This window comes from Delphinapterus leucas, chromosome 2 (genome assembly GCF_059928025.1).
Source record: "Delphinapterus leucas isolate spDelLeu-1000000601 "Yukka" chromosome 2, BTC_Dleu_Yukka2, whole genome shotgun sequence".
NCBI classification, from domain to species: domain Eukaryota; kingdom Metazoa; phylum Chordata; class Mammalia; order Artiodactyla; family Monodontidae; genus Delphinapterus; species Delphinapterus leucas.
In genome coordinates this window covers 69,976,067-70,186,788 of record NC_143130.1, presented here as the reverse complement: position 1 = coordinate 70,186,788, position 210,722 = coordinate 69,976,067, and the positions used below count along the sequence as shown (strand labels likewise).

At 41.0% G+C, this 210,722-nt stretch overlaps 4 protein-coding genes and 1 long non-coding RNA gene across 16 annotated transcripts; 2 read left to right on the top strand and 3 right to left on the bottom strand.

The window, feature by feature from the left end:
- The first annotated feature begins 408 nt into the window (after window positions 1-408).
- On the top strand, window positions 409-121,753 carry PIAS1 (protein inhibitor of activated STAT 1). Of its 3 annotated transcripts, none has more exons than XM_022579873.2 (14): window positions 409-513; window positions 26,777-27,221; window positions 72,388-72,472; window positions 72,737-72,784; window positions 76,022-76,112; window positions 76,761-76,895; window positions 84,802-84,907; window positions 95,628-95,701; window positions 108,210-108,370; window positions 110,102-110,232; window positions 110,954-111,134; window positions 114,932-115,074; window positions 117,081-117,118; window positions 117,874-121,753. In XM_022579873.2, exons 1-14 carry the CDS (start codon window positions 490-492, stop codon window positions 118,066-118,068), a joined length of 1,857 nt encoding a protein of 618 aa, XP_022435581.1. In that variant the 5' UTR covers window positions 409-489; the 3' UTR covers window positions 118,069-121,753. The 3 variants fall into 3 exon arrangements, with proteins under 3 accessions (XP_022435581.1, XP_022435578.1, XP_089763195.1); XM_022579870.2 differs by having other exon boundaries at window positions 117,775-121,753; XM_089907069.1 differs by lacking the exon at window positions 409-513 and adding an exon at window positions 1,098-1,289 and having other exon boundaries at window positions 117,775-121,753.
- Window positions 121,316-138,775, bottom strand: CALML4 (calmodulin like 4). Of its 7 annotated transcripts, XR_016392061.1 has the most exons (7): window positions 137,772-138,775; window positions 136,482-137,189; window positions 133,801-136,124; window positions 133,668-133,698; window positions 128,927-129,067; window positions 127,161-127,349; window positions 121,316-124,480 (listed from the first exon to the last, which is right to left on the bottom strand). XR_016392061.1 is itself a non-coding variant. In XM_022579886.3 (5 exons), exons 1-5 carry the CDS (start codon window positions 133,801-133,803, stop codon window positions 124,383-124,385), a joined length of 462 nt encoding a protein of 153 aa, XP_022435594.1. In that variant the 5' UTR covers window positions 133,804-134,405; the 3' UTR covers window positions 121,316-124,382. The 7 variants fall into 7 exon arrangements, 3 of the variants coding, with proteins under 3 accessions (XP_022435594.1, XP_022435595.1, XP_022435593.1); XM_022579886.3 differs by lacking the exons at window positions 136,482-137,189; window positions 137,772-138,775 and having other exon boundaries at window positions 133,801-134,405; XM_022579887.3 differs by lacking the exons at window positions 133,668-133,698; window positions 133,801-136,124; window positions 136,482-137,189; window positions 137,772-138,775 and adding exons at window positions 125,702-125,794; window positions 132,657-132,877.
- A 22-nt stretch (window positions 138,776-138,797) lies between these two features.
- Window positions 138,798-157,356, bottom strand: CLN6 (CLN6 transmembrane ER protein). 3 transcript variants are annotated; one of them, XM_089907070.1, is made up of 7 exons: window positions 157,111-157,301; window positions 150,041-150,155; window positions 146,791-146,889; window positions 145,441-145,629; window positions 145,083-145,138; window positions 143,438-143,521; window positions 138,798-141,811 (listed from the first exon to the last, which is right to left on the bottom strand). In XM_089907070.1, exons 1-7 carry the CDS (start codon window positions 157,194-157,196, stop codon window positions 141,541-141,543), a joined length of 900 nt encoding a protein of 299 aa, XP_089763196.1. In that variant the 5' UTR covers window positions 157,197-157,301; the 3' UTR covers window positions 138,798-141,540. The 3 variants fall into 3 exon arrangements, with proteins under 3 accessions (XP_089763196.1, XP_022435586.1, XP_022435584.1); XM_022579878.3 differs by lacking the exon at window positions 157,111-157,301 and adding an exon at window positions 148,946-149,173 and having other exon boundaries at window positions 143,438-143,560; window positions 150,041-150,130; XM_022579876.3 differs by having other exon boundaries at window positions 138,799-141,811; window positions 143,438-143,560; window positions 157,111-157,356.
- A 21-nt stretch (window positions 157,357-157,377) lies between these two features.
- LOC149750171 (uncharacterized) lies at window positions 157,378-189,941 on the bottom strand. 2 transcript variants are annotated; one of them, XR_016392066.1, is made up of 4 exons: window positions 188,571-189,941; window positions 182,136-182,201; window positions 158,447-179,902; window positions 157,378-158,329 (listed from the first exon to the last, which is right to left on the bottom strand). It is a non-coding gene; the product is annotated as an uncharacterized LOC149750171 (long non-coding RNA). The 2 variants fall into 2 exon arrangements; XR_016392065.1 differs by having other exon boundaries at window positions 182,136-189,941.
- FEM1B (fem-1 homolog B) lies at window positions 188,793-203,844 on the top strand. The gene is made up of 2 exons (XM_022579890.3): window positions 188,793-189,716; window positions 197,499-203,844. Exons 1-2 carry the CDS (start codon window positions 189,469-189,471, stop codon window positions 199,132-199,134), a joined length of 1,884 nt encoding a protein of 627 aa, XP_022435598.1. The 5' UTR covers window positions 188,793-189,468; the 3' UTR covers window positions 199,135-203,844.
- The last annotated feature ends 6,878 nt before the right edge of the window (window positions 203,845-210,722 follow it).

Sequence of the window (210,722 nt, the reverse complement as noted above, 5' to 3'; positions counted from 1 at the left end):
ATCAAGTGATCCTTAAATATAACGTATTGTTGTTTGCGGCCCACGTGTAGCCTCGCAGGTAGCAGGTGCTGAAAAGGACTTGCTGATTGGGAGAGAGAGGTATTATTTTTTCCTGTGACTGTAGGCATCGAAGCTTTGCAGAAGGGTTCCGCAGGCCGCGGAGGGGCGGGGCTCAGGCCAGAAGCCCTCCCTCTCCGGCCTTTTCCCGGAGGCGCCAGCCGGGCAAGGAGGAGGGGCGGGGAGCCTGGGGGGGAGTAACTGTCAAACCTCCTCGGTTGGCGCCATTATTTAAATGGTACGTGCCCGTCTCGCAGCTGTACGTGCCCGGGGCGGGGCTGCGAGCCCCCGGAGCGGGGCGGAGGCCGGGGGCGGGCCGGGGAGGTGGAGGGGCGAGAGGGGACTGGCCGGGGCGGGGCCAGGCTGGCTAGAGGGGCGGGTTTAGCGGCGGTCCCCGGCGATGTTCACTGCGCTTGCGCTGACAGACGCAAGATGGCGGACAGTGCGGAACTAAAGGTAAAGCGCAGCTCGAATTCACTTCTAATATTCGGCCACGGAGACTGTGCCGCTGGTGCCAGGGGGGATGCGTCCGACCCTGGGGGGCTGCTCGGGCCTGACTCCAACCGGGCCTGGAGTTGTAGAGAGGAGCGGCGCGCCGGGCCCCAGCCGAGGGGGCCCGGCAGCGGCGGGCCGCGGGCCCCGGGTGCCTCGGGGGCGCTGACGGGTCGTCCCCAGCGTGTTATTGTTGTGGGCGCCTCTGGCGGGGGTGGCGGGGGAAGAGATAGGGAGTCGGGAGGTGGGGGCCGCGGCTGTCCCCGGGGCTCGGCTTCCTCACCTTCCAGGCAGCCTCCCCGCCCCCCGTGGGGAGCGGGGGCAGGGGCAGGGTGTTCATGTTGGGGGCATTGGGAAAGCTCCCCGCCGCCGCTTCCTCTTCCTCCTTTGCAGTCCCGGGCTCCTGTCAGGCGCTCTCCTCAGACCCCCGGGAACTTGGCTCCTGCCGCCCCGCCCCTCCGGGGCTCCCTGCCGCCCCCGCCCCGGACTCGGTTCTCCCCGGCTGCCCGCCTGTCAGGAGGCGCCCGGGGTGCCCCGTTTGTGGGCAGCGCGATCCTGGGGCGATGGGGTGGGGATGTGGGGGAGAAGCTCCAGTAAAGTTTAGTGAACCCCGGGCTGGCTTTGGGGTTCGACTGGGGGGTGACGGGGGAATCTGCCTGGGCGGGACGGTACTCTTTCTCTCTGATTCCGGGCAACCGGGGGGAGAAACCCCCTCGAAGGGTGTGTATTTGGAAGCAGTGGTAGGTGGTGGGAAGCAGCTACTCTCTCTTCTTTTTCGTCTCTTCCTTTTGGCTGGTGTGGAGGGTGAGAGGAGCCTTCGGGGGGTCTCTGCACACACCATGATGGCGATGCTATAGCTGATGGAGGTGAATGGTTAGTGTTTATATCCCCCCGTTGCCTTTTGTTTGTAGGGACATCTTGCTGGCCATGTTGATTTGAACGAAATTTTTCCCTCATCCTACTTCAACCCCCAATAAATAGAACGTTCCTTCCTTCCTCTCAACTGTACCAATTGCTCTCGCCTCGCGAAATTGGATGAAAGGGTGCCCCCTTTTCCCCGCTTTTTCTCCCACCCTAATCTTTACCTGATGATGGCTTCTTTACCGAAGCAGATATGCCACTACACAAGCAGTTGGGGGAGGGGGGGTGGAACCCTTATGATTGGATTGTGACAAATGGGGCTCCGCTTGATTAATTTTGGTTCAGTAGCAAGCAGTTTTTAACTAACGCGTATTATTTCGAGGCTGTGAACGCGATATTCCCTTCTCTGTGGCTTCCTGTGTGTGAACCGAGTAGTTGGTTAAATCTTGACCCAGAGAGCTGACATCTCTGTCAGAGTGGAGATCGGGATATACAGTTGTAAATCTTTGGGGAGAGTCGTCTTTTTATAATTAATGAAAATTATTTAAAGAATTATCACGGTTATCATGAAACGACAACTCCTAGAACAAGCAAACGCCAGGTATGTTTCTGGAGAGTTTTTCAGTGGAAACCTTCGCTGAGGGATCGTTTTTCCCAATAGTTTTTCAATGTTAACATTCCAAAATTTGTATATTTAGGCTCTGCCTTTGAGTGTCATTCTTTTTTAATTTACTTCTAATTGCAAATTAAGGGAGAGCAGATTTAGAATGGATGGTTTCGTTTTTTCCAGTTTCAAACTATTGACTGAAATGAAAAAGCCCCAGAAATTTGAATATTTGGAGGTAATTAACTCTTGAAATAAAAAAGTGTGCAACTTTAAGATACATGTTTTCTGTAGTTTTAAAATGTAGTCACTATGTTGCTGTGATCTTTGCCTTCTAATATTTATTTTGCTAGGAATCCTTTTGAATGATAGCTAATCAGTTCTGTTTTACGTGGACTACAGAGTAAAGCTGAAAAGCTTGTGCTGGCTATGTTGTCACTCTTGATGCTGTCCAAAGAAACTGGTATGGAAAGCACATGCTGAGAGATTTCCTCCTTTGTTCTTTCTCATTTTAAGAAAGTGCCTTTGGGGATAGATCAGATCCCTGGTGTGAGTCTTGTTAGGTAAAGTTTCTCTTCACAAAAATGAGCCTGCATCAGATGAACGCTAAACACTTGGGGGGAAACATTATTTTTCTAAAATTGGTCTCCTGTTTTGCTCTCTCCAAAATCTACTTGAGTTTTTCCAAAGGAGTTTTTTTCTAATATTATGTTCTGTTGTACAGTTTTTTTCTCCAGATTATAATAACTGCTCTTGACATACTGATCTGTCATTGTGTGTGCCCAGTACTTTGAGGAGCTGTGATAAATTGCTTAGTTAGTAATAGCTGTGTTAAACATGTTTATATTTGATTGTGGTTACATTTGCTCTTTTTTTTTTTTTTTTTTGAAGGGGAGGAGATGATCTTAGGAACGCCTACCATAGTTATTTAAGAATGTGTATATGTAATTTTCTGTGCAGTAAGCTTTGGAAGATACTCCTTTTGAAATTATATTTTCTGAGTGGTATTTTGTTTGTTTTTTTGTGGTGTTTGGAGATAAGTAGCACTTATTCCTAATAAGGAATGAAAGGTCAGAGTAAGAATTAAGAAAAACTCAGATTTTTCAAAGTTTTAGGTGAATACAAAAGTATTCCAATGGATTTCCAACTATGAGGCTTTGAGTAAATAGTGACTTTTGTTATCTTAATTTACAACCCACATTTCATTTTGCTGTGGATTGTATTCATAATTTTTTTCCTCATGACCCATTTTAGTGAGTCCTTTTAAATCTATAACAGATCTGCAAGATCAGATGGGAAAAATGGATAGATCTGTACCCCCGTAGGAATTGTGCAAGCTGCAACACTTAAAGATATTGCCAATAAAAATTAGATTATGAGTCAGACATATCAAAAAGTTCTCTGTACTAATTTGTTTATGAAAGGTTTAATTTTTCATTAGGGGAATACCCATAAATGACATTTGTAAGAATGTAGAGAGTGAGCATTTTATTGTCTTTAGGAACTCAAAAGCAGGAGGGTGTGATGGCCAGATGATTTTGGAAGTTAATCTGACAGCTTCATGTAGCTCCTCTTAAAGTAGTTTAAAAAAAAAATTACAAATTTTTTTGCATTAAAAGTCAAATTGCGTTATATTGCCGTTTTTAACTCGAGGAACAGTGGGAAGGAAGAAGTTCATTATCATTTTAGTGGAGTAAATAATGGAATTCAAGGGGAAGAGAAATCATACTTTAAAAACCATACCTTTAAAAGTAGTCTCTGTATAAGCATGTCAGTAAATTCTGTTGTCATATTCTGCCTGTTTTCAAGAACTAGCCACTTAATTTTGATCTTTGTGGTGTAATTTGTCTGCTTTTATTTCAGATAGAAGCAAGTAAATCTGACAGTTTATTCATGAATTTGAATTGAATTTCCATAACTTGCTTTTCTCAAGTGCCACATTTAGATGGCTTTTGTTTTAAGTCATCATTTTTATGAACAATATTTAAAAATTTGTAAAACACTTTAATATTTAAGTATTTCATATAATTGTTTTGAAATATCTCCTTTTCCTCCTCCGTTTTCTCCTGGATAATTGTATTGTCTTTCTCTTCAAAGAGTCTCTTGTAATCCCTGTTGATTGCAGTAGTGCTTAGTGGTGAGTCCATAGCTGATTAACCTTGGGTTTCTCCTGGTGAACTTCATCAACATGCTACTCCAGGGTTCTTGCTGAGGCTTTTGAGTTCAGTGTAATTTGCACCCTTTCTTGCTTGTAACTAGGGATAAGAAAAGAAAATGTCTTAGAGTTATAGTAGGGATGGGAAGAATTATCTAAATTTCTGGAAAACTGCAGTGTTTATGATGAGACATAGCCTTTAAAAACAAACAAACCTCTGGTTCATTACTTCATAGAATTGATTGCAGTGTGTTCTGAAGTATTCTGCTCTGGCATTAAGGACCTTGTTTTTTTTTTTTTATGTTTGAATAATGTCTTATATGGTACTTTGCAGTTCATAATGTATCACATTATCTCATTTGATTTTTCCATCAGTTCTTTAAGGTAGTAAAGGCAGGTAATAGCTTCCTTTTACCAATAAAGTAAGCCCAGAAAAGGTAAGTGACTAGCCCAAGGTCATACAGATAAAAGTGGCAGGGACTTGAGCCTAGGTCTTGTGATTTCAAAATCCTGTACTGTAGGCTGCATTAAAGGTGCCATGTCAGTCCTGGAGCCCTCTAGGGTGCTTCGCTCACAAAGAATTCTAGTTATGTTGTTGCTAATACTTTCCCTCTTGCTCTATGCCAGGGTATTTTTGGATATTCCTTGGGCTTTTTGCAAGGAAGATTTTTGAGTTTGTTAGTTGGAATCATAGACATTAATTCTTGCAAATATCATTTTACTTGAGAAGGTTTCAGCGAATACTGAAAAGTAAGCACAAAAATAAACAGCACCTGTAATCCCAGCACTTAGAAATACCATGGTTAACATCTGGGTATCCATTTAGACTTTCTCTTTGAGTAAATGCATATGCATATACATCACAAAAGAGAGATTGTACTACTCTTTATATGTAATCTGCTATTTTCATGGCTGTCTTTCCAGGTTAGTAAATATAGGCTTATATGATCATTTGAAAGGTAACATTGTATTTTATTCAGCTGTTCCCCTATCATTGGACAATCAGATTACTTCCACTTTTTTGCTATTTTAAACAATGTCTTGACAAACAGCCTGATAGAAAAGTTTGCAATATTTTTTTTAAAACTTATTTTATTTAGTTATTTTTGGCTGTGTTGGGTCTTCGTTGCTGCAAGTGGGCTTTCTCTAGTTGTGGCGAGCAGGGGCTACTCTTGGTTGCGGTGCGCGGGCTTCTCATTGCGGTGGCTTCTCTTGTTGCAGAGCACGGGCTCTGGGCTCACGGGGTTCAGTAGTTGTGGCTCGCAGCCTCTATAGTGCAGGCTCAGTAGTTGTGGCGCACGGGCTTAGTTGCTCCGCGGCATGGGGGATCTTCCCAGACCAGGGCTCGAACCTGAGTCCCCTGAGTTGACAGGCGGATTCTTAACCACTGTGCCACCAGGGAATCCCCTGAAAATGTTTTATTCTAGCTAAATATATTTATTCTACAGACCTTTTTTGTGTGTGCTTCAGGGAACAGTGCAAATAAGATTTTGATTAGATGAAGTGTTGTGAGTGAAAAGTAATTTTTGATTTGTTCATTGTTTATACCTTTATTATTTCTGTTCCTGTAAATCTGTCAGTAAACATTATATAAATGCTCTGAATCGGAACATTTGATAAAGTATGAAATAGATTATGAGAATTTTTGCTTTACCCATATTTTTAATCTCAAAGCAAAGTGTCGCCATAGTATAAGATTGGTAGGTAACATTGTTTTGGAGAGGCTGTTAGAGAAAGGAGGTTACATAGGCAATGAAACCATTTTTCTATCTTAAGAACCTTTATGGGTTAAATCAATTAATAAATGCATGTGTGAATTGAATTAAGAATATTATTTGTGCAACATCTGAAAGTACTGCACTGTAGAAGGAACAGCTGATGAAATTAAGGGTATGAAATTGATCATACTCTAAATTTGATATGTTAAATTTGATCCTCCCCTAAATCTTTAGCATTTATATAACAAATTGTATCATTAGAATTTTTCAGAAATAGGTGATAGAGATATTTAAAAATACTTAGTTGTCCTTTACTATCAATTTCAGAAATAGTACTAATTGTTATGCATTTTTTTTTTTTTTGCTATTCTTACTGCAGAATGTTTTGAGTGCTACTTCCTCTTCCATGTTAAAAATTGTGGAACTCCCAATTGCTTTTGATTCCCTCTACTCTTGGTTTCGTGGTAGCACGTGAATAAAAACTCCCTAAGCCCCTACTCCCCTCAGAATTTTCTGGTAAACCTTCATTCTTAGCCATGAACTTCTAAAATTCATCAAAATGAAGAAATCACCTTTTTTCCTTTTCTACTTCACATTAGATCAAGCAAACAAAACAAACATAAACCCCTTGAACATTAACTAGTAACTTTGAATTATCAATAACTTTCACAGGACTGTTAATATATGTTCCTGTTTTTAAAAGCTTCATCTCTTCCTTACCTTTCCTGCTATTCTTCTCTGCTTTCAATTTCCCCCCTTTGGTTGCCAGGTCAGTTTTCCCCAAACACTCCTTTCATCCTGTCACTCCACTGGCTTTCCATTGAAAACAGGATAAAGTCTTAGCTCTCAGTTTGGTATTCAAGATTTTCTATAGTCTGACTCCAGTACATTTCGTGTGTCTGTTTTGTCTCCTCCACTGTATAGCAAAAGTTTTTAACTTAAAGCCAGAGCTGTTAGTTTGCTTTTTTATTGTTGACTAGTGTTCTGCATTGTACACCACTCCATTTTCCCTCATCCCTACCCTGTGGACACAGTAGGTGCCTGAGATATATTCGTGAAATGAGTTACATTCAAGATTTGTTTCTGTTAGTGAGGGGGCAGATGCACATGTTTATATGACAAGTCTAAATTGTGAATGTTCGGCGATAGGGTCATATCTTCATACTTTTTTTCGTGGCTGCTGCGTAGATGAACTTGAATAACATTAAATCCAGATAATTTGTGAAAGACTGTTGTAGGTTTACCTTTTACATTTCTCATTGTAATGTTATAGCAGTTAAGTAGAATAAAATTTTAAAGGCCTTCATCTTCACCCCACCCACTCCTTACCCCTTGCAACCTCTTTGGTACCTATTCTATTTTTTGAGAAGGAGAGAGCATAAGTTTTATTGAGGTATAATTCGCATACCATGCATTTCACCCATTTAAGTGCACAATTAAATGGTATTTTAATATATTCACAAAGTTGTGTAACCATCACCGCAACCAGTTTCAGAATATTTGTCTTACCCATCCCCCCCACCAAAGAAATCTTGCACCCTTCAGCTATCACCCTATTACCACAACCCACCCCACCCTCAGGCAACCGCTATCTACTTTTTGTCCCTATAGATTTGCCTGTATTGAACATTTCGTATAAATGGAATCCTATAATATGTAGTCTTTTGTGTCTGACTATTCATTTTTCTTTGGACATTTAATTATGTGTGTCTGTATAACATTCATAATTTATTGTATGTATGTATGTCTAGATTCAGAACAAATTAGGGACATACATGGAACTCAGTAAGTAAATATTTATTAAATGAATGTATATGTATTACTATACATAATCATACTATATACAGTATCCTTTGACTTTTTTCACTTAACTGTATACTATATTGAAGCTCTTTCCATGACATGTGCCAAAACGAGATGGTCTCTTTCTTTTTTACAGTGCAAATATTTCATATGTATGTTTGTAGAGGTTTACCTCTTGAATTTATCAGTGTATATGTCTAAAAGTTCTTAACTTGTTTTGATGGTTTCCTATATATTTTTTAAAAAAAATAGTTGCCACATTTAATGTAACTCCTATAATATTAATATTGGAGTCTCACTTAAAAATAGGAATGAAAACTGTAACAGGTAAGGGTTGTTTGGCTTGAGGAGAAATGAATGTAGGCTCTTTATGGGGTGCTGGCAGTACACAGCCAAAGCAATTCATTTTGTATTTGGGTTTCTGAATTTGAGCAAGCCTGTTTTTAGCTTCATGGCATAGTGCTTAAAATAGAATTTAAACATGCTATCTTGTGCATTATGGTGAATTTTAAGACTTTTTCTTGTAGCCATGTAGGTCTAATCTTAAGATCTGAAAGATTTCAGGGTAAATATTTTTCTCATGTATTAAAATCATCAGTCTGGTCTATGGGCTTCTGTGAGTTACCCAAGAAAGAGAACATAGAGGCACCTAGGTCAGAGTCTAGCTTATAGTAGGTATTTGGTAATTATTTGTTATTTATTCAGGAAGTATCATATTCTGTCGTTCATTATATGTTTGAGTTCCGACTGTATGTGAAACACCAGATTATCAGTTGGTTTGAGCATATCACCATATAAATGGGTGTATTTATTTAAACACTCTTGTTATAGTGGGGTATGTACTAAAAATATTTTTTTCTTAATCATCCAAGTAATGCACCACCTATTACAGTGGTTCTCAAAGTGTGTTTCCCAGAACTCTGGTAGTTCTCCAGACTCTTTCTGGGGATCCTGCAGGTCAAAACTATTTTCTCAATAGAAGTAAGACATTATTTGCTATATTGACATTTGTAAAATCAGTGGTGGGTAAAATTACATGAATTAAGGCAGTAACACTAAACTGTACTAGTTTATGACATCATGCACTTGGAATTAAGATGATGAAGCAATAAAACTTATTAATTTCATTATGTCTCAATTCTTGAATACGTTTTAAAATATATTTTGTGTGATGAAAAGTCCTGTAAACCACTTTTACTGAACACCAAATCTGATGATGGTTATTAATTCAAGAAAAAGAACTTGTGCAGTTGTTTGAGTTGGCATGCTGAACTAGCTACTTTTTTGTTTGTTGGTTTTTGTTTGTTTGTTTTGCGGTACGTGGGCCTCTCACTGTTGTGGCCTCTCCCGTTGCGGAGCTCCGGACGCGCAGGCTCAGCGGCCATGGCTCACAGGCGCAGCCGCTCCGCGGCATGTGGGATCTTCCCGGACCGGGGCATGAACCCGTGTCCCCTGCATCGGCAGGCGGACTCTCAACCACTGCGCCACCAGGGAAGCCCTGAACTAGCTACTTTTTTAATGGGATACCATTTTTATTTGAAAGAATGGCTGACAAAGTATGGTTATAAAGACTTGGGTATTCGGCAGACATTTTCTCGAAACTAAACCAAGTGAGCCTGTCACAGCAAGACAAACTGACAATATTTGTTGCTAATGATAAAATTTCAGCTTTCAAGTGAAAATAAAATTTTGGAAGATTTATGTTTGCCGCTTTGAGCTTGACAGTTTCCCAATACTTGACTTTTTTTTTTTTTTTGGATGAGATCAGTGGTGGTTGTTTTATTTAATTTTATTTATTTTTTGGCTGTGTTGGGTCTTCGTTGCTGCACACAGGCTTTCTCTAGTTGCAGTGAGCAGGGGCTACTCTTCGTTGCGGTGCGCAGGCTTCTCATTGCAGTGGATTCTCTTGTGGAGCACGGGCTCTGTGTGTGGGCTTCAGTAGTCGCAGCACACGGGCTCTAGAGTGCAGGCTCAGTAGTTGTGGCACATGGGCTTAGTTGCTCCACGGCACGTGGGATCTTCCTGGACCAAGGATCGAACCCGTGTCCCCTGCACTGGCGGGTGGATTCGTAACCAGTGCGCCACCAGGGAAGTCTCCCGGGTGGTATTAATGAATGTTATATATTGAAGTTGTAAAGTGAAAGGGTCAACATTTGGAAGAACTGCATAACTCACTGAACCAATACTTTCTAAATAATCAATGCATGGTATTGCAAAATAGTAAAAAGATCCATTGGAAATGTAAGACAAACCAACGGACTTGAGTATATCAGAGTAGGAAATGTTCATTGATATGGTTTCAGATTCCATACTGGAACAGCCTTTAAGAAACTGCCACTTGTTGAGTTTTGGTAGAGGACCAAAGAATATCCACAGGTATCTGAGAAAGCTATTGAAATATGCCATCTTTTTCCACTACATATCTGCATGATGCTGAATTTTCTTCATGTACTTCAATCAAAACAACCTAATGCAGATTGAATGTGAAAGTGGATATGAAAATGAGGCTGTCTTTTTTAAACCAGACATTAAAGAGATGTGCAAAAATGTAAAATAATGACTATTTTTACAATTTTTTTTGTCTTGGAATAGTCTTTTTAATTTAATATTTTGATATATGTTAAGTAATTTATTATTTTTTAAATGACAAATCTTTAAAATTTTTGTTTTCTTTTTTCTTTAAAAGTTTTTAATTATAGTAATATATACATAACTTAAAATTTACCATCTTATCCACTTTTATTTTATTTTAAAAAATTTATTTATTTTTGGCTGCGTTGGGTCCTCGTTGCTGCACGGGCTTTCTCTGGTTGCAGTAAGCAGGGGCTACTCTTTGTTGCGGTGCGCAGGCTTCTCATTACGGTGGCTTCTCTTGTTGCGGAGCATGGGCTCTAGGCGTGCAGGCTTCAGTAGTTGTGGCACGCAGGCTCAGTAGTTGTGGCTTGCGGGCTCTAGAGTGCAGGCTCAGTAGTTGTGGCACACGGGCTTAGTTGCTCCGCGGCACGTGGGATCTTCCCAGACCAGGGCTCAAACCCATTTCCCCTGCATTGGCAGACAGATTCTTAACCACTGTGCCACCAGGGAAGTCCCTGTGTTTAGTTTTAGAGTATTAGAGTGACCATATATAATTTATCAACCAAAGTGGGACACTTTTAAGAGTGGAAGGGGATGCTTTTAATGATGTTGCTAGAACAACAGATGTAAAATGGAAAACTTGAAGATCTTGTAATTTTTTCTAAAATACTTTTTTTGTGAAGTGCTAAGAAATGAGATGACAGTGATTTAAAAATGATAATAATAAAGAAGAGTTTTGTGGCCAAGTAAATTTGTAAAATGTTGGACGCAAAGTTAACATACTTCTTCTGCTGGACTTCTTAGGACCTTTAATGTGTGAATGTTATTTGAGAAGGGAGGGCATGATGGGGAATTATAGACTCTTGAATTTCCTGGACCCTTTTTTTTTTTTGGTCCTTATTTGAATTTGTTACAATATTGCTTTTGGTTGTTTGTTTTGATTTTTTGTCCCCAAGGCATGTGGGATCTTAGCTTCCTGACCAGAGATCAAACCCTCACCCTGTGCATTGGAAGGCAAAGTCTTAACCACAGGACCACCAGGGAAGTCCCTCCTGGACCAGTTTTGCCCCAGCACCCTATTACTCTGAATATCTATTAACCGTATGAACGTAGTTTGGAAAACGGTGACTTGGAGTATCCTGTCATTTAAATTGGAGCTTTTTAATGTGAAGCTCAATCAGATTGCTTCTCAGTTTTAAGTTTTATTTGGGATTTTGTTTTGTCATATCTGGGCAGCTAACTTTATTACAGTGAGTAGAATTTGAAGTTTAAAAAATATAACCTCATAAAATAGGCATTATATGCAGATGACATACTATATGTAGAAAACCCTGAAAACTCCACACAAAAACTACTAGAACTGAAAAATGAATTCAGCAAGGTAGCAGGATACAAGATTAACATACAGAAATCAGTTGCATTTCTTTAACAATGAAATATCAGAAAAGGAATGTAAAAAACAATACCTTTTTAAAAATTGTATTTATTTTTAAAATATTTATTTGATTGGAGTATAGTTGATTAACAACCTTGTGTTTCAGGTGTACAGCAAAGTGATTCAGTTATACATATACATGAATCTATTCTTTTTCAAATTATTTTCCCATTTAGGTTATTACAGAACATTGAGCAGAGTTCCCTGTGCTATACAGTAGGTCCCTGTTCGTATCTGTTTTAAATATAGCAGCGTGTACACATCAATCCCAAACTGCCAGTCTATCCCTCCCCCTCCAACCCTCCCACTGGTAACCATAAGTTTGTTCTCTAAGTCTGTGAGTCTGTTTCTGTTTTGTAAATAAGTTCATTTGTATCTTTTTTAAAGATTCCCTATATAAGTGATATCATACATGTCTTTCTCTGTTTGACTTACTTAGTATGATAATCTCTAGGTCCATCCATGTTGCTGCAAATGGCATTATTTCATCCTTTTTAATGGCCGAGTAGTATTCCACGGTATATATGTACCACATCTTCTTTATCCATTCATCTGTCAGTGGACATTTAGGTTGCTTCCACATCTTGGCTATTGTAAATAGTGCTGCAATGAACATTAGGGTTTATGTATCCTTTTGAACCACGTTTTTCTCTGGCTATATGCCCAGGGAGTGGGATTGCTGGATCATATGGTAGCTCTATTTTTAGTTTCCTAAGCAACCTCCATGCTGTTCTCCATAGTGGCTGTACCAGTTTACATTCCCACCTATAGTATAGGAGGGTTCCCTTTTCTCTACACTCTCGCCAGCATTTGTTGTTCGTAGACTTTCTGATGATGGCCATTCTGACTTGTGTGAGGTGATATCTCATTGTAGTTTTGATTTGCATCTCTAATACTAAGCGATGTTGAGCATCTTTTCCTGTGCCTCTTGGTCATCTGTATGTCTTCTTTGGAGAAATGTCTATTTAAGTTTTCTGCCCATTTTTTGAATGGGTTGTTTAAAAAAACAATACCTTTTAAAAGCACACCAAAAAAAAAAGCAAACCTTAGGAATACACCTGACCAAGGAGGTGAAAGACTTTTATGATGGGAACTATAGAACATTAGTAAAGGAAATTGAAGATGAGTCAAAGAAATGGAAAGATATCCCATGCTTTTGGAGTGGAAGAATTAATATTGTTAAAAAGGCCATACTACCCAAAGCAGTACACCAATTTAATGTGATCCCTATCAAATTACCAATGGTGTTTTTCATAGAGGTAGAACAAATAATCCTAAAATTTATATGGAACCATAAAAGACCCAGAATTGCAAAAGCAATCCTGAGGAAAAAGAATAAAGCAGGAGGCATAATCATCCCAGACTTCAGACAATACTACAAAGCTACAGTAATCCAAACAGTGTGGTATTGGCACAAAAACAGACATATGGATCGATGGAACAGAATAGAGAGCCCAGAAATAAACCCACACACGGTCAATTAATCTTCAGCAAAGGATACAAGAGTATAAAATGGGGAAAAGTCTCTTCAGCAAGTGATTCTGGGAAAGTTGGACAGCTGCATGTAAATCAGTAAAGTTAGAACACACCCTCACACCATGCACAAAAATAAAATGGCTTAAAGACTTGAATATAAGACAAAACGCTATACACATGAAAAGCTGCTCAACATCACTAATTATTAGAGAAATGCAAATCAAAACTGCAATGAGGCATCACCTCACACCAGTCAGAATGGGCATCATCAGAAAATCTACAAACAACAAATGCTGGAGAGGGTGTGGAGAAAAGGGAACCCTCTTGCACTGTTGCTGGGAATGTAGATTGATATGGCCACTATGGAGAACAGTATGGAGGTTCCTTAAAAAACTAAAAATAGAATTACCATATGACCCAGCAATCCCACTACTGGGCATATACCCAGAGAAAACCATAATTCAAAAAGACACATGCACCCCGATGTTCATTGCAGCACTATTTACAATAGCCAGGTCATGGAAGCAACCTAAATGCCCATCGACAGATGAATGGATAAAGAAGATGTGGTACATACATACAATGGAATATTACTCAGCCATAAAAAGGAATGAAAGGAACGAAATTGGGTCATTGGTAGAGATGTGGATGGATCTAGAGGCTGTCATATGGAGTGAAATAAGTCAAAAAGAGAAAAACAAATATTGTATATTAATGCATATATGTGGAACCTAGAAAAATGGTACAGATGAAATAGTTTGCAGGGCAGAAATAGAGACACAGATGTAGAGAACAAACGTATGGACACCAAGGGGGGAAAGTGATGGGGGGTGTGGTGGTGGTGTAATATGTATAAAATAGATAACTAATAAGAAACTGCTGTATAAAAGAATAGATAAAATAGAATTCAAAAATTCAAAAAAAAAAAAGGCAAAACGCTATAAAACTCCTAGAAGAGATCGTAGAGGAGATCATAGGCAAAACATTCTGTGACATAAATTGTACCAGTGTTTCCTTACATCAGTCTCCCAAGGCAATAGAAGTAAAAACAAAAATAAACAAATGGGACCTAATCAAACTTAAAGCTTTTGCACAGCAAAGGAAGCCATAAACAAAACGAAAAAACAGCCTATGGAATGGGAGAAAATATTTGCAAATGATGTGACCAACAGGGTTTAATTTCCAAAATATACAAACAGCTCAAAGAACTCAACAACAACAACCCAATCAAAATGGGCAGAAGACTTAAATAGACACATCAAAAGAAGACATACAGATGGTCAATAGGCACCTGAAAAAGATGCTCAACATTGCTAATTATTAGAGAAATGCAAATCAGAACTACAGTGAGGTACCGCCTCACACTGGTCAGAATGGCCATCATTAAAAAGTCTGCAAATAACAAATGCTGGAGAGGGTGTGGAGAAAAGGGAACCCTCCTACACTGTTGGGGGTAATGTAAGTTGGTGCAGCCACTATGGAAAACAGTATAGAGGTTCTTCAAAAAACTGAAAATAGAATTACCGTATGATCCAGCAGTCTCACTCCTGGGCATATGCCCAGACAAAACTATAATTCAAGAAGATACATGCACCCCTATGTTCATAATAGCCAAGACATGGAAACAACCTGAATGTCCACAAACAGATGAATGGATAAAGAAGATGTGGTACATACATACAATGGAATATTACTCAGCCATAAAAAATGAAATAATGCCATTTGTAGCAACATGGATGGACCTAGAGATTATCATACTAAGTGAAGTAAGTCAGAAAGAGAAAGACATACTATATGATGTCACTTATATGTGGAATCTAAAATGTGACAGAAATGAACCTATCTACAAAGCAGAAACAGACTCACAGACATAGAGAACAGACTTGTAGTTGCCAACGGGGAAGGAGAGGTGGGAGAGGGATGGACTGGGAGTTTGGGGTTGGTAGATGCAAACTATTACATATAGAATGGATGGACAACAAGGTCCTACTGTGTAGCACAGGGAACTATATTCAATATCCTATAATAAACCATAATGGAAAATAATTTTTTTAAATAAAAACATTGTGGGAATTCCCTGGAGGTCCAGTGGTTAGGACTCAGCGCTTTCACTGCAAGGGCCTGGGTTCAATCCCTGGTTGGGGAACTAAGATCCTGCAAGTCTTGTAGTGTGGCCAAAAAAAAAAAGGGCTTCCCTGGTGGCGCAGTGGTTGAGAGTCCGCCTGCCGATGCAGGGGACACGGGTTCGTGCCCTGGTCCGGGAAGATGCCGCGGAGCGGCTGGGCCTGTGAGTCATGGCCGCTGAGCCTGTGCGTCCGGAGCCTGTGCTCCGCAGCAGGAGAGGCCACAACAGTGAGAGGCCTGCGTACCACAAAAAAAAAAAAAAAAAAAATTGTATATATCTTTTTCTAAGCTTGTTTTTCTCTGAAAGCTATAAATCAAGACTAGCATATGATAACCTTAATTGTTTTTTTTTTGTGCACCCTGGATAGTGTTTATTGAATACTTACCTTAAGATTGGAGAATCTTGGGGAAAAATAATCACCTGAATCCTAAGTAGTTGAACAATCTTATTTGTAACCTTAAACCTTGTTATATGGAGGGGAATTTCTTATCATGTGCCACTGGGCTCTATAGTCTTGACCCTGTTATATCCCAAGTTTTAAGGATGACCTGTATGAATATTTAAGTAGCAAAACTCTCAGATTTTGTAGGTGTCAGAAAGCTGGGAAGAATGTTAGATGACAAATCAAGAGGAATTAATTCATCATCATCATCACCTGTGCACTTACTAGATGTCATCTACCATACTTAGCGTAGGCGATGTGGAGAACAGTGTCCTTGAAAGGCTCAAAGTCTAGGGGAGGACATAGACTAGAAAATCAGCTGTTTACAACACTGTGTGATAAATGCTGCAGTGGAGAGTGCAGGGTGCAGTTCTTCCGGGTTTTGAAAGGTTGGAATAATGAACTTGGAAAAAACGAAGTTTACCAGCACTGTATATAAAGTTCTATTATTAAATTTTAAAAATTGTATTAGAGGATGAGGAGGTTTAACCTAGTAGCGTTTCATGTGAAAACAATTGAATAAAGGTTTTAGTTAACCTCAAGCTTAATGTGAGCGACAATATGATGTGGACGTGACTCCCTGTCCCTGCTGAAAGAAAAGCATAACGTACAACATCCTTCCACTTGCCTAAATAAAACAGGCCAGTCAGTCTAAAATGCCTTATTAGGTTGCACTGGTATAAATAGCTCTGTTCATAATAAGAGAGATAGTACTAAGCATAGTCAAACTATTATCTGGATTATTTCATTCACTCTGAGTATGATGGCCAGGGTGGGAAGGGGTCTATACCAACAGGATGAAATTTTAGAACCACTGGGTAGAAGTTTAAGGAAAATTTCAATTCATAGAGCTTTTCAGTAATGTAGGATGTTTTACGATTAGATTGTGAACTCAAGTGTTTCAGCAGAGGCTGAGAGACCATCAGTTAAGGAGGTTACAGTAGAACTTCATATATTAGATGGAGAGTTGGACAAGATGATTGCTAAAGTTCTATTTTAAACTAACAACATTGTAAGTCAGGTATACTTAAAGAAAAATAAATTAAAAAAATAAAGTCCTATTTTATGTTATGATCCTGTGATTCTACAGTTTTTAAAAACATCATTTCAGGGCTTCCCTGGTGGTGCAGTGGTTGGGAATCTCCCTGCCAATGCAGGGGACACGAGTTCGATCCCTGGTCTGGGAGGATCCCACATGCCGTGGAGCGACTAAGCCTGTGCGCCACAACTACTAAGCCCGCGCGCCTAGAGCCCGTGCTGCGCAACGAGAGGCTGCCACGGTGAGAGGCCCGCGCACCGCAATGAAGAGTAGACCCCGCTCTCCGCAACTAGAGGAAGAAAAAACGCGTGTGCAGCAATGAAGACCCAATGCAGCCAAAAATAAAAAATTAAAAAAACAAAAACTAAAAAAAGAAAAACATCATTTCATGGACTTCCTTGGTGGTCCAGTGGTTGAGACTCCGTGCTTCCACTGCAGAGGGTCCGGGTTCGCTCCCTGGTCAGGGGAGTTCTGTATGGCGTGTGGTGCGGCAAAAAAAAAGAAAAAACTCATTTCAAATTCCCTAATAATGTCTGTAATTGTCAGTACTCTGCAGCATTATGTGGACTTCGGCATCTGACTTTTGAGTCTGAGCTCCGCTATTTACTAGCTCTAACTTTGATTGAATAGGTTACACCTGTTACTCTGAAATAGTTCTCTTGATACTTTCCCTCTAAGGTTTTTACTTGGGACCCAGATTGAAGGCTGTGATTTAAAGATTTTTGTATAGTTACAGAATGCATTTTTTATCACTTTTTGTTTGTTAATATTTATCTATTCTTCCTTTTACAGTTCTTAACTTTCTCTCAGATAAAGTGTAATGTATCTTTCATTGCATCTTGTCTGAAACTTAAATTAGATGATATCTCCAGTTGTAAATGCAACATTTTGTTTGGTTTTGGTTGGAGGAGTTTGTGAAAAAATATTCATTCTTTTATAATTTGATGGACTTAAAATTTCTTAAAGCTTTATTTTTTTATAAATTTATTTATATATTTTAAATTTTTTGGCTGTGTTGGGTCTCTGTTGCTGCACGCAGGCTTTCTGTAGTTGGCGGCGAGCGGGGGCTACACTTAGTTGTGCATGGGCTTCTCATTGCAGTGGCTTCTCTTGTTGAGGAGCACGGGCTCTAGGTGTGTGGGCTTCAGTAGTTGTGGCTCACGGGCTCTAGAGCGCAGGCTCAGTAGTTGTGGTACACGGACTTAGTTGCTCTACGGCATGTGGGATCTTCCTGGACCAGGGCTTGAACCCATGTGCCCTGCACTGGCAGGCAGATTCTTAACCGCTGTGCCAGCAGGGAAGTCCATAAAGCTTTACTATTTGAAAAGTGAACGATTGTTCTCATGATCATGTATAGCACTGCTTTTTAAAAGACACCTTATCTAGATTATTGAACGTTCTTGCAGATTTTCTTTGCAGTATTTCTTGGTCCTGTCTCCTCTATTTCCACTGTCACAGTTTCTTCTTACATGTAGATAATTAATTCTTGCTTGTTGCTATGTCTTTTAGCTAGAAGCCTTATTTTCTTGGTCTCGTTTCATCCATCCTATAGGTGGCTACCTAAATAACCTTAAACTATTTTTATCGCATGTTTACTGTCCCCAAATAAGCATTTATTCTGCTGCTTGTTTACTCTGTAGAGTCTAATTTCTCTCACTGTCATTTAGTGCCCCCATCCCAGTGTAACACATACTCTGTCCTGGCTAAGATTTGTGATAAGACACTTGTATTGGTTGGGGGTTATAAATTTGAGCTCTGAAGTCAGGTCAGGTTTGAGCCCTGTCTCCATCACTTATCTACTTATTTACTGTTTAGCATCAGTTCTCTCCATACGATGGGAATAATATTGGTCTGTCTCTTGGGTTCATGTGAGGGATAAGTAAGATACTCATGCTACTATAATTAATATGTAATTGGCATATTATAAGCATTTAATACATATTGGGTTTATCATTTTTACTGTATCAACTCATGTATGACACATATATATATATTAGAAATTTATTTATTTATTTATTTATTTGGCTGTGTTGGGTCTTCATTTCTGTGCGAGGGCTTTCTCTAGTTGCGGCGAGCGGGTGCCACTCTTCATCGCGGTGCGCGGGCCTCTCACTGTTGCGGCCTCTCTTGTTGTGGAGCGCAGGCTCAGTAGCTGTGGCTCATGGGCCTAATTGCTCCACGGCATGTGGGATCTTCCCAGAGCAGGGCTCGAACCCGTGTCCCCTGCATTGGCAGGCAGGTTCTCAACCACTGCGCCACCAGGGAAGCCCGACACTTATATTTTTGACTGAGAACATTGCTCATTGAGAGATTTCACTGACCATACAGATTGTTTGTATTTCTTTATCCTGTGGAAGAGTAGAATGAAAAGAAAGATTGCACTTAATAGTTATAACATTATAGAATTTTGAAATTGAGGAATCTTTGAGTAGCTCTTGTCAATCTGTCATTTTTTAAAGAGAGAAAATAGACCCTGAAAGATAGTGATTCGGTAAATTAGTGGCCGAGTTAGTATTAGAATCCAAATTCTATATATACTAGTACCATATTATGTTGTATTTGTACCTAGCACATTTGAGAATTGAATTAATGTGATTATGAGTCTCTGTCTCTGAAGAATAGCTTATCTCTATGTGTTCATTGTTTGTTCCTATATTCCCTTTCTACAACTCATTTACGGCTCATTCATGGATCCAAAAAGCACTTATTGAACATCTGTGTGCAGAGCGGCTTTTTACTTAAAGTTATATTTGTCCTACCTCTGCATAAGAAGTTTGGCAATGTGTTAGAATTTTAAACTCTTTTTAAATTAAGCTAAACTTCTTTTATTGTAAAAAATATTTAATCCAAATTTTAAACTGTTTTGATTTCGGTTTGTTATTTTTAATATTTGAGTTATCATCTAGAAGGAGCTTTTGAAGGACATATCCATGGGTTTCATGAAATGTGGTAGTACATAAATGGGGATAGTATTTAAATTATCTATCAAAAATCAAAGCCATGGTATGCCATTTCAACAGAGTGTTAGGTTTATACTTTGCTTGAAGGAGAATGGAATATTCATGTTTTGTCATTATGTGGGAGCTAAATGAATCCCATGTGATGGAAGATACCAGAAGGGGAGAAAGATAATCAGCTAGAGGAGTAGGCACTACAGGTCATTTTTCAGTCATCTTATATTGAGAAATAAATAAAAGATGAGAAATCAGGTGGAACAAGATTATGGAGAAGTATGTAACCAGCCTGACTTGCTGCTTTAGTAGAAACTGTCTAACTAGGTTTTCTGGTTGAACTGGACATTGTTGACAAATTGCTAATCTAACAGCTGTTTATTAACTATTTCAAGTGGAGAGGATTAGAAATGATCCTAAAGTCAGTTCCATTGAATGAAGAATCTGACTTTGAAAATAATGGATAAAATATTTTTGTAGTACTGTACAATCTTTATGCAGTTAGAGTATTTTTGATGATTGCTTTTGTGGGTAGAAAGTAAAAGTATAAATGAAATATTATGACATTGTTAAGTGCCTATTTTGACTGTCTTTAGAATTCATTTTGGTTTACAGTTGTTTACAAATTGATACCAGATAAAGATTCATAATATAGAGTCTGCTTTATGATTCATCGTCTAAAATACTGCAGTGGGATGTGTGAATGAGAGTAATTAGGTGGTTCAACGGGAAGTACCTAATTCTTATTCACAATTTAGGTATGACCTTTAATAATGTAGGGTACTAATGAGACAGTAACATTGGCACATTTTTTTTTTTTTTTGCGGTACGTGGGCCTCTCACTGTTGTGGCCTCTCCCGTTGCGGAGCACAGGCTTCGGACGCGCAGGCTCAGCGGCCATGGCTCACGGGCGCAGCCGCTCCGCGGCATGTGGGATCTTCCCGGACCGGGGCACGAACCCGTGTCCCCTGCATCGGCAGGCGGACTCTCAACCACTGCGCCACCAGGGAAGCCCTGGCACTTTTTATTTAATCTCAGAAATCTCTCTGTCTACAGTACTTGTTGATATTGCTTGACTATTGTCTTGTATTTCTCTTTCTCAGAATATGGTCCCTGCCTCTGTAGTTGGAATGGTGTTCTTATACAGGCACGCACACCGAACTGTGTGTGTGCGTGTGTGTGTAAAATGTTACATATCTGAGAAGGAGATTAAGTTGAAATGTGTTCTTATAGAATGGTGAGGACCTTCCCCTCCTCCCTCCCCATTCCCCTACTCTGCCCTGAGAACACTGGAAGCCAACCTTATACTGCCAAAGCAGGAGGTTGGAGGATTCCTCTGTGTCAAAAGTGATCAGATAAAAGGAAAAAATGGAATCCTCATGATAGCCAAGTTCCTGCCTTATCATCCTAGAGTGCAGTACTCGGTCTGCTCACTCACACAGTTCATCTGATCATCTTTTTCGTGTCTTACTCTTAGATATAAATGTACAGCCAAAGGTTCCCTTACTTGAGGGAAACGTCAAGCATGAAAGGCAGAGACCAGAGAAAATAGCAAGAAAGAACTCAGATTACAGAGACAGTGCAGGCAGGTGAAGAAAATAACAACGTCAAACACCCTATTTATTTATATTCTCAAGAGAAAAGATGCTGTAGTAAAAAATAAAATTTTTAAAAAAGAGAGAAGATACTACATTCATGTAAAATAAGAACAAGATATAGAGGGGGAAAAAAAAGAGAAAGAAAAATGCAGCAAACAGAAAAGAGCTCATGGGAATTGAAATTTTAATAGAAGAGTTAGAAGATGAAGTTGAGGAAATGTCCCAGAAAATAGAGCTAAAGACAAGAGATGTAAATGCAAGAGGAAAAAGAAAACAGATCAAAAGAGAATTAGACAGTCTAGCAAGGCCAGTATCTAAATAATAGGTATACAAGAAAGAGAACAGAAAAAAGTCAAAGGAAGATTACTGCAAGAAAACTTCCCAGGGACTTCCCTGGTGGCACAGTGGTTAAGAATCCACCTGCCAATGCAGGGGACACGGGTTCGATCCCTCGTCTGGGAAGATCCCACATGCTGCAGAGCAGCTAAGCCCGTGTGCCACAACTACTGAGCCTGTGCTCTAGAGCCCGCAAACCACAACTACTGAGCCCGTGTGCCACAACTACTGAAGCCCATGTGCCTAGAGCCCGTGCTCTGCAACAAGAGAAGCCACAGCAGTGAGAAGCCCGCACACCACAATGAAGAGTAGCCCCTGCTTGCCGCAACTAGAGAAAGCCTGTGTGCAGCAACGAAGACCCAACACAGCCAAAAATAAATTTATTTAAAAAAAAAAAAAGAAAACTTCCCAGAACTGAAGGACATACATCTATAAATGTAAAAGACTTAGCAATTATCAGTTCATACAACTAAGAAAAAAAAAACCTACTCCAAGATACAATATTGTAAAATTTCAGAACACATAATGAGAAGCATCTGGAAGCTTCCTGAGGAGGATATATAGGTGACTGTGAAAGACTGCAGATCAGAATGGTGCCAGGCTTCTTAAGAGAAGATGATGAGGAAAGGCCTTCAAAATTCTGATGGAACATACTTTCCTGCCTGGAATTCTATACTGAGCCAAACTCAGTTACTAAGTATGAGTAAATGAAGATATTTTTAGACAATGCAAGGGATTTTTTGAAAAGTGTACTTCCCATGCCTCCTTCTCAGGAAGCTACTGGAGGAAATACCCCACTAAAAAGAGAAAATCAAGAAAAGAATTGAGATCAAGGAAACAGGGGGTCCAACACGAAGAGTGATAAGGGAATTCCCAGGATAAGTTAAAGGGAAATTCCATGACCATAGTTTTGTACCAGGCCTAGAGAACAAGCAGTCTAAATTGGAACTTGATGGAGGATTGTATGAAGTATATTTTTAAGAAAGAAATTAAAGGACTTCCCTGGTGGCGCAGTGGTTAGGAATCTGCCTGCTGCTGCAGGGGACATGGGTTCGATCCCTGGTCCGGAAAGATCTGACATGCCGCGGAGCAACTAAGCCCATGTGCCACAACTACTGAGCCTGTGATCTAGAGCCCACGAGCCACAACTACTGAGCCCGTGTGCCACAACTACTGAAGCCCATGCGCCTAGAGCCCATGCTCCGCAGCAAGAGAAGCCACCACAATAAGAAGTCCGTGCACTGCAACCAAGAGTAGCCCCTGCTAGCCGCAACTAGAGAAAGGCCACGCGCAGCAACAAAGACCCAATGCAGCCAAAAATAAAATTAAAAAAAAAAAAAAAAAGAAATTAAAACAGAGATTTACCTGATATATTTGAATATGTTGAGAGGAAAGTTAACACTAGCAATTTAAAGATGAATTAACTGTAGTTACACAGAAAATTAAGCAAATGCAAAAATGGTGCAGTTATTAACTAGAAGGAAAACAAGGTCATACAAAAAAAGAAACAGTAATAATGATGTACTTTTGGCTCGTCTGTGAATATTATTTACAGCCATAGTAATATTATAAACTCTTAACAGTTGATTCAACCAAAAATGATGATGGGAAGTTGTAACAGATCTAAATCATTACCTTTTAATAGGAAGTCAATTTTTTTCCTAAAGGGAAAATATTTTAAATAACTAATAAACCTACTATATAGTAGAAATAGTGAAAAAAACGCCTGAAGAAATAGCTAAAAAGACTTGAAGGTAGTTGCCTTAGGGATGTGAAAAATGGGGACAGGGCAAGTGACATCTGTTTTTCTTGTAAAACTGTTCGACTTTTAAAATGGTGTACAGGTCTTTCTGATTAAAAAGATTCATTTAAAAAAGTTGACCCTCACAGAATGCTTTCTGTACAGAATATACACATTTCTCAGGCATTCTATCATTTGGGGTTGTAGAGTCAGCAGAATGCTATCCAAGGAGGCAATGATTTCTAGTAATAGCAGTGGTTGATGTTATCCTTAGTTATAAATATTCATTTTGTTGTAGTGCTAACAAATGGAGATTTTAAACACACGAAAGATTAAAATACATTGCGTTTCAACATTTCACATTTAAGTGTTTAGTTTTCCTCTGTGTTGTCAACACTTTACATTGTGAATTGATTGCTCCATGCTTCTTTGAAGCTTTTTGGTTGAGAGATACTTCAGACGGTTGCGTTTCCTGCCCTCTTTTATTTGGTTTGTTAAATAGTGCATGCTTATTACAGTCCTTAAGATTATGCAGCAGCTGCTCCAATAGTAGCAATAGATAGCACCTCATCTTTCACTGTACCTGATTACAAGGTGCAATGGTTAATTTGAATCCAGATGTTTTCTTTTATCTTAACCACCAATTTTAAGCTAAAATGTTGAAGCTTGAAGTTGAGATTAAATATTAAATAAATTGATCTTTTAGAAGTTTTTCTCTTTCCTAATTAAAAGGCATGTGGTTTGTTTTTGCTAAAAGACACTAACATAGTGTAAAGGTACAACATTTGGAGTGAACTAGTTTTGTAACATTCAACAAATTTCTTAACCTTCCTAGGCCTCAGTTTTCCCATCTGTAAATTGAGGACAATACCTACCTTATAATTGTGATGATTAATTATGCATCCTGTGAAAATGAAAACAAAAATTATGCCTATGTCATTAACTTTTTTCTTTTGATCATCAAGCAAGAGATTTTATTTTATGCGAGTTGTCAATGTATTCTTCCATAGAAATAGAACAATAATACATCTGTGCTGCATTTAAATCCTTATACACATAGAGTTAGGACAAAAGCTGTCATAAGTTGATGGTAACCGCTGAGTTTCCGTTTTTGTTTTTGACTTAAGAGAATGGAGCTGAATTGAAATGGAAAGACATTCTTCTCTTTCTAAAAATTTATCGTGTTTTCTCTGTAAAACAAAATACATTTGACCAATGCCAACTTAAGTTTAGTTTTAACCTATAATCTTTGAAGCATAATTCATGTTATTTCTCTAAGAGCAGAAACTTACTTATTAATACAGTGCTTTTTCTGTTGCAATCTCTGTTCCTTTTAAAATAAGTAAAAAAAAAATCTTTAAAACTATTTTGTACTCTTAGGACAGTTTGGATAGTAAGGAGAAATTGTTATCCTGGCATTAGATTCTCATAGGAGCGCGAACCCTACTGTGAACTGCGCATGTGAGGGATCTAGGTCACGTGCTCCTTATGAGAATCTAATGCCCGATGATCTGAGGTGGAGCTGAGGCGGTGAGGCTAGTGCTGGGGAGCGGCTGCAAATACAGATTATCATGAGCAGACAGGTTTGACTCCACAGAGACCATAATAAATCAATGCACTTGAATCATCCTGAAACCATCATCCCCCCCTCCCTGGTCCATGGAAAAATTGTCTTCCACGAAACCAGTCCCTGGTGTCAAAAAGGTTGGGGACTGTTGCCATAGAGGACCTCAGTCTGGTCATGGAATCATTTGTAAAAAAAGAAAATTATAATAACAGCAAGATAAGTGCTAAAATAAAGATATGAAAAATGGCCAGTAAGAGTAGTAAAAAGAGAGTCATTTAGTTCTGCCAGGCCTAAAGGGCAAGGCTGACAAAATCTGGGCTTTGAGGAAACAAAGCATTCTCCAGGCCAGGGAAGGTAGGGGAAGGGCTCATATTTCTTTGGTTAACCCGCTATATTGCATATAAAGCTCTTTATACACTTGTTTTTCTCACTATTTTATTTTTCTTAATTGTTTTGTAATCTGCAAATAACTTCTAGATGATTGGCTTGAGATGGATATTATCCCAGGGAGTGGTGGTAAATTAGGGAAGGCAGCTTAGCTTTTGTGGTATTTGGGATGAGGTGAGGGGATAAAATAGTTGTGCAAATAGAGAGTAAATGGTAACCTTACATGTGTCTTTCATCCTGACACCTCCCTGTCAGTGGTGGTAAAGTCAGGATTCTTCTGTTAATAGCTGTATGATCTTGTCTTCCCTTTGGATTTCATTTTCCTCAACTTTAAAATAGGAGAATTGGTGTGGGTATTTCCTGTTGGTAGTCTCTTAGTAGTTGGGGAGAAAGGAGAAATAAGTTTGGGAACGCAGAGTTAAAGTTAAATAGATTTCTTTACTTCAGCCTTATGCATTATGGCATGTGGATTGAATTCCTGGACTTTTTTGCCGCGTGGCTTGTGGGATCTTAGTTCCCCGATGAGGGATCGAGCCCAGGCCCTTGGCAGTGAAAGCACAGAGTCCGAACCATTGGACTGCCAGGAAATTCCCAATTCCTGGACTTTTTAGCCTGGCTTTGCCAATAGAGTGTCAATAATATGTTTCCAGTGTCATCCTTTTCCTAATGGTAGTGGAAAGATCATGCATGGGCTTTAGAATTATACATAACTGGGTTTGAATCCTCATTGATACTTAGTAGCTATGTGGCCTTAGGTAAGTTGTTTAACCTTTCCTAACTAGTTTCTTCACATGTAAAGCAGGAAGGGTAACACCTTGTGGAGTTGTAAAGATTTAATGACAACCCATATGAAAATATCAAATGTATCTGGTATATAATAGGTCAAAAAAGGTATAGTTTAAGCCCTATAAATCCAAATCCCAAAGTCAGTATAGAATGTAACATAATGTTATTTGTATCCTGCCTACATCTGGTGCTTGAGGTGGACTGTTTATATGTTTCACATATACTTATATAATTTTCCCCTAAGAAAACAAATGTTCTTGAGGACTCATTACCTTTTGCTGTCCACACAGCACTCAGTACTCTCCTGGAGACTTAGTAAGTGCTTGATAAATACCTGAAAATTTCACTATAACAATGGAATAGGTGAGATGTGGTTCTACCTGATGTATACTTATTTTACATCTTTCATAACCCTAGGTAGAAGTTAGTGAATTTATGAATATTAATTTTAAATTTCTTTGGTTATATCAAATGATTAGATTTTAAGTTTGAAATAACTGGAATTGACTGTAAATGAACTGACCTTTGTAAACAAAGCATAAGGATAAAGTGTTATAATAAAGTATCGTTTAATGTTGTAACTTATATTATTGGAATACTAATGTTTTACATTTTGTTTTGTCTCTAAGCAAATGGTTATGAGCCTTAGAGTTTCTGAACTCCAAGTACTGTTGGGCTACGCTGGGAGAAACAAGCACGGACGCAAACACGAACTTCTCACAAAAGCCCTGCATTTGCTAAAGGCTGGCTGCAGTCCTGCTGTACAAATGAAAATTAAAGAACTCTATAGGCGGAGGTTCCCCCAGAAAATCATGACGCCTGCGGACTTGTCCATCTCCAGCGTACATTCAAGTCCTATGCCAGCAACTTTGTCTCCATCTACCATTCCACAACTCACTTATGATGGTCACCCTGCATCATCACCGTTACTCCCTGTTTCTCTTCTGGGACCTAAACATGAACTGGAACTCCCACATCTTACATCAGCTCTTCACCCAGTCCATCCGGATATAAAACTTCAAAAATTACCATTTTATGATTTACTGGATGAACTGATAAAACCCACCAGTCTAGGTAAGATTATTCTGTAATGATTATTTGGTTGCTTTTGGAGGATACATTTTCATTTTTGAGTTTGAATTTGACCCAGATTATTATTCATAATAAAATTTATATTTGGTGGTAGGATCCAGATGGTAAAAAGGATCTTTCAATTTTAGACAAATCAAATATATAAAAGCTGTCTTTTAGACAGGAAAAAAGCATATTCAAGTCTTCCGTGATGGTTGCTGACACAGAAAATGTTAAAAACTTTCCAAGAATATAAACGTTTTTAAAGTGTAATATTTTAGATTGTTGATTACTATTTTATAATAACCCTTACAAAATTAAAATTAAAACCCAGTAATTAAAATCAGTCTCTGAATTCAGTTTTTAATTTTCAAGGGTTGATGACATCTAAAACAAATGACTATTTTTGATTATTTAAATGAGTAAATGGTTTAAATTTTTATAAAAGGAGAGTTGAGCTTTGATGTGTAGTATTTTAATTTCAGTTGACTTTTTCAAGTGGATATGTGTACCTTGCAGGTGCACACATGATTATATAATACTAATAAACACTTGAAATTTCATGTACTATGTTTTCCCATCATTTGATAAGTGCCTAGCCTATTAATAGAATTCGATGTATTAATCAACTTGAAATTTTAATTGCTATAATGCTACCTTACTTTATTTAAGGTAGAAGAAAATTGACCCTGTTGGGATCTCTGCTACCTTTGGTGTAATATATTTAAAATATCAGACTTCCAGATGCTGGTTTGTTGTTATAAATCAGTGGTTGGCAAACTATGGCTGGCAAGGGAAATCCAGCCTGCAGCCTGTTTTGGTGGATCTGAGCTAAGATATATTTTTTTTTAATATTCCTAAAGAGTTGTAAAATAAAACAAAAACAGAGAAGAATATGCAACAGAGACCATGTATGTCTGCAAAACCTAAAATATTTACTGTCTGGCTTTTACAGAAAAAGTTTGCCAACCCCTGTTACAAATCAGTAAGCTTTTCAGTTTGGGGGATTGGTGAGTGTTGAATTTTGAGAACATTTACAGAAATTCTTTGAACTGGGAAATGTTTGTTTTAAATTATTTTTAGCAGAATAACTGAATAAATTAAGATTATAGGAGTCATTTTCAAACAACATGAATTTTTTCACGACTTTATTTTTTAAATAGCCATTAATAAGAAAACTTAACACTTGCTGAGAACCTACTGTAAGCTTTTAAAACTTATACATGCTCATTATAAAAAACGAAAGTGCCAAAGTCCCTTCTTGTTAGCAGTTCAGTATATATGCATATATAAGCAAGTTATGTTTCTTGTTTTTAAGAAGGAATTATATTGTATCAATACACAGTGTTCTGTGACTTGCCCCTACCCCCTCTTTTGCCTTACTAATATAGACATTTCTTCTTGTCTGTCTTTCCCATTTTTAATTGAAGGCTATATATACACACACGTATATATAGTGTCTATGTGTACATGTGTGAGCATGTGTGTGTATATATATATGAGCTCATTTCTTATTAAAGACTGTGTATTATTTTATGTTCTAAATAAGTCCCTATTAAAAGACGTATTTTCTAGTTTTTCGCTGCCAAAAACATGCTATAGTGAACATCATCTGAAATTTGAAAGGAAAAAAATGTTGGTGGCTTTTATTTGATTTGATTCCCAGCTCTCAAATTTTCTTTGGGTCTTAGTAATTAACATATCTTCTTGTTTTCAGTTTCACTAATATAAATTTCAAGTACCAGTGTGAATGGGTGATGTTTACATACGTATCTAAATTTTGATATGAAAAGTAGAAATGCAAACTGGACATACATTCTGGTTATATTGGATAATATTTTAAATATTAATAAATAAAAATTGAGCATTTAAAATTATTTTTATTTTACTGAGGTACTTTGCTTAACTATATATGTTATGTGTTCATTTCTAATTGTCTACACTGTCTTTTTATGCCTTTGCAGTTTAACTTAATATATCATAATTTATACCTTATTGTTTTAATACTTCAGGGTACTTTATCCTTATGAACTTTTTAGTGTGTAATAGTAGTGGGCAAACATCTGGGTTTTCCCTAAAAAGATATGAGAGGCAGGTAGTTCATAAGAACTTGTGTTGTTAAAGCTGCAGATAGTTTTTGCTATCTTTCTATAGTATTTTCTCCCTACTGACTGTTTTTAAAGAATAGTCAGTAGATTTTAAATAATTTTTCTGTCTTTACTCTTCATCTGAAAATTTATAGAATGCTTCAATGGGGTATTTTTGTGTAGTAGTTTAAGAGCAATGTCATAAAGTTTTGCCCATTCTTGATAACCATTAAGTAAACCCTTGCATTTACAAAATTGACGGGTTGAAGTACTAAAATATTTCCCGTAAGATTTATTTAATTGGACTTTCTTTGTATTGTCAAGCCTCATTATTTGCACATGCTAGTGGATGAATGCCTGCTATCTCAGTAAATTCAAAATCACTACTCACAACAGTTTCATAGCCATTTATAGACACGCACAGAGCTGCAAAGAATTTGAGTTGGCTCATGTGTGCTTTCCCACCTGTGGTTGAACTAAGTGGTTCTTGCTTTCATGTTTTCTGCTGTCATATTGTAAACAAATGTCTGCTTTGCACTCTACTTAATGCCACATTTTTTGCATTTCTGTGCTTTTTGTTGGTGATTGCATTGTTTAAAATGGCCCCCAAGCATAGTGCTTAAGTTTTATCTAGTGTTCCTGTATGCACAAAGGCTGTGATGTGCATTATGGAGAAAATACATGTATTAGATCAGTTTTGTTCAGGCTTGAGTTACAGTGCTGTTGGCAATGAGCTTAGTGTGAATGAATCATCAATATATATCAAATAAGGTGTCTTTGAACAGAAGCACACATAAAACAAGGTTAGGTATTGATCAGTTGATGAAAATGTTGTGCTCAGAGGCTTGCAGGAACCTAACCCTGTGTTTCTCCTAGGAGCAGTGGTTCAGTATTCACTAACTCATTGTTTGTGGCAACTTTATAGAACACCAGTTTTCATGAATAAATCCATTGTTTGTGATATAAACACAAAATTAATAGGTGGTATGGAATTGCTTGGTGGTATGTAAATAGATTTCTAATTTCTCATTGTTATCATAGAACTAAAATAAAAGCAAATATTTTGGTTATGCATAAAAAGATCACCAGAAAGTAATTTGTGGAAGTTTATTGATTCAGTAACTATTCAGGGGATGGAAATACTCAGAGAATTTTAAAAAAGATTCTGAGTAATCTGCAAGAGTTGAGGATGAACATATTTTAAGGCCCTGTTAAGTGAAAAAAAAAAAAATTGAAAAAAGGAATCTATAAGATTTTTAACATTGTTAAAAGACTATCTCTGTACTTCATTAAATGAAATGACTACTGCATCATGGAATTCAGTTTTCTAAGGGATTACTTTCGCCAGTAGATTGTGTGTTTTAAGTTTAGGAAAACAATATTCTCTGAAAAATTAAATGGTTTTCAGCATTCTCTTTCTTAGTATACATATTGAATACATTTAAAATCATTACAAGCTCTTAAGAGTTTAGTTTGGACCTGTACTTAGCTAGTTCATCACACTTAATCACTTGAGTCCAGAATGTGATGGTTAAATTTAATTTTTCATTTTCTCCCTTCCATTTTATCTGTAAGCAGTAGATTTAAACAGAGTTTAAGGTGTTCTAGTGTAAGCTGAAAGTTTGTATGCGTGGTTCATGTTTCTAACTAAAATCAAAACAATAGTTTTGGTATTCCCCCGTTTTATTAGATAATTCTTATCCATTTTTATAATCATCTTGTTATTATTTCTTTAACAATAAGTAACTTTAAGGTCTTTATTCATTTTGGAACACACATTAAAGGGAATTCTTTTCATTAATTGGGAGATGAAGTAAAGGTGGTTGTAAAGTAAAATGCTTGATTTACTGTGTATTTTTGTCTGTCAGTATTAAAATCCTGTTTGTTCTATGAGTCCCATTTCAAATGCTTTTAAAAACCTTTTCCATTAATCTTTCTAAGATGCCCCCCTTATATCTGTCTGTTCTTCCCCCATCCAAATCAATTTCACTTTCCTGCATGCTCTTAATAACATTTTGTTGTTGTTAGTTCCTCAAAATCAGCTCTGCTGCATTCATCTGTATATTCCCATAATATACAGAGCTATGAACCTCTTATGTGGTAACCACGGTAAACAATTATTAGCTCTCCAATTTATTTACATACAATAAAGTCTGTTTTAATGTTTTTTGCAAAGTATTTGGATGCTACATACTGAAGAATCTGAAACACTGTGACATTTTATTGGTCATATGGATGTCATTCTTCAGTTTGTCATGAAACAAGTCACTTATATTTTTTGTCTTTCTTTTAAGTCTTTTTTAAGATTAACTTTTATTGGAGTATAGTTGATTTAAAATGTTGTGTTAGTTTCTGCTGTACAGCAAAGTGAATCAGTTATACATATATCCGCTCTTTTTTAGATCCTTTGCCCATATAGGTCATTACAGAGTATTGAGTAGAGTTCCCTGTGCTATACAGTAGGTTCTTATCTATTTTATATATAGTAATGTATATATGTCAATCCCAGTCTCGCAATTTATCCCTCCCTCCCTCTTTTTTTACGTCTTGGAAGATGGTTTCTATTTAAGTTTTAATGTTTGTCAAACAATCTTTTCCGTTAAACACCACAAATATCTCTTCTCTGGGTTACATATTTGATTTTCCTGAGTTCTGTTACAAGTAGTTATAATTTAATTTGATGTAGGACGGTGTATTGGTACCTAGGGATGTCCAACATCCTAGGTGTATAGGGTTTATATTTTCAGTATTTTAGAAAGCTAGGTCAGTCTGTTTCCTTTTTAAAGTAGAACATTTGTATATAGAAAATTATAATTATTTTAGGCTTGGGAAGATGTATGAATAATTTATAGAAAAGATTTGAATTAATATATATATGTTTTTTATATATGCACTTGGTTTTTTGCCTTAGGAAACAAGGCAGCAGATGCTTCAGCACTCCTAAATAGTTAAAACGATCCATCTTGTTTTGTGCAGTGTGGGTAAGGTTTCTGCTACATCTTAATAACATTGGTTACCAGTGTTTTCTGCCAAGGGCTCGACTGGCATTGGATTAGATTTCACAGTTTCCTTCTCTTCTCATTTTTTATAATTGAGTTTGCCTTCCTCCACATGCCTAATAGCCAGTGCCTAAAGATCAGGTGATGCAAATTCAAGGACACAGACTCTGATAAGTATTGGGAAGGGCATTCAGAGGTTTTATGATTTACTCTACTCTGCTTTTAGAAGATTTGCCTTCTAACAATTCAACACAAGCTGTGCTCTTCTGTACTTGAATTTTAGGAAATCAAAAGCACTATTTTTTTCTGTAGGCAGGTTTCTTCCCTAGGAACTTTTCTTTCTAATTTGGCAGCACTGGTTTCTTTTCTTTTCTTTTTTAAGAGATGTAGAGAGAATTTATTTATTTATTTTAAACTTTGGCTAATTTGACTAATTTATTGCTTGTGCATTTTAATTACACTTGTTGTTGTATACAACAGTATGGGCATAAACTAGTGTCCATTAAGTATTATAAATTGCTATTTTATTTATCTTTATTTTTAAAATTTTTATTGACATATAGTTGATTTACAGTGTTGTGTTAGTTTCAGGTACATAGTAAAGTGATTTAGTTATACACACATATATATAAATATATATATATTCTTTTTTTACATTCTTTTCAATTATATGTTATTACAAGATACTGAGTATAGTTCCCTGCGCTATACAGTACGTCCTTGTTAGTTATCTATTTTATGTATAGTAGTGTGTATATTTTAATCCCAGACTCCTAATTTATCCCTCTCCCCTCCTCCCCTTGGCAACCATTAGTTTGTTTTCTATGTTTGAGAGTCCATTTCTGTTTTGTAGATAAGTTCATTTGTATCCTTTTTTTTAGATTCCTCATGTAAGTGATATCATATGATATTTGTCTTCCTCTGTCTGGCTTACTTCACTTAGTATGATAATCTCTAGGTCCATCCATGTTGTTGCAAATGGCATTATTTCATTCTCTTTTATGGCTGAGTAATACTCCATTGTATATATTTACCACATCTTCTTTATCCATTCATCTCTTGATGGACAGTTAGGTTGCTAGCCGTTTTTGGCTATTGTAAACAGTGCTGCAATGAACATTGGGGTGCATTTATCTTTTTGAATTATGGTTTTCTCCAGATATATGCCCAGGAGTGGGATTGCTGGATAATATGGTAGCTCTATTATTAGTTTTTTAAGGAACCTCCTTGCTGTTCTCCATAGCGGCTATATCAATTTACATTCCCACCAACAGTGAAGGAAACTTCCTTTTTCTCCACACTCTCTCCAGCATTTATTATTTGTAGATTTTTTGATGATGGCCATTCTGACCAATGTGAGGTGATACCTCATTGTAGTTTTGATTTGCATTTCTCTAATAATTAGCGATACTGAGCATCTTTTCATGTGCCTCCTGGCCATCTGTTTGTCTTTTTTGGAGAAATGTCTTTTTAGGTCTTCTGCCCATTTTTTGATTGGGTTGTTTGTTTTTTTTTTGCTGTTGAGCTGTATGAGCTGTTTTTATATTTCAGAGATTAATCCCTTGTCAGTCGCATCGTTTGCAGATATTTTCTCCCATTCTGTAGATCGCCTTTTTAAAATTCATTTATTTTATTTTTGGCTGCGTTGGGTCTTCATTGCTGCACGTGGGGTCTCTCTAGTTGCGGTGAGCAGGGGCTGCTCTTTGTTGCGGTGCATAGGCTTCTCAGTGGGATGGCTTCTCTTGTTGCGGAGCACAGGCTCCAGGTGCACAGGCTCCAGTAGTTGTGGCTCACGGGTTCTAGAGTGCAGGCTCAGTAGTTGTGGCGCATGGGCTTTGTTGCTCCGTGGCAACAAAGGTGGGATCCCCCCCGGACTAGGGCTCGAACCCGTGTCCCCTGCATTGGCAGGCGGATTCTCAACCACTGCACCACCAGGGAAGCCTGTCTTGTTTTGTTTATGGTTTCCTTTGCTGTGCAAAAGCTGGTAAGTTTGATTAGGTCCCATTTGTTTATTTTTATTTCCATTACTCTAGGAGACGGATCCAAAAAGATATTGCTGTAATTTATGTCAGAGAGTGTTCTGCCTATGTTTTCCTCTAGGAGTTTTATAGTATCAGGTCTTGCATTTAGGTCTTTAATCCATTTTGAGTTTATTTTTGTGTATGGTTTTAGAGAATATTGTAATTTCATTCTTTTACATGTAGCTGTCCAGTGTTTCCAGTACCACTTATCGAAGAGACTGTCTTTTCTGCATTGTATATTCTTGCCTCCTTTGTTGTGGATTAATTGACTGTGTGTGTGGATTTATTTCTGGACTTTCTGTTCTGTTCCATTGATCTGTATTTCTGTTTTTGTGCCAGTACCATACTGTTTTGATTACTGCAGTTTGTAGTATAGTGTGATGTCAGGGAGCCTGATCCAGCTTCGTTTTTATTTCTCAGGATGGCTTTTGCTATTTGGGGTCTTTTGTGTTTCCATACAAATTATAAAATTTTTTGTTCTAGTTATGTGAAAAATGCAATTGGTAATTTGATAGGAATTGCGTTGAATCTGTAGATTGCATTGGGTAGTAATAGTCATTTTGACAGTATTGGTTTTTCCAGTCCAAGAACATGGTATATCTTTCCATTTGTGTCATTTTCAGTGTCTTTCATCAACATCTTACAGTTTTCGGAGTACAGGTCTTTTGCCTCCGTAGGTAGGTTTATTACTAGGTATTTTATTCTTTTGATGCAATGGTAAATGGGATTGTTTCCTTAATTTCTCTTTCTGACCTTTCGTTGTTCGTGTATAGAAATGCAACAGATTTCTGTGTATTGATTTTGTAGCCTGCAGCTTCACCGGATTCATTGATGAGCTCTAGTAGTTTTCTGGTAGCGTCTTTAGGATTTTCTATGTATAGTATCATGTCATCTGCAAACAATGACAGTTTTACTTCTTCTTTTCCACTTTGAATTCTTTTTATTTCTTCTTTTTCTTTGATTGCTGGGCTAGGACTTCCAAAATTATGTTGAATAAAAGTGGTGAGAGTGGACATCCTTGTCTTGTTCCTGATCTTAGAGGAAATGTTTTCAGCTTTTCCCCATTGAGTATGATGTTAGCTGTGGGTTTGTCATATATGGCTTTTAGTATGTTGAGGTATGTTCCCTCTATGCCCAATTTCTGGAGTGTGTTTATCATAAATGGATGTTGAATTTTATCAGAAGCTTTTTCTGCGTCTATTGAGATGATCATATGGCTTTTCTTCTTCAATTTGTTAATGTGGTGTATCACACTGATGGATTTGCAGATATTGAAAAATCCTTGCATCCCTGGGATAAATGCCGCTTGATCATGGTGTATAATCCTTTTAATGTATTGCTGGATTCGGTTTGCTAGTATTTTGTTGAGGCTCTTTCCATCTGTGTCCATCAGTGATACTGGCCTGTAATTTTCTTTTTTTGTGGTATCTTTGTCTGATTTTGGTATCAGGGTGATGGTGGCCTCATGGAATGAATTTGGAAGTGCTCCTTCCTCTGCAATTTTTTTTTGGAGAGCAGCACTGATTTCTGACTTTCAAAACAAAATCTAAAATTTACTTCTAAATCTACATCCCGTTGTAGATAATCTGTCTTTTTATCTGGTGAATTTAATTTAATATTTTTATTATCGTTTGTATAAGTGGCCCAGAAGGCTGAAGCCATCTATTGTGTTTTTAATAAATGCATCTTTGTGTTCTTGATTGTTATCTTGGGAACTAGAATGATGGACTTTGTTGTTGTTGGGAAGGAATCTTAATGATCAGAATCAGTAAAGAATCCTTGTGTATAATTGTAAATATGACATTAAAAATTTTAATTGTGAGATTAATGAGCCAGCCATTTAGGTTCAGAAGCAAGCAAGTAGTTTTACAGAGAAATCCAACATATAAGACTTTATTGGGATGAAATTTAGAGATCAAACATGTAGTATATATAGTGCTTGAAATGTAGCATTTCAGAATTTGCCAATGAATCCTACACCACTTTGGTCCAGTCTTACCAGCACAAGTTGAGTTACCATACAAGCTGCAGACCAGCCAGCTGGAGGACTCGGTTGTGGTAATGGTGGTACAGGTAGGATGGTACAACAAAGGGAGAACCCATTTTTGGCATTCTGTTTCTTTGCTTTTTTTCTTTTTTAATAAATTTATTTATTTATTTTTGGCTGTGTTGGGTCTTCGTTTCTGTGCGGGGGCTTTCTGTAGTTGCGGCGAGCGGGTGCCACTCTTCATCGCGGTGCCCGGGCCTCTCTTGCTGCGGAGCACAGGCTCCAGATGCGCAGGCTCAGTAGTTGTGGCTCACGGGCCTCGTTGCTCCACGGCATGTGGGATCGTCCCAGACCAGGGCTCGAACCCATGTCCCTTGCACTGGCAGGCAGATTCTCAACCACTGCACCACCAGGGAAGCCCCTTCTTTGCTTTTTTTAAAACAGAAGTTTTGTTGTTAGATATCTGGGTGATCGGAGGGTAATTTTAAGCCATTCCCTTTTCTCTCTCTCTTTTTTTTTTTTTTGTGGCCGCCTTGTGGCATATGGGATCTTAGTTTCCTGACCAGGGATCGAACCCATGCTCCCTGCAGCAGAATTGCAGAGTCGTAACCACTGGACCGCCATTCCCTTTCTTGAGCCTTACTATTTCGGTATTGACAGTGCTTGCAGATGACCCCAATGGTTTTGAGTGGCAATTAGTCATTCTAGTTTTTTGGCACTACTCTTGCTAAACTTATTAACACTAAAATGTAAATAAGCCTTAGATATGCCAAAGATGGGGATTTGATTTTGCAGTTTAAAAGAAGCTGGATGTTGAATGTATTATTAGAATTAAATCACTTTAAGGTAGGTAAAAATAAAAAGGCTGAATTATTTTAACAAAACAAATTCAATTTACCACCTCTACATGTTCTCTGCAGTTTTTAGAATTCTGTTTCGTTGTTAATTTGGTGCTGTAGTTTTGAAAATTTTATTTCTGCTCTTAAATTTTATTAATTTAAAAATTATTTTATTACATAAGATATGAATTAGAGGGGAAAATCACTTAGCTATAAGTACTCGTGGCATTTTGTGTTTCTTTTCGCCACCTCTCCATGTAAAGTTTAAATGTAAAATTAGCAGTTCATGTTTACATACAATTTAAGAAACCTCAGAAGGAAATGATGGAGTTGATTACATAAAAATGTCAAACCCCTATGCATCAGTTTTTTTTTTTAAAGCCCAAGTGTCAAAGTAAATACCGAATAAAAATATTTGAATCAAATATAAGACTGAAGGAAAGAACTCACAAATCAATATGGGGTAGGATACTAAGACTCTATTGGACAGTGTATGAAAATGTAAATTATTAAAGGGGAAGTGCAGCTAGGAAACATGAAAAGACACTGAACTTCACTAGTTCTTAACCAAAATTCAAAGTTAAGTCAATAATGAGGTTTTAAATCTTGTCTATAGCTTACATTAAAATATATGTGAATTTCTATACAGTATCCGTGAGATGTGTTCAAATGTTATGTTCATTGCTGGTAGCAATATAAACTATAATACAGCTCTTTGAGAGTACATTTTGGCAATATGCAGCAAGAGTTTAAAAATACTTTTTGATCTATTAGTTCCACCTTTGGAAACTCAAAGCCTAAGAATATTCATTGCACCATTATTTCCAGTATAAAAATTAGAAATAACTTAAATATCCAATTATAGAATAACATTTAATTAAACTGATATATTTACTATAGAGAATATTTTAAGGATCAGTTAAAATTATTATAAAGTCTTTAATACGTGAGGAGAGAAATTAGATACACAACTAAAAGTTATTATCTACTCTGATAAGCATTAAGCTAGGAGTTTTATATCTGTTATCTCACTTAAGCCTCCAGACAGCTTTGGACGGTTAGACCAATAGCCTAAATTTTATGAAAGTGGTAGTAGCTGAGATCTGAAGAAGGTAATTCACAGAGATGCGGGGAAGGTGTCAGGATTTGAAAATAAGTAAGTTTGCTTCCAAAGCCAATGCTCCTGTATAACATAATATATTAAAAATAAAGTATTTTAAAAATTGTTCTTTAAAATAATTTTGCAATTTTATAACATCTTTTGCTCTCATTTTTATTTAGTGAAGTCTTTTTTTTTTTTTCCAGTAGAATTCATTGGATCTACAGGTGGGATCACTGTGTTGAAATTTACTGTATGGGGAACTACTGAAGGTCTTTTGTATTTCATACATACATTGAAAGAGGGTTTGACATTTTAATTTTACATGATAATTTTTACCAGTACATACTGTAAATGGAGATTTATTTCAATAGATCAGTTTGGACCTGTGTGAAATTCACAGTGCATGTGAGGAATTCTGATTTAGCACCTCTAGATCTTGGTCACTAGAATTTTTTTAAAAAATAAATTTATTTATTTATTGTTTGGCTGCGTTGGGTCTTCGTTGCAGTGAGTGGGCTTTCTCTAGTTGCGGCGAGCGGGCTTCTCATTGTGGCGACTTCTCTTGTTGCAGAGCATGGCTCTAGGCACGCGGGCTTCAGTAGTTGTGGCTTGCGGGCTCTAGAGTGCAGGCTCAGTAGTTGTGATGCATGGGCTTAGTTGCTCCACAGCATGTGGGATCTTCCCGGACCAGGGCTTGAACCCGTGTCCCCTGCATTGGCAGGCACCATTGCACCACCAGTGAAGTCCTAGAATTTTTTTTTAAGGTGTTAAAATTATAGACCCTTCATAACTCAATACCTAAGTATCTTTAAGAGGAATTAAGCTTTTTTCAACCCAGTGTAGATTTCAGGTGTTTGCTAAATTCATTCTGTTGAAATGACAAGTATGTGTAGTTAATCTCAAAATCTCCCTGATTTTCTGATATTTGTGGGGAGCAAAACCTTGTTTGCCTTAAAGAAAATAATTTGTTTTTTGGTTTTTTTTTGCGGTACGCGGGCCTCTCACTGCTGTGGCCTCTCCCGTTGCGGAGCACAGGCTCCGGACGCTCAGGCTCAGTGGCCATGGCTCACGGGCCTAGCTGCTCCACGGCATGTGGAATCCTCCCGGATCGGGGCACGAACCCATGTCCCCTGCATCGGCAGGCGGACTCTCAACCACTGCACCACCAGGGAAGCCCAATTTATGGTATTTCATAAGATATAAAGAGACCTTAAAAATAAGATGAAGATTCTAAGACTCCTCAAAAACAATAGGGAAAAAATTATAAGTAAAAAGTTTAAAGTTCTTCTAAAATTACATAAATAAAAGAGAAATATAAAATGAAGTTATAGAGAATTATTTTATTGGTTATTTTTTCTTTAGTTCTTTTTTTTTGCTCATTTTTATCCCTTCCATATGGATCAAGCCACTGTAAAACGTTCCAAAAGAACAAAGATCATAATAAAGCATGTTTTCATTTTTATGTAAATACCCATGGTCATGAAAGTACAGTCTTCTCCATCCATTCCTCCCAATGTTTTAGACAATATAGATACAAAAGTATAATATTTTTGATTTTTAAAAAATTTATTCGTTTAACTAATATTTATTAAGTTCCTTTTTGTGCCAAGCATCATTCTGGTTTCTGAGAAAAAATAAGACATGGTTATTCAAGGAGTTCATGATCTAGTAGAGGAGTCAAACATACATAGTTCATCTTAGAAAACACAAGGGAAAGTAAACTAAAAGGCATAACCTAAGGATAAAAATTAAAGAGATTATATTTACCAGGGAGCGTGAATTTAACATTTTTGTCTTGTGGAGTAGTTGAGTCAGAATTACTGAGGGTGCTTATAAAAAATAGAGATTTTCCACACTCCAGATCTTCTGAATTGTATTTAACATCATAGTACATTATAAAAACTTTCTCACGTAGATCATGTTATTTCTTTGAACTCCTACAGAATGTATCATAGTATAGTCGTAAACTTAAGTTTTCTCCTTTCCATGAACGTATGGGTTGTTTCTATTTTTTGCTCCTCTTCCAGCAAACATCCTTATATATGAGTATATAGTTTTGTAATTATGTGACTATTTTTTAAAAATTTAAAATAATTTTGCTAGGTCAAAGGATATGCATACTTCTAATTTGCTATCAAATTTCATCCCCTGCCCCCCAAAAGAGTTTACACTCCGACCAACAACATTGTTATGAAAGTGCCTATTATCCACAGTTTTATCAATACTTTAAATAATTTTTATAAACTGATAAAATGAAAACCATCTTGTTTTAATTTATATATTTTTGCTTACTGCTGAAGCCAAACATTTTAATGATTATTAACCATTTGTCATCCATGAATTGCTTGTTTATATTCTTTGCTCATTTTTCTAGTCTCTATATTGCTTTTTTTTATTGGTTTGTACTTTGTATGTATTGCATATTAGCCAGCCCTCTATTATGTGTTGTAAATATTTTATCTTGGTCTGTTACAGATCTTATTATGTAATTTCTAATATCTTTCATTACACAGAAGTTGAAAAAAGTTTAGCTGTCAACTCTGTTATTACTTTTATGGTGTTCGGATTTTTCAAGTAACAGCTTCACCCTGTTAAAGCATACAATTCAATGGTTTTTAGTATATTCATGGAGTTGTGTACCCATCACTACTATTTAATGAAAAAAATTTCATCACCCCCAAAAGAAACACCATGCTGATTAGCAGTCACTCCCATTTGCCCCTCCTCCCAGCCCCTGAAAACCATTAATTGTCTTTCTGTCTCTATGGATTTGCCTATTCTGGCTATTTCATATTAATGAAATCATATAATATATGGCCTTGTTGTGACTGGCTTTCACTTGCATAATGTTTTTAAGGTTCACCCATGTTACAGCATGCATCAGTACTTCGTTCTTTTGCAGGTTGGTATATAATTATTTTTAGTGGGATATGTCTGATTTCCTTAAAAGTTTTTTTAAGTTGTGGTAAAAATATTTCTCTTTTAACCATTTTTAAGTGTACATTTCAGTAGTGTTAAGTATATTCATATTGTGCAACAGACCTCTAGAACTTTTTTATCTTAAAGACGCAGACATAGGGCTTCCCTGGTGGCGCAGTGGTTAAGAATCCGCCTGCCAATGCAGGGGACACGGGTTCGAGCCCTGGTCCGGGAAGATTCCACATGCTGTGGAGCAACTAAGCCCGTGTGCCACAACTACTGAGCCTGCGTGCCACAACTACTGAAGCCCCCACGCCTAGAGTCCGTGCTTCACAACAAGAGAAGCCACTTCAATGAGAAGCCCACACGCCGCAACAAAGAGTAGCCCCCACTCGCCGCAACTAGAGAAAGCCTGCGTGCAGGAATGAAGACCCAACACAGCCAAAAATAAATTAATTAAAACGAACAAAGAAAACACCGATCAGATATGATTTCTAAATATTTTCTGCCATTCCATAGATTGCCTTTTCACTCTGTTGTTTCCATTTATGTGAATATGTTTTTAAGTTTGATGTAGCCTCAAGTGTCTGTTTTTGCTTTTGTTGCCTGTGCTTTTGGTGTCATATCTAAGAAATCATTACCAAATGCAGTATCATGAAGTGTCTCCCCTATACTTATTTCGAGAAGTTTTATAGTTCCAGGTCTTTAATTCATTTTGAGTTAATTTTTATGTATGCTGTAAAGGAATGGTCCAACCTTGTTATTTTGTGTGTGGATATCCAGATTCTCTAACACAATTTGTTGAAGAGACTAGTCTTTCCCCATTGTGTAGTGTTAGTACCCTTGTAAAGACCATTTGACCCTATGTGCAGTGGTTTATTTCTGGGCTCTTTTCTGTTCCCTTGATTTATGTATCTTTATGTCAGTACCACATTGTTTTTTGTTTGTTTTTGTACCTTATTGTTTTGATTACTATAGCTTTGTTATGTGTTTTGATATCAGGAAATATGAGACCTCTGACTTTTTTTTTTCCAAGATTGTTTGGCTGCTCGGAGTCCCTTTCAATTCCAGATGAATTTTTTCGATTTCTGCAGAAAATGCTATTGGGATTTTGATATGGCTTATATTGAATCTGCAGATCACTTTGGGTAATATGAACATTTTTTAACAATATTAAGTCTTCCCATCCGTGAGCACTGGATGTGTTTCCATTTATTTGTGTTAGTTTCTTTCAGCAATGCTTTGTAATTTTCAGCATGTTAAGTCTTTTGCTCCTTGGTTAAGTTTATTCCTAAGTATTTTATCCTTTTTGATGCTATAATAGAAAATCGGATTATTTTCTTAATTTCCTTTTCAGATTGGTCATTGTTAGTGTATAGAAATGCAACTGATTTTTGAGTGTTAATTTTGTGTTCTGCAACATTCCTGAATTTGTTTACTAGTTTTTTGTGGAATCTTTACGGTTTTCTACATATATGTTATGTCGTCTGTGAACAGAGATAATTTTACCTCGTTTTATTTCTTTTTCTTACCTAAGTGCTCTGGCTAGGACTTACAGTATGATGTGTTGAATAGAAAGTTACTTTGTTCCTGATCTCAGAGGAAAAGCTTTCAGTCTTTTACCATTCAGTATGACGTTAGCTATGGGTTTTTCGTATATGGTCTTAATTATGTTGAGATAGTTTCCTTCTAGTTTTAGTTTATTGAGTATTTTTATCATGAAAGGGTATTGAATTTTGTCAGGTGCATTTTCTGCATCAAATGAGATGGTCACGTGTTTTGTTTTTTTTTTCTGTTCTTTTAATGTGGTATTTTACATTGATTAATTGTCATATTTTAATCCTAGCATTTCATGATAAACCCCACTAGGTCATGGTGTATAATCCTTTCCATGTGCTATTGAATTTGAAGAGTCGACATTCTTAATCTTGCTCTTTAGAGGGAAGGCATCTAGTCTTTTACCATTGAGTATGACGTTAGCTGTGGAATTTTTTTCATAGATATTCTTTTTTTTGAATTTTTAAAAATCATGAAAGTATGCTGGAATTTGTTTAAATGCTTTTTCTCTGTTGAGATGTCTCTGTGGTTTTTGTTCTTTATTATATTGATCGCTTTTCCTATATTAAACAGTGTGACTTATGGATTTTGTCTTCTGATTTTTGATGACCTATCCAGTGTCTAGATGAGTAAATTGCAAGTGCCTACATTTTCTATTTGACATTTATGGGTTTTTTTGCATCAGTTCTTGATTTTATTTTTATTTATATGAGAGTAAGGCTCTTATTTTCTCCAAAACTTATTTTGAATGAATATTCTTCCAGACCTTATTCTGTTCTCCTGATCTGTTTATATATTCTGCACTAACATGTGATTATTATATTTAATTTATGCATTTTAATACATTTTTACTTAATACAAAAGTCAAAAGTTACAAGAGTTTATAGTGAAAAGGAAGTCCCTCTCCTACTTTTATTTCAACCGGAGGTGTTGTTTTCAGTTCCTTCTATGTCATTCCAGAAAGTTTTCATCCTCATATTTGCCTCATTCTTTTTTTAGCATCTACTTAGTATGTAGTTGATTGGAGTGTGCTTTATTAAATATTCTCCTGTTGATTGACATTTAGATAGTTTCCTGCTATTAAAACTGCATTACAGAGATTGTCCTGTGATATATATTCCTAGGCACATGTCTAAATATATCCAATGTTTTTATAAGATAAATTCCTAGAAGTAGAATGTGTGTTTAAAATTTTGATAGATGTTGCCAAATTTCCCTCCAGAGAAGGTTTGTGCGAATTCATAATCCTAGCAGCTATGTTGAGAGAGTTTTTTTCCTTATGCCTCAGCAATGCTGTGTTATTAAACTTTTTGATCATTTCAAATTATTAGGTGAATATTTGTAACTCATTATAGTGTTTACTTGCATTTCTCTTAAGAGTGATGGTGAAGTTTGTTTGAGATGGTTGTATTTCTTTTTCTTTGAATTGTTTTGTTTGTGAACTTTGCCCATTTAAAAATTGGTTTATAAGACTTTTTTCTCTGATTTGTAGAATTAAGGAATTTAGTACTTTCATGATATAAATTGCAGCTGTTTTTTCTAGTGTGATATCTTTTGACTTTATTTATGATTGGTGTTGGAAATTTGCATTCCATTCCTTTTTATTGCGAAGTAGTATTTCATGGTATGCATGTGTCACAGTTTCTCTACCTTTTCACCTGTTGAAGGGTGCTTTAGTATTTTCCAGTTTTTGTTTATCACAAATAATATTGTTATAAGCACTCATGTGCAGGGGTTTTGTTTCTTTTTTTCTTTTTCATGTACAGGTTTTTGTACGGACATAAGTTTCCTTTTTTTCTGGATACATGCCCAATAGTGAGATTTCTGAGTCGTAAGTGTAAGTGTGTGTTCAGTTTTTTGAGAAAACACCAAACGGTTTTCCAGTGTCTATGCCATTTTACATTTCTACTGGCAGTGTATGAGAGACCCAGTTTTTCTGCATCCTTGCAAGCATATTTGTTATTGTCGCTTTTTATTTTAGATGTTTAAATAGGTATGTAATGATATCTCCTTGTGTTCTAGTTTGCATTTCCCTAATGGCTAATGATGTGTTTGCTGTCTCTGTAGCCTCCCTGCTGAAATATCTGTGGATGTCTTTCACATTTTTAAATTGCAATGTTTGTTTTTATAGTGTTGAATTTTAAGAGTTGCAGCATATATTCTAGATACTAGTCCTTAGATACATGATTTGGAAATATTTTCTTCCAGGGTATAGATTGTGTTTCTTTTTTAAAAAACATCTGATTTTTGAAATAATTATAGATTCATAGGGAGTTGCGAAGAAGTCTTCAGTAAGGATCATCCCGTATACCCTTCACCCAGCCTCCCCATTGTTAGCATTTTTTCTAACTTTAGTGCAATATCATAACCAGAAAATTAACATTGGTACAATTCACAGGGCTTATTCAAATTATATCAGTTACTTATGCACTCTTTGTGTGTGTATACCTCTCTGCAATTTTATCACATGGTAGCTTCATGTGACCACCACCACAATCAATTTACTAACTCCACAAGACCACCTCTTGCTACCCTTTCATAGCCTCACTTACCCTCCTGCCCTGTTCCTAATCCCTGACAACCACTAATCAGTTCTCTGTCTCTAAATTATTTCAGCAATGTTATATTAAAAAAAAAAAGTCATGCCTTGTATCCTCTGAAGTTTGGCTTTTTTCACTAGCATAATTTCTGTGAGGTTTATCCAAGTTTTTGTGTTTATCAGTAGTTCTTTTTTATTGCTGGGATGTATTCCATTGTATGATATACTGTTTATTAGCCATTTTATGCACTGAAGGACATTTAGATAGTTTTCAGTGTTTGGCTGTTATGCATAAAGTTGCTATGACCATTCATATACAAGTTTCTGTGTGGAAATAACTTTTCCTTTCTCTGAGATAATGCCCAAGCGTTCAATTGCTGAGCCATATGGTAAGTTCATTTTTAAAAGGAACTGCACAATTATTTTCTACAATAACTATACCATTTTGCATTTCTGCTGGCCATGTATAAGTGATCCAGTTTCTCTGCATCCTTGCTAGCATTTGGTATTATTATTATTTTTGATTTTAGCCATTCTGATAGATGTGCAGTGATATCTCATGGTTTTAATTTGCATTGCCTTAATGGCTAATAATATTGAGCATCATTTTATTTGCTTATTTGGCATCTGAATATCTTCTTTGGTAAATTTCCTCTTCATAACTTTTGTCCATTTTCTAACTGGAGTATTTGGGTTTTCGTTTTTGTTATTTTGTGTTTTACTGTTGAGCTTTCAGAGTTCTTTATATATGCTAGATACTAGTCCTTTGTTGGGTATGTGGTTTGCAAATATTTTCTCCAATTTTGTAGTTTTTTTTTTTTAATTCTCTTAATGGGGTCTTCTGCAAAGCAAAATTAAATATTTTTTTCTTTTATAGATTGTGCTTTTGATGTCAAGTCTAAGAACTCTTTGCCCAACCCTAGATCTGAAAGATTTTCTCCTATGTTTTTTTCTAAAAGGTTTATATTTTTATGTTTTACATTTAAATCTATGACCCACTTGTTGTTACCTTATTTATATAAGGTGAGGTTTAGGTTCAGGTTTATTTATAGGTGTCTGACTACTGCAGTACCATTTGTTTAAAAAGGCTATCCTTCCTCCATTGAATTGCTTTTTCACCTTTGTCAAAAATTAGTTGTCCTTATTTGTATGGGTCTTTTTCTGGGTCCTTTGTTCTGTTCCACTAATCTGTAGTCTGTCTCCCACTTATATCACAAGATCTTGGTTACTAGCTATATAATGTTGTAAAATTGGGTAGAGTAATTTCTCTAACTTTATTTATTCTTTTGTTTAAAAATTATTTTAGCTATTCTAGTTTCTTTGCCTTTCCATACAAATTTTAACATTATCTTGTCTATCTCTACCAAAAAAAACCTACTGAGATTTTGATAGGAATTGAATTAAACCCCCAAATCAGTTTAGGGATAATTAATAGTTTTTCTAGCTCGGTGCTTTGTGACCACCTAGAGGGGTGGGATAGGGAGGGTGGGAGGGAGATGCAAGAGGAAAGAGATATAGGGATATATGTATTTGTATAGCTGATTCACTTTGTTATAAAGCAGAAACTAACACACCACTGTAAAGCAATTATACTCCAATAAAGATGTTAAAAAAAAAAAGTTTTTCTGTTGAGTCTTCCAATATATGAACATGGTATATCTTTCCATTTAGTTTTTCTTTTATTTTGTTCATCAGCATTTTGTAGTTTTCAGTATGCAAGTCTTGCACATGTTTATTAGAGCTATACGTAAGTATTTCACTCTCGAGTGATTACAGATGTTATTGTATTTTAAATTTTGATTTTCATGTGTTTGTTAGTATATACAGGTACAGTTGATTTTTTTTTGTTATTGATTTTGTATCTTGTGACCTTGATGAACTCATTTCTTAGTTCTAGGAAGACTTTTGTAAATTTTTTGGAATTTTCTACGTAGATTACAATGTCATCTGGAAATAGGGATAGTTTTATTTCTTTTACCATTTTCTATGCCATTATCTTATATTTAACTGGTTGGGATTCCAACAGAGTGTTGAATACTGGTGGTGAGAATTACCATCCTTTGTTTTTAACCTTAGGGTGAAAGTCTCAAGATAAACTGATTTTTTTTTCCCACCTGCTTTCAGACTTTTCCTCATAAAGTTACCTTGTTTTGGGCTTCCCTGGTGGCGCAGTGGTTGAGAGTCCACCTGCCGATGCAGGGGACATGGGTTCATGCCCCGGTCTGGGAAGATCCCACATGCTGCGGAGCGGCTGGGCCCATGAGCCTTGGCCGCTGAGCCTACGCGTCCGGAGCCTGTGCTCCGCAACGGGAGAGGCCACAACAGTGAGAGGCCCGCGTACCACAAAAAAAAAAAAAAAAAGTTACCTTGTTTTGTGTTATAATTCTTTTTTAAGCTTCCTTATTGTTAGCATTTGCCTGATAAAAGCTGTGTTCTTTGTTTTTTTCAACCTCTTGTGGCATTTTATTTTAGGATGTTCTCTGTGTTTTAAATAACAGCTTTATTGATATATAATTTACATACTATAAAATTTACTCTTTTAAAGGGTACAATTCATTGGTTTCAGTATATTCATAGAGTCGTGCAACCATCACCACTGTCAATGTTAGAACATTTTCATCACCCCAAAAAGAGACCCTGTACTCATTATCAGTCACTTTCCAGTCCCAGCTCCCCAGCCCCTGGAACTACTAATGCAGTTTCTGTCTTTATGGATTTGCCTATTTTGGATAATGTTTTCAAGGTTTATTCATGTTATAGCGTGTATCAGTACTTCATTCCTTTTTATGGCAAAATAATACTCCATTGTATGGGTATACCACATTTATAAAGTCCATTCATCAGCTGATGAACATTTGGGTTGTTTCCACTTTTTCGGTATTATGAATAATGCTTATGAATATTCGTATACATGTTTTGGTATGGATATGCATTTTCAGTTCTCTTGGTTATATATCTTGGAGCAGAATTGCTGGGTCTTATGGTGACTGTCTAAACTTCGAAGAACTGCCAGAGTGTTTTCCAAAGCAGTTGTACCATTTTACATTCTCACCAGTGATACACGAGGGTTCCTGTTTCTCCACATCCTTGCTAGCACTTGTTACTCTCTTTTTGATTATAGGGAACCTAGTGGGTATGAAGTGGCATCTCACTGTGGCAGTTTTTGCTCTTATGCATAGCAAGCATTTAGCTGGCTTTTAAAAAAACTCAATCTAAAAATGTAATATATTCTCATTTTTATGTTGTCATTGTTATATTTGGTCTTTGTTCTGCCATCTTTGTTTCCTTAAGTAGTTACTAGTTAAAGTTTACCAAACACATTTAAACCTAAATTTTCTTACCAACATTGTTAATTTTTCAGTGTAATCAATGTGTCTTGCCTCTCCTTTCCCCTCGTTAATTTATTCATTGATTTATTTTATCAGAAATATGTTGATGGCTGTTTCCTCAAAGTTTATATTAACAATTAAAGCTTACGTGAGAGTCATTGACAGAAGAAGCATTTTCCCTCATTGCATGATAAGAGTAGAAATCTTAATAGATTCAATAGTTATGGTTATGAAAGAATTGCTGTCAAATGGAGAAACAGACATTCACTTTAGTGGTTTATTTCAGATTATTTTGAGAGGTCTCTATAGAATCCAGAAGCTAACAAGCAGTCTTTCAAATCAAAGTAGGTTGAGTGGGGATTAGAAAATCTGATGAATATATTGTGAATTTAGTTAAAACTCAACCAAAAGAGTGGAGTCATAACAATATTTAACATGTTAAATTATAGCTTTATCCATTAAGCAGATTAGGAAATTCATATTTTCAAGTTCACCTAAGATGTGAATTGTTAACTTCCTTTTTAATAGAAATAATACATTATTCTTTAACAGATAGCCTTGATGCTGTAACTTGTATTTCTGCTTAAGGCTGAAATTTCTTTAGAATTCATCCCATGGTTACTTTTATTTATTTATTTTTATTTTAATTTTTAAAAATTTTTTTAAATGATTTTTATTTTTGGCTGTGTTGGGTCTTTGTTGCTGCGCGTGGGCTTTCTCTAGTTGTGACAAGCAGGGGCTACTCTTTGTTGCGGTGCACGGGCTTCTTGTTGCGGTGGCTTCTCTTGTTGTGGAGCACAGGCTCTAGGCGTGTGGGCTTCAGTAGTTGTGGCATGTGGACTCAGTAGTTGTGCCTCGTGGGCTCTAGAGCGCAGGCTCAGTAGTTGTGGCACACGAGCTTAGTTGCTCCACAGCATGTGGGATCTTCCCGGACCAGGGATCAAACCTGTGTTCCCTGCATTAGCAAGTGGATTCTTAACCACAGTGCCACAAGCGAAGTCCCCCATGGTTATTTTTAGATAAAGTAAATAAGGTCATATGTGTGTATTTATGTGTTTGTGTATAACTTGCTTATGCTTGTGTAGATTTTGGTGTGCTTTTGAGTCAATTTAAAGCCAAAATTGTATTCATATGTGTGATGATTTTTTTCATGTTAATTCTCACCTTCCCACCGTAAGATCTGGATTTGCTAAATCAGAAGACTGGAGAATGACATTTAACTTAGTGTGACGAGAATTAAAATGCTGGAGCTTTTACTACCTAATGAGTAATCTATATCAGTCTTTCTGTCTGCAGCTTACTTCTTCTTTGCTCCCCAATCTAGCATTTCACCTCTACTTTTACCCCCATTATGCTTTTAAAGTAACTTCTGAAATGTGTTTTAACTTTTACAAAATGAAATTATAGTTCTTAATGATAGTAGTTTGTTGTATCTCTTATTGTCCTACATATATTAGATTTTCTATTAATATATAAAATTAGAGGATAGACACTTAATTTTTTTTTGATACCTAAGAAACCACCTCACACAGTTAAACATTTTGCCCTTTAAAAAATGATAATTATCAGTCTAATTCAGTTCTTCAACTGAAGGTCATTGCAAAGCATACTTTTTCTGCTATATGGCAAACTACAGTTTAGATACTGATTCAGTTAAAGGTGATACTTATTTTTCCGTTCGATTTTTTTTAAATACTCTAGTTTGAATATACATACATTTGCATACAAGAATATCTGTGTGTAAGAGACAGAGTGCATTCATTTGCACCCAAAGTTCAAAAGAATAGGAGAAAGAAATGAGAATGTGTACATTAGAGATATTAAAGTATTTGCACTCCCCTTTCCCCCCATCAAGGCTAAAAATGATGGTTAAACACCTGTTTCTGTGCCCATGAGGAAAATAACCTTTGCTTCTAGGCCTTCTAGATTTTCTGAATGGAGGGTTTTGTGGTACAAGAAGGTGAACTTGAGGAGCAGGAAGAAACTATTCTCTTACTCGTGTGCAAAACTGGCCCAGGCCAAATTTCAGTGGAAAGTTGTCTTTGGCATCTTCCCATTTGTCTTTCTTCATGCTTCTCCCACCTCCTCCTGCCTCATTCTTAGGTGTCTAGTGTCTTTAGCTCCTTACTGTGGCATTTTTTCCAGGCCTGCAGATATACCTCTTAACCTCTACAAAACCCCTCCATTTTCTTTCTAATGTTGTCTGTGAAATAAGAGAACAATCTGATCTGTACAGTGAAGGGAGTTGGTTCTGAAAGTCAGTTTATTAGCTTGACTACTGAGAATTCCTGAAATTGTCTGTCAGTTATAATAGTGTAACATATTTAAATAGATATACAGCACAGTAAGCTTTTCTCCAGCATTGGGTCAGATTGCTGTTTCATTGGTTGAACACAGAGGACGTTGGCTTATCTTTAGGGTCGTTGTGTGAAAAATTATTAATGGATCTTTAAAAAACTAGAGTCATAATGAGCATGGTGAGGTGCTCTTGTTAGGAGAGGTACATACATCTTGCTTGAGGATTCTTCTGGGTCAACTCCATTAAATTAACCTTGATACTCATGATATTTCTACTTTTGAACCTATAGGTTCTCTGCTTAGGGATGGGAGTCCAGGATAGTAGTAGCTATTTGTACATGTTTGCTTATTTGTAATTTAAGTATTTGTCAGGAATTATCCATTGACTTACAGCTGGTTTCCCTCTGATCACTGTTCACAGCAAATATGCTTGGGTATGGGCTCACTTGCCGCAACCTTCACCTCATGAGTCCTCTTAATCCTTATCAGAAGGAAATTCCATTTCTTCCTGCGGGAAAGTAAACATAATAGTTTGTAAGACTGAGTTCTCTTAAGCGGTATATTTCAAGAGTATAAATCAGTATTTACCCGAATGCCTGGGATCTCTAGTTTGTCTGTTGTAAATATAAAATTAGTTATGGGTAAATGTTATTAAATGCCTAATATTTACACTAGATAATTATAGTCTTTGGAGCCTTTTCTGGGTTCATGAATTTAGGTTGCTACTCAAATTTTAATATTTTACCCTTCTACTTAAGAAAGGATAGTGTAGAATGAATTTGAAAATGGCTGTTAAACTGTATCTAAATGCAGCTATACAGCTAATAGTAATGTATGATGACAAAGTGACCAACATTTATAATAAACAAGCAAAAAAGTCCATGATAAACATTTAATGCTTATACTTACTGGAGAAAATACATATTTAAGAAAAAACTAAGTGCACAGTCATGTGTTTCAGTCTGTACTACCAGGTGTTTACTGAAGCATTATTTAAAGTAATTTCCCTTTGTAGTGAAGAGTAGTAGTGTAGCTAGAAACTTCTAGCTACTTTTATACAAGAACTCTTTTTTAATATAGATACAAGAAACTCTTCTACAAGAAAACTACTAGAAAATCAACTGTGAGGAGCTATTAGAACTAATTGAGTTCAGCGTGAGAGCTAATTAAAGGTTATTGTGGGGAAAAAAATCAGTATTCTTTTTACTACAAATGATAGAAAAATCCACCTAAAACTGGGCATAAATGTAAAAACTAATCCATTAGTTTATATAACCAAAGAATAAGAGGCTTGATGCTCAGCTCAATGACATCACTTGATCCTTTTCTTATCCCTCTACTCTTCCCCTGTGAACCTCTACCCCCATTGCTTTGCTCCTTATTGTGGCAAAATTCCACGAACAAGTCTTCTGTAGTCTCTGTCTCCAGTTCCTCACTTTCCATTCTCCTGTAAGTTCAGTCCAGTCATGCTTTTGTTCCAATCACTTCACTGAAACTTCCTTTGTCAGGAAGATCTTTGATGCCAAAGCCCATGGTCCCTTCTCAGTCCCCAGCTCACTTGATCTGTTAGCAGCATTTGACACAGTTAATCAGGTTCTCCTACTTGCAGCGCTTTGTCACTGGACAAAGTATTCCAGGACACAACTCTCTCTCTCGGTTTTCCTTATATCTTGCTGGTCATTTCTTCTTACACTTCTTTTCTAAATAATTTTTTAAATTTTAGTATAGTTGATTTACAATGTTGTGTTAGTTTCTGCTGTACAGCAAAGTGAATCAGCCGTACATACACATATATTCACTCTCTTTTAGACTCCATTCCCATATAGGTCATTACAGAGCACTGAATAGAGTTCCCTGTGCTGTACAGTAGGTTCTTATTAGTTATCTTTTATAGATAGTGGTGTGTATATGTCAGTCCCAATCTCCCAGTTTATCCCCCACCCCTTTCCTCTTGGTAACCATTAGTTTGTTTTCTATATCTGTGACTCTGTTGGTTTTGTAAATAGGTTCATTTGTACCATTTTTTTTAGATTCCACATATAAGTGATATCATATGATATTTGTCTTTCTCTGTCTGACTTCACTTAGTATGATAACCTCTAGGTCCATCCATGTTGTTGCAAATGGCATTATTTCATTCTTTTTTATGGCTTGGTATATATGTACCACATCTTCTTTATCTATTCATCTGTCAGTGGACATTCAGGTTGCTTCCATGTCTTGGCTACTGTAAATAATGCTGCAGTGAACATTGGGGTGCATGTATCTTTTCAAAGTATGGTTTTCTCCGGATATATGCCCAGGAGTGGGATTGCTGGATCATATGGTAGCTCTATTTTTAGTTTTTTAAGGAACCTCCATGCTGTTCTCCATAGTGGCTGTACCAGTTTACATTGCCACCAACACTGTAGGAGGGTTCCCTTTTCTCCACATCCTCTCCAGCATTTATTCTTTGTAGATGTTTTGATGATGGCTATGCTAACCGGTGTGAGATACCTCATTGTAGTTTTGATTTGCATTTCTCTAGTAATTAGTGATTTTGAACATCTTTTCTTGTGCCCCATGACCATCTATGTGTCTTCTACACTTCTTTTCTTGTTTCTCTTCTTCTCCCAGACCTCTTTGCTGTCCTTATTTCTTTGGTGATTTTATCTAGTCTCAAGGCTTTAAATAGTAACTAAACATTAATGACATTTATATGACAAAATAACATTTATTTGACAAGATAACATTTATATCTTAGCCAAGTCCTCTCTGAGTTCCAGAGTCTCATCCAACTGCCTATATAAAATCACTATTCAGATGTCTATCCCAAACTTAATATGTGCAGTAATGAATTTTTGTTCTTTCTTTTAAAACAAATTCTACCCCTAGTCGTCGTCTTGGTTAAGGGCATCTTCCATCTGCCTAGTTGCTCAGGCTAAAATCTTTAGAGTCATCCTGGATTCTGCTCTTTTATTATGCCCCAGTCAATTAGTTAAGAAATTCTTTTGACTCTATCTTTAAAATATATCCCGAATCTGACCGCTTCTCATAACCTTCACTGCCACTACCCTGATCTGAGCCACCATCATCTCTTACCTGGATTATTACATGGATTTCTGCTGCTACATTTCCCTCCTTTACAGTATTTTCAGTTTAGTAGCCAGAGTGATTCCATTAAGTGACTCTTTTAATCACGTTACTTCTTTGTTTAAAACTCTCTGTTGGCTTCTCATGTGACTCAGTAAAATACCTGTCCGGTATTATTATTTACTAGTATTCTCTTTAACTTGGCTCTAACCACAGTGGCTTTCTTGCTGTTCCTCAGATACAGTGTATGCTCTTATCTTGGGGCCTTGGCATGGGTGTTTTCTTTACCTGGAATGCTCTTCCCAGTATATTCACATGGCTATCTCCTTCACCTCCTTCAAGCCAAAAATACTAATTTTTTTAATAAGACTTACGCAGACTACCCTATTTAAAATTCCACCTCATTCTTTCTAATCCCTATTACCCTGTGCTATTTTTTCTGTAATGTTTATCACTTTCTGACATACTTTATTTATTATGATATCATTTATTATCTTTTCCTGTCAGAATGTAAGTCCCATAAGGGCAGAGGTTTTGGTTTCTTCTTCATTGATTATCCCAAGCACCTAGAATAATGTCTTATACATGTTAGGTGCTCAATAAATATTTGTTGAATGAATGTTTGTGTAACAAATCTGTTTCATGTTATTTTGTGCCTCTGCTTTCTTTCTGTTGGTCTTATTTTTTTTAGTCAGTATGTAGTTCCCAGCAGTTCCTGGAATACTTCCAGATTCAGATCTAGCCCAAAAGAGAAAAAGTCTTTGTCCCAGTATCCCCAGGAAAAGATCCTGAGGTTCACTATGATTGAACTACTTTAAATGCCATGTGCCGCCCTTGACCAGTCAACCCTTCAGGGGAATGGGGTGCCCTTTTCAGCCTAGACTTTGGTCATATGCTCCATTCTGAGACTGGAAGTAAAGTCACAAATAAAAACGTCTGTTGCGGGAATAGAAGCTGCTGAATACAAGAAATGTCTACTAGCTTGTATACCACTGTTTTACAAAATGGGATCCTTGGATACTGGTTCCATGGGATGTCAGTAGGTATTCTTTGACCATGTCCTATTAATTTTGGAAACTTAAATTTAAAAAAGCTTTGTTATTGCAGAATTTCTCAGGGTTTTGAATGTAATAATGTACTCTATGAATCTCTAAGTGGGATATGTTTTATGCAACAACTTCCCAAAATTCTTTGAACATGGAAGCCTTTTCCCTTTAGAACATCTCATGGTATATTCTCATGGCCCACATAATGAGAAATATTGTTATGTTTGCTAAGAACTAGTTAGAAAATTGAAGAAAAATCTCATGCAACAGCAACAAAAGAAAAAATACAAAGGAATACTCTTCAAATTTACAGGATTTATTAGAAGAAAAAATGTTTGATTCCACAAAGACTTGAATATTTAGAAAGACACAGTCCTTTGAAAGATGTCTGTTTTCAATAAATTTAGCGTAGTTGTAATTAGAAATCCAATTTAACAGGGAGGTAAAGGGAAGAGAAAGAGAGCTTTATCAAATGACTTCCAAAGTTCCTTTGTGTTGTAGGTTTTTTTGATTGCAAGAAAGGGTAATACCTCAGGCCACCTAAGAAAGGTTTATTGTAAGGTTGTATAAGAATTAGAAAGTTATGATTATGTACTTTCTCTGTCTGGTTATGTATATTCTCTCCCTCTATGGCGCCTCTATATCTTTCTAAGCATTTAGTTTGTTTGCCTCTGACTACAGAGAGCTCTTGGAGACCCTTTATGTTCCATACTCCAAATCCTGGAAGAATCTAGTTTGAATTGATTTTAGTAAATATGTTGCTAATGGACTATACCTTCAGGTATAGTCATTTTATGGGTTACCCAGTGGATAGGCCACCCCTGGGAAAATTATGCTCCCTGTTGCTATCAGTGGCTGTCCAGTATAGAAAACAGCCTATAGCTACTTTCCTGGTAGAAGGTGTGGGCTGGGAAGGTTCAACTAGGAGGGAAAGTTGGATGTGGTAGGTAGCATGACTAAAATAGCCAGTATAATTTAGAAGAAAAAATAAGAATAGACAGAGGAATTCTGAAAAATAGATGTATGGCATACCACATGTAAAATATACTGTCTATATGTATGACAAAGGTATAATAATTGAAACTGTGGAACTGATGCCTGAATAAGCAGTTAATGAAGTAGAAATATAATTTTAAAATAACAAAAGTGAAATTTCTAATTAGTGGCATGAATTAGACATTAAATTGTTCAGGAGTACCTAATTAACCATTAAAAAGTGAAATTCCTAACTTGCAACTTGTCAGAATAATATCAAAATATGGTTTAAAGATTTAAATGCTTAAAAATGAAACTATAGTGATATCAGAGGGAAATATAGGTTGCATTTAAATAGATGCATAAATAATGTATTACACTGCATAAAAATATTTAAATAATACTGGAGTTAGGGAGGAATTTTTCTTCAGGAAAAACATGAATTGTGAGGACTCATTTTTTTTATTACATTATATGGTAAAATAAATAAACCAAGGGAAAATATTTACAATATATGACCATATTACAAATCTTTAATATATGAAAGGCTGTTAGAATAATTGGTGTGTGCACAGGAGTGTTTAATCTTACCCAGCCATCAGACAGTGTTACCTTAGTTCATACACTCTTTCCACTTCACTGAATGACTATTTCATCTTATTCTGTCACAACACACTTTTTCTCACACACAGCTATTTTCCCACTCTCTTTGTTGATGACTGTGCTTGTTATTTCTTCTTCACAAGGAAAATGGAACCAGTCAAAAGTTAACTTCTTTTTTTTTTTAATTTAATTTTATTTTTGGCTGTGTTGGGTCTTCGTTGCTGTGTGCGGCCTTTCTCTAGTTGTGGTGAGCGGGGGCTACTCTTCGTTGCCGTGCGCAGGCTTCTCACTACGGTGGCTTCTCTTGTCATGGAGCATGGGCCCGCATGGGCCCATGGGCACGTGGGCTTCAGTAGTTGCAGCATGTGGGCTCAGTAGTTGTGGCTCTCGGGCTCTAGAGCTCAGGCTCGATAGTTGTGGTGCACAGGCCTAGTTTCTCCACGGCATGTGGGATCTTCCCGCAGCAGGGATGGGGATCTTCCTGCAGCAGGGATCGAACCCATGTCCCCTGCATTGGCAGGTGGATTCTTAACCACTGTGCCACCAGGGTAGTCCCCAAAAGTTAACTTCTAAAAGTTCCCATCCCATAAGTACTTTATCCACACCTACCTACGTCTCTGACCATATGCTATATATGTTTTTTCCGTGACTCTGAATGAATTCTTTGGTCTCTGGACTAAGGCCATTCCTTACACTTGTGTGTTAGATCCCATTCACTTGCTTATTCAAGGACATTGCTTATTCTTCCTTCTCTCTTGTACGTCATCAGTTTTTTGCCTGTGCACTAGATCATTCCATTAATATACAATTTTGTGCTAACTTTCCCATCTTAAAAACAAACTACTTTTCTCCTAATTTCCCTCCAGCTATACCCCCATTTTCTTTTCCTTCACCACAAAATTCCTTGCCAGGAGTGTTTCAATTCACTGTCTCTGATTTCTTTCCTCCGTTTTCTCTCATGAATCCTTTCCAAGTAGGTTTTCACTTAACCCATGACAAAGAAACTTCTGTTATCTAGGTCATCAGTGACCATTATGTCACTAAAAGCAAGTCATTGCTCAGTTTTTGTGTGTGTGTGTGTGTGTGTGTTTTTTTTTGCGGTACGCGGGCCTCACTGTTGTGGCCTCTCCCGTTGCGGAGCACAGGCTCTGGACGCGCAGGCTCAGTGGCCATGGCTCACAGGCTTAGCTGCTCCGCGGCATGTGGGATCTTCCTGGACCGGGGCACGAACACGTGTCCCCTGCATCGGCAGGCGGACTCTCAACCACTGCGCCACCAGGGAAGCCCCATTGCTCAGTTTTGAAACATCAAAAGAAAAAATTAAAATGTGACTGGTACGATTAGAGTGCCTTACAACATAAAGCCAATAAGGGTATGAAAAGTAGTTAACTTATAGAGTAGCCAAAGAAATGCAAATTTAAGACAATAAGATGTTTTTCATCTAGTGCCCAGTGTTGGCAAGGAACTCTCATATACCACTTACTTATGCAAATGAACAGCATTTCTGGAAGCAGTTTGGCAACTTGTACAAAAGCTTTAAAAATGTGTATATCTTTTGACCCACGCATTCCTTTTCTAAGAGTATGTCCTAAGGAAATAAAGATCACACAAATACAAACACACACCCCCAGGGGGAGAGGAAAGGATTCATCAAGGCATAGTTTATAAAAGGAAAATATTGAAAACAACCTAAATATCCAACAATAGGTGATTGGTTAAATTATGGCATATTTATATAATAGAATACCATGTAGCCACTTAAAATGATGACAGAGATAGGTTATTGACATGGAAAGATTTTTACTACACATTTTGAAGTGAGAAAAGTATTCAGAACAATTTTTGTGGGAAACATTGTGTATATTACACTGATGGATGTACATATGCACAGTGTGTGTATATGGGAAAATACCTGGAAAAATGGATACCAAAGTGTTTTTTAGCTGCTATAAGTGGCAGAATTTTAGGGTTTTTCTAACTTGGTTTGGTTGTATTGCCAACATCAGAAAAAGAAGAAAATGAAAAACTTTTACAAAAGAAAGAAAACTAACTTTCCAATTATAGTCTTGTTCCTTTTTCTATTTTTGCATTTAAACATTGATCATCAGAGTTTGTTCATAGCTGGCTGAGTTGGTTTGACGCAGTCTTGTTTCTTAACCCCACTGGACTTAAAATAGCTTGATAGCCTGCCAGCTGTGAAAGAATAGATAGGCCAGATATAATATTTACCATACTGTTAGCTCTAAAGTTACTTAGGAGTCTGTATAGGCTCATAATGATTTAAGTCCTTCAGGAGACCAGCTGACTAACTCAGTAAAGTATCTGAGAAATTATAAAGACAAAATAAATAAGACAGGTAGAGTTAAATTCCAGAGGAGAAAGATGATGAAAAGCATAGTAAGCTTACTGAAAATGAATTTATTAGGAACCTACAATTAGGGTGTGATAAAATGATATCAGAGGGTTTTATAGAGCTAGAGTCCAACAGAATTGCATGTTACAGTGTTCTTTCCTGCTTCATGGAAAAATTCATGTGTGGCTTTTGTTGTACCCCCAAAGAACTTTTGCCTTTAGCCAGGCAAATATTGTGGAATATTTGCCACCATGAGAATTCTTAAAATCTAGCAGTAGAACATCATAGCTGTGTGTTTAACGTGTATGTGTGATATTATATTGGTTTCTATATAAGATATGTAAAACAAATTATTATAAAAGCATTGCATACTCAATGTGAAAAAACTTTTAAGTTACAAAGAAACCAGTTTTTGCTGCTTCTTTTGATCTTTCATTGCGTGTATACATCTATATACACATATATAAATAAATTTACTTAGGCTGTACATTTCAAGTTTATATCTTGCCTTTTTCACCTTAATATTTTATGACTCTGTTCTCAGGTCATTATATTTTGTTTGCTTAAAATACTTACCATATTAAAGATAGATAGTCAAAAGCAGTATAAGTTTGTTGATGATTCGGTATGTGCCTTTTATTGGGGGAAACAAATACTCTGCAACCTTCTTTTTCAGTGGTAGAGCAGTCTAGTGATGAAATTATGTAATTTCAGGTATATTTTTAAAAATTACCTTATTGTCCAGGTTTTTGTTTGTTTTTTTGAATAAACCAAAACGTTCAATAAAGATTTTAAGACTGACATTTGTAGATAGGTACTTTAGTTTCACTTTCCCCAAGACAGCAAGAAATATTCTATAACAGAAAGATGACTATTTTTAGCTTTTCTTTCTGCTGGTGAGGTGGAATAATAAATATTTTTAGAGCAGTTGAAAGTACAACCACTTAGATTAGCTTAGTGTTTCTATCATCAGAATCTCAATAACTTTGTTTATGTTATGTATCTAGGTTTTGCCTTCCAACATGTTTAGTTTATGTAAATTGCAACATGATTCCTCTTTCTCTTTTTAGTCTAGTTCATCTCTCTATGGAACAATGTTTTTTAAAAAAAAGAAATTTCTAAAGCCATAACTTTTTCTCTGCACATTTTATGTTTTGATTGATAATTATATTCTGGTTATTATAGGCAATGGTTTTCTTTCTTACAGATGAAACATTGGTAATTAATACTTACGGGGGGGGAGCGGGTTGTTGAAAATCTTCTCCTATAAGTACAGTGAGCCCTTAATATTCACAAGAGATATCCTCCACGACCTTTATAGGTATCCTTAATTACAAACTCCACTAGAACATTTCATCCTTTCTCTGAATTGGAGTATGGAAAAGGTGGAAATCTGAATGACTGTTTTTACCCTCAACAAGAGCTACTGACAAGTATACAAGGCCACATTGAGAGGCTGAGTTATTACCCGGGACACTCATCCTACATCCTCAAAACAGCTAATATTCAAAGTCCTATCTTAGCAAATTTCAAATTACATTATAGAACTTTGGAGACCTTCAAGATTGGCTGTAGTGATTCAAAACAGAATAGTAATTAATTCACAAATCTGAGATATTAACTTCCTATTGCAGATATGAAAACAAAGTTCTCATATTTAAGTATTAAAATCAATAACCATTCATACCTGAATCTGTTGCAATCTGACGTTTGCTCCACATTGCACTGAAACAGGTCCAGCCAAGATCATCTGTGGCTTGCTAGTTATTAAGTCTAGTTCTCAATTCTTATCCTGACTTCTGAGCGTGTACCACTGCCGCTTTGAAATTCTCTCTTCCCTTGATGTCAAGGACGCCATTTCCTCCTGTTTTTTTCTTTCTGAATTTCTGGCTGTTTCTTCTTTGACTTGAGCCTTAAATGTGGTACAAGGGTTCTGTTCTGTTGTTCATTCCCCCTCACCATCTGCCGGTTTTTTTGTGTGTGGGTGCGTGTGTGCACCATTTTGCTTTAGTTGCTACTTTCTTAAACAACTTTATCAAAATATCCTTGACATACCATAAACTTCACATACTTGAAATGTACAATTTAATACATTTTGACTATGTGAAATCACCATCATTATAAAACTAATGAACATATCCATCACTCCCCAAAGATTCCTCATCCCATTAGTAATTCCTCCCAGCTGCCCCTTCCATTCCCAACCAGCCCCTAGATATGATGTGTTTTCTGTCACTATAGATCAGTTTGCATTTTCTAAAATTTTATATAATGGTATCATGGAATATATAATCTTTTTTGGGGGGGAGGGGGAGGGGAACGAGGATGACTTCTCTTAGATTATATTCTAAGGTTTACCCATGTTGTTGTATCGGTAGTTCGTTGCTTTTTATTGCTGAATGGTATTTATTATATGGATATAACACTATTTATTCATTCACCCACTGATAGACATTTGAGTTTCCAGTTTTTGGCTGTTGAGAACAAATCTGCTATGAAAATTTAGGCTCAAATCTTTGTATAATTATATGCTTATATTTTTCTTGGGTAGATTACTTAGGAATGGAGTAAGTGGGTCAGATGATAGATACAGGTTTAACTTTGTAAGCAGCTGCCAAACTGTTTTTTAAACCATTAGGCCATTTTACATTCTCTTCTGTAGCATATGAACTTTTCAGTTGCTCTCCATCCTTGTCAACACTTGGTGTTGTCATTTTAAGGATTTTAGACATCCTAATAGGTGTGTATCTCATTGTAGCTTTAATTTGCATTTCCCACAGACTAAGGATGTTGAACATCTTTTAATGTGCTTTTTTGTCATCCATATATTTATGTTCTTTGGTGAGGTGTCTGTTCAGATCTTCTGCACATTCAAATTTTGTTATGTTGTTTGCTTTCTTGTTAGTGACTTGTAAGAGTTCTTTATAGATTCTGGCTACAAGTCCTTTAATGGATATGTGAATTGTAAATATTTTCTCCCAGCCCGTGGCTTCTCTTTTCTTTTTTTTTTTTAACAGTGTCTTTCCAAGAGCATAAGTTTTTAATTTTGATGAAGTCCAATTCATCAATTGAAAAAAAGATCGTGCTTTGGGACTGTACCTAAAGAAATCTTTACTCCCAATCCATCCCTGGAATAGATATTTGTTTATCTATTCACCTCTTGATGGACACTTGAGTTTCTTTTACCTTTTGGCTATTGTGAATAAAGCTGTTATGGACATTGGCATTCAGGTATCTGTTTAGAGTCCCTGCTTTCATTTCTTTGCATTAGTATATACCTAGGAGTGGAATTGCTGAGTCTTAATGATAATTCTGTGTTTTACTCTTGGGGGAACTGCCAAATAGTTTTCCACGGCATCTGTACCATTTTAGTATTCCTATCATCAGTGTATGGGGGGGTTCCAGTTTCTCCGTATCCTCACCAACTCTTGTGATTTTGTTTTGTTTTTAATTGTAGCCATCCTCGTCAGTTTGAAGTGGTTCTGGTTTTGTGTACAGTAATTCCCCTACATATGAACCTTCAAGTTGAGAACATTCAGAGATGCAAGTGCGCATTTTCATGTCCAGTCATGTAAGATCACGTGTCTGGTGTACACTGTCACGTGCGTGCATTCTCTACAAGTGGTTGTGCTTTTGTGTACTTTACTATACAGCAGTGGTCCCCGACTTTTTAGGCACCAGGGACTGGTTTCGTGGAAGACAATTTTTCCATGGACCAGGGTTGGGGGTGTGGTGGTTTCGGGATGATTCAAGTGTTGTGCACTTTATTTCTATTATTATTACATTGTAATATACAATGAAATAATTGTACAACTCACCATAATGCTGATAGGAGGCAGAGCTCAGGCAGTAATGTGAGCGATGGGAAGTGGCTGTAAATACAGATGAAGCTTTGCTCGCTCTCCTGCCTCTCACTTCCTGCTGTGCAGCCCAGTTCCTAACAGGCCACAGACTAGTACTGGTCTGGGGGTTGGGGACCCCGGCTGTACAGTACTGTATAGAGTACTGTAGTACAGTATCTTTATGTCAAGCCCAGGATGTCTGGAAGCAAGCGTAAAAGTAGCAGTGGTGTAGCTGGTACTGCTAAGAAGTGCCAAGTGATAACGATGGATACAGAAGTGAAAATACTTGAGAGAGTGGAGCAAGGCGAAAAGATGGTAGATATCGCTCATTCTTATAACATGAATCGTTCAACCATTGGCATGATTCTAAAGAGCAAGGACAAGATCATGGAACGTGTAAAGTCTGCTGTGCCGATGAAGTGGACAATATCAATAATATCAAAGAAGCATGGAAAAGTGATAGAGGAGATGGAGAAACTTCTCAGTGTATGGATGCAGTATCAGCATCAAGTCCCACTCAGTTTAATGCTGATTCAAGAGAAAGCTAAAAGCCTTTATGAAGACTTGAAGAAACATGGTGAAGAATCAGATTGCGCATCTTTTTTTTTTTTTTTTTTTTTTGCGGTACGCGGGCCTCTCACTGTTGTGGCCTCTCCCGTTGCGGAGCACAGGCTCCAGACACGCAGGCTCAGCAGCCATGGCTCACGGGCCCAGCCACTCCACGGCATGTGGGATCTTCCCGGACCGGGGCACGAACCCGTGTTCCCTGCATCGGCAGGCGGACTCTCAACCACTGCGCCACCAGGGAAGCCCAGATTGCGCATCTTTTAATGCCAGCCTTGGCTGGTTTCATCAGTTCGAGGCTAGAGCCAACCTTCACAACGTACAAGTAAGTGTCAAGGCAGCAAGTGCAGATACAGTAGCTGTCCGGGAATTTCCTGAAACGCTTCGAGAAATTATTGATCAAGGCGAGTATTTACCTGAGCAGGTTCTTAATGTGGATGAGACAGGACTATACTGGAAGAGGCTGCCAGACCAAAGTTATATCAGTAAGGAGGAAAAGTTGATGCCAGGCTATAAAGCAGCAAAGGATAGGCTAACTGTTGTTTGGTGGCAATGCTTCCAGTGATATGAAGCTGAAACCTCTCTTAGCTTATCATTGAGAGAACACAGGAGCCCTTAAAGACATAGCCAAGGGCTCTTTTCCTGTTGTGGAAGAGTAACCCCAAAGCCTGGGTTACACAGGCCATTTTCCAGGACTGGTTTTTCCACCACTTATCCCAGAGGTCGAGAAATATTGCTTGGAGAAGGACATCCCATTCCAACATTCTTTTGCTGCTTGACAGTGCTCCGGGCCACCCGCCATCCATAGATGACTTTCATCCCAATGTCATAGTAGTGCATCTGCCACCGAATACTACGTCGCTCGTCCAACCTATGGACCAGGGAGTTATAGCGACTTTCAAGAAATATTATTTACATCACACTTTTCGTCAGGCAGTAAAGGTGAGTGACGGATCAGGAACAACGTTGAGACAATTTTGGAAGGACTATAACATCTACAAGGCCATAAAAAACACTGACTTTGCTTACCATGAGGTTACAGCCATCACCATGAATGGGGTTTGGAAGAACCTTTGCCCACAGTTTGTTCACAAATTTTTTGAATTTGAGGTGGATGAGGAGTCCAAAGAGGTCTTCAGCAACTTAGTGACCCTCATTGAGAAGCTGGAGCTAGATCTGCAAGGGGACTATAGTGACTTTCCTTTACTACTTTTGCAGTCTGTGTTCCTTGTGTGTGGTCTGTGAAGTTTCTCTTCAGTCGGCCTATGATCTGATGGAGATTTCTCCAAACATCCAGTCACCCCTCACCCTGCCCCCACAAAAGTGTGTGCATCTCTTTAAATCTTGTGATAGATGACAGGCTACAGTCCCTACAGCTACAGTGGGGCTGAGGAATAGGGGATAATTGCTAGATCACTCACACAGCTCTCTCAACAGATTCAGCAGTCTCTTTCTTCATCAAGCATTCCCCTGGTTGCTGTGTGTCTGATCAGGTTCAGAGTTCTGAAATCATTGATTCTGATTTTTTTCCCCCCAGCTTAATGGTTGTTTGGGAGAAGGAACTAACTCCTGGAGCTTTCTATTCTACCATTTTCTCTGATGTCACCTATGATCTACTTTGTGTTAATTTTTGCATATGGTGTACTATATAACTCAAAGCACTTTTCCCCCACTGCATATGGGTATCCAGTTGTTCTGGCACCATTCATTGAAAAGACTGTTCTTTTTCAACTAAATTGCCTTTGCACCTTTGTCAGAAATCAGTCGTTCATATATATGTGGATATATTTCAAGATTCTCTATTCTGCTCCATAGATCTATTTTTTTAATCTAGACACCAACATCACACTGTCTTAATTACTGTAGCTTTATAATAAGTTTCAAAACCAAGTGGTATTGGCCCTCTAGCTTTGTTCTTTTTCAAAGTTGTTTTAGCTCTTCTAGGTCCTTTGCATTTCCACATGAAGTTTAGAAGCACCATATCAATTTCTTAAAAAAAAAAAACAAACTAGCTAGGATTTTTATTGGATTACATTGAATCTGTAGATCAGTTTGGAAACAACTGATATCTTAACCACATTGAGTCATCTGATCCATGAACACTGTCTCTCTCTTCATTTATTTGGGTCCTTAATTTCTCTGAGCAGTATTTGGCATTTTTCAACACACAGGTCTAGCTCCTCGTCTGTCAGTTTTATGCCTAAGTATTTCATTTTGAGGGGATGCTACTATAAATGTGTTTTTAAAATTTCAATTTCTTATTGTTTACTACTAATTTATAGAAATAGCACAGATTTTTGTATATCATTGTTACCTTATTAAACTCACTTATTCTAATACCTTTTGGTAGATTCTATCAGATTTTCTACATAGATCATCATGTTGTCTGTGAATAGATGGTTTTAGTTATTTTTCAATCCTGATGTTTTTTCTTTCGTTTTCTTGCCTTATTGCACTGGCAAGAATCTCCAGTACATTGCTGAATAGAAATGATGAGCGGATGTCACTGTCTTGTTTCTAATTCTTTAGTCTCTCATCTTTAATTGTAATTTTTTTTTGTTTTTATTTATTTATTTATTTCGGCACGTGGGATCTTCGTTGCAGCATGCGGGACCCTTCATTGCAGCGAGCGAGCTTCTCTAGTTGTGGTTCCAGAGTGCGCATGCTCAGTGGTTGTGGAACACAGGCTTAGCTGCCCTGCAGCATGTGGGATCCTAGTTCTCTGACCAGGGGTTGAACCCACGTCTCCCGCATTGGAAGGCAGATTCTTAACCACTGGACCACCAGGGAAGTCCCTAAATGTAATGTTGGCTGTAAATTTTTCATAGAAATCCTTTATTGGGTTGAGGAAGTTCACTTCTATTCCTGGTTTGCTGAGAGTTTTTTTAAAAATCAGGAATGGATGTTAAATTTTTGTCACATGCTTTTTCTGCATCTATTGAAATGACAACATGTTTCTTTTTTAGTTTGTTAATCTAGTGACTTGAATGTTGAAACAACCCTGCATTCTTGGGATAAATCTCTCTTGGTTATAATGTATTATCCTTTTTTTTATATGGTTGGATTTGATATGTGAAAGTTCTGTTAAGAATGTTTGTATTTATGTTCATGAGAGGTAATAGTTGGTAATTTTCTTTTAATGTCTTTGTCTTGTTTTGGTACTGGAGTAATAACTCATAAAATGAGTTGTGAAATGTTCTCTTTTTAATTTGGGAGCAAGTGTTTGTTTAGAATTTGTTATTACTCTTTGCTTAAATGTTTGATAGAATTCTTCAGTTTTTTTAAACAATTTATGTAGAATTGGTACTATTTCTTAAATATTTGGTAGAATTCCACAGAGAAAACATCTGGGCCTAGACTTTTCTTTCAGGAAAGATATTTAACTACGAATTCAAACTTTAAACTAGATATAGAGCTATTCAGGTTATCTATTTGGTAGTTTTTGTTTTTCAAGAAACTTGTTTTTTCTAAGTTGTCAATTTTTGGCAAAAAGGTGTTCATGATATTCTCCTATATACTTTTATTGTCTATAGAATCTGTAGTGATGTTACCTCTTATTCCTTATTCTTATTTTTCTTTTCTTCTTTTCCTTAGTAGTCTTGCTAGAGGTTTATCAATTTTATTGATCTTCAAAAAGAAACTGGCTTCTGGTGTTGTTGATTTTTCTCCTTTTTTGGTTACAGAGTATTCCATTATATGAATGTTTAGTCAGTCATTCTCCTGTTGTTTATATTTTGCATAAGAATAATCTTAATGGGAACCGTGTGACTAATTTATATGATGAAAATGACAAAACCTTAAGGATATGAATAAATGGATACAGTACTCCAGGATGGGAAGATTAAAGATGTAAACATATATAAAGATGTCAGCTCTCAAAATAATTCATGGGTTTATTGTAATTCTGCTCAAAATACCACTGAGCTTTGAGAATCATGGCAAAAGGATTCAGAAGTTTATCTAGATGATAAAACATTTGAGTTGATGTTAAAGTTCTGAAAAAAGAAGAATGGATGTAGAGAAACCTGATATAAGATATTAAAACATAGTGAAACTATAACAATTAAAAAGAAGAGTGCCAGCACCAGGATAAAAAAGACCAATGAGAAAATAGCCTGGGAATGGAACATGTTGGATATGAGGATTTAATATATGGTAAAGGAAGCACACGTATCCATAGGGAAGAAGGATTATTTAACAAATGGTATTAGTATAACTAAGCAATTTGGAGAAACAAAAATTTAGATTTTTTAAAAATATCACATACTAAAATAAGTTCCAGATGGATTGATAATTACATAGAAACAACAAGCCAGAGAATTGAATTGTGTACTGATTGAACCTAAGAAGGGGAACAACACGAATTTACGAGGAGGTGGTTGACAGATTAGACTACATAAAACTTAACTTTTGTATCATCCCAAAATGTAACCAAAATGAAAAAACATAACAGACTGGGGGAAATATTTGCAGCAGATTTCCAAAGGGTTAATATTTTTTATATATGAAACTCTTATGCAGATGTAAAAATGGGCATAAGACAAGATTAGACAATTAACTAAACAGGAAGTTAAAAACAAGAAAAAAATTCTTAATACAAATTAAACTACTAAGGAGTTGCCCAGATCCACCCATTAAATTAGCAGCAACTCTCGTGCAGGCCAGACTAGGATGCATTTAGTAGATGCACAAATTGCTCATGGTCTTATAGTGTTACAAGCATTTGCAAACCACTCTTGATATGTCAGGATTCATTTAAAAAAATCTCCATACTTTTTGACCCAGAAAACCCACATCTGGGAATTGATCCAAAGAAAATAATAGCTACCCCCCCGCCCCCATTCCAAAAAACAAACGTATAAGCCCTGTATACAGAGTCATTTCAAATAATGAAAAATTAGAAAAACCTAAATGGTTTATCAAGGGAGCAATTAAAATTTTCATACACCTCACAGATAGAATACAATGCAATAATTAAAATATGGTAATAGAGATTGTAATTGAAAATGTGATAAGAGTAATTTTTTTAAAGCGAGCTTTTAAATTGTATGTGTAATTTGATTGGAAAGAAATATGTAAAAATGACAAGCAGTTATGATGAGAGTATAGTGGGTAATTCTTTTCCTGTTTTCTATGATTCAGTATAATGCTAGGCTGCATTAATAGAGGTACAGCACAGGGCTTCCCTGGTGGTGCAGTGGTTGAGAGTCCACCTGCCGATGCACGGGACGCAGGTTCGTGCCCCAGTCCGGGAAGATCCCACATGGTGCGGAGCAGCTAGGCCCGTGAGCCATGACCGCTGAGCCTGCGCTTCCAGAGCTTGTGCTCTGCAACGTGCGAGGCCCGCGTACCGCAAAAAAAAAAAAAGAAGTACAGCACACTTAGATCAGGGGAGCTAATAGACCTATGTTTTGAGAAGAGCATGGGCTTTGGAAATGTGTAGATCTGATCTCCAGTTCGGATTTTACTTACCTAGTATGAGGCCTTGACAGTTGCATAACTACTTTGAACCTCAATTTCTAAATCTGAAAAAAGAGTAGATTTCTTTATGATTGTTGTATGGATTAACAGGAGTAGATGGTAGTTGTTGATAAAAATATTGTTCTTGTCATCTCACATCTGAATAATAAGTCAGTTTACAAGCAATCATAAATTTCAATGGCAAACAACTAAGATTTATTTTTCACTTATGTTACTTATTAGCTGTGGATTGGTTGTGGCTCTGCTCTGTTCTCTCCACTCTAGAATCAAGGCAGACTGGAAAGAAAAAGATGTTGAAACCCAAGGATAGTTCTTAAAGGTCTCCTCCACAGTGGCACACTTCTACTCACATTTCATTGACCAAGGCATCAGTGGCACTGGGTCATATTCCTCCTGTGGGGATGGGCCAATACAGAGGGGCAGCAAATATTTTGGAGAAATAGTATGCTATGACAGAGTGTGTTCAATTCTGGCTGTCACTTTAAAAGTGTGATAGACTGGGATATGTCCAGAGGAGAAAGATCAGAATGGTGAGTAATTCTGAAGTCTTGCCTGAAGTAGTGGCAAGAGTCGATGGAGAGAGAGGGGGCACATTAATGCTGTCTAAAATATTTGAAGAATGGCTATGTCTGGATATGCTATATGACATCAGTGGGTGGGAGTTACAGCATTATATATTTTGATTCAGTGTAAGGGCATAAGGAGGAAGGGAGACAGAAAAGGAAATTGGTGCTTGTTTTAAATACCTTACCTCATTTAAAGTTAAAATAATCCTATGAGGGTTTTTTTGTTCGTGTATGTTTATGTTTAAATATTGAAGAAAACAGATTCAGAGTGGATAAGTACCTAAGGTCACGTGGCAAGTAGGTGGTAAAACCAGTTTGGAATCCAGGTGTATGTGATCTCATCTCTTCCCACTAAACTTTGCTACTCTGTTGGGCTGCAAGCTTTCTTACAATTATACTGTTTATCACCAGTCATCTTCTGCTTGACAAGGTGATGGCTTCTCTTCCCCCATCTCTAAAAGGGTTCAAAGTATAAATGGAAGAATTGAAAGGAAGGTTGAACTCTATCTAGATCAGTGGTCTGCAAGCTCATTTGATTATTTGTACCTTTCAGCAAAATAATTTAGCATATACCACGTGTATGTTATATATGTTAAACAATTATATTGATATTGTATATGCTATAAAACACACCAAAAATAGAAGTTAAAAAAGTTAAGATTTGACATAAAATTTTAGATATTTTTGTGAATTCGATTTTATGGAAAATCTCAACTTTAGAAACTTCTATTTTACAGGTAGATATTTTTTCCTTTAACCCTATGGATTGTCTTGTGTACCCACTGAGATGCATACCCCCAACATCGGAGGTCATTGTTTTGGATGATTTGTAAGACTCATTTTTCAGTATGAAGATTCCATGATTCTGTTTGGCCTGAACTTTTCTGAAAGGGATAATGATAGCTTAATTAACTTTTAGAAAAGTTTTTAAATAGTCTTATCTAAGACCAAAACTATAATTTCACTGGCATTCACAGCAAAATTAAACCTGAAAATCAAATAGTACGAAAGATGCTTTTCCAGGTAAACAGTAATAACCCCATGAGCATTTATACACAAGAGGATGTAAAAAGGGGTTACTATTAAGTAATAAACCTGATTTCTATGTGTGGCTCAAGAAACAGCCTTGTTATTTTAGTCATATCTTCTCTATCTAAATCTGCGTGTGTGTGTGTCCAAAACTTACTGTACTCATGTATTCTAAAATGAATGTGAAATTTTCCCCAGAGAATAATATTAATTTGGGTACTTGGGAAATTATTTTATCAATAGCACTGTTTTAGAATGTAGCCAGAAATCTAAATCAGGATAAGCCTACTGGACTAAAATCTTTATAGAGACATATCCTCTAAGAAGCAAAAGAAGTTACTTTCATTGCCTGACAGAGGAAACTGTTTGCTTTTCTACATTCTGGTCCTTGGTTATCTGCCTTTTGCCACGTTGATATTTCATGATTAAGATAACTTTCTGGTCAGTAACTGTTTCTTGGGGATAGAGTTTTTAAGAAAAAAACCTTCCCAGATCACAGAAAGCAGAAAAGCAAATGTAGACTTTAAAAGATACTCCTATATTGACATGAAATTGTAGATCAACAGTGTTCTTCTGCATTTCTTTCTCATAGTGATACATTTGTACAGCTTTTTGACATTTGTCTTTGGTGGTAATTTTGGAGGAAGTGTTGCTTGCAGGCAGATCATCCGAAACAGTGACCTCCGATGTTGGGGGTATGCATCTCAGGAAGTACACAAGACAATCCATAGGGATAAAGGAAAAAATATCTACCTGTAAAACAGAAGTTTGTAAAGTTGAGATTTTCCATAAAATCGAATTCACAAAAATATCTAAAATTTTATGTCAAATCTTAACATTTTTAACTTCTATTTTTGGTGTGTTTTATAGCATATACAATATCAATATAATAGTTTAACATACATAACATATACATGGTATATGCTAAATTATTTTGCTGAAAGGTACAAATAATCAAATGCGTTTGCAGACCATTGATCTAGATAGAGTTCAACCTTCCTTTCACTTCTTCCATTTATACTTTGTTTGAACCCTTTTAGAGATGGGTTCAGCTCCTTTTTCTGCACCAGTTTAAGTGGCCCACAGGCTAGGAGTTCCTTGGTAATAACTTTCAGTGATCCATTTGTTCTAGAAAATTATCCTGGAAAAGGACAGTTTAAATAATTAAGTTTGGTATTTCTTAATTTTCAGTCTTTTGTTCATTCAACAAACAGTCATCCAGTGCTTCTTTGTGCCAAGCACTGAGGAAATATTAGTGAACAAGAGGGATATTGACCACTGATTTTAAAAATAGACATAACGTGTATTAAAAGCCAACAGAAATATTGTTGCTCATGGCAGCGCCCTGTAGGAATCCCTGGTCTTCACTGACCTGTGCTTCCCTGCCTGTTCTCTTGCTCTTTTCTCTCTCCCTGCCTCCACTTCCCTCCCTTCCTTCTCTCTATTCCCTTCCTTCCCTTCTTGTAACTCCTTTCCTCCTTTGAGATAGTGACCACAGGCACATTTTGATGTCATTTCATCTAAGCATAGGAGAAACTGTATATGATGATATTTATTGTATAAAACTTGGCATGGTATAGTTAGATGGGAGATGATAAAATTCTTAATTTGCCTTCAAGTCCAACTGTCATCTCACCTGTGCAGATCTCAAGGTGTATGTATATGTTTGTTACTTAGCTCAGAAGCCATGTATCTTTAAATGGGTTTATATTATTTTAAATAAAATTAATATCAGCATGTTTTTATACAAGTGTGCTTTTTAGATGCAGACATCTATATGATTAGATATTGGCACATATCTTATTTTTCAGTGTCTTAACTGAGTTGTTATCTAAACTCTAGAATCTGTCCTAGTTAATTTAAAGGTGTGTGAATGGTTGGGTTTTTTTGTTTTGTTTGCTGTTGTGTTCTATATTGATGAATTTGAAGGTAATTAAAAATATAATTCTTTTCTTCTTTAGCATCAGACAACAGCCAGCGCTTTCGAGAAACCTGTTTTGCATTTGCACTGACACCACAACAAGTGCAGCAAATCAGTAGTTCCATGTAAGTTGTCTTCGAGTGTAACTTGCAGCTTGACCTTTGAATCCAGTTTTGTCTATAATAAGTGACTTTTAAAAACAGTGTATTGGATGAGTATTATTGTCATGCAAATATTAGTATTGAAAATACTATTATAGTGTTAGTTACCCTAATAACTGTTAATATTTCTGATAAATCTGAAATACTTTCTGGAGTAACAGTGTCTTTGAATCAGCTTTCCTCTGTATATCTTTAAAATAACTGTAGTTCTTACTCTGTCTTTTCTAGGGATATTTCTGGGACCAAATGTGACTTCACAGTGCAGGTCCAGTTAAGGTACAGTGTTGCTACAGTATATATCCAAAGTTTAAAAGTTAATATTTCTTAAAGATTTAAAAAATCTACCTGATTTTCAGTAAGTATATTGAAAGTATTGGGTTTAGATGTTTGGGTGAGGGAAAACCTTTTCCTGTTACGATACATCCTAATTACTATCAAAGTTAGATTTTAATGTAGCCAAGTCATGTGCCATATATTTAACCATATTTCTCTATTTTGGTTGCCCTTGGTTGGTTGAGAAGCTCCAGCTAATGATATGTTTAAATATGGTGGTCAGCTCTTTAGAAGTACCAAGTTTTATGAAAGCAAAGACCTTATCTGCATGAGTGGCAAACTATTGTAGATAAAGAACTAATACTTAGGTTAAGTCTACAGTGTCTCATGGACTAACAAGAACCAAAATAGTCTAATTTGTTTTGTCCTGTATTTTTAAACCATTAATTTAGATACTCTCTAATTTAGATTCCATGTGAGACATCTCTTGATAGATTTGTAAAGACGAAATTTTACAATTTGGAAAACGAAAAATTTTCAACATGCTACTGCCCGTATTGTTTCTTTTCTTAGCCCATTTCTTCTAAGAATATCTAAGACATCTTTTATGTTAATATGTCTCTCTCTTGTTGCTTACATAAACCATCTTATGCTGTTGTTTTTACTCAGTGACTATCCTTGTGTAAACCTAAGTGTCCCACATTGTTCTTGTTGCAATAGGGATAGAAGAGGAAATACAAGACAGTTGTTTTCCTCAACAAGCTGTTTTCCCTATAAAGTGGGAAGGATAAGTCAAACAGATAGCCCAATCTCAATAATCAGATACTAAGTTGTATGTACAGATTATAAATACACTAGGAGATCAGAAAAGAGATGAAAGCACCAGCTCATTGCTTCATGGAATAATGTGAAAAACTCTGATTTAGGTTCAAAAATAGTGTGATGAAAACTGAGAAAGCAGAGGAGAGGTTGAGGTCTTGGTTTTGGAAGGCACTGACAAAGGTGTTTCTGTGTAAAAGGTACTTTTTCCTCTGTCAGGGACAGACTATGATAATGACTGAATAAATTAAAGGACTAAAATATGGTGCCTTCATAATTAATTGTATATTGCTGTAATATTTTTTACTTCCCTGCCTCAGTAGTTTACATTTTGTTCATACTGATATGTGACTTTGTCCTTTAAAACAGTGGTTTTCAGACTGTTGCTTGGATCCACTGTTTGGGGGCTACCCTCTGGCTACCATTCCACCTTCTCTTCCCCAACGCCCCCAATTCCCCCACCTGACACACACGTATACACACACTCTGAACCAAAGTAATGTGGCTTTGATCTGTTCTACATGTTTGACTTCTGGGTTAGTGTTCATTTGAGGAGAGTATCCCAAGACTAAAATAAAGTTTGAAAACCATAGCTCTAAAACAAAGGATCTAGTTACTATCCTTAGTATTAACGTACGCCTGCATTCTTTAAAGCAGCAAAGAGGTATGGTTCACATTCCAAAGGAAGGTTTTCTTTCTAAGATCAATTCAGAGGTTCTAAGGGGATCTTGACGGTTAAAAATGGCTTAGCCATCAAATTTATCTCCAGAATTTGATGAAAAAAGAACCATTTTGTATTATATTTGGTAATTGTTAGGTGGTTCTTTGTATTTTACTAAATTGTTTTCATCCCCTCCTCACCCCCTACAGCAATCCCAGTGTATTAAGTTGGGAGTGTATACCTTCCACTATCCTAGTTATAAGTCTTTATCTAAAACATGAAAACAATTTGGTCAGAATTAGGATCAATATTTTCTCTATTAGATTCCTAATCTGTTTTCATTTATCTGTTTTCCCTCCCCACCCCCATGAACTCCTATACAGAAACTTTCTGCTCTTGTTCCCCATTTTTAAAATCTTTTTTTGTCTTCGGTTTGTAAGGGTGATTTAGATTTTCACTTTTTAATTGAATAGGAGTCAACTTGTCATATAAATTATTGCTTTTCTGTAGCTTCAGGCAGCCAGGTCCACGTTTCTAATTTATCTCTGCATTGGAGTAATTGATTTAAAGCTTTATGGCATCCTCTTACTGTTGCAAAGTAAAGAACTGGCCTGTAATAGAAGCTTCTGCTGGGGTTAGAGATGATCTTCTGGGCTTTGACATCTGTTTGTTAAGTATATTTTGAGAAAATCTTTGTAGATTAGTAATTCTCAACCTTTATATGGATCTCTAACCCCTTTGAGAATCTAATGGAAGCTACAGATTGTCCCTGCTTAAAGATGACCGTATATTTATATGTACCCATAAAATTTTATATAGAAAATTGTCCCATTTTGTGGACACTCCCTCACACAGATTGCATGGCAGGCAGATCAAGATGTTGAGAGAAGGTGTTTGTGCATGATGAATATTTCACAGAATTCAGAGATAGCATTCTTCTTAACATGTAACTCAAAGGTGCTGTGAACATTCTGTAAAGTGGAATGAGCCTCAGCTCTATATTGGGAATAAGGAAGTATAATAATCAAGAATAGTTGTCTTAAATAGCAAATTAATAATTTATTTCTTGATCTATGTAAGAATGGAGTGAGAATGTAGAAATTATATAGTTGTCCTTGGTTTTCCCAAAAGATAACGCATTTAATTTAGAAATAAATGTTTCCATGAGTTTCTAAAATAGTATTCTAAACACATGTGGATATAATACAATTAATGTTATTATTCAGCATCTTCAGTTTTCAGGGAATAATGGAGTACCTGGGCTTGGTGGACAGAGCTTGATCCTGGGGATGGACTTCTAGCATTTTCAATATAGTCTGCTGAGAACCAAAAAAATGTTTCACAGACAAATAAATTTGGGAACTACTATATATTTATATTTCCCTCTTAAAAAGTTACAGTTATTGTTAGCCTAGCTCTGAGAAGTTCTATATGGAGGAAATGTAATTTAATTTTTTGATTCAAAATTTCTTAAATTTATTCAACCACAGAGCACTTCCCCACCTCCTCCCCCCCAAAACATGCTTGAACAAATGACTGGAAATATTATGAAGAGAACTACAGGTTGGTAGTTGTGACCACTGAAACTCTACATTGACAGAATTATTTATTTTGAACCTATTTCATGTATTTATTCAGGTTTAGTAGTTTTTTGCTGTTGTTATTAAGTTTGACCATCTTTTAGATTAGCTATGGAACAAAAATATTAATGTGGTGTCATCCTTTAATAAAGGTAATTAAACTTGTCCTTTATTGTTTAGGTTTTGTTTATCAGAAACCAGTTGTCCACAAGAAGATCACTTCCCACCCAATCTTTGCGTGAAAGTGAATACAAAACCTTGCAGCCTTCCAGTAAGTCCCAAAAGCTATTTTTTAAAAAAATGCATTGCCAACATAGCTAGCAAATAAGTCATCACAGCTGTTGTTAATCATATTTTTCGTTAAGAAAACATCTTTATTTTGGATATATATTCATGTGACTGAGTGAAACACTTGTACCAACTGTGTACAATTAACAGCTGTGACATTAGCTATGGAGACATAGTCTAGCAGTTGGGTGTGGTAGCTTTAGTGTTTTACTGAATTTTGGGAAGACGAGATTGTTTCAACAAAACCTCAGATGTATTCGTGTGAGTCTGGAAGCTTTGGTTGAATAGAGATTTGAAGAATGCTGTGCCTTTAACAGAGGAGTGGGGGCTGTTATTGTTCACCTTTAAAATAGTCCTTATATACTTATCCAAGCTCTTTATGAATTCAACCTGATTCTTAAATTTTAGAGATTTTTAAGTTCTGCCACCAGTATTTTTCTCAGGCTTACTATGAGACTGTATGGTTGTTTAGAGAAACATACAGGAAACTCTTACAAACGTTTGCTTCTCTACTTTTAAATGAAAATACTCATTTTCTCATATGTAGTTTGTAGGTTTTTTTTTTTTAAGGAATGGAAGTTGAAATGATTGTGGAAGTAATAAATAGAAATAAATTATATTTCATCCTTAGGGTTATCTTCCACCTACTAAAAATGGTGTGGAACCAAAGCGACCCAGCCGACCAATTAATATCACCTCACTTGTCCGATTGTCCACAACTGTACCAAACACCATTGTTGTTTCATGGACTGCAGAAATTGGAAGAGTAAGTAAATTTTTGTTTCTACCAGATTTTTGTATTATAAGGAATGGTTAATCTCCATGGCTACCTGAGCTTGTGTGTAAATAAAATGAGTTGCAAAAGGATTTATTTTTGTCTCACAATGAATTTTCAACATGTTCCCATTTAAAAAAATGGGATCTTGCCCTACCCAGTGTTCTATAACCTGATAACTTTCACTGAGTAATTTTCATAAACATCTTCCTATGTCATTTCATGTTCATCTGCATAATTTTAAATGGCTACGTCATATTCCAATATGATGTTCCCTGTTGTTGAACATTTATTTGGTTGATTGATTACTATTTCAAAGAACATTTTGAAGACCATCCTAGTAGCTCTAACTTTGCATACATACATGGTAATTTCCTTAGAGTAAATTCCCAGAAGTGGAATTGCTGAGTCAAAGAGCATCAGAATTTAAAGAAATTTTGTGTACATTGGCAGATTGCCTTACCAAAAGATGTTGTACAGATTTATTCTCTGACTTTGTGTTTATTCACGTGCCTGTCAACGGATAACATTGAGTTTTATTTTCTTTAAGATCTCTACTAATTTTAATAGGTAAATAGTGGTACCACATTGTTTTAGTTAGTACTCCTCTTCTTCTTCTTCTTCTTCTTATTGTTTTTTTTGCGATACGTGGGCCTCTCACTGTTGTGGCCTCTCCTGTTGCGGAGCACAGGCTCCGGACGCACAGGCTCAGTGGCCACGGCTCATGGGCCCAGCCGCTCCGTGGCATGTGGGATCTTCCCAGACCAGGGCACGAACCCGTGTCCTCCGCATCGGCAGGCTGACTCTCAACCGCTGCGCCACCAGGGAAGCCCCTGTACTCCTCTTATTATTATTGAGGTTGGACATATTTTATGTTTGTGATTATTCACATTTAAAAATCATATCAATATCTATTTCTGTATTGCTGTTTTTATTGTTTATGAGTTCTTTATATATTGATTTAACCCTCTTTTACATGTGGCAAATGTTTGTTTCTAGTCTATTGCCCTTTATTTTTATTTAATGTGTAGAAGATTTAAATTATTATGGAGCCAAATCTTAACCAGTTTTGTTTTTCTTTTATTTATTTATTTTTTATTGAGTATAGTTGAATTACAGTGTTGTGTTAATTACTGTGGTACACCAAAGTGACTCAGTTTTACATATATATATATATATATACACATATATATACATTATTTTTCATATTCTTTTCCATTATGGTTTATCACATGATATTGAATATAGTTCCCTGTACGATCCAGTAGGACCTTGTTGTTTATTTATCCTATATATACCAGTTTGCATTTGCTAATTCCAAACTCCCACTCCTACCCTCTTCCATTGCCCTCCCCCTTGGCAACCATCAGTCTGTTCTCTACGTACCTGTTTCTGTTTCATAGATAGGTTCATTTGTGTCATATATTAGATTCTACATATAAGTGATGTCATATGGCATTTGTCTTTCTCTTTCTGACTTACTTCACTTAGTATTATAATCTCTAGTTGCACAGTTTTGTTTCTTTATAGTCTTTCCAGTCAGCCTCCATCAAGTTTAGTCTGTCTGCCCTTCCCAATCTTACATAAATAATTTGTTTATATTTTTTCTTGACTTTTGAGGTTTCTAGTTTTACCTTTAAATATTTAATCCATTGTGAATTTATGTGTAGTGTGAAATACAAATTTAATTTTTTAAATAGCCAGTTCTAATACCATTGACTAAATAAATGCTAATTCTGAAGCCACCATTATTATATATTTGCTTTGATTTATCGTGTGTGTGTTCTGAACTTTTCTGTATTGTTTCTTAGCCTAGCATTCTTTTTCCGGCACAATTTCAGAATAGTTTTGATTATTACAGTTTTATGATATGAGCTCATGTCTATTCACTAATTCATTTGAAATTTATAGAATGTGTGCTATATTCCATGCACTCTGCTGAAGACTGGCAGTACCATAGTGAGAAAAAAAAGTCCTGACTCTTTTGGAGCTTAGGATCTAGGGGGCAGGTAGTCACACACGAAAATGTGAACTGTATTATAAGTAATATAAAGAAGATGTGTGTGGTGATTTTAGAGTATATTAAAGGCCACTTTGCACTAGAGAGAGGTCAGGCAGGGCTTCCCTGAGGAAGTAATGACTGAGCTAAGAGCTGAGAGAAGGGTAGAAGGAATCAGTTAGGTGAAAGGTTCAGAGAAAACAACATTCGGAGTAGTCCACTGGCAGGTGTGAGCCTAGTTCTTCTTAAGAAACTGAAAGGGAGGAGGAATTGCTAGAGTACATAGAATGGGGAAGAACAGGGTACAAGATGAAGCTAGAGAGGTAAAAAAGGACCAAACCGTGTAGGGCCTTTGAGGTAATGTTAATGTTAAGGATATTCTCTTTTTAAGCAGAAAGTTTACAGGGCCATATTTCTGTTTAGAAAAGGCCACTCTTCAGAGTGGTGAACAGCTTGAATGGAGACCAGAGTCATGCATAGAGGTTACCTCTTACTATTGCTGAAGCGTTAGTGATAGAAATAGTATGTTAGTCTAGAGTGGTGGCACTGGGGATGGAGATAAATTGGTGGATCTGTAGGACTAAGTGATAGATTAGAAATAGGGGCTAAGAGAAAGGGAGAAGTCAAGGATGACTCCTTGGTTTCTGGCTTGAGTGACAAGGTAAATGATAATATTACTGAGATAGAGGAAACACTGAAAAAGGACTGCATTTAGGTGCGTTTTGTTTTGCTTTGCTTCGCTTTGAAGGAAGGAGTATTGGAGGACTACATGGAGACAATCATGAGTTCAGTTTTGAAGCTTTTGAGTTCGAGATGCCTTTGAGACATTCTGAAGAGGCATTGGGCATATAGGCTCAGAGGATAAGTTTGGGCTAGAGAAGAAAATGAGTCATCTGCATATTGGTGGTTACTAGAGCCATACAAGCAGGCTGACATTGTTTAGGGGAAATGTAACAAGTAAAAAGAAGAGAGTGTTGAAGGCTTACCATTCTTGAGGAACTATAACTTTTAATACTGGATAGAAGAGAATGAACCTGCAGAGGACATGGGGAAATAGTACCAGAGATGTGGGGCAGAACGGGGGGTGGGTATGAGAAGCCAAGGGAGGAGTTTCAAAAAAGAAGGACAGGGACTTCCCTGGTGGCACAGTGGTTAAGAATGTACCTGCCAATGCAGGGAACATGGGTTCGAGTCCTGGTCCGGGAAGATCCCACATGCCGCGGGGCAACTGGGCCTGTGTGCCACAACTACGGAGCCTGTGCTCTAGAGCCCGCGAGCCACAACTGCTGAGGCCCACGTGCCTAGAGCCCGTACTCCGCAACAAGAGAAGCCACTGCAATGAGAAGCCCGCGCACTGCAATGAAGAGTAGCCACCACTCAACTAGAGAAAGCCTGCGCGCAGCAACAAAGACCCAATGCAGCCAAAAATAATAAGTGAATAAAATAAAATTTATTAAAAAAAAAAGGAGATGGTAAGCAGTACTGAACAGATGTTGAGAAGTCAAGTATGTTGAAATCTAAAAAAATACTTTTTGGATTAGAAACATAAAGTTGACTTTAGCATGAGCTGTTTTGGTGAATGGTGGGAGGAGAAGCCCGATTGTGACCAGGCAGAGGTAAGGCAGTGGAGATAGTGAGTTATAGAAGGGTAGCTTTGGAAATAGATACAGCTGAGCTGGAGGGAAATTTGAGATGAGAGTTATTTGTTTGCTTTAATGGGAGAGTGTTAAACATGTATAAAGGATGATGGCAGGTATCTTCTTGGGAGGAAGAGATTAAATATACACGAGAAAAATAATCAATAGTGAATTTCATTAACTAACTCATTGTAGCTAGGAGGGACAACTTCTTTATTTAGTGGAATAAAAGGATTGGATGCATGTATATGATTGGTACTGGAGAGGTGGTAAGTTCTGATCTGATGAATTCTCTTAAGTCTGTGAGATAGGAGGTGAGAGAAGTCTGCTCAGAGTGAGAGAAGAAATCGGGGCATTGAGGAGAGTGAAAATGTTGAAAAAGTAATTGCATGGCGTAAGACGTATTCCCCTGCATTATTCCCCCAAATCTTTCTGGGAATAAATGAGCTTGCTTTAAAATTTGTATATTAACTTAGAGAGGATTAACTTATTTACAGTATTTAATGTCCTTATTTCAGGAACTGTATGTTTCTCCATTTATTCAAATCCTCTTTCATGTTCCTCAGTAATTTAATAGGTTTCTTCTTACAAAGTTTCCATATTTTTTATTGATTCTTGTGTTGTTTATTATTATTACTGCCATTGTAAATAGATCTTTTTTCTGTTGTATTTTCTAAAAAATGTATTTATTGTTTTATTTAAAAGCTAGTTATTGTTGAATATTTACTTAGTACATAAATTCACGTATTGGTTCTGATAGCTTTTTAGTAGGTTTCTTGGTATTTCCAAATAGGCAGTTTTGAGTCTGAGATGTATCATTATATGAATAATGATAATCCTAATACTTAGGCCATAATTTCTTATTCTTGTTCTCTGTGCTGTCTAGAACCTTCAGAACAATGTTAAGTAATGTGAGTGCTAGCGGACATACTTGGCTTGTTCCTTAATGTTAATGAGAATACTGGTGTCACAACATTAAGTATTATAATGGCTATTAATTTTTGATAGAACTTAATTATAGCAACAACATAATCCTGTGGTCCTCTTTTTTACTGTATATCTTTGAGAGAAATGGATTTTGAATTTTATCAAAATCCTTTTTTGGGATCTATCAAGGTTATGTATTTTTTCTTTACCTAATCAGTAGGTCACTATTAGGTTTTTAAAATCCTTTTAAATGTTTTTTTCTAGTGTACCTTGGGCTCCCTGTTTTTGTCCCCCTTTTTGAAGAGGGTATTGCAGATGTTTGGGGTTTTGTCTGTGTGTGAAAAGTGTATAAACACCAGGGTGTTTACAGTGAACTATGAAAGAAGTCAAACTGTGGGAGAGGAGGGAAATGTGGTTGCTGATATATAGCACTAGAGGAGAGGGGGAAATATTCTTCCATGGGAAGCCTTCCACACCTCAGAAAGAAAACAGTAATCTTCAGTGATTTGAAGATCTCCCAGGTAAGATTTGTGTACACCATGATCTACAAGTTGGAGACCTTCTTTTTGAAATAAAACATTGAAAGAAAATTATTCTTTTCTGAAGCCCAAAAGATAACTTATTAGATTGGTTTTTGATCCTAGTTTTATTCAGCTTGTGAAGATACTCTGAATAGTTCATGTAGGATCTCTTACTGTTTTGGGGATTAATTTCTGTATTATTAGTTGCCATTGAGAGGTGTTAGCATTATGTCTTCAAAGGAAATAAATGGAAGAGCTAATGCTATGGTGGTAATCGTCTTACAATATATTATAACTCTATTCAGTCAACATGTACACCTTAAACTTACACAATATTATATGTCAATTATAGCTCAATTTTAAAAATTGTAATATAAGAGAAAAAGAAGAGCTAGTACCGTGCTTGAAGGAAATAAGTGAACTATGTTGTAACTTCTTATCCTACCTCAGAGTAATCGCTGCATCTAGCCATTTATTAAATTGTCATTGTTTGTAGAGAAGTTATTTAGATACTGGTGTAAAGGGCACTTAATGAGATCATATCTTAATAATGAAGAAAACGTCCTATAAACTTGATAGACAATTTTGAAGACTTTGAAAAAGCATTTGACAAAAACATCAGTGTAATGCAATATATTTCAGTAGTTGGAGTTAAGTAGTACTTTGAAGCGTTAGCAGGAACAATATATCATCTACCTAGGAGAGATATTATACCACTGTGAAGTTTTGGTGGGGGTTGCTGCTGAATCTCTTTCATGTGATATAAAATTTAATTCCATATTATCGGTACAAGTGGTGTTTGTTAATACCTGACCTTCTTTTTGCTTCCTTTTTTTTTTTTTTTAATTTCTTATCTGGTTACATGGTTCAACTAGAGTGAACATACCTTTTCACTGAACTTGTAGTTTCTACTTGACCTCTCCTTAAAAATTTATATAAAGCCTTAGGGTGATTACTAGTTCTGAAGATTCAGGCTGTAGTATATATAATAATTACACAGTGTTAATTAGCATTTCTGCAGTTTCTATCATACTTGAACCATTAATCAAATAATAAAGGTGAATAAGGATTTTTTTTCTAAAAGGAGCTTTTTAGTTTTATATTAGATTGGTATGTTGTATGTCTAAAATTGTGGTAAGTTTCAAGGTTATTTGTTCCTCATTAATAAATTATGGGATTTATTAATGAAAGTAAATTAGCTTTTAAAAAATGTTTAATTTTTATTTTATATTGGAGTATAGTTGATTTACAATGTTAGTTTCAGGTGTACAGCAGAGTGATTCAAGTTATACATATACATATATCCATTCTTTTTCAGCTTCTTTTCCCATTTAGGTTATTACAGAGTATTGAGCAGAGTTCCCTGTGCTATACAGTAGGTCCTTGTTGATTATCTATTTTATATATAGTAGTATGCATATGTTAATCCCAGACTCCTAATTTATCCCTCCCAAATTAGCTTTTTTGATACTTCATTTTTTCCTGGAAAATGTGTAGCATGTGAACACGGATAGGTTTCTGAACTCTAAGTGAAAATTTGACCTTCCAGAGGGTATTGTACAATATATTCTCTTCTTGCCAAAAGAGGGGGATGCATTTTCCAAAGTGTGAAAGTAACTGAAAGTTGGAATGTACATTGGACTAGGTTAGGAGGGTCAAAGCAAATGGTATGTGAAGTCAAGAACTGTAGAGAACTACACTGGCCTTGGCCATTAGTCCATTGTCCTGACATCCCTTCACTTTCCTCTTGATTTCTAGTGCCACCTTTGTCATCAGGCAGGTGCATGATCATGAGCAGATTACATATATTTTTTAAAATTTAAAATTAAAAGCATTTTTGTGTGCCTCCATTTTATCAGTCCTTTACTTAGAAAGATACTTGCCCTACGTATCTCTTACAGGCCTTCTTTGAGGTTTAAATGAAGTGGATAGTATATGTTAAGAGTGTGTGTAAAACTGTATGTAGCTAATAAATAGAAGATGGCAATAATTATTTTTCCTTTTGCTTCTTTCCAAATCTCTTGATTCCAACACCAAGTGGAAAGTGGGCCTTCTCATTTAGATCTCTCTCTTACCCTTCATAAGCCTCAGCCCTCTTTTCTTCCTCTTATCCAGTCATGTACCCTTTACTTTGCCTTGGCTTGTTGATAAACTATTTTCTTTGTCCCCCTTCTCCTAGTACCATCTCTGGGTAGTCCCTCTGCTGGTAATGGATATTCATCTGTTCTTTTGCCAAACCATCAGCTTCTCTTCGAAAATATTTAATACTCCCTCTGCTTGTTGTGATAATAGCCCAAGTAGGGTCTTTTCAAAACTAGTTAAAGGCATAGAGAGAGATTAAATGGTATAAATTAGGATGCCAGTCTAATTTTTTAAATAGCTACTGCTACCTGCTAAACATGTTTTATGATGACTTTGACATCTTATTGGCATTGGTTTATATTTATTTTTAACAATGTTCTTTACATAAGTGCCTAAATTGATTAACTTCAAGCATAGGTAGTCAGGTAATACAGAAGCATGACAGACCTGGCATTATCTCTTGAAAGTTGCAAAATTAGAACAAGTTCTTTTACTTTTCTGCACTTCACTTTCCTCATCCATAAAAATAGGATTACCTCAGCAGCTTTTTGGTTAAGATTAAATGAATTAGCATTCATGAAAACACCTAAGATAGTGCTTGGCGCACAGTAGGTGTTTTAAACAGGTGTTAATTTTCTTTCCCTATCATTGTGGGATTAAAATAGATGTACCTATTTACTTAAGTATGTTGTTTGCTTTCTACATCTTTTTGTTTGTTTGTTTTTTTCCAGAACTATTCCATGGCAGTATATCTTGTAAAACAGTTGTCCTCAACAGTTCTTCTTCAGAGGTTACGAGCAAAGGGAATAAGGAATCCGGATCATTCTAGAGCTTTAAGTACGTATGATAACTTTATTTTATTTATGCAGCTGAACTATTTTGGTAAAGGTTAGAATAGTGTTTTTTCAACTCAAGAAATTTTAGGGTTTATTCTTTTTTTACTAGAGCTTGTCACAGTGGATTAAAACACTGAAAACTTTGTTTTGTGAGCTAGAGTAATTCAAGGCTTAAGAGTAGTTTTAGGGACTTCCCTGGCAGTCCAGCGGTTAAGACTCTGCGCTTCCACTGAGGGGGGCACGGGTTTGATCCCTCATCGGGGAACTAAGATGCCACACATTGTGTGGCGGGGCCAAAAAAAAAAGAGTAGTTTTAATATCTTTGTCATGACGTATATTTTAAATAGTTTATATTTTACTGATCTTAAAATTAACTTTGTAAAGTCAGTACATGAATACAGAAGAATATTTTACCAAAGCTTCATAAAAATAAATAAGTGTTCAGGAATTCTAGGAGATGGAAAGGAAATCTTGGCATATATTTTACAAGAATTATTTTATATTTAAGGTTTATCCAGGAAAAATGTCCAAGGATATGTGATGACAACATCCCTGCATTAACAAAGTAAAAAGAGAGTCAGTGGGGTGGTAGATATAATAATGAAGTAGGTTCTGCTTTTAACCAGTTATGTGGCCTTGGAAAGTCAGTCTACTCGTACTCTGAATCTCTTATTCTTCATCTGTAACAAGAAGTTTATATACCACATCATATCTAAAGCTCCTTCAAAATCTAGGTTCTTAGGTAGGAATAACTAGATGGTTCCTTTTGTTCAGGTGAACTTGAGAGGTAGTAAGGGGCACATTGACTCTTCTGGCCTCAGTGTTTGAGGGTTAAGGCCAGAGGTTGGTGGCCTTTCCAAAGAGTTGAACTAAGTTCTTCCTTTATTCTCTTCTTTGTGAGAGATAGATGGATTGGGGGATGGGGATGGGCACTTGGAGAACAAAGCTTTTACAGATGGGGTTTGATAGCTACCCTTTAAGGATTCTTGATGTGAGTTGATTAATGAAGCCCACTATCAGATTTGTAGTTAGGAACATTCTGGTAGAAAGAAACTAAGGTAGTAAGACCACCTTTCCTCTTGTTTCCCTTTGCGACATAGCTTTTATCTCTTTTCCTAACCTGTTTCTATGCCGGATTAAAAGATCCCATTACCTCTGAATATCAGTATACCCTCAAGAGTTCACTGAAGGATTTTTCTGTATAAAAAGGGTGCTTTTAAAATTGAAAATATTCTGAGTCAAGAGGAGCACACTAGTGGCTAATGCCTCTGTAGGCATTCCTTGATAGACAGTGGAGAGCTAGAGGTCTGGTTTGAGGTCTAGGGGAGTGGAAGCACCTTTTGGCAAGGACAAGGAGATGAGTGGGGGATCCTGAAAGAAGAGGAGGGACAGACACCTGCTTTGAAGGGGCACACAAGAGAAGAATTTTTCTTTTTTCACACTCCATTCTGGTCATTCTTCTGAGAATCTTCGTATTTGCCACATAGCGTTAGAATTTCATTTAGTCAGAAAGTATTATGGAATTGTGTGAGCCTGTGTAGAAAAGGTCATACCAAGAAATAAAGCTGAAAGCTGATGAAGCTGTTATGTTGCATAATAATAATAAGGCAAGCTGTCTTTGCTCAAGCTGTAAATTCTTCTCCGCTTGCAGCTGTGGCACCATCTGGAGGGAGAGTGGGAAGGTGAGCCTAGAGTTATTTTATTTACTAGAACGAACCACTGTTAGCCACTGTTAAGCAGCAAAAGCTACTTAATTCAAGAGTGGTTTATTTCATCTCTGATAAATCCTGGAGGTGGAGAGTAGTTGCAGATTGGGTTGGATTTTTGTGGAACTTTGTATCTTATCTTGTTGGCTTGGGGAACCAACAAAACTTTAATTTGGATCCTACCAATAAAATATTTGTCATAATTGACTAAAGAACAGATTGTTTGCCTTTATGCTATCTCTAAAGAAATAAGTTACCCAACAAATTAATTATGTAATTAAAAGATTGTGTGAAACAACTTGACAGAAGAAAATGTTGGTGGGTTTCTCAGATATTTTGTAGAATCAAATTACCCACAAATATGTTCATTGTAAGTCATTCTTAATCTTATCAATGAATTCTACTGGCAAAATTTTATTAGTCAAATCAGACATTATTCTTGAAATAAAGTCAATGGTATTTAGACTTCTCACAGAGAAATCCACGCTGATTCATTTGATTACTAGTAGATTTTTGTATCGCGGTTTCCGTCTTCACGTAGAGTTGTCCCCTCACCACTATCACAAAGCAGTCCTTTACTAATTCTTGGTCAAGTTCCTGTCTCCTCTTCTTTTTCCCTTTAGCAATCACTTTAAACCTTGGCCATACTTAAACAATATTCCCCCTCTTTCAACACTGTCAGCGCAAGAAAATCGGTGCTACAAGATGTGACTTGTCTAAATTGCCCATTTCTTCCTTAATGTCACAAAACTACTTTTCAACTTATCTTCATTTGTACCCATCCTTATTTATTCTCTTCAATCTCAGGAGGAAATGTCCCGTTTCCTGCCCAAAGTTAATTTTTTATTCATTTATTCTTCTCATTCAAGAAATTGTATGAAGAGTCTACTGTGTTCCAGGCACAGGAGACTGTAGCCTTAAACAAAACACATACTGTTTCTGCATCCGTCAGAAGTTTGCAGTCCAGTGGGAAAGACAGAATTAAATGATTGTACAAGTCATTAGTGAATTACAGTTGTGACATGTGTCTTAAAGAAGAAAGACAGGGAACTCTGGAGGTAACAGCAGGAGAACATAGTCCTCTCTGGTGCTGTGATGTTTAAGACACGATTGTAAGGATGAGGAGGAGGTAAGCCCCAGATGGGAGGAGAATATGCCAAGAGACAAGGCCAGTAGAGTTGGAGTGGAGAGAACAAAGGAGGAAAGTGGCCAGAGAGATAGCCATGGGGTGCGTTCATATAGATGATATGAAGACAGATGATAAAAAACCCTTAGAGGATTTTTAAGCAGAGTGGTACGATCAGATATGGGCAATAAAAAGTTCACTTAGAAGACTGAATTGAAGGGGAGCTAGGCTGTTGTAGTGAGGCCAGGTACGAACCTGTTGTACAGATAAGAGACGATGATGTCTTGAACTGAAGTAATGGTGATGGAAATAGAGAGAAGTTGATGGTTTGAGAGGTGTTAAAGGGGAGAAGTGGTGACTACGTGTGGGGAGTGAAGAAAAAGAAGTGAAGGAGTTCTAGGTTCCTTACTTACTAGGCACCAGCTTACATGGTAGTGCCATTTACTGAAATGGAAAACAGTGTTGAAAAGATCTGGTTGCAGGCGCAAGATCAGAGTGCACTCTTGGACTTTTGCTATTTGAGATGTCTATGAGGCATCCAGATGGAGATGCTCAGAAACAGCATTACGAGGCCTCTCTGCTCACTTATCTGCTCTCTGTCCTGTATTTTCAGTTCCTTCCTCCGCTCTATAGGCTCTTTCTGTCAGCCTTCACTGTCGAGTCTTTTTCATCCTTTAGAAAATACAAAAGCAAGCTACTCTCTAGATAGAGATCTGTGTTCCTCCTGTTCTCATCCTAGTTTCTTCAAAGAGTCATCTACACTTCCCTTTCTACCTCCTCACTGCAACCCATTGTGAACTTTTAACTCCCATCATTCCACTGAAACTGCTCTTGCAGATGTCACAAGTGACAATCTGATTGCCAGATTTAAAGTTTATCTTTTCAGTTTATGTCAGATATTTTTGCTGCATTTCATACCAACAACTTTCTCCTTGAAATTCTCATCTCTATTTCTTCTCAATCACTTGCCTTCAATGGATACTCTTAAGGGTAGTATCCTAAATGTTTGTTTTCCCTGGGTTTTTGTCCTTGGTCTCTACAAGGACATACATACTTTCCCTAGAGATAATCACATTTACTCTTGTGGTTTAAATTAGCACCAACTTCCAAATACATATTTTCATTCCAGACCTTCCCCTGAATTTCAAATGTAGATACACATAGCTAACTGTCTTCACCGAAATATACCACTGGTTCCTCAGATTCAAGTAGTGAAAACTGAACTCACTAAGTTCTATCAGACATAAACCCTAAATATTTCTCAACTCTGTCGAGCTCTCTCTCTCCCTACCATCACTGACCTCATTTAAGCTCTCATATCCTGCCTTTATTTTAAAAACCTATTCTTGAATTATATATTCCTCTCCTTTCTTGCCCACCCCCCTTTTTGTTTTTTTGTGGTACGTGGGCCTCTCTCACTGTTGTGGCCTCTCCCGTTGCGGAGCACAGGCTCCGGACGCGCAGGCTCAGCGGCCATGGCTCACGGGCCCAGCCGCTCCGCGCCATGTGGGATCTTCCCGGACTGGGGCACGAACCTGTGTCCCCTGCATCGGCAGGCGGACTCTCAACCACTGCGCCACCAGGGAAGCCCATTGGCCCCCCTTTTTATATCTCTCTTCTGGTAGCAATCTAAGTGATTAATACAGATCTAATCTTACCATTTCTTTGCAATCCATGACTTCCTAACACCAATGGGATAAAAACTCCAACTTGTTAACATGACTTAAACATATAGCTTTCCATGGTGTGGCACCTGCTTATTACTTTCCGGTGTCATCTGTATTCATTCTTCTTCTCATTCTTTTTACTCCAAAAATAATGAATTCTTTTCTTTTCTTCAGTGCTTTGCCAGTATTGTTCTCTGTGCCTCAGACTTCCCTGTTACCTACTTTGCCTAAATTCTAGTTATCCTTCATGTTTCACTTTTTCCAGGAGGTATCTCAGAACCCCCAGAGTTGATGCATTGACTTTGAGCTAGTTTCCATTACAGCACATTAGAGAAGTATCTTTGCTCTCTACTAGACTATGAGTTCCTTTGGGCAGGAACTTAATCTTATCTTTCTTTGAATTCCTAGTGCTTAGCTCAGGGCCTGGCACATAGTAGATCCTCAGACTTTTGTTAAGTAAACTGATGAAAAGAGTTCTTGAGTAAAAGATCACATCTCTGTGCCTCTGTTTTCTTGCTTATAAAATGAAGTATTGGACTTAATATGTTCAATTGTTTACAGCCTTAAAATTCTAAAAAGGAGGGCTTCCCTGGTGGCGCAGTGGTTGAGAGTCCGCCTGCCGATGCAGGGGACACGGGTTCGTGCCCTGGTCTGGGAAGATCCCACATGCCGTGGAGCGGCTGGGCCCGTGAGCTATGGCCGCTGAGCCTGCGCGTCCGGAGCCTGTGCTCCGCAATGGGAGAGGCCACAACAGTGAGAGGCCCACGTACTGCAAAAAAAAAAAAATTCTAAAAAGGATAGAAATTTTTTTGAAAACCTAGAACAGCACTAATAGAACACTCTGTGGTGATGGAAATGTTCTATATCTGCACTGTCCCGTGTGATAGCCACTAGTACTATGTGTCTGTTGAGTACTTGAAATGTGGTAGTGCAACTGAGGAACTGAATTTTAAATTTAATTAAATTTAAATATAGCCACATGTGACTAGTGGCTAACTCTCATAGCACATGACAACAGGGATTTTCAAAGATTAATTTTAGTAAATTAATCATCATATAGTAAAATACTATTACGGCTGCAGCTCACAGTGACACCAGAAAACCTGAACTCCTGAAAGATTTACCCGGTGTTGGTTGATGCAGCAGGATGAATATTGATGTCTTATTTTTATTTTTCACTTTCTTATGAAATTTAACATACTGATTCCCCCCCACACCTTCTTCTTTTTTTTATTTTGGTTGTGTTTATTCAAGTATAGTTTACAAGCAGTAAAAATTCACCTGTTTAAGTGTATACAGTTTGATGAATTTGACAGGTGTATGCAATCATGAACTAAATGCCACAATCAAAATATGTAACATTCTTCACCCCAGAAAGTTCCCCTGTGGCCCTTTGCATTCTGTCTCATCTCCTTACCCCCAGTTCTTATAACATTGATGTGATTTCTGTCTCAGTGGTTTTTTCTTTTCCAGAACTTGAAATCCCACAACATGTAGCCTTTTGTTTCTGGCTTCTTTTACATAGTATAATGGTTTTAGGTTCATTCATGTAGTTTGCTCTTCTTTATTATTGAGTAGTGTTCCATTTATCTGTACTGTAATTTGGGTATCCATTTATCAGTTGATGGACGTTTAGATTGCTTCCAGCTTTTCGTTATCATGAATAAAGCTGCTAAAACATTTGCAGTTTGCATATGAATATCAGTTTTGTGGACATACGTTTTCATTTCTCTTGGGTAAATACTCAGGACTAGGATTGTTGGGTCATATGATAAATGTATAGAAAAGAGGTTGGCAGTTTCTTATAAAGTGCATATTCCATTTTTGCATTCCTACCAAGAAGATTTGAGATTTAGAGTTTTTTCCCCATTCTCTCTAGCAGTTGATACTGTCAGGCTGCTTTGATTTTAGCCATTCTGGCCACTGTGTAGGTGATATGTCGTGTGGTTTTAATATGAACTTTTCTAATGACTAACGATGTTAAGCATCTTTTCATGTGCTTATTTGCCATCCTTATAGCTTCTTTGATAAAATATCTATTCAACTTTTCCCTGCATTTATTTTATAGTTTGTGCTTTTTGCATACTATGAAATCTTTGTCCAACCCAAGGTCACAAACATTTTACTTCTAGAAGTTTTATTGTTTTATTCTTTGATCTAGGTCTACAGTTTATTTTAAATAAATTTTTGTGTATGATGCAAAGTAAGCTTTAGAGGCTCATTTTCTCCCCATACAGATACCAGTTGTTCCATAACATTTCTCGAAAATACTAATTTTTTCTCCATTTAATTACCTTGACACCTTTGTCAAAAACCAGTTGACCATAGATGTATGAATTTATTTCTGGACTCCATTATCTTCCATTGACCTATTTATCTATCCTTATACCAATAACACAGTCTTCATTACTAAAGCTTGATAGTAATTCTTGAAATCAGGTTGTCCTCCAACTTTATTTTTCTTTTTCAGAATTGTTTTGACAAATACAGTATATTAAAAGGTAATACATAGGGATCAAATAGAGTTTGTTCCAGGAATATTAGGTTCATACAACATTCAAAAATCTATCAATATAATTCACCTTCTCATCTCAGCAAACTAAAAAAGAAAAAATCATGTGATCGTCTCCATAGATTCAGAAAAAGCAGTTGGTCAAATTCAATATCCATTCATGATAAAACTCAGCAAAATAGAGAGAAGGGGGCTGCTTCAATGTAATAAAGGGTATTTACAAAAAGCCTTTAGCTAATATCATATTTAATGGTAAAAATCTTCACCCCTAAGACTGAGAATAAGGCAAGAATATCTTTCTTAATGCCTCTATTCAGCATTGCCCTTAAGATCTTATTCAGCACAATAAGGCAAGAAAAAAGAAGCATACAGATTAGAAATGAACAATAATTATTGTCTTTATTTGAAGATGACTTCATTGTATAGAAAACATCCCAAAAAATCTACAAAAAAGCTACTAAAGCCAATGTGTAAATTTAGCACGGTTGCAGAATACATGGTCAGTTTATAAAAATTGTATTTCTACTAGCTGTAAACAACTGGAAATTGAAATTCAAATAATAAGAATTTTAAAAATATGAAATACTTAGGAATATGTTACACAAAATATATGCACAATTGTATGCTGAAAACTATGAAACATTGGTGAGAGTAATTACAATAAGACCTGAATAATGAAGAGATACATCATGTTAATGGATCAGAACACTCAGTATTGTTATTGGAGAAATGTCAGTTCTCTCCAAGTTGATCTGTAGGTTAAATTCAATCCAATCAAGATCCTAAAGTATTAAAAATATCTTTACAGGAAAGAATTGAGCCTATAATGGCAAAGGTGAAAAGCGAAGTTTTTTTTAAAAATAGAAATTAATAAGCTAATTCTAAAATAATTTCAGAAAATTCTTTCACCTCTGAGAGAAAATAAACATACAAGTCACATTTTATTTTAAGTTGCGATAACTAATATTTATTTAGTATAATGTTAGGTTATTTTAAAGCATTTTATTTGTATTAACTCATTTAATCCTTACAACAATGCTATGAGGTACTGTTATTATTCCCATTTACAAGATGAGGAAACTGAGGCATGGAAAAGTTAAATGACTAAGGCTGAATTACAGCCTAGGCTGGCTCTAGATCCTGTGCTCTGAACCACTACCTCAGGTTGCCTTTCCTTTTTCATTTTTTTTTCAAAGTACTAACACTGAACTTTGTTTTGCATAAGGCTGATATTATGATCTATGATATTGCTTCATTTAACTCGAAGTTTAAATAGATAAGATGTAAAGTCAGTTACTGTTCCCATTGCTGTGTGCATGGTGGGTGTTAGGGAGTGGTTGGTGAAGACATGCAGAATGGTTAGGAATCACATTAGAATTCTATTTACATGTTTGTTTCGTGTGGCAATTGTTTGTCACCTTTAAAAAGATACTGTTTGTTAAATGTATCTTTATAAGAAAGGTTGGAGTAAGATTGGGTCTATAATGGCAAAAGCATACTTTTCACAATTTACATATAATATTAATTAGCGTAAGTGATATGATAACTATATTTTCCAAACTAAAACCCACGGATTGTGTGCCTTTTTAGATGTGATAGACAGCCTATGAGTTATATAGACTGTAAAATTTTTGAATTTCCAGGCCATAAAATGATTTTTTAGTCTGTCATCAGAATCACATCTGGAGCTTTTTAAAAACTTATTAGTGTCCCTCTTCCCCATTTTGGTTCAGTGGGCAGTTATAAGTTAGAAAGCTCTATAGGTAGTTCTGATGTGCATCTTAGTTGAGATCCACTAGTTTATGGAGGCAGTTGAATAGAATATCTAAGATTTGGACCATCTCAAAAAAATCCAGACTCTGTGATCATCAAGTTTAATAAAGGCAGAATTCTTAATTCTTTTTTTTTTTTTAGTTCTTTTATTTATTTTTGGCTGTGTTGGGTCTTCGTCGCTGTGCACGGTTTTTCTCTACTTGCGGCATGCGGGGGCTACTCTCCGTTGTGATGCGCGGGCTTCTCATTGTGGTTGCTTCTCTTGTTGCGGAGCATGGGCTCTAGGCGCGTGGGCTTCAGTAGTTGTGGCACATGGGCTCAGTAGTTGTGGCGCACAGGCTCAGTAGATGTGGTACACAGGCTTAGTTGCTCCACGGCATGTGGGATCTTCCCGGACCAGGGCTTGAACCCGTGTCCCCTGCATTGGTAGGCAGATTCTTAACCACTGCGCCACCAGGGAAGCCCAGAATTCTTAGTTCTTATAAATAGTTACCAGTTCAACAGACATCTGAAACTGTTCTTCCTTACCCAAGTACTTTTCCCCTTTCCATTTTCTTGTATCTTTCTTTCCTCCCTCCCTCCCTCCCTCCCTCCCTCCCTCCCTCCCTCCCTTCCTTCCTTCCTGTCACATTCAGTTGTGCCTCAGCTCTGAAATTCTATGATTGACTCCACAACTACTCCACTTGTGCCCCCTTACACATATAGACTTTAAAGTTATTCTGGAACAGCTTCTAAAATTATTGAAATATTACGTTTAGGCATTTCCAGTCTCACTTCTGTGCTGAAGTTTAATTAAAGTTCTGAGGTTTTCAGAAGTAACATATCTCAGGTTTTCAGATGAGAAGTATAAAGGTCCTTGTTGGGCTTCCCTGATGGCGCAGTGGTTGAGAATCTGCCTGCCAATGCAGGGGACACGGGTTTGAGCCCTGGTCTGGGAAGATCATACATGCCACGGAGCAACTAGGCCCGTGAGCCACAACTACTGAGCCTGCGCGTTTGGAGCCTGTGCTCCGCAACAGAGAGGCTGCGACAGTGAGAGGCCCGCGCACCATGATGAAGAGTGGCCCCCGCTCACCACAACTAGAGAAAGCCCTTGCACAGAAACGAAGACCCAACACAGCCAAAAATAAATAAATTAATTAATTCATTAAAAAAAAAAAAGGTCCTTGTTATGTTAGACTGACTGAGAGTAACAGAACAGCTTCAAAAGTAAAATTACCAGTGCCTCCTCTCTTAAGAACCATAGGAAATTTGAACTGAGAAGATGTAGAGATTATCTAGTGTAGGCTGTTATTTTCCAAGAAGTAAAATTAAGCTCAGAGAGGAGGACTGACTTGCCCAAGGTAGCATAATTAATTAGGTTATGGATAAATAAATATAAAACTCAAATAATCATATGGTAAAAAAATCAATTGAACTTTTTTCTTTTTATAATTTGAAATTAGAATTAATGTGTTTACAATAAATATTTGTATTATGTGAGCATTGTAAAAACTTATACATGTTAGTTTTATAGTTGTTTTTTATTAGTTTCTTTTAAAATAATATTGTCATAGTTTAAAAGAAAGAAAATCTTTATCCAGTATCTTAGAGTTATAAAAGGAAGATGGTCTGCCATCAGCTGAATATATTAACCTGCTATATAAAATTTCCTTTATGTTAGTGCAATGCAGTTTTTGTTTTGTGGGTGAGAAATAGGAGACTTATAGGAAATGTAGTCAGTCTATACATATACAGTTGTTTTCCTTCCTTTGCTTATTGTAGAGATTATGAACCTTAAAATTGTTTTTATCTTTTCATTCAATTGATTGGAAAATAATTGAGCAGATTATTTTTGAGTTCTTTTTTTTTAAGTTCCTCATTCTTTTTCTTATGTTGCATCGGTGATGTATCTTTAATAAACTTCTTCTGTTTGTTTTCTCTTTGATGAATGTCAGTTAAAGAGAAATTGACTGCGGATCCAGACAGTGAAATAGCTACAACCAGCCTGAGGGTTTCTCTACTATGTCCAGTAAGTGTTACCTAATATTTGCTCTCCAGGAGGCTTAATATACATTTTCTTTGGTTATTAAGTATTTCCAGTATTTAACAAGTTCTGTTAAATTGAAACATGCCCACTTGTTTGTTAGAGTTTATGAAAAGTAAAAGACATCATGTAGTCTTAGGATTTGAAATCTAAACAAATATATGTGTATAAAAATTTTCTACTCTTAGTAAGTTATATTTAAATATTGCTTGTGGTTATTAAGTGACTTTCTCTCAGACTTAAGTGTAAAATCTCCACATAATGCATTTTATTATCTTAGTATATTTATTAAAATTTCATTTTTTAAAATAGTATACTTCTGAATAAAAATCTGGCCATGATTATTTACACATTCAATTTAACCATTTTGCCAACAATGACTATAACATCAATTAAAAGCTCTTCTGTTTAGCCTGAATAATTGAATTGGTTATGCATATAAAAATCAACTAGAAATATTTTTAAACCAGAAAATGAGATCAATTTCAGTCATTTCTACAAAATAAATATAAGGCTCAAGACATACCGAATGATTAAACTGGTAGTGGAAAAGTTTCCAAAAATGTGTTAAGGTTTATCTCTTAACTAGTTTGATGTCAGGTCCACCAACAGTAGGAATGGTAGTTGAATGATGCTTTCATACAAAAATATGTGAAAAACTGAGAGTAAATTACTTTGATATTTTGATTGCCTTTTGTTCTGTAATTAATCAAATTAATCATATTTAAATTTGGGGACAAAGTATGGAAAATAAGAGGACTCAGCCCTTTCCTGATTTGCCAGGATTGTTCAGGCAAGCCTGATATTGAAAGCTTTTAATATTGGAATCCTGCTAATCTGAGATGAAGTTATTTATTCTTAAACAAAAAATTTAAACAAAAATTAAGTGTTGTCTTATATCTTAGTCTTTTATAATTTATAAAACCTCAAACAATATGAAAAAGTCATTAGCTCATGAATTAGTTTATAATAGAGTACTTTGCATAGCTGTTTAAAAGAAAACTTTTTTGTTTTATAATTGCTAAGAGAACTCCTGTTCACTATTCAACGTCTATAAAGTACAGAAAAAAATACAGTGAAGTTAATAAAAATCACCAAATGTATAATTTTGTATATATCCTTCTATCTTTTTATTCCTTACTATAGCCAGTCATTTTTATAGGGAAAGTATTTTGACTCCAGGCTTTTTATATTATTGCTTTAAATTGTTAAATTCTTTCCCAAATATATAATGCAGTCATTGACAGAACTAAAGGGAGAAATAGGCAGCAATATAATAATAGTAGTAGACTTCCATACCCCACTTTTGGTTATAGATAGAACAGCCAGACAGATGGTCAATAAGGAAACAAAGGACTTAAACAACACTGTATGCCAGTTGGACCTAACAGATATATACAGAATACTGCACCCAACAAAGCAGAATACACATTCTTCTCAGAACACACAGAACATTCTCCAAGACAGAGCACATGTTAGGCTACAAAACAAGTCTTAATAAATTAAAGATTAAAATCATTATAAAGTATCTTCTCTGATCACAGTGTGATGAAACTAGAAATCAGTAACAGGAGGAAAACAGGAAAATCCACAAACGTGGAAATTAAACAATACATTCTTAAACAACCAATGAGTCAAAGAAGAAATCACAAGGGAATTTAGAAAATATCTGAAGACAAATGAAAATAAAAACACAATATACCAAAACTTACAGGATGCAGCAGAAGAGGGAAGTTTATAGGAGTAAATACTTACATTAAAAAAGAAGAAAGATCTCAGATCAACAACCTAATCTTATACCTCAAGAAACTAAAAAAAGAAAAACAAACTAAACCCAAAGTCAGCAGAAGGAAGGAAAATAGAGAGATTAGAGCAGAGATAAATGAAATAGAGAATAGAAAAACAGTCCAAAAAAATCACGAGACCAAGAGTTGGTTTTTTGAAAAGATCAACAAAATTGACAAATCCTTAGCTAGACTAAGAAAAAAAGAGGGAAGTCTCAAATAGCTAAAATTAGAAATGACAGAGGAGACATTATAACTGATGTCACAGAAATTAAAAAGATTATGACACTACTGTGCCAACAAATTGGATAACATAGAAGTGGATAAATTCTTAGAAACACATAACCTACCAAGACTGAATCATGGAGAAATAAGAAATCTGAACAGACTTATAACTAGTGAGGAGATTGAAGCGGCAATGAAAAATGTCCCAACAAAGAAAAGCCTAGGACCCTGTGGCTTCATTGGAGAATGCTACCAAACATTTAAAGAAGAATTAACACCAATCCTTTTCAAACTCTTACAAAGAATTGAAGAAAGAATACTCCTAAACTTATTCTGTAAGGCTAGCATCAAAACCACACAAGGACACAACAAGACAAGACAAAATGAAACAAAAAAACCCCAGAAAACTACATACCAGTATTCCTGATGAATATTGATGCAAAAACCATAAACAAAATACTAGCAAACCGAATTCACCAGCACGTTAGAATGATCATACACCAGACCAAGTGGGATTCATAGCTGGAATGTAAGGCTGGTTCAGCATATAAAAATAAATCATTGTAATATACCACATTAACAAAATGAAGGACAAAAACCACATAATCATCTCAATCAATGCAGAAAAAAAACTTGACAAAAACATTTGACAAAATTCAACACCATTTCATGATAAAAAACACTCAGCAAACTAGGAATAGAAGGAAGCTTCCTCAACATAATAAAAGCCATATATGAAAAGCCCACAATGAACATCATACTCAATGTGGAAAGACTTGAAAGCTTTTCCTCCAAGGCCAAGAACAAGGCAAGGATGCCCACTGTCACCACTGCTGTTCAGCATAGCACTGGAAGTTCTAGCCAGAGCAATTAGACAAGGAGGAAAAAAAAGATTGGAAAGGAAGAAGTAAAATAATCTCTGTTTGCAGATGACATGATCTTTTATGTAGAAAACACCAAAGATTCCACAAAAAAAACCCAAAACAAACCTGTTTGAACTGAATTCAACAAAGTGGCAGGATACAAAATCAACAGTCAAAAATTAGTTGCATTTCTATACACTAACAGTGACCAAACTGAAAAGGAAACTATGAAAACAGTCCCATTTACTATAGCATCAAAAAGGATAAAATATTTAGGAATAAGCTCAACCAAGGAGATTGAAAACTATAAAACATAACAAAAAAGAATTCAGAGAAGACAGAAATAAATGGAGAGATATCCCATAATTATGGATTAGAAGACTTATTAATATTGTTAAAATGTGCATACTACTCAAAGTGATCTGCAGATTCAGTGTAGTTCCTATCAAATCCCAATAGCATTTTTTGCAGAAATACAAAAAAAAAAATCCTTAAATTTCTGTGGAATCTCAAGGGACTCTTGAGTAGCCAAAACAATCTTAATGAGAACAAAGTTCCAGCTCTCACACTCCCTGATTTCAAAACATCCTACAAAGCAGTAGTAATTAAGATGGTGTGTGTGGTACTGACAGAAAGGTAGATAATATAGACCAATGGAACAAAATAGAGAGCCCAGAAACAATATGGTCAAATGCCTTTCTACAGGAGTGCCAAGACTACATAATGGGAAAAGGATGGTCTCTTTAAACAAATGGCATTGGGAAAACTGAATATTCACATGCAAAATAATGAAGTTGGACCCTTACTTTACACCATATGTAAAAATTAACTCAAAATGGATTAAAGATCAAAACCGTAAGACCTTAAACTGTTACGCTCTTAGAAGAAACATGGGGGAAGGGCTTCAGTTGAATCTGGCAGTGACTTCTTGGATATGACACCAAAAGCAGAGGCGACAAAAGCAAAGACAGACCAATGGGAATACACCCGTTGGTCTTAAAAACTTAAACTTATAAACTTAAAACCTTTTATTGCCAAAGGAAACAGTTAACAGAGTGAAAAGACAACCTAGGGAATGGGAGAAAATAATTTGAGAATTTTATACCTGATAAGGGGTTAATATCCAGAATATATAAGGAACTTCTGCAACCCAACAACAACAACAAAACAACCTGATTAAACATAGGCAAAGGATTTGAATAGACATTTCTCCAAAGAAGGTATACAGATGGCTGACAAGCACATGAAAAGATTAACATCGCTAATCATTAAGGAAATGTGTATCAGAATCACATGAGATATCACTTCACACCCATCAGGATGGCGCCTATCAAAAAAATCAGAAGATGACAAGTTTCAGTGAGGATGCCACAGACACTGGAACCCTTGTGGACTGTTGGTGGGAATCTAAAATGCTGCAGCCATTATGGAAAAACAGTATGGAGGTTCCTCAAAAAGTTAAAAATAGAATTAACATATGATCTGTCAATTCTTCTGGGTATATATCTAAAAGAATTCAAAGCGGGCTTCCCTGGTGGAGCAGTGGTTGAGAGTCCGCCTGCCGATGCAGGGGACACGGGTTCATGCCCCGGTCTGGGAAGATCCCACATGCCGCGGAGCGGCTGGGCCCGTGAGCCATGGCTGCTAAGCCTGCGCGTCCAGAGCCTGTGCTCTGCAACGGGAGAGGCCACAATAGTGAGAGGCCCGCATAACGCAAAAAAAAAAAAAAAAAAAAAAGAATTCAAAGCAAGATCTTGAAGAAATAATTTGCATACCCACTTTCATCACATTATTCACAATAGCCAAAGGGTGGAAGCAACCCAAATGTCCATCAAGAGATGAACAAATACGGTATAAATACATACAATAGAATATAATGTATGGAACATGAAAAAAGAAGGAAATCCTGTCATATGCCATGTGGATAAACCTTGAGAACATTACAATAAGCAAAATAAGCCAGTCACAGAAGCATAAATACCGTATGATTCCACTCATGAAGTATATAAAGTAGTCAAAATCATGGAAGCAGAAAGTAGAAAGATGGATCCAAGGGCTGGGGGAGGGCAAATTAGTGGGTGTAGAGTTTCAGTGTTGCTAGATGAAAAAGTTCTAGAGATCTCTTGTACAACAGTGTGAATATACTTAGCATTACTGAATTGTACACTTTAAGATGGTTAAGGTGGTAGGTTTAATGTTAATGTTTTTACCACAATAAAAAGTATTGGCCAGGGGGACATGGGGTGGATTCTTAAGTAATCAGATGTTATAACGGACTATGGTGTAAAGGAATGTGGTATTTTTTAACATTTAGAAAAATGGTTCACAGACCAGCTAAGTAGAGGGTGGGAAGAAGACAAAGTTTTTTTTTTAAGGTATATACCTATCATACCCTCTTTCCTCCAAACACCTATTTATCCACCCTCGCCCTTGACATGATTCCTTGCCGCCCCATTCCATTATAAAACACCAGTTCAGAGAACATGAGAAATTTAGGGACGTGCAAAAGCTTCATTTTCCATTCAAATCACTGGAAGAAGTCTTGTTTTTCTGCAGTCTCATTTTAAAAGTGTTTACAGTTGTACTAATATATATGATGTTTATATCATTTAACATTTATATGAAGCATTTATTCATATAAATAAGGACTACAATATAAATCTTGATGTTCTTATTTATATAACTAGTTTTGAATTTCATAGCTCAGGTGATCTTTATATTATTAGAAAATGTTATAGAAAATGTTAATCATGTTTTGCTTGTTACACCTCTTAATTTAATCGGCGAGCTTTAAATTTTTCTTTCTATATCCCCCTGCTCCTCCCTTTTTAGTTTGAGCATTTACAGCAGTTCATTTTAAATTGACTTATGCTTTCAAAATTCAGATTATAGGAAAAACAACTATATATATAACCCATAATTATAATACTTTTATGGATTTCTATTAGGCCAAAGGGACAATCCCTTTACAATAATTCTGGAACAGTAAGGCAATATATTTTAGGTATGTTTCTACTCTAAAAAGTAAAACTTCGTAATGGCAACTCATCTATATATCAAATTTATAGAATAATAAAAGATTTGTTCCCTTTGAAATATGTAAATATGATGTCTGACTGCATTTGAATTACCCTTGTTGTGATATACACAGCTCAAAATAAATGAGTTTCTGGTTTTTGTGTGCTGTTTAGCTGAAGGCAGTGAAAATAATTAAAGATGTTTTTGCTCTTTGGGAATTTTTCAGTTCTAATTTATTAAAAATAGAGCTGGAAGAATGTTTGTGAACCTGCTTTGTGAGATACTCCCTAGACCTGTAAACTCGAATGCAAATCACTTGGAGTTGATAGAAAAAAAAAATAAACTCCTTGGAAATTTATTCATGAAATACTTACCGTAATGATGATGATGAAAAAGTTATAAAATTCTCAGTATCACACTACTTTCTTTTTATAAGGAAAAAGTACATATATTATTGATGTTTTGGGGGTCCTTTGTTATAAGCTGGTTTGAACTTATATCTAAGTAGGGTATTTTCTCTTGAAGTATCATCAGTTACTATTGTTATAGTAAGGTTAATGGCATTAGAAAACTATTTGGGAGTTGTTTTCTAAGTGTTTATTTGCGAATGATGCAAATATCCACCCCATCCTATAAAGGGAAAAGGGGGATTTGTAATTACAGGATGAAGATGTTCAAAGCTCAGCTTCTTTTCTGAAGTTAGAGAATTCAGTGTCCATTCATAGATAAGTATTTAGAATTTAGTGATTGTTTTTAAAAATCAGGAGTATGAGGGTCATATAACAATTACTCGGTAATTCTTTGAAGCAAGACATTTGTGTGATGGCTAATAAACTGCATTTGAAATTGAACTTATGCTTTCGTATACTTATTTGTAAACGTCCTTCCTGTGCCATTCATGTAGCAGTGTTCCTTAAAAATTCTGTAGGTAAACTTGTCAGTGTGGCTGATCATATAAGGGCTTGAGAGTTGCTCTCCCAACGAAAAGATGAACTGACAGGTGGAAATTATAGGGCTAAAGTTATGTGAGGTGACGGTCTTTGGAGAATAACTGCTTTTCATAGTATAAGTTCTACAGCCTATGGCTTGGATTCTGAAACAATCTTTGTTTCTTCTTGCTTCATTGCAAATATTTTGCTTCATTTGCAAATATTTTCTCCCATTCTGAGGGCTGTCTTTCGGTCTTGTTTACGGTTTCCTTTGCTGTGCAAAAGATTTTCAGTTTCATTAGGTCCCATTTATTTTTGTTTTTATTTCCATTTCTCTAGGAGGTGGGTCAAAAAGGATCTTGCTGTGTTTCTTATCTTCTTATCCATTGTCTTCATAAATATCAGAAGTAGCCTACTAGTTCTGCAGTTACTTGAACCTTGTCTACGATGACTGTATTTATCTAGGATTTCTCTACTTAGTATTAAGGCAGTAGCAAATATACCTACTCAGTAGGAATTTGCACTTCACAGATAAGTTAAGGTGTGACTTAAGACATAAAAATGTAATTTAGCACCACCACCTAGATGGTTATTTGGAAGATGTTTCTAGACTAACGCAGCATGTCTTGGCTAATGGTAAATAGATGATATTTCTGTTATAAGAGCTAGTTTGTTCTTTTTGTGTATGTGCCTTTTTCATCAGGTACTTAGGTAAATCAAATCATAAAACCTGAATAGAGGGCTTCCCTGGTGGCGCAGTGGTTGAGAGTCCGCCTGCCGATGCAGGGGACACGGGTTTGTACCCCGGTCCGGGAAGATCCCACATGCCGTGGAGCGGCTGGGCCCGTGAGCCATGGCCGCTGAGCCTGCGCGTCCGGAGCCTGAGCTCCGCAACGGGAGAGGCCACAACAGTGAGAGGCCCGCGTACCGCAAAAATAAATAAATAAATAAATAAATAAAACCTGAATAGAAGTGTAGAAAGGGAGTAATGGAGTTGTTTAATACTGTGTGAGCATAATAGAGAAGACTGACTGGGCTGAGGTTTGAGTGGGTCTCCTACTAGCTTACAGAGTGATTTGAAGCAAATATGTTTCTGTACTTTAATTAATAATGGGGGACATATATTGAGTACTTGCTCTGTGTCAGGCCCTGTGCAATAAATATAATTTAGACCCCACAGTCATATGGTATAGATGCTATTTTTATCCCCATTTTCTAAAACTAAGGCTCAGAGAGACTAAATAACTTCCAGGATTCATACCCTCAATGAATGGTGCCTCCTAGAACTACCCAGCATGCATAGCTGAAGCCTGATCAGTACACAGGACCATCTTCTTGCTGTATGTATAGCAGGTACCTTTCCCAGTGCCAAGGATAAGGAGATGAGCCCAGTGTGTTTCTAGTAGGAGGAGAAGCACATAAATAGTGTAATCATATGCAGTGTAGAGTTGGGAGCACAGAGGAGGAAGCTATCAGTCCTCTCTGCATCCGTCCTGTCCATACTTCTTTTTTTTTTACATCTTTATTGGAGTATAATTGCTTTACAATGGTGTGTTAGTTTCTGCTTTATAACAAAGTGAATCAGTTATACATATACATATGTTCCCACATCTCTTCCCTCTTGCATCTCCCTCCTTCCCTCCCACCCTCCCTATCCCACCCCTCTAGGTGGTCACAAAGCACCCAGCTGATCTCCCTGTGCTATGCGGCTGCTTCCCACTAGCTATCTACCTTACATTTGGTAGTGTATATATGTCCGTGCCACTCTCTCACTTTGTCACAGCTTACCCTTCCCCCTCCCCACATCCTCAAGTCCATTCTCTAGTAGGTCTGTGTCTTTATTCCTGTCTTACCCCAGGTTCTTCATGACATTCTTTTTTCTTAAATTCCATATATATGTGTTAGCATACGGTATTTGTCTTTCTCTTTCTGACTTACTTCACTCTGTATGACAGACTCTAGTTTCATCCACTTCATTACAAATAGCTCAATTTCATTTCTTTTTATGGCTGAGTAATATTCCATTGTATATATGTGCCACATCTTCTTTAGCCATTCATCCTATGATGGAGACTTAGGTTGTTTCCATGTCCTGGCTATTGTAAATAGAGCTGCAATGAACATTTTGGTACATGACTCTTTTTGAATTACGGTATTCTCAGGGTATATGCCCAGTAGTGGGATTGCTGGGTCATATGGTAGTTCTACTTGTAGTTTTTTAAGGAACCTCCATACTGTTCTCCATAGTGGCTGAACCAATTCACATTCCTACCAGCAGTGCAGGAGGGTTCCCTTTTCTCCACACCCTCTCCAGCATTTATCGTTTCTAGATTTTTTGATGATGGCCATTCTGACTTGTGTGAGATGATATCTCATTGTAGTTTTGATTTGCATTTCTCTAATGATTAATGATTTTGAGCATTCTTTCATGTGTTTGTTGGCAGTCTGTATATCTTCTTTGGAGAAATGTCTATTTAGGTCTTCTGCCCATTTTTGGATTGGGTTGTTTGTTTTTTTGTTATTAAGCTGCATGAGCTGCTTATAAGTTTTGGAGATGAATCCTTTGTCAGTTGCTTCATTTGCAAATATTTTCTCCCATTCTGAGGGTTGTCTTTTGGTCTTGTTTATGGTTTGCTTGCTGTGCAAAAGCTTTGAAGTTTCATTAGGTCCCATTTGTTTATTTTTGTTTTTATTTCCATTTCTCTAGGAGGTGGGTCAAAAAGGATCTTGCTGTGATTTATGTCATAGAGTGTTCTGCCTATGTTTTCCTCTAAGAGTTTAATAGTATCTGGCCTTACATTTAGGTCTTTAATCCATTTTGAGCTTATTTTTGTGTATGGTGTTAGGGAGTGATCTAATCTCATACTTCTATGTGTAGCTGTCCTGTTTTCCCAGCACCACTTACTGAAGAGGCTGTCCTTTCTCCACTGTACATTCCTGCCTCCTTTATCAAAGATAAGGTGACCATATGTGCGTAGGTTTATCTCTGGGCTTTCTATCCTGTTCCATTGATCTATATTTCTGTTTTTGTGCCAGTACCATACTGTCTTTTTTGTGTGTGTGTGGGGGGGGTTTTTCCATCTTTATTGGAGTATAATTGCTTTACAATGGTGTGCTAGTTTCTGCTTTATAACAAAGTGAATCAGTTATACATATACATATGTTCCCATATCTCTTCCCTCTTGCGTCTCCCTCCCTCCCACCCTCCCTATCCCACCCCTCCAGGCGATCACAAAGCACTGAGCTGATCTCCCTGTGTCTTGATTACTGTAGCTTTGTAGTATAGTCTGAAGTCAGGGAGCCTGATTCCTCCAGCTCCGTTTTTCGTTCTCAAGATTGCTTTGGCTATTCGGGGTCTTTTGTGTTTCCATACAAATTGTGAAATTTTTTTGTCGTAGTTCTGTGAAAAATGCCAGTGGTAGTTTGATAGGGATTGCATTGAATTGGTAGATTGCTTTCGGTAGTAGAGTCATTCTCACAATTTGATTCTTCCAATCCAAGAACATGGTATATCTCTCCATCTATTTGTATCATCTTTAATTTCTTTCATCAGTGTCTTATAATTTTCTGCATACAGGTCTTTTGTCTCCTTAGGCAGCTTTATTCTTAGATATTTTATTCTTTTTGTTGCAATGGTAAATGGGAGTGTTTTCTTGATTTCACTTTCAGATTTTTCATTATTAGTGTATAGGAATGCTAGAGATTTCTGTGCATTAATTTTGTATCCTGCTACGTTACCAAATTCATTGATTAGCTCTGGTAGTTTTCTGGTAGCATCTTTAGGATTCTCTGTATATAGCATCATGTCATCTGCAAAGAGTGACAGCTTTACTTCTTCTTTTCCAATTTGGATTCCTTTTATTTCCTTTTCTTCTCTGATTGCTGTGGCTGAAACTTCCAAAACTATGTTGAATAAGAGTGGTGAGAGTGGGCAACCTTGTCTTGTTCCTGATCTTAGTGGAAATGCTTTCAGTTTTTCACCATTGAGGACGATGTTGGCTGTGGGTTTGTCATATATGGCCTTTATTATGTTGAGGAAAGTTTCCTCTATGCCTACTTTCTGCAGGTTTTTTATCATAAATGGGTGTTGAATTTTGTCAAAAGCTTTCTCTGCATCTATTGAGATGACCATATGGTTTTTCTCCTTCAATTTGTTAATATGGTGTATCACATTGATTGATTTGCATATATTGAAGAATCCTTGCATTCCTGGAATAAACCCCACTTGATCATGGTGTATGATCCTTTTAATGTGCTGTCGAATTCTGTTTGCTAGTATTTTGTTGGGGATTTTTTCATCTGTGTTCATCAGTGATATTGGCCTGTAGTTTTCTTTCTTTGTGACATCCTTGTCAGGTTTTGGTATCAGGGTGATGGTGGCCTTGTAGAATGAGTTTGGGAGCCTTCCTGTCCATACTTCTGATACTGTAAACTGGCATTACTGCCTCAAGTTGATGACACATTCTGGGTCCTTTTTTATTCTTCATCACTACATCCTGTTGAAGTAAGAAGGAAACCATGTTACTTCAGAGATAGAAAAAGAGGCCCAGCAAGGTTAAGTGCCTTTCCTAGAGGCACAGTAAATCACTGGTATGAGAACAATAATTTAGGGCCCCAAATGACAGTTAATTTCCTTGGTAGACTAGGAAATTACACATTTCCGTGAAATCCTCCTAAGCCAAGAATCTTTTCCTCTTTTTTTCCTCATTTAACTCATATCCTTTCCAAGGCCTTATGTTTTTCAAGCTCACAAACATGTGGAAGATCTTTTCCTGATATTTAGCAAAAAATGTGGTTACTGAAAGTAGGTGACTTCTCTACTATATGGCCATTGTGACCTACGGAGACCCCACAGTGGTTATCCAGCTGTACTGTACGAAGTGTGTTCCATGCAAGGAGGTCATGATATGGTAGCTCCCTGGGCAGATCTTTGGACAGCTTCTCTGCTTTGGTCCAAAGCTGGCATTTCAGGGACCAGATGAAACAGATTTCATTGTTCATAGGACAGACTCAACCTGTGTCAGCATAAGCACTATTTGCAGGGCAAGAAGAGCAAGTCTCATAACATGCTAGAGATGCTAGAGGTCCAGAGGTGTTTGCTGAATTGCCTGTCATGGTGCCCAGTGAGGGAAGAGAGTGCGCACACCTGGGTTTCTTCTCAGAGCTGCTCTTTGGCAATTATGCCAGGCATTGTGGGGAATGCTTATTCTGTTTTGACCTCTGAATTACAATCAACCTGATATCTTAATGAGAGTATCTGTATCTTGAGCATTTAATAAGGTATTCTTTTTTCCTTTCCCAATACCTAGTAAAGTGGTTCTTAACTTTTTTGGTTTAGGGACTACTCTAAGAATTTGGTGAAAGCACTTTCCCCAGAAAAATGCACACACTTACAAGATTTTGCATGTAATTTCAAGGGGTTCATAGTTCTTTCCCCTAAACGCAGATCTGTAAGCTGGGGATTGAGGGTAAATAACCTCTGCTGTAACTTTCCATAGTCCCTCTATTTTAATATCCAAAGAAATATTGTAATTTTTAACCGGTAGATGTTTCACAGAAAATGTGTTAAAAGTAAACAGAATACGCTTTAAATTGGAATACATACACTTTGTGTTTCAGGAAAAATTTTGTATAACAGTTGTCTAATATTTACTTTTGTCTCCCTTTTTCAAAGCTTGGTAAAATGCGGTTGACAATTCCATGTCGGGCCCTTACATGTTCTCATCTGCAGTGTTTTGATGCAACTCTTTATATTCAGATGAATGAGAAAAAACCAACTTGGGTTTGCCCTGTCTGTGATAAGAAGGCTCCGTATGAACACCTTATTATTGATGGGTATGTCAATTTAAAGTTTTTCCTTGTACTTCAAAGTAACCATCTATTATTGGTTTTGTTATCCAGCACGTTTGGGATTAAAATTCTGTAGGTAGTGTTTCCTGAGTTATGTATTTTTAGGATTTTCATGACTGTAAAGTCAGTAGTTTTCTAAGTAATTAATATTGTGAACATTTTTCCTTTTTAACTTTATGTCCCCTTGTTTTGAAAATGTGTGCCTTACTGTCACTGCCTCCTGACATTTACCATTTTAAAGCACCAATGGTTCTAAATAGGATGTACTTACACCTTTTCCTAACATGAATCCATCTATCCCTAGACATGCATTTTGGAGAGAGACCATTTTGGAGAGAGAATGAAAGGATTGTGAAACTCTGGTTAACCTAACTGACCAGAAATTGGTCTGTTTTTGGAGATTTCCTGGTGCTTCAGTTGTGGGCCAGCATATACCTACTCCCTACCTTACGGGCTCCTAAAACTGATCAACACACTGAATAGCAGCTCTCTTTGTTTTTTTGTTTTCTCTAAAATACTTGTCTTTGTCTTTCTTCTCCACCTATAGCATCACAACAGTCAATTATTTTTTTTAACACTCTGGTGTTTTATCTGTCCTTCCAAACATCTTCGAATATCCCTTTCACTTTTCTCCTATTCTCTAGCCTCCTTTTTTTCAGTTTTGCCGCCGAACAAAGATAAATTGTGAAAAGAAGGATCTTCTTGAGATTTCCTGTACTCTTTAGAAAAATGCTTAATACAACTTACCTATAATATTTGAGAAAACATAGAAGCCTGAAGGTATAACATAAGGAATGGAATACATTTAGCGATAGAAGTGTAATCCAGAGCTTGAAAGATGTCAGACCAGTCATACGGGGAGAAGTAAACATGTAACTTAAATGTTTTATGTTTGATTTTTCAGAGATGTCAGTGATCACTAATAAATCAGAATTGAGTAATATTTTACCAACTCTGTATATTATGTAACTCTAGATGCCTGCATCAATTGGGATTATTCTTTCTTACTATAAAAGCCACACATACACACACACCCCTGAAGAAAAATTGGAAACATACGAAAATAAAAAGCTGTTATGTTATTTTCTGATTTTTTCCCCCATATTTGTGATTATACAGTATTAGTATTTTTTATCCTTTGGTTTTATTTAACATTACAACCTGAGAATTTGATCATTAATTTTACACATTTTTTAATATCTGCATGGTAATTATCAAGAAGCTTTAACTTTCAATACATATTTTTGCATGTATTTCTTCAGTTATCAAATAAGATGTGCTTATTGTAGGCAATTTGGATTATGTTGAAAAGTATAAAGAAAAAGAATAAATATCCACAATGTCACCACTGAGAGATAAGCACTATTTATATACCACTCACACAGAATTTTATTTTCAAAATATAGAGTTTTCTTTTCTTGGCCTCTTCACACTTTCTGTGAACATATATTTCCCCCCATATTATTAAAAAACATCTTTGGAAACCTCATTTTTCATGGTTACATAATATTTTCTTGCATACAGGTACCATAATTTAAGTAACTATTCGCCTATTTAGCCCTAGATTTTGAGAACAAATATACCTTGTCTGTTACACTTTCTTTCTCATTTATACTTGTACAAAACATAGAAGGTCTGAATGTTTTTTGAATAGTAATAATTCTAATTGGCCTTACTTTAGAATGTGATATTCAAAGGACAAATTGTTTTTTATAGCTTGTTTATGGAAATCCTGAAGTACTGTACAGATTGTGATGAAATACAGTTTAAGGAGGATGGCTCTTGGGCACCTATGAGATCAAAAAAGGAAGTACAGGAAGTTTCTGCCTCTTACAATGGGGTTGACGGTGAGTGTTAGTTTTCTAAAAGAGTGGGGCAGTCTCCCTGTTGTTGTAAAGCCTTGGTTTTCAATATTAAAACACATAAAATTTTTAAGAATACTCAGCAGTTTATGGATAGCTCAGTAACTCTTATTAAATTATTGATTAAATGTTCAGAACTATTGAAACTCTAAATTCACTTTCTGCCAGCTTTTAAAATTTTGTGGTATAAGATTTCAGAATAACATAATCTAATAAGTTATTTGTAAAGTCATGCTTTTGAAATGGTATCCTTTTAAATTTTTTACAGACTTGGTACAGGTTAGTGAATGTTCTTTTTTCACTTACATCTTTTTCCTGACTTTTTTAGTATGTTTTTGCTGGAAGGAAACTATGACTTTTTAAAAACGTTACTGTAACGTCTCTCAGTATATCAGGTATTGTACAGGTAAACGTGTGTAATATATAGTGTTTGCCCTCAGACTACTTTTATTCTGAGGTGGACATATATTTTGATTGTTTGCCCTAATTCAGAATTGTTTTTCAAAAAAATCCTTTAACAACCGATAATAAATAATAGTTTTAAGCTTAGGGGAACAGAGCCACTGTTGGTTTTGTATTCTTGGACCCTAGCAATATACTGTAACTGATAAAGTCTAAGCTACAACTGATAATCTAATCCATAGGCTGAGAAAAGGAGAGATGTTACAGGTCTTTTTTGCCTTGTGTTTCAATCATTCCCACACAGGATGCTTGAGCTCCACATTAGAGCACCAAGTGGCTTCTCATCACCAGTCCTCAAATAAAAGTAAGAAAGTAGAGGTGATTGACCTAACCATAGACAGTTCATCTGATGAAGAGGAGGAAGAGCCATCTGCCAAGAGAACCTGCCCTTCTCTCTCTCCCACATCACCACTAAGTAATAAAGGGTAAGTGCTGAGATCTTAAAAAAAAAAACAACTCATTGGGAAAGTTAATTTTGCAAATAGGGTTAAAAGATCTGCTAAATAAAATGATTGTAAAACTTAACTTAGTAATGGTTGTAAAACTTAGTAATCAGAGAATAGGTTGAATTTTTCTCAGGTGTGTTTCTTAAGGGGTTGGGATAATGCATTAAAGGGGTCACTTGGATATGGTCTTCATCGTACCAAAAGATGATTCTAGCACAGTGGTTCTCAAACTTGGGTATACATCAGTATCACCTGAAGGGCTTATTAAAACATATTGCTTCCCTAGCCCCCATGTCTGATTCAGGAATAGGAACTGAGAAAATGTGTATTTCTAATAAGTTCCCAGGTGATCCTAATGCTGGTCATAGGATTTAAAATATTTACTCAAACTGGGAAATGTGTGCTGTAAAATTAACCCTAAGTTGAGTGTTTCAAGCAGAAAGCAGAGAAAGTCCAGATGAATGCTTTAAACCTGCCTCGGAATGTGTAAGACTGGCAATGAAAGAAGTGTAGGACTTAAGTTGCAGTACACAATGCTTTATGTTTTGCAGACTCATTTCCCATACTTCCCATTAGTCTCATATCAGTAATAATGTACCTTGGTTATGCTTCATGTCACTTCATGAAACACTGTTACCTACTTTATGTAAAACACGCTGTGCTAAACATGGGTGATAATAAAGTAAGTAAGTACAGTCCCAACCTTAAAGAGTTTAACATTTTGTAGAGGATGGTAAAACAAGTAGCTGACTCTAGCTGTACTCTTAAACAGACTGTTAGTCTTATGAGACACTTCGGGGATTCTCAGCAAAAGACTTCATGCTTTTCTAAGGCACAGTTGTAGCACACCAAAGGTAAATCTAGAAATCCATGTGTGACCCCTTTTAGGTATATATCAGGAGAGTTATGTGGCCTGATGTAATTGAATAGGAGCTATTCAGAAAATCTTCCAGCAAACTGTAGTGCCTGAAGGAAGAATGTAAGTGAGGAAGGGAAAGTCTGCAGAAAGCATTGTTACAGATTTCAAGGTTAAAGAGGGAAAGTAAACACCAGACCAAGAGCAGGCACTTCTGTGCTTGGAGTCAAATTATTTTCAAGCTTGATATTGTTTGATGAGATAAAAAGATCTTCTATTTGAGTATATTTGTAGTTACTTGAAAGATGAAGTTGCAACAGTAAAAGAGCACAATTGTGATAAAGAGGACTTTGGCTATTTCAGGAATCTTTATAGTACAACCAGACATATGACGCAGGTTGATATTTTCACTCTAGAGTAGCTTATTTTATCATAGAGACAGAAATAAAAGACATTAAAAGCAGTATCATTATTCTATACAAAATGAATATTTAAACACTAATTCTGCTTTACATCCTACTTTATGAACATTCACCTCTGATGAAAGCCTACATTGATGGCTGTTATCCAACAGGCCCGACCATATTATTATACCAGCTTCTTTCTTAAATCTGAGTTGTGGGTGGGGGGCGGGGAGGGAAGAAGAGTCAAATTAGCAAAAGCTGGTGTAGTTAGAGCAAATGTCTGTAGAATTTTGAGTCTAAGATATTTTATGTTTTATATATATTTTTAAATGGTATATTTAACATAGCATGACCAAAACATATCATCATTTTATTACTGTAAATGCCATAAAACAGCACCTTAAAATACATTTCATAAATCTGGATATATAAATACTTTATGGATTAAATGCATCATTATATATACGTTAGTTCTGCTCTTTAGCATATTGATAGTAGTCATACATATGTAAACACTTTTCCTTAAAGGAAACTTTCTGAGTGTTTAGAAATCTAATTTTTCTTCTTTGAATATTTGCTTTGCTGTTTCTCCAGAAATAGTTTGTTTATTATGTTTGGGAAATTACATTAGATGCATTAACTACTTCCTGAGCTTCCCAGTGACTAATTGAACCCAGATAGAGTATTTGCTAACGCCAGACCTTTCTCTCTTGATTTTCAGATAAAAACAAGCAACCTGAAGGTTTATGACATTTTTAGAAGAACAGCACCATATTCAGCACAAGTGACCATTTTTCAGTAATGACTAGCCAATAAATAGAAACCTCTACCCAGCTATTGTATTTGTTGTTATTGTGCAGTGTGAAGGTGGAAATGCATTTTAGAATATTATCATAAAATTGAAAGAGAAGGAGCCAGCCAGGAATTAGAAAGAGGCAAAGATTAGTAAATGTAAAACATTTTGCTGTCTTCAGCTGCTGAGTATTCATCCAGAAGTTACCTTTGCTGTTTGGTATACCAAGATGCTTTCAGAGACTAGCATTTCAACTCCTTTTGTCTCCCTTGTAATCCCTTAGGTATTGTCAGAGGAGATAGCTAATGGAAAATGGTACTTTCTATAGATGTAAGAGGTTTAGTTAAGTTTCCATTAGACAAAACATTTTTATGAGGTGGATGAGAGTATATTTTATGCTTCATATCCCATTCATAAAAATATGGTAGAAGGCCATAACTAGAACTCTATTCCTGGAAATCCAACCTTGGCATCTTTTGAAATATTTTTTACCATTGAAATTGCATCTCCATACCCTGAGGACTTTACATGAAGTTTTAAAAGCAAAAGACAGCCTGTTTCTACCTTCTTTTCTCTTTATTTTCTATAACTTATATGTCTATTAGCCTCTTGTATGGTTGGGATAGCATATGGCCCTTATGTTTTCACTCAGGACTATTAGAATTCTTTCTTTTTCTTTTCAAAATCATTTTAATTCTTCCTTTTCTTTTTTCCTTTATTTCTCCCTCTTTTTGCTTTTCCCTGATTTTTGGTAAAGAAAAAAAGATTTAACTACTCAGCTACTTAAACATTTCACTCTGTTCTTCCAGAATCCCTCTCTTTGTTCTTTTCTTCTTTTTCCATTTATACTATTCTCCCTTTAAAAACGCTATACCACCTGTTCATTATGGAGCATCTTTTTTTTTTTTTTTGCGGTACGCGGGCCTCTCACTGTTTTGGCCTCTCCTGTTGCGGAGCACAGGCTCCGGACGCGCAGGCTCAGCGGCCATGGCTCACGGGCCCAGCCGCTCCGCGGCACGCGGGATCCTCCCAGACCGGGGCACGAACCCGTGCCCTCTGCATCGGCAGGCGGACTCTCTACCACTGCGCCACCAGGGAAGCCCCTATGGAGCATCTTTACTCCTTGTCTTGCTGCCTTCGTTCATTCAGCAGGCCTTTTATGTAAATAGCGTGGTAATGACTGTGCCGGGCATTGAATATACCAAGATAAACAGTACCTAGTTTTTATTCTCATAAATCTTACAAGTCTGAGGGCCACTGTTAACTCCTCACTGCTCAGATTGCTGCATTCCCCTAGTCTTGTTATATGTGTTTTCTTTGCAAAGATTTACCTAAACTTTTTACTAGCCAGCACTCTAGTGCTTATTTTTTAAAGGTTTCAGAATTTTGTCTGCTGTAGATACTTTTCACTCATATTCCATTGAAGTGGCTCAGCCATGCCTTCCCCCTGCATTCTGAAAGTGTAGATGATGTCGTTCCAAAGACAACATGTGATTTATGAATGTTGGATACCATTGCGTCCATCTTTTTCCCTGTAGCCTCTGAAAGATGCTATTAAGTATACAAATTATTTCCTAATAATTATGGTAGTCTAAATTATATATTGCTTTACTTGTCTTTTGTTTTAATTTCCAGCACAAAAACTAGGACTCATTGTGAGGTGCAACCCTTTTTAAAAGTTCAACTGACTCATGAAAATTTCGCAAACCTTTTCTTCTTCTAGCATATTAAGTCTTCCACATCAAGCATCTCCAGTGTCCCGCACCCCAAGCCTCCCTGCTGTAGACACAAGCTATATTAACACATCCCTCATCCAAGACTACAGACATCCTTTCCACATGACACCCATGCCTTATGACTTGCAAGGTGAGTCACCGGTTCTTCTGTGTCGTCACATAGCATTGTGAATGCCTTTGATCTATATAGTCTTCTTCTGGGCAAGTATAAGAAAGGTTGAAAGAGTAGGAAAAGAAGGGGTTGGATCTAGGAAACTGGGAGAAATATACACTGTGGTCATAAATAAATACAGACTCAGTTCCTTGTTCGTAGCCAGTGTTTTACTACCAGTGTTTTACTACCAGTGGTAAAAACAGTGTAATGATCTTTAGGTTTTGTGCGCTTCAAAGTAGTCTGCAGGTTGTTTTTTAATGACTTCCAATATGTTGCTTTAAATTTTGATATTTATGACAATTACTTTTTGTTCCGTGAATCCAGTTATAATGCAGCAGGCATTGTGGGTAGCTGTGTCATATTGTATTTTAGATAATGCAGAATTGAAACATTGGAAAGCTTTAATTTTTATTCCGGTGAACCTGATTCTTCTTTTTGAAAGTAATTTGAAATGTCAGTATACTCATTTCTACGATGTACTTTGAGTTCATAATAATCATTTACATTATCAAAAAGAATTACTAGTTCGCATTATGTTTGTAATTTAATAATTTGTACATTAGCCATATTATCTGAGAACATTTTTTAAATTACAAAAAGCCATATATGCTCATTGTAGAAAATATAATACAGAAGCACAAAGTGCCCTCCACCCATTTCCTACAGTAAAATTCAGGGTCACTGGTAAGGATCTTGGGAGCTGAGATAGTTGAGTGGATTCTTAGTGATTGTTATGAAAACCCTATTTCAGCTCTGTCCAATAGAACTTTCTGCAATTAGGGAAATGTAATCTGACCAGTACAGTAGCCACTAGCCACATATGGTTATGGAGCATTTAAAATGTGGCTAGTATGACTAAAGAACTGAATTTTTCATTTTATTTAATCTTAGTAAATTTAAATAGCCACATCAGGTGGTTAGCAGCTACTCTGTTAGACAGTGTAGCCCCGTTTCTCACTGCCTGTTAGCCCACTGCCAAACTCACTATCAAGAACCGCAGTACTGGGACTTCCCTGGCGGTCTAGTGGTTAAGACTCCATGCTTCCAGTGCAGGGGATGCAGGTTCGATCCCCAGTTGGGGACCTAAGATCCCACATGCCTTGTGGCATGGCCAAAACAAACAAACAAAAAACACAGTACTGTACATTTTGCAGAATCCTTATGTTATAATCTGTTGTAGTGTAGACGGTGGATGGATCCCCAAAGTGTTCATGTTGTTGTCATTTTTATCTATACCTGCTTGTTGTACTTTTCTCCAAGTTTAGATATCATAATGAGGCATTTTATTCATGTTGGTTTACTTGCTCTTCGTCGCATTACACATTGGGCAGTATGGACAAGAATGTGACTTGGAAGGGGCCGGCTTAGAATGACTTCCTGGCAGCCAGGGATGAGAGCTGGTCCTTCTATAATAGCCTCCATGCCAGCAGTTAGACACCCCCTCAGATCTCTTCCCCTCTCATGTCACTCAGGAGTCTCTGAGTTAGAATCTGGAACAGATAGTGGGAAATGAAGGAATCTGAGAAAGAAAATCTGTCTTACAACTTGCTTAATGTAAAAACGTTCTTATCCACAAAAATGAGACCAAAGTAATTACATACCTCATGAGGTGCTTGTGAGGAGTAAATTCGAGTAGATTGAAAGGTGACTTTAGGGGAGTCGATGAGAGCATCTAGTGAAAAGTGCTCTGTCAATTTAAGGGATCAGTGTTGGACTTAACAGGGCAGCATTGGCCCAAGTCCCACAAATGGAGTCACCGGGAGTGCAAATCATTGCTAAAGCTTGAACTCTAGGCTTTGTAATCTAGAGATGGGAGAGATGTAAAACATTCAGCTCAACTCTTCATGTTTAAATAAAATTCTAAATGAATTTAGAATTAGCTTTTTAAGATATTGTATTTGTAGTATTGGGGCATTTGGAAGGCTTTTTCTTTCTTTGTTTTGTTTCTTTTTTTTAAACTAAAATAATTTTTTCCCCCACAGGATTAGATTTCTTTCCTTTCTTATCAGGAGACAATCAGGTATGTTATATGAAAAAAATACTGTTATTTTAATTCTAAGTTAAAATACTTAAAAGTATAATATGTAGCCAAGAGAAAGAAAATAAATTTCCTTAGGAAATTCAGAGTAGTTATACCCATTATTGTTAAGGTTTTAAAACTTTAAATAAAAGTCCCTTTGTTTCAGCTGTGCCTGAATATATAGTAACTACAGTGTCTATTTGTTGGTTCCCAGTACTGTTTTATAAAAAACAGGGCAGTGAGTCATATTGACTGATAAATTTCTTGGCCATATATCTCCAGAAGATAAAGAAAGTGGACTCTCCAGTTTCCTGCTGCTTCTGACTATATGCCTCTTTGGAAATAGCATTATGAAAATTGCTTGCAATACAAATTAAAACAAAAAAATAATATTTTTATTCCCTCCCACAACGCCCCCCCCCAGTTTCAGACAAAAACGTCTCTTAAGATCAGTGATGTGCCAATAAAAATTAAAAGGTCAATGATGTGATCATTACATAAGACCATTTGATTTTGCAAAATGTTTTACTAAATATTTCAGAAACACCAGGTACTCAGAATATATTAAATTTAGGACTTTGTTCTGCTGAGAAGAAAGTTTATTAATTTATAAGTATAATTAACTTTATTTCCTGTGTTTTGTTTCCCCTCCCTAGCATTATAACACCTCCCTGCTTGCTGCTGCAGCAGCAGCGGTTTCAGATGATCAAGACCTCTTACACTCGTCTCGGTTTTTTCCATATACCTCCTCACAGATGTTTCTTGATCAGTTAAGTGCAGGAGGCAGTACTTCTCTGCCAGCCACCAATGGAAGCAGCAGTGGCAGTAACAGCAGCCTCGTATCCTCCAACAGCCTAAGGGAGAGCCATAGCCACACCGTCGCAAATAGGAGCAGCACGGACACAGCATCCATCTTCGGCATCATACCAGACATTATTTCATTGGACTGATTCCCTTGCCCCTGCTGCTCCCATCCCTACCCCAGATTAAATGAACTTGGTAGAAAGAAGAGAACTTTGTGCTATGTTTTACCTTATTCTGTTTAGAAAAGTACACAAGCGTGTTTTTTTCCTTTTTTTTAGGGAAAAAATTAAAAGAAATGTACAGAGAACAAAACTATATTTTCAGTTTTACTTTTGTATATAAATCTAAGACTGCCTGTCTGAAAAAACACTTGTAAAAAACAAAAAAAAGGAAAGAAAAGAAAAAAAAAAAGAAAAAAAACGAGTACCCACAAACCACCTTCAGTTCATTCTTTCTGGATTCTGAAGATTTTTTTTTCATCATTTGTCCTATTTGGTTTTATTTTACTTCAATGGCATTATTTTATTTGCAATAACAGAAAAGGAATTGCATGTATGAAGTTTTAAATTGTGGGCTTTTCTTTGTTGTGGGGAGGGGCTGGGGGGGATAGTTTTAATTTCCATTTTCTAAAAATGACAGACTTGGATTCTGTTTGTGTGTGTGCATATTTTATCCAGCCTTAAGTTATAAATCTCATCTGTTCCTCTGCATTCCCTATGTATTTTCAGGACATAGCTTGTGGGTGTGTGTGTGTCTGTGTGTATTTTTGTGTCGTTACTGTTCCTTCTCCCGAGTTTGCATTCAGTTGATAAATCAGTTGCCTGCTTCTTTAAAAGTGCTTTGAAGGTCTTGAACTCTCATATGAGCATCTTTATCGACTGTCCCAATTGCATGTTCTCCATCACATATTGTCTCTTATTTGCTAGATACCCCTTGAGAATATGTTTCAGAGATTGGAGTAGAGCTATCTGGGTAAGGAGTAGGCTTAGCCGACCTGTGAATAATACACTTTGGTCTAGTTCTTTATTTTAAATTTGGATTGCCAGTATTATGTATTTAAACCAAGTCTGTGAACACCTGCTTTTTTGGCCACAGGGTAACAAGTTTTCATGTGAGATCTTCATACCAAAGTAGGAAGTAAAAATAGCTTAGAAAGCCCTGTTGGATGTCCTGTGCAGCTGACAGAGGTAAGGCTATATCACCTCAAAAAAGAAAGACAGTCAATTATCCTTAAAAGTAAATTCTCTTCGGAAAATACAACGCACCACACATGTCAGTCTGTAGAAATCTATCATCTGATAAACAGTTGAAATTCAAAATGGGCTTGATCCTTAGTCATTTTCACTCTCTGGTTCTGAGTGTACTTATTTTTTTAGCCTAGTTATCTTGTTTGTTTTTCTTCATCTTTTAAAGACAAGCATGACATAGGAAAGTCAAATCTTTTTAAGAATTCATGGATCAGTCTGATCTACTCTTATTAATAATGGAAATGTAAATATATTGAAAACTGTTTTTCAGGAAATGAGTGAGGGTTGGAGGGAAGGAAAAAGTGGTTCTACTTGTGTTCCAAAATCCTCGTCAGAGAAGGTCCGTTTTTCAGGTAATATCTGAAGGTGTTGAAAATATTGTTTATCTGATTGAAAGGTTTAGCAGAAAAGAAGAAGAAGGGGCATAACGATTACCAATTTTCCAGACTGGATTTTTATATCACAACTGTTAATGTTCTCAGAGTTGATGAAGGACCACCTTTGTGTATAAAATTGTCATTTTAAACCTTGCAGTGGTAACAAATTGACCTACTTTAATCCAGTTAGAGTTCAAGATGGCTGTATCTTCAGTTGTCTGATGAAATTAATGGTTCACATGACTGTGTGGCATCTAAACATACCTGTTTTTACAGTATCTCTCTGCCACCAAATTGTTGACTTGAATTTTGAAAAACAGGTTGGTATTGATATGTATATGTGTGTGTGTATATATGTATTTATAGACAAGTGTGTGAGTGACAGCTGAGTTATAGTCTTCCCTACGCATGTGTATTCCACACATACATGGCTGAGTTACAGTCACTAAACAATTTGCAATAAAAAAAAATTCATTGTCAGTTAAAACAGGAAATAGTTAAGTTTTTAAATGAATCTGGTGTTATGTGAGTACACACTTTAGAACTCTCATTGCCATGTTAACTTAGGCTAATATCTAATAGTATTATAATTTGTGTCTAAATTCAGATTGGGATAGAAATTACTTAAATTGTAGGGAGTTGCTTCTTATTTCATATTGTAATAGGAAACGTTTCTGTTAATTCAGCTACCTAAGATAAAATGAATAGTTTTGTTTTTCTTTATTTGTTGTTGTTAGTGGTCTCAGAATTCTGATCAGTAACTTTGTGTATGATGCTGAATAACAGACTCTTTGAATGATCCAGTTGAAAAACCGTCCCTCTACTTTCTTCAGCCCAGTTTTGGAGAGGGTTATTTTCTCTCAGGGTCCTGCGTTATACCAACCGAAGGGAAGAACAGGTAACAGGGAGAGATAAATGTCTGTCTAGTAGCTTTGGTCGTGTCTCCGCGGGAGAAACTAACCATTCAGTTTGTCTTTTTATTTTAGTTCATTCCACTCTTAAGGAGTTTGTTCCCTTCAGTTGTTAACTTTCTAAAATGTTGCAGTAGTAGTAGCTATTACTCTGTTGGTCTCATGGCCGCTATTAGTCAATCAGACTTTTTATGGTCCATAGTAATTATTAGTGGAGTCATGCACTGCATCTTTATCTTCTAAGTTTTTGTTTGTTTGTTTTTAAAGCACAGTTATTTCTTTTTTCCCTAGCCCACTGTCACTCCCCCACCCATGCTAATATTGACATGCTGTCTGTGGACTAATGACTCTCAGAATCTTTAGTCAAGTTACCACCATCCCCTTGCCTTGGTCGCTCATAATAGGTGCGCATATGTTTGTGTGTCTGTATAGTTCTCTGTGGGGGGGTGTGTGTGTGTGTATATGCACACACACACATCTTTAGTATAATAGCTGTTTGACTAGCAGGGTTGAAGTGGCTTTTAATGATTTTGTGGGCATTATTGAACACATGTTTTTAAAAGTATCTGGACCTTAACCATGCCACGCTTGGTTGACTAATTTATTTTGAGCATTAAAAATTTTCTACTTCTATTAATGTAGACATTATCACAATTCTCTATTATTACTGACTTAGAAAAGATACACTTAAGCTTCTGAGAAATGTGATTTCTTGGCAGATTTTCCTTTGAGTCAAATGTCTGAAACTGAATGAAAATACATCCCAATTTTAAATTACTAATTGTGGAAAGAACATTGTTTTTAAACAGCTCCAATTTTAAACACACAAAACACTTCAAGATCTTTAGGACTTTAAAGCACATTTGAAATTATTTTAGTAAGAGTTTTGTTTTATCAATACATGTTGAATTCTGTTTTTTAATTAAAAGAAAATACAAAGCTTAGATTTCAGAAAGAGGGAGGGAGAATAGCTGGTGGTCCCAGAGTGTGCTGCTGTTAATTGTTTAATTAACAAAGGGGAAAAATGTATATAAACAGATATAAAAGTTACCATAAATTCCATGAACTTAAATCTGTGATTCATTGCCTTAAAACTTTCTCTCTTAGAATTTCCATACCGCATGCCAAACCAGTAAAATGGCTTTTAAAAATGTATAGTAGACCAATGTCAGTTTGTATAAAAGTACCAAGTGAAAATATTTATTACATGCATTGGAAAAAAAATTGTTTACCTATTGAATGTTACCTGTTTATGTAGAGCTCTTTAGATGTAATAAAAGAAAAGCCTTCAGTTAATTTGTCTTCTGTAAAATACACTGCTGCGTATACAAGGGGACAATCCCTATGAGAAAAAGTGACAATGCTTTGTGCTTCCAGAGCCCCTCTGATCCAGAGATTTCAAAGCATGACAAGTAACTCATTCTCTTGCAACATGCTTTCAGGTAAGTAACGAATATACAGCTATCATTCCCCTTTCTTACTGAAATATGGCTAGCTTTGTAATGAACCACAGCATCCGTTTAGTTTTAAATCTGTTTAATCTGCAATTTGATTGTTAAGAGCACTGTGGCCTTTTTTTTGCAAACAATACTTGGTGCTAGGTAAACCAACAGGAATTTCAGGAATGAGCAGGAAACCCAGACATGGGGTAGTGTCAGAGCCTTTCCTGGGGTAGAAGTTTAAATCAGAGCACATCCCAGGATCTTGGAATCCTACCCACTGAACACCCTTAATGAGGAACACTGAGTCAGTGGACACAAGCCCCAGGTTCTCAAGGCCATTACACACCACTTATGTGTTTTTGGCAAGGTCTACTTCAGGTTCCTGTTAGGCAAATGAGATTCATAAAACTTGCTTTGAAACCAAATGGGTACCGTTCAGTGGCATATAAAGACAAAGCTTTGAGGGAACGTACCCTCGTTTATTGTTATAGCCCAGAACCTCCTTTTCCTGTCCCATCTAAATCACAGGTATCTACTGTCTAATCCTTGGTATTCCAGAGTGGCTGTGCAGGACTAACTTCCTCATGTCCATGATGAGTTAAAAAGAAATGTGGCGCACTAGGACCCTTGAGCCTTGCCTGAAAGTGAAATATAGCAGTTCAACATGGGGTGCCAACATCTAACCAGCCCTCAGATGGATTTACCATGAAGGTAATGAAGTTTAAGCACCAGGGCCCCTCACTTGCTCTGGTCTCTTCCAGGGTCCCAGGAGCAGCCCTAGTAATTCTATATTTCTACTGTAATATTCTTAAGAAGGCCGCCGAATCGTATAACCCTCAGACCCCACAAAACCTGGATCTGCCCCTGTACCGAGTGAGCCTAAGATCCCCAGCCTGACGATCACAAGGTCACCTACTTGGTGTTTTGGGGCCCATATACTGCCTGCCCCCACAGAAGCCTCCTCTACAGCTCCTAGGAATTCGTACTCAGTTCATTGGCAGTTACACTGTTGGGGAAATGAAAGCGGCTCTCCTTTCTCAGGACCTCCATTTGGTCTGAGGCCGTGCAGCATCGTGAGATAGCTGCACTAAGACTGACTGTTTTGTCCCCTGAAGTTTACCTTGTTCCTGGCCCTTAGATTTGTGTTCTGTGTAAACCTCCCCAGAGACGCACCTCCCTCTTAATTCGGTTTTCTTTTGCTTTAGCCACTAAGGCACAATTAGAAAAAGCCACAGCCCAGAGATCCCAGTTTTGATACATATAAGGATGAAAATCTCTGTAGTTAAGGGTTCTGCCCCGCTCCGCCCTCAGCATGCTGGTGTGTGACTCCAGCCCGATTTAGGGCTGTGCTGGCGCTAGCAATGGATCCACACCGTTGATGAGTGCACAGGCAGCACCAGCCTGGCACCTCCTAGCTACATAACTAACTTAAAAAGCCACTTGTGCTGGAAAAGCTCCCGGCAGGACCAGTACCCCTACTATTGTTTTCCAGGGCTCTCGCTGGGTCACGGCTGTGGCCTGTTCCATCCCCTTATTACTTTCCATTAGTCCTGAGGAAATGGCTTGAAGCCATCATCAGTTTGGCCCACTTGAGCAGACCATCCCAGTCCCATGAACCTCTCTGATAATGGGTCAGGGAGGAGCTCAAAATTCTGACAGAAGCATCATAACAGGTCTTCTCAAGCTCTGCAAGGCCTCAGTGAATGCAACTCGTCACATCTGGTTTCCTTTGGTTTGGGGTGTAGTCGGATCATTCTTCCCAGGGTTTAGCTGATGCTGCCTTGTTTTAAACCTGTTTTTTATCCTGTTTATGAATGAATATCCTGAACTACATTAGTATGCACTGGGAATGAGAATTTGTATGTGACCCTGTGGTGCTGCAAGAACTGTTGCCAGAGAGTTTGAGCTCTCTGTCTGTTGCTGTTTCTCAGCTAGCTTTATCTTGGAAATGCGGAAGATGATTCTAGCACCCAAATACAGAATATTAGTCTTTCGGTAAATTGCCCTTTTTAGGAGAAGCACGACCATGGCAACCCAGGATTACACAGTGCTCTACAAATTGCAAAGGCCTTTTGAAGACCATTCTCAACAGGCTCCATGAGGTAAGAAGTAGGAATCCACCCTCAGTGAGGATCCTAAGGCTTTGAGGGGTGAAATGATTTGCCCAAAATCACCTGACTCGGAAGTGGCATAGTCAGGACTGGAACCCTGGCCCAACTCTAAACCATAGGCTCTTTCCATGATATAAAGGGCTAGACTGATGGTAGTTAGTTATTAAGATCAGTAAAAATCTTTTATTAAAGACATGCTAATACTGTAGCTGAAATCGTTTCGTTTCCTTGCTAAGTTACCCTCTGCTGTGGTCAGGTATGTCATCTTGCTGTGTTTGCCACCTCCCACAAGTGAAAGGAATGCTTTTCTTTTTAAAGATTCATCGGTCTGAGTTTTCCGGCCCAGGGGAGGCTCTCTTGCCTTCTCCTCACTCAGTAGTCCTGCACAGGAATGGTGATCTTGTGGATAAATTCGTCATACTTCACTTTGCCATTAGGTTCAACTTCTGCTTCCCTGAAAAGATCATCCACTGCAATAAATCACATTAACTTTTCAGTTTGGCTTTAGTGTTACGTTATAGGACATCCAGTTGGGGGTTGGGACTCCCTGGAGGTCTTCCCTGAGCGTCTGATTGACTATTCCCGTAGATGAGGAAATAAACCAGTGGAGGGAACGGGACAAGCCACCCCCTACCCCTTGGAGACCATGTATCCAATTTTGAGTTCATCAGGCTTTCTGCAGGGGCCAGGGTAGGGGTGTACTGGTAAGGATTCAGTCACTGAAACTATCTTGTGCTTTTTTTTTTCCCCTTCAGAAAATGTCTGGCCCCTGTGCCAGTATTTCCAGAAAACTTTGGCATGAATCTTACCTTCTACAGCCCACCGTCTCAGCCCCCTGCAGAACAGACACCCTCTGCAGCTCCATCCCAGGCCCCCCAGCCCAGTCTTTGGCCTGCCCCTGACCTGCCAGTCTGCCTTCCAACTTGACACCCCCCCACCCCAAGGGGGCTCAGTGACAAGTGGTACCTGCCACCATCACCTCTTTTAAAAAGTGTGCGTTTCGGGGGTGGGGTACTGTAAGAGAGAATATATTCAACTGTGTCTAAGCTCAAAGCCTACAAAAAACTGCCATTGTTCTCTAATGTTGCTCAAAAAAAGAAAAAACAAAACCAAAACCCCAACATTTACTGGTTCTGGATCCCTGAGACAAAATACTAGCTTCTCCCAGCAGTTGACAAGAGCCATTTCAGCTTACACTTTTCCACGGTGGCTTCTCAGGACCATCCTCACCCTCTTACAAAACTATCACTGCTCTGTGTTAACTTCCCCGGCCCCAGGCACCCCCAACATAATCCTGGGTAGTTGTTAGAAAATATCCTGTGACTGCCTGCTTAACCATCCTCCTCCAAAAAGTAATTACTGTGCTCTGTGCGTAAGCTGCTAGCACTGCTGAGTATTTTCAGAATGTTGAGACTGTAATTTATTTCATAGAGATGCTTCTACCCACCAGCCACTTGGTTAAAACCGTCCCAATGGACAGGTCTAACACCAACCACTGCAGCCTCCAACTGTCCAGAAGAGGGGCAGCTGGAGTCTGATGATGCCTTCTGGGTAGAACGGCGGTTCCCTGTGAACCCACAAAGAACCAGGTCGCAAAGGAGGCCTCCCTCCCAGCCATCTCAGCTCCAAGGATGCTTCTGTAGTAAAACTGAAGCTTTTTCTTTCAATCACTGAGGGTAAAGGAGTCTTACTTCTAGTATCATCTTTCCTTCTCCCACAGCCAGAGGAAGGGACATCAGTCTCTGTCTGGAAGACATTGTCAGTTTCTTTGAAATGTTTCTTTACTGGTTAAACAAATGAGAGATATGTTTGAGTTTGGGGGCCATGGTATTGCTTTAGACAGAGATCATTAACCGTAAGAATAAGGCCCCTGCTGGCCCTCTGCTAACAAACACTCCACTTGGTACATAAAAGCCCAAGCAGTGTCCTCAGAGCCTGGGAGGGAAGGAGAGCCCGTGTTTCCCTGTTCACGTTAAAACAGACACAATGAAAGAAAGACGAGATCGTGATAGCTGCCGGCCTGAAAAAGCGGGGGAAGCTCCATCTGCCTTCTGTAGAGCTATTTTTACATGCTTTGCACTGTGCCTTTGTGACTGCAGATAAAATCTCAGCAGACTGCTTTATAGAATGTTAGCTCTTGGAGGGACCTGAGGGATTGTCTGTTGTAACCTCATTTCCCAACGAGGAAACTGAGGAGGGTGAGAGAGGTTAAGAAACTCACCTGAGGTCCCCCAGAATGAGGGGGAGCCAGGATTCAAGTCTGTTTGTTTGTTGTGATTTAACCAAAGGCTAAGGCCCATCACTACTGAAGCCTTTTTCCTCCTGCCTCAACCATAGGCAGTGGCCCAGCGCCTAACTAGAAATCCCAGCCTCTGGGGTTGGTGGGTGTGGACTCTGGTAGCGACCTGGCATGGCTGCCATGGCTGGACCGAGGGGCCCACCAGGCAGACTGGGAGAACACCTGCAAAGGGCCCAACATTGGGGTCACCCTTACCATGGACATCAGGCTTTCCTAGAAGACCCAAGCCTCTCATCCTCTCTGAGGTAGGAAGGCAGGGAAGGTAGGAGTCAAAGACCACCACGGACACCCCTTCTGGAAAAGCTCTTAGAGCTGGCTGAGTCGTGGGGAAAGGGAGCACAGTAACATCTCAATTTAGAAACTTGGCAGCAGTAGCAGCTTCAGAAGACAGCTGTGGTGAGAGGAAAGAGCCTGAGAGGGGCTGGGGGGCAGGGGTCCAAGTGTCTAATAGACCTGCATGTAGCTCCCAGCTCTGTTACTCAAAAGCCACTCACTGCACCTGTTTAATCAGTATGAGGGGGACACTAGTGCTCCCAGAGCTGTCATAATCACTAAATGAAGGCCCACAGTGAAAGTTTAGAACACAGTGTGATGCCCAAGTAGATCATAACTGGGTTTCCCCAAGCCGTCCCTTCGCCCTGGCTAATTTCTCCTGCCACCCACAGGGTCCCTAGTTCTTTTCTGGGATCCAATCCAGAGTTCACTAAGCTCAACATCTAGTTACAACCTTCTGGCGCATCCATCAAATGCAGTGCCTACATAACCCAGGTGGCATGGATTGGGCTTTGGTGTCCTTCCCCCAACCCCTTCATCACCTCGTGCTGTTGGGAAAGAGGGACCCAGGCCATTACCTTCTTTGTGGGTGAGCTTCTCTCCCAGTTTCACGAGTTTTGACCGCAGTTCAGACGCCATGATGTAGCCTTTCTTCTCCTTGTCCGCCATCAACATGGCCAAAAGAATTTCCTTCTCTGGGTCCTCTTGTTTTATTTGCATGTGCATAATGGTCAGGAAAGTAGAGAAATCCAGCTCTCCATTTCTGTCTAGGAAACCCCCAAACACAGTGGAGTGAGCAGGGAGGAAAAGGCTTCTCTTGAGGAAGGCAGCTGGGTTCCTGCCTTCATGGCCAGCTCAAGGGCCACCTAACTCAGGAAGCACCATGATGGAGGCAGTGGTCATGGGGAAGAGGATGCACCCTGTCCTGCTGAGTTCCCACCATGGATATTCCTCATTTAATCCTCCCAACAACCCCTTAGTGACTGGTTATCATCGCATTTTGCCCACTAAGGAGACAGAAGCTCAGAGCGAAGAGTCACCTCAGAGCAGTGGCAGGACTAGGATGAAGCACTGCCTCCTCTATCCCCTTCTGGATGCTTCTCTCCTGCCCTGAACTGGAGGGAAGTGCACCAACATGTCTATCCCCCCTTTTGGCAGCCACTGTAACACATTTACAAAGATAGACAGATGACCCCCACCTGGGGCCTCAAGCCTCTGTCCCACCAGGCTGTTACTTCCCTCACTGCAGCCTCCACCCCAGTCCCTCCAGCCCACACCCTTCCTCCAGGCATGCCTGGGGACCTCAGCCCAGGCCCTGGCTGGGCTACAACTGCAGGAAGTCAGAACTGCCCCTGACCACAGCTTCCTGTTTGCAGGAGACAGAAACCAGAGGAAACCACCACCCCTTCGGAGATGGAAGCAGCAGATCTCAGTTGCTAAGCGCCCCATCACTGGGCTTGAGGCCTTCAGAGGCCCACCCCCAGGCCCAGGCTGGCCTCAGGACGGGCTCCCAGTGCTACTTCAGGCACCTCGGATGGGACCTCAGGTTAACGCTAGCAGATGGTGGGAACCCATCTGAGAGATGAAGAAACTGAGGTCCAGATGGGCTCTTGATCAAGTGTTCTTTCCAGGCCACCCTTCTCTTTCCTTCCTGAGTGTCCAGCCACCAATGCAAACAGCCATCCTGGCCTCTGACATCCCTCCCTCTTTTTCTTTAAAAAATAAAAACCGAGCAACAACAAAAAAAACTTGGTTTTGGTTATGAAAAGTCCCATATGTTTCCATTGTCAAAAACAGAGGAAACAAGGAGAATGAAAATCCCATAATCGCATCACCAGAGAACCATTTGGAGATCAGAGTTGGGTTCCAAGCCTGATTCCACCATTGGCGTAAGCACTTGGGGAAGTTACCTAATGGGCTCTGAATCTTGATCTTTGTCTGTAAAACCCGGATATGGATAGTGCCTCCTTCATTGGGTTGTTGAGCTAAGCACATGACAAATAGTAAAGGGACACTGTTCTATCAAAACAACTTTGGGATCACTTAGCACTGTCTGGGCTGCAGGTGTGTGATAACCTTGTGGGAATGCCTAGATCCCTTGGTCCTCTGGGATGGGGGTGTCACCGGTTGCTGTGAGGATTCAAGGAAGCCCGAGTGACACACAGCACCCAGCCGGTGAGCTCCAGCTGCAACTACCCCTCAAACTTCTGAGCGGTTTACACCCGGGTCATCCGCACCTGCTTGCGGGCCCCCCCCCCCCCCGGACCACAGCTGTGGGGCTCAGGGCCCACCCTCAGCCCAGACTCCTCCTTCCCTGGCAACTGGCCCGGCCCAGCCAACTCACCTATCCCGTGCGTCTGCAGGTGCCGCTGCACCTCCCCCGGCGTCGGGCTGGCCCCCAGGCACCTCATCACCATCAGGAGGTCAGTGGCTTTCATCTTGCCCCGCTGCTGCTTGTCGTACAGGGAGAAGCATTCCTTGTACTCTGCCAAAGCCCAGAAGGGAGAATCAGGAGCCGCCTTTCACCCTCCACCCCGCCTCTCTGTCCTCTCCCCCTCTTTCTGCCCCTCCCCTCCCTTTTGCCTGCTCCCCTCTCCTCTTTCCCTCCTAGAGTGGCCAGACAGCAAAGAAAAAGACAGGGCTGCCAGGGTAAACCGAACTTCAGATATTCTAAAAAATGTATTCATTGTTTAAGTCGATCCCAGGTTTTGCATGGGACATACTTATAAAGGTATTTGTTGTTTATCTGAAATTTACATTTAACTAGGTGTCCTGTTTCATCTGCCAACCCTCTCCCTTCCCTCTCCTGACTTCCCTTGTGCCTCCTCCCTCTCGCCCTCCCTGCTCCCTTCCTCAGTCGACTAAAACCAGAGGAAAGCGCTCTCTCACCCTCCAGGGCCAGCCCAGGGAGACCAGGAGCTCACAGCAGGGCACCAGACTCCCAGGGGACCTTGGCAAAGACAGCTTATGTGGGAAACAGGGACAATAATGCCTCGGGGCTACGGGTCCTCCTTTCTGGGAAGGACCAGAAATCCCCTCGGGGCAGGCCTGGCAGAGAGGCTCTCATATGTGATGACAATAATCACAACTGTGGGCACTTCTGAGTCTACTGCTCCAGCCGCCGGCCTCCAGGCTGCTGAACTCTCAAGCTGCTCTCTGACACAGGCCCTGGCCCCCTTCAAGACTTCAAGAGGCGCTGCCAGGAAGTAGTCCCAGGCTCTGCTGAGATCCTGCTTGCTGCTCTCCCCAAACCCTCTCTACCCTGCTGGGGGCCAAGTAGCCTCCAGATCCACAGCCCCCCAGGCCCAGCAGAACCGACCCCCACCTGCATCTCCCCCGACCCCCAGCCCTGGAGGCACAGTGAGGCCAGCCATGAGCTTGGGAAGATCAGGGGCCCCTCATAGAGGTTCTGACCACGGGCTGTTGGTAGGGCTCTCATCAGAATTGGTCAAGACTCCCCTCTCGTCCAGTCCCTGGGGCCCACAGGGTAGAGCTCCTGCTTGAGCCCCGCTCCTGCTTGAGCCCCGTGCAGGGAGGGCCCTGCGCTGTCCTCAGCACCCTGCTCTCTCCTGCTTCCCACACCCAGCTGGTTCCTCAGAGGCCTAGACCAGTGGCTCCTGAGCTGATAACAAAACCAACCGCAGCTCCCGCTACTAGCACTTGCCCCCCAGGCCCTTGTGTAATCCTCACTGTGACCCTGTCGGGGTGGTACCTTCGTTGTTCCCATGGTGCAGATGGGGTGGAAGGCTGGAGCAGAAGACTCGCAGTGGGCAGCCTGCTCTGCCCCGGAGGCCACACTGGATCTCCACTCCCAGGCAGAAGCCACCAGAGGGCAGCAGAGCGGGAGAGACGCCAAAAGGAAGCCCAGGCCTAGGGCCCTTTCATGGTCCCTCCTTAAGGCCTCTCCTGGCAGGAGGATTTCAGGGAGGTTGCTAACCAAAGGCAGGCCAGGCAGTGGGGTTTAGAGACAATTAGCTGCTTTTGTGCCTGTGGAGAGGTTGAATGGGAACTTTCCACCCTTTCAGAACTTTGCAGAGCCTGAGCTTCAGAGGGGCAGACCACCAGCAGGACCTGGTGGCAGGGGCTGGAGTGGCCCAGGGGAAGCAGGGCCAGAGCCTGGCCTAACCCCACCTTTGGTTCCTGCCAAACCTAATTCCCTCCAAGAAGGCCCAGTGCCAGTGGGGATGGGGGAAGAGAGAGGGCCACCATGTGTGCAGGGCTTAAACTCAGCTCTCCCCTTCCCCCTCCTGGGGACCGCTCTTGGCCACCCCACCTTGTCTTCTGTCTGGCTTGTCTTCTGTCTCTCTGCACGAGGGGTGGGCCCGCTGCCTTCCTGAGACCTCATCCTATGACAGTTGACCATCTTCCGACAGTGGCCAGGTGGGGACATCACATTCTTGGGGCCTAGAATCCACCAGGCTCTACAGGGGGGAACATTGCCCCCTGCCCCCATGCCCTGCACCACGGGGGCCCGTGGTCCCTGATATCAGCAGGGCTAGGGTCAAATGGGGGCCCACCTCCTCAGTTACATATGTGTTCTGTCTTCCTACCTTTAGATACCTGGGAGTCTGGCTCTGAACTTGGAGTTCTGCGCTGGAACAGGGCTCTTCTCCTCCCACCCCCTACCCCGCCCCCCTTCCCCCCAGACCTCCACACCTCCTTCCTCTCCCTGCCTGGCTCTCCTTCTGATAGGCCAGCATGCCATCCAACATCCTGTTTATGTTACTACTTTCCTGTTGTCGTCCCCCACCCCCCACCCCCGCCCACCATCCCTGCAAGGTGAACCCTGTGAGCACAGGAATTTGGGGCTATTATGTGCACTGCTATATTTTTAATGCCTAGATCTGGGCTGGCACAAAGAAAGGACTCATAACTGTTGAATGAAAGAACAAATTGGGTTAAATAAATTGAATTAAAAATCCCCTTTAGGTTTTCCCTTTGAAAATACAAATACCCCAAGGCAAGAAATAATCCTCCCCAGGGCCTAGGATAACACCAGTTGTATGCTCGGAATGTAACAACCGGCTCTGATGATATACGTACATAGTTTAAGTTTTATAGACTTGAGGATGTGCAGCACACAATTTACAAATCATAAAATATACTCGATTATAAATTCCATCTAGCCAATTGATTATCACAGTGAGTTTTGACAGCTCTTGTAGCCATTGCCAACCTACGGTTTTGATTTAACCATTAAGTGAGGTAGGCTGCATGCCAATGAATGCCACTCTTTTCCCAATGACTGTACTATCATTACATCTGATAAGTGATCTATTAAACTACTTCTCGGCCTTTGTGCAAATTATATTCATTAAACTGAAATCTTTCAAATCTTCAGCACTATTGACTGCAAGAGATTTTTCTAATATATATATAAATTTATTTTAGGCTGCATTGGGTCTTTGTTGCTGCGCGCGGGCTTTCTCTAGTTGCAGAGAGCGGGGCTACTGTTTGTTGTGGTGCACAGGCCTCTCATTGCGGTGGCTTCTCTTGTGGAGCACGGGCTCTAGGTACGCGGACTTCAGTAGTTGTGGCGCACAGGCTCAGTAGTTGTGGCGCATGGGCTTAGTTGCTCCGCGGCATGTGGGATCTTCCCGCACCAGGGTCCGAACCCATGTCCCCTGCATTGGCAGGCAGATTCTTAACCACTGCGCCACCAGAGAAGCCCCAAGAGATATCTTTTAAAAATGTTTATACAGATGGAGGGATTGGAGCATTCTTTCATCTTCCATTATTTAATAATGGCTGATTTTAACAACCAGCTCACAAATTTCTTAAAACCGTACCATCTGGCTCACGCTAGCAAGAGCAAGCTGGCCCCAGCGTACGTCTGGGTGACACCCAGGCCCAGTGTCAGGCACATGGCTGACATATGCTGCGTCTCTCACAGCAGCCTGGTGAGGCAGTGTCATTAGCCCCACTTCACAGATGAGACAACTGAGGCTCAGAGGTGACTGGACCCCAGGTCCACTGCCTCCAAGGTCCCTGGTCTTCCCACTGCAGTCTTTCATTCATTAACGTTTGTGGTCACTTTCTTTGTGTCAGACATTAACATACAAAGGGGAACTTACCTTCTTCTCTTCTGGGAGGTTCAGAGGCCCCAGAGGGAGGGTGAGCCTCAGAGCCAGGTGTTGGTTGGGGGAGGCTGAGGCTGACAGCTGGACTCCAGCCCTGAGACTCCTCAAGTCTTGCCTCGAGACCTGGGCAAGAGGGGCCCCTGCCCTGGGCCTTGTGTTTTAAGAGTCCCTGCTCTGTTCCCCCTCGTGGGGTAAGGATATCAAGGGGTCTGTAGGGAGGTGCCTGCAACCCACCCACCCACTCTCCCTTATAGACCAAGCTCCTGGTACACAGAACTCTGGAATCCCTGCCTAGGTAACCCTCAGTTCATCTCCCTACTTGAGCTCGGATGGGCCTCCCCAGCCAGGTCTGGGCCCCTGAGTTCTGTGTAACCCAACCCTGTTGGCTTGGCCTTGTGGAAACAGAACCATGCACTGCGGGAAACTGAAGCCTGCTTGGGGACCAGCAGGTCAGGGGACTCCAGGAACAAAGTGCTCCAAACACCAAAACTAGGCTTGCTGTCAGGACAGAAGGGACCTCAGAGACCACCTAAGCTGACCTTCCCCCCTTTACAGATGGGGAGACTGAGGCCCAGAGCGTAGAAGCATCCTGCCTGAGTGTGCAAACCTGGGCTCTTTTCTCTTTCTCAGCCAGTTACAAAGCCCCCTCCTTTGGTTGGGTCCTCAGCCACAGCGGTGTCTCTCTGTCCATCCCCTTTCCCTCTCCTTCCCCAAATCCAGCTATCAAGTTCTGGGGGAAAACCCAGTGAGCTCCCTCTCCTATCACTCCCTCTTGTAAATCACACCGACAGGCGTGACACCAACATCTCTTACCTCCGAGCTTTGCCCCCCACCTGCACCTCCAACCCAGCCCTTCCCTACAGCGGCCGGCCCCTTGCCTGTGGGTGGGCCCAGCTCTCCCACCAACCTCCTTCCCTCCCACTAACAAAAAATGAGCAGAGCAAATTGCCTAACGAGACCCACATTTTGCTGTGAGTTGCTAACGAAAGAACAAACCAAACCTACCATTAATTTGGTCCTGGGAAAGAAACTTGGCCTGCAGCAGAGAGAGGAGAACAGTCAGGGAGGGACTCCACAAAAGCCCCCCAGCCACCCCAGCCCAGGACAGCTCGACAGGGCCACACAGACCCTCACTCACCATCGCGGGGCCTCCGGTTGCCACCCGTGCGCTTGCTGCTCCCAGAACCGCCTTCCTGTTCCCCTTCCTCCCGGCTTCAAGTCGAAAGTCCGCCAAGCTGGGTGGAGGCCCCGGTTATAAATCCACGGCTGCCATGGAGACCTGGCCCAACGCCAGGGGTCAGATTCCAGCTTCCTGTGCACTGCTGATGCCCGGCCTGCCTGGGCTAGTGGCAGGTTGGATTCTGAGAGACCGGGGCTGCACGAGGGCTTCCCCAGCACTCAATCTTGCATCAGGAGGCTGAAGCTCTGTAGCCAGAGGACGAACGCTGCTGTTTCTCCCTGGGAGCCCTCTGTGGACACTAAGAAGGGGTGACACACAGGAAACGGGTCCCTGGCCCTGCCTCCGGGGGTCTTTCCTCTCTCTCTCCGGGGACTAAGCTGGGGGCTGACAGGCTCTTCCTAGGTGTCGGGTACTTTGCACACCGCCTTACTTAAGGCTCATCACACCACCTTGTAGGTGGAAGGAAACCCCACTGTGACGGCACGGCCACCTCCACTGCCAGAGCCTTGGGATGCCTCATGCAGAAGGGACACAGCCACTGTTGCTCTAAGGCCCCTCTGCTGAGTGACTGGCGTGTCACGTCACTGCCCTGTGCCTCGGTGTCCTGGCCGGGCCTCGTCACAGGGCTGTTGATGGTCAAATGGCTGGTGCACCGTCAGTTCTCAGCATGTGTGTCAGTTCTCTCCCCTCCTTCTGGTGGGGGGGGGTGCGGTTTGGGGTGGGGACGCAGTAGATGCCTGCGTTGCGGTCTCCGGCCCCACCACAGGCTGCCCAGGGGGCTCAGAGGGAGGCCTCTTAAGTGACTTTCCCGGCTGGGAAGTCTCCCCCCTTTTCTTCCTTTCCCTCCTCTCCCCACCACAGCCCCCACCCCTTCCGGCAGAAGCTGCTGACTCTCCCCACTTCTCAGTGGTTTGTGCTGCCCCCCACCCCTCCCCACACCCACCGAGGAAGTGAGGGGGGCGGTTCCCTGGAGCTACAGCGCTGGGCACAGCTAGGTTCTCCCCGTTCTTCTCCCAGACACCTGTTATATCCCTTGTCCACGGCTGACGGCTGTCCTGCCTGTGGGCTCCGACTCCAAGGTCCAGCCACTTTGTCAGGACCGACACGTACGGCTGCACATGTTGTGCACTGCACCAGAGCTCCCGGACCAGGGACAAGTGGGTCCTAGAAAGGGGCTGCATGTGCGCAGAGGGATGCGTTGGTAATTGGCACATGGACAGCTGGGGCCCTCCTTTGTCCCTTGACCACCTCCATGTGGAAGGTTCTCTTTTCCTCCACTTCGCGTCTCTCGAGTCACCTGTTCACACCCATTTCTAGACCCAGAGAATTTCAGCTGGAGGATTCACACTCTTCCCGTTTGGGCTGAGTAGAGGAGAGACTGGAGGGAGGCAGGAGAGAAGGGGAACTTCTCACTGACAGCCTTATGGGAGAAGAGGAGACGGGACGTCAGGTGGGGGCTTGGAAGGGTGGGGAGCACAGAGCAGAGGCCTGGGGGGAAGGCCGGCAGGGCCGGGCCAAGTGCTTACTCGGAATCTCCCTGTGTCTGGAAAGTGTATCTTGGAGGAGACATGACTGTTGGGCCTTGTAGTAACCCAGCCTCGAGACCGAAAAGCCCAGAGGCAGCGACAGAGATGACAATTTGTTGGATAGGGGATCTTACGTGTCCAAAACGACATCCTGCAGCGACTCCCCACTGTGGATGGAAGGTGGCAGGCAGGACACAGCAGCAGTTTTCACTGCTACAGGGGAGGAGGAGGCTACCAGTTACAGGGGGAATTGGCTTCAGGTGGGCTCCTCAGTGACCAGGCAAACCAGCAGCTGGGACAGGGGCAAGCACAGAGGTAGCTAGTAGTTACTGATGAAGGCCTACGATTAAGAGGATTGGATAGTCATGGGAGCGAAGCAGGGCCTGGTCGAGCTGGGGATGTACAGAGAGCAAGAGAACAGCCATCTTGAACGGCCTGACCATACACTCCACCCCTACACACCCTATATGACCCTTACAATCTTGGTCTGACCCTCTTCCGCCATATCCCTGGGGTCAGGTATGCAGAGGGCACTGCAACCAAATACCACAAATGCAACAGAGTCAACAGCTGCTAAGGAGTATCAAGAGTCCAAGAGGTGGGCAGACTTTGGAGCCAGGCGCTTATTGGGTCAACTTTTCATGGAAGTCCAGAGGAGGATGACGACAGCATCTCGCTGTAGACCCAGCAGTCAGACTTACCAATGGCGAGGCCACCACTGCTGTCCAGGTCCCAAACAGATTCCCTCTGCTCAGGCTAGGGACGAAATATAGAGATGTTTTACAGGCACGAGACGGGGGGAAGATCATGACCCTGAAGCCAAATACAAGCAGTAACAGCATTCTGAGATCACACCACCCCTACCCGTGGTCTGCATCGCAGCCTGCAGTCCCACGCCGTCTGTCCACCCTCAGTCCCCACAGCCAGTGCCAAATACTGGAGAGGGCGCATAACAGACCATAGCGTTCATATAATGGTGTTTCTCCAATAGGGGCCTGGATTAATTACCTTAGTGGTGTTAGGCAGGGCCAAGTGGAGGACAGGTGAAGCCTGTGAGTCCCTTTCTAATCCTATTCCCCATGAAGCAGCAAACCCAAACCGCTGGGGACCTACCTGCCACTCCCAGGCCATTTTGTACTGGGTTCCCCTAGCAATAGGTCCGGCGGCCAGGGTGAAAACAAGTTATTGTCCTGATCAGTACTGGTCCTTCGGTGGTCAACAGTTGAACTTGGATGGTGTTGCCTAGTTGCTTCTGGGTTAACATGCTGCAGGCACTGGGTCGACTGCTCCTGGGATGTTCAGTTACAGCTCGGAGGGGCTGAGTTAGCGTCCTGGTCCACGTGTCAAGAGAGCGGGTTTCCAGTTTCACTAGCGGGTTAAGTGGTCCATTCGTCCCTCGGCTTAGCCCGGCAGCAGGGGCGTTGTAGTGCAGGGGGAAATGCCAGTGTCTGTCATTTTTATCAGCCCATGCCTGAATTTCGTGGCCCATAAAGTGGGTTCCTTGGTCACTATCGGGGTCCTTTCCCCATAGGGTCGCCCCGCCACCATCCACTCCTGGGCTATCCACTGCATCCATCCAGATGCTGTCCGTTGCAGGCCGGCTGGCCACTGCTGCCCACCTGCACTGATTACCCCGGGGGCCAACCCATCAGTGTACGAAACCTCCCAAGGGATGGAGCCTGTGCCTTCTTCCACTAAAGGTGGTATCTCAGGAGGATCAGCTGTCTCCGTCAGGCCGGTGGGGTCCTCCGTGGTGTAGGTAACCAGGCCTCAGCGTGTAACTCTGCACTCGGTGGGCCAGTAGGTCAAGGGCTACGTTGCCTGCAACAGACACGCCACTTAGTTATGGTTCGGACTTGTGCGTGCCCGGACTTGGGCTTCTGGAAGGTATCCTTTAGCCACTCAGCTGTGGGATCCTGAGTACGTACAGTCACTGGGGTGCCTCCTGGGATGTCTTTCACCTGTTGTGAAGCATTGTCGATTGCCCAGAGCTGTTGTTCCATCCCACGGCATCGTTATTCCGCCCCCTTCCACGGGTGGGACCAGAAGCCCAAGGGCACTCTGGTGATTACGCTGTTACCACGGGCCCCAACCAAACCGTTTCAGGTAACTGGCCACGTCCAACTCACAAGCCTGTCCCTGAGTCCATATCCCTAAAGCCCTGGATCTGTTTAACAGCCACCTTGGCTTGGGTGAAGGCATCTTCCTCCCCCGGGGTCCTGTCCCACTGAGCTCCCTTCTTTACAGGCTTGAACAAGGGTCAAAAAGTTTGGGCCAGATGCGGGATGAGAGGCCTCCAACAGCCCAACAGCCCTAGCCAGGTCTGTAATTGTTTCGGGGTGATGGGCCACAGGGGTGCTTGCATTTTGCCAGTAACTGCTGACAGTACCACTTTTGGCTTACCTGACCAGATAACACCCAAGTATTTGACAGGTCATCCAGGTCTTTGCCTTCTGTCTGCATTCTCCAGCCATCCCTCTGCCGTCAAATGAGCTCCAAGCGTGGGGGCTGCTACTTTGAAACGGGAAACACACCCTGAGGTTAACAGAATATCACCATTATGGTGGGAGAGAGAGGCATCCCTCCTGATGGTCTGCTGCCTCCGCTCCGGGGGAGAAAAGAGCTCTTCATCTGCGCCTGGGGGACAGGGAGCTCGATGACCTCGTCCCGATCTTCTTCCTCTCCATCAGTGCTCTCTGTAGGGTCCCACGCCTTGGGGTTCCCATCTGGACGGGCCCCAGCCATCTGGACTCCCTGTCGGGGAAGCTACCTTCCCTTCAGCCACGCGGCGTGGTGGGCTGTCTGCTTCCCATCTTGTTGCCTCAACCTGGCCATTAACGTTCCGGCAGTTTTGGTTTGGGCCAGCCTGGCACCCCACCTGTAGGCCCCTAACCTGAGCCTTGGGCACTTGCTCAGTGTCTGTGGCCTTTCTCAGCCTCCAAAGCAGCAGCCAGCCCACAGCCATGGCCACCCCTTCCACCGTCTAGCTTCTTTTTCCCCACAGTAATGGCAGCGACATCTCTGCAACACCCTCAGGGTGGTCTGTGGATTCGCCAGTCTCTTGGCGGCCCTCATTCATCAAGGACAGACGCCACAGGGCCCCGCACACGAGTGGATGGCCACCCCCCGGATTCCTCACAACGTTCCATTCCCCGTCCTTCTTCCCCGACATCTCGGTGCGCCCGGGAGTTTCCCCGGCTTCTCGGCTGGCTCGCCAATTGTTGGGCTGCACTCCCGCAGGCCTGCAAGCCTTGTAGTGGCCCAGCCTTGAGACCAAAGGAACAGCCCAGAGACAGTGACAGAGACATCAGTGATTCGTTGGATAGGGGATCTTACACGTTTGAAGCAACATCCTGGAGCAACACCCCACCGTGTGCGGCAGACAGGACTCGGCAGCCATCTTTGCTGCTCTGCGGGGGAAGGAGGTTACCAGTTATAGGGGGAATTGACGTCAGGTGGGCTCCTCGGTTACCAGGGACTAGTTAAGCCCTACGATTAAGAGGACTGGATGGTCATGGGAGCGAAGCAGGGCCTGGTCGAGCTGGGGATGTACAGAGAGCAAGAGAACAGCCATCTTGAACGGCCTGACCATACATGTGACATTTCCTTGAGTTTAGGTCAGTGTGTGCTAGAGTTTGGGGCTGTGTCCCCAAAGGCACACCAACTGAGACACCCTGGCCAACTCCTTTTTTAGGTGTTTTTAGGTGTCTCTAAGGGGTGTTTCTCATGACTGAAAACACCTGCACGGGGTGGTGGCTACCTGAGAGTTCACTATACAAAAATTCTCAAGGTGTATGCTTTACCTTGTCGTGTGTAGGCTACACTTCAACTCAGGCCGCAAAACAGAAACCCCCTCCAATGCCACTTGGGGGCTGAGATTTTGTTCACCTGAAGGGCCCCATCACCAGAATTTCTGATTCAGCAGGTGAAAGGGGGAAAGAATCTGCATTTTCTCCTGCCATCTAGATGCTGCCAGTCAGGACCATACTTTGAAAACCATTGGCCTAGAGTTTTCTAGGTGGAGGGAAGCCAGGGGGCAATTAAGAAGTATTTCTAGGGCAACATTTTCAGTAAACTGCCCAAAGAGATCTTGGTCAAGAGGGACATGACTCTCCAAGGCTCCAATAACTTGCTGTGATTTCTTTTCCATTCTAAACACTCGTTTTCATCTAATTTTTTATTCACTTTTTTTTTTCAACTGTTTTCTTATCAAGCACTCGCAAAATTGTATAAGCTTCAGACCCCACATAACCAGGGCTATGCCTGCTCAGACGATATCCATTAAGTCCTTCTATGGAGAACAGGCCTGGAGCAGGCTTTGGAGTTAACAGTGGCCTTGAGGTAGGGAAGGGGTCAAACGAGGTTGCTGGGCAGGTGGGGGCCCTTGTGTGCTGAAAGGCCGCAGCTGGCTTATGAATTAAGAATGTAGAGACTTGTGACCTGCTGATTCAGGGGGCACAAGCCACCCACGCAGGGGCGGCAGGCAGCTCCCTCGGCATCCAGCTCCCACTCTGGGGAAATGAAACCCATGGGGTCCTTTTGATTGAAGGCAGTTTCAATACATCCACACGAAGGAAGTAGAGCCACAAGATTTATTGTTTCAGATCCCAGACGCCAGGGGGCGCAATGAGTCAGGGGTAGGACCATCCTCCGTCCCAGATCCTGAGGGAGAAGAGAGCAGGCTACCAAATACCTATCTAAAGCGGGAGGGGTGGAGGTCACCAGCTTTTTATGGGTTTAAACCCTGAGTGGTTATTTTAAAAGGTGCCTGTGAAAGGCAAAGTGGGAATCCTAAACTCCAGTCTTTATGTCCACACTCTGGGTGTGGGAAGGGTCACCGTGCTGTAACATGCCTCGGCAGCAACGCTGAAAAACAAAGCTGCTTTCCTCAAAAGGTGTTTCTCTCATCACAACATGGCCGACAATGCGTCTCCTGTTCAGCGTGGCCCTCCCCTGTGTTTTCTAGTAACAGTAGCCCACAAAGCCCCCGGTGGCTGTGTGGTGAGGCTGAGACCCTCAAAGATCAAGAGCTGAGGCCCCAAGGGATTAAACAACTTGCCCAAGGCTAAGTGCCAACCTCCCACAAACCAGGTCCGCCACCTTGCCCCAAAGGGCACCCTCTCTGCTTCAGCCCCTGGAACGGGCTGGCAGCACAGCTGGGAGGCTCAGTGGGACATCTCTGAGGGGCAGGTCTGGAGATGCCCTATGCTGGTCCCCACCCCTGAGAGCCACCCCCAGACTCCTCTGAAGAGAGCTGGGACCTAGAGGAGGCCCTTCTTGCTCCTGAGGTGACCCCCAACCGCAGGATCCTACTAAGTGGCACGGAAGGCCAGCGGCCAGTGGCAACAGCTGCTCTCAGCCACACGGGGCTGAGTGGGCCCTTGGATCAGCCCAGGGCTCCTGCCTGGGCCCCAGACCAGCCACTCCCTCCCCTGCTCCAGGGACCGCCCTCCTCCTGCCTCCCAAATTCACTCCCAAAGTAAGAAGCAGCAGCAGCCAGCCAGGCTGGGCTCCACACCGCCTTTAGTCACACTTCTCACCCCTGATGCTGACAGCAGACGGGGACTGATGGGGGCTGGGGGACCACTGCATGCAGGGTGAAAGGAGGCTCTGAGGCACAGGGCTCCCTGAGAGCACAGGAGAGGAGGCGGGGCCGGGGGAGGCGAGGCAGGTCCCCGAGACCCCTGCGCACACGCAGGCCGGCACTGCTGGGAAATGAGGCCGAGGGCCCGCAGCCGAGGGAGGAGACGGGGCCCCAGTGCCTCGGGGGAGGCGGGGGGGGGTGTCCCATGGGGAACGAGGGCCCCTTTCCTGGGAACAGGCCTGCTGGTGGCAGGCAGAGACTGAGGCTGAGACAAGGCTGACTGAAGAACCTCACGACGTCCCCACCCCTAGTGAGCGGCTCAGGGAACAGTACAAGTGCGTGAGAACTCTGCCTTCGGCGGCCACTCAGAAACCTGCAGTCAGCCTCACACGAAGGGGTGCCACGATCCTGGAGTGGGGAGGGAGAGAGAGCTTCTGGCAGAGGGAGACCAGAGACCACTGCCAGACCCTGAGATCAGGCCGGTGGGTGGCGGGGAGCGTGGCCTCTGGCTGCCCACGGTCAGGTGGCTCGACACCCCGTGCAGCCTGAGGTTGGGTGAGGATCTGGGGTGCACATACTCCTCCGGACTCAGTGTCGGCTGCTGACGTGGAGGGTGTAGAAGGCCCAGGGCTCAGGGACGTAGATGACGCCCGGGTACTTCTTCCTGAGTACGGGGTCATTCCATAGCCAGGCGACCCAGAGCGCCACGAGCAGGAGGGTGAGGGCAAAGGAGGAGAAGAGGAAGAGGCCGTTGCTGTCCAGGAAGAGGCGCTTGCGCTTCTGGTGCAGGACAAGGGCCAGCATGGCGAAGAAGGTGAAGATGAAGAGGATGAAGATCTGGCCCTCGGTGACCAGGTACCTAAGGAGGCCCGTGCGTGAGCGGAGGTGGGTGCCGTGACAGCCCATCCTGCCCAGCATCCCTCCCTCTACCCAAGTACCAGGCTGCCCACCCAGTGGGTCAGATTAGCACGTCAAGTGAGGGGCTGAGGCAACCACTTCACTCTGAGCCGTGGCCCATACGCAGCATATTGATTTGGCTTGTAGAGTTACTGTTTTTTAAAACATTGAATTTGTTGCCAGTATGTAAATAGCAGATTACCTGCCAATGTGGAGTTCTGGTTTCCCTGCTCACCTTGGGCTTGTATTCCCACATAACAATAACGGATGAGGAGAAAGCAGCGGCTGCCTTTAGACAAGAGCATTGCTCTGCAGCTTGCCACAGTCCCCACCACTCCCTACTGCCTCACTTGATGCCTGCTTCATGCATGTCTGTTACCAGCTTGGTTCCTAAAGGCGTCTGAGTTTGGGAATGCAGTTTCAGCTGATGGGAGCTGTCATTACTGTCTCGTTGAAGGCTGGGACAGTCTCATCTCCCAGGGTTCTCTCCATCTCTTAAGGCAGTACCTAGCATGTGGCCAGGAACTCAGTAACACTGGCTAGAGGGCTTCTGAGAGGTTATCTCGTCCACTCCCCTGCCTATAGATGCTGACCCATCCCACTCAAGGAACTACATAGCTCTGCAACTTAGTGGCTGTGTCGCCTTGGGGAATTTACATGACATCTTGGAGCCTCTGTTTCCTTGCTAATAAAGGGGGCATAAATGGCCCTATCTCTCAAGAACTACATACTTGGAAAAGCATATTGTTCAATAAACGGCCTCCTGTAGCTATCACTCTGGTAGTGCTATGGGTAAGAACGGGCCGAAGCTCCTTCCCACGTCTCACCTGTTTCCCTCCAGCTGTAGTGGCCACCCATTCCTGTTAATCCTGCCCTCAGCGGGCATGCGGATTTGCCCTGGTGGACCCCCACTGCTGGCCACAGGCAGCCCCTGGAGGTGGGCCGGAGCTGGCCCCAGGAGCGGAGGCCCTTTTCATTTGGCTGGAGGCTTCCCACCAGAGAAAGGCTAGTTGTTTCCAGGACACCCACAATCCCCAGGGGAGCCTTTCTCCAGAGCGGAAGTGACAGAGGAGGGGTAGGAGCCTGGCTGAGGCCTGGAGCCCCTGGAATGGGAAGAGAGAGCTGGAGGGAAAAGGAAACCAGGCAGGGAGCCCCTGAGGCCATGGAATTCCCCACATATCTGTCCTTGTCATCTCCATGATGCTCCATAGTTTACAAAGCCCCTTTCTCTCTCCCTGGATTCTCACCATGTCCTAAAAGGGAGACAGGTGGGTATTATTCCCATTTCACAGAGGAGTAAATTGAGGTCCCAAGGCCTTTACAGGGCCTGGTGTCGGAGATGGATTCTATTGGCCCCGAGGTTGCACTCTGAATGTGAAGAGGTCACACTCAGGCCTGGCTTCCTGGTCACAGAGCGGCCACCATAAGGCAGTCACAATCCCCACTGAAAGAGGAGGAAGCAGGGACCTCAACAGGGAGAGTCTCACCTGGGGTCACACAGCAGCCCTGTGGTCAAGAGCACATTTTCACTCCCTGGCTCACTAAGGGCTCCCAGCCTCCCCGCACCCCAGGTCCAGCGTCCACTCACCAGTAGTACAGGCCGCTGGGCACCACCAGGGGCAGGGCTGGTCCTGGCATTGAGCTCTCAGCTTTGGTGGGAGTGAAGCAGCCGCTGAAGTACATGAAGAGGATGAGGAAGAAGGGGATGTACCTGCAGCAGGGAAACCAGTGCTGAGCCGCCCAGCTGCCCCCACCCAGGGCCTCTTCCCCGCCCGTCCTTGTACTGGTTCCCGGCACCATTCTATGCAGTCTCACTTCGTGGTTTACAAAAATGCCTGGTTCGGGTGGCACTCTTCCCTGGCAGCCTTTCCCGAGCAGGGGGTCCAGGAGGGAAGCGGGAAGATGAGGTCTGCTCCCTGAGCACATGCTGGTCAGAGCCCCGCAGGCTGGGGGGTCCGGGGAGGGGCAGCTCCCTCCCACGCGGCGCTGGCCACCCCACTCACTCCGTGTGTGTGTGTGTGTGTGTGTGTGTGTGTGTGTGTGTGTGTATCTGCCTCGTGTACGCACCCAAATACCAGCAATCCCAGCCCCTCACTGCCCTGGAAAGGGGTGTACCCAGCAGGGTCGAGGAGGGAGAGGCCCGAGGTCCCAGTTTAAAATAAGGTGGGGGGGACAGCACCTGCCAGAGGACTCCAAGGAGCTCTGTGAAGCCCCTTCACCCACACTCAGCCCACAGCCTCACCCCCTTTCCACACACACACCATCTCACCCCAAAGGTACCGCCCTCTCTCCTCTCCACACACAGGCTGCTCTCCCCACGCACCTGTGCCATCACACCCCCCTTCTCTTCCCTCCTGCCACCTTGACTCCTTCCCCACCTTCCCTCCTGCCCCTCATGTGCCCAGTCCTCTCCTGCTCCTTCGTTTCTCCAGCCTCTCTTCCTCTCTCCTCCTCCCGTCCCCAGCCTCCCACCGAAAGGGTCTTCTGGCACAGGCCAGGGAGAACCGGCAAGAGGCCTGCCTGTCCAGGAAGCCCCTGACCTTCCAGGCCCCCAAACAGAACCTAGAAACACAGCGTAGGGCAAGTGCGACAAGAGTAAGCCCACCTCGCTCGGGAGTGGAGCCACCCAGGCCCAGGGCTGGCTCCGTCACTAGCTGTCAACCCAGGGCCAAACCCCCTCCCACCAGCCCCAGCTTTTCCTGTGTAAGGTGTGGGCCTGGAAGAGATGACTGCCCCAGCTTGGGCCCTGCATCTCCTGTGGCTGAGCCCGCATTCGTGAGGTTTCCTCCACTGTGGGTGAAGGGGTGGGAGGGAGGCGCTCCCCTGGGAGTTAGGAGGAGCGGGGGCACAGACAGCACCCTGCCCCCGCCCCACCCCCGCCCCAGTCCAGCCGGACCTGCTCATCTTCCTCCCCGCCTCCATGCCCAACACCGCAGCCCGACCCGGCGGGGTCCCCATCCCCATCCCCGGGGTGGGGGAGAATGTTTATCAGCGCTGCAGCCTCGGCTCAGGGAGGACAGCCACTCGCTGCCCTCTAGTGGCCGCCGCGGGCACCGCGGGCTGGCGGGAGCGGAAGGCGGCGCGGCGGGAGCCAGAGCTGAGTGACAGCGCTCCCGCCGGGAAGAGCTTGCCATTCCAGCCGCTGCTCTTGACACCTGGAGACCCCAGGCCCTTGTTCAGTGTCACCAAGGCCGGCGGCAGAGCTGGCTGGGGCCACGGGCCCCATTACTCACCACATGGAGTGGCCCAGGTACTCGTCGTAGTAGTAGAGCAGCTCAAAGGAGTCGATCTGGGGGCGGCAGAGGCGAGTCAGGGTCAGAGTGGGAGGGGCTTCGGGGAGGGGCTTCAGGGAGGGTACGGGACCCACGCAACCCGGCGGCCCCCCTCCCCCCAATGCCCAGGCCTCCCCCAGCTGCCCTCAGTCCCTCCCTACCCGGAGGAGGGGGCCCTGGTGGGAGCCTACGTGCCACTTCCTAGCAACACAGGAGCATCCTAGCTTGGGGCGGGGCTGCCCTCATCTAGGGCACCATGATAGGTCGGGCAGCCTCTTTGGGCCCCAGGACGGATCGCACTGCCGGGGTGGAGGCTCACCAGCGTCTCCGGCTTGAGATTCTTGATGATGGGGTTCTCGCGGACTGACAGGTGGTTCTGGTAGCCGCTGAAGATCAGGCGGTGGTTTACAGAGTCACCCACCAGGTGGATGCTGGCGCCCATGATGAAGGTGATGATGCTGACATAGATCATGGAGCGCGGCAGGGTGCGTGGGGACCGCTCGATGAGCTGAGGTCAGAGGGAGGCCCGACAGCATGACCCCCGCCTCCACCATGATAGGAGCCGCCCTCTGCTTCCCTCCCTCACACCCAGAGTGGGATGGATGCCACCAGCTGGAACGTCACTCTCAAATTGGTGGGTCCCTTTAGTGGGGCCAGTCCAGCCTCCAGAGTCTCACAAGATCCCTGTGAACCCAGCAGGGGCCAGGGATCAGCACCCTTTTGTGCTGGAGAGGAAACACACTGAGCAGGGCCAGCTCTGCCCAAGGTCACACACACCCACGGGCTGTGCTGGAGGTGACACAGGCATCCAGGCTCCAGGTCCTGCCCTCCCACCACCCCCAGTTCTGCTCCTGGGTCACTGGGCTGGCCTGTTGAGGAGACCCTCCCATTTCTGAGCAACTGAGCAATCCAAGCAAACAAAAATGAAAACGACAGGGATGCGGCAGGTGCTTCTGAAACTAAATTCTTTTACTAAATTTAGACCCTCTGAATTCTGAGATTACACCTTCCCTATTTTTTGGAGATCTGAAATGTCTCTCTAAAAACAAAATGATGGGGACAGTAAACAGCAATAGTTTTAAGAGCCCTTATGTGGCAAAATGCAAAGCCAGCATTGCCGAGAGCTACCTTGGAGATAGCCATCACCCAGATATCTATCTCCCGCAGCTATCTAGGAGACAGCTCTGTGTTCCCAGTGGTATCTCAAAGTCAGGGATCTCCAGGCCAGAGGAGAGAGTTCACCCTCCTTTGCTGCCCTTCCTGCCACCTGGCCCTCACCTGCCTTCCCAACTGGTCCCTGACCTCGCTCGCCCTGGGCGATCCAGCCACTCCTTCCACCTCAGCCTCCCCAGATGTATTATGGCTCCTCTAGCACGGCCTTGTCTTCAGGTGCTCCTGCCTGAAGGTCTCTCCCAGTTCAACCCCAAGCACACCAGGCGGAGGTCCAAATCAAACGCCCCTCCTTGGGGAGGCCTTCTCCATCCCTCCTGGCCAGAGGCAGTCCTGCCTCTCCTGGGGCTTGACATATCCCTCTATCACAGCCTTCGTCCCCCAGAGTTAGGCAGGGGACAGTCTGATTCAGGGCACTCCCGGGGCTTGGCACCAGCTCCCTGCCGGGTGGAGGAAGAAATGAGGGTGGGAAGGGAGGGCAGGGAGCCTTGGACTGTACCTTGAGCAGAAGAAAGGGCGTGATGATGTTGTAGGCCATGTGGAAGTAGTCCCCCACGCTGGGCTTGTTAAGCGGAAACCACTCAAGAGGAAACACCAGCTGGGGAGCAAGGGGAGGAATGATTTTTACTAGGCACAGCCCCATGAGACCCTCAGAACCTCTTCTGCACACACTTCATTCTTTCTGTGATCTCTTGGGATCCTCTCAGCAGCACTGAAGTCAAGGTGTTTTCAGACAGACAAACTGAGTCCCAGAGAAGGTAAGCACACAGTAGACACAAATCCAGGGCCTGACCCTGTGTCCCTCTCCCTGTGGGTACTAAATAAAGGTCCCTGGGTACCGGCCTGAGAGTTGGAGGCTCCTTTGGGACTCAGTTGTGCACCAACGTTCTGGGTGACCCTGGGCAAGTTCTTCCCCTCTTCAGGCCTCAGTTCCCCCATCTGTAACACGAAATGTGGCCCAGGTGATCTACATGGACCCTTAAGGATCTGGCACTCCAGGTCCTAGGATGATGACAAGATCTCCTGGCCACCCAGGTATGGAAAAACACTCTGTCCACTGAGCAGATGGACCACTTCCAAATCAGGTCGAAACTATACCTTATGAAACAAAGGAGAAAGTAAGTGATTTCTACAAAGATTCAATTCTTCCTTTTCTACCTTCCCTGAGAGAGGCAGGCAGGCCAGGGCTGTTCCTCTGTCTAGAATGCCCTTGTTCCTCCTACTGCTCTACACTGTGAGTCCCAGCCTTGTCGGTGTCAGTGGGAAAACCCCTATTCGAGGTCAAAACACTTCACAACCTCTGCCCTGCCGCACCGTACGCCCGCTCTCTGTTGACTGAGAACACGTGTAATGACCGTAAATTTCGATCCAAAATTCACCCTGCAGAAATAAAACTCTCAGGATACAAGAATCTCAATCTCTTTCTCTTTCTTACTTGCTGGGTGCATGTATCTCTGTATCTTTATCTATAGCAAGATATATATGTTGGCTGAAATACTCTTTGAGAGCAAAATACCAGAAATAGGCTGACTACTTGAATACACTACAGTACATCTTTTCTATAGAAGGTTTAGTAGCCATTAACAGAAATGACACCTCATATGTACTGACAGGGAGATATCCATGATATATTCTAAAGTAAAACAAGCAAGTTGTAAAATAAAGTATAAAGTAAAATCTCATTTTGGTTAGAGAGAAAAAAAAAAGGATGTATACATATGTTTGCATGAGTAGAGAAAGGAGTGGAAGGATGAGCCTCAAACTGTCAGGGGTGGAACTGGAAAGGGAGAGTCTCACACTTCTTTATACCCCTGGGTATGAACTGACTTGTTATAACTATGACATATTACTTTTATAACTTGTAAAAGGTTTTATTTTGTAGTTATTACAAATTTGGGACTATCATGGGTACATCTGAAAAGCTCCAGTGTATACACGATGAGCCTAGTTAGGGTTATAGTGGCCACAGCAACTCTGAGCAGGATGGGGGAAGTGATTTGCCCTGCAGGAGACCCCTATTAGACCTGATGAGGCTGAGTCCTAATGAATGAGAAGAGCCACGAGCCTGCCCCTGGCCTCATCTCCCCTCTCCCTGTAACACCAGTTTGATGGGCAGCTCCTTTGTCCCCCAGTATGTGGAACCTTCATGCTGCACGGGGGCTCAGAGCAGCTAGTCCAACCAGTCTTCTTACAGATGAGAGAACCAAAGCCCAGATGACACTGACTTGCCCAAAGTCACTTATGAACCTGACTGGGTGCCCTGACTCCTGGCTCAGTCCCTTTACTTTCACCTACGTTTAAAAAACATGCAAACCTTATGGCAAGCCTGCAGAAAGAGGAATCAGCAGCCACCATACCTCCTCCCCGACACCACTGCCAGGAAGCTTTTCTTCATCCCCTTCAAGTCTTTGATCCCGTGTATACAAGACTGTTAGGGCCATTACTAATTGGCAGGCAGTGAATATGCATGACACTTAGGCATGTTTTTTCTCCTTAAACATTCCAGGTTGCTCTAGAGTATTCGTAATTCCTGTTTAATGCCCAGGTAGCATCCTCTAGACTGCGTACAGCAAAGCTGATTTACCCAGTCCCTACTGCCGGACACTCAAGTCCCTTCCAAGTTTTGGCTATTATAACAACACTGCAATGAACACCTTCGGTACAGAGGCTGTCTTCTTGCTGATTATATCTTCAGGGCAGATGCTCGGCAGGGGTCGTACTGAGTCGGGAGGGATGAACATATTAGGGTTCTGGATAAAATCAGGATGGAAGGGGGTGGGCTCTGGGGCCAGAGTGCCTGGGGGCAGGTGCTGGCTCCTCCACTTGCTGGCTGGGTGACCTTGAGCCGGTTATTTGCCCTCTCTATCCTCGACTCTTCTCATCTATAAAATTGAGATTAATGATAGCATTGGTGGGAGAACTAAATAAGTGTAAACACATGAAGAGCTTAGAACAGAGTAAGCGCTCCATGTATGTTAACCGCTATTTCTAGCTGTTATTATTCATTCAGTACAAGTATACTGGGCACATATCTTGCTAGGCACTATTCTAGGTACTAGTTATCGCCTTGACAAACTGCTTTCCCAAAGGGCTTTGCTAATTTGCATTAGCACTAGCATGTAAGAGGTGGCAGTTTCAGTGCTGGATATTGTTAGTTTTACCACCCATATGCAAAAATTAACACCTTAGTTCTTGGTGGGAACTCACTCAATTTTTTTCACCTTCTGTTACCTGTCTATCTTATTCGTGACCAGTGAGGGGATTTGGTGCTCTTCCAGTATTAATCTCCATAGAGGCTCCCACTGGACACTGATGCATGAAGTAGGCTTGGAGGGAAGGGGGCAGTTTCACCAGATGACGCTAAAAATTACCCAAGGCTCAAGTCATACATGATAGGCAAATTCGGCCTATACTCTTCACCTCCAGAAAAACAATACTATCCCAAGGCTGTGGGGGAAGCAGGCGGGATCCTTTCTCATACCCCACTGTCTGAATTGGTGCTTTGGTTAAACCTGGGTGTGAGATATGGGGGGGGGGCGCAGTATGACTAGTCAGGCCCCCCCGGATCCCCCGCTCGCTGGTAGCTGCCACACTGGTCACAGCCGTAGAACCAAAGGACATGAAAGCATCCAGACCTATTCTCACAGTGTACTGGTAGAGGCAATGACTTGTCTGAGGTCACTGTGACAACTGAAGTCACCCTGTCTCCTCACTGCTGGTCAGGGCTCTGTCCACAGCTTCACACTCACCATGGCGATGGGGCGGCCAAAGTCTAGAAGCCAGTTCTGCAGGGTGAAGTAGAACCAGAGATCAAGGTGGAAGGGAGCCGTGCTGGCAACCTCATCAGCCTTGACGGAGCTGTGCCTGGGAAAGGGGCAGACAAAAGGGGTCAGCTCTTCTCTCCTCCCATGGGAAGCTTCCCCATGAAGATGAGCCACAGAGATTTGAGAGCAGGAGGAAACACACATGATTAAGTTCTAGGAAAAGGTTTTGCTGGAAATACTGTGGTCCGTGGGGAGGTATCCTGGAAGTGGACTCCATCTGCCCTGACCTTTGCTTCTCTATGATTCAGGCAGGAAAATGCCCAAAGGATATAATAACTGTTGGGTTTTCTTACCTCTGGAATGATGGGGAAATCAGATGGGGCAAAGGATGCGAATGTGGCTGAAAAGCATGAAACACGGTGATGGATGATGATAGCTAACCTTTATCGAACACTTTCTATATTCCAGGCACTACTATAGCTGTTTGCACGTACCATCTCATTTAACTCTCTTAATTCTGACAGAAGCCATCTGAGGTTAGAATATTACCCCCATTACACAAGTGAAAAAACTGAGGCCCAAGATGTTAAGCAACTTTGCCCAAAGTTACATAGCTAAATATTTGAACCTAAATGATTAGGTTCCAGAGCTTATATTTTTAACCTCTAACCCATCATTGTATCCACAGTGATTGGTCCACGGAATGGGCATGTGACCTGAGCTGGATCAATCAGAGCCCTCTGGTGAGATGTGCCTTACAGACTATAGACTGGGATGAACAGGGGATCTCCCTTTCCCTTGGTTTCTGAACCATGAGGAGGTAGGAACGGGGCTGCAGGTGTCCTTCTTCTCACCAATCCACAGTGAAACCTAAGAAGGAAGGCAGCAGGGACAAGGTGATGTGAGAGACGTGGCAAGAAGAGGAGAACCATCTGACGACACAACTTTGGATGCCTGTCTCTCCTGCAAAGCAGTCAGCCATCTGCTCTTCACAAATGAGCTGAAGCTAAAGGGCCAGTGCATGTGCCACCTCCTCCAAGAAGGCTTCCCTGATGACGCTTTTCCCAAAGCCCACTACAGGGAGTGCATCATCCCTAACTCCCACTCAGGCCATGACATCACAGGGCTGGAGTTTTGCTCGTATCTAGACCCTCAAGAAGAAGGGTGATTTTAAGGTTCTCTCAACTCACCAACCTCCCCATCAGAGTACAAATCCTCTTTACAGTGTCCCTGCCACTACTTGCATACTTCCAGTGACAAGCAGCTCACTCCTCCTAAGACGACTGAGGGGTAAATTGTACTGCCCCATTAGTGCCAAGACCAGGAGCTGTGTGATGTGAGTCCATATTCTCCAGAGTTTTCAGCTCAGTACCTGATTTATGCTCAGTGATTACTGGCTGATATAAAACAATCTCAGTTACCAGTTACTCATTCGTTTTAGTGGCAAACAACAGCTTAGAGGCACCATGAAGATTTTACTCTGTCAACACTGCTATTGCTTCCATAACTTTCTGGGATCCTTTTTAGCCAATTCCAAGTATGGTCCACACTGGGCTGCTAGAGCAACCCAGACACAGAGAGGCAAGCTCTTGGAGGATCTCATCATCCTCTAGCGGCAGGCAAGGCGGGTGGAGTGGGCCTTTCCTAGGTCAACTAAGTCTTCCTGTCCCCTCTACTCAGTGCCCACCACTTACTGAGTGCCGACTGTGTGCTGTGCTAGGAGCTTCACCAGCACCATCTCATCTAATCCCCACAGCCATTAACAGGAGGCTGTTACCCTCCCATTTTACAGATAAGGATACTGAGGCTTAACCAAGGTTACCCCCGCTAATAAGAAGCTGCATCATAAGGAAAAGAATAAAAAAGAGTGGACATATGTAAAAAAAAAAAAAAAAAAAAAAGCTGCATCAACTATTCCCTTTGTCAGCCTTCCTACTCCCTCCTTCTTCTGGTGAGAGATGATGTATCCTGAGCCACAGGGAGGGCCAGTGACCCAGGCCGGAGCAGTGGGACTTTTCTAACTAGAGTTGAAAAGAGCATCTTCCTTTCTGGTGCTGGGACGCTAAAGATGAGAGCGCGGGGCTGCCTGTGGCCAAGGTTCCAGCCTCAAGGGACAGCCAGGTGAGAATGAAGCAGCCCTGCAGAGAGGAGCAGGGAAAGAGGAGAAGAAGGCCTGAGAGGGTTCACATTCCCAGTTCCAGGCGTTCCCAAGGCAATGGTTTGTCCACAAGAGCCAATACATTCCCTTTTGCTAAGGGTGCTGTAGTTCACACTGGCTTTCTGTCACTCGTAATCCAGGAGTCCTGAAAGGCAGAGAATTCAAACCTGGGTCTCTAAGGATTCAAGACCTGTGCTCTAAGTAGCTTGCTATTTTGTTGCTTATTATTATAAGCTTTGTGGCATATCAGGAGATCAAGATAGAGAGGGATCGGTGTAGCCTGAAGCAGTATGCAACACCTGCAGGAAGAAAGGGAGCCTGGAAGCATGGATGGGTGGATTCCAGTAGGCAGAAAAGCAGCAGGAGAGCAGGATCAAAGGCCTGGAGGTGGAAGTGAGAAAGGTGCTGAAGGGAGCTCAGATGCCTGGCTTATTGGTGGAAGGAGGAGGAGGGGCTGCTGGGCCTTCGGACGGGGGCAGACATTCAGTCATTGTCTGAGACAAGTGACTGGTATAGAGGTCCCACCGTGCCCCTTCCCCTTTGTGACCATCAGGGCAAGGCCTCAAAAAGCAGATGGTGGCAACCTCCGGGCCTGAAGAACTTAGATGGGGAAGGAGAATGACAGTCCTCAGTGTTTTATTCTGGAAACCTTCAAACTGGGCAAAGAGCAGGATGTTTGGTACAGGAAATAAAGGCGTTCTGAAAGCCTGGGAAGCACTTAAGTGTGGGTCTCTGGAAGCTGTGGATATGAAGCACACACTAGGGGCTCAGGGACTATTTCCTCTTCCACCTCAGGAGGCACTCAGCCAAGGGGGATCCCCATCAGGAGTCCAGCCTGGCTGAGCAGAGCAGGAAGAAAAAGGGCAGGTGCAGGGCAGACACCTAACTTGGGAATCGAGATTGGTGAGCATCTGACTGGTTTTCTCCTGTTGGGACTCTGAGCACAGGGGGCAGATCATGAAGGGTGAAGGCATCCTCTCCCCCAGCCCCTCTCTTGGGGATGAGCATCCTCAAACCTAACCCAGCTTTCTGACTTCACAGGCTTCACACACCTGGCCTCCAGGCATGCCAGCTCTGGGCCTCGATCATCAGAAACTCCTGCTGAGAAGAGTGAAAGCACGATGGCAGGTAACCCAAGACAAGGACGGCCTTTAATCTCCTCCACGGCTTTACAAGTCTACCATCTGGGAAAACTGATACCACGACAGCTGGGGAGCACATACCATACAGCAGCGGTCCCCAACCTTTCTGGCACCAGGGACCAGTTTTGTGGAAGACAGTTTTTCCATGGACGGGGGTGGGGGGGCGGCGGTGGGGGGGGAGGAGATGGGGGATGGTTCAGGCAGTAATGCGAGCAATGGGGGGGGATGGTTCAGGTGGTGATGGGGAGTGGCAGATGAACGATTGCTCACTTGCTCACCTCCTGCTGTGCAGCCCAGTTCCTAACAGGCTGTGGACTGGTACCGGGTATTGGGGACCCCTGACATAAAGTACATAACATACAGATGAAATATTCAAAGCGGTCAGCAGTCTCAGCCATGGTGGAGTCAGGCAGGGACCTGTGAATGAGGACTATAAAGGGACTGATTTTGGTTCTATATACACAATGGTGAAATACCTGACATGATGACAAGTTTGAACAAAAAATGAGAAAATGAAGGCAAAAAATAAGAGAAAAAAAGGAAAGGCAATTAGAAACTCCAGGAAAAACAAAAGCAATACAAGAAAGCAAATGTAACTGTTAAACTTACTGGACTCTGTAGGGAACAATATTTACATGGCTTAACTAATAAAAACATTGTATACTGATTTCCAAAGTTCAGAATCAATCCACAAACAAAACATGGAAGGCAATTATGGTTAAAAAACAGCAGGTAAATACTACTGTGAACCTTGACAACTTGAAAGTAAAACTATAGATGACAGGAGTTGGGGAAACGGTAAAGAATGCTAGAGATTAAGGTAGGAGACTAATATTCTTTTAAAAAGGAATCAAGAGATACTGCCCTTATTGTAAATCAACTATACTTCAATAAATAAATAAATAAGTAAACTTTGGGGGAAAAAAAGATAGTGCTTTACAGCTGACCGTAAAAGAAATAATGGTATATACATATTCCTTAAGGCTACAAAGGTAACAAAGAGCAAAACTAAAAATGGTGATACAAAACCATCTTGTGAAGATAGGAGCGGCATAAGTGAACCAAATCATAACAGGAAATTAGTGGGTAAACATTAGCTTAGAGGCAACTGATAAACCAAGAAATAGCAGTTGAGCATAGCTTTTTTTAAAAAAAAAAAAAAATTTATTTATTTAGTTTTGGCTGTGTTGGGCCTTTGTTGCTGCTTGTGGGCTTTCTCTAGTTGCGGTGAGAGGGGGCTACTCTTCATTGTGGTGTGCGGGCTTCTCATTGCAGTGGCTTCTCTTGTTGCAGAGCACGAGCTCTAGGCATGCGGACTTCAGTAGTTGTGGCTCACGAGCTCTAGAGTGCAGGCTCAGTAGTTGTGGCGCACAGGCTTAGTTGCTCCGCGGCATGTGGGATCTTCCCAGACCAGGGATTGAACCCGTGTCCCCTGCATTGGCAGGCGGATTCTTAACCACTGCGCCACCGGGGAAGCCCTGAGCATTGCTTTTGAGTGTGGACTTTGGAGACTGCCTGGGTTCATATCCCAGCTCTACCACTAACTAAATCTTGAGCAAGTTACCTCCTGGGCCTCAATGTTCTCATCTGTAAAACGGGGGATAATACTAGATCTTACGTCAAGAGTTGTGGCTGAATTAAATTATGCAAAAACTTTTTCTTTTTTTTAAATGCAAAAACTTAAGAGCAGGGCCTGGCCCACAGAAAGTGGTATGTACGTAGTATTTGTTATTATTATTTAGAAATATGAATTTAATTCTGGTAGAAACAGTTAAAAGAAGCTAACATGGTTGTCTCTGGTACTAGGGAGAGGTGGAAAAAGGGCCACTGCTTTTTACTCTAAGCCTGTCTGTGCAGCTGTATTTAATCATGGGCATGTATTACTTTGATTACAATACAAAAAACTGTCAACAGAGCAGGTGGAAGCTGGAATAGAGTACCTTGAAAGGTAGTGAGCACCTTGTCAGTAGAGGTATGTAAGCAAAGCATGAATGTAGCAGAGGAAATCCAAGCATCCTAGGAGTCAGACAGGATGATTCTGCCTACTGTCTTGTGCAGCAATGATATTGAGAACCAGCCTACAGGCACCCAATGAGGGCGGGCAGGGACACCCTGGAAGACAGCCAGCCTCTCATGCCATCCCCACGAGCAACCTGGATGGTGGGGAGCTCATGTAGGAGTAAAGAGGAATAGCCAAAGTGGAGTAGTAAGAACAGAAAACAGAAGCCCTGGGTTTAGGCCCTGGTTCTTGCCGGCAAATGATGTAAACCTCCTTAGACCTCAGTTTCCACATATGCAAAATACAAAAAGACTGAGTGAGATGCTGCACGTGGAAACCCTGCATATGAGATAAAGTGGTGACCATATCCACTACTCACACACTGTTCTAATTGGACTACCACAGGTCAAGGCAGTCAAAGACTCCCAACTTATAGGTGATCCGGAACAGAGATGTCCTTAGTAGCATGAAAAAGAGCTACTCTCACCCAAGTCTCTCAGACTTCATCCCAAATCATACCACAAACTTCCTAAAACTGAGCACACTAGTGCTCAAAAACCTTCCATGGCTCCCCCGTGCCCTACAGAACAAAAGCTGCATCCTTAGCCTGACATTTAGGGCAGGAACTAGGGTGAGGCAAGTGAGGCACACAGGGCCCAACATTTAAGTAGGCATAGGGGAGCCACGGAAGGTTTTTGAACACTAGTGCCCCGACAGCATCTCCTTAATTTTTGCACTCAAGGCTCTCACTCTGGTCCCAGCTCTGCTGCCATTCAAGGCCCTTCACAATCAGTCTGCATCCTCCTGCCACTGTACACAAAGAAAGCTCCAGCACCACTGCACTCCTTGCCTTTCCCAAGCTTCCCCTGGCTGAAACAGCCTTTCTTCCCCTGTCACCTACTGAGTTCTTTGAGATGCAGCTCAAGCTCCACTTCCTCCAGGCAGCCCTCCAAGACGAGCTCTCAGCCCCTGGACTGTTCCTCCCAGGCCCGCCCTACCGGACTGTGGGACCCTCCTAGCTTCACCTTACCCACCGCTTTAGTGCCTGGCACAGCGCTGGACACAACAGAGACGCTTAATGAATGCCTACTATGTGCAATGAATGTCTATAATTTGTAAAATGGTATGAAAGTACAGTGGAGGGAAAGATTAAAAGGTGGCTTCTGTACCTCTTCCTCTGCCCCAAGCACCTGGTCTCAGCTACATAAGCCAATAACTTCCCCTTACTGAGAGAAGGGAACAGCAACCATGTGGAAAAAGCCCTTCCTAATTCTTTCTCTGGAGGGGAGCTTCCACATTTCGCTGTCTGTTCCATTTACATTCCCACATTCTTTGGTTCCTCGGGGCAAGGAGTGAGTCTCCTGTTAATATCAGAACCCAAGTCAAGTTTAGAGGCACCCCGAGAACTCGGGTTGGCGCCCGGGGCTTGCAGGCGCGTTGGGGTCCCTAGTGAGCAGAGATGTCCTCTGGGCCCGCCGCCGACGTCCCCACCCCGAGTTTCCTGGACCCCAGCTGAGCGACTGTCCTAGAGCCGGCCGGGCCGCTGGGCAGTTGAACCCCGCCGCTGAGCCTCCCGGGGCACGGGGTTCCCCCAGGAAGAGAAAGGAGCGCGGAGGCGGGGCTCAGGGGAGTGAGCGAGAAGCAGCTGCAGGGATAGCGTGTGGACTACCCACCCGGGCTCCGCGGCCCCGGTCTCCCGCCCTCCCCGTCACGTGGCGGGGCTGTTGTTCAGCTCCGCCCGCCGACGCGCGCCCACCTGGCCTGCAGGAAGGAGGCGCCCGGCTGCGCGCCCGGGCCACCCGCCGCTCCCGGGTGCTGCCGCCTCCGTGCCGCCGCCTCCATGGCTGCCCCGCCGGCCGGGCCCTCCGTCCCGCTGCCCCGAGCTGGAAACGGGCTCGGCTGGCCTGACTGCCGCGAAAGCAAATACCCAGCGCCGGTGCGGACCGGCGGGAGAGCGCTCGGCCCCAGAGGCGCGGGCCAGAGGAGGGGCCGGCGGGGGGCGGGACAAGAGACGCGCCGCGGGAGCGCGGGAGGCGGGGCCGGCTCCGCGCGGGGAAGGAGGGGCCCGATGACTGTGGCGTCCCAGGCAGTGGGTGGGGAACGATGCAGGAGGGCACAACGTGTAGCCTAATGGGGCTGGGATCTGCTGGGGTCCCCTGCGTGGCCGGTGGCGGGAAGCTTTGCCTAGGCTGCCCGAGACCCGCATATTAGATATTAGTCTAGGGTGGGCTAGGGACGTGGGGAAAGACTAATTCGACCCAAATGCTCCCCTGGGAAGGAGACGAGACTGGATTTCCCTTGTCCTTGGGGACGGGAAGGCTTGGGGGGACGGGTTCAATGCCCTTCCCCACTGTGTTATGCACTTTCCTTCCTCAGATGGAAGATAGCACTCCTTAAAATGTCAACTCTACGGCCCTTGACGCTGGGAATCAAAAATCGGTGGGATAGGAGGGTAGGACGCAAAGAAGAGCGAATTCTTTCCAGGTTGGGGAGGAGGGTGATGCAGAATCCATTTCCGGCTTTGTCACTTTCTTGGACTCTGTGGTTTTGTAAAAGTTACTTCCCTTCTCTTCCATTCAAACATGTATTAACTCCTGAGCAGCGCCCCATCCCATATGAGAATGGATGAGCCCTACCCTAGTAGGCTTACATGGGGTGTTCGGGGTGCGGATTGGTAAGTGGTGTGCTGGGGAAGGTACTGAGTATTGTGACGGTGGAAACTTGGAGGGGGTGGGGTCAGACAAGGCTTCTGGAGGAGGCCTTAGGAAACTGAACTCCGTTTGCAAACGTGGAGCAAAGCCAATTTACTGACAATGAGTTGTGGTTGTCCGCTGAAAAAAAATGCACAACCTAAAAGTTGAGAATTATGTTTTATTCGGGGACATTACTGAGAACTGTAGGCCAGATAGCTCAGATAGCTTTGAGGAACTGTTCCAAAGAGGTAAGGGAGGAGCCAGGATACACAGGAGTTTTTGCTGAGAAAAAAAAAAATGTAGTCGAACGTCAAAAGATTACCGCTAATCACAAAAACCAGACATCTCAAGTTAATGATTTTAGTGTATGGGAAGATGCAAGAGTCTGGGCTTACTGACCTTTGATCTGCATCTTAGCTATCTAGGGCCAGAATCCTGTTTTTCTCCATCCTGAATTCCCCTCAGGGTGCACAGTGGGGGCAGCTGCAGTGGCTGATGGCTTGATGGTGGACAACTTTTTTTTTTTTTGTCCACTTGGTGAAGGAAAGTACAGCGTTTATTGCAGGGTGCCAAGCAAGGGAGTGGGAGACAAGCCTCAGATCCACTCCAACTTAGTCTTTGAGTTAGGGTTTTTTTTTAAGGGGAAGAACAAAGAGGCTCGGATTAATCATTGTCTTGTGACATTTGTTAATTGTTGTTTCAGGAGTCCGGATATCTCTGGTTATGATTCTCCAACCAGATGGTCCATGGCTGGGGGGGTCTGTTAGCTCATCGTGCCCTGGAGAAACAACCTGGGTTTGTATGTTAATGATGATATCTATAGTAGCAATTTTAGTACATTAATGATGTTAACAACAACAGTTTTAGTCACCTGACTCTGGCTGATTAGTGTTCAGTTAGCACAGGATTGAAGTCAGAAGGGACGAGAAAGGGAATAAAGTTTTGGATAGAGAGATTAATCATGAATTCAGTTTAGGGGGACTTGGCTTCAGATGGACATCCTAGCTGTGACTTTGGACTTCTGAGCTGACAATGAAGTCTGAGCAGAAGTCCACCAAACACATGAGGAGTGGGGAAGAGTGTTCCAGTCAGAGGGGACAGCCAGCCAGGGGGCTTGGCATCCAGAGAGACCCTGATGTTTGGAGGAACAGAAAGAAGTTCAGTGAGAGCAGCAGAGGGCAGGGAGGGAGAGCAACAGGAGTTGACCTGGGGAAGGAACCAGCACAAAGGAGGAGAGCCTTTATCCAGAGAACAAATGGGAAGCAGTACAAGGCTGTTGGGCAGGGGAGTGGCACCAACATATTTGCATTTTAGACCCTTTCCTCCACAGCATGGGGGTTCGGGGAGGTGGATGAGAGGAGGCAGGACTAGAGACTGGGGCCCAGTTCTTCTAGTGAGGGTCCTGGACTGGTTACAGTGACAGTGGAAAGGAGAGAATTGATGACATCAAGAGTTGTGTAGGAGGTACCAAGGCTGTGACTTGGATGTCAGGGGTGAGAGAAGAGTTCAGGCAGTGGCCAGTTTCTGCAGCTGGGTGGATGGTGGAGGTACCCTTTGGGAAGCGGGTTGGAGCTAAATGAGAATTCATCCTTGGACACATTAAGCTTGAGGTGGGTCAGGAAGGCTGATGGACCCATGGATCTGAAACTTAGGCCAGACTTGGGAGTTGGGCAGACAGACTTGTGAGTCACAGGAATATAGATGACAATTAGAACCTTAGAGGCTACCTGCGGAGACAGCTTCCCTGTGAGAGAAGAGAACAATGGGCAAAGCCTGAGAACAAACAACAGAGTCCTACTGTATAGCACAGGGAACTATATTAACCATAATGGAAAAGAATATAAAATATAAAAGAATAAGCAACCTGTAATAAACCATAATGGAAAGGAATATATATATATACCTATATATATATATATATATATATATATCTAAATCACTCTGCTGTACACCAGAAACTAACACAACATTGAAAATCATCTATACTTCAATTTAAAAAAAAAGAAGCCGGAGAACGGTCTGCAAGGCAGACTGCCTGGATTTCAATCCTGATACTAGCTAGCTGTGACACTTGGGTAAATTGCTCAACCCCTCTCAGCCTCACTTTGCTCATCTGTAACAGGGAGAAGCTTGTTGCATCTACTGCATTGGGGTTGTGATGATTCAGTGAAATCATGCACGTGAAGTGCTTAGCACAGAGCCTGGCACTGGTGGGTTTGTTATTTACAACAGTCTGTCCTTGGACCTGAGGTTTCCCTCCATGATGTGAGGGGTTTGAGCTATGCCTACTTCCATTCTATTTTCTTTCCTGTTTTTTCTCTTGAGAGACTTTTATTGGGTTTATTCCTTCTCCTTTTGATCAGAGCCTGTATGTCCCATCTTGACTGTGGCTGGTGCCTGCATCAGGACCATTTTCCATCAGGGTCATCCTGGGCTCCAGCAGCCCACAGGTCACACCCCCAATGCCCACCCCAGCCCCACTGAAGGGCACGTTTGCTTTCAGCAAGCAGGGGATGTTCCTGTTTTGCATCAGGGAAAGCCAATGTCCTGAGCTGAAGTAGTGTACCCAAGGTCAGCCAATGACAACACTCAGACTGGATCCCAGATTTAATTTTGGTGAGTCTGATCTTCCATCTACAGATTGATCTATGCATACGCCAGAGAAGAAGGATTGAGGCTTCCCACTCTGACCCTAATCTCTCATTCTCTGCTGGCTTTGCAAGCCTGCTGGGCTCCAAAGGTAGGGGTATGCCGTACCTGTGATGTAATCATCGATTTAATAATACCCAGGAGTGGGCTTCCAGCCATTAGAGGATGAGGCTGTGCAGTGGGGGCCTCTCTGGCTCACTTAATCCTCCAATCCCTTAAATACCATCAAATCTGCCTCCTGTTTGGAGCCGACAGCTGCTCCTGAGTGGAGGGGAGTCCAGGCTGGCAGGGAGGCTGGGACTTTCGGAATGAACAAGATGAAAACTCCCTCAGCCTGGTGGGATTATCAGCACCCCCTCTTTCCTGTCCCATCAGAACTCTTTAAAAATACGATCTGTGTTAGCTCTCAAATTGCATGGAAATTGAGGGGAGCAGGGCCAGGGGTGGGGGATAGAGCAAAGTTGGCACCAACTCTTGGGCACTGAGGGATACACATTTCCAGGAATCTTGCTTCCAACTCTCTGGGGACATGGTTCCTGCCCACAAGAAAGGCAAATGGTCTCAGCTACAATTTCAGTGAACAGCATCAAGGTCTGCAGCTGGGAAGGTCCTTTGGGATTACACAGATCAGTGGTTTCAACTTTTATTTTATTTTATTTATTTTTATTTATTTATTTTTCCGGTACGCGGGCCTCTCACTGTTGTGGCCTCTCCCGTTGCGGAGCACAGGCTCCGGATGCGCAGGCTCAGCGGCCATGGCTCACGGGCCCAGCCGCTCCGCGGCATGTGGGATCTTCCCAGGCCGGGGCACGAACCCGTGACCCCTGCATCGGCAGGCGGACTCTCAACCACTGCACCACCAGGGAAGCCCTCAACTTTTATTTTAGCAGAAGTTCTCACTCTTCCAACTAGAGCTGTATGAGCTCCTTTTTAATGCCCACCTAAGATCCTCTCAGCTACACCTGTCTTCCAGGTCTTGCCACTTGTTTCACCAGCACAAGCCAATGGCACACCCCGATCCCCCAAATTTCTGGCCTGAGAGTGCAGGAGTGTCAGACACTCCATGGGGTGAACCTTTGACCAGTAAGAGACAGGGATTGGCAGATAAATTCCTTTCTCTTCCTCTTTCTGGGTGGACTGTCCTAAGCTTCATACAGCCTCATTAAAGAAGGTCCCACAAGATTTAGCATCAGGGGAGGTGTATAGCAGCCAGCTCAGCAAAGTCCTCTGTGCCCTCTCCCTCCTTTTCTCTCTCTCACCTCAGCTTCCCTAGCATCGTACTCCATCATAAAGTGTTAGCACATACACTTCTGCCTCAAGATCTGCTTCTTTGGAAACCTGGGATATGGTAACATCTGAGAAGGAGGCTCCGTGTATAAAACAGATACAAGTGGGGCCGCTCTGAGTGAAGAGAAACAGGGGCCCAGGTACCATCTCTCTTTCCCCCCTACCGTTTCCAAGGCGATGACCAAGGCCTCCTTATAAGGCTCCCAAAAGCCTTTGATCTCATTCAACTCTGCCATTCCGCTGCTGAGGAAACTGAAGCCTGAAGTCACACAGTGAGTTAGAAGCAAAGCCAGGGCTAGACTCCAATCTCCTCACTCCTAATCTGGTGAGACGAATCCTCATCTTTCTATCAAGTTTACATAAGAACTTTTGAAAATTTTTCTTTTCCCAAGACATCTTCCCACGCTGGTCTGCCCCAGGAAGGCTTCCCCCCCCAACGCCCGCAGTTTTGTTGAGAAATAACGGTCATACGTCACTGCACGAGTTTAAGGCATACGGCATCATGGTTTGATTTACGTATATTATGAAATGATTACAATAGGTTCAGCTAATATCCATAATCTCTCTGGAAGGCTTTGAAGTCCCTGTTAGGCTGTAGCCACCACCTGGGAGGCATGACACACAGCCCTCTGAACTCAGAAGCTGGGACTAAGGAGGGCAGACAAAGAAGAAATGGGACAGGGAAGGGGCAGTTATGCTGGGAGAAAGGCAGTCAGGAAAGGCCTGATTTAGGGACCTCTGCTTGTGGGAAACAGGGGTTACACGTGGTCAGACCTCAGAGAAGAGAGGATAGGCCTAGGGGAAGAGGGAGGGACCATAGAAGGAGATGGAGAATGGCTTGCCCTATCAGCTGGTGTTGCCTGTAGGACACCCTCCTCCAGGCTGAGGTCATCCTTAAGGAAGCTTGGAGGGTGACCACACTTGGGGGAAAGAAACAGAAAGAGGTGTTTGCCTCAAATTGCTTTCATTAAGAGTCTTGTGGGGGCTCCCCTGGTGGCGCAGTGGTTAAGAATCAGCTTGCCAATGCAGGGGACATGGGTTGGAGCCCTGGTTCAGGAAGATCCCACATGCTGCGGAGCAACTAAGCCCATGCGCCACAACTACTGAGCCTGCACTCTAGAGCCCACGAGCCACAACTACTGAGCCTGCGTGCCACAACTACTGAGCCTGCGCTCTAGAGCCTATGAGCCACAACTACTGAGCCCGTGCTCTAGAGCCCGTGCTCTGCAACAAGAGAAGCCACCGCAATGAGAAGCCCACGCACCGCACGAAGAGTAGCCCCCGCCCACTGCCACTAGAGAAAGCCCGTGTGCAGCAACGAAAATGCAATGCAACCAAAAATAAATAAATAAATATTTTTTTTTAAAAAAAAGAGTCTTGTGGTTGTGACTGCTAGAAACAGCTGGGGCCAGGTTAATGGCAAAAAGCGATTTTAAAGGAATCTAAGTACGAGGGTGCAGCTGGCCCTTGGGGAACAGATGAGAACCAGGGCCTGGACTTAGAGAAACCCGAAAGCCACCTCCCTCCAACTCTGCTTCTGTTCCATCCTTCTCTCTGTCTCTGAAACTGGCTTGCCCTGTGTCCTAGGGAGCATTGGCAGCAAATGGCCTCAGCTGACAGCTTCCAAGTTTACCTCGCTTTCACCCAGGAGTTAAGCAGAATGAGCCTGGGCTCTTCTGGGCCCAATTCTAAGTTCTCGTGGAGCGATTACGATTGGCTCAGCTTGAGGCAGGTGCCCACCCTGGGCCAGTCAGCGAGGCCAGGTGCTGTACAGTCACAGCTGCTCCCTCTCTGGCCAGATAGGCCAGGGAAGAAGGGGACGGTTCACTACCTTAGGCGTCAACAAAAGCCCTAAGATAGGAGATTCTGTGCTATTTCCCCATGCCTTAATGGAAGGGATCACTCTTTTCTACATGTGTTATAAACCTTGTCTGGAAGTCTGCCTCCCCCACTGAATTGTTCTCAGCTAGCCCCCTCTCCTTCCCATCTGCTGCTAACAGGGTCCCAGGGCCTGCCACTGCCCTGATGCCACATCCTTAGCTCTTACGTGAACATTAGCGAGGTTTACTTAAGTTTAATCTTAGACTCATTTTTAAAAAAAGGTCAGTGGGCCTCAAAATTACTGCTTCAAATGAATTTCTAAGCACTTGCTCCTGAGCCTGTGGTGGAAAAGGCTGATGTGAGCTTCTAAAACCAGAACTTTTGTGGTGTTTCCTGCTTTGGGAGTCCATGGGTTCAAAGCCCAGAAAGGAATTCAGGGTCCTTTTCTTTCACTTTTATTAAAAAATTTATTTATTTGGCTGCATCGGGTCTTAGTTGCAGCACGCAGGCTCTCTAGTTGTGGCACATGGGCTCCAGAGTGTGTGGGTTCAGTAGTTGCAGCATGTGGGCTCTCTAGCTGTGGTGCGTGGGCTCTAGAGCACGCAGGCTCAGTAGTTGTGGCTCACGGGCTTAGTTGCCCCACGGCATGTGGCATCTTAGTTCCCCGACCAGGGATCGAACCTGCGTCCCCTGCATTGGAAGGTGGATTCTTAACCACTGGACCACCAGGGAAGTCCCCCCTTTTCTATCACTCTTAACAGCTAACATTTATTGTACAACTGCTATGTGCTAGGCCCTGGTCTCAGTGCTTTACGTGTCTGCCCTCATTTAATTCTCACAATAGCCCTTAGGGGTAGGAATAAATTTTGCCTCGCTTACAGATGAGGAAACTCAGGCACAGAGAGGCTGAGTCACCCGCCCAAGATCCCACAGCCTCTCCTGTCAGTGCTGTGGCCATCAATGAACTGGGCAGCCTGCCTCTGGGGCCTGTACTCTTCAGAAACCACCACACAAGCTGCCTGACCAGACAGGCCATGCAGACTTGAGGAAGGTTTCTCCATGGCCATGGCGAGCAAGGAGTAATATCTGCTTTTAAAAACTATTTAAGAATTGTTAAGCCTGAACTCTGTGTGACTGGACTTTAAAATTCATCATCTATTCAAGAGACCCAGAGCTGTTAGTGTTAGAAAATCGAGGCTTTTCCCAGAGGCATCTTCATAGGTCTGATCTTTAAAAAGTAGAAAAGTCATTCATGTGAGTGGACAGCCATGCTGCAGAAAGAGAGGGCTTTGAAAAGATAAGCCTTAGATAGGCTCTGGCCCCACTGAGGTTGACTCAGGGCTGTGTGCTCTGGGAAAAGCCACCCAAGCTCTCTGCTCTTGGTTTCTTTACCTGTAAAATGGGATTGAGGTAGGAGATAGATGGGCCCCAGGTTAGACATTTACAACTAGCCTCCTGTTTACACTTTGAAAATAAAGATAATAACAGGAACATGATAAGCAGCTGGACTTTGTCTCCTGTGGACACTTCAAGATGGTGGGAATGACAAAAACAAATAGGGGCTAAGCCCTGCTTAGATAAAAGCTAAGGAGGTCACACATTTCTCATTCTTGAGTTCAAGGAGACCCCCTCAAGCTACCCATGGACAGAAAAGATCCTCAGGGGAGGGGGCACTGGACTATAATATGTTCTGCTAACCTCCTAGAGACCCTCGTGCTGGAATCCATCTTGAGTAAAAGATGCGCTCGCACAGAGGGGAGGGCCCTGAGCCAGACCAAACATGGACTCAAAGACAGACAAAGCAAGAGGACTGGCCAGAGGAAACCTGGAAGAACTGCCCCCATATAAGTGATTTAAACCACCCCAAAAGCGTGGTTCTCTCTCTCTATCTCAGCCCACCCATGCTTTCTCTGAACTTATCTTCTCTCCTAATAAACCCTTTACTTGCCTCGCTACTTTTCATCTCTTTGATGAATTCTTTCTTCAAAGCAGACAAGAGCCAGGGTCCTGCTCCACTAACCCCTGGTGGTCTAATGGTTAGGATTCAGTGCTTTCACTGCTATAGCCTGGGTTCAATCCCTGGCCAGGGAACTGAGATCTTGCTTCAAGGTGCCACACACTGCAGCCACCACACAGCCACCCAAGATCAGGATGATCATAACAGCCCCCTTCCAAGGTTATTGGGAAGCTCTAAGAAGGTGGTAGAAGCCTGAAAACTCATGGTCATTGTCCGGGTGGCAAGAATGTGTTTTCCTGGGTAGGAAGCTTGGGGAAGGCAAATGCTGAATCCAGAGGAAGCACCAGAAGTTTAGCACCAACGTGGGGGCCATCTGAAGGAGAACTTTCTGGATCCCCTTGAATCCCACCAGGTAGTCTGTATTCTGCTCCACATTGTAAGGGTGCCCCTGAATTCCTTTCTGGGCTTTGAGCCCATGGGCTCCCAAAGCAGAAAACATCACATAACTTCTGGCTTTAGAAGCCTGTATCAGCCTTTCCCACCACCAGCTCAGAAGTGAGTCCTTAGGAATTTTTCTGAGGCCCATTGACCTGCCTGGAAAATGAGTCTAAGATCAAACTTAAGTAAACTTTGCTAGTTTCAGGTTTAATTGAGAGATAAACATGATATCTTTAAGTCACAGTTTTAAAAAAATTAGCTATATTGCGGTATAACTTACACACAATAAAATTCTTTAATTTTAAGTATAAGTCAATGAATTTTGACAAATGTATATTCTCTTGTAACCACCACCACAGTCATGATACAGAATAATTCCATCACTTCCAAAAATTCCCTCCTGTCCCTTTGCAGTCCCTCCCTTCTACCATCGTCAACCCTTGACAACCACTGATTTTCTTTATGTCATTATAGTTTTGTCTTTTCTTAAATTTCATATAAATGGAATAATCTAGCTTTTTCCATCTGGATTTTTCCACTTAGTATGATGCCTTTGAGATTCATTCGCATTTTTGTACATTTCAAGAGTTCAGTTCTTTTTATTACCGAGTAGAATTCTATTGTCTGGATGTACCACAGTTTGTTAATCCATTTGAAGGATACCTGAGTTGTTTCCAGTTTGATGAAGTTGCTAGGAACATTCATGTACAAGTCTTTGTGTGGACAGATGTCTTATTTCTCTCAGGTAAACACCTAGGAATGGGATTGTTGGCTTCTATGGTAACTATACATTTAACTTTATAAGAAACTGCACACTATTTTCCAAAGGAGCAATACCATTTCAAGTGATCTTTAATCTTAAAAACGTTAGATGCCCTGCCTTGCAAAAAAGATTACCTTCTGAATGACAGCAGAGGTAACCATGGCAGTATCACCCTGCTGACAAATCAAGTTGTACATTTCACTCCCGAGGCCTGGAGATTCCTCACCCCTGTGATGTGAGCGGGGAGTTCTAAACTGGGTCATTCACCACCATCCTATGTCTCATCCTCCCCTGCCTTTCCTGTGCAGGGCTCTGGCCTGAGTGCCAAGCGCAGAGGCAGGTATAGGCAGTCTATACATAATGTATGTATTATCTGGGAATTAAGTTTCCACCCCAAGCCAAAAGCCCTCGCTGCCTGACTTTAAATTAACTATTCATTTGTTTGGCTACAGGATCCCCCATCGAACAATGGGCAAGTCATAACTCTGAATAGACCCAGCAGGCAAAGCGGGATCCCTTTTCCTAGTTGGACAGCTAGCCAGAGCCAGTTCCCAGTTACCTAGTCAGTCAATAAGCATTTGTTGAGCTGCACCAGGAGAGCACACAGGGAACCAGTGTTTCTTGTAGCCTTACTGTCCTTGCCCACCCACTCCGTGTTATTGTCATTGCTCCCTGACAGATGACTAAACGGAAACTTGGAGATGTGAGGCCAAGGTTACCCAGCAGAAGCAGGATGGGCTCCCAGGTCTTCCTGCTCTGCAGTCCCTTCCCTGGGGAAACATGTGAGGTAGCCGGGTTTGGGGTGGGGTGGAGGACAAGGCTAAAATACCCGAAACGAGACAAGCTAGTTTTTTCCCCAGGGCATTCTTGAATTGACCATTGCATAAAACTCTGTCTTCCCCATAAGAATATTGTTTGAGTTGGGAGTTTGTTCCTGATTTGACATAAATTAAATGATGAAAATGTCTTACAAGTAAAGGTATTATAAACAAATCCTTATAATAACTTGTTAGTAAAGCCATGCTCAGTCCTTATGAAACAGGCATGGAGTCACTGTAGACATTAATTACACAAGGGGCCCTCTTCCACTGCAAAATTTTTTATGAAACACGAAAAACTTTACTATGTCTTTAATATGATTTAAAACTAATATGCTAGAAACAGTAAACAGTGAACATTTAATTAGAAATGCTTTTATTAATGTTTAGAAAAGCATTGTGAGAAAAATACCAACTGCTTTGGGCTCTTTATAAAAGCTGGACTGGGCTTCCCTGGTGGTGCAGTGGTTGAGAGTCCGCCTGCCAATGCAGGGGACACGGGTTTGTGCCCCGGTCCGGGAAGATCCCACATGCCGTGGAGCGGCTGAACCCGTGAGCCATGGCTGCTGAGCCTGCGCATCCGGAGCCTGTGCTCCGCAACGGGAGTGGCCACAACAGTGAGAGGCCCGCGTACCGCAAAAACAAAAACAACAAAAACAAAAACAAAAAAAATAAATCACTGTGTGGTTTGTTTCCTGATTGGACACAGGTGGATACACTTGGAATACATAGAGTGTATGGCTTCTGTTTTCCCCAAGGAGACTGTGACTGATAGAGGCTAACATAGCCGTAGGTCTATAGGCATCTTGGCACTAAGCAGAAGCAAATGCACATCTTCTCTGGGGTTTCCTTTCCTGCTTAGGTCCTTAGGACTCATTTGTTCATTCAACAACAATTTGTTGAGCACCTGTTACATATCAGTCACTGTTCTAGATGATGGGGATATAGCAATGAACACAAGAAAAACCCTACCTTATATTTTCACAGAAATATATCATCAAATACAAAAGGAAATGAGCTACCATGAAGAGAAGACAAAATGTTAACACATTTAGATCCCTATGGTTTTCAGTTATTGCAATTATCAGATAGAAGAAAATGTAAAATAACTAGATACAAAATGTTTAAAGAAATAAAAGATGGGATCACAGGAATAAGCAAGGGATCAAAAAGACAAACAATAACAAGTGTTGGGGAAGATGTGGAGAAATTGGAACCCTTATACATTGCTAGTGGGATTGTAAAATGGTGCATCCCCTTTGGAAAACCTTCTGGCAATTCCTCAAACTGTTAAATACTGAGTTATCACATAACCTAGATATACAGGTATATGACCAAGAGAAAAGAAAATATACATCCACACACAAAAAGTACATGACTATTTACAGTAGCCAGGTCATGGAAGCAACCAAACTGTCCATCTACAGATGAATGGATAAAGAAGATGTGGCACATATACACAATGGAATATTACTCAGCCATAAAAAGGAACGAAATTGGGTCATTTGTAGAGACGTGGATGGACCTAGAGACTGGCATACAGAGTGAAGTAAGTCAGAAAGAGAAAAACAAATATCGTATATTAATGCATATATGTGGAATCTAGAAAAATGGTACAGATGAACTGGTTTGCAAGGCAGAAATAGAGACACAGTGTAGAGGACAAACATACGGACACCAAGGGGGGAAAGTGGCGGTGGGGTGGGGTGGGGGTGTGATGAATTGGGAGATTGGGATTGACATGTATACACTAATATGTACAAAATACGTAATGAATAAGAACCTGCTGTATAAAAAATTAAATAATTAAATTAAATTAAAAAAAGACAAAACAGGGCTTCCCTGGTGGCGCAGTGGTTGAGAGTCCGCCTGCCGATGCAGTGGACACGGGTTCGTGCCCCAGTCCGGGAAGATCCCACATGCTGCAGAGCAACTAAGCCCGTGTGCCACAACTACTGAGCCCACACGCCACAACTACTGAAGCCCGCATGCCTAGAGCCCATGCTCTGAAACGAAGAGAAGCCTCTGCAATGAGAAGCCCACGCATCACAACGAAGAGTAGCCCCGGTTTGACGCAACTAGAAAAAGGCCGCACGCAGCAACAAAGACTCAACACAGCCAAAAAAAGAAAAAAAAAAAGAGTAGCCCCCACTTGCTTCAACTAGAGAAAGCCCGCGGGCAGCAATGAAGACCCAACACAGAAAAATAAATAAATAAAATAAATAAATTTATTAAAAAAAACCCTCAATGGACAGGCTAAACAACAGATTAATTAAACACAGCTGGATAGGGAATTAGTGAACAGGAGATTGAGCTGAGAAAACTACCCAGAATGAGGCACAGGGAGTCAAGGAGATGAGAAATATGACTGAGAGGTTAAGAGAAGGGAAGATGGAATGAGGTGTAAAAAATATCCAGTCGGAATCCCAGAAGCAGAGAATAGAGAGAATAAAGGAGAAGCAATATTTGAAAAGCTAACAGCTAAAAATTTCCAGATCTGATAAAAGACACCAACCTATGGATAGGAGAAACAGAACATGCATCAAGCAGGTTAAAAAAGACATACACCTGGACATATTGTAGGGAAACCACAGAGCACTAAAGGCAAAAATGTTAAAAGCAGCTAGAGAGAAAAGAAAGATTGTCTACAGAGAAACAATTGGACAGTGACAGCAACAGTGAATCTATACATTCTTTTTTTATATATTCTTTTCCATTATGGTTTATCACAGGATATTGAATATAGTCCCCACAACAGTGAATCTAAAAGATAGAAAAATATCTTCCAAGTACTGAGAGAAAATAACTGTTAACCCAGAAGTGTGTACCCAGCAAAACTATCTTTCAAGAATAAGTGTAAGATAGAAACATGAAGGTAAAATAGGGACATTTTTAGAAAAAAAACACAGATTTTACCACTAACAGACCTTCACTAAAACAACTTCTAGAAGATGCACTTCAGGAAGAAGGAAAATGAGCCCAGAAGGAAGGTCTGGAATGCAAGAAGAAATGGTGAGCAAAGAAATCAGTAAATATGTAGATAATTCCAAACACACTGTCTGCAAAAAACAAGTAATGAAAGATGGTGATGGCATGTAATATGTGGGGTTGAAAAATGACAGGCACAAATACTGGACAATAATAATTTATAGGTGGGGGAAGGAGAGTGAGGCTGGTGAGAGGAGGTAGAGTGTCCTGAGTTCTTCTTGAGAAGGTTCAAGTACTGTTGACTTTAGACTTTGTTAAATGTGCCTGGTAAAATTTCAAGGGTAATTACTAAAAACACAGAAAGTATAACTTCCACACCAGTAGAGCAGAAAATAGAGTAAGAAAACAAAAACAAAAAGTCAGTTTAGGGCTTCCCTGGTGGCGCAGTGGTTGAGAGTCCGCCTGCCGATGCAGGGGACACGGGTTCGTGACCCGGTCCGGGAAGATCCCACGTGCCACGGAGCGGCTGGGCCTGTGAGCCATGGCCGCTGAGCCTGCACATCCGGAGCCTGTGCTCCGCAACGGGAGAGGCCACAACAGTGAGAGGCCCGCGTACCGCAAAAAAAAAAAGTCAGTTTAGAAAAAAAAAAAGTTGAAAGAAGTTTAGAAAAGAGAACAAATAGAAAATAAAAATTAAGATGTAGAAATATTATCAGTAATCACAATAAGTATAAATGGGATAAACAAAAGACAGATTCTCAGACCTAGATTTAAAAAAAGCCCCTAAAAACTAGACAAACCTAAAATAAAAGGACACAGAAAAGATGAAAGTAAAGTGATGAACAAAAGTAAAATGCTAATTAAAAGAAAGCTGGTGCAATATATTGGTATTAGACAAAATAGACTATAAGGCAAAATGTATTATTAGGGCCTTTCATCATTTTCATGATAAAAGGTTTGATCCACCAGATATAATAGTCCAAAAGTTGTGGGCACCTACTAAAATAGTATCCAAATACATAAAATGAAATGTATAGAACTATGGATAGAAATTGACTAATCTGGGACTTCCCTGGTGGTCCAGTGGTTAAGAATCTGCCTTCCAATGCATGGGATGCATGTCTGATCCCTGGTTGGGGAACTAAGATCCCACATGCCACGGGGTAACTAAGCCTGTGTGCCGCAACTACAGAGCCCACACACTCTGGAGCCCGTGCGTCATAACTACAGAGCCCACGTGTTCTGGAGCACGTGCACCGCAGCCACTGAGCCCATGCATCACAACTAGAGAGCCCACACACCACAACTACTAAGCCCACACGACCTGGAGCCCGCACCCACAACTAGAGAGAAGCCCACACACCGCAATGAAGAGCCCACATGCTGCAATGAAAAGAAAAGATCCCGCGTGCTGCGACTAAGACCCAATGCAAGGACTCCCCTGGTGGTGCAGTGGTTAAGTGCGGTTAAGACTCTGCACTCCCAATGCAGGGGGCCCGGGTTTGATCCCTGCTCAGGGAACTAGATCCCACATGCGTGCCGCAACTAAGAGTTTGCATGCCACAACTAAGGAGCTCACGTGCTGCAACTAAGGAGCCTGCCTCCCACAACTAAGGAGCCCACTGGCCACAACTAAGACCTGGTGCAACCAAAAAAAAGAAAAGAAAAAGACCCAACACAGCCAAAACTAAATACATAAATAAATATTAAAAAAAAAAAGAAATTGATAACCCACTAACATAGTGGGAGATTTCAATACAATGATCTCAATTATTAATGGGTCAAAAAAGATTTGAATAACACAATTAACCAGCTTGATTTAGTGGATATTTATAAGTCACTCTATATCCAACAATCAAGGAATAGACATTCTTTCCAAATGCACATGGAGCACTTCCAAAAGTTGACCATATAAAAGGCCTTATAGCCAGTTTCAACAAATTTCAAAGAATCTGATTCACATAAATCACATTTTATGACCTACGATCATAGTTATAACTTATGCAATTAAATTAAGTCTTTAACAGAAAGATAAATGACACCTCCTCCTGAGTTTTGAAAATTAGAAAGTACATTTCTTTTTTAAAAATTAATTAATTAATTAACTTTTGGCTGCACTGGGTTTTTGTTGCTATGTGCGGGCTTTCTCTAGTTGCGGCGAGCAGGGGCTACTCTTCATTGCGGTGTGCAGGCTTCTCATTGCAGTGGCTTCTCTTGTTGCGGAGCATGGGCTCTAGGTGCGCGGGCTTCAGTAGTTGTGGCACGCGGGCCCTAGAGCCCGCGGGCTTCAGGAGTTGTGGCACCCAGGCTTAGTTGCTCCGCAGCATGTGGGATCTTCCCGGACTAGGGATCGAGCCCGTGTGCCCTGCGTTGGCAGGCGGATTCTTAACCACTGCGCCACCAGGGAAGTCCCAGAAAGTACATTTCTGTATAATTTAGGAGTCAAGTAAGATATCATAATAGAAATTGAAAGTTGTATAGAAACAACTATATGATATGTGATGAAAATTGTACATATCAAAACTGGTGGATGCAGCAAAAATGGTAATTACAGGGAAATTTATAGCTTTAGATGCTTACATTAAAAAAGAAAAAAGGCTGAAAATTAATGAGCTAGCTTTCGCTCTAAGAGGAAAAATAACCCCAGTAGAATAAACACAAAGAAAGTTTAAGAAAGTTTAAGAAAAGATATAAAGATAAGAGCAAAAATTAACGAAATGAAATGAATATACAATAGAGATGAACAAGCCCAGGCCAGATAAAACAGACAAACTTTTGGTAAGATTCATTAAATAAGAGGGTAGTAGGTAGCATGCATAAACAAGCAATAATAGGAATGGAGAACAGAAGAAAGCTGAAAATACAGAAGAGATTAAAAAGATAAGATGAGCATGCCATAAAGAATAAAAAATGAATTAATCAATGAATTAAAAAACTTATTAGAAAGGGAAACATTTCTAGAAACATATAACTTATCGAAGCTGTAACAAGAAAGCTTGAGTTCCCAACAGTATTAAAGAAATTGAATCAGTGGCTTAAAAAAAAGTCAAGCCTTGCTGGTTTTCAGGCAATTCCTAGCAGATTTTCATGGAACAAATGATTCTAATTTCACACGAACAAAGACTATCCAAAGAAGCAATGCTCCTCAACTCATATGAGGTTAGTATAACCTTGAAATAAAATCAGTCAAGTATGAAAATGTATGAGAAAGAAAATAACAGACCAGAATCCCTCATGAACATATTAGATGGAAATACTATAAACAAAATACTAGCAAATCAAATCCAACAGCATATATTAAAGGCTATTCATCATGACTAAGCTGGATTTATCCCTAGAATATTTGGATCATTTAACATAAAAGCCCATGACTTTAATTCATTGCATTAATGGGTTTAAGGAGAAGTTGTATGATTATCTAAATAGATCTAGTAAAGGCAGTCAGTAAAAGTCAACATTCATTCTTGGTAAAAACTCTTAGTAAAGCAGGAATAAAAAAAATCCTAACATTAAGAGGTAATCATTTTTAAAAAAGCCTACAGTAATCATCATTCTTAATGATGAATCGTTGAAAGCATTGTTCCTTTAAGAGCAGAACGAGGCAAAGGAGTCTGCCATCACCTCTTCTGCTCCACAAGGCAAGGATAAGACAGATATAAGGAGAGAGAAGGAAACAATACTGTCATTATTTGTAGCTAATATAATTGTTTATGTAGAAAACCCCAAAAGAATCTACAGACAAATTATTAGAATTAATGAGAGAGCTTACCAAGGTTGCTAAATACAGAAACTGATATATATCTCCCTAGATTAAGATCTTAATCTTAAAATTACAAAGAGATAAGCCAGTTAAAAATGGGCAAAAGATATGAATAGGCACTTTACAAAAAAGGAAACAAATCTCCAATAAAAATTAAAATACACTCGACCTCATTGATGGCCAGGGAAACATTATACAAGTCAATGCCACAATAAGATCCGGTTTTCCAACTCCATTGGCAACAACTAAGAAATTTAGTAACACTGAGTGCTGATGGAGATGAAGATCACTGGGACCTTTTATATACTACAAATGGAGTGTAAATTGGTACAACTTTGAAAGACACTTTGGCTATATGTATTTTGTAAAATTGAACTAGATATGTTATAAAGAAGTTCTTGCACATGCATAAGAATATTCATTGCCATACTGTTAAAAAATGGCAAAAAATTGGAGGCTACCAAATGTCCATTGATAGGAGAATGGATAAATAAATAGCTATCTATTCCCACAGGGACTCAACTCCAGCTACACACACAACATGGTCAAATATAATGTATGAAAAAGGCAAGTTGCAGAAAACTGCATAAAATCATGACAGCACTTTTCTAAAGCTAAAATGAGTAAATTAAACAATATTTCATTTAGGGATGCATATACAAATGATAAAACAACCTATTTTTTAAAATCAAGAAAATGGTCAACATAAAATTCAAGCCAGTATTATCTCTAATGAGGAGGCAGGATAGAATAGGAAAAAGGCATACAGGTGGATGCATTAATAGGTAATGTTCTAGTTCTTAAGATGGATGGTGCACTTCCAGGTGTTTGTTTTATATTGCATTTATTATTTTGATGTTTCAAATACTATGCATAAAATGTTTAAAAAGTGGCCTGTAGTTTCCTATTTTCACCACTACATGGCAGGCTAGTCCGCCAGTAAAGTGACTCCTGAATGGGAAAGGCTGGTGAAGATGAAACTGTACCTAATGACAGTATTCTAGTAAGCACTCAATTTCCCCTGTAGGAACACATGCAAAATGTAAAACAGGGCTTTTTGTTCTGAGTGTTTACATGCACAACCAGGGCAGCTCAGGTGCACATTACTCTGACCTGGATCTTGCAGCTCTGTTGTCATGTTTTGTTTTTCCTTTCTTTTTGCCTTATGTAACCATTTTTGAAAACTTAAAAGTGTATCTGCTTAAAAAAATAAAAAGAAGTGTATCTGCTTAAATGTTGATTTTTATTTTTCAGAACTTTCCAGTATTTCCCAAGGTTTCATTTCTAAATTAACAACATGGAGCATACCGTTGGTTACTTGGTTTCCCTCTTGGCAATTGACACATCTAACTTCCCCTTCTAATGTTTATTGATTAGGGGCGGTTTTGTAGCATTAGCATTAGAACCACTGCTTTAATGAATGTCTGGATGACACTGTTACATACAGGAATATTTAAAAATCAGTAGCAGTGTTAAAATAGCAGCACAATATTCACAATAGTCATCAAAATTACTCACAGGAATTCTGGTGCCAAATTGCACCAGTCACAGGAAGTGACTGACAAATGTTGGTAGGTATTTCTGTTTTAGCAGCCAATGTTATGCCACCAAGTGGCAACAGCACAAACGGTCCTCCAGCCACCCACTTCCTTTTTCATGCTCTAGACCTGCCCTGTCCACTTGATCAGCCACTAGCCCCATGTGGCAATTGAGGTCTTGGAACGAGATGTGACCTAAGTGTAAAATACACACTGGATTTTGAGGTCTTAGTATGAAAAAAAAAAAGTAAAATGTCTCAGTGATTTTAATATTGATTACATGTTGAGATGATAATATTTTTGGATATGTTAGGGTAAATAAAATATATTAAAATTAATCTCACCTTTTTAATTAGACACTAGAACATTTCAAATTACATACGTGACTCACCTGTGGGGCTCACATTTTATTTCTATTGGACAGCACAGCTCTAGATGTTATCACCAAGACTTGCGATCCCTACCTAGCAGGGCCGGCTGCATGGGTGTGTGGCCGGTGCAGTCGTACAGGGGGTCCCATGTTCTGAAGTGCTGTCACTGCCTCGAAATCCTTAAATTGTATCTTTGAATTTGCGTTTCAGAAGGAAGTCGCCTAGAACAATGGAGCATGCGCCAGGGGCTGGAAGCCTTGGCTCGTGCACCATCCCGCCTCCCCCCGCCTCCCGGTGTCCCTGGCCCTGCCCGGCGACTGCTGCCCCCTTCCGTCCCCGGCAGGGTTCTGGGCGCGGCTATGGGAAGGGTCAGGGGTGTGATGGTGCCCATCCCTTCCCCGGGCTGGCTGCGCAGGGTCTCTCGCCCACCCCAATCCCGGGGAGAGAGTTTCACCGGCGCAGAGGTCTCAGTACCGTTGGGAGTCGCCTGTCTGCCCCGGTTTGGGCAGGGGGCCCTGGGGCAGGAGAGACACCTGGCCTGACCTCTCCAGACTCCGCCAGGCTAGGGCGGTCATCTGCTGGCAGGAGCCGGACCCAGCAGCACGCAGGCCTGCGCTCGCTGCAACCCTGCAGGAGGGATGCACCCTGGGGGACCGCTCTAGCTAGATAGTGTCCGCGTGTTCCGGAAGCGCGCCCTACTCTGGCTCCGAGCTTGGAGGAGGATTGGGAGGGCTTTTTTCCTCCTAACGACCTTCCTCCGTCTTTCTTGTGTTTGTCTCTTATGGACAGCTCAAGGCACCCCTGGGGACAAACCGTAACTCACAAATTATGTAATTTCTGTATTGTGTGATTCCGTGTGTGAGTGAAATACTATGATAGTTGCATTTAAAATTGGCGTTGCACAATAGAAAGATCAATGGTAAAATTCATGTTAGTAATTAGTTTTAATTTTAATTTACTTTATATAAAATTTACCATCTTAATTAATCATTTTAATTGTACAGCTCAGTACCATCAAGTGTTTACATTGCTGTGCAACCAACACCTCCATGTTGCAGTCATGTTAGAATTTCTTTCCTTGTTAAGACTGAATAATATTCCATTGTATGTATATACCACATTTTATCCATTCATTCAGCCATGGGCATTTGGGTTGCTTCCACTTTTTGGCTATTGTGCATAATGCTGTTATAAATGTGTGTGTATAAATATCTCTTTCCATTGTTTTTGCTAAAATAAACAAGACTGCAATTAATACCTTTGTACATACATCACTTTGCATGCTTGTAAGTCTATTTCTAGGATAAATTCCTAAAAGTAAAATTGTTGGGTCAAAGGAAATGTGCATTTTATAATTTGTTAAATATTGCCAAATTGCTGTCCATAGATGTTGAACCATTTTACACAGCCACCCCAGTGCTGTATGTTTTCAAACTTTTTGATCTTTGACAATATGCTAGATTAAAAATGGTATTTCCGTCAATAAGAATGAACAGAAACATGTGAAATACGTTTAAGTCCATGAGTTCGTAGTAACACAGTAAACTTCCCCAGCAATCTGTATTGTTCATTTTTGGAGGATGCTAGGGAAACAATTCATTATTTTGAAACAAACAAATAAAAACAAAAGGAAAGAATCAAGTATGACCTGCCTTTTCTATGTAAACTGTATGTCAGGATAGCTAAATAGTTAACAAGAGGAAGTTTCTCTTTATAAAAGTATTCTCATTATTAAATAAAGAAGAAATAATGCAACCACTAAGGAAATGATGGATGTAGGCAATGATCATCAATGGTTGCAAAGAGAGACCGAGATAAAGTGAGAAAGATGAGTAGACATCCATCCTATGCTTCGTAATAGGAGACCGCTGTGCTACCTCTCAACTATTCTTGCCTAAACACTCAAACCTGAATCTGACTGAGTCACCAGGTCTAACTGCCAGCAAGTTACAGAAAATATAGGGATGAGAAGAACATGTTAAACAACAAATCAAGGGGATGCAATCAGCAAAATTCAGACTGTAGGAAACTCTACAGGACAAGTGACCTAGTTTCTTCAGTAAATAAATTAAAAAAGAAGAAGGAAAAAAAAAGGGGGGGAGGGATAGGGAATCTCTAAATTAAATTTAAGGTACATAGCATCCAAATGTAATATATGGGTCTTATTTAGATCCTGATTCAAATGAAAAAACATGTGCTATCATTTATGAGACATTTAGGAATGTGAACCCTGATTGGATATTTAATGATATTAAGGAATTAATTGTTGATTTTAAGATATTATGGTATTATGCTATTTTATAATATTATATTTTAGATAATATGGTACTATTTTTCAGATTTATGATATTATGGTTAGGTTAAAAAATATTATCTTTTAAAGATATATACTAAAATAATTATTGATGAAATGATAAAATGTCTGAGATTTGCTTTGAAATAATACAATGGGAATGTGTGTGGGATGGGGTATGGATGAACCATGACTGACTATGAGCTTATGATTATTGAATCCAGGTGATTCGTACTCTACAATTCTCTCTACTTCTGTTTATGTTTGTGATTTTCCAAATAAAGAAGCTCATTAAAAAAAAAAAGACAATGAAAGGGTAATCAGAAACCATGAGTACAGATGGCTCTTTTTGGGAATTTTGATGCAAAAAGGAAAAAAAAAGCAACAGCTATCAGGGTCAACAGAAGGGTATTACAAAAAAAACCAAACACCTTAATTATTCAAGTATTACATATATATGGAAAAGTGTACTGCACAAGGAATCCTCACCAAATAAATACCCCCATATATTAAAAAAGGTATTTTACTGGGTCTTTTGGGTAAACATATATAGAAAACAAATGAACCCCACATCTAGGAGTATAACATTTAGCCCACACACACGGTGAACTCACAGTATGGAAAGGACAGAGCAAAAACAGGTAAAAATAGGCAGGCTTCCACTTTTGTGAGAAAGGGGATTTCAAGCTAAGAACTTGGTCTTGTTAAATAAGAACTGAGACCACCTATGTCAACATGACACAACTGCTCTAGGAAATTCTAGTCCAGGAGGATAAACAGATTGCTTGTTTCAAGAAATTAATTTATCTGGGCAAATAGTTTGCTCATCTGGGACAGGACAGGTGACTCTCAGGACCAGAGACTGCTCACATAGACAAAGAGCTCACATGTATGACCAAGTTTATTTAACGAGACTTGCTTCAAGACCCCTGCTTTCCTGTGTTTACGGATCTTAAACTGTCTTAAATGTCACAAACTGCGCCCACTCCCCATCAATTTCTTGCTTTGAAAAACCACCTTAAACCACTGGAGCCCAGGCCTCCAAATCCTATAAACACCCTTTCTTGAAATCCTCCTTCTTAGAAACTACACCAAGTCTCTTTCAAGGTGTTATTCTCCCTTTCTGCAGTAAATACTGAATTAACTTAGACTTACTTTGCTTGATCAACAGGTTTTTCTGGTCTTCTTTTGAGGAGGTGGCAGTAGCCAGGAGTTCTCCTAAAATCTGTGAACTTGAATGAGAAAAAAACCTGCCATTTATTTTCAGAAACGTTTAACTGAAAGTGAGCATTTCCTTCAACTATGAATGTGCACAACAAACCACAGTGGCTTTTGCACAAGTAAAAATTACAGGTATTTTCAGTCTGCATTACAGCTGTTGCATACATCTCAAAATATCATTTACGCCTAACACTACTTTGAAATGAACGATAGGGTCAGAATTGTGAAGGCGCTGAGATTTTGCCCTCCCTGCAAGCTAACAAGTCAGCTTGCCACAGTTTCCTGGATAAGGACAGAAGACACAAAACTCCTGGATCCCAAATGTAAGACGTTATTCCTCACAGCAAAAGGGGTAGCTAGAGTGTCAGCATATTTACGCTGTTTCCCTGAGCTCCAATTCCCATCGGGCAATGTGGAGGGCCAGGTGACTCGAGCACATGTAGTAGATTATGTTACATAAGAAGAATTTAGAGCCGAGGGCCCAGCACTTGTTTGAGTAAGCAGCAAATAAGCTAGTCTGTTGCCTAAGTGACTACCTACTGAAACCGCTCAATATCACAAGGGTAAACTCAGCAAGGATGTCCAGGACCCCTGGTGGACTGCCTCTCCTACATGTAGTACTAGATCTTTCATTAATGCATTTATAAAGGAGCAGATGTATTACTCTGTCATCATTTTGTTTTTATATTTTAATATAATTCATTTCCTTTATAATCCTATGTATTTTATTGTATGCATACAAATACATTACTCTGAGACGGGGTTGGTAAGCTTAACCAGGCTGCCAAAGGGGCCCATGGCACAAATAAGGTCAAGAAACTAAAGATTTTCAAAAATATTTTCACCAATAAGTGTGGATATAAAAATAAAATTTTATACAACTCCATTACTCAGGAAAACCTTTTCAGAGCTCTCCTTGTCTAGAAGGCAGAGTGGGAAGGGCCCTGGCACCAAATCCAGGGCACTAGAGTTTGACTTTTAGTTGTATGAACCCCAATTTTCCTTATCTGTAACATGAGATGCTTGTTACCTAACTCACTGGCTCAAAACGTAGAGAGGTACATTGTCACACGTTGCTGGTGGAAGTGTAAATTGAATACCTTTTCTGGAGAGTAATTCGGCTCTATGTACTCAAAAATATTCAAATCCTTCGAGCTAGTAGTTCCATTACTAGAAATTTACTATTAGGACATAATCAGATATATAGACAGAAATGTAAGTAAAAAGATGTTCACGGCAGTATTATTTATAGGTATATACTACACTTCTGTAAATATCTGGAATGTCCAACAATTAGGGCATGGCTACAGAAATTGTGGCACTTCTATACTGATAAATGCAGTCATTATGGATTTTTATAGCTGAATGTTTGGCACCATTAGAAAATGCCTATGATTTTATGTTAAGTGGGAAAAAAAATTTAAAACTCTTTATGTAGTATGCCTCCAATTTTGTTTAAGTGACCTATATATGTATATAGGCTCAGAAAAAAAGCCTAGTTAGAAATTTACTGAGAACGTTACTGCTAGTGGTATAATATATACATATTTGACATTTTAAGATTTACATTTAAAAACATTTCCCAGTATCCCTCAATAAGCATGTGATGCTTTGTAATAAGAGAAGCCAATTATTTTCAAAAGCAGCTCAAAATTGAGCTTATTTATGTGCAATGCTATGGAAATCATACTGTGCTACACAATTGTGAAATGTTATTAGTGTTTTTCTGGGGCTTCAGAAGCGTGGTTGGATTCATGTTTAAATCAATAAATTTGACTGCAAGGAAGATACATTGGTCAGTGGGCGGCCCAGTTTTGTGCAGCTCCTCCAGCAGGTGGGCTCCCTCTGCTCGCTCCTGCCCCCTCCCCCTGCAGCCCAGCAGCTGAGAGACTCCCCTGCTCTAACCTCTGTTTGTTTTTCTTCTCCCCCTCCATCCACCACCAAGCCCTCCTTCCTCCGGTACAAGTCTGTCTGGTCTTGTCTCCTGGGCTGAATCATGCCTCAGAAATGGAAAAAGCCTCAAGGCCAGGGCCTGTCTGTGTTAAACAGCTGGGGCCCATCTCTGAGTGTGCCATCAATGTGCATAATGAGAGTTTTGCTGCAGATTCCAGGTTAGAGGCCTGTGTGGGTGCTGCCATGTTTCTGGGCTTCTGGGCCTGAGCCCTGATGGAACGCTAAAACCATATGGCCAGACAAAGGTGAGGAAAAAGCCACTTCTGTGGCATGATTTGAGGGCATCCTTACCCCAGAGGTCTCTGGTGCCAACTCACTCTCCTCCACTCTTGAGATCTCCACCATAGGAGAAGGTTCCTGTTATAAAATATACATGGATCACCTGGGGCAGCAACATATCCTAATACTAAGACAGGCGCTGGGGCTTCCCTGGTGGCACAGTGGTTAAGAATCCGCCTGCCAATGCGGGGGACACAGGTTCAAGCCCTCGTCCGGGAAGATCCCACATGCCGTGGAGCAACTAAGCCCATGCACCGCAACTACTGAGCCTGCACTCTAGAGCCTGTGAGCCACAACTACTGGAGCCCGGTCACCTAGAGCCCGTGCTCTGCAACAAGAGAAGCCACCACAATGAGAAGCCCGTGCACCGCAACGAACAGTAGCCCCTGCTCGCTGCAACTAGAGAAAGCCCGCATGCAGCAACAAAGACCCAACACAGCCAAAACTAAATTAATTAATTAATTTAAAAAAAGACTGAGGCTCTGGAATCAGACAGACTCAGTTAGATTTGCATCCCAGCTCCACTACTGCTTGGGGATGTCACTTGATGTCTCTGAGCCTGGGTCTCCTCATTTGTAAACGATGACAAAAAGCACTTACATACACCAAGCATATGCCAAGCACAAATCTATGTGCCTTTCTTATATTAATTCATCTGATCTATGCAACAACCTTATTTAGGCACATGCTGTTATCATCGTGTTCATCTTACAGATGAGGAAACTGAGGCCCGGCGTGGTTAATTAACTTACTCAAAGCCTCACAGGATCAGCACTAAGATGAACCCCAGCAGTATAGTTCTAGAGTCTATGTTTTTAAGGACCATGTTTGGGAGGCTCACTGTAAGATGGAACGATAGTAATTATGATTTATTAGGAGCTTACTTAGTACCAGGCACTGTGCTAAAGGCTATATAGGAATTTCTCATTTGTTCCTCCCACTGCCTGGATGAGGGAGAGACTATTGTTACATGCTAACCCTGACCTGGCAGGACAGTCTGCTATATACAAGGCCCTCTATTAAGGGCTGGGCCTTCAGGGGTTACTACAGCATAGAAGAACTAAGATGTGTCCATAAATAACCGTGATTCATGGTAGAATCAGAGTTTGATGGAGCTGGCAGAGAGCTTAGAGGTTATCTGGTTTAAACTTGTGTTTACTGATGACAAGAACTGACTTGCTTTGTTTTTTCCCACAGGGTTTGGGGATTCAATGATATAATGATAACAATAGCCAACACTTAATGAGCTGCTTGCTGTGTGTGTACGTGTGTTGTTGTGTGTGTGTTTTTCTGTGTCTCTGTGTGTGTTTATCTCATTTAACCCTCACAATGACCAGGTAGAAGCACTGTTATTATCCCATTTCATAGATAAGAAAACTGAGGGAAGAAGCTAAATAAGCAACTTGTCCAGCGTCACACAGTTAGCAAATGGTGGAGCTGGGATGCTGGCAGAGTAGATTCCAGACCTTGGGTGCTGAACCACCATGCTCTCTGTCACCCCAGTTACAGAAGGTGGTTAAGAAGCCTAGGAGGTGGGGGCTGGATTGGGTGGATGGGAAAGTGTTGTAGACCACAAAGTGCTATACAGATATGAGTTATTATTAGAAAGAGGTAAGGGACTCCCCTGGTGGTCCAATGGCTAAGACTCTGTGCTCCTAATGCAGGGGGCCCGGGTTTGATCCCTGGTCAGGGAACTAGATCCCACATGCTACAACTAAGAGTTTGCATGCCGCAACTAAAGATCCAGCATGCCGCAACGAAGATTCCACATACGGCAACAAAGATCCCGTGTGCTGTAACTAAGACCCAGCGCAGCCAAATAAATAAACAAATATTAAAAAAAAAAGAAAGAGGTAAGGGTTCCAACAGAGGTATAAAGTGGGACAGAGCTCAGGGCAAAACAAGGGAGATCTCTAGGATGAGACAGCGTTTGCTTTGGATTTGGACCTGTGTTCCTGGGTAGGAATGAGGAACGTCCAGGGTGTGTGTGGGATTGCCAGGTGGGGAAGAATTTCCTCTAGCCCTCTCCCATTAACAAAGGATGGATGATCAGATTAGCTAACTAGCACCTAAGCCCAGGAGAAGTGATCAGGACCATAGAAAGCCTTGGGTACCTCCAGCCAAGATCCTAGCTGCAGAGAGCAGGCTGGGTGGGGGCCATTCAGAGGGGGATAAAGAGGGAACAGAAAGCTGGTAGCAGGGTCAGGGCATGGGGGTCAGACACCCAGCAACCAAATCCTGACATTCTAACACACTCTAGTTATGAGGCCATGAGCAAGTTACACATTTCTTTCTTTTTCTTTTTTCTTTTTTAAAAAAATCTTTCCCTGCTCTCCAGTGCATTTTCTTTTTTTGTTGTTTTTGTATGTCCTTTGTGCTATTTTTTTTTTCTTATTAGTCATCAGTTTAATACACATCAGTGAATACATGTCAATCCCAATCTCCCAATTCATCACACCACCACCCCCACCCGCCGCTGCTTTCCCCCCTTGGTGTCCATACGTTTGTTCTCTACATCTGGTTACACAACACTTCTATCTCAGTTTCTTCATCTGAAGAATGGGAATGATAATAATGGCATGTCCCTCAGAGGCTTGTGCAAATTTAACATGCTAATCTGTATACAGTGTTTACTATGATGCCTGGCACACGGTAAGCACTCAGTATGAGCTCGCTATTGTTAGTTCTGTTATTGTAATCCCAGGGTACCTGACTGGTACCATGATTCAGGGAGGAATGGGGTCAGAAGAAAGAAGGCACATGTCAACTTCAGTCTACTTTCCTGGTAAACCTAAACCTGGCAGGGGTGAACTGGCTCGGGAAATAACACAGACCAGCTGCCCCCTCTCCTCCACCTTAGGTTTTGTCTTTGACAATTATTACATCTGCTTTTCAGGGCAAGTCTAGGAGAGAGAGGAGGAGGAGACAAAGGCTAGTGGGCTGCCAGTCCCCTGAAACTGGGCTAATAGAGATTGGTCGTCAGTCTGATTTTTGACATCTTCCTTCGGAGGTTCTGTTGGAATTTCCCAGCTCTTGTCAATTAACCTCCCCAGCCCCTTGCATACTATGGATTTACTTTCCATATGTGTCCAGAGGCAGACACATCCTGCAGGGAGAATGCAGATGGGAAGTCCTTTCTTGAACAGGTTAACGGCACAATGGAAGTATGACTGGGGTGGGAGCTAGGAAGAAGGGAAACTAATGTGTACTGATAGGCACTCCTTCGCAGGACGAGGCTGCGGGAAGGAGCTTGCCTGTCACCATCACACCAGCCCTACAAGGAAAGTATTTATTACTCCCATTGTACAGATGAAGAAATTTGCCCAAGGCCACAGCTAACCCACAGAGAAGGGAGTCCAACCCAGATCTATTCAACACCAAAAGTCATCCTCTTCCATTAGAGTCTGTGGGAGGCTTACAGGACTAAAACAAGTATCTTTACTGGTGCTTGAAAAATGACATTTTGAATACATTTTATACAAAATCTGAGAAACTCCATTGATTCAGAGCTGTAGGCTGGGCTGACCTGGCTTGGAAAAAGGAATATTCTATGGAAGGTACAGCTAATTCTGCTCATAGGTCACCTCCAATCCCCAGAAAACAAAGTGCTGGATGCTGGTCCTGTCTTTTGTCCAGGTAGAAGGTTGCAGTTTGCTGTCATCAGCAAATCAATCTCCATCTGGATACAACTATTTTCAGTTACATTTTACTATTGATCATTTGCTCAGTGGCTTTCTGTCAAAGGGGAAGGGAATAGGTCAGAAGCACAAGGAGCTATTTCTGGGCTCTGGCCTTTGGGAAAGCAGCCTTGTCCTGTTTATACATCCTGTCTCTAATTTGCCCAGCCTGACCACAGAAACATCATCCTCCAAGCCCAGGTAAATATAGGCTACCAAATACTCTCCAGTCAATGGCTATTGAGCAACCCAAGGAGCCCAGAACCCTATACTAGGCAACTGTGATAAATAAAGAAGGTTCCTGACCTTGGGCTGCTGGAGCAGAAGTATATTCCCATCTGGGGGAGGAGGCCCGGAAGTGCAAGTTCTGAGCCCCTCTCTGGCATGACTCTTGGTTTAGTCATCCTTTCTAGCACTCATCCAGTTACACAACCAAATTTGAGGTGTCAGCACCAGGATGAACCCTAGTTCATCTCAAAAGGGCAAGAGGGGCTTCCCTGGTGGCGCAGTGGTTGAGAGTCCGCCTGCCGATGCAGGGGACACGGATTCGTGCCCCGGTCCGGGAAGATCTCACATGCTGCAGAGCGGCTGGGCCCGTGAGCCATGGCCGCTGAGCCTGCGCGTCTGGAGCCTGCGTGTCCGGAGCCTGTGCTCCGCAACGGGAGAGGCCACAGCAGTGAGAGGCCCGCGTACCGCGAAAAAAAAAGGGCAAGAAGAGGCAGAAGAAAGTTTCTTTCTTTCTTTCTTTTTTTGATGTGGACCGTTTCTAAAGTCTTTATTGAATTTGTTATAATACTGCTTCTGTTTTATGTTTTGGTTTTTTGGCCCAGAGGCACGTGGGATCTAAGCTCCACCTACCAGGGATCAAACCCGCACCCTCTGCATTGGAAGGTGAAGTCTTAACCACTGGACCACCAGGAAAGTCCCAGAAGAAAGTTTCTTACTCAGCAATGGATAGCTGGATGAATCAGGTCTCTTTCAGAAAATGAAACCAAAGGGAAGAAGGGGCCTGTGTCTGGATCACCTTCAAAAGCTGGGTGTGAAAGGGGCCTGTGTCTGGATCACCTTCGAAAAGTTGGGTGTGAAAAGAATGCTGCAGGGCAAAGGGCCGCAAGGAGAGGGAGGAAAGGAGGGAGAGGGAGAGAGAGGGAGAGACGGGGAGAGAATAGGAGGAGACTAGTTGCTCTGTAGAGCCTAGGAATGAAATCAGTTGGAAGGGAGCCCCCAGGTCCCACATCCGAATGTGTCACCGCCAAGTGCCCAGAGGCCAAAAAGCCTGGCTCAGTCTGTCAAGAACTGGAATTTTTTCCAAACCTGAAGCCCCAGAATGAGAACAACCAGCTTCCCCTTCTTTTCCACCAGTTATTTCAGAGACTCTACTGGTAGAACCCCACCTTCAGCTCTGATTTCCAGTGTTGTTTTTGTTTAACATGGGTGAAAAAGTGTAGAGATCTGAAAATAGATAAAGTTGTACTGTAGAGTGGAAGAGAAAAATCTGAGAAGTGGCCCAAACCCTCACCAATAGCTCTGCAGCTAAGATGACGCCTTCACCAACTAGGATTGGAAGGGTGGGGTTCAAATGAAATAATTTATGTGAACTCATTGAGCTCAGCCTGGTCCCTTGGGACCAAATAAATGTATTTGCTCTTTCTCTATGGTAGATATTGTCCTTTGTGTGTGTATGGAGGGAGTGACCTCCATATTGAACTTATACCTTCTGTGACTGCCCCATGAGATTCATCACCTCCACTCCTACCATCCTAGTCCCAACCTTTCCTCCTAAATGTAGCCTTCCTGCTTTGACTCCTGCCTACTACAGTTTATTCTTTACACAGTAGCAAGAGTGATCTTTTAAAAAATATAAATTGTATCTTGTCACTTTTCTGTTTAAAACTCTTCAAATGACCCCACTACACTTGAGTAGAATTTAAACACTTTACCATGGGTAACTGGGCCCTAAGATGACCTACACCCTGCTGATTTCCTCTCCTATCACTCTTCCTATGGCCCACTTTGCTGCAGCCACCCTGACCTTTGTTTCTGAACTCACCAAGACTGTTCCCTCCTCAGGGCTTTTGTACTAGCTATTCCCTCCACCTAGAATACCACCTGTTCTCCTTGTCATGGAGGTCTTGTCTGACCGTCCAAACTAAATTAGCTCCGCCTCCCATCCCCCATCACTCTATTTCATTTGCTTCATAGCAAATGGTAATGATACAAACTCAGCCAGTCTTGTCTATTATTTGTTTACTTGTTTATTGTCTGTTTTCCCCGCAACAACACAGTCCCTGAAGGGCACTGTGTCTATCTGGTCTATCACTGAATCCCTAGAGCCAAGCAGAGCCTGGCACATAGTAGATCTCTAATATTCGTTGGATGAATGATCTTTTCAAACCCTAACAATCTGGTGAGGTCTGTGAGAAAACCGAAGGTCCCGTCAGATTCAGGATTAGAGTCCTGGTCTGTCCGAACACAGACTTCGTCTTCCTTCCCAGGGTACCTCGCCCCTTTCCACAGTTCCCCATCTCTCCCGACCTTTCTCACACACTTAATCCTCCTCTCCAGGGAGGGCAGGTCGGACTTCCAGTTCCTTCTCAGAGCCTCGTGCAGACCCTCAAAGTCCTCCCACATTTCGGGGGCTCAGAGACGCCGCCCTGTTCTCAAAACGGACCCCGCCGGGTGCACGCGCCCCCCTCCCCGGGCCCCCAAACAGGGGCTGAGAAGAGCCCCGCAATGTCTACGGTAAAACGGGGCGGGCCCCAAAACCCACCGGCAGTAACGGTTCAGCGCCTTCACTCTGTCCCACTCCCTGGCTAGGGACCCCCAGGGCCTAGTGGGGGCGAGTTGGAAGCTCCAGGCATCAAGGGCAATGAGGACATCCCGGGCCGAAGTGGGGATGGGCCGCCTTCGCGCCGCAGAACCTTTCTTCATCGGGCCTCGTTCGCCGGCCGGTCTGCTTTGGAAGAGACACCCCACTTAACCGTCCCCCGCTCGCACCCTCCCCGTCTCAGCCCTCTCTGCAGAGGCCCGCCTTCCTCCCCGTCCAGAGCCCAGGGGTTGCTGTGGCCGCAGCGTTCCGCCTCTCTCTGGGGGCCTCGCCAGGCGTGGACCTCTGAAGCTACCGACAGACAGCGTCTGGCTCTTCTGAGCTCCAGTGGGCGAGGGTCTGCAGGTTTCCTCCAGCTGGGGAGGACGCAGAGCGGAGGCGGAGGCAGAAGCACTTTCAGGCCCTAGGCCCGGCGGGCTGGGTCGGGTGAAGCGCGTCCATCATTCGCCATCCAGGGCGCGCGCAGCCCTCTTGGGACCTCGCCGGCGACCCGTAGCTCGGGCACGCGCCTGTCGCAGCCCGCAGGAAGGAGGGGTCCAGCCTGAGGCCCGGCCACCATGGAGATCCCCTCGGCCCAGGGCTGGCGTCTGGGGCCTTGGGGGCGGCCCTGACCGCCCTCCTCCCTGCCCGGCCTGGATCGCTGACCTGCCCCCCGCGGCATTCGGCCACCTCTGCGTCTCCGCCCTCCCCTGGCCGCGCTGCTGCCTGGGCGCGGCGGCGGCGGCGCCCTGTTGAATGGGCTGTGAGGGCCCAGGTTTGAAGCGCTGGCGAACACGGCCTCCAGGGGCGCAAGGCAGCAGCAGCGGTGGCGACCAAACGGGTGTTGGAGTTGGCAGCGGCCATGGAGGGCCTGGCTGGCTATGTATACAAGGCGGCCAGCGAGGGCAAGGTGCTGACTCTGGCCGCCTTGCTTCTCAACCGGTCTGAAAGCGACATCCGCTATCTGCTTGGCTATGTCAGCCAGCAGGGAGGGCAGCGCTCCACGCCCCTCATCATCGCAGCCCGCAATGGGCACGCCAAGGTGGTGCGCTTGCTGTTAGAACATTACCGGGTGCAGACTCAGCAGACTGGCACTGTCCGCTTCGACGGGTAGGTACATCCCAACTCCAGCCTCCTCTCTAACGCGCGCGGACCCACCACTTTATGGGTCTTCCCCTCCCTCTCTCTCGCTTCATGGAGGTATCACTTCTCCCATTTTGTACCTCCTGACTTGCCTCATTAATGCCCACTTCATCTTCTAGGGCGAATACTCCATCCCATGTTTTGCCGCTCATCCTCATTGGCCCCTACCCCTTATTCCCTCTATAGGTAAATAGTCACACCCTCTGTCTTGATACCTAATAGGTATTCTGTATTCTTTACTAGATAGTTTGTGAAGAAGCAGTATGGAGGAGGTAGCAGCCGTTTCATGTTTTCACTTTATCAGTACTGGGGTTGTAACCGAGATCAGAAATTAACGAGGTCAGCAATTAACGTTGAAGACCTTTGTTTGATGAGTTATTTGGCCACCCAATTTTTACCCCTTCACGTGAGTGTCCGATAAAGCCCCTTAGTGGGTTGTGGGACCTTAATGTCAAAATAAGCGCCTAGAACCAGCAGCAGTTGCAGCCTCTTGAGGGGTGGTCACACAGCCAGGCTTCCCAAGACATGATTCTGACTCTTACACATTGCTGGGGGTAGATGTGTTGGCTGTGAAAATGGCACCGGACCTGGTGTAGATGAGGTGATGCCATTGTTAAATTACATGTTATTCTGTGATGTTGTGGGGAAGCTTGATGATATAGTTATTCCAGGTGGGGAGTTCAAAAATTCATATTGTCAGAGTTAAAACTTGCCCTTTAGGTTTAATTGTACATATTTTTGGGTATGATAGAGTTGAATGCAGAATTGTCAGGTTTGACGTTATCTTTTCTGTGCTGGATGGTTATAACCTGTTTTACAGATTACAACTGCATGAAGATGCATTAATTGTTTTTGTTGACTTGTGCCAGTACATAAGCTATTCTAGCATTTTCTTCTTTTGAGATAGATGTGGTCCTAGCATAAAGATACGTATCTTTAGTTTTGGTGATTGAAAACTGCTTGGTTAAAACCTGATGGAAAAAACAATTCCTCTTGAAGATGAGTAGGGCATTGTTGAATTTTGGTTGATTCTTTTTGTAGGTTGAAATAATAAGAGCTTTTTCTTCTGTTTTAGATGACAGGAAACTATTTCAGGGTATTACATTTTACTGAAATGATAGCCCACGGGTGGTGGTTAACCTCTGGTACCACCTCTCTAGACGTTAAGGAGATGGTCTTTTACATATTAATCAAAGATGGCAACCTGATTCTTGTTCGTTTTCTTTTACTAGCTTCTGTGTGCTTTCTGTAACTCCCTGCATTCCCACAGCCTTTTCTATATGCAGAGGAGTGAAGTAGGATGACCCCTGAACTTCCAGCACCATTCCAGTTGTATGGGCACAAGCATCCATTGAGATACGAATCTCTGCAGTAACAGCTACTGGTTACACTGCTGCTAAGGAGCTTGCTGAGGCCTGTTTTGATTAGGAGAGAACAGTGGCGAGAAAATATAGTTTTCTAAAGCATTTGGAAGGGCTTTGCTTATCTTTCTTAACCATCAAAGAGAAAGGTGTTTTGAGGTGGCAATTAAGAGAACCTGAAATGGCTAGGAATGTAGCATTGAGCCTGTGTAGTGGCTTACCTTGCCCAGTATTTTGCACTGGCCAGTGAAATTAAAGGGTTCAATAAGCAAACATATTTTGAACACCTACTGTGTGCCAGGCTCTGTAGTAGGGATTGGGTGTGCAGAGATGAATGACATACTGTTCCCACTGCAGAGGGAGACAGTCTGTTGCCCTGGGCGGGGGCTGGAGGTGGGGCGTGGTGTGTGGCAGAGGTAAGAAATTGATGAAAATGAGTAAGTGGAGATGCCATGCCATTTAGGGTTATAGAAATCTTTTGGACTACTGAGGGAACACAGGGAGAGGAAGTGCTCAGCTTTGCCTGGGAGAATCAGGGAAGACTTCACAGCCGAGGTGATATTTGAGCTCAGTCTTAAAGGATAGTAGAGAGTGAAGAAGAGGGACGGCGGCATGGTGCTCTTGCAATGACAAATGTTTCAGTGCAGTTTCAGTAAGGGGTTCAAGCCTGGGAAATTAAGAGAGATTGTGGGAGACTAGAGTGAGGTGGAGGCCAGATTTTGATGATCCTTGTGTAAAATTTCAAGAGTCAGATTGGTGAGACTGGAATTGCAGATTTCTATCATTTGAGATTTTGTGTGAGGCTTCTTCAATCTGTCTTTTTTTGTTTATGGATTATTACAGTTATGGATTTATTAGCTGCTCTGTCAAAGTAGTTTTGTTTTTTAACTTATTAAATGCCTGTGATGGGCCTAGCCCTGTGCCACACAGATAATGTGGAAGATGTAGAAGAAAATGTAAAGTTTCTACTTTCGAGGAGCTTACCGATTAACAAAAGAGAAGAACTGAAATTCATGGCCACCTTTCTGCCCACTCACACCACTCTGTGAGATTCTTTTGCAGTTTGTTCCAGTCATTTAGGCATTTCAGAAATAGATGAAGAGGGTGTTACTTGCAAATGTCATGATTTCACTTTACATTCATTCCAGACACTGTGAAAATGTTAGTCTGAGTGAGGTGTTAATAATATGAAGCTCACTCACCCCTCAGGGACTGGCTTTTGAGAGGTACTTAGCCAACCCCCCTTCTTTAGATTCCACTGGTACTTGAGACCCATGGCCAGATAGGGACAAACAGGTTCTTTGTGGGCTGAAGTAGATTAGTGTTTCCTAATTTTCAGTAATTTATGTACCATCTTCACAATTTTTTGCCAAATCGTTCACCACCTATCCTGTTATTTGCCTAATATTAAAAGAAAGTCTCACTTCTTAGCTTCATCCTAAGCAACAGTATCTGTGTAATTATGGGGTTTGATATGGTACTCTGCGTGTGTGTGTGAGTGAGAGAGAGAGAGAGAGAGAGAAACAGAAACAGAGAGAGGGATAGAGAGACACATAGACATTAAAATAACTTATTTAAATAAGCCTATACTCTGCCTAAAAACATCTAGAATACCTTAGAAAACTAAAGTATATTCATAATAGAGCCTCAAAAGGGGGACGGTGCCACCCACCTAGATTAAGCCCGATGCTGATATTTGAGTCCTTGTACATATTTTTAGGAGTAACATTTGAGATTATTTTACTTATGGCTCACTGTGTAACGACCACAATTGACATAGATGAGTGGATAAGAAGAAAAATTGGGACTTCCCTGGTGGCGCAGTGGTTAAGAACCCGCCTGCCAATGCAGGGGGACACAGGTTTGATCCCTGGTCTCGGAAGAACCCACATGCCGCGCAGCAATTAAGACCGTGCGCCACAGCTACTGAGCCTGCGCTCTAGAGCCCTTGAGCCACAACTACTAAAGCCCGCGCACCTAGAGCTCCGCAACGGGAAGCCACCGCAGTGAGAAGCCCACGCACCGCAACAAGAATAGCCCCTGCTCACCACAACTAGAGAAAGCCTGCGCGCAGTAGTGAAGACCCAACGCAGCCAAAAATAATAATAAATAAATAAATTTTTTTAAAAAAGAAAAATTACATGAACGGGAATGAAAGAAGAACCTTTAGTTGGAGTACGGGAAGCTGTTAAGAATGTTATAGAAATGGAACATAACAAAGGGGAGGTGTCATGTGACCTTGGAGTTCTGTGCTGGTTTGAGTTCTGAGGGCCTGACTGCTGTGTGCCAGAGTTTGTGGGGAACTCTTGTCCTAGAAGTTTGCTGACATGGATGGGAAGGAGAACAGGACCTCTGGGAATTCTGAGGCTTTTTGTTGAGTACTCTTATAAAGTCAGTTCCAGTACTAATACTTCTAATAAATGTCCAGGTAGAGGAAAGGCGTAAGGGGCACATCGTCATTTGGCTTCATTTAGAAAGTCATTTCCAGTGTATATTTCAAGGAACTACATATGATCTGATAAATGATTTTAAGGATTTTGTTTAAAATAAAGTGCTGTCATTTACATTTAATGAATTTTTATTTCTATTTCAAATGCTTGAACCAGACATTTTTATTTCAGATCGAACCAGGAAATACATGAGTTTAGTTTTGTGATCAGAAATGTTATCTTTTATTGTGAAATGTTTCCATCATCTGATGCATACATTTTGTTTAAAAGGTGAATATCAGATTAAAGTTTCTTGATTTTTTTTTTTTTTTTTTTTTGGCTGCGTTGAGTCTTTGTTGCTGTGCACGGACTTTCTCTAGTTGCGGTGAGCCCGGGCTACTCTTCATTGCGGCGCGTGTGCTTCTCATTGCGGTGGCTTCTTGTTGCAGAGCGTGGGCTGTAGGTGCGCAGGCTTCAGTAGTTGCAGTACATGGGCTCCGTAGTTGTAGCTTGCAGGCTCTAGAGCGCAGGCTCAGTATTTGTGGTGCACGGGCTTAGTTGCTCTGCAGCATGTGGGATCTTCCCTGGACCAGGGATTGAACCGGTGCCCCCTGCATTGGCGGGTGGATTCTTACCCACTGAGCCACCAGGGAAGTCCCAAGTTTCTTCATTTTTAAGATGAAATACATAATAGATAGTTTGCATTGCAATTTTAGACTCAATCTAGAAAGATCATTGTTTTATAGTGCTTCTCCCATAGGCATTAAGTAAATATTGCATTAATTTGATTATATTTTTATTTATTTTCTGTTCATTTTGTTATAAATGTGTTTGGCATTTTGTTTTGAGGCAGTATATGGCTATAATTTTAGCTGTATTTTATGGACAAAAAATGTCATAGATGTTAGGATTATAATTCCCTTTAATCTGTTTAATGTTTTTATTTAGATGTAGAAATTTAAAAATCACTAAGGCTAATGTTTCTGAAGGATTAGTCATTCTGTAACATTCTACAATGAATATTTTGTCATAAACTATTTAAAAAATTTTAATTGTCTCAATAAAAATAGATAATGGAAACTTTTTTTAGGCTCCTGTCACATCACCATAGGGAAAATGGAAATTATTAGATTACACCAGGAAAAGTATTAAACGATTATAAAAACCAAGTGAGGTATATACTTGTAATTTAATTTTTACTCATGTCATTAGTTCTGGGAAATTTGAGGCCAGAAAAAAATTTTAATTACTTTTGTCTCTTTTTTTTCCATCTTTAAAATGGGAGTCCTATTTATCTTATATGGTTATTGCAAGAGTTAAAGATAATGTATGTGAATGCCTATTTTAATGTAACATTTCTTGAGTTTTTACTTAGTTTATGTTCATGTTCTTGGCAAATAATATTCTTAAGGCGTGCAAGGAAACTTTGTAACTATGTAAATATAACTATATGTTAAGTATGTATTGATTTTTTGGATAGATTATATTAAGAAGTTTTTTAAAAAAAAGCTTTTAAAATTGAAACATGTCTGAACAATGACATGTATTGTTTCCTTACATTTGATGCATTATATAGTTTCCAAAGTACTTTTGTATTTTTAATCTCATGTAAGCCTTTTAGTTATATGTCTTTAAAATGGGCGTAATAATAGTATCTACCTTATAGGATTATTGGGAGAAGGTTATTATGAGAATTAAATAAGATATACTATATATTAAGCACTTAATACAGTGCTTGGCACATGGAAATTATTAGCTATTTGTGTTTATTTAAACTTTTTCTTTAAATTGATTTAGAAGTTAAATTATAGTAGTAATGTATTGCCTCTGTTTTTCTTTTTTTTTTTTTTGTGGTACGCGGGCCTCTCACTGTTGTGGCCTCTCCCGTTGCGGAGCACAGGCTCCGGAGGCGCAGGCTCAGCGGCCATGGCTCACGGGCCCAGCCGCTCCGCGGCATGTGGGATCTTCCCGGACCGGGGCTGGAACCCGTGTCCCCTGCATCGGCAGGCAGACTCTCAACCACTGCGCTACCAGGGAAGCCATGCATTTTTTTTTAAATTAATTTATTTATTTTTGGCTGTGTTGGGTCTTTGTTGCTGCGTGTGGGCTTTCTTTAGTTGCGGCGAGCAGGGGCTACTCTTGGTTGCGGCACGCGGGCTTCTTATTGCGGTGGCTTCTCTTGTTGCGGAGCACAGGCTCTAGGCACACAGGCTTCAGTAGTTGTGGCGCGTGGGCTCAGCAGTTGTGGCTTGCAGGCTCTAGAGCGCAGGCTCAGTAGTTGTGGTGCACGGGCTTAGGTGCTCCGCGGCATGTGGGATCTTCCCGGACCAGGGCTCGAACCCGTGTCCCCTGCATTGGTGGGCGGGTTCTTAACTGCTGTGCCACCAGGGAAGTCCCCCTTTGCATTTCTATATAAATTTTAGAATTGGCTTGTCAATATCTACACATATGTGGATGCATGCACACATTTGTGCATGTGCACACACACACAACCCTGCTGGGATTTTGTTTCGGATTGCATTGGATCTGTAGATTATTTTGGGGGAGAACTGACATCTTAACATTATTGAATCTCCTAAACAATAAACATGGAATATTTCTCCATTTCTTTAGGTCTTTATCTCAGGAATGTTTTGTAATTTTCAATGTAGAAGTCTTGTACATTTTTCATTAGATTTAGTATCATATATTGGTATTTTCTGATGCTGTTGAAAATTTTATTTTTTTGACAGTGAAAGAAAACTTTTTTGAACTTTGTGTTTATAATCATGACAATAAAAATGTAATAAGTGAATTTTAATTAAACTGAATTGTTTGCAAAAGGTACAGTTGGCAACCACTAAAACATTTCAACTGATGTAATGTCTTATTTTCTTGATTCATTCTTTAGTTTAAAAAATCAATTAACAATTAAATGACATTAAAAAGATGAAATTTTAAAAAGAAACTTCAGAAGTCTCAAATTTATTTTGAGGTATGTCTTTCATACAGTAAAATGTACAAATCTTTCATGTACAGTTTGATTTGTTTTTTCCCCTAAATGTCCACCCACGTAGCCACTACCCAGATCAAAATATAGTACATTTCTAGTAGCTTTAAGCCTCATCCGAGTGAATACTACACCCTCCCCCATAGGTCACCCCATAGGTAACTGTTACCGGGAATGCTTTTGCTTATAAACATTTTGCGTCATTATTTGAAACTGAAGAAGTAATTGCTTGCATGTTTATAAAGTGCGTCTTTTATTTTCAGCAGAAGTGATAGATGGTATTGATAATTGCGGTTAAACTATGGTATTTATATTAATACCAGGTGGATTGTACTCTTTTTCACTTCAAGGGAGATAGAATTTGACCTGTGTTATAAGGTTGTACCATGCATGTTGGGGCAGTAATTGTTTCTTTCTCACTGCTGTAGTAGAGTATAATACTTACTAACTTAGATAATCTTAGGGAAAAATTATCTGCTTAAATACTTTTCTTCCTAAAGCAGTTTCTAACACAATCTTAATGCAGAGATTGGGATGGCTTTCTCACTGATGTACTGAATGAAACTGTGGTACCTAGGGGGTGCTGGGAGGGAGGAACATGCTGTGCTCCTAAGAGCCAGTGAATCAGCTTGGTGGTCAAGAAGTTACAAAACTCCATACATTTCCTCTTTGTTTTCTGAAATTTATTTACTTTTGCTAGTAGCAAGTCAGTGATTCGTTTTTTCTTCTTTTTTTAGTTTTTATACTTTGGTAATAACGACAGTCGCTAACATTTATTGAGCTCATACTAGGTACAAGTACTATGCAAAGTGCTTTACTTAAATTACCTGATTTTATTTTCAGCCAAACTAATGTTTTACTAACGCTCTGTAGATTGAGATTTTGGGTCAGTGTAAATGAATACATCCTTTAAATTTACGTTAGGGCAGGTAACCTCCATTTTCTAACTGTTCGTTCTTTTCATGAATAGGTATGTCATTGATGGTGCCACCGCTCTTTGGTGTGCAGCAGGGGCAGGACATTTTGAAGTTGTTAAGCTTCTAGTCAGTCATGGAGCCAACGTGAACCATACCACAGTAACTAACTCAACCCCGCTACGGGCAGCATGCTTTGATGGCAGATTGGACATTGTGAAATACTTGGTTGAAAATAATGCCAACATCAGCATTGCCAACAAGTATGACAACACCTGCCTAATGATTGCAGCCTATAAAGGACACACTGATGTGGTCAGGTACCTTTTAGAACAACGTGCTGATCCAAATGCTAAAGCACATTGTGGAGCCACAGCATTGCACTTTGCAGCTGAAGCTGGGCATATAGATATTGTGAAGGAGCTGATAAAATGGCGTGCTGCTATAGTAGTGAACGGCCATGGGATGACGCCATTAAAAGTAGCTGCTGAAAGCTGTAAAGCTGATGTTGTCGAACTGTTGCTCTCTCATGCTGATTGTGACCGAAGAAGTCGGATTGAAGCTTTGGAGCTCTTGGGTGCTTCCTTTGCAAATGACCGTGAGAACTATGACATCATGAAGACATACCACTATTTATATTTAGCTATGTTGGAGAGGTTTCAAGATGGTGATAACATTCTTGAGAAAGAGGTTCTCCCACCAATCCATGCCTATGGGAATAGAACTGAATGTAGAAATCCTCAGGAACTGGAATCCATTCGGCAAGACAGAGATGCTCTTCATATGGAAGGCCTTATAGTTCGGGAACGGATTTTAGGTGCCGACAACATTGATGTTTCCCATCCCATCATTTACAGGGGAGCTGTTTATGCAGATAACATGGAATTCGAACAGTGTATCAAGTTGTGGCTTCATGCCCTGCACCTCAGACAGAAAGGTAACAGGAATACCCATAAGGATCTTCTTCGATTTGCCCAGGTTTTTTCACAGATGATACATTTGAATGAAACTGTGAAGGCCCCAGACATAGAATGTGTTTTGAGATGCAGTGTTTTGGAAATAGAACAAAGTATGAACAGAGTAAAAAATATTCCAGATGCTGACGTCCACAGTGCTATGGACAATTATGAATGTAATCTCTATACTTTTCTGTATTTAGTGTGCATTTCCACCAAAACGCAGTGCAGTGAAGAAGATCAGTGCAAAATTAACAAGCAGATCTACAACCTGATTCACCTTGATCCCAGAACTCGTGAAGGTTTCACCTTGCTGCATCTAGCTGTCAACTCGAATACCCCAGTTGATGATTTCCACACCAATGATGTCTGCAGCTTTCCAAACGCGCTTGTCACAAAGCTCCTGCTGGACTGTGGTGCTGAGGTGAATGCTGTGGACAATGAAGGGAACAGTGCCCTTCACATTATCGTTCAGTACAACAGGCCCATCAGTGATTTTTTGACCTTGCACTCTATCATCATTAGCCTAGTTGAAGCTGGCGCTCACACCGACATGACAAATAAACAGAATAAGACTCCGCTAGACAAAAGTACAACTGGGGTATCAGAAATACTACTTAAAACTCAAATGAAGATGAGTCTCAAGTGCCTGGCCGCCCGGGCAGTTCGGGCTAATGACATTAACTACCAAGACCAGATCCCCAGAACTCTTGAAGAGTTTGTTGGATTTCATTAAGTGACTGGATATGTAAAATCATTTAATGTGGTGCTAAAAAGTAAAGGACTTTAATCACAGACAATAGAATTATGTGTTCATAAAATGTGCTTTTCTTTCCACTACCCTTCCTCCCTACTCATCCTTCCTTAGTTTTGTATTTGGTCTTCTTGCCTCATGTGGTTACTGATTTCAAATACACTTTAAACAAAACCACATTGTTTAGGTGTAACTATAATCTAAGGTGTTTGGATATTGGTCACTTAACTATGTTTCTTTTTTTTAAGGAATGAATATAAAATATTTTGTTTATGTAACAAGGGCCCTTATGATTTGAAGTTGATGTTTAAAAAAAAACTGCCTAGAAAAGTATTTCTGTTAAGCCTGTGTCAGCATGTTATTCTCTGCAGCAGTTTTGAGGATCATGAAGAAAAACAACGAAAAGGAACATTAAAAGTAATGGAATATCTAGATGTTCTGCACATGCCAAACTGCTCTAGGTAGTTTTCACTTTTCCATTATTTATGTGAAGAGATCAACGCATTATAACGTCAGGAGGATTTTTAAAAATATAACTGCAGATTAATCTGAAAAATGTGCTAACTTAATAATAGTTACAAATTTATAAAGTTAAATCCATTGAAATTGTTGAATTATGCTGGGTGGTACATATACAGCAGTAAATCTTAAAGCAACTTTTCAGAGAATATTGATGGACTATTTGCCTTTGGGCTTGGACTCTAAAATGTGTGGAAGTCTCTGTTTTAATGTAATTAATCTAAATTGCAGCAGTCTGCATTTGACTCAGCTCACAGACATGTAAAAATTATGAATGCTGTGTTCTCTCTTAGGAAGCAAATTGTCACAATATAGTTATATGTTCTTCTTTTGTCCCCTTCTCCCTTTCCTCTTGTGCGGTATCTTTTAAACTTGGAAACTACTTTTCCAGAGGGCATTATTTGTGCCTCCCTAAGAAGGTTTTTATGACAGATGAAAAGGAACTGGGATATTTTTAATTTTTTCACTTTATTCAGTCTGTGACAAGTAGAAAAATCACTAGTGTGGTATAGGAAATTAAATGTTTTTGATAATAAAAATAATTCTCAATGCCATTTGGAAAGATATTTCTGCCTGAGGGCAGCAAATTTTGGAACCACAAAATGTCGCTTATTCCGACAGGCTGTACAGAGGTCTTTATGGGTTTTGTTTGTTTGTTTGTTTTGTTTTAATGGCAACATTGTAAACTGTCAAAAGAATATTCTGTGATTATCTTTTAAGCATCACAGAAATTCAAGTAAAGGGTACACACCTATTTCTTTCAATGTTAAAAATGATAAAGAAAATAAAATTAGCTATATCTGTAATTTTCTCTCTAGTGCCAAGTGAATGCCTTAGCTACTCATAGTGCATGGTACTGTAAGTGAAGACCTGCAGCTTTTTTTCTTTAATGAAAAGCATTATAATGATGCAGCAACATCAGATATAAACTAAAAAAAAAAACAACAAAAACCACTGGTAAGGTTTCAGTTAACATTTTATGTATGGATATTGCTTTGTGAAGTGTAAGAAAAAGGTTGCAGCCGGATCAGTATAAAACATAATGACTAAGCCAAAATCAGCACCTAGGACCTTAAATAAAATAGGTACCCCATGAAATGAAACACTCTGAAGGATAGGAGGGAATGGATGGGGGTACTTTAAAAACTTCTTCCCCCAAGAACGCAAGATAATTTTACTGTGCTGTAGTTATACTTCACGTGTCTTCTTGCTTCAGTTAGGAATGTTTTGATGGTAAATTCTGTCATAGTAATATATTTCTGTTTTCCTAACCTGAGATTTTTACAAGGAAGGTTTTTTAGGATGGTCTAAAGGGAGGTATCTGAATGAGCCCTAATTTGAAAATTACTGGCCTTGATCTTCCTGGTGTGAATCAGGGAACTACTATACCTTGCTCTTGGCAACTCTCATGAAAGAGAAAATGCTCATCCTCCAGGTGAGTGAATCACGCCTTTTTCACAGCTCAGATCAGACCCTGTATTTTTCAGACTTCAAGGCCTGTTTATTTGACGGTCTGAGGAATAGCTATGATACTTCGTATTTACTTGGTTCCTTTTTTTTTTTTTTTTTTTGCGGTACGCGGGCCTCTCACTGTTGTGGCCTCTCCCGTTGCGGAGCACAGGCTCCGGACGCGCTGGCTCAGCGGCCATGGCTCATGGGCCCAGCCGCTCCGCGGCATGTGGGATCTTCCCGGACCGGAGCACGAACCCGTGTCCCCTGCATCGGCAGGCGGACTCTCAACCACTGCGCCACCAGGGAAGCCCTTGGTTCCATTATTAATGCATATGATTTTTAAACATCAAAACTTAAAATATCAGATAATGTTGCATGTTTTAAAAACCATTTCATCCATTTGGCTACCCAGGACGAGAACTATTTTAGATATTACCTACTTATAAAACGAGGATAATGATTATCTGTACATATTCAGACATCAAAATTTAATGACACTCAGTGTTTTTGAGAAGGGAGGACTAAATGCTGGAGAGAGTAAAACTGCTGATTGAAATGCTGACAAAGCTGGAGAAAAAATCTGAAGACAGTGGAATGGACTATGAACTTTGCTAATGGTAACCGAGATTTTTTTTTTTTAAACTATGGTATAGCAGTACATTGTGCACTATATTGCTAAGGATCTAATTCTGTCTTGTAAAACGAATCCAAATATGTATTGTGAAACACCTGTATAAAACCATTCTTGAAACAAGTGATTACATGCCTGTTTTTTTTTTTTGGTAGAATTATTTTAAAATCTGTTTAGCCAAACCCTTCCCAAACTTAAGTTTTGTTTTGTTTTGTTTTTTTAAGAAAATAAATAAGAAAGGTGATAGTTCTGTATCTCAGCTCTCTGAGAAATCTGGGCTGTTGCCATTTTTTAGCCACTTTTGTCATTTTGTGTTTATTATTGGTAGAATTATGCTTTAGATTGTATGTCTTCCTTGATAACATTACAAATTCAATCAAAACTTCTTGGTCTTGCTCAGTAATTGTCATATAAATTTAGTTAACTAGAGGCCCAAGTGGATGAATGCCTGGGCAAACCATGTGAACCCTTGGGTGGGTTTTGCACTTAAGAGTTGGTAAAATTGAACTCTTGAGTTTAGGTAACTATTTAAGTCAAGGAATGGGCAGCAAATCCATCCTTCAACTGATCAGAAAGGAAATTTTGACATAAGAACTCTGACACAACATTGTTTTCAGTCTACCCCGGATTGCTCTCTAGTAGGCCACAGTCCAGCTACCTTAAGGTTCTTTGCTGTGGGCACTTCAAACAAACAAACCAAAAAGCAAACTTTGGTCTTGCTTGTTTCTGGGAAGGGTTTTACTGCATTACCCTGATCATTGATTAATAACTGTAATCATGAGAAACTTGGGCATGATAGCACTGTTTGAAGTAAAATGTGATGTGGGGGCAGCAGCTCCGTGAGTGTCAGCTCTGCATTTGGCAAGTGGTTTTGAAAAGCAGAATCCCAAGGGACCAGTACCCTGTCACTAGTCTCCATCTCAGTTGAGGCAGCTACTTGAGGAATAAGGCCACTTTAGATTATTCAAGCAGAAGCATTTCTTTCTGGGGGAATGGGGCAGGGTGAGGAATGAGTTGCTGGACCTTGGATTAGTTTGCTGGTTTTAGAAGCAGCCAGTGATGGAACTAGACAGTAGATGGATAAAAGTATAAAGGACTTGCTTTTATGGTAGGTTTTCTGTGCTTTTATGGTAAAATGTCTTAAATGTTCCTTTTCAGGCTAGCCAGATGTATCAGTGTACAGATGACTATTCCGTTTCCCTCACTGACTATAACCTTAAAATGGGTTAAAGAAAACAAACCTCTGCCTTTTGCTCTATGAAAAGTTATTGGTCCATAAGATTTTAAGCTGTGTGTTGACTCCGACTCTGAAAATGCACAGCCCTGCTCTGGATACCTTCTCTGGAAAGTAGAGAGCTCCTAATGTGTATGGCACATTGCCGAGCTCTCTCATACATTCCTGGCAGATTTGCCCAAATCTTCAGGTGGGCTGCGTTGTACAGTACCTTCTCCAAATATGGGATCTGAAATAAATACTACATGGATAGTGGTGATATATTAATTTTTAAAACTGTAAAGTAAATGTGGTCTCTAGTCCTAGGTTTGTGGTGTGTTCATTTGTGTTAACATATAGGAAAGGGACACCGACTTGATGGTTATGGGGAGTGTACCTTGATGTGTGTGCAGGGGTGAGAAGTGCTAAATTGTTAACAGCTTTTCATTTAGGGGTGAGTCATGTGGTGAGTGGCCTAATCAGAAAAATGAAGGAGCAAAGATGTAAGCTTCATCCAAGCGATGCACAAGGTTTTGTAACTTTTTTTTTATCAGGTGTTGTAAAATTTGTGCATGGCCTTTTTTTGTTGTTGTTGCTTAGTAACTGGTAGAGGAGAAAAGATGAGGGAAAATAACCTCAGCTTTGCTAACCAATCAAGTATACAGCTGGGGAGTAAACTCTGACTGGCTTAACGTGTTGAAAGATCCTATCCTTTATAATATTCACCCCATCCTGCAATCTTCCACGTAGAGGAATTACATTGTTGTATTCTAGTAATTCACTGTGATTTGTAACAAACCAGTGATGTCATTCTATTGTGCACTTTTGTCAAACCATTTACATGACTTTAATAAACATAGTGAACTTGCTGACTGCACCAGAGGCCTGTTAGTGATTTATATATTGCATGACATTTTCTATTTGAGTTTGACATGTAGAATCATTTTTAATTTCGTGGTAACTGACAGTCCTAATAGCCCAGCTAATTTGAAACTAACAATATTGCTGTGTAATAGGAAAAAATGGTGTTTGTGTTCAGTAAATGTTTGAAAAAAAAAAAACTGCCTTGAAGTGTGTGTCTTTATTGTTCAGTGTTGAGATGATCTTTTGTTGAATTCATTTTTAAAAAGTTGTGAAAGTTACATACATGTGCATGGGGAAAAAAATTCAGATAGTTAAGAAAAATTCAAATAGTAAAAAAAAAGTTACTTTTTCATCTCTCTCTGCCTGCCATTTGGACTCTTCAGAGGGTACTCACTAGTTTTTTGAGTAGCTTCCCAGAATTTTATGTGTATTTTCTCCTTTTTGTTTTTTTTCTTTAATGCAAATGGACTTTTACCTTTCCTATGCTATTCTGCATCTTGTTTTCATTTAATATATCTTGGACTTTTTATTTTGGTATGTATAGATTTAAAAAAAAAACAATTTTATAGCATTTAACTCTATGGATGGGCTTAAAGTTTATTTAACCAGGCCTTAGTGTTGGATTTTTAGGTTTTCAGTTTACTGATATTCCAAATACTGCTTCAGTGAACATCCTTATATACTGTATTCAGAGAACAAATTCATTTCTAGCTCTGGAACTTCTGGTTTAGTGACTGAGTGTTTAAAATCTTGACAGAGGTGATCCAGTTGCCTTCCATCTCCCTACATCCTTATTGACATCAAATATTATCTAATCATTTAGTTTTTGCCAAGATGATGGAAATGGAAAATATTTCATGGTTCTGATTTGTGTTCCTTTATTATGAATGAGGTTGACATATATTTACTGACCTTTTTTCTTTCTTTTGTTTGCTTTTGGGTTGTGGTCTTTTTCTTGCTACGTGTTAGAAATTCCTTGCAAATTTAAGGAAATTTTCTGTCACGTGTCACAGTTTGTAGTTTGTTTTTTGACTTTTAGTAGTTTTTATATCTATTGAATTTTGTATCTTGTCAAGTTGTCTCCATTCCAAGTTCATGTATCTTTTTTACCCATGTTCTCTTCTAGTGCTTTTATGGCTTTTCCCTCCCACTTCTCTCTCCCCTTCCCCCCCCCCTTTTTTTTCCTCTTCCTTCTCCACATTCTTTCCTTCTCGTCTTCTTTGGTTTAAATCTTTTATCTACCTGGAATTTATTTTGATAAAGGATCCAGCTAGCCAAGAACTCTCTTATTTTCCACTGATATGAATCATAAAGTAAATTCCCATAAAGTAATTGGATCTGTTTCTGGGTTCTCTCTTCTATTCTGTAGACCTGGCAGTGTGGTGGAACCCTGAGGAATACTGTCTGGGTTCTTTCCATCACATACTAGCTCTGTGACCTCGATCCAAGTCTCAGTTTCTGTACATTGGGACAATAATATTATCTAAGTTGTGATGAGCAAGTGAGAGAATTAAAACGCTTAATGTAGTGCTTTAAACAGTGAAGTGCCTGCTAAATGTTAATAAAAGTGGGGCTGATGTTTCATTTGTCTTTTTTCTCTAACCGGAAAGTTTATTTTTAATGAAGGTCTTGCAAATATCTTCCTTTTTTTTTATCACTAGTTTGTTTGTTTATATTGTAGAGAGGAGCCTTTCTTCCACTGTATATACTTCTAAATGTTAATGTTTTGATATAGGCATTTTAATGGATTTCCCTTTTTTTTTTTTTTTTTTTGCGATACGCGGGCCTCTCACTGCTGTGGCCTCTCCCGATGCGGAGCACAGCCTCCGGACGCGCAGGCTCAGCGGCCATGGCTCACGGGCCCAGCCGCTCCGCGGCATGTGGGATCTTCCCGGACCGGGGTACGAACCCGTGTCCCCTGCATCGGCAGGCGGATTCTCAACCACTGCGCCACCAGGGAAGCCCTCCCTTTTAAAAAAAATTTTTTTTTCATTTGCTTCATTTGGATGTCCCAGATCCACTAATCATCGTTTACAGGTAATGATGATTTTGCCTTCTCATTTCCAGTATTCATACCTCATATTTCTTTCTTTTACCTAATTACAATAGTTAAGACTACCAGAAGGGTATTAAAGGGTGGTACTGGAGCACATCCTCTGCACATGTTTGCATTCAAATTTAGATTTAGGGAGTCCCTTTGTAGAGATCTGAAAAAATCATTTAGGGCAACTCTGTCACTTCATAGTTGAGGATACAGGCTCACAAAGAAGCGACTTGGCCATCCAAGGTTGCACAAGGACCAAGTGTCAGAGCCTGAGGTAGGCTCTGAGTTTACTGACCCGCTGAACAGAGCTCTTTCACTGTAAGACTCTCACACCAGTACCAGAGAAGCTCATCTTAGCATTTCTGCCAGATCTGTGCCTGGCAAAAATATCTGACTGGACTGCAGAAATCATCCAAATTCTAAATCATCTTCTTTTTCTTTTTCTGTATTTCAAGTAATGTCTGCTGTATTAAAGTAACAGATGTCCAGACAAAAGAAAATGCTGGCAGTAATATATTTCATCAGATACCTGATCTAGAAAATTTCAGTATGAGATGCAAATTTCAGGTAGCTCACAAAATCTTAGCTTTTTGGCAAGCTTAGACAAAATTATATATTCTAATTTGCTTGTGATTTGTAAAGTTGGTTTGCTCAGTTCATCCGGAGAACAGAACCGGGGTTTGCTCTGGCCTCAACCAGTAGGAAGAAACAGTTGGAAATTCCTGTTTATCGAGCACCTACTGTGTGTCGGGCACTATATCAGGGATGTGAATACAAAAAATAAGAATCATGGTCCCTGTCCTTGATAAGCTTGTTGTCCAGCTAGATGTCTCTATTTGAAATCTGATTTTCTATTTTTCCTCAAATTTTAATTTTGAAAGTTTAAGATGTTACTTTTGAACACTGGCTTGGGCCATCTTCTGAAAACGTTTCAGAAAACTTTACCATCATCATTTTTAATATAGTACCAGGGAGACAGGAACAAAGAACATGCACAACTGATTAGAAAGGATGAGTCCTTAAGGAATGGTGCCCCCATCTGTTTAAAAAAAATATTTTTCTGCTCATACCCTACTTTGAGCCTTGTGAGTTTGCTAGGTACATTTTAGCCTATATCTTATTGAAGTTTCAGAGGCCAGGTGCCAGGCTTGTAACCCTCCCTTCAAGCTACACCAGCAAAGGTCCTACGTTCCGGTTTCAGTTTTTGTTTGGAACATGCTGTCCTACTTTAGTGTGATGTCAAAGCTAACGGAACAGACAGTGACACAGAAGCACTCTGCAGATTTAATGTGGGCGATTAAGCTTGACTGTCCTTTGATAGGGATCTAGTTGACATTAATAGTAATATAAGGATAATTTGGGGGGATTTTTTTTTTTTAAAGGTAAGAAGAAGTGCAGGATCAAGGGCAACGTGACATTAGCTAAAGGTAAAAACAAAGGCCAGTGTGGTGAAGACAGGACCATTCACTACTAATGGCTGTATTAAGTCAATCACCCAAGGCATATCTGGTGGAGAAACCTGGCTACTTCATGTTTGGGGTGAGTGAGTCATATGCCAGAAAAGCAGCATGATTAAGCCAGCTTCTTCGATTACAGGCTGCCTGGCATCTTAGGGCTTAAAGCCAAGAGTCTTGTGTCTTATTTCGGGAGAGTATGGATGCTAAAAGCTCTTGAATACTGATGGAGACAGCAACCTGTCTTTTATAGACCTCTAGGAAAGGTCTCAGAGAAGCTCTCCCACATTTCCTGGGAAAGAATTATTCTCCTCTCTCTCTCTGTTGTGTTTGTATTAGCCCCCTTCACCTGATACCCATCTTGTTAAGAAGTACCACCTTTCTTAACAAAAGGAAGGCCCAGAAACTCCACTGTTGGCACTGGAAGGACACCCCTTGGGGGGTTTTTACCGATGACTGCTGCCACCAAGATAGGCTAAAGGGCAGCTGAGAAAGGCCATGCTGTAAGAAACTGACGTTTAAGTCTAGAAAATAACAAAATCTTACGGCTCTAGATTTCTGGTTCTATAATTTTAATGTGCTTAAAATTACCTCACAGGAACTGGATCTGTGAGGTCTGGGGTAGAATGTCATCTGAGGTTCTGATTTAGGTGGCCCCAGGACCCCACTTTGAGATGCTCAGCTCTGGATAGATACTCCGCTTTAAGAGGCACACCCTGCCCTCCGAGCTTACATGCCCACACCATCTGACACCAGAAAGAAGCCGCACTCTTACCTGAATTTCTCCTTTTCAACTCTTAGCTGGCCGGAACTGGGGGACAGCATAATTGATGTCCACTTCCCTGCAGAACACCGGATGATGGCACAAGGGCCTGAGGCCTTTCTCAAAGCTACCCAAGGTCTGCCCCTCAGCTCTTGTATCTTCTCTGAGGGCTAGCGCCCCTTGCGCATGGGGTCTAACCATGTCACCATGTCAGAATCAACATGAGACCCCCCGGAACATCTTGCACATCTCAGTTCACAACTTCCTGTTGAAGGTCCTTTCCCTCTACTAGACAGTGAGCCTAGAATTTAAAAAATCCTGACAGCCCACAGAGCAGATTCTAAAACCGCCTTCTGCTGGTAGCTTGGTTTGCAGAGTCAGGCCTCGCCCCAGGCACGTTTTCCTCCTGCGCACTCACCTGCCGTGGAATTGCTTTAGTATCACGAGGCCATCTGGAAATCAGCGCAGCTGTTTTGAAGTAGTGTCTAGGATGGGCTGATAAGGCTTCTAAAAGACTTTTTAAGTTGGTTATGCTTCATGTTAACACTCTTGAGTTCACTCCTTAGCTCCATCATAAATAATTACACTTAACTACCAGACAGCGAGCATTGCTAAGAACTCCCATCTATGAACCATAATATGAATTTTCATGTTGATTTGAGGTTGCGTTTTGGACAGCTTGCCACCAAATGCTAAAAATGCTTCAGAGGCTGCTGTTCATCACCCCCCGCCCCCCGCCCGGACATTAGCAAATGTGCCCCCAACTCAAGAACTGGGTCATCTCCTGTAGCAAATTCCACTCTGGAGACTTGCTGCAACGAGAAAGTCTTCTAAACTGCAGGCGGGAGCCAAGTAAACCTGAACAGCATTACAATGACAACACAGTTCCCATTACTCAGCACAGAAGGTCACTTGTGCACGTAAACCCCTTTTTTGTTGTTCGCTTTCTAGCCTACATATTCACCTGCCTGTTGACCTCAACGCTCAGCACACTGGGGTCGCCAGGGGAACTCTGAAACACAAATGATGCCCTGGCCCCTCTCCCAACCAATCAAGTCTGACTCCCGGGGGTGGGGCCTTGTATAGGTAGCTTTTAAAGCTTCCAGGTGATGCTAATGTGCAGCCAGGCCTGAGAAACGCTGCTCTAGCATGAGGCTTTGCTCCATGTAAAATGTATCTTCTCTGCTTGCCCTACCAGCACATTTAAGGCCAGCCATGGACATTTATACCCCAGAGCAAATAATTTCAGAAAGGGAGAATTGATAAGAGAGAGAGGAGAGCGACACAGTGCAAGGGCTGAAGGCCTTGAAGATACAAACAAGCCTCCCATTTTTTCCAACTTTTGACCATTTAGTTGTTCTTGGCCTAGGGTAGGGGAGGACATGGAGGGACTATGACCTCCTGGGGATAAAGGCTGCCTCTGAGTCCAGGGGTTGCAATTCGGTGACCTCTGGGCTGCATCTGACCTGCAGATGCATTTTGTTTGGCCTGCACTGTGGCTGCACATGGCAGATTTTAAAAATGTGAATGCCAATCTCTGCAAGTCTGGTTTCACATGAAAGCATTCTCAGAGTTGACGGCGTTTGACAGAAAGAAGACTTGGTGCCAGACCAAACAATGCACTTTTGGGTGCGGGGTCATTGATTCTCCTTTAGCCAGACTACTCCCTTCATGAGGGTAATGACGCAAATGAAATACGATTTTAAAATGTTACCTTCTGATTTTGGTTTCACCATTTGAGAAAAAATATTCCCATAAAGAGTGACGAGTGACTTCATGTCAATTCCTTCTAATCCTTCACGAAGCCCTTCTAAGGCTGGGCTAGAACGACAGTCTGGCTTGAGAGACAGCAGTCCTGGGATTAGTCTGGATTTTGCTGTGGAACCTGGGGCTCTCTTAACTTCTCTGGTTCTGAGCGTCCTCATCTATGGGGGAACAGGACCAAATAATTTCTAAGATTCTACTGGCTTCTTGAGATTCCAAAGGCATGAGAATAGAATGGAGACAACTAATTTTAAGAGTAGTCTGTGGGTAAAGGTGAAGAAACTAGAAGTCAGGGTCTGAAAGTCAGCACTGAGATGCCAGCCTAGAGAAATCTGGGAGGCCTTAGAGGAAAGAGCAGGAACGAAGGGGTAGAAGCTACAGTGACATGTGGGTTTCAACCATCTAAACTGGCCAAAGATGGAACAGGTGGGCTTGGGAGGGAGGGAAAGAGGGAGGGAGTGCTCCATCACTGGAGATGTCCATCCCAGACCAGGCAGCCACTGGGAGGGGATGCTGTGGGGAGCAAAGGGTGGACAAGTCCCTTCCAAACATCTAGAGACAATGGGAAAGAAGCAGGGAGTCCCTCATCCACCTCCTGTCCTCAAAGAGTGTGGCTCACTAGGACATGCTCTGCCCACAAAAGGGATGGCAGCCTCTTAGTTGTTTTTAAACACTGTATTTTTAAAAATTTCTTTAAAATATTTACGACAGTAAAGGTCGTACTGTGTGACAGGGGACAGATGCCTTTGATGTATCCCCCCTTCATTCCTACCTCACAACAAAGTTAAGGTATAAATTACTCGGCTGGGCACCAGGCATGCCTCTTGTCCTCGGGGCGCTGTCATTGGTAGTACCACTTGTCCCAT

What these genes read in the sequence shown, in the direction of transcription:
- PIAS1 (XM_089907069.1), top strand. Translation starts at nt 1,113, where the DNA reads ATGGGGTGGGGATGTGGGGGAGAAGCTCCAGTAAAGTTTAGTGAACCC. An exon ending in GAACACCTTATTATTGATGG is followed by an intron (nt 108,371 to 110,101) that starts GTATGTCAATTT and finishes TGTTTTTTATAG; the next exon opens with CTTGTTTATGGAAATCCTGA. An exon ending in CATGCCTTATGACTTGCAAG is followed by an intron (nt 115,075 to 117,080) that starts GTGAGTCACCGG and finishes TTTCCCCCACAG; the next exon opens with GATTAGATTTCTTTCCTTTC.
- CALML4 (XM_022579887.3), bottom strand. Translation starts at nt 129,020, where the DNA reads ATGAAAGCCACTGACCTCCTGATGGTGATGAGGTGCCTGGGGGCCAGC. An exon ending in GAAGCTCACCCACAAAGAAG is followed by an intron (nt 125,795 to 127,160) that starts GTAATGGCCTGG and finishes TTGTTTAACCAG; the next exon opens with TAAAGAAACATTTCAAAGAA. An exon ending in AAGGAAAGATGATACTAGAA is followed by an intron (nt 124,481 to 125,701) that starts GTAAGACTCCTT and finishes GATTTATTGCAG; the next exon opens with TGGATGATCTTTTCAGGGAA.
- CLN6 (XM_022579876.3), bottom strand. Translation starts at nt 157,196, where the DNA reads ATGGAGGCGGCGGCACGGAGGCGGCAGCACCCGGGAGCGGCGGGTGGC. An exon ending in TTGGCCGCCCCATCGCCATG is followed by an intron (nt 146,890 to 150,040) that starts GTGAGTGTGAAG and finishes CTTGCTCCCCAG; the next exon opens with CTGGTGTTTCCTCTTGAGTG. An exon ending in CGCCCTTTCTTCTGCTCAAG is followed by an intron (nt 145,630 to 146,790) that starts GTACAGTCCAAG and finishes CTCTGACCTCAG; the next exon opens with CTCATCGAGCGGTCCCCACG.
- FEM1B (XM_022579890.3), top strand. Translation starts at nt 189,469, where the DNA reads ATGGAGGGCCTGGCTGGCTATGTATACAAGGCGGCCAGCGAGGGCAAG. An exon ending in GGCACTGTCCGCTTCGACGG is followed by an intron (nt 189,717 to 197,498) that starts GTAGGTACATCC and finishes TTTCATGAATAG; the next exon opens with GTATGTCATTGATGGTGCCA.